The sequence below is a fragment of the Aspergillus candidus genome (genome assembly GCF_002847045.1).
Source record: "Aspergillus candidus strain CBS 102.13 unplaced genomic scaffold BDW47scaffold_24, whole genome shotgun sequence".
Classification (NCBI taxonomy): Eukaryota; Fungi; Ascomycota; class Eurotiomycetes; order Eurotiales; family Aspergillaceae; genus Aspergillus; species Aspergillus candidus.
This window is the reverse complement of record NW_020194029.1, coordinates 117,638-376,156: the sequence shown is the minus strand read 5'-3', so window position 1 is coordinate 376,156 and position 258,519 is coordinate 117,638. Positions and strand designations below refer to the sequence as shown.

Sequence of the window (258,519 nt, the reverse complement as noted above, 5' to 3'; positions counted from 1 at the left end):
TTTTGCTGTCAAACACCATGATTTGCTCCGATATTACCGCGTACTACGTATTCCGAGGACTCTCTTTTCCCTCGAGTTCTCAAGTCTTTCAGTCGAGGCTTGCAGTGACTGGATACTTTTACCTTCCATCTTCCATTCTCGCAAGAAAAACACTTATTTCTTCTGCACTTGGGACACACCCCTGGCTATAATTCCTAGAGCCGTTGGTTTGGGTCAACTTACCAGAAGCTGCATCAATGCACATGGCTGACTAGGTTCGAGAAGCCGGTCAGTAGTAAGAGCCACGTTCAATTGCTGCATATATCTGCTGGGCAGGGAACTGATCACGTTATGACTACCCTGCCCTTGCAATAACTTAGCCCTAATATGCAAATGCTAATTGCAGCCATCGCCAGCACTTAACAACGTCAGAGTGTCTACCGTCAATTGAAAACAAACCAGTCTACATCAACGGCACTTGGTGGAGGTATGTCAAACTTTGAGTGACAAAAGATTTCTCATCCCAGAAGGGTAATCTATAATGCTTCAGACTTCCACCAGTGGCTATTCATCCGATGCAGCCCGTGGGCATTTGAAACCTCAGTACACGCTCACTACGCTGCATGTAAAGCCATGTTCGCTGGTGTAGATGACTTTGTCGACAACTATTTGTCGAAACGATCAAACATCACGCTACCCCATACTGTCTGAGCTGATATATCAATGTCCGGCGATATTGCGTCAGCATAGTTTGAGAGCGTTATCGTCCTCACTTTGACCGAGCTTCGATTGAGAGAGATCTGCACCTGAGAATAATTTGTTAAACGTCACAATGTTTGAAGAGACATTGACAGCCCAAGATCCAAATAAACCATCTAGAATGTTTGTATACATGGAGAAGTGTCGTTGTTTCTAAGTTCGGCATCTACGGGTCCTGCTCAAGTTAAAGTTTAGATCTGATCGCTATATTGAACTATACTACCAATCATGACAAAGCTAATAAGCTTGCTTTGATTATGTAGATATGTCGGTGTCCGCCATGACACTGCGTCATCAATATTATTTGGAATCTATTCTCACAAAGGATATATATATTTTCTCCTTGTGGACTTCTGAACTCCACAATCTGCAGCTGTCTTGAGCTAACAAACTACTACGGGAAGTATACTTGTCCAACCCAATCTATAACTTAAAATCTAAACTGAAAAAAATAGAGCTTTATGAACCTTACTACTTTAACCAGATATCTACCTCACTTCGCATATATTGTCCCTGACTCTCGGCGTTCTGCTCGAGTGGTGTGCTCTCAATTACTCCACAGGCAAAACCTATACCATCTTCAAGGGCTCTTGGACTACAATCATTCCGAACAATATATATATGAGCTTGGCCATTATGTGCAACATTAACGGAGCATCATGAGCTGCCAGAAATCTCCGCTCTAACACCACCAACTGCGATATTATTAGCTTAGTGAGACTGTTGTACTATGAACGATGGTCTGAACTCCTTTATTTTGCTCTCGACTATAACATAGTGTCCTAAGTAGCCATGTTTATTATATTTGCTTATTTTATATTTAAGGAAATGAGAAGCTGAATACAGTGCCGGTTCCAAATGGAGGCTCCATTACATATCGTGTCTATACTATATCAAGCACGGCGACACTGTGCTGGTGCCCGCACTTTATGACCATGCTCTAATATTCTCTCTATTCTAATAGCTCTACACATCCCCGTTCTGTGATACAGGATAATAAGAAGAATCCATTTTTTCTTCGGATGTATAGCTTCTGTGGAATTCCTAGTCCCTTGAGGAGCCCTTGCCCATTCGTCTTTCATGAGATTGCCTTTTCCGTTTGCCTGCTATACAGGTAGGGTAGATTGTGTTCGGTGTTCAGAAAGTACTATACATGTTCTTCTTTTGCAGCTTTATATACATTATCTATAGCCCTATCGACAGGCCTTCAAGGGGAGTTTACAGCTTCTTGCCCTAGATAATATGCCATACCAATGCTAGAACCAGCACAATGGCCAGGGACTCTGTAAATCACAAACACAGTCATGCCATGCAATCTCAAGTGCTCGATTTCTACACCGCTTGTAGCATAACATGGATTATATAATGAATTCGCTTGTTAAATAGGTTTCCTAATACTTGTGGTGCGGCTGTGATATAAGATCATCACTACATGTTAAGAGCATGTGGTCTTATATACTGGCTTAGAGAGCCCCGTGATTTGGTCAATTATTAGGAGAACGTGCAGTCTAGCAATAAAATCCTAGCGTTCTATCTCAGACATAGATGAGGTGGTGGTGTGTATGCCTTACTTTTAATGTCATGAGCACTACTATTGTACCTACAGGCGGCGTTCAGATTGTTCTATGATAAAGTAGAAGACTGTGTGTAAGTTTATGCAGTATCCCATGGGTAATATTATGCCGGTTTTTGCAAAGTTCTTTTCTACTAAAGAAACTGCCTATAATAAGAAGATAATCCACTAATAGGCACCTATAGATGTCCATAGGCTAGTCCATGATGTCCTGGTTACGAAGTATAAACAGAATCAGTGATAGCAAGAACCCCTAAACCAACCATATTTTCTATACAAGTCTGATTATTATTTTTAAATTATTGAATTGGATACTAGCTTGCTGAATCTCTATGAAGTTACCTATTCAATATCAGACGACAGTTGATGCTTCCTCTTCACTGTGAGACAGGGTTAGGGCTCCAGGCTCTCGCTATTAACATCACTGAAGACCTTCTAAGAGTCAATGCTACCTGATCAATATAATCACTATAAAGTTTAGCCACTTGCAGCTGATTGTTTTTGCCAATACTAGTAATGTCTACTTCATGTTTCGCCCTGTCATGCCCAGAACTATATGTCTTGGAGCGGATTGCATTCCTCAGCAACGAAGCATGATATTTCCGCCAGACTTGTGTAAATCGAAAGTTTTGGAGTTGCTACTTATGAGGTCTTTCTCAAGAAGCCTGTATCTCTCCCCTTTTCGCGCCATGGCAGAGCTTCTAGCCCTTGAGAGAACCACGACGGATGGCTGGTTTACTCGATGCTAAAAGCCTCAGTCTGTGCTGGACGTTTGTTAGCCTGATGCTCCATGTATATAATCTCTCGTACTCGCCACATGGACGCGTATGTTCATTCTCCAAAGGGGCTGGGTTCTTTGCCGCTCATGACTTATCAATTTATATGGGAAGAATCTCGCCCTTAGTTCCTAACCACATGGTATTTGATCATGGAGTTACCTAGAAGAACATCCTTATCGTTATCTGTCAATAAGACTGCGCTTGCTTCATCATGTCGATTGTGGGCGCATAATCCACTAGAAGTGTGTAAATACTTGGTCGTCTCGGGGGTATCTTTTTTCTAGTCCTAGCAAAACGTTAGGTAATGATTCATGAATATTCCAAAATATGTGAAGTCAGCAAATATTACTTCCTTTAAAAACAAAGCATGTATATTCCTCAGTAGTACATGGATATGCATTGTCATCTAACGATTTTGTTGATTCTGTTTCTTGCCGCAAGTGTTTATATATTCTTTCTCTATCAGACATATTTACTTCCAGGGATATGAACCAGAAAATTAGTAGAATCTGGCCAGTCTAATCCATCAACCGCGAGGGTTTTTCAGAACATCGCATAAATTTACCTAGTTTGCATGGAGCTTTGTTATCTAATATTACTGCAGAGGTGTACGGTGTATATAGATCAGAACAGAATTAGACAAGGACCATAAAGCACAAGCTTTCAAGCTCGAATAAAACAGACAAAATCTGCCCACATTTTATTTTAATAATAAACAATCAAGGCCAACTCAAACAAGAGAACGGATATATCCAAACTTATTTTCCCTCGCTTGCGGGGATGCCTATATCTCTCCTTCCTACAGCCAGAATAATCCCACTTCCAGATTAACCTTTACACAACCCTGGGCTATTTAGTGCCGGCGTTTTGACCTTGTAGATCTTACTAGCTGATGGTAAGAAGGTAATCTACGATTGACCTATACAATTTTACCGTCTTCTTTGGCATGGGTTGTAGTGTGGAGATTTAGAGATAGCTGGAAAGTGGATTTGTGTTTACTTTTCTACGTATATTATGATTTGCATACCTAGTCTGTGCGCGTTGCGTTTATCACTTGTCTAATTTCCTGGAACTGTGTCTCTATTGATTCTAGAATAGCACATCCAAATCGGACATATAGTTTTAATGTCAGATCTTTGCTGTCTGACAGCCTGTATTCATCATAATCAATATCTGGGGTGTTTATCAATCCATGTTAGCCTACACTGTGTGGAAGAGCTACCCAGTTCAGTTACTACTGTATAAGCAACATCCCAAACTATAACTGCTCACAAGCCTGGAGACTAATCCAGGATGCTGGCCAGACCATGGAAAGTAAAGTTAAAGAGAGCAAGGGCACTGATAAGGAAGTTAATAACGCTTTGATTTAAAGATGAACCTTGAAGGGCTGGGGCTGGGACGCGGTGCACGGACATGCGCTGAGCTTCTAAAATCTTGTTGTTGGAACATTTGTTATATTATTTCACCCGTGTCGTCTTTGTCCAGTTCAAATATGGAAAGTGGAGGTGGTGGGAATTGTGATATTAAGTGCTATATATTTTAATCAACCTTAGGTTTCCAAGGGTTGCTTAGCCCACCACCCGTCCGTCATGCACTCATTCAAACTACTTTTACTTATTCAATGGTGACTACCATGTTGATCATGGGATATTTGATGGGATATAATCATTTGGTAATATTGAAAAAATCTACTCATTCCTACAGGACTACTACTACCAGATACCCATCCCCAAGCCCAGTCACCAGACGACAGGCTTGGACCAGCCCTTGCATTCGTCGCCAGCCCGCGCGTGGATCCGGGGTTCAGCCCACTTTGGCCCTCGTATATTAAGTTATGGGCAGAAGTTTGGCAGAAACTAACTTACTGACCGAGTGGTTATTCATTGACTCGATGCGGGGAAGCTTGAAACGGACGCCATTGGCGGGTAGGCCTGCAATTTATACAGCCCGGATGGGGTGAGCCTGACGTCCGCCACAAACGAGTGGACGCCTGAAGAGGTAGATAGGTACTATGGTACGGTTGGATGGTCAGGTCGATGCCTAGGTGGGTTAGTTAGGCACCCAGAAGTCGATTGAGATAGATGGTTGGAAACGGTGGTGAGGGTGTTGATTGGCAGGTGGTCGTTGGATGCTGGATGCTCGGCCAATGGAGGGGGAGCGGAGTAGTGGTGATACACACATGACGCAAGGCGGGAATGTTCCAGGGTGAGACAGGTTGGCTAGTATGGTTCTGTGTTATTGATGGGTGAGGGATGATGTACGGGAGTAGTGATAATGGAGGGTACAGTGTCTATGGTCTCGTGTACTGAGGACGAGGGACTTATTGCTGTGCTACGACGGAGTGGGCACGCTCAATTCGCATATGGATTATGGATCCAAAGTCGAAAAATTGCTCGGTCAGAATTCCACACCGTTTCCAGGGATCTCGGAGAGAGTTCTTGGTATGCAGGTGGAGTGGCGAAACGGGGAACCTGAGCCCACAGGACCTATCATGTTCTGGCATGAATTTGTACCCACTTCCTTGCTCGACATGTCCACTCAGGAAGCCTTAGGAAACCTACGAGGCATGACAAAATAGTAATCATGATGATTGTTAATTACCGGCGCTGTCGCTCCGTACAACTCCGTACTCGAACCCAGAGGAGTTCCTGGGAGAAATGGCAAAGCCCGAGAAATCCAGGTCCAGCTGACAGTTGCTTCCCAGTTCCCACCTTCCGAGCGCTCGCCGACCGGGTATTTCGGCGAGCCTCGTGTCCTCTCTTTTCTGACTTCTTTGTGTGTTTTCATGATGATACAGTAGTCTTGTCGATCTGGCGTCGATTGTCGATGGTAGCTTGACCTCGTATTCCGTACTGGACAGATTTCAGTCAGGAACAGGTGGAAAGTAATCCATTCTCGCTGCGTCCAGAACGGCGTCCAGGAAGACGGGCCAATCACAACCTGTTCTGCTAACGAGAAGAACCTCTTTGTTGGTATTTGAGACGGAAGAGGATAAGAGGCTGCGGACTGGATGAGATGGACGGTCGCACGTGACAGCTGATGATTCTCGCTTGGGACACCTTAAGAGGAAAGGTGCATGGACCGTGCAGTCACCGCTGATGAACGCAATCAAGGTGCCGGTTTGGCCGGCTGGCCGGTTTGAGGCCGATAGGATGCTTTGTATGTATATCAGTCTGGTCTTAAAAGGTCATGGCGGCGAGACCGTTTGACTAGGGTCTTTTGAGGAGATCGAGACGGGAACATGATTGGAACCGGTTGAGTCGATCCTGGATGGGACAGCTGAACATACGATATGGGATGATAAGCCATGCCTCCCCTAGCCTACCTTTAGCTAGCATCTTGGGATGGGCTTCCGACTGGACCAACTGGCGGGCCTAGACGCTGGGCTGACTCGACCGTACCCGCACAGGCCGGTGGGATGGGACGGATCGAATCATCGTGGAAGAGTTCATGAGAAGGAAAGGTCCGAAGTATCTTTGAGGGGGGCTTGGACTTGGACTTGAACTTGGACTTGAACTTAGACCTGGTTCTGGATTAAAGGGAGAGTGTCTTGTCTTGCATGTTATTTTGCCCCTATACGGATCCATCCATACACAAGCCTGAGGCTGTTCCCACAACGCTGACTTGGATGCCTGAATGGACCTGAATTCGGCAGCAAAACCCTTCATACCGATGGGAATCAAATAGATCAAATAAATCAGATCAACGTAGATTATTCCAGTACGGAGTCATTCAATTCGATTCCATCTCCGTTGCTTCAACTCCAATCAATACCAACTCCGTATGGAGTAAGTTGAAAGAACAAAAGCAAAGGTCCATCAAGACGGCGACTCGAAACCCACAGTTGACCAACTCTCTCCATCCGCCAATTTTCCCCTTCCAGTCTTTCTCTCATCGTCTTCTTTCCTTCTGGTTCATCTTTTTCTCCTCTCGTTCAGATTCCCATTTGGAACTTTTATCTTCTTCTTTTCTTTCCTTTCTTTTTTGATGATTTCCTGTCCCCTCCTCCATATCATCATCCACTCTCAGCCTTACTCCCCTCCGATACCCATTTTGTATTTTTCTTCTTTTTTCTTTTTTTTTTTTTCTTCTCTTTTTCTTTCCTGTTCTTTTTCCCTGGTAAATTCATCTTCTCACCCATTCCGGTCCCTTGTCCACTCCCCTGCACGCCCCCCATTCCCATTCCTCAACTCTCTTTCTCCGCCATCCCATCCCTGTCGAGAACGGCGATCGCAGCAGCCCGCTGAGTTTGCTTGCTTGCTCTTCCCTCTCCCCCTCCCCTCCTCCCTCTCAATCCTTCCTTTCCCGACCTTTTCTCTCCCTCTCGTTCCAAACCTTCACAACCCAATCCCGATTCTCTCCGCCCAACATTGATCTTACTCCTCCCTCGTCCTCTCTCCCTCTCCTCCCCTCCTCCTCCCCTCTCTGATTCCCTTCGTTTCTCTCCCCCTCGACTTGCTCCAGGGGCCAGAGATTCGATCCCCCCCCTCCCGTCGACCCACCTGCGTCATGCACAAGATCTCCAACTTCACGGGCCAAGCCCGTCATGGTTGGGAACGGATGACTCCGACTTTTGGCATGTCTCGCCCTCATGCGGACATGACTTCGCACTCCCTCCGTCGACCGCATGGTGCACCGCCGATGACTCCCCCGACCGGCATCGATCCGACCGTCAACCTCTCCTTCAACGTTCCCTTCTCCTCCACCCTTAGTGGGCCCGACGCCGACGACGTGCTCCATGCGACTCCGGGTGCCCTCCACCGCTGGTCCTTCCCCGAGGGTACCCCCGAAGGCACCCCCGTTCACAGCCTGCCCGTCCACACCAGCAACGTCGAGACCCTGCGGAGACTCTGCCGTCAGATCACCGAGGGTAGCAATGGAAGGATCGAGGCCTCCGTCAGTTCGTCGGAGCCCAAGACGGTCCCCTCCTTACAACGTCGCCCCCAGGGCTTGGTGACGAACGTTTGTATCACGGGCGATGGCGAGACGGTGCGCAAGATGCGGGCCAAGATCTTAAATGAGACCCCGATTCTTCTGGTACGTGTTTGGGATCGCAATATTTGAAGGTTCTTTGTGTGGGCTAACGGCTCGGGTTGGTTTTTTTTAGCGATGTGCCACCGTGGACGTGGACATGCACCTCTTCATGGACGGATCGGCCCAGGGAGTTCGGGATAATGTGTTGGGGCATCTGAACAAGTTGGCCGAGTACACCGGTACGGACATCTTCCTGCTGAGCCCGAAACTCCGAGACACGGACAGTGCGGTGGTGTCATCCTATGGGTATGCTTCGGACAACGGTCTGGATCATCGCTTTCGCGTGTCCATTTATGGCGACATGGAGAGTGCGGAACATGCCAAGGCTCGGGTCTTGATCTTGATCGATCAGATCGTAAGTACTGCCTTTTGTGAATGATGATGGTGGATGCTAATAGGATGCAGCTCAAACGTGAGGTGGACGCGATGAAGTTGGAGTTGACCATGCACACTCTGGTGTGTGGCCGCACCCGCAAGAACATCAAGCTCATCGAGGCCGCCACTGGGACCGCCATTTACTTCCCCCCACCCTTCCCGCGCATTTTCGGTTACACTCCTCCGGGCGCCCACCGTCGCAGCGAGGACGAAGTCTACATCACCGGGGAGACCAAGGATCAGATCGCTCGCGCCAAGCAGAAGCTGCGGGAGTTGGTGCTGGGAGTCAAGATCTACGTCAAGGATGTCATTGTGAACTCGAACAAGATCGACAATGTGCTGCTGGATCGCTTGGATAAAGTGCGGAAGGTCATGGAGATGAACGGTTCTTACGTTCTGTTCCCCCAGTTGGGCAGCCAACGCGGCCTGGTCCGCGTCCAGGGCTCGGAGGTCTTGCATGTGGAGCGTACAGTTCGGGAGATCATGGCTTTGGTACGTACCTGTTCCAACACCAGCAAACGGTTGATAGTCGACTAATACTTCTCTTTTCGATCCGCAGGCTGGCCAGTTTTATAGCGCGTCGTGGTGGATCGTCATGCCCGACCCCTCGCAAGGCGGTTTCCGCGCCCCCTCCGCTCCCGATGTCCGCACCATGCTGTCCGACATCTGCAGCAACTCCGGCGCCGAAGTCAGCTTCGACAACCTGACCTTCACCATCAACGGTTCGGACGATGCCGTCAAGGCCGCGATGATGGTCATCAACCAAATTCCCTTCGTCCACCGAAGTCAGTACCAGATGCGGGTGAAGATCGAGTTGGCCAATGAGCACAAGGAATTCGTCAGTGGGAAGAAGAACGGCAAGATCAACAAGATCATGGGTCAAAGTAAGTTTCTTTCTTTCCCCTCTCCATCCAAAAACATGTAGATTGACGGCCTCAGGCAACGTGCAAATCATCTTCGACGGCTTCAACGAGTACAACTTCTACATCGACGTTTGCGGGAACCAATACGAGTCGACGAAGAATGGTCTGGATCTCGTCGAACAGGAGATGCCAGCTTCGATCTCATTCCATGTGCCGGATCAGTACCACAAACGGATCATCGGGATCGGCGGTCAGCACATCCAGCGCATCATGAAGAAATACTCGGTCTTTGTGAAATTCTCCAACGCCATGGATCGTGGCGGTATGGGCAAAGAGGATGACGATATCAAGGTCGACAATGTCATCTGCCGGACCCCGGCGCGTAATGCGCAGAGTCTGGACCTGGTCAAGCAGGAGATCATGGACATGGTGGAGAAGGTCGATGCTGAGTACGTCTCCGAACGGGTCCTGATCAATCGACTGTACCACCGGGAGTTGCTGGCGCGCATGACCGAGATCGATGAGCTCGAGAAGAAGTGGAACTGCAAGATCGAGTTCCCGAGCACAGAGCTGGCCAGCGACGTCGTAACCATCTCGGGTCCCGAATACCAGGTGCCCCAGGCGGTTGATGCCTTGCTGGGCATGGTCCCCGAGAGTCACGAACTCCTCTTCCAGAGCTCCCCCGAACTACGCGAGTTCTTCCAGTCCGCCGACTTCCGCGACGACGTCTGTGGCAAGCTGAAGGACCAGTACGAGGTCGAGACCTCTGTCAACGTAAGTTCGGACACCGCTTCGCCCGTGTCGGACGGCGGGTCGCCGCCCTTCCCCCCGGAGGACCGCGTGCTCCTTGGATATACGCGCAACAACGCCGGTGGACTCAAGGACGCCATCGACTTCTTGATTTCTCGGCTGGTTGCCCACGGATTGGATGCCACTACCGTCAAGGGCGCCATCCCGCGCCCCAAGTCGGACTCGTTCGAGGAGTCCCTCCCCTTCTTTGATTCCAAGTTGCTGCAGCACGCGCCCGTTCCCCTTGTGACGGATTCCCCCACCCGACCCAACTTCTCCGATGAGACCAGTGAGCGTGGCTCGATCTTTGAGAGACTGCGGAAGCCTGGTAGCATTTCGTCGTTCTCCTCGTTCATTGGCCGCAAGAACCACTCGGCCTCCCCCGGTTCGTTCTTCAAACATGCCTCGAGCAATGCCTCCAAGGCATCCCTTGTTTCCATGGAGTCGCGTGACAGCGGATATCGCAACCCGTGGAATGATTCCGGCGTGAATCTTCCCGAGGACGACATCCCGGTTATTGGCAGCTCCCATAGCCACAGCAGCAGCAATGGCTGGCCCGCGCGCTTTGACACGAAATTTCCATTCGGTACCGCGCCGGGGGACATGACCCCTAAGCATGACCCTCGCGCGTCTTTTGACAGTGGTCGTCCTAGCACTTCCAATTCTACTTCTGGATACCCGGCCCCTATCGGGCCACCGCGTTAAAGACAATGTCAGTTTGCAGCAGTATACCCCAAGAAATTTTGTCTTTTTTTATTTTCTTTTTATTTTCAGTCAGCGATTGATTTGTTTCGGCTCTTATCCTGTTTTATCCATTGTTTTGATACCACAGTAAGCATCCAAGATACCAGAAAAATTTGTTCTCAGCCGGAGGAACAAACAGACAGAGATGGAGTCCCCAATTTGAGTCGCGTCTCGGTTTGATTTATACCCTTCAGTTGTCTGGATTTGAATTCACATTCTTCTTGCCACGTTTTATTCTCGCTCGCGTGTTTGATTTGATTTGATTTGATTTGATTTTCGATTTTCACCTTTTTTTGTCTCTCAGACTATGGCATAGGAGAAGCTGGAAAAGGAAAGGACAGGGAAAGACAACAACATTCAAGTATGATACCAAGTGAGATGGAAGGTGTACGAAGGTGTTTTTTCGTCTTTTGTTTCTCTCTTTTTGACTCATTTGCTGTTTTTGTCATTACATCCTGATTCTACCCCCGTTAACTATCTTTTTGCATGTGCATGTGCATGGTGATGGATGGGTACAGATGGATTTTGTGGTTTTTCTTTCTGTTTGCTGCTTGCTGTTTTTGTTTTGGATTTCATTTTTTCCATTTTTCCTGCTTTTTCTTTTTTTTTTTACTATATACCTTGACGTACACGATATCCCCCTGACTTCAGTAGAGAATTCTGAATGAAGACCGAGTGATTGATTTGATTTGATTCCTGGACGTGATGTAGACTGTTTATGTGCATTTGTAGTATATTCTATACTTTATAGACCGATTATCTTTGTTGGCATTGTCAAGTAGCATGGATTGGGTTATCTGGCAGGGACTGTTGACAAGGACATGGATCATTGTGGCAGAGTATGTAGATTTAGTATATAAAGTCAGTCTAATTCGAGTCTAAACTGGGTATAAACCGGGTATAAACTGAGTAACTATGTAAATCATAAGTGAGTCATATCGAATGCGTGGTCCGCCTGTAGTTACCCATACCTATGATACACCTAACAAAACTAAGCTACCTACCTACCTACCTACCTACCTAGTACCCAGTATGTAGTATTTTTAATATTACAGAATACAGAGTAAGTGGGTAAGTACGTACGTAACAGCTAGACAGGATCGGTCTAGATGAAGGGTGGAAGTACTATACTATACTATAAGCAGATTGGTATTGATTGATGATGATATTAGGGGTAGATTGTGGACGGAGATGGACGAAAGTGAAGAAGAGGGGGGGGGGGGGAAAAAAAAAAAAAGGGGGAAAGGGGGGGGAAAAAAAAAGGGGGCGGGCCCGTGCACGTTTAAGAAAGATGCCAAAAAAAAAAAGAGAAAAAAATTATCCAACCAGGATGAAACCCATGTCAAACAAAGCAAGTAGAAGTAGAAGTAAATAAAGTAGACATTAAGCATAAACTACCCCAGTATTCAGGAAGTCGTCGGAATCCATGCTAAAACGCCACCCCAATCGGCGAATGCGAATGCGACTGATTCTCGTAATAACTACGACGAAGGTCATCGCTTTCGTAGATTGTCGGGTAGGGTTGGTAGGGGGCGTGGTCTTCGGATGGACGGGCTGTTTGGCGGGGAAACACGGTGGTGCTACTGGCTGGGGAGGGCGTGGTTTTGTTAGGCGCTGCGGCGCCTGTCATGTTGTTGGTGGTGGAGATGGAGGGGGAAGAAGCGGAGGAGGCGAGGGTTGAGCCGCTGAGGGTACGGGAGCGGAGACGGAAGGGGCTCTTGTCTGTTGTGAAGGATGGTTTCCAGGTTGTGGGGAAGGCGGGGAGGGAGGTTCGGCTGGTTGTTGATGATGTTGATGTTGGTGCTGTGTTGAAGAGCCATTGGGTGACGCGGCCGGTACGAGGGGGGGTTTGGTTAGCGGGGCTGTCGGAGGAGGAGCTTGTCGTTGGGGGTCTTTGGACGCTGCTGGATGATGGACGATCCTCGTCAGTCGGGGGCAGGGAGGGCCTGGCCTGCAGGTGGGCTTGTAGTGGAGTTTGGGGTTCTGGAATGGCGGATGGAGGAGGATCGCTTGGGAATGCGGGTCCGGGGATACCAGTTGAGTCCGGCCTGGTGGTGGTGATTGTGGTGGTTGGGAGGGGAGAGTAGAGGCTTGCAGTCATACCAGTAACTGTGGATGGGCGGGTCGAAAAGTGAGGGATGAGAGGGCTGGGTGCCGGGAGGGATCTCTCCAGGTGGTGTTCCAGCGTTGCGAGAGATGACCGTCGGGAGCCGGACCCGACGGGTTTGCGAGACAGGTGGACGGAAGACGACGCCCGGTGGTGGGACCTAGCCTGTGACAGGCGGCCAGTGTCTGCTGGTTTGAGGACTTTGGCGGGTCTGGACAGCGTTTGTCGTCGGTTTTCTTCTAGCTGGAAGTCCTCGAATTGGGGGAGCTCTGGGAGATGATAGCCTGGGGTGTTGAAGCTCAGCTCCAATGCTGGGGGATTTCCAGGGGTGGTAGTCGCGAGGAGAGGCACGCGGCGGAAGTCGGATGGGGCGCTGATCCTTATGGGAGCGGTCGACCTCTTCTTGAAGGATATAGTACTGGTCCTTTTCTTGAACGAGATGGTACTGGTCCGGTTGGATGCCCGCGATGCCCGGATGTCTTTCCCGTCCATCATCCAGGAAGGCAAGGATGTCACCCGGGGTGGTGGACCTGGGCTGGGCAGGTCGTCGTAGACGACGAGCTTCATGGGCGGGACGAGGTGAGGCTGTGTATGGCACACGCGCATCTCTCGTTCGGCACCTGAGACGCAGGTTAGTACAATTGTCCGAGTCCTCGACTCGTCTTTGTTCTAGAGATCGCAATGCATACCGTTTTGTCTCGCGCTCCTGTCATGGTGGAAGCTGTCGTCGTCCGCCCCTGTTGGGCAGAACAAGCAGGAGTGAATCCAGCCAGTGAATAAGGACCCTGCTTGTTCAATTGCCCGGTTCATCGCTGCCAACGGTTATAGCTGTTGGCCCATCACCCTCAGGGGTGGGCCGAGCACAGATATATCCCCAGGAAAAAGAATGCGAGAGACGATGAACAAGGGAGTCACAAAGAAAGAAAGGTCATATAGACAAACAAAGGCCAGCCGTCAGGTCCAAGCACCAGGCTGGCAGCAGAAGAACAAGATAGATGGAAGAAACAATCAATGAATGAATGAAGGATGGATGAAGCCCTTGTGAGAACCCCCGCGATAGAAAGGACCTCCTCTTTCTTTGACACTAAACTCCTTAAAGGGGCCTCTCGACTGTCAATCATCATCACATTGACCATGGCAAGGCTCCAGGTCGATTCAAATCATAGTATTGGGCCTTCTGCATGTCAGCCCCCCACTCTCCGGTCTTTGATAAGTCCAGGAAACGGGGATCAGCTCCTGCGCCGGAATTACTGGCCAGTGAAGGTGCTCTGATAGCGCCCCTCCCTGACAACGTGTCGAGCTGTTGATCCGTCCTTAATGAGGTGATCTGCGAATTCTCCTCCGGTTGGCTGTCGGGGGAGCAGAACACCACACTAACGAGGGACTAAGCGCCTAGAAGACAGCGGTCATTTGTCCAGCCGACGCAAGGCCCCCATCGGGATGGTGATAGTAACTCACACCTGCATTGGCTTGAGTGCTTGCCCGTCGACCCCCAAAGTACGTGTGGAGAGATGTCAATAACTATGTAGGCTATCCCCGAGATGGATGATTTCAGGCCTTCGTGTTGCATTGACCAAGTGTGATAGCTGCCCAGAGCTCCTCGTTTTATCCGGACGTACCGGACTACCGAGTACCTGGCGTTTCATACTATTTATAAATCTCCCTCGCCGGGGATTTTGAAGCTAATATGTTATGCTGCATCCCGAGATAACCACGCGTATTGAGTGAAGATTGGGGTTTGGCCCGGTCGCACATGGGTGCCGCCGGGGGTGCCAAAAGGCTTGGCTATGTGTGATGAGGCACGCATGGCTTCTACCGGCCCCAGACATTCTCCTCGTCTAAGACGCCTGAAGTCCATATCCGTCCTTGAGTATTTCCGTCGTGTGTGTTTCCATCTCCTGGAACAGCTAGATGTGTCGAACTGCGCGGGGCATCGGCATCCTGCTCGTCCCCCGACTCTGACATACCAGTGGCTCTCCTGGGATGGAACGATTAGTTTGGGCTCGAACGCGTCCGACAGAGACAGCGATTACTTACCGGAAGAGCTTCTGCTGGTCAGGTTCAGCTGGTGTGGAGCCAAACGCTCGCTCGGCATGGATACGTTCCTCAGCTTCGGCTTCTCGGTCCTCCACTACAATATCGACGAGTTGACTGCTATGCGAGCTTCGGGAGGCAGAAGAACCGGCTGAGCCCGGCCGTTCCTCTGCATCATCATCGCCATCGCCATCATGGTCGTCATCGTGCTTTTTCGGAGAGACGTGAGAGACGTGGGAACTCCCACTGCTGCGGCGGGAATCGGATCCTTTCGATGAACGACTTCTGAGGTGCTTGCGGGCCTTCTTGACCAATTCAGGCAGGTGGTCCCCCTGGTAGCTCGAAGAATCCGGCAGACGCTGGTCCCTCGGTATCTCGTGGGCGGTGATTACAGGGTACTAATCAAAGTCGCATTAGTTTGGATGGTACTATAATGGGGAGTGGGTCAACTTACATTCCAGTCGCCGAACTCAAGTTCCCTTGCCTGAGCGAAAAGTCTCTCATGCTCTTCGTCCAGACCGAAATCCTCCACATCACTAGGCGAATTGTATCGATCTGCAGCGCTGCCTCGTCGGTCGCCGTCGGAGGAACCGGACAATAATGGCGTTCGACTGTTGGCCTCTCCGGGCATGGGAATCCAATACTTCCCCTTCCCGCCACGCTCATATCGCATGCCATGCTGGATACGCCTTACGCGCGATCGAGACTCGGCGTGTGCTATAATGTGATCACCCGAGTCGAACAGCCGATACTCATAGTTCTCTCCGCGCAAGGTCATCTTCGTGTCTTCGACCAGGTCTCTGGCACCAAAGGCATCGCGCAGAGCGTATGCTACGGGCAACCGAGCCGCCGAGACGGAGGGGTCCGCATAGTCATGCCACGAAAACGCATGCCAGTGTGCGAGTGCGAAGATGGGCATCTCGAAACAGATCAGAGCATCTTGAATGGCAGCCGCTAAATTGTCGGGGGTGTATCCCGGAACGCCATTGGACAGTGCCCCAAGCCACTGGAGAATCGACAGGAAGAACCCCTGCCAATATGAGGCGAAAATGATAAGTTTGACGCCCAGAAACTTGGGCACGGGGCGGAATGGCACCAAGTCGCTGTGAAGGCAAACCCAAAAGTTCGCCAACGAATAGAGACTGACGGTGACGCTTATATTATACACAATCCCCGTCCAGAGATAGCCGGAGGATATTCCCAGGTAGCCTTCTTGGTAAGTACCGGTGGCCTTCATTATGATCGATACCAAGGCCAAGATCGGTTTCAGCCAGGCATACTGAAGGATCCCGCGCTTGACCGACAAGAAGGTTTGGGGATCGGAGATGTCGAGTTTGGGAAGGCAATAGTTTAGCGGCCAGGTGTGATCTACCGGAGGGCGACCATGGGTCAAGATGATGATGGATCTTTCGCCGCCAAGAAAGTTGATGAGGAGTTGGAAAAACGTGTAGATCGTAAAAGCCTAGCGGGGACAACGCTTGTCAGCCGTAACCGTGAGTCCCACGGGCGAGACTCATACCTCATAGATGTCACGGATGGGGTCCAGCACTTGAGAGGCAACTGATGAAACAATGCTGGCCCAAGACGCCGCCGCGTATATCGGAACCCTGCACACGATCAGCCCGACATCCAGTCGTCTGTTTCCTGAAAACAAACACTAACATCAAGAGGATGCGAACCACATAGCGTTGGTGTAAAGGCTTCCGGTAGTTCTTTCTATACGCTCAAGGTTATAAGCATGACAGATATGTGTCGCGCGAAGGGTCTGCATACGCTTGAAGCCAAATGGATCTGTTTATCGCGGACACCTGTTAGCACACTTGAAGATGCTTTTGACGAAGCAAAACCCGGGGACGTGCGATCTCACAGAATCGATATGAGAGAGGCAACCAGCGACGAGACACCAGTAACAATAACGACGACCCGCGCCAAACTCGAGCCAGTGCCCCCGGACGGATTAGAAGTGACCATTGTCAAACCGCACGCGCCCCTGTGTTATGTCTGCGGGTAAAGCATGCCGTAAATCAAGGCGACCCTTCAATAAAAAGTACGAAGCGAGAGGGCTCAGAAAAAGAATACGCGCAAAATATGATAAAGCTCGTCAAAATAGGCTAGAAAGTCCCCTAAACCAGAAAGAGACTATCGCATAGTCAAAGGATGAGGCCGTTGTGGAGCGAGATTGCGTAGGCAAGAGGAGCAACAGCCGCACTTGGTATCTCTGCCTGGAAGCGAACCTTAACAACCAGGCCGATAAACTGGGGAATTCGAACCTGAACCGCCAGGCCCCAACGCGGGTCATCCCGAATAGGTCTAGCGTCCCGATAGGTGACCGGCTGCCTTACTGCCTCGAGCTCCACATGCTCCTCCTGTGTTATCGCAGCTCGGGATTGACCTGTTCGTCTTCCATTGTGTCCCAACGCAACCTTCCCCTCGCAATTTAGATGCTGGATATGCTCTCCTTTTTTGGTCATTTTATTGCTGCCAATAGAGTAGGATGCTCTCTATTCTGAAAAGTCAAGTCGTTATTAATCTCCCCCGTTCTCGTCAAAAGGGGGGTTGACTATCTTGCGGGAGCCGCCATGTTGAAGATATCGCACGATGGCTAATACAAGCTTGACAACGCTGTCCTTGACTCCGGATCCAAGCTTCAATTGGTAAGGACATATGGTGGTCCCACTGCTGGTTGAGCTACTCACGGTTTTTGCGCTAGGTTCTTCCTCCTTGAACTTATCGTATCGTGCATCCTGTAAGTTCGGCGGCTTGTCGCATACTCCTCCTGATCGTCAGTGACTAATATGAAGTGAAGCGTGCTGTTCTTCCTTCTATACTTCAACCGCCTTTTCGCAACCGTCCTATCCTACGGAATCCGAGCCTATACCTGGCACTATTACCGCGCTTATGTCGATATACACGCTCTGCAAATATCCTTACTGGGAGGGAGGATCTTTTTCAAGGGCATCCGGTACCATGGGGTGAACGAGACAATCTTCATACATGGAGGGTTTATTACCTGGCGTTACTGGAGACATAGTGTCAGACGGACACACGTATCGGATTTCAAACCGAGCTCGGAAAAGGCAGACGATGGAGCGCAGTCCCCGGGGGATGACAATGATGGTTGCAAGGATGGTGATCGGGAGGAACAAGGGGGACAGAAACGAGCAGATACCCTCCCTTGTCGCATCACAGCAAAGTTCTATGGCTTTGAATGGTTCATCTACAATAGGACCCCCGCCTACGACAGTATCTTAGCGGGCTTCATGCCATCTGATCCCACCGCGACGTTTACCAAACCGGAGTACCCTGGGAGCAGTACTCTGGATCCCGGGCTCAAGGAGGGCTCGGACCACGCACCGTCAGATCATAGGTCAGCTTCGGATCGAGCTTCTTCTTCTCGTGACAACTTCCCGGCGAGGAGTGGAACGGACCGAGAGACGATCGGTTCGCAGGATGCGGGAAGCTCCGGGCAGGGGATGGGAGAGGGTTTATCGAGACTCCTCCAGCTTTTGCCTTTGCGACTGGTGTGCGACAAGGGCGCTATCGTGGTGGGAAATGAAAATACAAGGTCGGTCCTCACCACGACCTTCAATGGAGCCACAGGGTTGGTCGAAGCCTGCAGCGCTGGCCCGCTGGACCTCTACCGGCAAGCATTCTCTTTTCACCTCGATCACCCTGTCATCCAAATGAGGCCAAATCCCGATTTCAAGCAGAACCAGCTTGTCGCCGCGAAAGGACTGGGCTCCACCCGACCAGAGCCGTCGGGCACGAAACGCAAGAGAGACACGATTTTCAATTATCATTTTCAAAAACGTAGGGTGTGGCACAGCATTCGTGACCTTATTCCATACTTTCAAACTTCTGTCGAGTCCTTCCATGTTTCCGACAAGCCTGCAGACCCATCTAAGCTTTGGGGAAATACTCACAGTGACGCTCGCTGGACCGGTCTTTCTCGGTATATAGATGAGACCAGCCATGACGACCACGAAGAATGGAGTTCGGTGGAATATGGAAGGTTCTCTACAATTTTGGATAGTCCGGGGATGACCATATCCTATTTTTGGGACATTCCTGGCTTTGTTGTACGACACGCGACGGCTCCGTCATCCCCCCGGCAGAGACCTCCACTGGATATCAACGGTGCCCCGCCCCCCGAGTGGGGAATTGATGTCAAACTTGAGGGCGGTTCTATCAACTACGGGCCCTGGGCTGATCGGGAACGGGTCGGGCTACAGAATGTGTTCTTCCCCAATAGTTACCGAAGCTCCGACTCCGCGGAGCCCTTGACTCCGGGCGACCCAAGGAAAAGCACGTTGTTCAGACTGCGGATAGAAACCAGCCAGGATATGACCCTGCGAGTCCCGACGAGAGAACCATCTAAGGATTGGCAGTGGAAAGGACGGGCTGATGCAATCAGAGGTTCTTCCAAGCTCAAGAAGCAGCAATCGAGGAGAAAATCACGCGAGGGCGACAAGGGCCATATTGGACCCGATATTCGTCCTTTTGGGTGGCTGTCTTTGCGCGTGTCCGGTGATTCCACTCTAAACTACAACATGGATATGGTGGCTTCAGGCCCGAGGTTTCGTAACCAGCTTGACTTGGATTTTCGGGACTCCAAGATGACTTCAAGCGTCAATCATGCATTGTTATGGCAGTGTCCTAGACAACTGCTCAGCTGCGATCTCTCGGTGCCCCTCTCCTGGAATGATCTTCGCACATGGAAGTTCGACATTGACAATCAATCTATGGAGTTATTTCTTCTGCGTGATCACATCTTTCTTCTGACAGATCTTGTTACTGACTGGGCTTCTGGCCCTCCGCAAGACTACTACACATTCGTCCCGTTCATCTACAAGCTCAATCTCTCTTTCGCAGACTTGCGGTTGTTTGTGAACGTGAACGACCAAAACATCATCAGCAACCCTTCTGACCTGGATGACAACCGCTTGCTTCTAATAAAAGGGAAAAGACTGAATTCGGCAGTCACTCTCCCGTTGAACAAATACAGGCCGGATCAAAATGCCGTCGAATTCAATATAAATCTCGACGATGCCGCCATCGACTTTTTGAGTCCTCTATGGGATACCTTCCATACCTTTTTGAGCGATAAATCCACTGCCACTCTGGAGCACTTGTCTATAGGCGGGACATACAATTACTTTCAGTCTACATCGTCGGAGCTGGTGGACACGCTATACCTGAACCTTGATGGTTCGTCCCCTAGACTGTATCTGTATGGGTTCCTCATCAAATCCTTCTTGACAGTCAAGGAAAATTACTTTGGGGAAGAAATGCATTTTAAGACACTCGAGGAGTTTCAGGAGCTTGCTTATTCCAAGGAACAACCCGAGTTGCACAATCAAGCCAATCCAAATAGAGTATCAAATGATCTCGATGTGATTGTGCATGTTAGTGCTAATGACGCCTGTGCTCTTCTCCCCGAGAACATCTATGATCATGTGAAATGTTTAAGGCTCACATCGCCGTCTCTCGAGATCGACCTACGGTTCACTAACTACTACATGGACTTGGAATTTTCAATATCTCCGTTGAAAGTGGGCCTCGAGTCCAACCCACCAGACGGCCCACGTATCATTTCTGACACTCAACTATTCATTGATGGCATTTCTGTATATGGTCATCGTTTGTTTGGGTTGGCTCCCGCAGAGCCCACTTATGTCTGCAATTGGGATTTCAAAGTCGGACGAGTTATTGGAGAATTCTCCACGGATTTCTTGAGCTGTTTGGGTGCGTCCCTGAAAAGTTTCGACTTTTCTTTCGATAACGAAGAAAACGGCCTTCCGCCTTTGTTTCCGATCGCTCTTCATGACGTGACCTTCCTTCGGGCAAATATCGATTTGATTCATGTTTCCATTCTATTGGACAAAGTGGCACTTGTTCTGAGCACCGGCCCGCTGAAGACCCAATTCAATGACTGGACTGATGCCAGGTTCTCAAAGCGCATGAGCCTCATGGTTCCTGACATATCGATCGCTGCAGTTGACTATAAGTTCCTCGGGCCATTCGGGAGTTTGCTTGACACGAAACTGGCTCCTTTCGCACTTGTTCAGTCCACTATCAAGCTTAGGATGGCGCAAAGAAAGAGCGATATCACGGAAGGCAGGAGACTGCAACAGGAGCATTTAAAACTGCACGATGAGAGAACCCAAAGGACTCCGTGGCTTCTTTTTGACTGGGAGGACATTGAACCTGACTTCCCCCAGGGCGCAAAGGATATCTTGGCCCCACCAACCATTCCAATCCCGACAATGCCTGAGTCTGTAGGAAAATTCTCGCAAGGGCTCAAACCACCATTGGCGAGGCATAATTCGGACAGCAGAAGTTATAACAGTTCTGAAAGTTTTCTTATGCACTCTGATACGTCGAGCGTGAGAAATGGGCGGGGACGACTCGCTGGGCGCCAGTTTGATACTTCGCGGGGTGTATCGCAAGCAGATGTTTATCGGATCAGATCTCGAGTAGCCGATGACAGCCGCATGTTTGATGCGTTGGAAAGCAGTAAAATATACGGGAAGGACTCAGCGACAAGCGTGCCGGATTCTTCTAATCCTTGGATCATGCCGAACTTCTCGCTCTACAGGATTGACCTCGATACATCGCAGTTGCCCACGTGCCGGGGCACACATGATAGCCCTGCCGAGACAGCCTTTGCTGAAGCAAAATTTGACACTTATGCCTCGCCGTTCGAAGATGATGAGACAACACACACAGATTTTGCTCTCGAGCTACCTACAGGAGTTAGGGGCTTCTGTCGACCTGAATTCCTTTTCCTGGTGGCGGAATTGGTAGGCAAGCTACAACCGAGACACCCGATTTCGATCATTGATACACTACAAAAAGATGTCCTTTCAGATATTGTGGGCTATGAGAAGGCAATGCAGAACCCTAGAACGGCAACAGCATTTGCAGTACGGGCCCCGTATGTGCTCATGAACTTGGTCCACTCTAGCGATCCTCTCGTCAGCCATGAGTTTGGATTCCACGATGAGTACAGCATCAAGGTTATTCATTTGAAGACAGAGATACGATCAAGGTACCATCAACAGACGGACAATCCTGTCGATAAAAACACCACGGTCCACGCGGCCGCCAAAAGCCTATCGGTGTCTGTCGAAGGTGGCCAAGCCGATACATATCAGGACAAAGCCGAGTTCAGCTGTCTTTTTGAAGACATGAATTTCTGGCTTGTAACAATACCTTTTGTCAAGTCCAAGTTCCAAACTCGTGCATTTGACACTGTGACGTCGACAAGATCAGTGGAGCCTTTGGCCTTCCTAGTCCGTCGTACAACAACCATGTTTGATTCTCTTGCATACTCCTTCCAGCATAACTCGGCTCTCGAGCGGAAAAGACTTCGCTTCCTGATCTATTTTCTGACACAAACGGCCGCCACTACTTCCGATCCGGTCTTCCTGACACGCATCTCGTATGTATTGAGGGTTGCACCTACTCATCTACGGCATCATGATTCATGGAAGATACTGTCTCGGATTCGAAACGTTTACAATTGCTTGTCTTATGATCAACAGAAGGATCTTATTTCGAAATGCGAGACTGACAACATCTTGCTGCCCCGCAATGCACGGACTACTGTCTTATCAAGTTTCGACCAGTGGCGTGCGTGGGATTTGGCCCATGTCGAGAAAAGCGACGTGATGCGGAGGGTTTGGGATACCTTCGCGCCTAAAGAGGAGAACGCCACCCCTACAGCACAATTTTCCATTGTAGTGAAATCCTTCCGCTTTGCAATTGATCCTGGGCCGAAGGAAAGCGGTTTTGTCATTGAGGATCTGGCCACTGCCATTTCAGCGCATCCCCCAAAGAAGCAACCATCGGGTGTCGAGATCAAGCAAAATAATCTGGTAACCATCCAGACTTACTGCTCATCCACTAGCCTTAGGCTCCGCTGGGAAGTATTAGACATTGTGGAAGGAGTTATGAAGGCAATGTCTTCTGTGACACTTGAATCCACTGTCCGGACCCAAAGCCTCGGAGAACCTCAAAGTGAAAAGAGTGAGCTTCAGTTTACGTTTGGCACAGACCTCGGATCCATAACGCTCGATGGTATCAACGTCAAGATTGTGATGGCTGGAACGGGGCTCCGAAGTTCTATCAGCCAGATATTAAATAGCAGAGAAAGCCCTGACGGCCTGAGTGTGCTGATGAGTGCTGAAGGATGTTCTTCGGAGATCTCCAACATTTCCGAGACTCTTATGTTGTGGAAAATTGCTGATCCACACGTGTACATCGCACGTGTCTCTGAACAGACGGGGCCTGATCTAATTCACGACTGGAGAATCGTGGGGTCATGCACGAAACTCCGCTATGAAATGCGCGAGGATCCATTGAACCTTGCTCACACTGCAGACAGGCTGATAGAAGATGAAGTCCGATACATCCATCAGCTTGTTAAGAACTTGGATCCGCCCACACGGCAGTCCCCTAAGGTCGAACCAGCGAAAAAAGCGTCCAACAACAAGATCCACATAGCAATGTTTCTGGATGATTATCGTCTAAGCTTCTGTGTTTTACCATCACTTAAGTATGTCATATCTGGAGAAGTCGCTCGCACGTCCATCATACCGACTCGCGATTCAAAGTTGGAGATAGACTTTGATGTGAAAAGGAACCTGCATACATTTCTGTCAAGCGAGGGTAGTGGGTGGCATCGTCTATCGGTGCTGGAGATCCCGCCAATCAACGGTCGAGTGATAGCCAATATGGCGCCTGTTAGGACGGATGTGGAAGTTGATATGACAATTGAGCTCATCAGACTGGAGGCGAGCTCCGTGAGAACCCTCCTGGGCTCTCTCACAAAGCCAGAGGTGTCCCACTTCATGGCTGATCTCAAGGAAAACTTCAAGTCTCTTCAACAGCGCCTCGATGAAGTTCTCGCTCTTGACAAAACACCCAAGCAACAGAAAGAATCTCCCAAGGACCATGGCATTCTCTACAAGGCGAGCATGTCAATGGCAGGGATAAAGATACACGCTCTAGCGCCCGGTTTGAATAGTAAAGATTATTCAGCCGACTTGGAATTGACGCTAGGTATGATGCGTATGCGCCTCGACAACGGCTTGGAGGACGGATACCCAATGCAATATCCCGAATTCCACGTCGACACGTCCAATATAAGTCTCGATCTTCGGAAGAAAGAGGCGTCTAGAAGCCGATCTTACTGCAGCTTTGCCATCGATGCAAAACTCCAAGGGACCTCGACAAGACTTGAAAATGGTGACCTCAGGAGAGTGTATCACTTGAGCAGTAAGAAGTGTGATATCGAGCTCTTTTCCGAAACAGCTGCCCTGGTCGTTGATATGGCAGCTCATCTCCAGGAGCGCATCAAAACTTTGGATTTGTCTCACGAGGTGGAGCGTTTCAAGAAATTGCGCAAGCGAGGCCATACAGAGACAAAAGCCAAGTCAACAGGTATCCCAGAGATACGCATATCAGATGAGGGCGGCGCTCAAGATCTCTTCGACGCCATGTATTCGTTGGATTTCAATAACATTCAAATCGCCTGGAACATGACCACCGTGGTATTGCCCACGTCCGCACGCAAACCCGACGACCTGGTTTTCTCCATCAAGCGTGTGGAGTTGTCGAACAAGAAGACCAACGCCGCAAAGCTTCGTATTGAGGATATGCAATTGCAGATGGTTCCGTTCTCAAGCAACAGAGAAAAACGCTCCCTCAATTCGGCCTTATTGCCAGAACTGGTCTTCAATGTTGCATATGCCTCGACAGGAAAAGAAGCTCGACTGGCCTTCCAGGCAGCCGGGAAGTCATTGGACATACGGGCGACTTCTGATTTCGTCATGCCTGCTAGTACCATTCGAGATTCCATTGCTTCTGCAAGTCGAATCATCCGTGATGCCAATTCCTCCCTGATGCCCAAGCCCGCTGAAGAGGGCACCGAAGAGGGCACAAAGCAACGTTCCCTTTTCGGAAACAAGCGCCTGCGCTCCGTACTGGTTGACGTCGACTTCGCTGGTGCCATTGTATCGCTACAAGGGAGACGTAGCGAAGACCAACAGTTGACGGCAGCGCGCAAGGGGAGTCGGGCATCAGATGCGAATTATGGACACTATATCCACGGGGATGGAGTAGCCACGGCGACCCTAAGGGCCCCTGGCGTGGCGTTGAAGGTTCAATTCGAAGACAGCAGCTCCGCTGGCTCTGCATTGAATGCGGAGCTAAAGGTTGATCCGTCCACAAACGTTCTGCATCCGAGTCTGGTTCCGTTGGTGAAACAGATGACCTCGGCGGTGCAACAGGTTATGGGAGGCCAACAAAAGCCTAGAAGACCGTCTAGCGCGATGATGCTGCAGCCTCAGAAGCTTATGCAAGAGGCACCACTCGATGATGAAGGAAGAGACACGATTCTGGGGAGATGCAAACTGAACGTGGGCCTTCTCATCTGCAAACAAGAATTCAGCTTGAGCTGCCAACCCATCGCCAGAGTCGCGGCCACTGCAGGGTTTGAAAGTGTCTACGTAACTATCAACACCGTTCAGTCTGATGAATATGGCAGATTTTTGTCACTCTTGATGACATTCAACTCATTGCAAGCTTCGGTGAAACACGTCTATTCCAGCGAGTCCACTGCAAGCTTTGAGGTCCAATCTATGGTCATGTCCGTTATGAACAGCAAGCACATTGGCAGTTCCAAGGGTATTTCGGCTGTGCTCAGAGTCAGCCCAATGCAGGTTGCCCTCAACGCCAAGCAAGTACAGGATTTGCTCCTTTTCCGAGAAATCTGGTTCCCATCGAATGAGGACATAGATGTGGAGCGAAAATTCCCTCCGTCGTCCCCGGAGACGCCACCCTATATTGTTCAGCGATATCAGCAAGTTGCGTCGGCCTCTGCATTCCCATGGAACACGGCTATTGCAGTCGAGAGGCTGGAGATTCATCTCGACCTAGGGTCCACCCTTGGAAAGGCTCAGTTTGGCATCAACGATTTATGGATGTCGTCGAAGAAGACGTCCAATCAGGAACAAACGCTGTGCATTAAGCTGAAATCCCTCGGGGTAGAAGGCAAAGGTCGGATGAGTGGGTTGATTGAACTAGAGACGCTGAAAGTCCATACCTCAATCCACTGGCCCGACGACATGCTCCACAGCCAGACTCCTCTTGTTCAAGCCTCGATTGCCTTCAACCAATTCCAAATGAAGGTTTCCTTCGACTATCAGCCTTTCATCATTGGCCACATCACGATGTTCAATTTCCTCATGTACAATGTCCGGAACGTCTCTGGCAACGAGCGACTGTTTAGCATTCTGGATGGAGATAAAGTACAGGTTTTTTGTACAAGCCTGACCGCGTCGCAGACGATTGCTTTGTTCCAAGCATGGCAGCGCCTCGTGCAAGACAAGCAGTCAGCATACGAAAGGGCATTGGATGACGCACAGAGATACATGCGCCGACGAACTTCCAGTTTCGCAAGCAAACCCGAGCTTCCAAACGAAGCGAAGGCTAAAGATAAGGACGAAAAGGACGAAAAAGCACCAATATCTCTCCAAACGGGGGTTGTCGTCTCGCTGAACTCCGTCAATCTCGGGGTGTTCCCCAGCTCCTTCTACGACAATCATGTATTCAAACTGGAGGCACATGACGCCCAAGCCCATTTCCACGTGTCCCTCGAAGAGGAGCGAATACACAGTATCCTGGGACTCACTCTCGGCGAGCTGCGCGTTGCACTCTCGGGGATCACGCGGCCGCATCCAATGGAAGTGCAAGACCTGCTCGTCAGCGAGATCGCCACCCGAGTCGTGGAATCCACTGGAGGCACAATCCTCAAGGTCCCCCGACTCGTAGCCAGCATGGAGACATGGCAGAAACCCGGAGACTCCAAAATCGACTACATCTTCCACAGCTCCTTCGAAGGCAAAGTCGACGTCGGATGGAACTACTCGCGCATCAGTTTCATCCGCGATATGTGGGACTCACACTCTCGCGCCTTGGCCTCCCGGCTCGGAAAGCCACTGCCGCCATCTGCAGTCCGAATCACGGGAGGACTCAAGGAGGGCGACGACACCAAGGAGCAGCAGGAGAAGATCACCGCTGTTGTAAACGTGCCTCAGTCGAAGTACACGTATGTTGCGCTGGAACCGCCGGTGATTGAGACGCCTCAGCTGCGTGATATGGGTGAGGCTACGCCGCCTCTGGAATGGATTGGGCTGCAGCGTGATAAGCTGCCCAATATCACGCATCAGATTATTATCGTGACTTTGTTGGAGATTGCTAGGGAGGTGGAAGATGCGTATGAGAAGATCTTGGGGTCTTCGTGAGCTTGGGCCTTGGAGGGAGGTTCTTGGAAGCTTTATTTCTATGTATATATACAAGTTGGTGTACGATTTTTAATGCTTATAGATTTTACAAATTTCAACATTGTTCACGATAAAATCATCGTAATGTTGTCGTCTCGTCCTGAGACATGTATGCTTTTGCAAACAGTACTCTCTTGGGTGGGTTCTGAAGCAATATATATATATACATGATCCGCGCCAGTGCTCTCGTTGCCAGCTTATCTCCGTAATGTTGTGTCAGAATTCCTCCACAAATCATATACTACATTGATGAGATTGTTCCGTCTAAATAGACAAGCTTCATAACAGGGAAAACTGAAACGAAGAATTAGGGATGCAGAGGGATGAGATGAACACCTAGTTCTGTACACGATATTTCATCATAGGCGTGTTGGAATAGTTCTTCCACAATATTTTGACAGTGAAGAATCCCATTTCCTAGCCCTCCGACTCAACTACATCTTGAAAACGTATCTATACCTAGGAGATGTATATAATATCTCAATTCGCGAGATACATGGTAAAAATTGGTTGGGAATATTAGGACTACATACTACAACCCCAAGAATTAGAGATAGACTATACTGTCTGTACAAGCAGGACTCATAATTATGTTTCTATATATATCTGATTTCTAATATCTTCTTTCGAGAACAAAGATCTGGTATAGAATCATATAACAGAGAATCTAAATGGCTTCCAGAAAAGCGAAGATTATATACGGATGTATCCTACAGCCGTTTGAGATGTAGGACGGACTCTCTCAAGGAGTATGGAAACATCTAGAGAACCAAAGTATGTATAGAATAGAATAGCAATGTATTTGACTACAGTTCATTTCGATATGCATAAGCTTGCTGCAAAAGTACTCTGCATCAGTAGAATCAGATAGACCCGGATAAGATGATGTATTCGGTTGAAGAACCAAAATGGATTAATAAGCCAGCCCTTCTCAATCGGAACTTTAGTGCGTTAAATCCACCTAAGTCCGCCTCCAATCAGGTGGGCGGTGAGTGGAGGGGTAAGTCGGCCCTCTCCCCTCATTGGGTTGCGGTGCGGCACTAACAGGTGGTATCTACGACTTTTGTTTGACCTTTTAATTTATTTCCTGTTTCGAGAGGATCAGAGATTGAAGGCGATAATCCTGTCGATTCGCTAAATGTAACAAAGGATGGGGATGACAACGGGTCTAGTCTAGTAGAAGGCGTAGAGCAGATAGGCGATGATGAGGGGGGGGGACGCGGGACTGAAAAGTTGGAACCCGGGAAAAGTGGAAGGTAATTTAAACTGTAATGCTTGAGTCATACGGTACCGCTGACCTGCTGATTACAATGATTACAACACCCCTCCAAAGCAACGCCACCGAACCTGCAACACATGGGATGATACCTTGATACCATCGATTGATTGCTGGCAATTGAATAGTCCTAAAAAATCTTGTGCATCAGTAGAGCTTAAAATGAGTCTTCCTCTGACTCACATCCAATGCCTCCCATAATTCTGTGGTCAGCCGTTGCGTCTGCTTGTACTCATAATGTTACAACCGGCATAATGCAGCTCCGGAGCTCAGTGTATGATATCAATTAAATCTAGTCTAACCATGGTCACCCGAGAGACCGGCCTAAATGTCATCAAACTTACGTGTATATTACGTGTATAACCGTAACCATACCAAGGGTAAGCGGGAACTGTAGGAAAAGCTAAGGGAAAAAAACGCACATCCCACTAAGTAGATTTGAAATCGGAAAAAATCCCACCTGCACAGTCAAGCTAAGAGAGAAGGAAAAAAAAAAGAGTAAAAAAAAAAAATGGAAAGAAAAAAAAAAAGTGGTTCCCCACCTTCTCGCTTTCTCTTCTTCCCCTCTTCACTCCAACCACACCATCCTCCCTCTTTTTCCTCTCTCTCCCCTTCCCTTCTTCACCTTCCCCCGTGAAGCCCTCTCCTCCCCTCTATCTTGGAGCAGAAAACATATAGGTTTATTTACCTATTTATCTTCAGGTCGAGCTAATACTCGATCCTGTTTGTGTTTTCTGTTTCTTATTCAACCCCGCCTCTAAGGCCGTTGTCGAGAAAAACCCGCCAAGATGGTTAAGTATGTATACCACCACCCTTCTGTGCTTCCTCGGATCCTCGCGGGTTCGTTCTGGAGTTTTTGAATCGATGTGCTAACGATGTATTTGATAGCTTCACTATCGAAGAGGTCCGTTTTTGGCTGTTCCCATACCCTCGAAATGGGGGCCTCGCAACACCGTAGCTAACAACGTCTAGATCCGGTCCCTCATGGACCGGCCGGCTAACATCCGTAACATGTCCGTCATTGCTCACGGTATGTTCATCTTCCTGTCTCCTGTTACGATTGAGAATGGAATGCTAATCGTGGTTGCCACTCTCCAGTCGATCACGGAAAGTCCACCCTCTCCGACTCGATGGTCCAGAAGGCCGGTATCATTTCGGCTGCCAAGGCTGGTGAGACTCGTTTCATGGACACCCGTCCCGACGAGCAGGACCGTTGCATTACCATCAAGTCCACCGCCATCTCCCTGTACGCCCAGTTCCCCGACGAGGAGGATCTCAAGGAGATCCCTCAGAAGGTCGACGGCTCGGAGTTCCTGATCAACCTGATCGACTCCCCCGGTCACGTTGATTTCTCGTCTGAGGTCACCGCTGCCCTGCGTGTCACTGATGGTGCCCTGGTCGTCGTCGACTGTGTCTCCGGTGTCTGTGTCCAGACCGAGACCGTCCTGCGTCAGGCCCTGACCGAGCGTATCAAGCCCGTCCTGATCATCAACAAGGTCGACCGTGCTCTGCTCGAGTTGCAGGTCTCCAAGGAGGATCTGTACCAGTCCTTCTCCCGTACCATTGAGTCGGTCAACGTCATCATCGCCACCTACTTCGACAAGGTCCTCGGTGACGTCCAGGTCTACCCCGACAGAGGTACCGTTGCTTTCGGCTCCGGTCTGCACGGCTGGGCTTTCACCGTCCGCCAGTTCGCCGTCAAGTACGCCAAGAAGTTCGGTGTTGACCGCAAGAAGATGCTTGAGCGTCTGTGGGTAAGTCATCATTCCTTCCACTAGTAGCTATACCAAGGTCGAGGACTAACATGGCATGTAGGGCGACAACTACTTCAACCCCAAGACCAAGAAGTGGACCAACAAGGCCGAGTCTGATGGCAAGCCCCTGGAGCGTGCCTTCAACATGTTCATCTTGGACCCCATCTTCCGTATCTTCGCCGCTGTCACCAACGACAAGCGCGATGAGGTGCTTACTCTGGTTGAGAAGCTGGAGGTTAAGCTCACCAACGAGGAGAAGGAGTACGCCGGCAAGCAGCTCCTCAAGACTGTCATGCGCAAGTTCCTGCCTGCCGCTGATGCCATGTTGGAGATGATCTGTATCCATCTGCCCTCTCCCGTCACTGCCCAGAAGTACCGTGCCGAGACTCTGTACGAGGGTCCCGCCGACGACGAGTGCGCCCTGGGTATCCGTGACTGTGACCCCAAGGCTCCTCTGATGCTGTACGTCTCCAAGATGGTGCCCACCTCCGATAAGGGTCGTTTCTACGCTTTCGGTCGTGTCTACTCCGGTACCGTCCGCTCCGGTCTGAAGGTCCGTATCCAGGGTCCCAACTACACCCCTGGCAAGAAGGAGGATCTCTTCATCAAGAACATCCAGCGTACCATCCTGATGATGGGTCGTTTCGTCGAGCCCATCGAGGATGTGCCCTGCGGTAACATCGTCGGTCTGGTCGGTGTCGATCAGTTCTTGCTGAAGTCTGGTACCCTTACCACCTCCGAGACTGCCCACAACCTGAAGGTCATGAAGTTCTCCGTCTCCCCCGTCGTGCAGCGCTCCGTCGAGGTCAAGAACGCCCAGGATCTGCCCAAGCTGGTCGAGGGTCTCAAGCGTCTGTCCAAGTCCGATCCTTGCGTCCTGACCATGATCAACGAGGCCGGTGAGCACATTGTCGCCGGTGCCGGTGAGCTGCATCTCGAGATTTGCCTGAAGGATCTCGAGGAGGACCACGCCGGTATCCCTCTGCGCATCTCGGACCCCGTCGTGTCTTACCGTGAGACCGTCTCCGCCGCGTCGAGCATGACTGCCCTGTCCAAGTCGCCCAACAAGCACAACCGTCTGTACCTGACCGCTCAGCCCATGGAGGAGGAGCTGTGCCTGGCCATCGAGTCCGGCAAGATCAGCCCCCGTGACGATTTCAAGGCTCGTGCCCGTGTCATGGCCGACGAGTACGGCTGGGACGTCACCGACGCCCGTAAGATCTGGTGCTTCGGTCCCGACACCACCGGTGCCAACTTGCTGGTCGACCAGTCCAAGGCCGTCCAGTACCTCAACGAAATCAAGGATTCGTTCGTCTCTGGTTTCCAGTGGGCCACCCGCGAGGGTCCCGTTGCCGAGGAGCCCATGCGTGCCGTGCGCTTCAACGTCCTGGATGTGACCCTGCACGCCGATGCCATCCACCGTGGTGGTGGTCAGATCATCCCCACCGCTCGTCGTGTGCTGTACGCCGCCACCATGCTGGCCGATCCCGGCATCCTGGAGCCCATCTTCAACGTCGAGATCCAGGTGCCCGAGCAGGCCATGGGTGGTATCTACGGTGTGCTCACCCGCCGCCGTGGTCACGTCTACACTGAGGAGCAGCGCCCCGGTACTCCTCTGTTCAACGTCAAGGCCTACCTGCCCGTCAACGAGTCCTTCGGCTTCCCCTCGGATCTCCGCCAGGCCACCGGTGGCCAGGCCTTCCCCCAGTCCGTCTTCGACCATTGGGCTGTCCTGCCCGGTGGATCCTGCCTGGACCCCACCACCAAGCCTGGTATCGTCGTTACTGAGATGCGTAAGCGCAAGGGTCTCAAGGAGCAGGTTCCCGGCTACGAGAACGTAAGTTTCTTCTTCATCCTATTTACTGTCCTTGACCACGTACTAACACTCTGCCACAGTACTACGACAAGCTGTAAAAAATTTGTTTCACCCGAGCCTAGTAGGGTTCCAGCATGCCGTGTCTGGAATTCTAAGTTTATGAGTTTGACGAATGCGATACAATGTCCATGCTAAGGGAGAACAAAATTTTTTTCAAAAAGGAGACAGCAGCGTCGTATGTGGATTTTCGACTTGAATACTTAGAGAAGTAGAATCCAGGAGTGAAAGCGCATCTGCTATGGCTTATCCAGTTTTTCCTACTATCAATTTTGTTTTACGTTTATGATCGCGAGGACTTTAATCAAATAGTTCACTTGCTGTTCGATGGTTTGTAGACATGAAATCGTAGAGTTGTAAATCACATCAAATCCCACCAGATGATTGTAACATGCCTGACTGAGATTGGCATAACGAATATGGCTTCTCTGGTGGGAGGGAGATGGATGTGTATTCCGTAGTGGGAGTGAGGAGGAGGGTTGCCTCGGTGCTTGACGTACGGTCACGTGACCCGCCCGGCATCCGCGTAGCTCGCGTCGCTTCTCGCAAAGCTGCCTCTGCAAGCCGCCAAGCTCTTTTCTTGAACTGGTCTTCTCTTTCGCAACCACCGAATGCCCTGAATGGAACACTTGATGCTCCAGTACTATCGCCGTCAACTATCCTAAGATACAGTGCTATTTCCTACATCCATCGCCGACGGGTACCCCGGATCGTGACCGAACCAAGCCGTGCAGTCTAGTCGCTGCCATTTGCGGTCGTCCTTGACACCGTTGAGATCCCGACCAAACGATACTGTCACCAACATTGATTCTGTCTCTGTGAAGCACCATGCAGCTGACGGAGAGCGAGGCGAATGATGTCAAGCAGTGGGTGGTGAAGAAGCTGGAGGACATGTAAGGCTTTCCTTTGAGCTCTCTGTGAGCCGACCGATGAGGCGGGCTCCTTTTCCCTTTTTCTTCACACGCGGTTGTCTCTTGCCGTCGCGCACAATTTCCGGATCGCTAACTCAAGGGTTTGATAAATAATAGATCGGATGCAGACTCCGATGTCCTTGCAGACTATGTCCTTGCGCTGATTAGGTCCGATGTTCCGGATGACGAAATCCGGAAAGCTTCCGTGGAGAACCTGGAGGACTTTTTGAGAGAGCGTTAGTAGTGTCAATCAACCTCTCTTGGAAGTGCTTTTCTAATTGGTCTTTATCGAATGATAGATACCGCCCAGTTTGTTGACGAGCTGTTCGCCACATTCGCTCAGAAGCCCAACCCGCCGGCGCCGGCTGTGCAACCTCAGAGCCAGTCGCAGTTCTCCCATGACGCTCCTCCCCATGGCGCATCCCCTCAGCAGCCTTTCTTCCCCCAAGGGCCCGCTTCCGGCCCCACGGCAGGCGCATATGGGTCGCCCATGGCCGGTATGCCTCAATCCCAAGACTCGTCTCCCAACTTCAATCGCAAGCGCAGCTTCCATGAGGGATTTCAAATGGACCAAGACCGTGAGGAGGAGGTTCCTCAAAATCGCGCATTCAAGACGCCTCGCCGCGGGCGCGGGGGTGGTCGGGGCGACTGGATGGGACGGGATGGGCGTGGACCTCCTACTGGACCGGGCCAGTTCCCTGCCCCGGGACCGGGCGGGTTTCCTGGTATGCCACCTGCGTTTCCGCCCTTCGATCAAAACGATCCCATGGCGGCGATGATGGCTTTCCAGAGCATGGGCTTCCCTCAGATGCCGGGAATGCCCATGCCCATGCCCCCAGGCCCGGGCGGTGCGGGTCAACCACAGGAACAAATGGTACCCAAAAGTTCCGAACGGTGCCCATTCTACGAAACCCAGGGTATCTGTTATCTGGGAGCTACGTGTCCCTACCAGCATGATGTCGTGCCTAGTAGTTCCAACGCGGATGGTAAGTGACGGCGCTGCACATTTGTTACTGAAGATTTGCTCACTGTTGGCAATAGAGTACGATCCGAAATCAGCGAATATCTTAACCGACTTCCAAAGGCCACACTCGGACAGCCCCATGCGCGGAGGCGAGAGAGGCCGTGGTCGTGGCCGTGGCCGTGGTGACCGTGGTGGATTCGGAGGCCGCGGGCGTCGGTCCGAGTTCTCTTCTGCTGGTCCCAACGAAGATACCTCTATCACCACGATCGTTGTCGAGCAGATTCCTGACGAAAAATTGGATGAAACGTCGGTCAGGGAGTTCTTCTCGCAGTACGGGGAGATCGTGGATGTCTCCATCCAGCCACATCGGCGGTTGGCGTTAGTCACGTATGACGGCCATGCAGCAGCTAAGCGGGCCTGGTCCAGCCCCAAGGTGATTTTCGACAACCGATTCGTCAAGGTGTACTGGCACAAACCCAAGGGAGACAAGAACGGAGAGCGGCCGACATCGGGTGACGACATGGCCAAGGGACCAGCATTCAACCAAGAGGAGTTCGAAAAGCAGCAAGAAGCCGCACAGAAGGCCCACGAGGAGAAGTTACAAAAACGCAAGGAGATGGAAGAAGCGATGCAAGCGCTGGACAAGCAGCGCGAAGAGCTCATGAAGAAACAGCAGGAAGAGAAACAGCGGTTACTGGAAAAGATCGGCCAGGAGAGCACGAGCAACGGCGCGCAGTCTCCAGACGGAATGAGTCAAACCCCACCTCAGGAAAACGCGAACGATCAGACAAAGCAGCTGCGGGCACAGCTCGCGGCCCTCGAGGCCGAGGCAAAGACCCTCGGAATCGACCCCAACAGCGCGGAGGCCGGTGCATCTTATCCCTTCCGTGGTCGCGGCAGGGGATATGGCCGAGGCGGATTCGCGCCCCGTGGCCGCGGCGGGTACGATCCTTCTCACCGCGGAGGTTTCCGCGGGCGTGGAGGCGGCGTCGCTCGTGGCCGAGGCGGTGTCCTTCGTCTGGACAATCGGCCCCGGAGAGTCGCCGTATCAGGTGTCACATTTGACTCCGAGAAGGACGAAGCCTTCAAACAATTCCTCCTAGTACGTCTCCCCAGCCCACATTCCTGCCTTCCAAGCAGCCCAACAACTAACAAACACTCCCAGAACGTCGGCGACTACGAGTCCATCGAACCCAGCACCGAGCAACCCGACACCCTAGTCGTAACCTTCAAACAGCGCTTCATCGCCGAGAAGTTCATGTTCGGCTCGTGGAAGATCCCGGGCGTCGGCGAAGTCCAGCTCACCTGGGTCGCCAACCCTCCCCCAGCGCTGTCCACCGCATCGACGGGAACCGGATCTGATGGGAAGGCGGGCACCGGCACCGACGATGACACTGCCATGGATACTACGTCCGCGCCGTCCCTTCAACAGGACCATTCGGGAGGGGCCCAGGTTGATTACGACGTTGCGGAGATGGAGGATAACTGGGATGTGGAGTAAATACATAGATTTCTCTTTTTACATTTTCCGTTTCCGCCCCGTCTTCCTTGCTTTGTTTCTTTGATTCTACCTGTCTAGATATGATGAGATCTTGTTTGTTGTGACGTCTGGGTGGTTATGATGGTTTCGGTGTCTAGGGTAATGTTAAAAATATGATGGTTTATTCTCTGTGCTGTTCTCTCTGCCTGTCTTGAACTGATATGGGCAAGTACAGTAGTCTCGCCATATTGACATGCATAATGACGCAACACTACCTTTCTGACAGCAAAAGCCATCTATCTACTGCATATTCTGCGGAACAAGCTCAACAAGATACCCGTCCTGCCTAACATTAGCACACCGACGCACCCCAGAAAAAGAAAATGGAAAGAAAGGGAAAAAAAAAAACTCACCGGATCAGCCACAAACCCAATCTGATCAAAGAACCTCTTATAGTTATCATGAAGCTCACCCACCCCCACCCCCCTCCCCTCCTCCCACTCACTAAGCGGCACCGTATGCCTCCCACTATCCCCCAACTCCTTCACAACCCTGACCCCACGCCCCCTCAACCTCTCCAGCGCCTCACCCACATCCGGAACCGTAAACCCCAAATGCCCGAACCCAATCTGTGGCGGCGTATTCCCGGTACTCATCTCAACGCCCCCGTCTTCCACATCCCTCTCGGTGCCATGCACATGGTACAGCTCGAGCAGCCCCAGCGTCGAGGTGAGTGCTTGCGGGTTGGACAAGCGGGCGGCCCAGGCGGGGAGGTCGGCGCGGTCGGTTGCGGTGGACGGGTAGGCGAGGTAGTAGAGGGTGAAGGGGCCGGTGTTCATTGTCCAGACTGTGCGCATGCCCATGTGGTTGATGTAGAAGTTGAGACTGCGGGTTGGGTCCCGGATGCGCAGCATGCTGTGGTTGAGGCGGTAGTTGGCTGTGGGGCTGGTTTCGGGGAGCGGGGGGTCCGTGTTGTGTCCTCCTGGGAGGAAGGTGCCGAGTTCGTAGGGGGAGGGGTTTGGGGGGGTCATTTTGGGGGGGGGGGGGGGAATGGTGGTTTGATGGTGGTTGTTGGTGATGGTGGAGGTTTAGTTGTGGGGGATGATTGTCGTTGGGGAGAGGATTGTCTGTGATGGAAATATTGTGGGGTTTGTATAGGGGATGAGTCAATTGAGAAGAGCGGGTGAATGCCAGAAGCAGTATATCCTGGTTGCGATTGATCCAGGCAGTGTTGCTCAGATGGTGAATAATATCAAAGATGCAACATGCGTCTACCTAGCCTCACTGCTGTCAACCTTGCCGAGACCCGCTTTGGTTAAGATTGGCATTCTGTACGACTCCCCACTTTGATAACGGATGTCAGTGTCACAGTGGATAGCCCGTCATGTCCGCTAGGACAGCCCCAGTATGAGCCTTGCTGCGGCATGCGATAGATATTATATGGGTTTGAGCAGTCTGTTTGTGGATTCTACGATATTGGCAGAGAGTTCAATCATTAGGTGTATAACTCCATTTTGCTATCTATGGTTGGCAGATCAAGCCTGTCCATATTGTAACGCCAATGTTTTAAGATGAAGATGCTATGTGCAATGTGAGGAAGCCACCAGGGTAGATAGAATGCAGGCCCAATTTTCAGACATGGTCTCGGATTATCCCATGTTAAATGACCAGTCTGGGTCTTTCCTTTACCCAGACAAAGCCCTGCGATCCTGATCACTGGTGCTTTCTTTTTTGATTATTGCCTTCTTTGCCATATCTCGAGCAAAAGGCTTTTCATCTTCGCTGTCACTTTCCATCTGATCGAGCATACGGTCGATTTCGTCCCCGGCATTAGCCTCCAGGCCCGGGTCTAGCGCTTCTTTTTTACATATGGTTTGACGATTGTCTTGATTGGGCTGTGATTTCTGGGTCCATGCACCAGTCGACGCTCCAACGCTGCTGGGCAAATGGTTCTGTTGCTGAGAGGGTTGGGAGTTGGAGCGGTAGCCTGAATTTCCCGGGCTAGACATGAATAATAAAGTCTCAATGGCGTCCTGCTCCATGGAGGTGTTCTGCGAGTGTCGGTCCTGGCTGGACATCCCGTTGAATGGGATATTGGTCGGGTATCCCGTTGGTCGGAGGGGTGGTGTTCCTGGTACTAGTACGGTATCTGGGCCCATAGAAGGCCTTTGTAGGCTGAATTCTTGCTGTGAGTGATGTCGTCGGTGAAGGGAGATGGGTGTGCGATGACCATGGATGGTTGGTTCGTTTGGATTCGGACGTCTGCGGTTGCTACTACCAGAGACGATGTCGACGGGAGGAGCGAGTTTTGGAATTGACAACTCCGACGACGTTGGTGACTTTGACGGTTCAAGCTGCCTTGTTTGAGAGTAATTTTCTGAGCTCCCTGCTGGAAGCAACCGCGGAGCACCCTTGAGAGAATAGATGGGAGATGTTTTAGGGGGGTCTGGTGCAGAGACGGTCGTACCATCTGGCGAGGCAGCGTCTCGAAGGGGTCGACCGTCCGGACCATCAAGGCCTGGAGAATCATCTAAAAGAAACCCCGATGGTAACTGAATCTGTGCGCTTTGACTCTTGCGACTCTTTTCTACCTTGGCAGCAGCATAAGACAGGCGAGTGCGGAGGTGCACCGATAACTAGACGACTGTCAGCATATACCTTAAGTATATGTTGGTTGGAAAACATACCGCTGCAATCCTGCTCCCACGTGTGCCAGAGCCAATGCTTCTTGAGCGACGCCTTTCAATACCCCTTGGGCTGACATCTGCCTCCCTTGGAGGCTTGACCACACCATCCGCTGTCCCTCTTTGCCCTACAGCAGTTTTTGGTGGGCACGATGATGGTGCAACGGTCGACGGGGCCCCCTTGCTTTGCACGCCAGACAGCAATGGATCCTGTCTCATATGCTGCCCATTTATTCGACCACCCGCGCCCATTCGCGCTGTCTCAATTTGTATTTCCTCCGTGACTTTTGGTGTACTCTGTATAGCCCTAGGCGATATGGATCGTGGGCTTCGTGAACCGAAATTATGATCCGAATTATGTATTGAACCGTCAAGTATTTTCTCCTGGCTTAATTGGCCACGGCTCCGAGCAGCTGCATCCGCAGTAGTTCGAGGGTCCATCTGCAGACCGGAAGTTTGCGCCGACTGCACGTGTCTGCGATCCAGATGCAGCGAAGTACCCATAATTCGAAGGCAGGCAAAATACCGACTTCTAACAAATATCAATCTCCAGCGGCATCCGATCTAAGTAAAAATTCCACTGTTAAATGCGCGACAAAAGACATCAACGCATGGATCCCTCTCTAGGGTCAAGAGGGGTTGTTGTGTCGCCCGGCGGCACGAATGATCGGATCGCCGGCCGGGTCAAGAGGAGGTTGGCGCGGGAATGACCGTTGCGGAGCCGCTCGCTGGGAACGTGCCACTCACTGGCCCACCGATGGAGATGAAACAGCCCCCTCGATCTGCGGACGCCCTCCCGTCCTGCAAGATGCTGCAAGGAAGCAAGCGCCTTTCTGCGGTATCTATACGCGCAAGGCGTGATCAACGGCGGGTGGGAATAAAGCTTCCAACTACCGTTACTGGCGGTCTCCACACAACGCGCTCGAGTTTGCTCGGTGTCAGATTGAGTCGACAGATGGAAATGCGGGGGATAGAGAGAGAGAATGGATGCCAGAGGCACATGAAGATCAATTGCCACTACATTGAGAGAATATACAAGATCGGAGGGAAGATTCTGGGCTCTTTGAACTCGTGGGTGGGATCGCTGGTCGGTTTCTTCTCGTCGATCCCGTGCTGTCAACGACGCGTTCGCGGCACGGTCACGTGTGCGCCGTCTCCGCCTGGGTTGTCAGGCGAAAACGTCAGATGCTATCGATGCCTGGGGTGAATTGAAGCAAAACATGGGATATTATTTTTAAACGCCATCTACCATGCAGAGTATCTAGATACATATGGACACTGTCTCCCAAACTTTTCGAACAACCGGTAAGTAGCGTAATATGTATAAGCAAGCGGTATCACTCCATCCTTCCGACATCTCATCTTCACCGGCGCTTCTTGCCTCCGCCACCACCGTCGTCGGGATTCTTGCGCTTCTTACCCTCGCGACGCCAGTATTCATCGCGTTCTCTCTTTTCACGCTCGGTTTTCTTCTCCAGACTCTCCGCCGCCTTGGCACGATACACTTGTCTGCGCTCCTCCTGCTTCGCGGCACGCTTGGCTTGCTTGTCGCCGCGCAGGGTCGTAAGCTTCTGCATGAGGTCGCGCGCCTTCTTCTCTTCGCCGCCGACGACCACAGCACGCTTCTGCATGTACGTCTGGTCCTTGTGCTTCCGCATCTTGGTGATCTGGGACTTGAACGGAAGTTCGGTAGCGAGCTGTCGTGGCACACGGAGCGGGTTGAAATTACGCGTGGGACGCTCAACAGGAGCATAGCGCGAATCCTTGTTCTGGGGCGTCGCGATGCCCTTCTCGTGCCGGACTTGGCCCGTGAGGCGCATACCTTTCCATGCGTCGCCATCGGACTCTCCCTCGCCCTGGTCGAGGAGGTTTGTCACGGGGTTGTAGAACCGGTGGGGCTTGATCGGATACCAGGCACGAAGGAAGATAATATCACTCATGAGAATCTTGTCTTCGAAGGTCGCTCGGAAGCACCCTTCCGGCTTGGCTAAGGCGCGTTTGATTTGACCACGAACGCCAGATACGGTGCGGATCGATGCGCCTTCGAACTTGGCAATCTCAAGCGACGAGTTGAACATGTCTTTGATGAAAGCGGTGTTCTTGAAGATCTTGTAGGCAACACCAGTCAACTTGAGTTTCTTCACGATCTCGGTATGCTCGTCCACGTTCAAAACGGTACCGGTAGCCGCAATCCGGAAACCGGGCGTCTTGTTCGACAGCGTCTGCACGCAGCAGAATCCGGTGTTTGGCGCAACCAGCGGACCATAGAAGGTCGCGGAGCAGTGCATGTGCTCCGGACTGTACTTAAGCAAGCGGTTGCGCGTCCGACTGTCCGATGTGCTGTAGATGGGAAGGGTCTGGAATCGACGCCAGCCGAGGGAGAAGATCAAAGGATCATTGGTCTTCAAGATCTTCTTGTGCCAGCGGTGCCTCTTGATACGGATTTGAACGTATCCAAATCTATCTTCCGTGGGTGCCAGTCCACCGACAATCACCGGTAAGCGAGGGTTGAACTTGGTGGCGAATTCACAGGGGACGTTCTCCAGGACAATACGAGCGTAAGTGCCCGCCTTGAAACCTTCGGCACGAGCCCTGGACGCAGGATCAAGAGAATCGAACTCGGCGCGATTGATGTCGAGCTGCTTCTGGAGCTTGGCTTTCTGCGCATCATACCAGTCATCCTCACCGAATTCATCTTCGGCCCCTCCGCCCTCTTGTCGAGACTTGTCTTTGGAGTTTCCGAATCCTTCCCGGTCTTCCTCTTCGAAACGTAACCTCAACTCCTCTTTCTTCTTTGCATTGCGCTCACGCTCGGCATCCAGGTCGATAGGGCCTTCCTCCTCTTTTTCCTCATCTTCACCGTCACTTCCGTCTTCAATCCCGTTGAACACTTCGCCGGATTCCAAATCTTCATAATCACCGTCTCCTTCGTCATCTTCATCAAAAGCGTCATCGACATCCGAATCATCCTCGTCATCTCCCCCGGAGAGTCTGGCAGTGGTAAATCGGGCCCGTAACGACTCGATCAGATCATCGTCCTGCCATTTCTGCTCCAACGCTTCGTAGTCATACTCAGGAACAGCGCGAAATTCCGATAGCTCGTATTGTTCGGCATTTGACTTCTTGAGGAACCCTCCTTCTTCTTCATCTGACTCTTCTTCTGCTTCGCCATCATCGTCCATGCCAGACCATCTTCGGATCACGTCGGTGGGTGTGATGGATTCGTCGTACATCATACGGGATAGGTCGGCAACGCGATACTTCGGGCGCTTCGAATGGAGGGTGCGAGCGTGGTCGGACATATTTTCTTTCCATCGGAGCGCTCCTTCATCCTCGTCGGCATCATCCTCGTCGGCATCATCCTCGTCGGCATCATCCTCGTCGTCCTCGTCTTCGTCATCCTCTAAGTCTTGGTCTTCAACAGAGGATACGGAGCCAAGATCAGAATCACTGTCGGCGAACTCGATGTCTGCCTGGTCGGGGCGGACTTTGCCATCCTGCTTCTCCTTGAAGGAGGCCTCGAAGTCGGCAGGTGCTGACGCATCAGCGTCCTCTTCATCGCTGTCCTCCGCTTCATCTTGATCCAAATCCTCGTCTTCCTCGTTATCGGCGCTTTCGAATCCTTCGTCTTCGGATGATACCTTTTGATCCTCCTCTCCATCCAAAAACCGTACCGATCTCTTATGCTTCCTTCCAACGTTCTCATCCTCGTCATCGGGATGATCAATTGCTCCACCACCGCTAAACAGGCGAACTCCGCCGTCAGCTTCACCGAGCAATTTTCGTTCGCCCTGCAGGCCGAGAACCATCTGCTCTCCAAGGCCGCGGTCCTCGTCATCGGAATCATCCTCATTCCGTTCGAAGTTATTGGTCTTGACATCAATGTAGACAGCGTCCTTGTCAACAAGAACACCGCCAACATCTGACATAGGTGCGAAGAGTAGCTTTGACTTCTCTCCCAGTCTACGCTTGCTCGCTTTCCCTGCCTCTTTGGCAAGCTGTTGGTCCATGAACGGTGTCGGGCACGGATCAGGAAGAGATTCAATGCCGGCCACCGTCATGTCGCCAACACCAGGGACATGGACTCGGGCTCCGTAGGCGGGAAAGTTCGTGCCCCTGAGATATCCGTAGAGGGCGACGGTCCGATCACACTTCGGGTCCTCTTCGATTTCAGTGGGCGGTGTGATATCCAAAAATCGGTCCGCAAGCGCATACGGATGAGAATTGCGCCAGACCAAAGGCCGAGGATTTTTCATGACGGAGAGGAAACGGGAAAGGTTGTGCACCTCGCGATCGGGGTAGCGGCCGTTAACGACACCGGAAAGGTAGAAAAGCTTGGCGCCGTTGTACAGTTCGCTCCAGAAACGGTGCTTCAGGCGCTTTTTGGCGGCTTGTAGAGTGCTCTGTTTCTTGAACAGGTCGAGATGCGTAAGAATACCGAAAACGTTACCCGGCATACCGCTGGAGGCCAGAACATTCAAGAATTCCATGGTTTCCATCTCAAAGCCATAGTTGCCATCGATCATGAGAAGCACGATATCCGCGATTTTGGCGATGTCGATCATGCTCGCGAGCGAATCCGAGGGTGATTCGAGGAAGGTCAGTCGTCGTCGCTTAGATGTGACGACGGTCAGCGGCCCTTGGATTGTGCTCAAGGACTGCTTCGTGTACCGCCGAATCAAAGACTTGATGAGCGTGGTTTTCCCGACCTGTGAAAAGTGCACCTGTTAGACATATCTGATCGAGAGAACTTCACTGTGGAATGCTGAAACTTACCCCCGCGGGTCCGACCACCGCAACAATGAGAGGCGGCGCCTCTTCAGGAATACGGTCGACCAAGGGTACATGGAGTCGTTTCTCTTTGATCTGAACGAAGCGTGATATTAGCGGCCAAGTCCCATTAACCAATTCCAATCTCAGGTGCACATACATCATCCGATCGCGCGCCCTGTCGGTTCAACTTTCCGGGATTCGCGTATGCAAAGGCTTTCGGATTTGAGCCTGGATCAGAAAAGACGGAGTTAGCCTGAAGACCGTACAAAAAGACATGGGGCGACGTTGGATATTTTTGCGACTGAAAAGCATCAAACTAGAAGTGCCTTCACATACCTTCATACTTTTTCTTCTCCTTCGCAGGCCGATGGCTCCTGTTTGACTGGTCCATGATTAAGACGAAAGGTCACCGACCTTTCGATAGACCCCTCCTGCGCGAAAATAAAAATTTAACGAGAAATCAAAGCGTCGACAGGGTGTTTCGCTCGACTTGTAGCTATGTAGCTCAATCCTAAAATTATCATTGCCATTTTCTTTCTCGGCGTCGAGTTTATCCGCGCCGCCATCTCCCCGGGCAAAAAAAAAAGTTTCTGCTGGGAAAAAGTAATTCCTGAGCCAGGGACCACGCTACTCCATATCTGGAAGGTGCTTATCGATAAGGGTCCTTCCACCGTATGGAGGGAGCATCACCAGCAAGAAAAAGCCATCAGGTGTCAACAAGGGAAGAGCCTTGCCAAATCGCCATATTTGCCTATCAGATCTTTTAACAAGTCGGAACTCCGAGTTGTGTGGTTAATAACACTTCGGTATTCGACTTTTTGACATCTCCTGCGAATCTATAGGCGGCATATCACATATACAAGCAGAGGTTGACGAGATGTTACAAAAGCGGCATAAACCAGACCTAGGCGGATGGTCCTCACGCCGTGGCTACATTATCCTGTAGATATACTGTCCGCAATCTGACAGTAGGAATTGTTTTAGAATATCAAGCCGCAGTTCTAAGGTTGAATGCAGAGTTCAACTACGGTGTATAGTTATGCTCCAAGCGGCGCTACCCGTCATCTGATTGTATAGTTCAGTTTCTTCGATAGCTTCAACTTGTCATTGTATCCAGTGTTGTTATATCAAGTAAGAGACCATTTTAGTTTAGCTGACATCTTCACTTCTATGATATTGTCTAGAAAAGCCTTAAGTCAGTCTTTCTTTTGGCGAAGGCAGCTAGAACCGAGTTGTTGGCTGGTAGGTTTGGCAAGGGATACCACGACCAACGTTCGAGGTCAGGCTTTCAAAAGAACACAGGGATACATGAGATTATGCAAGATATGGTAGCCATGGCCATCAAACTTGATAGTTATCTCCCAAGGTCTATCCCTCCCAAGTGGGGGTCTCGCATTTGGTATACCCCAGCTCTCGGGTTCTAGAGTGCCATTGGGTCAAAAAGGCCACTGTATCTGTTTTTCAAGTAGACAGACACCCCGAGACTAAGCATTGGAATAAAAAATTGTAGGTGTTAGACCTGCCATTGAGAATCCAGCCCGATATAGTAGCGCGCTGGATAGATAGAGGTATCCGGTCGTTCTTTCCAACACATACAAAGTGACTAGTATCAATCAGACGATCACCTGATCCGCGGTTGGGTGGGTGGGTAACACGTGACTGCCCCGCCTTGGTGGGATATCGTCATCGGCGGATCCCCGCTGGCATCATAATGCATCAACGTGGGTAGGTGACGTTGTAAACACTGCCACCTGTCCACAGCCACAGTCAATCAAGGTTACAAGATTTTACCGTGGGGTATCACTTTGAAGGTATACTTGCTTATTTGACAGGTTAATAAAGCAAATATTAGGCAGTAATATTAACAACCTGCTTATCAGTGAGTGCCCAGGTATCAAGTGGTAGAAGACCGCAGAAACTGTGGTTAACTCAAAGTCAAGATCACCATCAGACTGCTGGAAATGGCGCGATTCTAGGAGAATAGACATCTGTAGTAGTATAAAACCGGCAAAGCCACTACCCAAACACCTTTTCCAACCTCGTCCCGTCTCTTATCAGCTCTAGATTGGAGTCATCCCCGCACTGGTAGCAGCCTAGATACTACTAAACCACGACTACTTGTTGTACCTACCCACCTGGACTCTTATAAGATCCGCTCCTTTCCCACCTGCCGAAACACAGCCTTTTCCAACTTCCGACTCCGTCTACCTCCTTTTTCTTCTTACACCCTCTAAAGGACCGCACCGTGTTTTTCCTCTCAACGATATTCAAGTCACTTCGTCCTCTACACACCCCCAAATTTTTTATTAATCGCTCGATATCGTCTCACCCACCGTCAAAAATGACTCTCTACAACGTTTGTGGCGCCCCTATAACTACTCACCAACCCCGCTTAGAATAGAATACTAACTTAGCGGTCTGGCAGGTTACCCTCAGGAAGGATGCTCCCCCTGAGGAACTGGAGAAGTGAGACACCCTTGAATCCTATCCGATCGACGACCACTGACCTTGGGTTTCTCATAAAAATAGAGCAAAGGAGCAGGCGAAGAAGGAAGGTGGCGATATCAAGCACGAGTTCTCCCTGATCAAAGGTTTCACGTAAGACTACCCTCTGTTTTGGTTCGTGGGATTGGGTCCACGCCAAACCCTGCAGCAGTAGAATTTACTGACCCTCCAAAAGTGTTGAATACCCGGCGGATGCCGTTCGCGCTCTTGACACAAACCAGCATGTCCATGTTGAGCAGGATGGTGAAATGAAGACCCAGGTCTAAACCGCTAAGGGACACGGTGTATTGGAGGGTTCTGCTTCAGATACGTTCCTCTCGACTTGGCAGAGCCATCAACCACTCCATCCCTGGAAATATGACCCTGTATGGACTATGGCAGCCGACTGATATGTACGACTTATGAATATTATTTCTTACAAGCCAAACCCCGCACCGCCGAGTATGTCCTGCAAAGCTTCGGATACTCGGCTCGGGTACATTGCTCAATCTAGAGACAGTAGCAATTCCAAAGGCTATTTGCTAAGATTGTTTGTGGACGATAAACATCCTTGAATAACCATCCGGATAATTAATTCCGTAGTTCTATCTCAATCTTTGTTGATGTACGGAGTACTCTGCAATAATATGGATACTGCAGTGTGTATCAAGTAGTACGGCGGCTGTCCCACCGAAACTAGCCAGTCCTACTACTGCAATCAAAAATCGGCTAGCCGCGGCAGGCGTTTGTAATATCGATTGGGCTTCATGTATGCCCAACCTTGAGAGTCAAGATAGTTAGAGCACACAGATCTGCGGTCTGCAATTACTCCGTTTGTTGCCGTGCGTGCCCTTTGCGCGTCGAATCCCAGAGCGGGATAGCGCCCACGTGATGACGGTGACTGCGGCGATCTCCCCCAATCAACCGATCGTTCAACCGTCATATGAATGGGGCTCGGAGAGATGCTGTTAAGCCTCCCACATTCTTTGACCCGATCACCTCAGCGTGTCGCAGGATGTCTGATATCGACTATGGCCATACACAAGGCTCTCCAGACCCTGTCTGCGAGATGCGCCATCCGGCGTAATGTTATTTCGCCAGGGATTGTCCGCCAAACGCGACGGTTTTCAGCCTCTCCTGGGTTCCGTCGTGCAACACCTTCCTACCCCTTTGCCCATGGAGCGAACGATGAGGTCGCACGCCTGGCGTCTAGCCGTCGACGTCCACTGACATTGGCTGATTTGCTCAAGTGAGTGTGAAACTGGAAGAAATGAAAGCGATCAGATGGACTAATGCCGCTCTCGATGTTGTTCAGACACGGACGCCCACCGTTGTCGAAAGATGCGCTTCTGGCTTCGGCGAATTTTACACTTTCCCTCCTCCCAGCCCGACTGGCATCTCGAATTGAAGCACTGCGAAACCTACCGTTTATCATCGTCTCGAACCCCCATGTGTCGGAAATCTACAATAATTACCTCCACTCGCTGTCGACCTTGCTGCCGTATCAGAAGCGTCAGGTCACAACCTTGGAAGAAGAGAACCAGTTTGCAGAGGTACTCGCAGACCTTGTAGATACGCACTCCAATACGATCCCGGTCCTTGCTCGCGGTTTTCTGGAGTGCCGAAGGTACATTGATCCGGCTGAAGTGACCCGGTTCCTCGATACCCACCTGCGCGCGAGAATCGGCACCCGCCTCATTGCCGAGCAGCATCTAGCGTTGCATTTTGCCTCGCAGCCAGACAAAAATGGCGACGAAAGCGCTCGGGAACAGTTCAAAGGCCCTGCTCCGTCGAATTATATCGGGGTGATTGATACGGCTCTGCAACCAGCGCGCATCGTGCGGACATGCGAGGATTTTGTGGGAGAGATCTGTGAACTCAGATACGGTGTGCGTCCACGGGTGAAGATTGACGGGCAGGAGAGCGCCTCTTTTGCGCATGTGCCTGTGCACATAGAGTACATTCTCACTGAACTGTTGAAGAATGCATTCAGAGCTGTCATTGAATGCGGGAATGAACGGGAACCCATCGAGGTCACCATCGCTGCCGCCCCGGATGTACCAGCGGAGCGCCGACCGCTACCTGCAAGGTCGACACCGCAAGATGTCGTCCAGTCCGATACCGATGTGGGCATCCAGATGGACACCGTTGTCGGGACTGCTGACGCAAACGAGTCCATTAAGCATTCAGCACCGTCGTCGCAGAGCATCACGATCAGAATCCGGGATAGAGGCGGCGGGATTCCCCCAGAGGTCGTACCCAATATTTGGTCCTACAGCTTTACGACTTTCGCAGAACATGAGATGGACTCGGATAATGGCAACATGGATGCCCTTAACACGATCTCAGCCAACAGTGGCCAGTTGAGTAGTATTGCGGGACTTGGATACGGGCTTCCTCTGAGTAGAGCCTACGCAGAGTACTTTGGGGGCAGTATTGCCGTCCAGAGCCTTTGGGGTTGGGGGACCGATGTTTATTTAACTCTACAAGGGGTTGGCAGGGTCCGATAATGACCTACATTTTCGCATCTACACATCTTGTACACTACCCAATCACTAGTACATCGCTGTAATATTACTATGGTCGAATGGTCTCATCGTTCCACTTCCTCCACACCAGCAGACCGGGTCTACAGCCGTGAATTCGCAGACGTCCCGCGAGAGAAGAGGTCAACAAATTCCACAACACCCAGATCGTCCTGTTCAACAGCCTTCAAGACCTCCTCGACCTCCCCATCAGTAAACATAAGACGCATATTCTTCCAGAACTTCTCCCGAACAGCAGCCGCCGTCGCAGGGTTCTTAACATGACCAACAGGATACTCCACCAACACCTCAGGCAAGACAGTACCATCACGCAGACGAACCGTCACCCCGGACCCAATACTCTTCTTATCCAGATCCAGATAATCCGCCGTCAGCCCTTCATCCACCACCACAACCACCCTCCCCCTCAAAGCCTCCAGCTCCGCACTCGTCGCCCAGGGCCCAACATCCCAATAATCCTCCACCTCAGGAGGCGCACCCTTCAACAAAGCCAACGCAACAACAAACTGCAAACAATGGTCCCTATCCGCCGCATTCTTCAACACACCAGTCTTACTGATAATCATCTCCGCCGCTCTCGTCGTCCTAACCTCAACCACCTCAATCCCATCCACTCCCCCCTCCCTCCCTCTCAACCTCCCCCCCTGCACCAAAGCCCCCTCAACAGCAGCAACAGCATGCCCCTCAACAGGCACAATCTTAAACAACACATTCCCCACAGTCCAGCACCCCAACGCCCTCGGAAAGTCAAACCCCCGCTCCCCAAACGTCCTCTCCCAAAACCCAAACGGCCTCGCCGTCAAAACCCGCGGAATCCCACCCTGCCCGGCCTTCACCAGCAACGCCAGATGCACCGCCCGCATGCACGCATCACCCGCCGCCCATCCCTTCCTCGACACCGTATTCGCCGCAGAGCGATAAACACGACTAGGGTGTCCGTCCGCCCAGACGTGCGAGATTACAGCGCAGGTCTGCGCGTGCGTTAGGCCCAGCAGCCAAGATGTGGCAGCCGCAGAGGCGAGTTTCACAAGAATAACGTGGTCGATGCCGAAGGCGTTGAAGGCGTTGCTCATCTGGTAGACGCCTTGGATCTCGTAGGCTTTGATGAGGGCTGTGAGGAGGGTGCGCATTGTGAGAGGGGGGTCTGTGTGTTTGTGTGGCTTGGATTGTGCGAGCCAGGCCATTACGGGGAGGATGGCGCCTAGATTGTCTTTTGTGGTTGCATCAATTGGGCTCGCGCTCTCGCTCTTGTGGTTAGGCCTCTAGATTTCAAAAAAAACGAGGGTGGGGAGGTAAAAGGGTAGGAGAGATAGGTGCATACCAGATGGATGCCCCCATTCCTTCCCCCCTAGCGCATCATTATGATCAAGATACCTAATCAAGGTACCCATATCGAAAGCCCCTTTCACGGGGTCAACAGTATGTGCTGTTCCCGGTACGCGGAATCCATTGGGCACAACCGTGCCCGGGACCGGAGGGGCGAGCATTGCGCGGCAGTCGGGGCTCTTGGATGCTGTTTCGATGGCACATCCTATGGCGTCGAGGAGGGCTGTGCGGGCGGAAGTGAATGCTGAGGGGTCTGTTATTTGGTGGTTGTGGATGTAGTCGGCTAGGGCTGGGATGGGGGCGTCGTAGGACATCTCGTGTTGTGTTGTGCTGTGGAGTGGTTGGATGGTTGGTGCTGAGGGAGGTTTGGGTGGGATGGTGGGATGATGTGAATTGGGTTGGGGACAGGGAGGTCATGAAGAGTTGGGCTTTGGAAAGATGGTTTCACCTTTGGGATAAATATACCGAGTTTATGGGAAATGCACCGATGGCCAGCTTGAATTTGAGAGATGGGTACAAGCCCTTGGTACCCAAGGAAGATGAGGACGCTGAGGGACGATGATGATTGACTGTATTTACTTTGTCTACAATAAATACCCAGGAGACCAATTCCCACTAACCGCTTTTCACCTCCACTATGTTTCCATTGCCACATATTTGAAGTATAGATTCATACAAAGGCACTGATATGACTCAAGCGCCAAGCGGCAAGTCGAGAAGATGCAGTGTATCAAACTAATGCATGAGACACAACCCCACTCGATTTGTCTGTCGTGTCACACCTACGCGAGAACATATGTCGAGGGAAAACCCAAGTGATAGCCTTCTTCATCTATCTACAGCTTCATTCCACGCGTATTCGCCTGTACAATATGTCACATACCCGCATCATATCCCAAAAGTCTCAGGATGCTCGAGTCCGCTCAAGGACTAGATAGGGATACTCCCGCCTAAAGGCTGCTCTTCTGCACATACTTCCCCATCGTACCATCCAACTGCGCCTCCAAAACAGCAGCCGTCCCACTCTGCACGCTCCTAACAGCCTCGGGCAATAACCTCCCGAGCTCAGCAACAGTAGCAGCACGACCAGCCCACACGGTCCCACCAGACGCCGCCTTCGCGATACCCGCATAATCCGGCGAGGGCGCAAACGAGATATTCAAATCCTCGTTGGTCGCACGGGAGCCGTCTCCCTCGGGGTGCACGAGAAGCATGCTGCGCCGGGGCGCGTTCCAGCCCTTATTGTTCAGCACGATGGTCAACACGGGGATATTGTACCTCTTGGCAATCCAGTAGACGGACCCCGGGACGGAGAAGAGGAAGGTGCCGTCGCCGACGACCTGGCAGACGAATTTGCCCTTGTTGGTGCCGCCGTGCTGGATGTCAGTCGCGAGCTTGATTCCCAGCGCGCCGCCGCCGGACCAGCCCAGGCCGCCGCCGCCGCAGTTGATCCAGGAGTTGGGATAGGTTGCGGCGATTTGGTCTGCGACCAGTGTGCTGAGTGTCACGGCTTCGATGGCCCAGATTGTGTCCATTGGGCAGCCTTGTCGGACCTGTTGCATGAGATATGATGCATTTAGCGGGGCGGTGGCGCCGCCTGCGGGGACGACGGCGAGGTTTGCGGTGGCTTGGCGCTGTTTCTTGTATTCTTCGCGGCGGCGGCGGCCGCGTGCGAGGGTCTCTGGGGAGGTGGCAAGGTCTCGGAAAGAGGGGTTGGAGGCAACGTATTCGTTGATCTGCTTGAACGCGGTGGCGGACTCGGCGCGGAAAGTCGCCGAGGGATTGATGTAAAAGACGGGCATCTGCTGCTTGAGCGGATCAACATCAACGTGAATGATCTTTGCCGAGTCAGACGGTTTGCACTGGGTTGGGATCCAAGGGACATCGCAGTCCGCCACGAGGATGAAATCGGCCGTTTTGATGGCCTCGTGGTTTCCGTATCGCATGCCCAGAGAGGCTGGGTGATCGCCAGGGAAGCACATATCGCTACCACCGGTGTCCAGCACACGGAGGCCCTTGAATGTATCAGCCAGATTGACCAGCTCCTGAACACCTCGTGCATTTCGACCGGAGTAGCCAACGATGGCCAGAGGCTCCTTTGCGGCAGCGAGCTCGGAAGCGATTAATTCCACGCCCTCCGACGGCAGGGCGGACGGCGCAACGGGGCCCCACACATTTGCATCAACCTTGTAGGGGACGAGCTCTTCCTCCATAATCTCCCGTGCGCCGCACAAATAAACCGGTCCCTTGGGGTCACTGGTAGCGAATTGCAGGGCGCGGTTGACCATTTGCTTGACGTTCTTGCCCGACTTGATCTCCCCGGAGTACCGGCAATACTGGGAAACGATCTGCTTCTGGTCGGGTACATCTTGAATCCAATGTATGTATTCCGTGCGGGAACCGCGCATTTCCCCTTCGATGGTGAAAGGGGACAGCCCGGCAAAGATCAGAACTGGCGCTCGACCGCAGGAAGCGTTATGCACGGCGGCGGCTAGGCCCTGGGTGCCGACGTCGACATGGACTATGACACACTGCGGCTTGCCCGTCAAGCGAGCATAACCATCTGCCATGGACAGTGCCACCATCTGTGGAGATGGAGTTAAATGTGGGGTTAGCCGAAGGTTCAAGCAGGAACAGCCGACGAAGTCCGAGATGCTGCAAGCTCTGGGTTAAACTTAGCACGGACATTGACCGACTTACCTCATTAGGACAGGTGATGATTTTTGGAAACTCATTTGGCTTTTCTTTTTGACCTTTGACCATAGCCTCGAGGATTGAGGGATGGTCAGAGCCCAGGTTAACGAAGGCATGAGTGACCCCAGCCTAGAGCCAGTTAACTCGGTGTCCCAACACAAATAAGCCCGAACCAGGAGATCTCATGGACATACCTCCCATAGTGCCTCGAAAAAGGCGAACGATGCAGTATATACCCTGCCTGCGTCTTAGCGTTGTTGCATTTGGAAATATCGGGAACTTGAGGAACCCCAACAATATGGTTCACCACATACATTATAAGTCAAATTACAGACTGTCGTGGGAAGAGAATGGCGAGTAGTATGAAGAAGAAGAAGCAGGATAGAAACAGTTAAACGGGGAAGTTGAATCCTCTTTAAGCTTCATCAAGTAGTGATACTCGAGGATCGGCCTTAACCCCGAGGCACCCACTGCACTAACCCTTACCGAGTCGTCGGACGAATTCCGCTGCTATGCGGGGTCGCTACTTGGACTCCAACTCTAACACAAAGAAACACTCTTTGTTGTGCTAACCATTTGAGTTATGAGCTACTGGCTGTTGGATACGGGTAATTCAATACGCACTGGGTGGGATTTACCATGCTGGTCCATTTATTCGCCTCGTGGTGGTGCGATCCACTGTTTTATTGTGTAGTCCAAATGCAGTACGGCCGTTTTCGTGACATATTACTATAAGGGTCTATGGATCTAGAGTACGGTGGTATCGCCCAACACAGCTATTTAGTTGTACCTTCAAAAAACCCCCAATGCCTTCCTATATAGTACACCTATCCCAGATTTTGGCAGTCTCTTTCCTAGTAAAATTTCAAAAAAGAAAAACAGACGGAGATACAGAGGTAGAACATAAACATCATGTCAAGCCGACAGAGAATATCAAAAGTTATCTTTCACAGAAACACTGTCAACATCAGTTCCAATACACGTGCCATTGTCATGGCAATGTGATTGAAGAGCCTCCAGTGCAAGCTCTTCGCATCCCATGAGGACACTCCGTTTCCCAGATGGGATTCCTGTGACTAGGATGTCTTTTGCCTTATTGAAATGTCTCATCACATGGATTTTTGAGACATACCCCAACCATCAATGCGCCCTCCCCTTGGTTCTCAAATTCATGAGAAATAAACCCTCTCAGATGTTGAAGCCCTAATGAGATCGTAGAAAACTTAGGTAGACCATGAAGTTTGCATTAGTTCACAAGCAATGAAATAGGTGCAGCAGTCGCAACTTTCCCTACGTTTTCTGTATCCTATGAGATTGAACGCACTGTTGAACAATTTACGAAATCTTATCTATATTTTGTCGTGTAGGGAGACCGCTTCCCCTCATGATCAGAACAATCGAACAGAGAAGCGGCATGGGGCAGCCGTACAGAACAGCGGCACGACGCACCAAGTTTAACCTGGGGGCTTGTACAAAAGAGAAGACGGTTTTATTTGTTGTGAACTCGATAGCCATAAATCAGTATTAAAATATCAGTCATACCAAGCCCGACTCAATACCGATTCGGTATTTGGGACACTTGAAATCGGACAAAATTCGGAGGGATGCGGAAGAACGCATAGAAAAGATGACTCATCATAATAGACCTATCTAATCGCTTATCAGTCGCTATCAGTCGGCAGTGTTTACCGCCGACCCCAGCCTCCCTCGGTTGATTCCAAATAAAGCCGCGCATGCTGGTGGTCTTGGACGGCAATCTTGACCCTTCATTCATTCATCTCATTGTCCGTTATCATTATGCGGACTTCACTATTTAAGCTTGCGAGCCCCCTTGTGCTGCTGGGGGCAGAAGTGGGTGCCTTGCAGATCCCTCTCATCCAATGGGAGCGATTCTCTGGGTCCCAAGCTCCCTTGGCTGACAAGGAGCTGGTCAGTTCCTCCGCATTCCAGGCAAAGGTTCATGCCGAGAACTTGTTCGAGAGAGCCAAAGATCTGTACAAGATTGCGGAGCTGGGAGAGAGCGAATACGGTCATCCCACTCGAGTCATCGGAAGTAAAGGTATCGTCACTAGCAATGTGAGGTCAAAATCGTGATACTGCCCTTACTAAGACAGTGTTTAGGACATCTTGGGACCATTGACTATATCTATTCGACGCTGATCAACTTGGGTGACTACTATACCATCACGAACCAGTCGTTTCCTGCTGTGGCGGGTGATGTTTTTGAGTCGCGCCTTGTGCTTGGCCATGAAGTACCCAAATCGGCACAGCCAATGGGACTGACACCTCCGACTAAACACAAGCAGCCCGTGTACGGGTCAGTGGTAGCTGTGTCTAACTTTGGTTGCGACGCATCGGATTACCCGTCTAATCTAGAGGGCGCTGTCGCTTTCATTAGCCGGGGTGACTGTCCGTTTGGCACCAAGTCAGAACTGGCCGGCAAAGCCGGCGCGATCGCGGCGGTTGTATATAACAACGAAAAGGGTTCCGTCAGTGGCACGCTGGGAACACCGACTCCCGACCATGTGGCTACATTTGGTATATCCGATTCCGATGCAGCCCCGATTCTGAAACAACTCGGAAAGGGTGAAAAGGTCGACGCTATTGCCTACATGGACGCGGTGGTCGAGAGGATCCTCACCACGAACATCATTGCCCAAACCACGGAAGGCGATCCCGATAACTGCGTGATGCTTGGTGGTCATAGTGACAGCGTGGCGGAAGGTCCCGGCATCAACGACGATGGCTCTGGTAGCCTTTCTCTTTTGGAGCTCGCCACGCTTCTGACCAACTTCCGAGTGAACAACTGCGTGCGCTTTGCATGGTGGGCTGGGGAGGAAGAAGGCCTGCTGGGTTCCGACTATTACGTCTCAGTTCTCTCAGCTGAGGAGAACCAAAAGATCCGGCTTTTCATGGATTATGACATGCTCGGCTCGCCAAATTTCGCATACCAGGTCTACAATGCTACCAATGCGGTCAACCCTGTTGGCTCGGAGGAGCTGCGCGATCTCTACACCGACTTCTACGAGGCACATGGGTTTAATTACACATACATTCCATTTGACGGACGTAGCGATTACGATGCGTTTATCAGACATGGTATCCCTGGCGGCGGTATTGCAACTGGCGCCGAGGGAGTCAAGACGCCAGAGGAAGAAAAGATGTTCGGTGGCCACGCTGGAGAGTGGTACGACCCATGCTATCACCAGCTATGCGACAACATCGGAAACGTAAATCTGACCGCATGGGAGTTGAACACAAAGGTACAGAGACACGAACACCTTTCTTGGGGTTGATGATAACCCAGGCTGACCAAATTGCCTTGTAGCTTGTGGCGCACTCGGTCGCGACCTACGCTCAGTCCTTTGACGGATTCCCGGAACGCATCGAGACGACAGCCAACGCACTCTTCGATGCGACACCGATGAAATACCACGGTCCTTCCCTTGTAAAGTAATCAACAGTGATGGGATCTCCCCCTGCTCGATGACCAGTGGGTCCAAGTTGTGCAAGGATCTGTGGATAAGGTGAGGCAAATCTAGAAGTTTGGTGGCACCACCCCTGTACCCTAGCCCCCCGCAGAGTGTCAATAGTTGCATCCAAACAGATCAGCCTCCTTCACAGCAGCCAATTGCAAGAGAGTAACAAAGAAACCATGTTATTTTGTGGGACGGGTTCAGTTTGCGGCGCAAAACCCTGCACCGAGTCCCAACAAGCACGAGCTTTTCGCGCTGTGTAGCCGTAAATTCTTTGTCCATGAAATTGGACTTTCCAAGGAGAAATACCCCATCACACTGGTGTAAAACAGAGAATAATAAGCATGACATTGAGTGGGTCTTTAGGAGATCGATCCATCGGCACTAGTGAGTGACAGCAACAAAGACCCGTTGAGCTGGCAGGGTTGCCCTTGTGGAATATGCAACTCTGCCCAGTTGTGCTGGACTGTGCGCCTCCGATCTAGATGCTTGAAGCTTACTGGCTAATCAGGCTTCGAGTCACCTACGAAAACAGGTGGTATTATGAATGAGGTTCCACAGTTCACAAGCCATGGCTTTTTGGATATAATAGTCTGGGCAATTACTGCTAACTAGTACCTACCAACACTGAGTCTCGGTCGTTGAGGGCACAGGTAGATCTAAAAGTGAATTACCCGATCTAAAGAGGGAGCAAAGAGACGAGGGCGAGAAGCAATACCATGGTTCGACAAGGTAGAGCGGGGCTTTACTTACAAGGCTGTGGTTATCGAGGGTGAAGCTTTCACAGTGAATGCTACCATACCTTATATACTATTTTCCCTATATTATGGTCTGACAAACCCAAATAAAAAAAAAGGCACGACGAGCATTTGCCATATGCTTCTGTACTGCCTATCTGCCAGACGTTTGAGTTCTGAAACGCTCGATATAAGTGACGATGTCCTTACTGCAATTGCCCAGCGAATTGATACTACACATCGTTGATTTCCTTTACGCCGAAAGAGACATTAATGCCCTGGTACAAGGCAACAGACACCTCTACGACCTTTTAAACCCCTCCCTCTATCGCCACAATGTCCAACACCGACAAAGCTCAGCCCTAACCTGGGCCGCCGCCAAAGGGCAACTCCCAACTCTCGAGAAGCTCTTCGACGAAGGAGCGCAAATCATCACAACGCTACCAGTATGCCCAGAAGAGAAGAACGACCTGCCATCAAAGCAGCCCACCATACGTCGAGACCACGATTCTCAAATCCCAGATCACCCCATCGTCCACGCAGCCCTCCACGGCCACGCGACAATCGTCGAAGCTTTACTCCTCAGAGGCGCACATCCAGACTGGACAGACCGCCGCAGTCAAACTCTGCTAATGATAGCCGCCAACAAGGGGCACGTGGCGGTAGTGCGAGTATTATTACAGCACGGAGCAGACCCGACACGACCTGATGTCCTAAACGCGACCCCGATTACCATCGCCGCACTGCGAGGCCATACCGCCGTCGTGGAGGCGCTGATAGAGCACTTGGAGCAACACCACACGACTGTTATGCCAGATACACAAAACCAGGCAATCGTCTACGCTGCGCTCAGCGGCCACACAACGCTCGTCCGGTTCCTGCTCGACCGCGGCATCCCCGTTAACACCTCGGGACGCGTCAACTCGCACACACCGCTCTTCTACGCCGTGCGGCGGGGAGACGAGGCCTTGATACGCTTGCTTCTGGAACGGGGCGCTAATCCGCTGTACATCCCCAGCGAGGGCAGCAAATCGCCGTTGGTGTTTGCAGTTGGGTATTGCGGTAATGAGATCGTCAGCCTGCTACTGGAACAATGTGCGGATCTGGGTACGGAGGGGATTAAGGCGATGCATGCGGCTGTTATTAGAAATAATGCGTGGCTGGTGGAGAGGCTCATTGTGCGGGGTGTGGACCCTGCGTCTAAAGATGAGCATTTACATCGACCTTTGATATCGTGGGCGGCGGACTTGGGGTGTTTGAACATTGTTAGACTGTTTTTGGAAAAAGGGGCTGATGCGAAGGCCTGTGATCCTGGTGGTTTGATGCCTGTGGATTATGCTTCTAAACGGGGGTATACGGCATTGGTTCAGTTGTTGGAGAATTATGTATCGATGAAGCCTTGATGTTACTGGGTTCTTTCAAGCGCAGTTGGATGTTATGGGTCATGGGGTTTGGATAGGATGTGGCGCTCAAGGGGAGATCTATTGGTAGTCTTTTTTCGGGTTGTATTTAGTCGAGTCTTGAGTGATACCTGCCTAGCAGTATTGGAAAAGAAAAAAAAAGAATTGCCACTTGGTTACAAAATGTGCCATGACGCTTTGGGCCTTCGTAAGTAATCCTATCTCAGTACGACACCTAGTAATAGTACTGCATTATCAAGAAGGGATGATAAAGCGTCGCACTAAATATAAGATTGCTCGCGAAGCTCAACAGTGTCATGATATCTTTTGCAACCGAGTGGTAGCTGTTGCCATATAAAGTCTACTGCTGAGCTGCGCATTCTTAAGAAAACAGGGATTCGGACTCGCTTGTAGAGAGTAAGTACTACATAACCATAGACTGATGTTCTATTTATATCTCCAGATATCTCAAAGCAGCCCTCAACTCATATTTGCTAGCTTGCTGGGTGGATTAACGAAGGGGGGAGTGATGGAACACACGAAATGAATTCTAGTCCAACATTGTCGTTCCTGTCCGAAATTATTACTAGACATGGCCTAGACGCTCCCTACTGACAAAGCAGAATAGATATAAGTAGTTAGTTAGTTATATCTTATGCGAACTCGTCATGAGACCTCCAAGCGATGCTGGAGTAGCAACCACTATAAACATGACGCGGATAACCTTGCGCCGATGCCGGCGATAGCCTTATCTAGGCGCGCGGGGTTGATCGGAGTCTGCCGATAACAGCCCTTTTGACAACCAGGACTAAACAGAGCTTATTTTCCAAGCCGAGAACACTCTGCAGTATTGTCGCCCTTCATTCGCCCGACATCTATGATTAATATATGTGCCTGTTATGGTTGGCCCGTATATAGCATTATATGCATCAGAGAACCCCAGCAGCCGATGGCGGAGGAATGGTTCCGCCCGGCACATGACTTCCAGAATTCCAGATGTATCCGGGATTACCGTACGGGTGGGACTTTGATCATTCCCCGCGCACACGCCCTGCAGGTGACTACAGTTGCATTGGTTATAGTTACCCAACCATAGACGATGCAGCTCAATGGCTCTATTAGATAACATAAACACCAAGTCGAAGATCAATACCACAAAAGTGATCCTTTAACCGGAGTCTAGTGGGGTGGCCAATGTTGGTCGAACGGATGGCCCGCCCGATAACCACCCACGTTACAAGAGCGGAGGTACCAAATCTTACCTCCGAAAGTGGGCGAGGCGGGAAAAGGATGACTCCGAGTCCATTCGGCTCTTTGCGGTCTTGACTCTTTCACCTATTTTACTTCCGCGCGCCCTTCTTTCAAACCCACGTTGGTTTTTTGGTATTATTTGTCGCTTCTACATTACGCATAATCAGACAATCCTTCCACCACTCTATCTCTTCAAGTGGTAGCTACGTACCACCCGACAATCACAAACAGAGAATGAGTCCTTCAGCCGCCGCGGACGAGGCAAAGGGCCAGCAGTCCGCCACCACGCCATTGACTGTCGATGGCGTCGCTGCACTGAGGGCCAACGGCCCCCAGGTGCCCACTGGCGTTGCTCCTGCTACCAGCAGTGACATGTTTAAAAGTCCGGTATGCTCGCGACTTTTATGCGCAAACGACACAAAGACGACCGCCGAACTGACCACCATTCTGCTTCTTACAGGCGTGCTACACGAAGCCTAAGGCTAAACGTTGGGATCGTAAGCCATGACCCCGCAGTCGATTCGCTGTTCTCTGTCCCGACGGAGCATTGGTTAATTCTCCCCGCTAGACTTCCTCTCCATCGAATCGCAAGCTCGAAAGGTCCGTCCAATTACAAGCACAACGTCTTGGTATACACATGGTGGCTAAAACGAATGGCGCGCATAGGTATCGACTTTGAAGGGTGCTGCGAAATACCTCAAAAACCCGGGTTCGTTGCTTGTGGTCACTCCGTTGGCTCGCCGTCGAAGATCTGCTAACGCCCGTTTTTGAATAGGTCTTATCTCTTTGGGCGGTGGACTCCCGTCCCCGGAATATTTCCCCTTTCAAGAACTCAGCATCAAGGTCCCCACACCGCCGGGGTTCGGTCCTCAAGCGACCCGTGAAAATGGCACCGTTCTCACCTCGGCCAAGGGCGATGTCCGGGAGGGGAAGAGCCTGTACGGTCAGTTTTACGCCTAGAATCCACAGTAGAAGCGTGGGTTCTGACTTTCACAGATCTTGAGGTTGCTCTCAACTATGGGCAGGCAGTAGGAGCACCCCAGCTGCTTAGATTTGTGACGGAGCACACGGAGGTATTGTTCCCAGAAGACGCAACTCTCAGTCGGTGATTAACTGAGCCTAGATTATCCACAACCCCCCGTATGCGGACTGGCGATGCTGCTTGAACGCCGGTAGCACCTATGCGTGGGATACGGTACTCAGAATGCTTTGCAACCGAGGGGACTATATCATGATGGAAGAATATACGTTTTCTAGTGCCCAGGAGACCGTTCTCCCGCAGGGTGTCAATGTCGTTCCCATCAAGATGGACGAGCAAGGTCTTCTGCCGGGGTCTCTCGACGATGTACTGAGCAGCTGGGACGAGGCAGCTCGGGGAGCTCGCAAGCCTTTCGTGCTTTACACTATTCCTACTGGACAGAATCCTACTGGCGCGACCCAGCAAGGTGAGCGCCGGAAGGCTATCTACGAGGTCGCACAGAAGCACGATGTTATTATCGTGGAAGACGAACCGTATTACTTCCTGCAGATGCAACCGTACACCGGACCTGACGCGGAACCCGTCCCACCTCCGAAGACCCACGACGACTTCATCAAATCCCTTATTCCATCCTACTTGAGCCTGGACGTCGACGGCCGTGTTATTCGACTTGAATCGTTCTCGAAGGTCCTCTCTCCTGGCTCCCGGACCGGCTGGATCGTTGCCTCGGAACAAATTGTTGAACAATTCGTTCGGAATTGCGAGACCTCCTCCCAAAACCCCAGCGGCTTCTCGCAGATGGCATTCTTCAAGCTTTTGGATGAACACTGGGGTCATACCGGTTATCTCGATTGGCTGATTGATATCCGTCTGTCTTATACCAATCGCAGAGACGCCATGGTCCACGCGTGTGAACAACACCTTCCACGTGAAATTGCCAGTTGGAACCCCCCTGCCGCGGGGATGTTCGTGAGTTACCCCCTCTTTGTATTGGCGCGATAGTTCAGGGGGGCACTAAGCTAATGCAAATATAGCACTGGATTCAACTCGACTGGCAAAAGCATCCGGGTCTGGCATCTGGAAAGACCCGTGAAGCCATCGAGCAAGAGATTTTCCAAGCTGCGGTTGACAACGGTGTCCTCGTCTCGCGCGGTAGCTGGTTTACGGCTTCTGGACTGCGTGAGGAAAACATGTTCTTCCGCGCTACTTTCGCCGCTGCGAGTGCGGAGAGTATCGAAGAGGCTATTAAACGCTTTGGTGATGCCCTGCGGATCCAATTCGGTCTGTAAATATCGGTCTGTAAGTATTGACGATAGGGGTACTTTTTTTTTTCTTATATAGACCGGGGTTTGGTTATCATACCCAGTCCGACAAGTCAGCATTTGAGGTAGCTTATAGTTTGTGGTCTAGATTATCATGAGAAACGGCCCGGCAGAGATGACATTTCTCGGGCAAGGGAAATTGTTTTAGCTTGGTGGTTGGCGTGTGTACATAGTCGCATTGGCAATAGGCTGCTAGCATCTACATAAAATTTCTCTCATTGCCATCATTCGAACAACCATTTGATGTGGTAGTCTCTTTTGCCTTTGTCCTTAGGGTGTTGATGTTTGTAACACAAAGGAATAGAAGGAAACTAGAATAGTACAGACACATAAATTAATTTACTTCAAAACATAGAAGACAAAGGAACAAAATAATCAAAAATCATCTCCGTCCCTCAACCGTGAAAATGATCTTCCGCCGAGATCGGCAGTAACGTGATCCGTCTGGAACTTTAATCGAACGTCCCCTCATCCCCAACCTAACATTACTGCTGCCAATACCTACGGAGTACTACCATTATTCATGCCCTCGGGGAGATACCGACAAACCGGGTTTGTCTCATTTTAGCGACTGCGACTTACGATAAAGATGCATCTGTTGATTTAGGTTTTTTTATGCTCCGCGATTGTGATACCAGATTTTGTTTTTGCGTGTCTAGAATTCATATTCATTTTTTTACATCTTCGTTTCTGCACCGCCTTATTCGACGAGGAGGAGTACATAAGAGTTCGCGGAGATTGCTTGCTAGTAAGTCATAATTGAAGTCTATATTCGAAGTTCTTGAACCCCACGGAAGGCTTGATTCGCACTGTTTTCGCGTCCTCGTTTCCCGATGTTTTGCCATGCTGGAGCTGAGATGTCCACATTCACGTGACCTGGGGATGATCGGTGGACCGTACCTGTTCGATACTTGATATGTTCAATCTTGACCCTATAATGACTCTTCAATTGTCTTTACCATGATGGTGTCAAATGTAAACTTGTCATAGTAGGAATGCTAATTAGGTATGTAGTTCTTCAGACCTCACTATCGCCTTAATCAACGATTTAAGCAAAGATCTTGTCTTGTGACTTACGCCATCACCGAAAGGTCCTCAACTGTGGGATGTATGCCATTACTTTGAGTGACCTCAATTAAGCATATATTGATTGTATGGTTGGCACAGTACTATTTACGCCCTGTTGACATTGGCTACAATGTGCTATTTGCCGCTGAGCTAAAGACATCTGGCTAACACGCTTTTACCATTCTCCCCAAACTTTACAGAATCAACGACTTAATTTTCTCTACATCTCTAGAACAGGCCTCGCATATCTCTGAGACGCCTTTGAGATCCGCGTGCGCCAACTAGGTTTTGACACACCGACATATGTGCCATACCATCTAGTTCAATAGGATCAATCGAGATCCTGCAGCAGACTATTTCTCTGCATCATTCAATATATGCTTGGGAAATATGTGCAACTGAGAGATATCTTACATTCATCTGTTTCTCTCTGTGGATAAGAGCTTTGCGATCCCTGTAAGTATGTCTTTTCGTCCTTCCGCTGCACTTGTACTGATGCAGTCTATACTCACAGGTTCTATGCCAGGTCCTTAGAAATATAGATTACAAAGCAAGGACTGCAAAGCGTACTATTCAGGAATTAGTAGTGAGTGACATATCCCCCACTCATATCATCTTCTGAAACCTCTCGCCACTTTCATTGAAATAGTGGAAGTGTTGTGTAAACACGACTGTCCGCCAGCGGTCCCCAGTTTTGGTGTAGAATAACTCGGGGGGCTAACCATCTTACAACAACGACCCTTATCGGCTTTTGGTTCTGACTTTGTAATTTCATAGGGCATCTTTTTCTCTGTTACCTCCCAATTAAATACGTGGTGTTTACGCACCCCTGCCCAACGTCTGTCTCCTCGGAACCCACCTACATGCTTGATATAACTTACTCACACTTTCAAAATAGCTTCTACATTCCGCACCTAAGCGTATATCCTCCACCATCACCATGGATGCTTCCCGTGCTTCGCAGCTTTTGGACCCCACGTCTGCCGTGGCGGCCATCACGAAACATAAAGCGGAAGCAATTAAACTGGCTCGCGAGCAAGCCGCCGCAGTCCAGGAAATGTGCCGCAGAGCTAAAACGGAGATGCCACCTTACGAATTTGAAGAGTTGATTGGTAAAGGTTCCTACGGTCGTGTTTACAAGGGACACCAACTTCCCTCGCGCCAGGTCGTTGCAATCAAAGTTATGGATGTTGACACGCTCGATTACAAGACTCTGCGAGACTTCAAAGACGATTCTATCAAGGAGTTTATCCACGAGACGAAGGTCATGAAGCAGGTCAAGGACTCGGGAGCAAAAAACATCAATGAATTGATCGAGGCTATCTCCATTCACTCGCAACTGTGGCTAGTTTGCGAGTACTGCCCTGGTGGGAGTGTCAGAACCTTGGTAAGTTGATCATTTGATTTTCTGAAGTTGTCGGAATATAATTTAATTTCCTTCTTATTGACGCATGTATAGATGCGAGCTACAGGTGATCGGCTCGATGAAAAGTTCATCATCCCCATTGCCCGCGAATTAGCTGCCGGCTTGCGTGCTATCCATAATGCTGGAATCATCCATCGAGATATCAAGGGTTCGTGCCATGTTACTTGAGACCTACCAGGATATAGGCTAAATCTAAAAACGCAGCCGCCAATATCTTGATCCACGAAGAAGGCCGGCTCGAGATCTGTGACTTTGGCGTGGCGGGTGTTCTTCAGTCGCAAATGGACAAGCGCTCTACTTGGATTGGAACGCCTCACTGGATGCCACCCGAGATGTTCTCCACCCGCGGCGAAGCACATCAATACGGCAGTGAGGTACGGTTCTCGATTATCAAAGACGTGCGCAAATCGCTGACTGTTCTAGATCGATGTATGGGCTTACGGATGCACCCTGTTCGAGTTCGCTTCGGGAAACCCCCCGAATGCCAACCTCCGCGAGCGAATGCAAATTGGAAGGCAATTGAACCGAAACGCCCCAAAACTCAAGAATGATAAATACAGCGATGAACTCAAGGACTTGGTTGCATTTGCTTTGGAGTCCGATCCGATCGCGCGCCCTGCAATGGACGATATTTTGGACCACGCATACATCGCCAACACCGAAGAGGAATATCCTACGTCTTCCCTTAGCGAGCTCGTCCGCATATACTACCAGTGGTCTCAGCGGGGAGGGCAGCGTATTTCCCTGTTCCACCCTGGGGGTGCCGCAGCTGCCGAGATGCCAGATGATGGCCCGGACGTGGAATTGGACTGGAATTTTAGCGCTACAGATGGGTTCGAAAGGAGGTTTTCCGTCATCGATCTCGACCAGCTGGCTGCCTCGTTAGCTGAAATGGAAGACAAAATCAGTCCAACAACCTCTAACGACGAAGCGGAAGCCGATGCTCTCGAACGAGTGGCGAATGAAGACATGTCCGAGGATGAAAAGGCCAATTTCGATGAGCGTGTCCGCCGAGGTGCTGAAGCCATGGAAGGCCTCTTCAACGAGGAACTTCCAGACTACAAATACGAGACGAAAAACGACTTCATCCCTATTGAGCAGAAGCAGCCCATGTCAGATCTACCTCTCCGTACAGAGACAGACAGATCCTCAGTAACATCAACCTTTATCGACATCGACATTGGATCCTTTGACTCTTCTCACTATGCTGCGGGTGCGTCGACGACCCAGCCATTCCAACTGGCCGATGCAGATACCATCAAAGCAAACCGGACCAGCGGTCGCCAACACCGTGACTCCGGCGAAGCTCGCTCCCGCTCATCGAGCGGTGGCCTAAGCAGCGATCGAGAGTCTCAGGATTTAACCTACCAACCCCAGAGCGGGCCAAGACCACCCACCATGGACTGGAAGTTCCCAAGCTTCACGCCCCAAGACACGGAGGCAGCACCCGCAGATGAGGGTCAAAACAATCCCACGCACACGGAAGGCTCCCCAAAAAATACTGAGCCGGAAGAGTTCATCCCGACAGAAAAACGGGCAACAATGGAGTGGAAATTTCCAGAAGCTCCAACTCCGGCTCCAAACCCGGCTCCGGCTCCGGCGAAACCGCCCACAACAGACGAGTCTGACCAAGCAGCAAGACGTGCGACGATGGAGTGGACTTTCCCATCAATGGGTGGCTCAGCAGACGCCGATCAAGACTCGCAGGGTAACGACGTGGCGGTAGAAGCAAACCGGTTTAGCACTCTCAAAGCACCTCTCCCCCCACTGGAGCCATCCGAAACTGCCATCCGACCCCTCAGCATCGGCGAACCCGGAGACGCCCGCCCATCCACGTCAAACTCAGCAAAATCCAGCTTTTCAGCCAGCTCAGACACAGACTACGACCCGTTCCGACTGGATCGACCTCCCAGCCTCTCAGGCGACAAATTCGCCCCAGACGACTTCCCACAACTCCTCGACTCCGCCGACCACGACGCGCAATCACGCTCATCAGTCATAGTCGAAGACGGACCCGGCCCAGACGAAGAAGACGACGTGATCGAAGAAGAAGACGAGCGCCAGCTCGACTGGCAGTCGAATACCACTGCCACCACTGCCGCCAGCGACGCAGCCGATCCGGGATCCGACTCGGAGCCGTTCCCAGCAGCTCTAATGCCCACCGACGAGGCTGCGGACCCGACTCCGCTGCCCACGGCGCGCCGCGTCCCGCACATTGTGGAGCCGGTTTATTTCCCAGACCTTGTTCCACCGGATGCGTATGCGCTCGCGGCTAATGGTCAGGAGGGAACTATGAAGGCTGAGTTGGATCGGTTACTGGAGGATTTCCTGGACGCGTTGTCGGCTACGGGTGAGGGGCTTGCTAGGACGAGGGTGAGTCCTGAAACGACCCCTAATGGGAGGTCGACGCCGGAGGGGGTGGAATGAGAATTTCTTGATTGTTTTCATCACTCAGGCTAGGGAAATAAAATAGACAACTTCAAGATAGATCTGTCCCCTAGTTGGCGGGAATGTTGACAATATGTCCCCAGTTTTTCGTTATCCATTATCAATTATCAAGTGAAAAGTGCTCTTGATTACTTTATGCTAATTGGGCCGCGCATGAGAGTACGGATGCAAAGACTGTTCAAACGTTAAACGTAGTCAATAATTGATGAAGGGGAAGATTGACCACAAGCTAGTCAGGCCAACCGAACATTTACTGAGCCTCGATTCTAGTATCAAGAGACGCCTGAGCATAAACCGCCGTTAAAGGACTGGACAGGAGTTTGGTTTCCCCGCCTGCATGATATCTAGAAATGGTGAAGGAAGCGGGATGCTTGCTCCTAGAGTAGATAGATGGATAATTCTGGTACATGATGTTGTGAGCCTAGCTTAAAACATGTTAGCTGCCATGCCAAAACGTTGACCAACGTTTTGTATAGGGCTTAACCTGACTAGCATCCCAATAAAGTATACCAAGGTGGTGTCAAAACCCGCGTGTGTCCATATACCCTAGAGCCTCTAGAAAAAAAAGGATTGATTAGAAGCTTGATGGGTTACCACAGCCGGGAAGGAAACATCTAGGCGAGAATTGGCTGGAATTTTCAAGCATAAGGAGATGTTGAGCAATGGCAGGGCTCCGCGAGAACAAAGTAAGCCAAGTGAAGATATAGTCCGAAGTGGATCAGTGCCTCGCCGTATCAACTGCCTACCAGGCATTCACAGTGCTAGTAACAATGGTCGTGACAACTCCCACAGATAACACTTATAGAAAATAATTGGCATTCCCCCTCAATTACTCAATATCCATCAACAGATAGCAGTGTATCATGAATCTGCAGTTTTGGATTGCGTAAGTAATCTGTACTATAACCAATCGATTACTCGGACCCATTAAATAATGTTAGGGCGAGCCTACAGAGGACTGCCTCGTAGTAAAAGCAGGTATGTGATAAACGAGACTGGCCGACGAACTATTGCTACCTTCATGCCACCTAGTTCGGGCACCGCGGACCCTTTGGAACGCTGGAGGAACCCTCCTCCTGAAGCCGAGCCAGCCAATTTATCGGCTATTCAAAATGCGCTTGAAAGTCAATCGATGTAGTTAGGAGGAAATCAAGGGCTACCGCCTAGCGGTTGAGTGGACGAGTTGTTCCAGACCCATCGCCGTACATCGCCGTACAGCATCCCTAGCAGCTTCATCGGCAAGTGGGAAAAGTGTCACCAGTGCATCCTCTCGTCTCTCCAACCGATCTTGCTTGTCCGCTATATCCAGTGGCAGCCAGAACCCTTCGATCAAGACATCTGGAGTTCAAAAGAAACAGTCCAGCACAAGCAGAAAGAAGCGGAGTGCTTTTAACAATCCTCTCATATTTTACTGCACGTTCTGCTGTGATAAACTTAAGAACAAATATGACTGGATGCGTCATGAGAAGTCTATCCATCTCAACCTGGAGAATTGGACGTGCGCACCGTATGGCGGTTCAGTCGTATTACCATCAACAGGTCGCGTCCATTGTGCCTATTGCAACCAGCTGGACCCAGACCCCATCCACCTTGAGCAGCACAACCATGGACCCTGTCAGAACAGATGCGGAAATTTCGGCGAAGTGACCACCTGTTTCAGCATCTGCGCCTTTTCCACCGTCTGGACACTATGCCTCTCATCCACGGATGGAAACATGTCACCGTGGACTTCTCGTCCCGCTGTGGATTCTGCGACAGCCGGATGTCCAACTGGGACGAGCAAGCCGATCATCTAACAGTCCACTTCCGCCAAGGATGTACGATGGCCCACTGGAAAAGCGATCATGAATTTCCGCCAGAGATCGCTGCGCAAGTCAAACATAGTGTACCTCCATATCTGCTCGACTTCGAATCCCGAACCCTCGTCCCTTTCTCCGCTACAAACGGTGCTGTCAATGATCATCTCTCTCAGATGCTGACCTGGGCCAGTTTTCTAAAAGCAAAAGACGAACCTCAAATGCATCCAGAATCAGAAGCTCTGGAGGTGGCACTGCAACCAGCTCCAGAGCCTCAGTTGGATTCGTATACTGAAGTACTCACGCGTCACTTAAGCCATTACGCACAACGGATGATGAGCAGCGACACAATCCCCGCAGACGAGATGTTTCAGGTAAAGGCGAGGCATCTGTTGTTTGATTCCAATTATCAGTGAAACCAGACGCTGGCCGATAATCAGGAATGGTTGGCTAGGTTTCGAGGAGAGCAGAGCGGTAGTCCTCTTAAGACGTCGGAGCAAACTTCCTTGGATCAGCAAATATAACCATCTTTTCGCACATGAATAATATGAACAAAATTTATAGACTCACTATCAGTAAAGCCGGGGTTTATCCCCCATTCCACTGAAATGCCACTTTTCCGCCTAATCCACTGGGCATGTTGAAGAAACGCAAACAGTATCCAGACCAGAGCGAATCGCAACAAAACCAAAAGCAAGCCAGCCCAGTGAAGGCCTAAGCCTGTGTACATGGGCCCGGTGCGAGCAGGGAGGCTTTGAGTGTTTGACATACTCCTATAATTATTATGTTATCAAGAGCTATCTGTCATTTTTCTATACATTTTCAAGTTATATGCGCTTTGAGTGGTGTCGCTGTCTAGCAATTGTACAGTGGGCTTGGGGTACTCTCAGCACGTCTTCAATTGAGCGCTACGTTTGCTCCAAATCCCCTCACTGTTGGATATTTCAGGCAGGTAATCTCGCTCCTGTTAGATGTGGACGTGTATGTGGACGTGTCTATACCATGATGACGCGTCGTGTCAGTAACTGCTCTCTATCAACAAACACAAAAGTCGGTCTGTTTACTTTGGCTTCATCCTCGGTTCCATCCTCTGTCAACGATGTAACATCTATTTCTCTACTATCCACTCTACAACTCCAAGAAAAATTATTACTGCATGAATTACGATGGCCCCCGTCTCCAGCAGAGCTTCTCATTTCGAAACCCTCTCACATCCCATATCAATCAAAGAATGGAGATCCATCCTCCAAGGAATCAAACTACTTTACATCCGCCGCCAATACAAACAATGCGCCACTCGCTGTTTCGAGATCCTTAACAAGACAACCGAGCCGGTGAGTATATACTTACACTCCCTCCCAACACGAACAAACGACTAACAATACACCCAACCCAGATCCACCCAGTCCACAAAACATACCTTCACTTTTACAACGCCATTTCCCACGAGGAAATGGGCCGCTGCGCCCACATCTACTCCAGCAACAAGATCTCGCTCCTCCGCTCCGCGCTGGACTTCTTCGTCGCATGCAACTCTACATTGCCAACCCCAATTACCATTCCAGCTCCCATCTCCATTCCCGCTCCAGACTACGACAGCAGCTGGTGCAGCTTGGAGTCCCCGTTCTCGGATGTATCTTTATCGTCAGAGTCGTCGGATACCCCCTCCTCCGTGGGCAGCCTCATCAGTAGCATTACGGATATCATTGACGGGTCTATTGACTGTCCGGCGGACGATCCGTTCTTGTCTGATACTGATACGTGGGGCTCACTGGGCGTTGAGACTGAGACGCCTTCTAAGATCCCGCGATATATCCTCACGCCTTCTCCGCTGAATGTGCAAAAGTCGGTGGAGAGTTGGGACTCACCATCACCTACTTCACCAACCGGCTCTTCCTCTATCAACTCAGGATCCAACATCCCACGCAAAGTTCTAGCCCAAGTGAAAGCCCCAGCAAAGCCCCAGATACCACCTCCTCTTCCGCTGAAGATTCGTCCTTCGAGGGCTGATAATGACTGCAATGTTAAGCCACAGACTACCGCACAGCGGCAGCGTGACTCACTGCAGATGACGCATGAGTTTGCCCTTCCAGCCAGAAGCAGTGCATATCTCCCAGCCTCGTCGACTTCCTCTACTGCCTCTATCCACAACTACAACGACACTATTGAATTCCTAAGCGCTCAGATAGCGACTAGCATCTCCGACGTCCACAAACTAATTGACGAGACCACCAAGGCCCAGAATGCCCGTAGAGCCTCTAAGACAACCCGGCGCTCAGCGTCCTTCTGGAGCTTCGATCCGGTCAAAGACGCCACGCAGAGCACTGTGGGATCTAGTGAAGCTGGAGGGACACCGTGGAAAGAAACGAAAGAGCAGCGCATTGCGCGATTGCGGGCGGACGGTTGGAGATCGGTAGGGTTGAGATCGTCGTCGAGGGGGTGGAAGGGCACTGAGTATTACCAGGCATTTTGTGCGTCTGTTCTGGATAAGATGTATCTCGATACGCCATTTTCCGGTTAGCTACTGGTTTTCATTGAGAGTTTGGGCGAGCGTTGCTTCTGGATGTCGGGTGTAGTAGGGTTTGGCTTGGGCTGGGACGGCTATGTATGAGTATATACTATCTCGTTTCGTTTATTGATAGCACTTCTTTTATTGTTGTTGTATTCTACATTCTGATACTAAATAATAGGCCAGCCATGAGTATAGCTACTGTCAGTAGTACATCCAATGATAATCTCACCTGATAGCAACGGCAGACCTCTGGTCACTGGCCTCAGGCTCTTCGGCGACCAACTACCTCGCTACTCGCTGTTGCACTCCTTTTCCTAGTAGGTGTGCGGCTATCTCGATGCCGCGGTATCTGTCTCTTTCGTCGCCGTACAATCTCGTAGACGCCTTGCAATGGTCTCACGTCTCCGACATTGTCCTCGATACATGTGGTTCGGAGGTTGATTGTATTCATGTCTAGTCCCACGTCGCACTGCAGCTGCCTTCCCTGCGGTTCCTCCGACTGCGAATGTGCCGAATCGAATCCGCCCCCGGGTGTTTGAAACGCACCGAGAAAGCGGCAATCTGACGCAGGCGTCATCCACCGCATTATCCCTAAATGCAATATCGGTCTCTTCTAGAATTCAGAGCAGTCGCATCAATCTCAGCTTCAAGAAGCAGACCGTTTTTTTCAGCCGGATATGGTCATCACTGCACGGAGCCCCGACGGGGTGGGACTCATACAATGACATGGCTAGTCGCAGTCCAAAACTCCGAGTGTGGAGGATCCTCTCTGTCATGAACGTCCGACTCTGCAGATGATCGCGATGGATTGTCTGACTGGGGCGAATGAAGTCGTTCCCGAGGAGGGCGACTGGGGCTGGGACGAGGTTTTCTCGAGTCGGAATTTGCTTGGAGACTGCCAGGATGATACTGATTGATTTTTTTTTCAAAAATTGGTCTTTGCGCAATAGTCAATTCAGCGGTTTTGAAGTGGAGAAATAGTGTCCTCGGTCTATGACCAATTTTCACATGCTAGGATAAATATCTGCAGCGGTTTTGACTATTGCATGATTCGACTAGTTGTGGAAACGAGTGACTAGCTCGTCTGTTTTGTATGATCTGGTGTTTTAAGGCAACCCACGGTGAACATCTGTCTTATATTTAGATTAGTATACCGTAGTACTTACTATCTTGTTTCCACCTGCACAAGGCACTACAGACAACATGATGGTGGGTCCGGATAGATCATCCTCGCTTTCTAGAAATATTAGGCATTATTGAAACACGGTAACGATGCTGCCTCGCAGGGATTATTCAAGGCAGAGAAACAGATCATTTCGCTGATCACAAGAGAGCCTGGCTGCAGCCCGAATGCACAAGGCCGCAGGGCTGGACAGAAGGATAGGCTGGATCCGCCTGGTGTCTCGCCCGTAATTTGGGCGGTCGGATCCACCCAAGTTACCACTACGAGTGTCCAGGCTCCCCTCGTGGCTGTGCTGTGCCCGCTGAGCCCGCTGTAAGAAACCAGTATCGCAGGGCCAGACTTTCTCACAATCTGGAACTCCGGTCGCGTCCCCTCTCAACCTCCGATCGCTCGATCCATCGTGAACTTCAAATGGTTGGTATATTTCCAAGTTTCGAGTCTAGTCTTTTGTAGATACTTCCTGCATCCTAATTATTCCTTGCATTGTTTGACATCTGCCTGGATATATCGATCCCGAACACGATCATTACCCGATCAGGTAGGCCAACCACCACTAAGTAAACTTAACATTGTTTACGCCCCTTATCAGTCACCCGCAAATCCGACAGGCTTCAGCTTTCCACCACTCTCTCTTTCTCTCTCTCTCTCTCTTCTTCCCCTCCTGGTGTTGTCGGATTTTCTGCTGACATCCCATCCACCGGTCTTGTCCCTCTAGATCTCAACCATCCTATCCTCCTCTCCTCCCCTACACCCTCTCCGTCCATTCTCGAATTTCTTCTTCTTCTTCTTGCCCCGCCATCCTCCCCTCCCCTCACGTGCGGGGTCTACCATCAGCTTCGAGCCCGCCGGCCTGAGCTCACCGCACACTGTGTTAGCTAGAATTTCCATTCAGGCCCTACGCTCCGGCGCTACTCCATCACTATGAGTTGTGAGTCCTCCTTGGCTTTTTCTACACCGCGCGTCGCTTTTGTCAATTGCATTTGCATTTCCTATCAAACGATGTGGATTGGTCTCTGTGAAGATCCGTCCTCTCCTTGACCTCCCCTGTCTCTTCCCTCTTTTTCCGCCCCTCCTCCCTTCTTGCTTGTTCGTGGGCGGTGCTGCCTGGTGGCTTCAGCCGCACCGCACACCAACTCAGATGTCTTTCTTGGCTCTACTTATAGCCCTTTGGGGCAATGGCGTAAGCCTCTGGGGATCTCTCGTTTCCTTTTGGTTATATGGTTTGGACTTTTTTTTCCATGACAATACTACCCTCCGCCTGCTCCTCGTTCCTGTCGTCTCTCCCGATGCGCTATCGCTCGCGTTTGTGAAATTTTTTCCATGCAGTGTGGCTTGCTGTGTGTACTGGTACTGATCGACGGTGTCCGTGCTTTAGTCTCCAATATGTTCAACAAGCTGTCGGGTCAGCCTGAGAGTTACGAGAAGAAGTACGCTTCCGCTTCATCCCCCCCCCCCTCGCGACTGTGGTCGGCTTCCCCGGATAATAACCGATGATCGTTTTCCTACAGAGCGTTGTACAAGTTCGGGCGCACTCTGGGTGCTGGCACCTATGGGATTGTCCGCGAGGCCGATTGCGCGTCCGCCGGAAAGGTCGCCGTGAAGATCATCCTGAAGAAGAACGTCCGTGGGCACGAGCAGATGGTTTACGATGAATTGAAGATGCTGCAGTCGCTCGACCATACCCACATCGTCCATTTCGTGGACTGGTTCGAGTCCAAGGTGGGTCGCGCGAGATGTGTCTACTTTTGCCAATACTCATATCGTGGCAGGACAAATTCTACATTGTTACCCAGCTGGCTACCGGAGGCGAGTTGTTCGACCGGATCTGCGAGTATGGCAAGTTCACGGAGAAAGATGCGTCGCAAACGATCCGTCAGGTTCTCGACGCGGTCAACTACCTGCACGAGCGGAATATCGTCCACCGAGGTCCGTCTCCGATCGTTTGACTTCCCCCCATGCTGAGACTGACATTTCGGTTTCGACAGACTTGAAGCCCGAAAACCTGCTTTACTTGACCCCCGATCCCGACTCCCAACTGGTTCTGGCCGACTTTGGTATCGCCAAGACGCTCGAGAGCCCGAGTGAAGTTCTGACGAGCATGGCCGGTTCGTTCGGCTACGCCGCCCCGGAGGTGATGCTCAAACAGGGCCACGGCAAGGCGGTCGATATCTGGTCGCTGGGCGTCATTACCTACACGTTGCTCTGTGGGTATTCGCCCTTCCGGTCGGAGAGTCTGACCGACTTGATCGAAGAATGCCAGTCCGGCCGGATCATCTTCCACGAGCGGTATTGGCGTGAGGTCTCCCAGGATGCCAAGGATTTCATCCTGTCCATGCTGCAACTGGATCCGACCAAGCGGGTGACATCGGAGGTCGCCCTGAAGCACCCCTGGCTCATCGGAGAATCGGCCAGCGACCGCGATCTGCTGCCCGAGATTCGCGCTTACACTGCTCGCTCTCGTCTGAAGCGCGGCATCGAAATCATCAAGCTCGCCAACCGCATCGACGCGCTCAAGATGCAAGAAGAGGAGGAAGACGACATCCCCAGCCCCGCGGATATGGCCCAGTCGGCGGAGGGGGCGGAGAAGTCCTCCGGCTCGAGTCCCTTCCCGGCATTCTCGCCCTCCAGCGGCGGTTCTGCCCCCGCGGAAGGTGGATCGGGCACGACCAAGAAGCGCAGCTTGAGCAAGATCGCCCGTGGACAGATCTTCCGCGAGGTGGTGCTCGCCAAGGTGCGTGAGGTGAAGGAGAATGAGGAGCGAGAGAAGATGGAGCGGGAGGTCCGTGAGAAGGGGGCCCACTGATTGTCGACCTTGGCGGTTGATCTGTGTTCATTTACCACTTTTTCCCTCCCCTCATGTTCAATTCCCCGTGTCCAGCGTCAGCTGGTCTTTCTTGTGAATAGTATCGTCATGATTCCCCGTTCCTATTTCCACGGCACACTTTTCTCATGTCTGCCATGATGGCTTGTTCTCGGAGTTGCCTTAACGATTGATCAATGCTTGATTTTGGACCCATGTATGTTCTTTCTCTGTAGCCAATGTACGAGCCGTCTTGTCTATTTTTCATGGGTGGTTTCACGTAATGCCTAGAGAAATGTAGTAGAGTGTAGACGTGGATGACCCGATCAGCTGAGCGATCACATGACCGATAGCCAACCGTGCCCTACCGGACCAATCAGACGACCGAACCGGAGTCGAGCAAACTCCGTTGGCACCTGAGGCAGCTGATCGGCCGTCTCCACCTCAATCCGTTTCGAGGCAGTCAGGCCGGTAAGGTACTTGGCAGGTCAGTAGGGCTCCTAGGTTTGGGAAGTATCAGGCATATCCATAGACCTCACTCATTTTTCCTCTTTCATCGTTCATACCCTACCCCTCAAACATATTCATAGGTACACACCACACCTCGTATCCATTTACACCACCCACTCCCTCCGATCCGGGTCCGTTGGCCAGGTTCTGGACTTAGTTACCTACCCGCGCCCGCCTTCATCTCTGCCCCGCGCCGGTGTCAGACGTCATACACCTATACTCCGTTGCACACGACTTCCGAAAGAATTTGTCTGGCGCCAGGGAAGTTGAGATTTCACACACAGGTCATCAGCAACTCGCTCCGAGAGCGTCCTGTTCAGTCATGTTCGCTACTAAGCGGTTGGGCAAGGTAAGTCGAGTCTACCTCACTACACCATAGTAACTGGGTTGGGCAGTGTAGCTAATGGAATGTTGTCGATCTTAGGAGCTCCTTAAGGTATATATATATATATTCTCTTATAACTCCTTAATATCCTTACTTGCGTTTTTACTCACCAGGCACCACACCCATAACCTATGTTCATTTCCTCGAAGCTTGCCATGAGTTCCGTCGGTGGGATATAGAGCTAACACTGCTGCGTTTGGATAGATGAAAGAGCACCTTCCCCCCGGGATTACAATCGCCAAGTCGGAGAACTTAGAAGAGTGGCATATGGATCTTCAAGTGCTCGATGACAATCCGCTGTATCAGGACCAAACCTACAGACTCAAGTTCACTTTTGGGTCGAAATACCCGATAGGTAAGTGCTGCTGTCTTGCTTTCGTACCTACCTTTATCCCCCTTCATCTCCCCAACCAAACCATTCGAACAAAACCCATCTCATACCCACCTCTTCATTCCAAAAATCTAACCCTCAAACAATACAGAACCCCCAGAAGTCCAATTCATCGAAAGCCCTTCCACCCCCTCCACCCCCCGCCCAATCCCCATCCACCCACACATCTACAGCAACGGAATCATCTGCCTCGACCTCCTCAGCTCCGCCGGCTGGTCCCCCGTACAAACAGTCGAAAGCGTCTGCGTCAGCATCCAAAGCATGCTAACGGCCAACACGCGCAACGAGCGACCACCCGGTGATAGCGACTTCGTCTCGTATAACCGGCGGAGACCGCGCGATATAAACTTTTTCTATGATGACGATAATGTTTGAGATATAGCACTCTGGCAGGTGTTCATGGTGTCGCGATGGATGGCGCGGCTGGGACGGGACAGATCAGACCCCGTGGACGAGGGAGGGGGGGTGGAGAGGACCAATCGTCCCAGGGTGAGGTTATACGCCGGTTGTCTTCCGGGGGACAGACAGGGAGTATTATCGAGTATTGTCGACAAGAAGTAGGAGAGAGCGTGGTCTCGTTCTTTTGGTTCGCTTCGTTGGCACCTACCCTTCCCCACTCTTCAATGCATTGGTATAGGCGCAAGTCCTTTACGGGAGTTTTCATGGCTGGGCCGATGGTGGTGTTCCTATTTATCATTATCACCATTGTTATCACCATTGTTGTCACCCTATTTTTACCCTCTTCCGTTGTGACTTATTATCTACATACCTACCTAGAATATCATGCACATGGGTTATTGAGTGTTGACTTGTCTTCGTCTTTTTATTCTTATGGAGTAGGATGGCTTTGTGGAGTTGACTGTACATAAAGATAACGTATAGAGAAGAGTATGAGCTTATTTTATATATCACCCCAATATATACTTTCCTTACACGTGATGTATAGTAGTAGTAGATGGAAATTTCGGCTACGACAAACCTTCCTGCTACCACTACTCTATATATATCCGAATCATTTGAGATAAACCCAAGAAATAAGGTGATAACCAAACGAACGTTCCCTACTAAGACATGATATTGATTTGTAGTCGCGGAATCTCATCAGTCACTATACACAGGGGTCGGGTCGGTCACAACAAGAGAGGTAAAAAAGGAGACGTAGCGTAGTAGAAGTAGTGTAGTGTAGTGTAGTAGTAGTGAATAGATCAATGACGACAGATGAAAAACGCACGCAACAAAGGGGAGGAAAAAGAAAAAAAGTAAACAGGTAAATAGTCAAAGAAAAGGTTCAACATGAACAACGCCATTAGAAGGAATTGATTGATTGGTACAGTTGGTTAGCCACACACTTGTCCTGGTTTACCCACACTCACTTGGGCCAATTGAGAAATGAATCTTTTTTTGGCCCGGATTGTCTTTTAGGTTTTCTTTTCTATGGTTGCTTTTCGGTATCCTTTTTTATGTTTGTTGCTTTGACGAATTGGCTGTGTGGGGTTCAGTTTACAGGGTGTGGTTGTTGCTGGTTGATGATCATGGCGTTACGGTTCTACCGGTCGACTTCACCGAACACAAGATCCATCGTACCTGAGGTTGTCCGGTTAGTTCGAATGCAGTAGTAGAGAGAAGGGAATGTAGCTCACCAATGATAGCAACAGCATCTGCCAAAAGATGACCACGCGAGACCTGATCGAAACCACCCAAGTGGGCGAAACCAGGGGCACGAATCTTGCAGCGGTAGGGTCTCTCAGTGCCGTCACTGACCAGGAAGACAGCCATCTCACCCTTGGGGGCTTCAATGGCGGAGTAGGTCTCTCCAGGGGGCACGGAGTAACCCTTGGTGAACAGAAGGAAGTGGTGGATCAGAGCCTCCATGTTCTCCTTCATGGCAGCGCGGGGCGGCGGGGAGATCTTGTAGTCCTCCACGCGGACAGGGCCAGCCGGCATGTCGTTCAGGCACTGGTGGATAATGCGAAGCGACTGGCGGAACTCCTCCATACGGCAGAGGTACCGGTCGTAGCAGTCACCGTTGACACCGACGGGGACGTCGAATTCGACCTTGTCGTAGGCGTCGTAGGGCTGGGACTTACGGATATCCCACGGGACACCGGAGCCACGCAGCATGACACCGGTGAAACTCATGTTCAGGGCGTCCTCGGCGTTGACGACACCAACACCCTGGGTTCTGGCCTTCCAGATCCGGTTATCCGTGAGCAGCTCCTCGGTCTCGTCGATGCGGTCACCGAATTGCGTGGCCCACTGGTAGATGTCGTCCAGGAGACCGATAGGGATATCCTGGGACACACCACCGGGGCGGACGTAGGCGGAATGGAGACGGGCACCGGACACACGCTCGTAGAACTCCTACATGAACACCCTCGGTTAATTATCTTGCCATCGACCAGTGGTTTGAATTGTAAGGTTGCACGCACCATAAGCTTCTCACGCTCCTCGAAACCCCACAGGAAGGGAGTCAGGGCACCAACATCCATCGCGTGGGACAGGACGGACATCAGGTGGTTCAGGATACGTGTGATCTCACCGAACAGCGTCCGGATGTACTTGGCGCGCTCCGGGATCTCGACGTTCAGCAGCTTCTCGACGGCCAGGGCAAAGCACTGCTCGTTCGTCATCATGGAAACGTAATCCAATCGGTCGAAGTAAGGCAGGGCCTGCATGTAGGTCTTGTATTCGATCAACTTCTCGGTACCACGATGAAGCAGACCGACGTGGGGGTCCGCGCGGACAATCTCCTCGCCATTGAGCTCCAGAATCAACCGAAGCACACCGTGAGCAGCCGGATGCTGGGGTCCGAAGTTGACCGTGTAGTGACGGATCTTCCGGTCGATCCCTTCGGCTTCGGACTCGAGGCCGGACGCCTCACCCGGCTCCTCCGAGGCCCCCTTGTTGGCGAAATGTGTGAAGCTGGGATCCGTCGGGACCAGACGGGTCGCCTGGTAGCTGGTGGGCTCGGCATGGTGACGAGGGAGGGAGGTCGCTATCGAACGGGATCTGGGAATAGCGGTGGTTCTGGTGACCGTGGAGGGGCGGAGACAGAGCCTTTTGGGCGCATTGCCCGCCAGGCGAGTGAAGGGAGCAGCCATCCGGGAGAGAGGAGAGTAGATTAAGCGGTAAAATTAAGGCTGACTGTCCTCGGGCCGGACGCAATTGAAGGGTTAGACACGCGGGCGGAAATGGGGTTGATGCGGACTGACGCTTGGAGGTTGCGCTGAGATGCAATTTGGTCGGTCACGTGAGAGGAGCCTATGGTCATCATGCCGCCTCTGGTTGGCCTTTTGGGCCGCCTGCTAAACCGCACCCAGACTAGCCCGTTCTGCTGCTGTTTCTGCCGGGACGCAGCTGCTCCCTCACCCAGTCCGCCGCTCTAGTCGGTGCAGAATAAATGGGCCCTCCCAGGATGCCTGAGGCACGACAGAAATATACTGCCGCTTTTCCCTCCAGAACTTTTTTTACATTTTTCTCCAGCTATCGCCAATCCCCTCACCGTCCCCTCCACATATCAGGTCAACACCATGGCGCCGTTAGTCCCTTCGCAGGTGGAGCTCGATCGCAGACGGGTATGTTTTTTTTCCCTGCTATTTTTCTTGTTTTTATTCTCTCCGTTGTTCTGTAGCTCCTCTAACCATGATTCCAGATCGTCGACATCAACCCTGAAACGGTCTCCAATATCCCCTCCACAGACTTCCCAGGTCACTGGCCCGGTGAGTCGCACGAGTGGTCTTTGGACAAGTTCAGAGAAGTATGTTTTCCCTTTCTTCTATTGCACTTCCCTTTCTTGGCTCTAATAGATATCCCATTGACAGGGCTTCCACGTCGATTTCCACAATAATGAGCAGTTCGAATCCTCTTTTTCCCTCGTCGGACTTGACGCTTCGATCGCCAATGCCTTCCGTCGCATTTTGATGGCTGAAGTCCCGTCCGTCGCCATTGAATATGTTTTCGTTCACAACAACACCTCGGTGATTCAGGATGAGGTCCTCGCCTCGCGATTGGGTCTGATTCCCTTCAAGGGTTCGGTTGAGGGCATCAACTGGATGCGCTGGTTCAAGAAGCCCACCGACGATGATCCCGAGAGCGGCAGCACACCCAGTGACTACAACACTATTGTGTTGCGCCTGGATATTGAGTGCACCAAGAACCCCAACGCTGCGCCCAACGAGGATGATCCCCGCAAGCTGTACAAGAACGCCCACATCTACGCCAAAGACATCACATTCCACCCCGTCGGTCGTCAGGAGCAGTTCTTCGTCGGCGAGGACGCCATCCAACCGGTCAACCCCGACATTCTCGTCGCCAAATTGCGCCCCGGTCAGAAGATCGATATGGAATTGCACTGCGTCAAGGGCATTGGCGCCGACCACGCCAAATTTTCGCCCGTCGCGACCGCCACCTACCGTCTGATGCCTGATATCCAGATCCTGCGCCCGATCATCGGCGACGACGCCAAGAAATTCGCCAAGTGCTTCCCTCACGGCGTCATCGGTCTCGAGCCTGTGACCCGGCAGGAGGCAGCGAAGAAGGGCAGCGGATACGAAGGCCACGAGGGCGAGACGAAGGCTGTTGTCCGCGACCCGTTCAACGACACCGTCAGCAGAGAGTGTCTCCGGCACGAGGAGTTCCAGGGCAAGGTGAAGCTCGGCCGCGTTCGTGACCACTTCATCTTCAACGTCGAGAGCACCGGCCAGTTCGACAGCGACACCTTGTTCCTGGAGAGCGTGAAGGTCCTGAAACTCAAGTGCGCCCGGTGGAAGCGCGGTCTGATGGACCTGACCCGGTGAACTTTTGTTTTTCGCACGAACTGCTCCGAAGCTACTTAATGCATTTGCTGGCGTTGGATTGCGTTGCTCTTTTAACGTTGTACATTTACGATAAAAAAAAAGTTGGCTAAGACTTACACTGCCAGAGTTCAATGCACGGCAGATTTATATCTCGATATAGAAAAAAAGCAGACATGACTTTCAATTGACCAGTGTCTAGTCGTAAGGAAATACTAATTAAAATCGTAATGCATTCATATCTCATTCGAGCCACAACAAGCGCATTAATTGAAAATCAACCGGTATCGGAAGTCAATGACATACGCAGGGTCACTGACAGCGATCTCCTGACCATCCTGAACGAGCTCCCGAAGCTTGCGCTTAAGATTGGGCCTGGTCTGCTCCTCCAGCTGGGGCGGGAAACGCTGGTAGAGCGTCTTCTCCTCGGTTCGCATACTAGGCTTCTTCAGCTGGGCTTCAGGGCGTTCACCCAGCGTCTCGATAAAGACCTCCAGCGTCATATCGGGGTCGACCGTCATCTTGCGGGCGAGATTCCCACAAACGGGACAGTCGGCCTTCTTCTCAGCCTCGAAGGTATAAGTGTAGACGCCGTCCTCACCGGCATACATCATGTAATTCTCGAGGTAGGGGTTGCAGGAGGTGGCGATCTTGAGTGCTTCGGAGGTGGTCGCGGCTGCGATGACAGCGTTGGTTGAGGCGATGGCGGGAATGATGTTTTTCACTACCCCCTGCGCCATTTGAAACGTGACGCCTGAGATGTTGAATTGCTTTGCTCGCTCGAGGGCGGTCTGGTAGACCCAGCCGATGTGCTCCATGTCATCGCTGTCGAAGGGCTCGTCCTTGCGCTGCTCTTGCCAGGCGATCTGGTGGGCCCATTCGATGCAGTGTTGGGGCTGGCGGGGGATGGTGGCGATGGTGCAGAGCGGGACAGCCGGTCGAGGGGCATGCATGTCGAGCTGGCACTCAATGCAAGAGGACAGGGTTGGGAGGATCACACGAGCCTGTCCCTTGAAACCTGCGTACAATTAGCATGTGTTGCATCGCTCATCAAATGGTGGTGGTGGTACCCTCGGTACCGCCATCAATGAGCGGCTTAAGACTCTCCGGGTTATCGAAATCGACCATTCCAATCAGGGTAGAGTTAATCCAGCGCCGGGCTTCGATACTGTCAAGACCGCAGACGACGAGCTTGAACTGCATGTAGTAGTCCTCGTCTTTGTCTTGGATCTTTCCCACGTAGGGTGTGATCTTGACTCCTTTGACGCGCTTCTCTACGAAAGCGGCGGCGACTTCTGCCTTGGGCTTCCCTATGTCCGCCTGGCGGAACAGGAATTGTCGGTTCAGGTTGGATATGTCGATGGTGTCTATTCGAGTTAGATAGTGTCGTGGTAACTTGTTCAGGCGACTTACCCATATCGATGACATGGATGTCTTTGAAGCCTGATAAGGCCAGGTTCTTTAGAATGTCACATCCTAGTCCACCTGCGCCTCTATTTCCATACTCGTCAGTACCCGCACGTGGCGAAGGCAGAGTTTGCTGAAGACTAACATTACACTGTATTCATGTTAGCAACTTAGTCTATAGCATCCGCGTGGAACACATACAGGACTTTGGAAGACTCCAGAGCGCTTATTGTTTCTGAACCAGGGACCCAGTCTTCGTCGCTGAACGGACCGGGTTTAGACAGAGCCTTGTACAGGTATTTCCTAAAAGCGTGTGAGAATCAACAACTACATCAAACTTACGCAAAGAGCTCACCATCGTGTAGCAGGGTCTGCAGAAGCCATTTCCTGAAGTAGACGTCGGGTTGTTGGGTAACAGAGGTGGTACTATTGACTGCGGAGCTCTGCTGTGACTGAGGTAACTGTTCAGTTCCGAGATGAATGTAGGTCCGTGCCGCTTTTACTTTAACAGAAGTACTCGTCTAAGCCATGGTATCAGCACAGGATATATACTCTTTTTCAGTCTCAGATACTGGTGTAATTCAGGAGCGATCGAGTGCAGTCTTGATTCATCCAGATCGGCCTCTGACCGCCTGAGGTAGCGGTTACTCTCCGTCGGCTATATGGTCATCTGACCCCGCGGTCAAATACAAGCGATATACGACCGGAATACATCACTTCTAAACAGGCGGCTCACTGATATGGTGTGAATTCTTTTGATGCTTGAAGCATCTTTGCTTAGTTACCTAGTCTACCAAATCATTGATCGATACAAATCAAGACATAGAGTGATATGAGCCAAACATACGCTGCCGCACGTGATTCATCGGCTCCGTTCAATTTCCCTCTCCGATAGCAAAGCTCAAGCTTTCAACTCTCATGTACATCAAACATAAAATGTACCTTCGATAATATGGACGGTCTTCTCACAGAAGTCAAGACGGCTACCAACGGCCAGCAGTCACCCCTGACGAGGGCCACGGAGACATCGCATCGCCTTGACGTGGGGACCGGCGAAATCAGCCATGCGGCGGAGCCCGACACAGATCCTACATCGTCGGAGTACATCCTAGCGACTCTGCGGGCCAAGCCAGACCAAACCGATCTTTCCGCGGTTCTTACCACCATAGACCCGTCGAATCAAAGATCGACACCGAAAAATTTCGACATCAGGCTCCCCAGTCCAACAACAGCCCAGATTCTCAATGTCTTAGTCAGCACCACGATTCCTGATCACTGGGAAGCTCTTAACGGGGCATCCAAAGGATTGAAGAGCAAAGATGCCAAGCTGCGAGCGGCAGTGTTGAGATGTCTGAGCAGTGTTGCTGGTATCAGCGGCTTAGTGACCAGCCTCCGTTCGCTCATAGCTGCCTGTCGCGCGTCATCCCAGCGAGCAGGCGGATCAGCCTCCCAGCTCCAGATCCAGGTCATCCTGAGCGTTTTGTCCGCGCTATTTGAGCCAAAGGACTTTGTAATGCGATTGTATACGGATATTGAAACTCTCTATGATAGTCCAACTCGAAAGCAAGTAGTCTGGCGGGAGCTACTCTCTTTGCTTGCTGCTGGTCGAGTGCTCTCGATAGCGGCGGAGGCGCTCACCTTGGTTGAGGACAGTCCCGATCTTAAGAAGATCTCCTGGATTGGGACAGGATCTCGCTATGCTTCGTGGCTAGGGGCCAATATCTGTTACATGGCTTCGAAGACTGATGTTGCTAGCGAGGACGCGTGGAAGGCTATGGCCTCTTTGGCTGGACGGGCTCTGAGCCTGGGCTACACTGGTAAGAAATTGCTCCGGATCAGCGTAATATAAGTGCTAAATCTTATTCTAGATCACGTAGTGGACGAAATATACTCGGGGCTTCTTTTAGAGCACGATCTCCCGGCGCAGTATGGATCGCTTTTCGGCCATCTTCGGACCACAGAACAAACCGCAGTCTTGGAAGCTACTTTTCGCTGCGTTGAGAAGAAGTATTTACCCGACAGACTGTCATCGGATGAGCAGGACAGCACGCCAACCAAGCTGGTCGGTGACATTGCAGCATTGTGTTCCGTCCTTATACACGACCGAACTCATCTACAGGCTCAGCTTACAGAATGGCTTTCCAAGGGTCAGGGAGGATCCATACGCACCGTTGGGTTGCGTCGAGCATTACTCGCCAATATGGTGGACAAACCAGGTAACTAATGTCAGTTCATGTTGACTGATATCTTGTTAACACGACTGCAGAATCGTTGCAAACTTTACTTATCAAAAGCCTTGAGCAATCCGGTGACAAGTTTTATATCAAGCAGGCCCCCATGATGAATCAAGAAGGTTTGTTGTCTCTCACTCTAAGTGTATACACTCTAACAATTTTCAGCAAACACACAAGTCATTCTACTAGCAGCTGGACATCTCCAGCGTGTCGAACCACTAATGGTCATGGCAGCTGGCCGCTCAGGCGCTTTCCTCAATGCCGTGTCCAACCGTCTAGCTGCTTCTTCGACCCGTGCTCGGTTGCTAGGCATGATAGTCGGGACAGCGATCTCAAAGCTCATCGAGCCTGCGGGCAAAGGCATGAGATTTGACTTGGAAGAGATGGAAAGTGAGGAAGCTGCGTGGTATCTCTCTCTCCCTGAGACTGCGGACTCCATCGGTTCAGTTGAATCTCTGAAATCTGAGAAGCACGCATCGAAGTCGCAACATAAGCCGGTCGAGAGACTGTCTTCCCCGTCGATGCCTAAGCCCGGACAGAGTTCTGACTCGGGACGCACCAAGATCATATCGATAGAAGAGATCGAGTCGGATGGCGGGAGCGAAGATGAAGACGACGATCTACTTCCGTACGAAAAACCGGATGAAGATCCTTCAGACTCAGATGAGGACCCAACGTTGGTACAACGGAACAAACCAACTGCTCCAGTGTATGTTGAACACGATATCCACATCCGTCAGTGTAAACTAACCGTCTTTACCATCCAGTTACATCCGAGACCTCATTACCTACCTTCGCGACACGGAAAATATCGAACGACACAACCTAGCAGTAACAACAGCGCCCTCCCTAATCCGCCGCAAGACCAACTTCGGCACCGAGCTCGCAGAAAACACCGAAGAGCTAGCCCTGGTCCTAATCGGCCTGCAAGAGCAAAGCAAGCACACCAATTTCCACGAACGCCGCCTCCAAAGCATGATCGCCCTGATCGTCTCGCAACCCCTGAAAATGGGCCGCTGGTTCTCCGCCCTGCTCTTCGACGGCGACCTCTCCCAAGTCCAACGCTCCGCAGTCCTCACAGCCCTGGGCCTCGCAGTGCGAGAACTAGCAGGAAACGGCGAGCAAGACGCCCGAATGCTGGGCCTGCCCACACTCCCCGACACGTCGTTTCCCTCCAAAAAGCTACCCCCTGGTGTGGAAGCTTGGTACGGGAGCGATCAATCGCCCATCGACAGCCTCACGCAGAAGATCTCGCAGGCCTCGCTCCAGCCACTCGCTGCGCACGCAGCGGACGCCATGACCGGGCCGAACGCGCTCAAAGTGCGCACGTTCTCGAGCAAAATGGAGGTCGACAAGAGACGCCAGCAACGCGAGGAGCAGCGACAAAAAGCCACCGTTAAAGACCTGTATAAGGTCCTCGCGGAGGGTTTCTTCTACCCGCTCAAGGGCCGGTTCGAGATCATGCTCGTGCAATTCTCCTCGTAAGCATACCACTCACCCATCCACCCATGAACCTTTCTTCCAAGAACCGAGAAAAAGAAACTCACGCTCTAACCAAACAACAGCTCAACGGCCCCCAGTTACAACCCCCTCTTCACTCCACACATCCTAACCCTCTACCTCCAAACCCTCACCCTAACACTCTCAACAATGGGCCCGCACACACCCTACCTGCAAGCCCTCACAAGCGACACCCTCTCTCTTCTCCTCTCGCTGCACACCCGCCCCCTCGCCGACGACCCATCCATCCTTACTGCCCTCCTGGCACTCTTCCTCGCCATCACGGACCTGAACATCGCGGCCGGGTCCATCGGTGAAGAGAGACTGGTCACGGAGTTTGCGACGCAGGTGGTTGAGTTGCGGGACTGGGCGGGGCAGATCTTTGATAGGATGCCTGCTGGTGGGGTGGGGGGTGATGAGGCGAGGGATAGGTTGCGGACGTTGGCGGCGGGGGTTATGGTTAGGCTTGGGGAAGTTATGGAGAGGTATCAGGGGCGGTTGATGGGGGTTAATTCGGGGTTTAGGTATTGATCGTTTGTTTATTGAGGTGGTTGTTAGTCTGGTTTGATTGATCCTCTCGCTTTGTGTGTGTCTCAATTATAGTACAGTAGTAAGTACTTGGAGACGAATACAGATAGAAATGTAGACATGAGTCATGAGTTCATATCATTAAGTACCAATACGTTGGTCTAAGTGGAAGAGGCTCGTAATACACAGCTTAGGATATACCGCGTTTCCCCTACTCAGCCTTCGCAAAGGTCCCCCTCTCAATAGCCGCATCCATCATCCGATCCCCATTAATCAAGCTCGTCGTGCAAATGACAATCTTCCTTCGCGGAGCCTCCTGCGCAGCGATAAAGCGCAGCGCCGCAATCTCCGTGAAAGTAATGCCACCTAAGAAAAACACATACACAGTTTTAGTGGCGTTATTTCCGCTCAGCGTCTGGCGCGCACGGACAGCCTTGTCGTCGCCCTTTTGGACGATGCTGAATGTGGCGCCGCGGGCGTTCTTGACCACGTCCTCGAAGCCGAGCCAGCCGGGCGAGGCGATGCTAGCCGGGCTGGGTGTGGTCGCGGTGGAGCCGCCGCGGATGAGGGAGAGGGTGTATTGTTTTTGCAGGGCGCATTGGACGAGACGGATGCTGAGCGGGGCGAAGCCGCTGTAGACGTAGGCGACGTCGGAGGGGTCCTTTTCGCTGACTTCTTCGACGACGAGGCGGAGGTGCTTCCGGAGGTAGTTGTAGTTGGTTCTGGTGCCGGTTTGGGCGCCGGTTGCGGGTAGGAGCATGGTGGTTGTGGAGGAGCGAGACTGCAAAAGTTCCATTTTCTCGAGAGCGTGGAATGTGAGTAGATGCTGGTAGCCGTAGGCTTGGACGATTTGGCGCTTGAAATTTTCCAGCTCGCGCGGACGCAGACCGCCGGACATGCATGATTCTAGACATAGGAGGCGGAGAACGGATTTCAGGGGAACGTCGCGGGAGATGAGCTCCTCGACGGCTTCGTGGTGGTATGTCGGGTCTGCGCCCGCGGCGTTGTTCTGCTGGACTTCGAGGATCTTGCGGAATATGTCCGATCTGGTGTTCCTCATTATCTCCTCGGCGAGGTTGGTGTGTACTCGGAGACTTTGGTGCTCCAGTTGGTATGTGGGTAACTTGTTGACGAAATCGCGGAGCTCCGACGTGGTCTTGGCCGAATGGCGGGTTTCATACTCTGTCTCCAGACGGCGCGCCACTTTATTCAGGATGTCTCCGACGATGGCGAAGTTTGCGTCGCGGAGTTGACTGAAAAGCTGATCCGAGGCATCGAGCTGGATTTTACGCTTCTGCCCTTGTTTTGATGTCTGTTGTGGGGCTTTGGAGGACTCCTGTGCTTGCGGTACTGGGGTTGGCCCGACTATGGAGGTATCCACGTCTGCCTGGTTGTGCTTGATTCCCACGGTTTCATCGATGAGGCCTTCGTAGGTAAGCTGCGTGAGCAGTGCACTGCCGAAGTCGACGTCTCGGTCGATGATGACCAGACTCTCGATGTTCGCACTGGGCAGAATCCCCCGTATCGAGTGATCAGTCAGTCCGGAGCTCTCTTCGGCGTCTAGCTCTTTGCGCATGCGCAGGAGGAGATCCGCCAGTCGCCGTGCGTTGTCGCCCTTTCCGACGATGCGCGGGATATAGCCATGTCGTCGTTGGATGTCCATGAGTGCCTTGGCGGCAAGAAACACACTGCCTGGATCTTTGTGCTGGAGATCAATGCATTAATATGGTTGAGATCTACACGCTGCAGCAAAATTCTTACCAGATACAAATCACTGAAGGAGTCATCCAGCTCCAATGACAAGACATCCTGCTCCAGGGGCACAAAGTACAAGGGCAATTCAGCGACGTTGACATCACCGATGATGCCCTTCTGTTCCAGGACCGAGTTGCTTACAAGGGTCCGCCTCGGAACCCAGAAGATGGAGAATTCATGTTCGACATTGCTGTTGCGCTGTAGACGCTGGATCTGGTCTAGAGAGATGTTAGCCCATACTGATGGCGCTCAATTCGACGGGAAGAGAAAGAAGGCCAATGAATGAGCTGGTTTCAACATTTGGTCTGAAACCACAGGTTGATGTGGGGAACTCGACTGACTACGTAGAGTAGGGTTGCGTCTGCGTAATCTACTGTTTGTCCCAGTTGTATAGTGCAAGCTCATCCCATCACACACCACCGGCCAAATCTACTAGACAATACCGAAATCAAACATACCTGCCACTATCCGCACCTGGTGGATCTTCTCCGCATGGGCTATGAATACGACATTCCGTTGGGAGGAGTCCACGTTGGCATTTTCCAACAGGAAGACACGGTCTACACCGTACTCTTGGAGCAGCGAGAACTTGACAAAGAGACCGATCGGACCAGCCAGATCCTGGCCAATGACCAAGTTCTTCTTTCCCCGCACCTGCACCGAAAGGAATTCATTCAGCTTGGGGACGATGCGGTGGTGGGAATCGACGTCATGTGGAGCGACTCACGCCTTCGAGGAGAGTCAACAGATCCCTACGCGTCTTGTCCTTGAGGTAATCAGCGTCTGACAGAGATCCTGGGTACGGCGCCATCGCTGCCTAAAAGCATTCCGGTACACGGGAAAGAGATGGACCAGATCAAGGTAATCTGACGGATGAGATGTGGTTATTTTTGGGACTTGAATCTCCCCAAGAAGTCCGAAGGCGGCCGTGTTGGCGGTGACCGGTTCCGAACTAGGCCCGATCTGGGTTAGGCCGATCGACACCGCCACCACTGGTGTCAATACCCAGTATTACACGGTTTCAGTCTTTTGATACCTCTTGATATCTACTATAGCATCGATAACCAGTCTGTATTAAGACCCAAAGGTAATTACAATACACCCCGCCACTGTCTGGTCTCGACCGAACAGGCAGCTCTTCCCCGACTGACCCTCCATTCTTATTCTTAATTTATCTCCTGAGCGCTTGGTTTCACCTCGACCTCATCTTTGTTTCACTCTTCATCTTCATTCCGAAATTTTCATCTTCATCCTTTTCTCCTTTCTTTGTATTCGCACTATATACCCATTACCATTCAAGCCATCCTGGAACTTCTTCCCCTTTTTGCTTACCCAGATACCCACCTAGACTTATTCTCACTTCTGCCACTTTCACCAACATGGGCCTCTTCAAGAAGTCCGACGACGGAGACGATGACTCGGGCCGTCGAGCCCTCTTTGGCTCTCGCTCCAAGAACAAGAGCCCTGCCCCTCCCGCGAACCCCTACGCCAAACCCATCCCCATCGATCCGTACACCCGAGCCAAGATGTATACCGGTGTCGCCGCTCTTCCCGCCGATGAGAAACAGCTTGGTGCCAATAACCTGAAGTCGTCGATAAGCTCCCCTTCGCCTGGTCCGCCCGCCGGTGGGGACATCCCCGGCGACAACAAGTCTCAAGTGAGCGGCTATGCGCCGAATAGCTATGGCAACCAGGGCGGATATGGCGGCAACCAGTACGGTGGCGGTGCGTCATCGGCTTCGAAATACGGACCCGGCGGTTACGGAGGCTTGGGCGCCGTCGATCCCAACGACCCCGGCGCGGGGGATTCCAACCGAGATGCGCTCTTTGGTGGCGCCCGGGAGCGCGTAGAGCAGCAACAGCCGAATGGCGCAGGTCCTCCGCCCCCATACACCGAGGGCTCTCCCGCCTACGGGGGCAGCAGCAATGCGTACACCACATCCACCTATCAGGAAAGAACCATGACGGCCGAGGAGGAGGAAGAGGAGGAGATCCAGACCGTCAAGCAGGACATTCGATTTATCAAGCAGGGCGATGTGGCCTCGACTCGCAACGCCTTGCGGGTGGCCGCGCAGGCTGAAGAGACCGGACGGGAGACTCTCGCCCGTCTCGGTGCCCAGGGAGAGCGCATCCACGATACGGAGAAGAACCTCGACATTGCAACCGTTGAGGGTCGGATCGCGGAAGAGAAGGCCAAAGAACTGAAGACGCTGAATAAGAGCATGTTCGCCGTGCACGTGTCGAACCCGTTCACCAGTTCCCGACGCCGACGTGACCGGGACGAGAAGATCTTGAACACCCACCGTGAGGAACGAGATCTTCGGGATGGAACCCGGAAGGAAGCATTTAACACCGGCCAGCGGATGGAGCGAACATTCCGGGACATTGACAAGGAGGCGGGCAAGCCGCAGACCCGCAAGCGCACCAACGTTACCGAGCGCGCCAAGTACCAGTTCGAGGCGGACAGCGATGACGAACGGATGGAGGATGAAATCGAACAGAACTTGGACTTGCTGGGCGGCGCAGCCGGCCGGCTGAACGGATTGGCTCGCGCTACTGGCAAGGAGCTGGACGAGCAGAACCGCAATCTGGGACGCATCACGGGCAAGGTGAGTCTTTGCTTTTTCATCCCATTTGTTTTATGATCTGTATGCTAACTCTCTGGCAGAGCGACTACGTCGACGACCAGATCGCCATGAACCGGGCCAAGCTGGACCGGATTCGTTAGGCTCTCTACAGCCGAGTCCGTATATGGATTGGTCATGGAGGGAGTCGGGTTCCGGACTGCCTGGTGCTGTCAAACCCTTGCCGCGTTGTGGCTCTCATTATATCGTGCATAATTGTTCTACTGTCACATTTGGGCGTCTTAATCTTCTTTTCCACATATAATCAAACTCTGCTATTATTCTTGCGGGGGTAGTAATCTTGTGGTAATAGAATACATATGCTACTATATTCTATCGCTCTATTGTCAAACTCTCCAACGCTTTTAGCCATACAAACTCTGCTGTGTCACTGCCTCAGGCTACTCCCCATCTCCACGTCGCAGATCACGTGCCATATATCTGGACTCATGACAGTGTATACCGAGTATCATCATGTCACGCTAGTTCATAAAGTCCGAAAGCAAAGCCGGTATATCTCTTGTTTGCTATATACCCACGATCAGACCGCTGTATATTATTGCGGTGCAACTGCAATACCCCCCGATGTACTCCGTACACGAGTTGACAGGCATGATCCTGTTCTTGACATGCTGCAGTGCAGGTAGCACATTCCGAACGAAGCAAACTATGATGCCAGCCCCACAGAGGAATCCTCCACATTTCTGCAGTACTGCAGCCCTGCAGTTGTAGCAATTTCGCGGAAGGGATTGGAGGAATTTCTATCTTGTGTTTCATGTGCTCGTTTGAGCATTGCCAGATGGACATAGCGCAAGAATTGACGGTCAATTATTACTACTAAGCCATAGAAGACATGCTGACACTTCTAGAATTTATGGTTAACCCTGAGTCTTACTGTGGCAGCGACTGAATTTGCCTCCTTTCAATGTCAAACATACATCAACCCGTCTTTCTATTTCAGGCCTCTAAGCTACTTAGGGCTATCGATTTGCGGGTGATGGAGCTGGTTTCGGCATCATTTGGTTTTGTATATGCACCAGAATGCAGTATTCTTGAAGGAATGCAGGGGCGGCCGCATCATCCAATACTATATCTACGTGCCTTAATGCTTGGTGTTCCCTAATATGATCGTCCCAACCACGAACATCGTCTTGAAGCAGCAGAGAAATAAATGCTACGAAAAAAAACTAAATCATCGTTATGAGCTCACAAAAGATATTTCCTCCATCCACGATTTTTCAACCTTCTCAGTTAAAGCCCGAGAGGACTCATCGGCGCCTTCCAACTAACTACCACGTCCAACTCCCCTCTCTTCAGATCCCATCCAAATTAATCCGAGTCTCGCGAATTTTTCTCTACGAATTCCAAGTTGCCCTTACAACAATCGTCTACTCTGAAGCTGAAGCTCACCTTGCCACTGTCTATGTGGCAGCAGCGCTCTCGAGCGTCGTGGTCGGAAGCCCTGTGGGCGAAAACCCTTTGGCTAGAAGAGAAAACGGCGGCAGTAGGCTCCCCTTTTTCCCTTCACTAGAGCCAGAGACATGTACAGCTACAATCCCTTTGCTCTAGTGCAAAGACGATTGGCCAGCTGAATGTATCCCAGTATAAAATTCAAGCTGAACGGTCACCGGGCAGACCAGCATGTTGACTTCTGGGAAATGTGAGGTTAAGTGCAAATAGTATTCCATATCATCATCATCACATATGTGTTTCTCATTATAATATGTGATCGGCATTTGTGGTGGGTTGGTTAATACATAATAATATAAAGTGGATCGTCAACTACTGATGCCACGATATATATCGAGAGCGAAACAATCCCACTCGAACAACGAATGGGGGCTGAGTGGATCCTAAAAGGAGAAGTCAAAGCTGGATGATAATAGTATGCATTTATCAAAAAAGGCATTATGACAAGCGTACCCGGAACAGATTTTCTCTTGTCCTCAGTCCCCTATGTCATGGACCCTGGAGTATTTATATTGTGGAGTAGACGGAGACTATATAAGCGGCTTGATAGACAGACCCAGTCGGATCTAGCTATCTTTGATGCACTACAAACAGATCAAATCAGTAAGATAATAACAGTAATAAACAACAAAATAAAAACAAACCAGATTCAACGCCAATCATGATCCGAAGTGCTTGGCGGCGATACATATAATCTAGACGAGCTCGTATTACCCACCCCCAGGATGGATCCACCAGAGCGTCCTGTGGAGGAAGAAAATGGGAACTAATATAACATCATACACCGAGCTAGGCATACGAGCCCGTCAGTCCGTCAATCACAGACACACTTCAACTCAAATAACCAGACCTCCCACAAACATCCAAAAAGCATGAACACAACAGCCCACCACCACCTAACCACCATCCCATGGGCCACCCTCCAGCACGCCTACGGCCCAGCCACCGACCTACCCAACCAACTGCTTGCCCTCCAATCACCAGGCAAACAAGCACGCACCGACGCCTACGACCAGCTCTACAGCAACATCTACCACCAGTCCGACCGCTACGAAGCAACCGCGTACGCAGTGCCCTACATACTGAGTATTCTCGCGAGCACAGCGACCCCAGACCGGCCGCGCCTATTCTGTCTTCTGCTGGATCTAGCGCTGGGTATACCCGCTGATGAGTTGCCGTTAGGGGTTAACATGAGAGGTGCTTCTGCATCTGGGATGTCGATGTATGGGGATGTCTCGGACGGACAGATTGACTATGGGGTCGTTGCGTACGACGCCGTTCGTGCGGGCGTTCCGTTGTTTTGGAGATGCTTGGAAGAGGAAGGTACTAGAGACGATGGGAGAGTGAGGGCGTGGGCGGCTTGCGCGCTGGCATACTTCCCCAGTGAGATCGAGGGCAGTGCGGATATCGATCGGCTATTGCAACTCATGGATCGAGAAGCAGACATTGAGGCCTTGGCAAGCATCATGATTGCTCTGGGATTGCTCATCGGATCTCGGGACGATGGTGCTTCTCCCCAAGTCTTTGAGACTACTGCTACGGTCTCCCGCCTACACACACACTCAACCAACCCCCATTCACTGATCCGCTGGGCCGCAGCAGTAGCACTCACCCGGCTTCAGCATCACAGACCAGAACACGTCGAAGTGATAACGCTCGCCCTGACCGATCCATCTTTCATCCCCGCCGAATACCACTCCGTCTTCCCCTTCTGCGAGGGAGATTTCAGCAAATACAGCGCTAAGATCCTGGGAGGGTTGGACATGGACGAGTATCCCCATGTGGTGCCCGCTGTGCTAAAGGTGTTGCCTCGCTTGCCGCTTCCGAATGCTCTGAATCTAGCTGAAGTGGCTATGGAGCTTGCTTTTGGTGCTATGCCTGATGATGAGGATGAGGATGATGATGGTGATGATTATGATGATGATGATGAAGACGGGGTCTCCGTCGAGCGACTGAGCGAGGTTCAGCGCCGGACAGTGATGGCTTTGGCGGAGTGGGACGATGAAGAGGCTTGGGGAACTGGGATTGTGGGCGGGATACTTGAGGATTGGAACATTCGTGGTGGGAGTCGAGATGAGTGTCGTCGGTATATTGGGTTATCAACTGGGTTGTAGACTAGGATGATGAATATCAGTGACAGGCTCTTTGGCTTGGAAGTAATTCAAATCTATCCCACCGGTCAAACCATGGATGAGCATACGCTATTGCTTACCGATGTAGGTAGTATACACTCAAGTAATAAGCACGTCATCCACGCCCAAGAAAAGAAAAGGAAAGAAAGCACACCCCAGCAGAGCAACGTAATACCAAAGCCTACCTACCCAGGCCTGACATACACCTGCTGCACCCTGTACCCTGTACCCCGTCCTCGTGCTCCGACCAAGTTCCAAATCAAATATAAAGTTAGAGTTATATGCCGTGTAACCAACATACTACCTCACTAAACATAAGGTAAGTGGAGACACTATTCACCAATGAAGCGGGCTTCACTTCAAACTATTTTCTGGAATACTCGGCAATGTGCAATCAATGAAACACCCCAGACAATACATTGGGTGATATATGTGAGATATGGAAAATCACTCCCTATCTAGTGTGTAAAACCCACATGGTAGATCCCTTGATGGCTTTTTTTCTCCGCGGGGAGATGCGGAGATATTATCCGGGCTATTATCTCTATATCATCATTTGATACGATATTTCACCAAGGGCATGAGATCATCCTTCCTCGCTAGCCCACTTGATCTTATAGTACAGTGTATATATCATGAGTTTTACAAGATAGGTAGTTCTGAGTATCAGTTTATATACGCTTGATTATCATCTATATACACGGCATCGCAAACCCATCTCATCATGTTGGGCAATGTATTAAACAGTAGGGGTAATTAGTAGTAACGAGTGTGTAGAGGGTAGAAGAAAAATAAAATAAACGAAAGAAGGCTTGCGCATAAGTCGAGTTCCAGGCAAAGACAAATCCATTCTGTTTCCACTCCAATGCTGTGTGCTTTGGGGTGACCCGGCTGCGCATTTTTGGATTTTGTTGGAGAATTCTCCAACAAAAGAGAGGGATTTGTATCACCCATTCCCTGTGTTCATCCACTTATCTTTTGTTTGTTGTCCAGCTGGACTTCAATAAGAAAAGGAATGCACAGTGGTGATATATCTGCACCATGGCATCCGAATAAAAGATCGCAGCATCAGGAAGAAAGGAAAATAGAATGTTTGAATAGACGTCACGAAATAACAAAAAGACCAATAAGTCAAACGAAAGATGTATAATGGCCTGCTGCAGATTTTCCGGACCCAAAAAAATAATAATGCCTCGGAAATGCAGAATCGAAGAACTGAAACGAGCTGAAATCAATCACAACTCAAGTTGGTATCTGAAGACAAAACAAAACCATGCCGCACACAAACAAACAAACAAAAAAAAAAAACAAAGGCAGGAGAAAACCAACTCCCCCCCAGATTCTAAACGAGAGGAAGAAACGAAAAAGACGATCCTGGAAACAACCGGCACCTCTATAAAGTCATAACGTGGGAATAATAGATCAAAAACATCATGGTAATACCCCTTTTGCCCTTGTACCCGGGTTCAGCCGACCCATAGATATTAATCAGAAAAGAAAAAGAAAGGGGTATCAATTCCCTGCGCGTTTCGCAGGGACCAGAAAAAAAAAAAGGAAAAAACAGAAGAAGAGTCGAAATCGCAGTTGAATGGTTGTTGTACAAGCGATAGGACCCAATTGAATGGTAGAAACGAGCAACGTCGCACAAGCCACAGCGGGTGGGATTGAAGTCGCAGCTCATGCACAGGCCTCGTATCGGCACGGATCATGGGGAGAATAGAGGAACGAAGATGTCGAAAAATGTATCTACTCGTCGTCCTCACCGGAGGCTCCCTCTTTTTCGCCCTTGTGGACCTTCTTGTGGCGGCGCAAGTTGGACACAACAGAGAAGTGTCGACCGCAACCTTCCACATCACATGCGAAAGCTGAAATCAAACTTGTCAGCACATCGCTAAACACAAGTAAAGGGGAGGTTCAAACTCACGCTTTTCGCCAGTGTGGCTGTACATATGGGTCTGGAGAGACGACGGACGGGTGAATCGCTTGTCGCACACCTTGCACTTGTGCTTCTTCTGGGTGTTTGACGGCATCTTGGAGCTGAACTGGCTCATCATCGACTGCGGACCCGGAGGCGCGCTTCCGGTGAGCAGGCTGGACGGACGGGGCAACGTCCGCGACAGGTGTCCATTGTCGTAAGACTCCGAGGTGGTAGAGCTATAATCGGTCACCGACGAGTCGACGGAGCCGACGGAGGCGCTATAGTAGGGGTAATTCGCGCCGGACGAGATCGACGATCCCGACGAATGGGTCGCGGGGAAGCCATACGAGTCACCTGAACCTCTCGAGTTACGAGGACCGTAGATGTTGCGAGGGGTCAAATCCTGGCTGAGGGCGACCATTCCGCGGCTGGCGTCAAGGGCGTCTCCAAACGTGGGGGCCGACGGGGGCTGCGATTGGCCAACGCGAGCTTCTCTATAAACAGAAGAGACCTTGATCAGTAGCTGTCCAAAATTGCGGATGGCACGAATGCGCGCTTGGAGGGTAGATATTTCTTACGGGATGCGGCGGCTGTCCGGGTGTATCGACGGAGCATAGCTCAAGGGGGCATAGCTGGCCGGAGCGAAGCTGCTCATGGAGGAGGCGGTGGTGTAGGAGGGAGGCTGTTCAAAGGTGGTGCGAGGAAGGTCGTGCGACATGGTCATCATCTCCGGGCCGGGGTAGCTCGGAGCGGCGCTGGTGGAATAGTTACTCCCGGGGACCATGGACGGGGCCGACACGGGGATGCTCGAGTACGGCAGGGACATGGACGGGCGGCTGACTTCCTCCTGCTTGGGAGGGTTCAGGATCTGGCTGGAACCCATGGACGTCGCGTACACCGGAGGAGTCGAGTTGGAGGAAGTGTGAGCGGCCGACCAGGGATCGGTGAACTGAGGCGGAGTGTGGTGCGGGAGGTTATGTTGTTGGTAAACACTGTCAAAACCCATCCCGCCGTACTGGCGGTTCTGGTTTTCAATGACCATCGTCATGGAGGGTAGCCGTAGAATCGGACAATATTAAAGCGTGCAAGTGGTAATGCGGTTGAGAGACAGTCTCAACCTATGGTGCCTGACGATCAAGGGAGGAAGATCGCAGACAGATAGGGCAGCGCGTGCTCGTGGCGATTGATCGAGGTGGGGAGGAGGGACAGATGTGGAGGAAAGGGATAGACAGAGGATGATCCAAGGCGAGGTATGTGAATCAATTATATTAATTGACTTGCGCAAGGATAGGTAGGATAGGATAATGAAGAACAGAAACCGTCCCAAGGAGTAACAGCAAGGAGGGCGAGTCGCGACTGGTTATATGAGGTATCGTCTGTGGCAGAGGATTGCGCTGACGGAGGCAATGGGGAAAAGAGATGCAGAATCAAGAGGACAATGAGAAGAATGAGGACAATGACAATGGGGAGACGCCCTTGAACCCGACAGAAGCAGAATGAAAAGGAAAGACAATCAGACAGTCTGGGGAAGGACCCGAAGGGGATCGGCGAAGCTTATGAACAAATACAGGATCACAGCATGAGGGATGAAGGAGAGCCCTGGGCATTGCTCTGTTGGTTCTGGTCTGTTTAGTGCCACTGACGACGTCCCGTCGGGGACTCTGGCCGATCGTTACTGTAGACTGCTTAGTGGAAGGGAAACGGCGCCAGTCATTTGAAAATAAAATAATAGAAATAAATAAAATAAGATCGAATAATAATTAAATTAGGGAGGGGGGGGGGAAGAATTAAAATTAAATAAAATCAAAATGGAAAAGCAAATAACCAAATCCGCGAGAATAACAAGCTTAGGGTGAATGGAAAAGTCTCCAAATGGAACCAGTTCCTCGGGTGACTTCTCAAGGTTTTGGATGGGTCTCCTATTTCCCTGGTTGGATTTATTTTATTTTATATTTTATATTCTATATTCTATATTCTATTTTATATTTTATCTTTAATTCTTGTATTCCATTTTCTTTCTTTTCCTCCCCAGGGTGATCTTGCGAGATAATTCCCTTTCCTTTTCTTTTCTTTTCTTTTCTTTTATTTCTAGTTTCTTTTCCTGCCCCCCCGCTCTAAATTATTACTCTCATCTTTTATTTATCTTTTCCCTCTTTTTTACGTTTGTTGTTTTCTTCAGTCATAGATTAATGATTAATTTGGGGTTTTCTTTCGTTTTTTCTTTCTGATTAGAGACCCGCTACGTTACTTCTATTTTTATTCAATCTTCAATCTACCGTACAATGGCACAAGCCTTCCTACCGACTATCATTTGATCATGGTTCAGTATGTAATGTCTATAGTGGATTCGATACTCAGTAGTGGAAGAAGATTGCGCGAGGAATCACTAACTGCAGAGAAATGCAGACAAAAAGGGGAGGGAACCTCCTGATTCTCCAACATACATTGGGGAGTCTTCATGAACATGAAAAAGAAATAAATAATAAAACGAAAATAATCAAAAAGAAAGAAAAAAGCAAGCAGGGGCAGGGAAAAGGAGACCGACCTGAAACTCCGGGATCGGAATCAAGTATGTACTGCCCTGCACGGTGGATGGATGGACTGGAGGTTCCTCAGTCCCTCCAGAAGTAGTTTATTGCTGGGTTGTCCGCCCTGGAAGTGGTACGTAATCGGCAATGATAATCTCTAAAAGGAATTACTCATAATAATACCACTCGGATTTTGGGACACAGACCAAAAGTCAAATCAGGAACTGTAAATCAAATTAGTCCTATTTGAGAAGGAAGTCTAAAAGACAAATATAATAAAATGAAATAAAATCTAGAATCAAAAAATTGTATAAAGAACAAAAAAAAAAAAAAAAGGAGACAAAGATGGCAAGAAGGAAGAAGCGGGAAGAAAAACAGGCTCAGGTACGACTTCCATAGCGTAGTAGGTTGGAGGCAATGACTGTGGTAGAGGAATGATAGGTCGGGAGACTATGAGCCGTAAGTCAAGATAGGATGACTTGCCCTCACCTTGCTCTTCAGACTCTCAGAGGCTAAAGGCTAACCTACCCTCTCCGGTTGAGCAATAAAAAAATACATATATAAAAAAGGGGCCCAATTCTGTACCGTGTCTGTCGAAGACACTAAGGTAGTGTGCCTGAGTGGGCCATGGGCTGCAAGTGGAGAGGAGCGACCAGCACGAAAGGAGGAAAGCGTGGGTAGCAAAAAACAACCCGGGAGGAAGTCCCCTCCCATTAAGAATATTAGTTGGTTGAACTTTAGTCGGGAAGGCTGATATCACCTATCAATATTTATATTACATCGTCACACAACCGAGTCCTTCAAAAAAGTAGGCAACTATCTTGATATCTACTGATAAACACTACCTGGCAAGATAGAGAACTACGAGACGGATGGTTGAACCCCATGGCTAGGGAGGTCTCAGGCGGCGGGGTGGCAGTGGCAGATCACAGAGATATGTCAAAAAGTCAAAGGGTCTACCCGTTTCGTGGGGACTCACTCCCTCGACTGCTGACTGGAGATAAAAAGCCTCCCGGACTGCAAGATGGTGGTGTGGTGGTGGATCGGGCTCCACATGCTTTCTGTAGTGGTCAAATTGTCGTCCCTCTTGGGGTATTTACAGTGGTCGTCTGTCCAGTCCCGGTACGAGTTGCAGCAGTTGAACCGAGATAATCAGGGAACATGCTTGCTGCATTTAAGATTGCATTCACATAATGATAGAACCCTCATCAACAGTACGATTGAGATTGAAGCACAATACCTGTAATCTCAGAAGCATCATGATACAAGAAATAATACACATATAGCCCTACATCTAGCACGTAAGATTAAGAAGCCCGGTAATTTTGGTATTCCGGCTGTAAGGGCCCACCAGACGAGATTGGAGAATTACCCTAGGCAAGGCAAGTCCAGCACTCAGTAAGGATCTCAACTCCCTGGTTAGTATTACAGCAAACCAACCAGTCTGTGCACATGCAGAAAATATGTATGTAGCTAAAATGATGTACGGGAATAACCATGTAGTATGTAGGGTGTGTCCACAGGCAAGGTCGAGATGTTGTTGATGCACATCGTGAGCTTTGACAGCAGGGAAAATATTCCCTCCGCAGTGGTTGGTGCAAGGCGCGTCTTTGCATGTCGCACGGTACATACCAAGGCCCAATGCTTGCAGCCACATTGTATGTCTCTGGAATTTGCCGGAGGGGAGGGGTCTTTTGCCGCAGGTTGCACATTAGTTATTTCTTTTGTTTTTTTTCTGTCTTCTTGCAGTTTACCTTGTCCTCTAAAAACCAACACACAAGGGCGACACTTAGAGAGGGACTGACCCACTAAGCAGTCTAGGTCTACCTTCCTCTATTCGTGCTACTAGCTCTCGCATGGAGCTGGGAGCTAAGGAAAATAATCCAATGGGTCCTGCGCCATGACGACATGCGACAACGAACGCCTCGGTCAGGAATGCTCCCCAGTCACTGTACTACAGTCCTGCAGCACTAACGGCTATCCTATCCCACGAGTACTCTATAGTAGGGGTAAGTTGTCTCCATTCTAGACAGACTTTTCCAACCGAAAACTAGGGTTCTACTGTATAACAGACACTGTTATCCATAGTCATATAGGGGATTGTATGGTCAATGCCAACTTATTCTTATTTACCTCTCTCTCAACATCATGTCCCCCTACTATCCTTTTCACCATGTCCTGATACCCGATCGGATAATAATCCATATTGTACCGAGCATATCGTTCCATGCAGGCCAAGTCCCTCCACCGATCAAGACCAAGAATCATCGTCATCCTACAGTCTACCCCCCCCATCAAGACCTCTACACATCAACAGCTCAGATCTCAACCACAGTATCCGTACTCCGTCCCAAACCCCAATAGGTAGACAGCAAGAACGCCCCAAAAGGATGAACAACAGCATACCACACTGATAACCACCACAAACAACGCCTCCCAAATCTCAATCCAATAGACAATGCAGTTAACTTGCAGAACGCGGAACCAAAACGCGCACCTGTGGCATCATGGCGCTTTCAAAGCAAGTGCATGTCAAAAGAACCACATTGACGTCAGCGGCCCTGCCACTATCTACCCGTAACTCATTAGCGCTGGCTTGGGGGGTTGGCTATTGGCCACTCTAGCATGGAATAAGCAGATCACACGCTCTGTTGTATAATTTATCCCGGAGTAGCATTGACAGGTCGCTTGGGTTGGGAGGAATAAATTAAGCCAGTTATGGGGAGAAATATGCAAAAGCAATCTAGTGGGTTTGTTGAAGGAGTATATGTGAGTTTATTATTATTGTGGAGAGAGGATAGGTAGTATACAGTAGATGAGATTCTTGAAAGTACAATATATTTTCTTCCAATACACACATCTATTTCGCGATCGTATATAGCATACACACACTCAAGAGGCAAGATAAGCCCGCAAACGCCCCTCATCGTGGTTTGTCACCAGCGACGCCACAATACCGCCACAGCAATTAATATCCAACAATGCAACCATCACCATCTGTTACAACTTACGAGGCCTTCGTTTACAAGTTCCAGATTAAAAAAAAACCTAGCCGATGAACCCCTTTGTTTATCAATTGTAACCGTTGTCGGCTGGGGCGTTTGGAGTTGTGCCACCATGAGTCCAGCTGCCATGCTACTAGGATAGGGACAGCTCATCACTTTGTCTACCCAAGCCAAAACCCAGATTCAAATTGTTGACAAGGGTTACCTGCATTAGATCTGGTGATGACGTCTCGCGCGGGGGGATGGACAGGGGGAGAGAATAAAGGAGAGAAAAGACTGAAGGAGGGGCGGGAAGAGTAAGCCAGCCATGTGCACCACACCACACAATCCGTCCATCTCATCTCATCTCATCGCCATTTTCCATCTCATGTATCTCAAGCACGGCAGCCCTCCGTGAACAATCATCAAGAAAAATTGAATATTAATATCCATTATGTCAGACAGCCCAATTACGTAGTAATTAAGGAGGTATAACAAAACAAATTACCACAACTGGTGAGGTCGACTCCGCTCTCTACTATCCGACTATCGGAGGCGGTAGAAAGGCACTGACTAATTCAACGGTCGACTGGTTCAGCAAACGAACTGGTTCCTTGGAACTGGAAAATCATCTAATCCACTGACTCGTTTGTCGCGTGGGCGTGACCTTCGAGAAGGAAACTGTGGAAGGGTAGGGGAAATTAACGTGGACCTGGTGAGCCAGAGTTGAAATCTATAGTGGAAGGTATACAACAATAGAACACGATATACGGAGAATAGATAGATGAATTAATATCGAAGGCGACGAGTACATTAATTTATTTAAATTAAAGATAAAAATAAGAGTGAATACTAATAGAACAAGAATATTGGGAATGGGAAATCATAGTCAACTAGCGCAGAATTAGAAAGAAAGATTGACATGATGGAATGAATGATGAATGACTGCTGCAATACCGAAAGTCATCCGAAAATGAATCGAGAGGTAGCGAAGGAGAGTTCCGGCCAATGGTGGCTGTGGTGGGCTTACGGGTGCGGGGCACGCAGTGGGGAAAAGTCCACACGGCTGGCACGAGGCGGCTTTGCCATGGTCCATGGGACGATGGGTCTGTTCCAGAGAATGGTCAACGTTGGTACAATCAACAATGGGAATTTTCAGGGTCTGATCGTGAATCAGCGCAAGTTCGGGTCCTAGTTGGTAAACAATTAACTGTTTGTGGTCGTGATAACGTAGGTTTACTCGAATATAAACTGGTAGGCTGCATGCTCGTCGGGTACCACACCTGCTGTACGCTTGGTAATTCTTGAATGGCTACGAGAAATCTACACATACTCCGTATATAGCAGTATACCGCGGCGATAGTCTACCTCAAATGGAGCGCAGTCTCAGACACATCGGGGAACACTGTCCCTCTCCAACGCATTGAAGAGTTTTCCGCATTCCATCCAAGTGGGGTCATTGCCAAAGACAAGATACCAAATCAAACCAAGCCCACCCAATCCTTCGTATCTACCGGAAGACGACCCTGTCGAATCATCACCTGAGCGCGGTAGATCTGTAGTGTGGAATCTAGCGCGATATCGATACTACACGAGAATCACGGTTAATTTCCAAGGTCCTCCATCCTTTCCGGTTCCTGTTGCGTCATCGAGATCCTGCTACGGACACGAGTGTATCCCGGGATCAGGATCACCAGGTGATCCAATGCATGGATGGAAAACATGGTAGAGGCTCGAGGGCAGTTTCGATTTGAGCGAGTGGCTGGCTGCCCACAGGATGGGATCAAATTGAAGGAGAGATAAATGCCATCTAGATGCCCACGACGGTATAGACGATGCAGTAGTGTTGTCCAAAGGACAGACTAAGTCGCGGGACGGAACTAGATCCTGCAGCCAATGATTACGGCTGGAACAACCGCACCGCGAGGATGAGAGGCCCAAGCGGCGAGCGTTGCGTAAGCCAGCCCTTCTAGACTCGTGGGAGCGAGGGGCGTGTGGCTGTCTGGATATGGTGGGTGGTAGGCTATAGGGCGGTGCAGGGTTATTTTTGTCTGGGCAATCTCCAACGCAGAATGAGAATGGAGATGGCAGAAAAGCCCAACCGAGACAGCTTTGCTTGTCCCTATCAGTATCATATTGGAAAACTCGGGTCTGGCAGTATTGGCCGCCAAGTCCGCTTGAGGAAAAGTCCTGAAGGTTTGTGCATTGGAATCATTACTCGAATAGTATTCACCTACCTAACGAGTTAACATATTACCAAGTTTGTGCTGGTGCCATACTCCACCTGGAGTAAGCACACCATATTCAAACAGTGGTTGGGACCCCCGGGACCCCAGTCTCAGTCCCAGTACTCACCGCTTTTCCCAACCTGCTGAATCTCATTCGCTATCAGACCCCTCCCCTCCATCGAACCTGATGAAGTTTTCGGATCAATTGTCAACCAGTCAAAGCCTTATTCTGGTGGAAACGGATCCCCACCAGAAACAGGGATCATACCTAAGCCTATCGCGGCAGGTCGTACAATACCGGATTCGGCAGACTTGGCCCTGGACACGGCACATCATCTCCAGAAACGCGTAATGGGTCCAGTCACGATAGCCAGTCAGTGACAGTCAGTTTGGTTAGAGAGGACCCGGTGCGGGTGACCGTCCTGACCCTAATCCTAAATCCAGTGCGGGGGTTCCTAATCAGGGAATCCGGTGGAGACGACTAATTGTAACAGGAACAGCTCGTATTAAAAATCGACCCATGCCGCAATGGTTGCCGAATTGGTTTAGCTTCGGCTGAGGAGGTCGTTGAAGACCCGAAGAAGGCTGGAATTTTTTTTAAAAAGAGCATTTGTATTTGTTTTCCAAGCACCATTTACAAGAGTGGAGGATGAGTATCACTAGGGAGGATGACGGATGGTGAGGGGTGGTGGACTCCGTAGCTAGGGTTGGTTTCGAGTCCACCCCCCTCCGTTTGTTTGGGACGCCATTTGAGCAAGCCACACAGTTTGTCGTCTGTGCCGTCCGACGGTCATTTCCAAGGAAACAGACCTCCAACCCCGACTGTGGTCACTGGTCAGAGGATTCTGGTTTAAACTCCAGCTGGACATTGCCCCGACGCAGTGACCACAACCAAAGAATTGCCTCACCAAAAGGCATTGCCGCTATCTGATCCCCTGATAGTGGGTGTCGTAGTGGGAGGCATTCCTAGTTTCGCCTCGTAGCGATGCGAGAGTGGATAACGCTCAAGACACGGCAGTGGGCGGCAGACAATTACATTGCCAAGCACATGGTAGTTCTGGCTGAGATCCTGTTTCTATCAGGGACGTGTCATAGTTGGGCTATTGAATCTTCCTCTACCGAGTTCCGACCAGCCATTGTCCTCCCCTGGTGTGATTTCTTTACAGTGCTGACGGGCTGAATGGGAGAGTATCACAGCAGGTCCGTGAACCCGACCCCCATCGTCCCACAGGGTCGAAATTCCCGAGGACATATACGATCTTGTATACATATGTACTCCGTAGTATGTACATGTACACCATGAGATCCATACATGGATCGACAGTTGCCAAACCACCCAAGACGTTAATCGTCAGGAACCTGGGATGATCAAGCGAATATCGACCGAAATAAGAACGGGTTAAGACATCTGTCATCTGCATGGGGGGGTCCCATCTTGGCAGATCCCACACGGCAGATCGTCGTGATTGGCGTTTGGGGGTTAGTCAGATCCAACCTCTGAATGACTTACGAGTGAATAGATTGGAAGGGGAAGATACATAGCACGTCAGTCAATCAATTGAACGGATGAAAATCATCAAAATTTGTGGTATGTAACACAAGTCGAACGGGAGGAAGCACGCCATTACTGGTCTCCGGTCTTTTCCTCCCCTGCCACGCCATCGGTGTCCCAACCAGGATGCCCTTGGTCCCCGAAGCCCGCACGCCAAGATTATGGAAGGTCGACCGAACGTTCCGCAGTCTTCAACTTTGCTCTCAGCTTTGCCCTCAGAATTTGCATTTTGGGGGGTGGTATATCCACTATTCAAGGGCAAAAAGTAGAAGGTCCACATGAATTGCTAACAGTTAATTTGGGCTCTATCTCTGGAGAGTTTGGAACCCAAAGATAACCATATTAATCAAACAAATAAACTCCTCATGACCATAGCTAAACATTGATTTAAAGAGAAAAAAGAGCAGTAGATCTGTTGATTGGCCCGCGATCCCGATGCACTAAGTCCGTCGATCCACACATGGTGGTCCACCCGAACGCTTTGTTAAATTAAATCAAGCCGATAAGTGTACTCTGGTAGGTTACCTCCTACCGACGCTAGTCAGTACTCGGGAACGTGTTTCCAGAATAGAAAATCCTCCTGCTGGACATATAAAGACATGTCGAGATTCCCATACTACAGCCAAGTCCAACCGAATCAATGTCACATATGATACCACCAGTGGAATTCTTCTCCATCCTAGTCGAGTGTTCCCGACAACCGCGCTAGCTCAAATAGGAGGGAATCCTGCAAAACCCAAGAGGCGCTATTGGCTGACTCCCACTGAATCAACTTCTCAGCCGGTCCCGGAGCCCCACTGCAGAGACGGCAGATAGTCGATAGCCGAGCTTGGCGGAATATGATCACCCAATCATGGATGGGGCCCCACAGGAGCTGACGCGTGCACCCTTTTTTCCCTTTTCCTTTCCCCTTCTTTTCTACCTTTTTTTTCTTTTTCTCTTGACAACTACGTTACTGTTAATCTATTTTGATTTTGTGGGCTGAAGGTGTAGGGCCAAAAACGCCATACCTTTGCCTTTCGTGGTCTCAGGTGCATTGCCATGGCGTTTCTACAGATCCGTGTTAGTTAGGTATCACCTTGCAAAATTCAGACCGAATCTATCCATGCGCTCTACTTTTCTTCATATAACCTTCTTATTTCATCAACTCGTATACCTATAACTTCAGCCCTCTCAAGAAGACAGTCAGCAAGACAGGGTAAATAAGATAGTAAGTACCTGACTACAAGAAACCCCGCAGCGAATCCCTGGATGCGATCCCGGCCTATCAGCCCCACACCCACTGCCATCCCTCCCCCCTCTCACTTGGCACTAGTCCGCCCGCACTAGCACCATCCTGAAACACGCCGTCCAGCGCCCCGTGTCTTCCCACTGGCTGCGTGGTCGGGGAGGGCGCGTGTTCTGTCATTCCTGATCAATTAATTTTCAATTTTTCTGAGATTCAACCATTGCATGGGATGACTAGGAACTACTTTATTTGCCTGTGAGATCATTTTCATTGTCTTGAATCTTTACTGTGGGCGTGTGGCCACTATGGTGGTTGATTCTCCTTATCGATCTATATCTACTCGTGACAATATAGCCCTAATACGAACCCAACCATACACAAGAGTAACCATGCTAGTCAGGTATTAGTATTAGATCACGGTGTACGGAGTCCCTCCGTCAACCAAATAATCAGAGGTAAAGCCCAAATCAAACATAAACAAGCTTCGGGCAAGGCGCGATCCCCAACGGGAATAAACACCCCCAGTGTGCAGAAAGTGGAGTCCTCCGCTTGGCTGATGTCAATGGCGTCCGGGTGCAGTTGCAGCACAATCGACTCCTTCCGATTGATTACTACATCGTAATCATAGAAGCTAGTTAACTTTGTAGATGTATGTATGTCTAAAGTACCGAGTACGGAGTACTACCTACCTATCTATCTCCAGCACGTCCCGAGGACGTGCGCATGCCAGACTGAATATGTATACTCTACTCCGCACACTACATTAGTATGAGTACGTAGTATCCGTAGTTCCGCAAGAATGCCCACTTCTGCATTTGATGTGAATGTGACTAACCACCCCTGAGCGTGAAAGTATAATATACTTGAACATATGAAGAAACCATAAGGCACAGACAGCTCCATCCCCTTACCAGGTAAAAAATAAAAAGAAATAAAAATGGAAAGTAAAAAAGTCCAGACCATTTACGGATACAGGATTGCTCCCTTTGATCGGGCACTAGGACGACCGGCCTCCATGCCAAGTGCCCTAGCCTAATTCTTACAACGACCTCTCCCACTCTAGCACGGAGTAGTATCGACAGGGACTGGGTTCCGCCTAGACTTGTCTAACGGTTAGAGGGATGAGACTAGTCGTGAATCCCTGATTAGTTAGTCTTTTTTTTTTTTTTTCTTCTATCTTTTATTTTTGGTTCGATGACGCTACCCGGGTTCTTTCTCTGACGCTACCGGGATAAATCGTAAGTCGTGTCGAGGGGCTGACGTTGCCACCAGTTGTGTTTGATTTTGGTTGTATAGAGAGTGGGCTTACTTATACCATATTATCACAAGATTAAATGGATTACATACATGAATAGAATGACATATGAGTAAGAAAATGATAGACAATACGACCAGATCAAAGATATCGATCTAGGAACCGGGACTTCGATACGAACGAACGGACAAAGTCCGCTGCGAAGCGACCTGCCCTTCTTAGCGAGAACTTTCATTCACATGAACCCGAGGAGGAGGGCGTAAGTATCAGGCTGACTATACCCCATAATAACCTCTCAAGCACTCGGGCGAATAATATTCTACTATCTCCTACTCAAAGCGTCCACCTCCATCGTAACATTCCGGTGCCAGACGGGAAAGTCATTGAATGAATGCGAGGACCGGGCGTCTGCGCTCACGGTCAATTGGGGCGTGTCCGGAAAAAGGTTTCCCAGGCCTATCAGCACCAGAGGGGGTAAAACATGCAGTGTGCTTCACTTACATACAGGGTGGAGGAGGAGGGGGGGAATGTCTCTGTGATGCGCGTCTGCCTTACGTATGTTCGGAGATGGATATTATTAGGGATGCAGCTCTCCTGCGACTGATCCGTCATACCAGTTTAGCTTCATGACAATGTGATTGTTGTGGTTAGTTCTCATGGCATGACATACCATGATTACTGTGCTCACTGCCCACTGCCCACTGCCAAGTCTCGTGTCAGCCTCAATTCATCCACCTCTCAAAAGATCATACCCATAGAGGAAATGATAGTAGTACGAGAGAGTTAGTATGGGGCACCTGTACACTAAGAGCACTACGAGATCGAAAGTCAAAACAAATAAAGTAAAATAATAACATAATAACAACAATAAAGAAGAAAAAAATAAAGCAAAGAATGTAACCAACAAAGAAAACTCCCGATGGAGAAGCAGAGAGAGGGAGAGAGAGAGAGTGGAGGATGCTTAAGCCCAACCAGCCGTCTCTTGACACCATAACTAAGATCATACTAATAACTAACTACCCATCTATCATTCCATAGGTGACCCAACCTCTTGAACCCCATACCTACTAAGAGTATCCGTAAGTAGTAACTAAACACCATTTTACATGGTTCAAACCAGTATCCCCTCCTCTCTAACCAATAACGATAATCCCTCGGCCTCTACTTTAGTCTTAAGTTCTGGCACTGCACCTTTAGTTAGGTCCCTTTCTTAGTCCCTACCTACCAGGTCCTCACCTTACCTACTGAGGTACAGTCCACCTACCGCATAAGTCGAAAATCCCCTTTCCCCACAGGAGGGACCCTCCGCCAAGCCCGCACATGACATAGGCGGATGGAGAAGGCTTACGCGGCACATAGCTCAAGGCTGCAGGGCGAATGCTTGGCACCGACGCCATGGATCTGTGTGGACTGTGTCTTGTGGCGAATGCGTTGCCACCATGGATTCGATTTAGTTTTGTTGCGCACTGGAGAAAAAAGTAGAGGTGGGTGTGGGTACCACTACCGTCACCTAACCAATGCGTTTTTTTTTTTTTTTTTTGAAGTGTTCAAACTTCAGGGACGGAAACACCAGTAAACATGGACGGACGAATTGTGTTGGGGGCCCCAGTATGGACGGGCGGGCTGTTAGTGATTACTCTCGTAATATGTGACATGCAATGCAATATGCAATATGCATACTAATGCCCGTATCATTCTCCCCTGTGATGAGTATGACGACGAGAATCTGGTGGCTGACTGAGAGAGAGTGTGTGTGGGTGGGATGGTGGTGTTGGTGGTTATGTAAGCGTCTATTTTTGCTCTCGTGTTTTCGCTATGGTGGATGAGGTCAGCATGGATTATTTTGTGAGTATTATCTGTAGATTGAATATGGTGATATAGTGAGTATAATGATATGATGTTTGTCTTGTATTGAGATAAAGATCTTGACGTGATGAACTCTACGATCAGCATAGACAATCCCCAGATCGACCGGGTGATAGTCACTCTGATGTCTGGATAGTGGATGGATATATACTTGATACTTGATCTTCACTGTTACCCACCAATGATCGATATGCGTTATGACATCTTCTCTATTATCTCGATGTTTAGTTTGTATATAAGGCGTTCTCGTGGTTTGGTTATACAGATATATACTTCATCGACAAGCGAATCTATGCCCACCAATCTCAGGAGATTTAACTGAAGAAGTGTTCAATGGAGAAACCATTACTATCCGCTCCTAATTAGATACATGTCCCAACCCGCCAGCAACGAAACACCGTCGCAAATCAAAACCGCCCAAGCGAATGCTAGAAACAGTAGCAAAGAAAGAAACAAGTGCAATAGAAAGTACATCCAAACGACGAGCTTTTGTTCATACAATGATCGCCAACTCATAGCGCGCCAATCCGTCGTCGTCTAAGTTGGGGTAGTAGGGAATCATCGAGTCCGCACTCTGCACGTACGCGTCGTTGTACAGTCGCCAGTACGGCGTGCGCACCTTGCGCGCCGGGTGGAACAGGCCCGCCCAGACGTAGTTCATCACGACGCCGGTGCCGACAGCCATGCGGATCGCGTCGATGGCTTCGATCACCCGGTCGATCACGTGTGGACTGGTTTCGAAGATGTTGGGGAAGACCAGGTTGAGGAGATGCACCATGGCGTCTTCGCAGCCGAGGCCGACCACGCCTAGCGCGACGTGCTTGACTACGCTGGCGGCTGTCTGCCGGTGCACTTGGTCCCGGTCGATGAGCGCGTCCTCGAGTAGGGGCGTCACCGCGTAGACGTAGTCCTTGGCCATCTCGCCGATGTACTCGAACAGGAAAGACATGGCCTTTAGCACACCGTTTTGCACGTTCAGCTCTGGCACACGGTATTCGTTCATCAGTGCCGGAAGGACGGTGAACGGGGCGCATGTCTCTGCGACGATACCGATGGCGACGGCTGTACACACACGAGACTGGCGCTCCTGCACGCGAAGGTTGTTCAGGAGGGTGGCCAGAACATCCTGCGGGCCGATGGCTTTCGCAATGAAACCGAACGTGTTGTTGGCAGCACGGCGAATACCCTTTTTGTGGGCCTTCAACATGTCGAGCAGCTCGAAGCAGATACGCATCCACTCGCGGGCGTTGACCGCTTCGGGTCCGCGATCGGCGATACGACCCACGAGATCGATGGTGTTCTCTTGCACCTTCTCGTGGCGGTTTCGCAGGATGGGCGTAAGACGGGGGAGGAGATCGCGAATGGGCGGTTGCATCTGGTTGATACCCACGACGGTAACGATGGAACGCAGAGCTCCCAGGATCGAACCAAGCACCTCGGGGTATTCTTCACCCAGATACTCGTACAGTACGATACCAAGCTTGCCCATTAGCGCATCTTCACCGCATTGCTTCATGACCATGGCAATCCGTGAGATGAGATCTGCGGCCTGTTGACGGACCGTAGCGGACTTGTTGTTCAGTCGCCAGAGGATGGTACTGACGATCTGCGGCAGGTACGGCTTGCACCTGGTGCCGAGCGCATTCACGACGGTTCCAAACCCGTTCAAAATCACGAGGTCCTCGATGCTTTGCTCCTGGAATGTGTGGAGCACACCGTCGATCAGCCGCTCTTCCAGTCTCTCCGAGATGTCGGCAGCCCCGAGAGAGGCAATGAGCTTCTCCACCGTTTCCACAGTCATCTTTCGGTATGGCTCGCTTTCGTCCTTCAAGTTGTTCACCACACGCTCTAGGATCTCGCCGACGCCCACCTTTTGTCCAAGGTCGACGGTCGTGTCGACCACCTGGCGGTAGTTTCTTCTGTCCAAAGCCATGCGCCGCACCCAGAAGCTCTTGAAGAAGTCTGTCAGAACATGCTCCTTGAGGTACCCAGCCGTCACACCATTCGTGCTGGCGCACTGCGAAACCACCTTGAGAACCACTTTCTTCATCTCCTCATCTGGGGAAGAGAACTCGCGGAGAAGAATCTCCATGATCTGGCTGGTGTAGTAGTTGGCGTACTCCTCGTCCATCAGCGGGATGATATAGCCGACGGCCTTGAGGAACGCAGCCAGTCCTTTGCCACGCTGCTTCCTGGCGCCCGTCCACAGGGGGTTCAGGATCTCATCGAAGCTTTCGATACCGTAAGGGTTGGCCGCCTCAGCCAGAGCTCCCACGGCCAATGCCGTGACTGTTCGCACCTTGGCTTGCTCATCGCTAAGGTTATCAGCGATGCAGTCAACCAGGCCCTTCAAGTGCGGAAGGATGGCGCAACCCATGAGGATGGGAATCTGTTGGACAATCTTGACACCAGTGTGACGGGCCTGCCACGACTTCTTACTGCGGCAGACGGCACGCAGGAAGGGCAGAAGGGCGGGAATACCGAGGGCAGAGGCGACGACGGCGAACGCTCGAGCGGTCGTGTTACGCACGTACTCATCAACGTGGTCGATATCGGGACGCATGGTACTGATCATGGTGGCCAGACCAGCCGCCTTTGACAGGTTGGAGATGATTTCCCTACCTTCAACACGGGCGTAGTAGTCTTGGTCGATGAGGAGGGGCTCAATGACAACGAGAATCTTATGCACATAAGGGCGAACCAGATCGTCCAATTTGTACAGCACACGATCAATGACCTTGACCAACAAATGGCGTTCTTGATCCTCAAGCGACTTCTCCATCAAGAGAGGGAGAATCTGATTAAACAGCGGGCCGGCTCCAAATTGTCGTGCATTGTCCGTGAGCTGACGCAGGGCAGTCTTTCTCATGGGCGGCGTGCCGTTCTTGACCTTCAGCAAAAGCCTCATGATTTTGCGCTCCTTCATCTCATCCACCGACATGACGGACTCGTCGCCGCCTTCCATCAGCTTCCCGAAGTAGGCCATATCCTCCGGCTTGAAGAACTGCAGATCACCGACTCCAGGGATATCGGTGGGCAGCTGCTTGCCCAAGGAGCGAACGCTCTCGGGCTCCTGCATCATGAAGCCCCCGACGCCAGTGGAGCTGGAAACGGGAGCCGGGGTTGCCATGAGTTTCCGTGCGGGTGTCCTAATCGGGGCATAGCCCGGAGGAGGCTCCAGGATCTTGTAGCCGTCTGCCTCGGAGGGCAACATCATGTCTAGCTCCTCGTCCGACAGCGGGGCATTTCGACCGGAGATATCAGTCCCAAAGCTAGTTGGTATCATCGTAGCGCCTGCTTGAGAGGGATGCATGGGGGTGGCGAGGCCTGCATTGCCGACGGGGGTGGCAGCAGTGAGGGAGGGCGCTTGATCCCAACGCGACCGGCGCTTGGGACCTTCATCGGGAGCACCGGGAACGGGGGTTTGGTCCCATCGTGATCGCTTGGGCTTTGACTCGGGGGCCTCGGGAGCCTCGGCTTTCTCGTCGGTCGGCTCCGTTGACACATCCCACCGTTGCTTGCGCTTGCGTCCTGTGGCAGCAACCGTCGAACCGGCGTCTTCGTTTTCCTTGTCCCCCGCCGTCAAGGTGGCCTCATGCTCGGGAACACCATTTTCACCCGAGTCCTGTCTGTCAGAGATCAGCTTCTGAACCCGTTGTTCTTCCTTTTCAAGCTCGCGGAGGGCCATGACTTCACGATAGCTCTGGCCTTCCCCCTCGTTGGCCTGAGAGTTCGCGGCGAACGGATCGGCCCTAGTAGGGGTCAGGCCACCGCGGTTGAACCGGCGCTTCTGATAATCGGACTCGCGGTCGGCGATCCGGGCAGCCTTTTCGCGCCCGAGCAGGGCGTCTTCCTCCTCGACCCCATTTCCGCGGGCGAACTCGTCCATCTGGCTACTGGTGGCAGTGTATTGGCCGACCAAGCGGTGGCCGGCATCGGCATCTTCCATCTCCTCATCCTCACCGTCGACCGCAATCGAAGTATCATAGCCGGCAAATTTCTCGGCGCCACCGCGGTCGTACAGGGTCGTGTCGAAGGATTCCGTCATGGAGGCCTTGGTCGAGTTGTCAGTGCGCTGGCTAGACGGATCAAAGGTCCTAGAACCTTTACTCCCAGCTGCGGCAGCGTTGCGCTCCGCCTGGAGCTTTCGAACGGCCTCAAAATCGGCTGTGGATGGTATCAGCGGAATGTCATGTGGGGATGGGGGATGGGGGGGAGGTTGGTGTGGACCGACAGTCAGACATGATGGCGTTTGTGCGAACCTCACGGGTGTGAAAGAGAGCCGATAATCCCAAGCATGGGCAGCAGCAGCTACATCCGGATAGGGCACCGCGAGAACGGCGTACTAGAGATGATGTTGGGTTGTATCGCTGATGATGATACGGAGAAAATACTCTGCGCGAAAGGATGAAGTTGGCGTCAGTTCTGTGACTAAGGAATGACTAATCCGAAACAAAACCACGTGATATCAAAATTTGTTGCCTAAGGCATCAAACAGCATTATGCATTTGACAGTCCTCTGCGGAGTACTCCGTCTGCGGTGACAGCGAACCACTGGATCTGGTATAGTGTTCCCCTTCTCTCAGGTGAAGTCTTGGCTTGTTTAAAAGAAGCGTTCTTCCTTCGCAGCGAAACTCCCTTCCCCTCAAGTCTTCTTCTACGAGGGAAGTGACATCTAATTCGGTACTTATCAAACAGGAAATACCATCCCGGAATTTCGTACATTCGGCCACCCGAAAGTCCGGTTTCAAGCCCCATTCAAATCACCAAAGTACAGCGCACAATGGAAGACGAGTCCGGCAAATAATACAGACAATCTTCAGTAAATAGTATGCTCGGCACTGCCGCATTTCGGATTCCGCGGTTCCCGCCCTTGGACGTCCAGACATTCTACTCCGTACGAAGCCCATTATTACGGGTTAGCTTATACGTATGTGCTCTTCCTGACTACTTAGCTTATTTTTTGAGAAAGGGTCATTTTAATAACATAAAAACCTATCTTCACTATAATAGAAGCTTCGAATCAAAGTAAGGAGGGGTTCTTATAGAAATATATAGAACAATAATACACTATGTTATAGCTTTAACTACGATGAAAGACGAGCAAATAACATACCAAGCCTATTACGACGTGAAATGATAAAATATGATAGTAATTAAAAAGCATTATCATAACACGATCTTCACATGAGTCTAATCCAGCTAGACTTGAACCAATCTGACCCGCAAATAGTTGAATACCTTTTTGATATTATGACTAGCCAATCCAAAGAGAGCCAGATCTCACTTGTGTAAAGCTCACTGAGTAGAGTCCGCTGGCCAGCGATCCACTGCCCAGGCTGCTCATATGTCCAAGCCGCCCGAGAAAGGCGGCTGGTCATTACCAAATGACTCGAACATCTGCTGGCCGAAAGCATACCAACTCATCGTCTGCACAGGTTGCTCCATACTGACGGGTATCTCCAAATTGTGAACGGCAGATTGCGTTGACACCATAGGAGGCAGAGACGTCAAACTATCGCTCCATCCATTTTGCACACTGCGCGGTTGGTGTAACCCCAGCGCACCAAGACAGCGGTTCATCTGGGCTTTAAGCTCCTCATGACCTTGCTGTGACGGTGTTTGACTCACTTTCAGCTGCAGAAAGCGCCGTGCCACCTCGTGGAATACTTGGAAGAGTTTGTGGTGTCTAGCAATTGGGACAGAGCAGTGAGCGGCAGACTCGATAGAACTTATGAAAGCTTGCATGATGTCGAGGTCGTTAGTGTTTTCATGTTCTATGACATCACAGAATATAACGATAAAAGGGACGAACGGAGAAGAAAGAATCAACCTGATTTTTTTACCGTTAGCGTCTTTGCGGTCCTTATACTTAGCTCGATTGGAGATTTTGACTCACCAGTTGATGTAAGATGAAAGGGGTCTCAATCTATTTAGTTCGAAGGATGAAGTGATCTTCTGGTGCGACTCAAGAGCTGCTCGAGCAGCGATGATGCATTCGTCCGCAAAATTGACGGTAAAGTCGGGCTGGGGCGGAACAGCTCGATATATAAGTGTGAGCGTGGACCACCAGAATACCTCATCCAAGTTGGCCAGGTGCTTAATCATGTCCACACCAGGCAGATCATGGTCCGAGCGATACTGGGCCCAGGACTGCTAGAGATGGGGCGCGGAACAGTCAGCCGACCAAGTCAAACATAGACTGATGGAGAGACGATGAATATCATACAATGGCCCTTCGAGACTCATCCCGTATGCCGCACAATTCTTGCGACAAGTTCAACGCTTTTTGTGCGCGCAGGTCGTCTGGAAGACCAGTAGCCTGCGTGCTATAGAGCTCTTGGTAGATGCGACTGGCCAGACTTCCGGTCCTAACGATGAGGTGGCAGTAGTCCATCCCGGGATTGGTTGCTGCGCCAGGAGAACCTGGAAGAGGAACTGTGATCTCGGTATCTATTATAATGGAACAACGACCAAGTCGTATGCAGAAATGCTTCTCCAAGTAGTATATGACCCAAAACAGCAGCCCGAATTTGTTTGGTGTGTTAGAGGACTGGTCTGACCCACGTGCCCATGTGTGATAGCCGAGCGAGTAGGCACTTTGATAAGATGCACAAATGAGTGTCCAAGCCAGGGAGGGCCTCGAGATGTCGACTGCATAGATCGCCTGTAGTGTTCGTGCAGTTAGTCGTTGAAATGTAAGTAACCGATCTTCAAGGCATGTTCATACTCCAAGGACAAGAGCCAGTGTCATGTTGTGGGAGGCTTCGACGTATAGGGACAGTCTTGATAGAGCTGTTTCAGCATTTCGCTGGAGCAAGAGGTAATTCTCTGTATGCTTTCGGTCTCTCACTTCGTCTCCTGTTACCGTTGACTCGGTGTTGGAGAGCAAAACTAGGAACAAGGCATCTTAGTAGAACGTTTTCGGCGCGCGATACATGATACACTGGCTGGTGAGACTTTCGGCCCTTTCACTCACAGTATATAGCAAGGTTGACGATGATGAACTCTGCATCTGAGTAATCTTGCGAAAAATAAACCGTCATGCACATGTCTGACAGACTTCGACTGTGTAGCAGCTCATTCAGAACGTTGAGGACCAGATCACCCTGCTCTAGCTTCCCTGTCAGCTGCTAGGCTCCACGGCGCACAAAATTGTTGCAGGGCAATGAAAAATAAAAGTGAAGGGAATTTACCTTGGGCTTTTCGGATCACGGCTACCGCCACCTGGATAGGTGGGAGTTCAGCTGGTGTGCATTGGGTTGTGCTGGGAATCGCAAGTGGGAAAAGGGATTGGGTTGACTGTCGACGAACTTTGACGGCGTCAACAATGGCACGCATGGAATCCAGTAGCTCTTCTATCTCGTTGCTGTCACAGTCGTCACATTTAGCCTCAGCGACCTTGTTAAGGAAATTAATGGCATGCGTCGAGTGCGCAGAAAACGACGACGGGCCCTCGACCGGATTATTCTTGTCCTGCTTGCGCTTTTGTTTGTCGGAAGTATCATCACTCCGGGGCAGGTCATGCGGCCCGGTAAGATAGTTGGAGAGAGGTCTCTGACTCGAAGACGAATGCAGGCTCATGGGACTGGCGCTTTCCATAGAGGCCGTCGCTCGCTGGCTCTTGGTCTCTTCCGAAACCAGAGTTTCTAGAACCTGACTCATTCGATCCAGTCTTTCGTCAATGCTACTAATCTTCACATCGCTATTTGAGTGTCATTAGAGCGATGGACTCTGAATCGCACACGGAGGATAGGTCTTTACTCACTAGTTAGAGAGTCCTGGGGTTTGGCAGCGCTTGGCTCTAGCGACACGTGGTAAGGTCACACATTGGCGGCCTGCTCGCTCACAGTTCGAACAAGGTGATCTTTTGTTGCAGCGTACCTACGGAGCCATAAGCACAAGGCGAGGCCAGATCAAGTCAAGACTTAAAGCACGATGGAGCGAAAGTCCGATGGTGTGTTATGGAGGACTCACTTTTCGTTGCCGGCAGCCATCACACTAAATGAAGCAGTTCCATTAACAATGTCTAGATGTTGTTTCTGGGGACAACTAAGAGGAGAGGGGAACAAATGTATAAAGACCGGACTTACTGCCTTGAGAGAGGGTCCCGCTCTCGGTGCGGCGGCAGCTTCGGTCTCTTGCGCGGCAGACATAGTGTACTATGAGGCTGGATACAAGCACATCAATCTCCTATCAGCTCTCTTCGCACTCAGAGGTATGGGCGTGCGCGGTTTGGGAAGCGGAGGTGGACGGAGCCGAAAGTGCGAGGGGAATCCATGGTATTAGATTCCTTCGCGCCACTCTTACCGCCAAGAAATTAGCCCAAATTCCGGATGTGGAGCTGTGGAGAGAATTGACCTTTACAATTGATGTATGAGTATGACTGAACGGGATGGCATAGAGTAGGGATTGGCGCAAAGACGGAGGTCCGAAAGACCGGGCTATGCGACTGATATAGAATGAAATCTCGGTGTTTCGGATACCGGCGCAGCGCGACAATGACCGGAGCATCACCGCTCCCACAGGCTGAGACGTATATGTGTGATAGGCAGGGGTCTTTGAAATGCTTTTCGTATCCCGGATTTGAATAATATTCCTGCTGCAACTAGGATGGCGCCGCTGTCTCATTCTGCTTTTTATTCCTTGAACATCTTGACTTTCGTACCCATAACACAAATATTGCTTTCTTTCGCGGACTGACCTGGCCAATTCTTTTGCGTTCGTTACAGATTTCTTCCGCTGCCTGCTCTCTATTAATCAAATAAAACGAACTCATATCACGTCTTTTCACGTCTTGTCAACCTTGTCATCCTTTGGACTTGCTCCCTCCGCGACAGTCTTCCACTAGCACTAAAGACATGACCGAGCACCCCGACGCCGCCGACTCGGTCCGTTCTGATGGAACGGTCGTGGGAGCGCATACCTCTAAATGCGCCGAAGAGAATGGTGCTCTTGCCATGAAAGAAGATATGCGGATGGACGAAGAACTCACCCAAATGGCTCGTCGATATACGTCCAATGTCCAATATCCACAACCATCTCTATTCCCTGCCCCCGCCGAAGCGTTTCTGGATCCTCAGAGCCCTGAATTCAGTGTGAGGAAATGGGTCAAGGCGTTTTTCCAGCTCCGCAACAGCAGCGTTGAGGGCGTGAAGCCCAGAACTGCCGGAATTGCCTTCCGAGACCTCAGCGTGCACGGGTTCGGCACTGCGACTGATTATCAGAAGACGGTGGGGAACGTCATCTTGGAGGGCGTCACCTACTTCAAAAACATAGTGCTGCGTCAGAAGCAGCAGCGTATGGAGATCCTTCGCGGCCTCGAAGGTGTGGTTCGTAGCGGCGAGATGCTGGCCGTTCTCGGCCCCCCCGGCTCGGGCTGCTCGACGCTTCTGCGAACGATAGCTGGCGACACCCACGGCTTTCACATCAACGACGAATCCACAATAAACTATCAGGGAATTCAACCTAGCCAGATGGCAAGTCGCTTCCGAGGGGAGGCCATCTACACCGCAGAGGTCGACGCCCATTTCCCTCACATGACAGTTCGCGACACCCTCTACTTCGCGGCACTTGCTCGTTGCCCCAAGACAATGCCGCCCGGTGTCTCTCGCCACGAGTATGCCGAGCATCTTTGTGATGTCATGATGGCCATGTTCGGTATTTCGCATACAAGGAACACTCGTGTCGGTAACGATTTTATTCGTGGTGTTAGCGGTGGCGAGAGAAAACGAGTTACCATCGCTGAGGCCGCTCTCAACCATTCTCCTCTCCAGTGTTGGGATAACAGCACGAGAGGCCTGGATAGTGCCAATGCTCTCGAGTTCTGTCGAGCCTTGCGGATCCAGGCGGATGTTTTAGGGACAACTGCTTGCGTTGCCATTTATCAGGCATCCCAAGACGCCTACGAGGTATGCGGAGTCGAGGATTCAAACCCGAGACTTGATTATAATCATACGATGTTAACCACCCTACATAGGTCTTTGACAAAGTTGTGGTTCTGTATGAAGGGCGGCAAATCTACTTTGGCCGCACCGACCAAGCCAAAGCCTATTTCGAAGAGCTCGGCTTTGCCTGTCCTGATCGTCAGACAACGGCCGATTTTCTCACTTCCATGACCAGCCACCGGGAAAGAGTTGTGCGCCCTGGGGCCAACCCCCCACGTAGCCCTGACGAATTCGCCGATGCTTGGATGCGAAGCCAGCACCAGGCTTGTCTCAACGTCGAGATTGACCAGTACCTTGCTCAGTATCCCTTCGACAGCGAACACTATGACAGCTTCCTGGCCTCACGACGGGTCGACCAGGCGAGATCACAGCGCGAGGGCTCGCCTTTCAACCTCTCATACTGGCAGCAAGTCAAGCTTACTCTATGGAGAAACTGGATCCTCCTGAAATCAGATCCGAGCATGACTCTGACAATGTTGTTGACAAACCTCTTCATGTCTCTCATGACGGCCAGTATTTTCTACAACTTATCCAACACTTCCGAAAGCCTTACAAGACGTGGCACTCTTCTCTTCTTCATTATCCTGAGCAACGCATTTGGCAGCATGCTAGAGATCATGACGTTATATGCCAAACGACCTATCGTTGAGAAACATAACCGATACGCGCTGTACCATCCTAGCTCTGAGGCTTTATCATCGATGATTATTGATCTGCCGTACAAAACAGTCAACGCCATTATTTGTAATATTGCACTTTACTTCATGTGCAATATGCGTCGTGAAGCTGGTCCATTTTTCTTTTTTCTGCTGGTTGTCTACATCATCACGCTTACGATGTCCATGATGTTCAGGCTAATGGCATCGCTCACCAAGACCATTGCCCAGGCTTTGGCTCCAGCATCTGTCATCCTCCTTATTATCTGTTTGTATACTGGATTTGCCATCAAGATCCAATATATGCAGGTATGGCTGGGATGGTTGCGTTGGGTCAACCCTGTGCATTACGGGTTCGACAGCCTCATGACCAATGAGCTTGTGGGACGCATGTTTGAATGTGATTCCTTTGTTCCGGCCGGACCTGACTACTCCTCGATCGAAGCAAGCGAGCGTGTCTGTACCGTGCCCGGCTCTACTCCTGCTGCAAATTTTGTCAGTGGCTCTTCCTATCTCGAGACATCGTATGGATACCAGAATGCCCACAAGTGGCGTAACATCGGCATTATGATCGCCTTCTGTATCGCCTTCTGCGTCGGCCACCTGGTTGCGGTAGAATTGGTGGCGTCTGAACGCTCCAAAGGTGAAGTCCTTGTTTTTACACGCAAGGGGATCAAGAAGCATGCCCCAAAGGCTGAGGATATTGAGACCACTACCGACAGCCGGCCGACTAAGGAGGTCATCGCTGGTGATAACGTTTACGAAAGCACTGCAAATATTGAGAAAGCTACGTCCGTCTTTCACTGGCAGGACATCTGCTATGATGTCAAGATCAAGGATGAGACCCGCCGCCTTCTGGATCATGTAGATGGCTGGGTAAAGCCTGGAACTCTAACGGCACTCATGGTGCGTGTCGGCCACCGCTTACCTGAACTTTTGAAGCATACTGATGTAGCATATTAGGGTGTCTCCGGAGCCGGTAAGACAACGCTCCTTGACGTGCTGGCGAGCCGTGTTACAATGGGTGTCATCAGTGGAAGCATGTTGGTCAACGGAAACCCTCGTGATGCCTCATTCCAACGTCAAACGGGGTACGTCCAGCAGCAAGATTTGCATTTGCACACGTCGACGGTCCGAGAAGCCCTCACTTTCAGCGCGCTCTTGAGACAACCCCCAAACTACTCAAAGGAGGAAAGGATAGCCTACGTGGACACCGTCATCGAGCTACTGGATATGCAGCCATATGCCGATGCCATCATTGGCGTGCCAGGCGAAGGCCTCAACGTTGAACAACGCAAGAGACTCACAGTTGGTGTCGAGTTAGCCGCCCGACCTAAGTTGCTACTCTTCCTCGATGAGCCTACTTCAGGTCTTGACAGCCAGACATCATGGTCTATGTGCGATCTGATGGAGAAGCTTACAAACAGTGGCCAGGCTATCCTCTGCACTATCCACCAGCCCTCTGCTATCCTCTTTCAGCGTTTTGACCGACTACTGCTTCTTGCCAAGGGAGGCCGCACAGTATACTTTGGCCCGATTGGCAAGAACTCGCAGACCCTTCTCGACTATTTTGTTCGCAACGGCGGCGCTCCCTGTTCGCCAGAGGCTAACCCAGCTGAACATATGCTGCACGTGATTGGTGCCGCCCCTGGCTCAGGTAGCGACATCGACTGGCCTGTGGCGTGGCGTAACAGCCCAGAGTACCGTGAAGTGCAAGACGAGCTCGCCAGACTGTCGTCCAAAGCCCGCTCCAACGAGCCCTCACTGGGGCCGGTACACGTATCCGAGTTTGCTGCACCTCTCGGGCTTCAGCTCAGGGAGGTCTGCCGCCGTGTCTTTCAACAGTATTATCGCAGTCCTACCTACGTCCTGTCAAAAGGATTTTTGTCTGCTGGAGGAGTAAGATATTGCCGTTTCGCTTTATTATTCGGGGAAAGTACGCTGACATTTACCTTAGGCCCTGTTTATTGGCCTGTCTTTCCTCAACATTGACAATACCCAAAGTGGTCTCCAGAATCAGCTCTTTGGTGTTTTCATCTTCCTCACCATTTTCAGCCAGCTTGTTGATCAAATTTTGCCCGTCTTTGTCTCTCAACGTACCATGTATGAGGCTCGCGAGCGCCCATCGAAGAGCTATTCATGGGTGGCCTTCATCTGTGCAAACATGCTTGTTGAAGCCTTCTGGAACTCGGTAAACAGGCATCCCAAGTCTATTCCTGTCCACTGCTAACACAATGTAGGTATTTTCTCTTTTCAGCTTCTTTTTCTGGTACTTCCCAATGGGCCTGTACCGCAACGCGCGATATACTGATGCTGAACACTCCCGTGGTGTCTTGGTCTTCCTCTTTATCTGGGTCTTCTTCTTGTTCTCAAGCACCTTTTCGCATCTCATCATTGCTGGTATTGACAGTGCTGAGGTGGCTGGCGGAATTGTCGGACTTCTAACCGTCATGATGTTCACGTTTTGCGGGTATGTCGTATATCTGTTCCACCGTTCCCTCTTTCTTAACGCACAGCTACTGACTAGTCACTAGTATTCTTGCCAGTCCGACACAGATGCCAGGCTTTTGGATCTTCATGTATCGCGTCAACCCCTTTACATATTTTGTCGATGGTTTTGTCGGTACAGCCCTTTCGAATGCACCAGCCACGTGCGCGGACAACGAGTTTGTCTTCTTCAATCTTCCCAACGGTACGACATGCGGCGAATACATGAGATCATATATTGCCATGGCCGGCGGCTTCGTCCAAGACTCCAAGGCCACCGACGAGTGCCGCTTCTGCCAAATCTCAGAGACCAACAGGTTTCTCTCGAGTGTCAGCATTTCTTTTACGAACCGATGGCGCAACTTTGGTCTCATGTGGGTGTTCGTCGTCTTCAACGTGTTCTCAGCGATCGGTTTATACTGGTTGGCTCGGGTGCCTAAGAAGACCAAGGTGAAGAAGCAATAGAGAACTGTCCAACGTCATAGCCTCATGCTGTGACTCAAATGGATTAAAACGACTATCGCGGAGTTACGGTGGGAGTATCAGCCTATATAGGCCAGGGTGGATTTTATTCAGTTAGACCGAGGCTAGAGCGTTTAGATGAGAGCATTTAGAGCAATATGATGTTTTTCTTTGAGGAGGGGCTTACGGATTGCATACATATCGATAACGAACGGAAATAATCATGCAAACATGAAACCAGTACCCGTCATGTGTCTTGAACCGGAATTCAGACAAGGGCCTTGGACGTCGGGTACGAAGCATCTCAATACCGCTATACCAAAACGTGACCAACGTTTGGTATAGGGCTTAACCTGACTGATATACCTAACAAATAGTAATCAAACCAAGCAGTAGCAGGTGACATCACTACTGGATCGTGCCTATATTTCGTGGCTCAAGGGTTGAGGTCCACACCCTGCCTCACCATTGCACGTCCATCAGGTGGTAAACGTGACTGACTCTCAACACTGCAAACGAGGTGTCAGACACCGACGGGCGAGTTGCTGGACTAGCTGGGAGTCGGACCTTGGGGACGGAGGGATTTACGAGACTACATATAGGCCTTCTATATCCTTGTCTACTCATCTGGTGTACGCGTGGAGTGCATCAAAGCACACTAATGTTTTTAACCTCAAGAAATGGCCCTCAAGTAAACTGGATATAGCCTTCCTAGGATGTTCCCGGCGCCAACGCGCAGCGCGGAAAGACCACGCTTTTGTGTCTAAAGACCACGCACAACCATGGTCTTTCTGCCGTCACCGACAATCACAGTTACAACCTGGTCGTGTTTAACCCAGATAATCCAGTCAGTAATGAGAAGGTTGATATGATAATATACGCCCTGACTGTCCCTTCTAGATCGTGTCCTACCCAAGTATACCATCCAACAGGATGTACAGTATGTCATGACAACACCAACTAACCATCCTTCTGGAAACAACAATTAAATACCATCATGCAGTGCAACCAACCCATCGGAGATTAAACTTCCTAGCCAAATGACCCAAAATAACAAGGTTTGACCACGAGGGAGCGATTCGTTCTGGATCGCAGATGATTTCCAGGATTGTTCCCGGGCGCTTAATTGTCAGCCCGGATACTGTCTAGTTCGGTCTTACTGCCTCGCCTCTTCTTTCCACCAGCCTCTGGCCAGGCAGTGGTTTCCGAATACCACGCCTACGCGCTGTATAAGAAGCTTTCTGTGCGACTGCAAGGATTATGGAGACACATCTATAATGACACTCATCTCACAAAGGATCACAGGGCGGCTAGCGAAGCTATTTTTACCCCCGCGTCGCAGAGATGAGGTTGTCTGTCATGGGGCCTGGTTCTATTAACCTGAAGAAAGCTAGCACTGAAACGTGTTTTGTCTGTTGGACTTGATATCGCTGATGGGGAGTGGATCCGAAGTAGCAGAAATCGATAACAACGAGCTCTTGACAATGCCACAAGAGATATCCAAAGAGGCAGTGTCAGAACCAACATTCCTTCGACTGCAGACAGACGAAAGCCATTATGGTACGCTTCCAGTCAATCAGTGTTTACCCGCAAGGCGCACTGGACCTGTGCACTGACTGTGGCTGCGAGCCGGGTTCGTTTGATGCACAGCTCACACTGGGTTACAACGGCAGGATATACCGAGCGAGCGTGGACATGAGCATGTCTCACATAACGGGGGTGTGCCTCGTCCTGTTTATAAACACGACATGATCCATCGAGATTGTCCCTACTACCTTGCTCAATTTCTTCCTGTTATACACCACAACCGAAATGCTTTCCTTCAGGGTACTCCTATTTCTGTCCCTCCTCCTGGGAGCACACGCCTTTCCCACCCGGCATGACCCTACCGACACAGACGATTCCAACCAAGCCATCAAGGAAGTGACATCCACTCTCACGACAACAAAATGGGCCCGCTGCACCATCCCCAAAAACCTCTCCCTCCCCCTCAACCAGACCAAGCCCAGTCTCCCCACACCAGCCAACGGCCTGACGCTCAAACACCTCGCCATCGGCCGCGGAACCCAAAACTACACCTGCGCGGGCAGCGACAAAACCACCGCACCGACTCAAATCGGAGCCGTCGCGACCCTCTTCGACGGCTCCTGCCTCGCCGCACAGCAAAAGACAGACGCTCAGCGAGCCTTATCGTCTGTCGTGGGTGTCGTGAAGATGATTCCCCTCCAGCCGCTGCAGCTGGCAGCGTGGTTGTTGAACAGGGTGTTCTTCTGGGGAGCGGAAGAAAAGAACCTTGTCATCGGACGGCATTACTTCCTTGCTGACGGGACGCCGTTGTTCGAGTTTGGACACGGCGGAGACGAGGATGACTGGGTACTGGCGAAGAAGGACGCTAGCGGGACGCCTTTCGTGGTGAATGCTAATGCAGGGGACGATGCGCCGTGGTTGAAGCTGGTGAAGACGGATGGTAGCGGCGTCCAGGAGATATATAGAGTGTATACGGCGGGGGGGAATGCGCCGCCTACGTGCGAGGGACAGAAGGAGTTTTTTGAGGTGGAATACGCGGCGGAGTATTGGTTTTATGGTTGATTATAATTTTTCTAGTATTGTTCTATGACTCAATGAATATGATATGACTACAAGTTAGTATACTTAGTAGTGCCAACCAATCTCGGAAGAAAGCCGGAGTGCGGGGACATCCGACAGTATAAAACAGACGGTCCACTCTCCATCAACTACACCATCTTTCTCCAACTACACCGTCTCCTCCTCTACAACTAGGTACTATACCATTCCCCATCCCCAACCACAACATCTCAACATCATACAACCAAAATGGCCCAACCCACCAAGCAAGAATACCACCACATAACCCCCCACAACGCCAAAACCTTCGTCCTCACCCTCCTCGAAAAGAACAACATCCCCGCATCCCACGCCGAAACAATATCCCACGCCCTCATCCAAGCCGACCTCCGCGGCGTCGACACCCACGGCATAAACCGCCTCCCGTCCTACCTCGAACGTCTCCGGCGCGGCACCCTAAACGGGTCCGCAACCCCCACCATAACGCAAACCACCCCCGTCGTAGCCCACATCGACGGACAAAACGGGTTCGGGTTCGTCGCCGCGCACGCCGGCATGCAAGCCGCCATCGACTCGGCGCAGATCTACGGGATCGGGCTGGCGAGCGTGAAGCGCAGTAACCACTTCGGCATGTCGGCGTGGCTGGTGCAGCAGGCGCTCGACAGCGGGATGATGAGTCTTGTGTTTACGAATAGTTCGCCGGCGTTGCCTGCTTGGGGCGGGAGGGAGAAGCTGCTGGGGGTTAGTCCCATTGCGTGTGGGGCGCCGGCGGGGGAGTCGCCGGCTTTTGTATTGGATATGGCGCCTTCTGTTGCTGCGCGGGGGAAGATCTATAAGGCTGCGCGAAGGGGGGAGGAGATCCCGGGGGATTGGGCGCTTGATGGGGAGGGGAAGAGGACGACTGATGCGCGTGCTGCGCTGGAGGGCGTGATGCTGCCTATGGGGGGGCCGAAGGGGAGCGGGTTGGCGGTTATGATGGATGTGTTTTCGGGGGTGTTGTCTGGGTCTGCGTTTGGGGGGAATGTGGTTGGGCCGTATGATAGTGAGAATGAGAGGGAGGCGGATGTGGGGCATTTTTTGGTGGCGATTCGGCCGGATTTGTTTATGGGGTTGGAGGAGTTTAAGGAGAGGATGGATTATTTGTATAGGAGGGTTGTTGGGGGGGAGAGGATGGAGGGGGTGGACAGGATTTATTATCCTGGGGAGATTGAGTTGATTGTAAAGGAGGAGAGGATGAGGGAGGGGATTCCGTTTGTGGAGGGGGAGATTGAGGCGTTGAATAGGGAGGCGGATAGGGTTGGGGCGCCGCGGTTGGTGGTGGGTTGATATTTGGTTTGGGGTTGTTTTGGATGGTATTTAGGTAGTATGTATCGCATCGTATATAGATCTGGCATCGCGGAAGTATACGGCTCATATACTGCTAGTAGTCTGCCAGGATTAGGATGATTGTAGTAGTGACAGTGGTCTATACTCTATATTCGTACTCTATATTCGCACTCTATATGCACTTTAAACATTAGACATGATGTAGCATCAATCTCGCGCCCCCTTCTCCACCGTAACAATAGGCTCCGTCTTCACCCCATTCTTTTCACCCAACGCACTCTTCTGCTGCCCCGCATCCTCCATCAACCTCAACAAATAGCGATGCGACTCAGCCGCATACTTACACCTGGTCCTTATAGCCGCCCCATACCTATAGAAGAAAAACGGCGCCGGCATACACAACAGCGACAAGAATGCCGGAATACTCGGCGCCCAATGAATCCCCAACCCATCATACATATATGTAGCAATAATCGGGAACACTGCGCCAAAGATACACCGCAGCACGGCATTAGCGGCCAGCACGGAAGCCGCGTATATCGTATACGAGTCAATCAAGTAGTTCATGACCCCCAGGTAGATGAGAATGAGGCCGAAGCCGAAGGGCGCGGTGCCGATGATGCTGACGGACCAGTGGATGGAGGGGTGATTGGTCCACGCGAACCAGAACTGGCTGATGGGGATGGCGATGGCGGCGGGCATGCACTGGACGAGGCGGGTTTCGGGGGGTGCGAAGCCGCCGTGGGCGTCCTGGACGCGCATGTAGTGGAAGTTTGCGGGGATGGTGCAGAGAATGCCGATTATGATGCCGACCATGACGCCGAGGAAGGCGAGGCCGCCGACGCCCGGGTTCCAGCCGCGGGTTTGCTCGTAGACGATGGGGAAGGCGGCGAAGAGCATGTAGAGGGTGCCGTAGACGATGGCGATGTAGGTTGCGAAGAGGGAGACGATGGGCTCGCGGATGAGAAGGACCCAGGGGCGGGAGAGGGAGACGGCGAGGAGGCGGGTGAGGGGGAGGCGGGGCTTGTCGATGTCGATTTTGCTGCGGTAGACTTTGCCGGTGATGTGCGAGAGGCGGGCGGCGCGCCGGCGGAGGAGGAGAGGCGCGTAGGTCTCGGGCACGCCAACCGCTGTGAGGAGCCAGACGAGGGCGCCGCTGGCGGCGAGGAAGCCTTCGACCCAGCGCCAGCCGGCGTTCATGCTGAGGAAGCCGCCTGTTATGGGGCCTAGGGCAGGGCCTAGATACGGGGCCGCGGCGTAGAGGCTTAGGGCTAGACCTCGTTGCCGCGCGGGGTACATGTCGGAGATGCTGCCGCCGCCGTTGGCTATGGGGGAGGAGCCGAAGGCGCCGGCGAAGAAGCGCAGGATCAGCAGGGACCAGATGTTTTGGACGCCTGCGCAGCCGGCGGAGAAGGCGGACATTAGGAAGAAGCTGCAGAAGAATGGAACCTGACGTCCAACTACCTGACGAACTGTGAGTCTAACTGGAAGCTTTGTACGGAAGAGGTTTGCCATACCTCACTCAAAGGAGCCCACAGCAGGGGTCCCACGGCGAAACCCAAGACGAAGAGGGACAGCCCGAGGGTGGCAACCTGGGTACTGACGCCAAAGTACGCGACCACCTCCCCGACGCTGCCGCTGTAGGCGGAGGACGTCAGGGAGACGACCATTGTGGAGAAGGCGACAATCAGGGTGATAGACAGCTTGCGCATCGTACTGAACTGCATAGGGTTGCGCGGATCATTGGGGATCCACGACACGGAGTACGGGTCTTCTTCGGTGCCTGACCCGGGGTAGTCATAGTCTAGGACCTCCTGGGTGATGGCGGCCTGGTCAGTGAGCATGCGCCAGTACGGGATACTGGCACGGTAGACTCCTGACAGGGGAGAGTGAGGTTTGTTTTCCACGTCGTCCAGCATGATCAGTGGTCCTCGACCTGTTCGGGGCAGGAAATTCAACTCAATCAATCGAGAAAAGCGATTGAAGGTAGACTAGAAAGGAATCGTTTCTTTTTTTGTTTTATACCCCTTGACCAACAATAAAATTTCTTCAACATCAGCAGGAATGTTAGTAGGTGCAGAAAATTCTACCCTCGGAATGTATCAACCGAAACAACGAAAGCATGACACCACACCACAACTCGGCTGTTTGAAAATCATCAAATCAAACCCGTCGGGAGAGATCGTTTCGTTTCGCACCGTCTTTAATTTTGCCATTGTCATCGGTTGTCGGTCGTCGGTAAGACACTTAGTTGTGTAAGACTAACATGTCTCCACCGGACCCATATCGACTAAGTAGCCGTGATAGCCAGATTGATAGCCACAGCCACCGAATCGGCTTGGTCGGGTTTGATATGGCTGATATGGTATTCCGACACCATTTGGTAGAAAGTATCCACATGTGAGAGTTTCTGACACCGGTGGACTAGGCTGGAGGTGGTATGAGTCAGTTAGGTGCGGTGGAGTATTTAGAGACCATTGCTTGGCGAGGCTTGACTGGCGGGAGATTCGGTAACTCGGTTTGAGATCGAGATAGGCGGCTGTTCTCCCGAATGGATTCCCATGGCTTGACCACGGGATTGTCAACACCGTATAGATTTGGCAGTAGATGGTATCAGCCCTAGTATCGAGGATGAAGTAATTTATTCCAGATCAACACTTCAACCAAGATCAACCGGGATAGAGGAACCGGGTGTAATACAAGTAGAAATATAATCATTTCGTGACCCGCCCCAAGGACCGGCCCGAGTTTCTTGGCCTTGCAATCAAGGCTGCTAATCCGGCTAGCTCATCTTCTATCATTGCATAGTACCTACTATATAAGCGGAATGTAGTTAATCAAATATACCAAGCAGCGTAATTCGTATCTATCTATAACATCTAACGCTCAAATGGGCTCATCCCTCGGCTCAATCAACACCTCATTAACAGAAACATGCGCCGGCTGGCGCAGCGCATAAACAATCGCACCCGCCACATCATCCGGGCTCAGAATCTGCGCTCCGGAGGCACCACCGTACTTCTTGACAGCCTCCTCGTCGGTCGACATACCCAGCAAATCCGTCTGGGTATTACCCGGTTGAATAGCCGTAACGCGCAGCCCGGTGCCCGCGGTCTCAACACGCAGCGCCTGCAGCGTGGCTTCGACGAAGAACTTACTGGCGGAGTAGACGCCCAGCCCGGGGAACACCTTGCGGCCTGCGTCGGAGGAGATGGCGACGACGTGGCCGGAGCCGCGCGCGAGCATGTCCGGCACGGTGGACGACAGCGCGTGGAGCAGACCCTTGCAGTTGACATCGACTGTGCGCTCCCATTCGTCGGTCTGCGTGTTCGCCATGAGCGTGAAGTACATGACGCCTGCGCAGGCGATGATGTAGTCGACGGGGCCGAGCTCGCTGCGCGCGCTGCGGACGAGGTCTTCGACTTGGGACTTGTTGGTTACGTCCGTGGCGCGGATGATGGCTTTCACGCCGTGGGATTGGGCCTGTTGCTGGATGGATTTGAGGGCGTCGAGGCGACGGGCGCCCAGCGCGACGTGGCAGCCTTCTCTGGCGAGGGCCTTGGCGACCGCTGCGCCGATGCCGGAGGACGCGCCGGTGATGACGGCGACGCGGCCGCTGAGGGGCCCGCGCGGGCGGATTGGGAGCGGGGTGGTGCGGGAGGGGGGCTTGGAGAGCCAGCCGCGGGCGAACCAGTGGCGGGTGTACGTCTCCATCAGGACGCTGTCGACCTTGGGGCGTTCGACAACTGCGCGGAAGGGGCGCGTGGCGGCGTTGTCGAGCACAACGATGCCCTTGAGGAAGTCGACGGTGGGCATGCCGCTGCGAAGGATGTCGACTGTAAAGGCGCCGTCGCCGCCTTTGACGGACCCGCGCTTCTCCGTCCACAGCGCGACCCAGTCCTCCCAGCCCAGGCGTCGCGTGGGATACCCGAGCTCGGCAAGGTGGTCGAAGACGGAGCGCGTGCTAACGGGGCTGGGATCGCCGAGGTGGAAGACAGTGGTCTCGGCGTGGGTCTGGGCGGAGAGGTGGATGATGGACTTGCTGACAAAGTCGACGGGGGTCATCTCCGCGCGCCAGCCGTCGACGTCGGGGGCATAGCCCAGTTTGATGGATTCGACGAAGAGCGCGGAGAGCAGGTCCCACGCGTTCGCAGCGCCCGTCTGGCTGTGACCGCTGATTGTGCCCGCGCGGTGAACCTTGACCGGGAGGCCGCGACGGCCGGCTTCAAGGACCAGCCGCTCTGCCACCCACTTGGTCTGTCCGTATCCGTCGAGGAGCTTGGTGGGGACTTCGTCCACGTCCAACGTGGCGTCCTCGGTCCAGCCCTTCTCGCTTGGGTGCGGCGGGAGCACGCCGTTCGTCGAGACGTATTGCACGGTCGCGCCGCCTTGGGAAGCGAGGCGCAGGATTTCCTTGGTACCGCCGATGTTGGCCGCGCGCAGGGCGGCGTACGGATACACGAGGTTGACCGTTGCGGCGGCGTGGACGATGACTTGCACGCGGCTCGCCAGCGCGTCGAACGTGTCGCGCGAGAGGCCCAGGCGGTGTCGCGATAGGTTACCCGGGAGAACCTCCACCCGCTCCATGATGGAATCACGCCACAGGCCCATGTCCAGGAGATTGCGCCGGATGCGCGCCACACCACCCGATCGGTCGTCGCCCGCCGGGTCCGTGAAACGGACCAGACAGATGATCCGGGCGGTGGTGCTCTCCAGCAGGTCGTGGAGGAGGAACGCGCCCAGATATCCGGTGACACCGGTGAGCAGGACGGTGTCGGCGTCCGTGACGGAGCAGATGCGGGCACCGGTGGGTCGAATGTCCTCGTCGAGGGTTGAGTCGGCACGCAGGAAGGCGGGGAGATCGGCCTGCACCGCCGCGGTGTGTCCGTCGCGCACCGCGCGGACGGTCTGCAGATGGCCGTCCAGGGTGGCGTTCTCGGCCAGGCGGGCGATCGGGACCGTGAAGCCGAAGTTTCGCGTCAGCCGCGACGCGAGATCCGCGATGGACAGCGAGTGTCCACCCAGGTCGAAGAAGTTGTCTTCGCGCCGCAGGAGGGACTGCGACGTCTTCAGGCTGGCCGCCCAGAAGGCGGCGATATGGTCGAGGCCGATCGGATCGCGCTCCGACTCCTCCGCGCCGTTGACGGCCGGGCTGGCACTCCGTGGCGGCGGCAGGCCCTTGCGGTCGACCTTGCCCGAGACCCCGTGGGTGGGTAGCTCGTGCAACTCCACCCACTGGGCCGGGATCATGTACTGCGCTAGGTACGGCAGCAGCGCGCGGCGGGCGACCGGGCTGTGGCCCGACGGGTTGATCTCGATCTGGGGCCGATCGGCGGAATCGTCCCGGTCGCGGACCACGTACGCCACCAGCTCCTTTTCCAGGCCGTCGCCGTGGGCCAACACGGCACAGCTGCTGACCGCCAGGCGCTTGATGATTTCGTTTTCGACCTTGGCGGGCACGACGGAATACCCGCGGAGCTTGATCATGTCCCCCACGCGCCCGGTGATCTCGAGGAAGCCCGAGTCCAGGATGCGGGCTTTATCGCCGGTGCGGTACATCCGGGATCCCGGGGTCTGGTCGAAGGGGTCGGGGGTGATGGCCTTGCGGGTAGCCTCGGGCAGGTTGAGGTACTCCCGGGCGAGGAGCGGGCCTCCGACAAACAGCTCCCCACTCACTCCCACGGGTAGCTGCTGACCCTCCTGGTCCAGAATGTACGTCCGCTCCGGGTCCAGGGGCGGTCCCACGGGGCAGTACTGCGCGTCGCTCGTCAACATCTCCCGAATGTCGCCACAGGCGACCTCGTGGGTCTCGCAAGTGCTGTAGCAATTGAGCAAGCGGGTGTTGGGCAGACACTTGGTGGCCCGCCGTCCGAGATCGGTGGTGACCACCTCGCCGTTGAGCCACAAGGTGCGGAGCTGGGGCAGACGGGTGTCCAGATGGGGGTGTCGGACCAGGACAGTGGCCAACAGGGTGGGGGTCATCAAGGTTTCGGTAATGTGCTTGGATTCCAGGAGATCGACCAGCGCCGCCGGATCGTAGCTGATTTCGTCGGGCACGGTCACCACGGTGGCGCCCCGCAAGAGCGGGCGGAGGATCTCCCAGATGAAGAAGACGTTACAGGCGACACGATCGCCGGGGTGGAGGTCCTGGACGGTGAATCTCAGGTCGTAAGAATACACGGGGGCGCGGTGGGGGTTGGCGATGCCCTTCGGCTTGCCCGTGGTGCCGGAGGAGTAGGACACAAAGGCCAGTCGGTCGAGGTCATCGTCCGCCGGCAGCGGGGACGCTTCCTTCGCATGTCCATTGACTTCCGCCAGCGGTTCGTCAAGCAGGATCAAGGGAGCGCTGCCACCGACCTTGGCCGCTTCCGCCTTGTGGGTGAGGACGACGGCCGGGGTGGCATCCGCCAACACATCGGCCAGCAGATCCGGCGGGTAGGCCAGCTCGAGGACCAGAAAGGCGCCTCCCGCCCGAAGAGCGGCCAGACAGGCAATGACATAATGGGCACTCCGCGGCAGCAGGACGCCCACCAGACTGTCCCGACTCACACCGTAATCGCGCAGGCGTTGAGCCAGGCGGTCCACCTCCTGTGCCAACTCATTATAGGTATAGGTGGTCTCTCCGTCTTCCAAGGCGAGGGCGTCGGGGGTCGCGAGAACCTGTTTGTTGAAGAGGGCCGACAGGTCTTTGGTGATATCAATGTGGGACATGATTCAAGACCGGGGGAGGAGAATCTATGTGATTAAGTCCCAGTAACGCTGGACCGTGGGGGTCTAAGTAAAGTAACGACTGATCTGGAGAGAATAAATACTCCACAAAACGGTTCAACCCCACCACACTCGAGAAGTTCACGAGATCAACGAGGGGAAAGTCACCGTGGATCCAACGGTAACGATAGATCTAGAGAACACGAGGACGACGGTAGAAGCAAGGTAACCGGAGTGAGGAGGAGGGATGGGAGGAGGGGAAAGAAGAGAAAGGAAGGCAAGCCGGGGCAAACTGTTGAGAAATGGGGACCCCGGCAAGGTTTCTCCATGATGAAAGTGGGTTTAGGATCAAGTTTGACCAGAAGATTCAACCAGTGGCCGTGATAATGAATCTGGACTAGATCCCGAAGCGGATTGGTCGAGGTTGCTTCTCAGGGCTGTCGGGGATCACGCTAACCCGATCGGGCATTGAGCTGGATCCTGAGGCAGCTCATTGGCTGAGAACAACCATCTAATGGAGCCAACTGGACAATTGTCACATGCACCACTCCACCACGCTGGTTGTTGGAATTTGGTTGATTCTGTCAATGGTTATTTCTTGATCCAGTTTTCCCTTTTCTTTACTCCGTACTTTCGTTTTTTTTTTCTGCTTTGGCGCCCCACGCGAGGAAGATTTTACCCATTCCGGTAAACCGTCTTTTTCTGACTCGAAATCAGAATGATATGAATAATAGTGGTGGGTAATGGATTCAAAATGTCTCAATCAGGTACAGTGTGGCGTCCGCCTCAGGGCTGTTGGGCCGAGAGCCCTGTCGCTCTACCCGCCGCTATTGGCGGAGAGCCAGGCAAGAAGCTTACAGGCCTACCTTATATACCTGGTGGGTATCATTAAATATGCTAAAAATATAACATCAATGAGCCCGAAATCGTGTGATATCAGTATCGAATTTTTCATCATCATTATGTCTGGCCGATGCCATGAACTAGAGGTACTCGTAGAGAACTCAACTGGGAAACAGATCATGATTCATGCGAGTCCTTGCTATGTAGTATGTATAGCACAAACTATAACGCTCGAGTCAGTTAGGGCCTAGGCATGCCCAGCAACTCTCTATCAAATCAAATTGTATGATAAAAAAAATGCAAAATAAAATAAATAAAATAACAACATCTAAGAAAAGAAAGAAAAAACTCTTTTCTCCACATCCCCTCATCACAATCGCTTCCACTGAGCCAAATGTCCACAAATACGACCATGATGTCAAAACGACACCAGCAAAAAAGCAATATCAAGACGGGATCTCTCCTTTGGTACTTTGGTATCTTTGTAGCCGATACCTCTAACGACCTAGTTATATAAAGGTATCTATCTAAACCAATCATTCCCAGCGCCCTCGCACCATCTCAAATCATCCTTCTCTTAGGATAGGTAGGTAGGTAGGTAGTAAATCCAACCAGGTCACGCTCCTTCCTCCCTCCGCAACCCCGAATAAAACTCCCTCTCCTCGTATACACGCACATCCTCCCCAGCGTAGATCCGCCCCCGCTTCTCCTCGCGCATCCGTAGCCGCCGCACCCGGCGCACATCCCACTCCACGTTTCGAGTCAGCCACCACGTCCATGCATTCGTTACGCACGCCGCCCCGACCATCCCCGCGCAGATGGCAAACGGTGTCTTGTACCCGTTGCTTGCAAATCGCTCCTGGAACAGCTGCGGGCCGACCACGCCGCCGACTTGTCCCACGCACGACTGGAATGCTAGCGTGAAGGCTGCGCCTGTTGTGCCTTTCAACGAAGAGCTTCGCCCTGTTCGTACTATATCAGAATATCACTCTCGTAGTAAACGCAAGGGAAAGAATGAAGGGAGGGAAACATACAAGCCCAGAACGGAATAAAATACACCGCATAAAACATATTCCCCAACACACAAGCCACATACACCCCAACAGGGGACCTCAACGTCGCCAGAAGCACGAAAAACAGCAGCATAGGCCCCATTATGCACAAATTGACGAACGCCGGCCGCGTCATATAAGCCTGCTTCTGGAACCACCCGCTGAACATGACAGCCAGCACGGCCGCCGCGCAGGGCGGGATATTCAGCAGCTGGTTGCGCGGAAGACCCGCGAACCCCAGGCTGGTTGTGATGGTCGGTAGCTCCCAGGTGAGGGCGTATCCGGCGAGGTTGACCAGCAGCTGGGAGAACATGAAGGCGTAGGTGCGTGGGTCGACCAGCGAGTCCAGCACTTCGGATTTGGAGAAATTGGCGTCACCCGTCCGCGGGGCGTTTTCGGAGAGTCTGGCTTCGATGTAGGCTTGTTCGCGGGGGGTGAGCCATTTGGAGCTGCGGGGGCTTTTGGGCCAGTCGGGGAGGACAAGGTGGACGATTACGGCGAAGAGGATCGTGAAGAGGCCTTCGAGGAGGTAGACCCTAGTAGATCCCGGCGTTTTGTCAGCTTGATCATGGTTTTCGCCTGACCAGATGGAAGAGGAGGAGCTACCATCGCCACGCACTCATCCCGCACATTCCATTCATATAAGAAATTCCATAAGCCAACAACGACCCCAAAATACCAGAGAAGTTCTGAAACGCAAACATCCACATAATTGGCTTGCCCATCTCGTCGCTGCGGTACCAGCCGCACAGCTGCGCCGCGATCCCCGGGAACAAGCCTGCCTCGCACATGCCCAGCAGGAAGCGCAGCGCCCACATCGTCTCTTTGTTGTTTGCAGCGGCGTGACATGCCAGCACGATGCCCCAACTGAGGATGATGCGTGACTGCCACAGCCGGGGGGTGAGTCTTTTGAGCATCATGTTGCTGGGGACTTCGAAGATGATGTAGCTGATCTGGGTTTGTTAGCTTCTCACTCTTGTTTAGCAGTATCGGCTACATATCTGAAATAGATGGACTGACAAAATAGATAGATTGCACCCAATTATACTCATCCGCCGTCATGCTCAGCTCTGTAAGCACGTTCCGCTCACTTCCAACCTGGAGCACCTTGACATTTGCAGCATTTGTATAATCAATCTAATCTGTTAGTCTCAGCCCTATCTGCCCCCCCAAAGAGTGAAAAAAGAACCCACAGTCTTGACAAGATACATCATCCCAATAAGTGGTAAAAACCGCCAATCGATCTTCCTCCGCACTATCTTGTCTTCCTCGGGCGTGAAAGACTGCAAGAGGGCCTTTCTGGCCGCATCCTCCTCGTCTCTTGCAGCTGGTCTCCCAATATCGGAATCACTGCTTTCAACTGCATATTCGGTTTCTCCCACCTTTTCCGCCATCGTACCGAATTAAAATGATAAGAAAAAAGGTTCGAAGAAGTCGAGACCAGCCCCAACTGCTAATTCCACTCACATAAGGGGGCACCTCATCGTTTAAAAACTCCGCCCTCGGAGCATAGCGCAAGACCAATATCTCCTCCACATCACGCAATTGACCATCTCCAACAACAAATGTCAATCTTATCGTGGCATTCCCCCAGTGTGGAGAATAGATTGGAGCTGCCACGCGGGGAGATGCTTCTTCCAGCGTTGTTGGTTGGGTTAGTGATCCTTGTTCATGGGGTGATGGCGCGACGGGATGGCGTGCGCGACGCAGGTAGGGCTTGTGGGTTCGTTATTAGCGTTGGGGGGTATCAACGTGCTGATTCACTGCTATAATCTTGTTATTTTCTCGGCCGGGTTGGAGGTTTGGTTTTGGGAATGGGCTAGATCGTGGGAGTTGTATGTCGGTAGATGAACCCTGGTGATCTACAACATATTCCCATGTCTTAACTGGCAACGTTTTTTATTCGATAGGGGTATTTTTACCTTGGGAATCGTGGTTAAAGATGATTGTTTGGTAATCAAACAGATCGTGATTATGTACATGATGATGTACAGACTGTCATCCAAAAAATGAGTATCAGGTAATTGGATCGTTTTTCTTTTAGCATACATATCTCAGCGTTGACGCGTCCAAAGCTATTCAAAGTGTGGAAACGCCAGGAGTTAGTATGATCGCATCTATGCGCTATTAGAGCAAATTTCTTGTCTTGTGTCTAGAAATAATTACAGGATGTGCGCTGGTCATCTATAGCGGAGAGAAAGCTTTTTGATAACAGTTATGTATCTGCCCGGGAAGTTTATCTAGTAACAAGAGCTGTTTACTTTGTTCTTCTATTCCAAGTCTTGAAATTAACCTACAGTAATAAACCTAGATACCCTAGATACAAACTAGCCAAAGCGAATACTAAAACCCCTAAATCACCAACTAAGAACCGTTGACAGCCTGCTCACCCTCCACCGCAGCAACAACACCCACCAATTTAGTCATAATTTCATCCTCGGAAACAGTATCCGGCAACAACCTAGCGGCAGAATCAAGCAGCCCCCCGGGGGCCTTATTAATCTCAAAGAACCTTCCATTCCACGAATAAAGCATCTCGCCATGGCGGTCGACGTCCACAAAAAGCTTGAGCACGCTGCGTGCCACGACCTCCGGATCCTGCACCTCCGCACCCAGCATCTCGACGACCTCGCGGATGACTATCCCGGAAGCCGTCCACGACGGCGCGATGGCGTTAATGCGCAGCGTTGACTCTAGCTCACCTGTGAGTCCGTGCAGAAGTCCTACCACTCCGTGCTTGGCGGTGCAGTAGTCTGGCGCGGGGAAGTTCTGGAATGCTGATGCTGATGCGCTGAGCACAATGCTATGGGACTTGGGGTCGACGCTGCCCTGGCGCAGATAGTACATGGCTAGACGGACGGTATTGATCACGCCGAGGAAGTTCACATTGATGGTGGCTAGGTCCGGGGGCGCGAGTAGTCCGTCTGCGTCAAGGGTGGCATCGAGGAAGACTCTGGTGGGCTTGATGCCCGCGTTGGCAAAGACGTGGTCGATTTGGCCGAAGCGTTGGTGGCCTGCGATGAATAGGGCGCGGATGCTGTGCCAGTCTGTGACGTCGGTTTTGGCGAAGAGGAGATTTGGGGTGTTGAGAAGATCTTCCGATAGGGGGATTAGATCACCGGCGATTATGTTCGCTCCGAGCTGGTGGCACAGTTGGAGAGTTGCGTTGCCAATGCCGGAGCTGCACCCTGTGTGTATATCCTGTTAGAAAGTGCGCTTGGTAGGGGGGAGGAAGGGAAAGTGTACCGGTTATAAGAACGGTTCTACCCTTTATGGAGGTCAGGTCGTCGACAGTGATGTGGAGTTCGGCCATGGTGGTGGGTATCAAAGTCTGGTAGTTGAGAATGAAGATGAAGTTGGATAAGGGAAGGTCACGAATCAGTAACGACAGAGTATGCCTGGAAATTGTTGTTTGATCAGCGGAAGCAATACTCTAAGCAAAGGTTACCGCTCAGCTGTATATATAGGGAACTGGGATCAGTTCACAGATATCAAGTGAGTCACTGGTTCAGTGCGTGATGAATGTTTCGGTTACATGAATCCTAGTCATCTATTTATGCTCAGTCTGGTCTCTGATATGTGTCGGGGTGTGTCATTCATTTGACATGTGGAAAGACAGTGAAGAGATGCTATACGAGCACATCATATTATAGTAGATGGCGGAGAAGGAAAGGGAGACTGATGTTTTGGGTGCCTGAGCTTCCCTGACTATTTGAAGATTGTATTTTGAGGTTTCAAGATCTCCGGGGTTTGCAGGTCAAAATCCATATCTTCACAATTAAATTCCTGTATTTAGCACCTGGCAAGTCATCTGTACAGATTATTGGGCCATAAAGGCGCTACAATGTATCATATTTGAAACAGAGGGGATTGAATATAATGATGAAACAGTGACGGTTCTAATGTATGAGTAAATATTTAGCTACACATATGAAACTGCACATGGCTAGCTCTACGGCCAACTTCTTAGGAAGCTAGTGGGTAACAGGCATAAGACAATTGGCTCTCATAGCATAGGATGGCACGAAGATTTTATCAAGTATTGGATATGACTTGATGGTTTCTGCTAAACAACCAATGGCGAGGAAAATTGAATCGGGTTCCATCTAGAACCCTATATCGTAAAGGAACCTCTTTGAATACGCACAAATGAGGGTCGCTAGAGTTGGCGAGGCTCAGCTCTAATCTGTTAGCTGGCGTTGGCGACTGGATGTTGCAGGATACTGATCCGCGGGCGTGCCTTCAGTGCTAATATGACAGGCTAAGTTGGTGTGAAGCCCATGTCACCTCTAGCAGTTGTACAAAATAGCTTGATCTGGACGTTATTTGTTATTTTTACTATTTTTCTGGTCGTTATGATCATGTTTAGAGTTGATGTTTCCCAGGTACATAAGATAGGCAACTCCAGAGTGTATAGATGGAAAAACACTATACATTGTATATAATTGAGGTCGGGCAAGGCTGTATATAATGACCTTACTTAGAGGAGCTCATATGTTGAGGTTTTTCTCAACATGAGCATTATGATGAACTGCAAAGTCATTTGCAACATTGCGCTCTGGCTAGACTTGACACCTTTGCCGTGTCTACTTTGCTAAACGAGACACTGCGATATACCTGACCGGAGAGCTATAACACAAGAGAAGCATCCATGCCATCCCATCAGTGACGTGGTAATGGGTAATCTGTGTAGTACGCATTTCAATCTCTTTTTGACAAACGTCATAGCGGAACAGGACAAAGCCGGTGGGGCCCAAAAATCAGAACCAGAGCAATAAAAATAAAGAGAAACCGGGAAATATGGGAAACGGTATGACAGCCACTGTGGCGCAGTGCATGCAGATCCCCCACTCGCCACATCCATACCTTTCATGCCATGTGTCAAGCTAGCTTCTTGTCTTCAGCTGTCATCTGTCGGAAGCTCCGATGAGCTTGGGCCAGATCTATTTGTTAAAGTAACTTTGACTAGGCAGATATTCGGGGAATTGTCTTGGTTGACGGGTCAATGGTGTGCTGCTTTATGATAGAAACGCAGAGCTTGCTCGGGCGTACCGATGTTTCGCGGGCAGCTATGTGGTTGTCTTAGCCTGTAAATCTTTGATTGCTGTAGGCTATTCGTAATCTAGTCTGATATTTGTCTGGGGCTTTGGATATTTTATTGGCCTGTTAGATTGCCATCGGAAACAGGAGGTGCCTGGATTTGAGCCACAGTCACGTGACAACACATATACACGTGATGCGCTTACCTGATTCAGAAACCAGCCGCCAGCTCCAAGAGCCTGCTGCTTTGCGCCGATACCGCGACGCGTTTCAACAGGAGTGCAGCTCGACGACACCTATCAGCCTCCCACACCATCCTTACACTCTCTACCAATTCGCTGGTGAATCGCATGGTCGAGTAAAGCTACCTTTTACTCTCCATATAACCCGTGCGTGTGTAACTGCCGCATCCGCCTCCCCTCCACCCTTCCTCGCAACCAACTCTCCGACATCACCATCCGCAACCCACCTCTACAAAATGACTACCGACTACAGCAAGAAGACGAATGCAGAGCTCGTCGAAATTCTGAAGGCGCGCTCTCTGCCACACACAGGGAAGAAGGCCGAGATGGTGGCTCGCATCCAGGAAGACGACGCTAGCAAGGCTACCAACTCCGCTGCGGCTCCCGCTGCCGCTCCCAAAGGCGACACCGCGGACGACGTCATCGACTGGGAGGACGACGAGGTCCCCGCCGAGACAACGAAACCGTCCACCGAAGCCGCCGCGCCGGCCGAGAATACCGAAGCGCCTAACCCCCAGCCCGACGCCGCTCCCGCCGCCCCAGAGGAACCCCAGGCGGAGCCCAAGGGGACCGAGGGAGAGACACAAGAAGGCTCAAACCAATCTACTGCGACTGCGCAGGCGGAGGAGAAACCGGCTACCAATTACGCCAAGGGTCTGCCCGTCACTGAGTTGGAGGAAGAACTGAAGAAGCGCAAGGCTCGTGCGGAGAAGTTTGGAATCACGGAGGATTCGCAGGCTGCGATCGCTGAGGCCGAGCAGAGGCTAGAACGTGCTAAGCGCTTTGGCGCGGAGGCTGAGGTTCCTGCCAATGCTGGCGTGAGCAAACTGGACGAAGCGCTGCCGACTGAGCAGCCTCGCAAGAGAGGCCGCGGCCAGAATGATCAGGGCGGTCGTGGAGGCAAGAGACGTGATGTTGGGGGCAGAGGGCAAGGCCAGGGCCAGGGCCAGAGCCAGGGTCAGGGTCGAGGCGGCCGCGGCCGTGGCGGTCGCCCGCAAGGTCGCAACCAGCAGAGCGGCGCACGACCTAACAACGGTGGTGGTCAAGCCCCGATGAGTGAGAAGGATAGACTGGCTATGGAGGCCCGGAAGAAGCGGTTTGCTGCCGCGTGAGCGATCGGAAGTATCGACTCTAAATTTACTGCCATTCTTTACCATTTCTTTTCATCTTAACTTTGTGTCTGTTGGCGTTTATGGGAAATTTACTGTGTCCACTAGGTAGCATACATTCTCTTATGAAATTTTGAAAAGCTGCTGTGCAGGCATCATGTAGCGTCTATTCATCCGTTCTTGGTTGAAGTATACACCTACTGACAACGATGTATCGAGCATTGGCGAGGATACCCGATGAGTAGTAGTAACACGTGCAGAACATTCCAGTCCAAGCCGAGACGCCACCAATACCACGTCGGAAGAAGCGTAGTATCCGATAAGCTGTTTGAGTCTTCTCCTGGATGATACATATTGTACGATCAGGGCTGCTCCCTGTAGCCAGCTTCCTTTCCCACGAATCTACTCGACATCAGTGCCATCTTGTATTGCATATCCCGACCTGCACCCGGCAATTACGGAATCTTGAACAAAGTTGTCGCGTCGGTGAGCCTATTCTCACCTCCAGCCCCTGAGTCGTGCGTCTGGGATTATTGGGAATGTGCCTGTATGGTTGCACGCTAACCACCTTGGTATGTGCGACCTAATGCGCAGGCGCCATGGGGGCGGTATATGTACCTACACGTATTCCTTGCTCGTACAGGAAGCCCGTCGCTGGACTGTCCCAAGAGTCTGGAAATGAAATGCACCAGTCTGCGCCATGTGGTGGCGTGGTAATCTATCTACTTGTAGATTTAGGGGGTATTGAGTGACTGAATGAGGATGTAGGATTAAAGCCATGGATACTGGATATGTACCAATGTGTAATGAGAAAAGGAAAATTTCTAGCATATCTCCACAATATGTTAGGCACTATACTTTCCGATCCTCGCTAAGGGATGGTCAATATACTTATTGTTGAAATACCAAAATTATTTATTATCGTAGCCAGACTACCCAGTTTGGATAAAAATCCGGACATCCTTGCCATACGCGCCGCAATATAAGATTTATTATCAGGTTGGTTACATTTTCTGGATATCCGTCTCCCAAAAAATCTTTCGTTGTCTGTCAAATCCGATGAGTCAAAGCTTTGTACATTGTCAGCTGAAAGATCCAGAGCTGTGCTGCTATTCCCCGATCGGATCTGATCGGCAATGCTTTTGCTGGCTGCAGGAGATGATGCATTGACTGAAGAAGATCTAGAGTCCAGAACGAGAGGTCTGAGCCTCGCACTGTCCCGTCCGATCATTATTCGTAGAGAATAAACCCAACCTATCTATTAATTAAAAACGTCGCATGGCTCTGTAATTGACTCTCGTCCTATAGATTAGGCTTTTACCAGCACCGTATTTTATAACTCCTCTTCCCCTGAAATCAGGACAGACTGGATTTTTTTACCGCCGTCCCCACCAGGATCCCGGGTATCACGAAGCCGCCTGCAACCCTTTGGCGAATCCTCTGGCGGGACTCACACCTTCCGAGACCGTGCTAAGCCCGGCGGGTGCGATCCAGTTCGCCCCGCGCGTCCAAACCTGGCTTGTCAGTCAATCACAAGCAACCATTGCATCTCGCCCATCTAGCGGCGGATCAGGCCCCACTGCTCAGCGACTCCACAATTTTCGCGGGACGGGGGAGACCCAAGATTCCCATCCCATCACGCTTGCACCGTCATGATACATGGGGATTGGGGAGGGGGAGGTCCACGCACAGGCGACTCTAGGTCTCGGCTTGAAGAGCCCAGGTGCTATCTAGGGTCCCTGAGTGGTTGTCGGGATTCAATATATTTCGAACCTGTTCTGTGTCCGTTGGGAGCTGTGGGTCTCCTTTCCTGTTATTCTCCGGGTGTATTCTCCTGGATCGGTGGGAGCCACAATTGGACGATGAGTGGCTCGGGACGAACCTTCCAGCGAACCAGAGAATGGTGGATTTTGGACGTAACGGGGAAGTGAGCCCGTGAAAGGGATCGCATAGGTCCTGTATTTCTATCGCAATCAACGCTCTTATACTATTTTTAGCGTGTTTAGTATGTCCGTGTTCGCGATAGCGGGAGGTGTACTGAGGCCTAAGAAAACGAGGTCTTGGTCATCGCTTACGACCAGGGCAGTCAATGACACTGTCGATGGATGAGATAAGGATGGCGTAGTCTTCCACTCTGATCGTCCATTATCATGAAAGACACTAGGGTTTTGAAAAACACTAGGAGATCGCAAATCATCGGACTCCCCGGGCAAGTCAGAAGTCAGTGATGACCAGGTGACTGCTGACTAGTGCATTAGTTGCGGATCCACCTCTGGCTAAGAAAAGAACGCCTAAGAAAAGAACGCCTAAGAAAATGTCCGACATCCATCAAATCACAGTCTGCCACCAACAACACACAGACCAACCATGGCTCCAAACCAACACAAGCTACAGGCAGGTTTTGCTGATGCCTGTCCATGGCTTTTTGATTTCTTTCCCAGTTTCCACTCTCATGGAGGACGCCGATGTCGCATGGGACGGCTTCCCGCTATCCCACGCCACTCTCCCCCGTCTCAACCTGTCATATTCCAATGCCTACCGGCATCTCCTAGCGGCCAGTAACGGTCTAATGACTAGCGGGCTACGGTAATCGAACAGGCCTACGGGGTGGACATTCCATTGCTCCTCCTTCGGTGCACGACCCCATCCCAAGCGACCCAGTCAGGTTGTGGTGTGGTGATGGCCCCATACATCCCGATTGAGTTGACACTGAATGACTTTGCCGGACTCTAGAGCTCCTATGCCCTTGGCAAGTGAGAACTATCCAAGGTGCGACACAGTCGATAAGAACAGGGGCACTTCGTGATGTTTAGACCAATGGGTTTCGTGGTCACATCAACCATGAACACGGCCCCGACGTCGATCGCACAAGGCGTGCTAGGGGATATTATTATTTAATTTGGTCAGCCTCTTAGATCGCTGTGTGCGGATGGGGATCACAGTCCCCCGCTACGCGGGACTACCCCCCCAAGGCTAACGAGGGTCGGATTTTAGCGCTGGACAGGCCCTGGCCCTTCAAAAAGTCCAGATCTGTCCCGGCCAGGAAAATGAGACAGCATAGAAATTCTCCTTGTTTCTTTCTTTGTTTGATATCCTCGATCGTTTAGATCTTTCCATTTTCTTTGATGCAGCTGGTTTCTGTCATCTTTAAAATCCTATTGTCTGACTTTTTTTTCTTCTTGGCATTTGGATCTCTCTGACGTGGTCGTGCAGACCCAGCTCAACACTCCCGGTGCATTCCTTTTAGCCACAGTGGATAGTGGCACCATCGACACTGTGGCGGAGCCTGTGCATATGCCGGGTGATTGACTCAACTATATATATTCTGTGAAGGATAGAGGACGGACCCACGGCGCGGCCATAACCATTTGCATATTTTTATCGCATTAAATCTACCTCGGGAATTTTGATATAGATATTTCCCCTTGCCATGCCCATGACTTCGGGTGTCGTGCTTATCTCAGCGGCTTGACCATTTTGAGGTCCGGTTTATAGACACTTGAGCTTTCTTTACTTTTGTTCTTCTCCATATCCTTTTTATCATACGGTTCTTATTTGGAATACTGCACTGCCGGATTCCGTACAGAATTGGTGGTATGCTATAGATTGTAAGTGGGACCCTGGCTGCGTTTGCTATCTTTTGCATCAAGCTGACAGAGACAGACGGCTCACGCTGCATTCAAAACAATAAGATGATTATCTGACGGAATGATTTTATACTTATACGATATCACCACAGTCGCTAGAATATCGGTGCTCGGACTAGCTGGCGGATGGAGCAAGGTCGCACCATGCCGTCGCACAAGTCTAGTGCCGGTCGAATACCCCGGTTAAAAGATGTTGCATCTCAGTCGCCAAACGGGCCATCACCTGTGATGACTGCCCCTGAGAAATTGCTCGTATCTTCTAAGTCATCGCTGTCCAGGATCCAGAGCTCAAAGCGGGCTAGTCTCTCTACCAGGGGCAGTAGAGCGTCATCTTTGTCGGAGGCGGAAGACATTCGTCAAGTCCCAGCGCCGACAAGACCCACAAACTTACCATCCAGCCATGAGGTTCGCTCGTATTTGCCTTCCCGTACCGTCACTCATCTCCTGCCGTCGGCTTTGCCTCAAACCGCCCAGTTGATCGCGAGTCATAAAAACGTGCAGACTCCCCACGCAATTCCGGAGCAGCAGAACGCAGTCGGCCGTGAAAAGAAAGAGCCGATCCGCAACCGTCCACGAAACGTCCTTAGACGAAAGGCGCCGACCATTGGACAGCATACGGCAATGAATCGAGAAGATGCGGCGGAGACTCGACCCGAGAAATTGAACCTAGTGATCCCGAACAGTTCTCGACAGAGTAGCGTCACAAACCTTTCCACGGGATTTGGAAACCGGAGTCACCCTACCCCAACGTCTACACGGTATTCACCCCTTGAGAAGATGTCGACTGAGCCACCAGAGCAGCGATCCCATGGTCCAAAAGAGCTTGCCAGCCTGCGGACAACATTGAACATGCAGAACCTACCCCCGCCTACTCCGGCATTCGCTTCTGCCAGCAGTCCTTCGACGAGATACTCTAGCTCACCAGGGGTATGGAGCAGAACATCTACACCAACAACGTTGTCATCGGTTTCTCCAGGAATTGTCCAACCTGTCAAGGGGTCTCGATTACGGCAGCCTAGTCCATACGAGACGCGGCTCCCAGGGTTCTCCCCGCAGCCGCCGTCAGTTTCACAAGGCGGTAGCTTAGATCCAAAAGGATTTGGATCTCCCATCATGGCACAGCCAACAGGGTCTATGATATCATTAGGTAAAGAAAGCACCGAGGAAACCACTGCCAAGCTTGAAAATGGGAGAGCGGCCGCAGGATCTAGCAGTATGCTACCCCGTGGGCCCTCTGCCCAATCAAATCTGCCCCGGGGGGCGAGACCCAATATTGGAGCCAGTCAAACTGTGCCGAAGGAGGTAAAGTCTTTTGCTCAGCCTCGCAGACCTTCTAGAGAAGATGGGTTGAGGGTCGTTACGAATGGCTCTCAAATACCCTCCCGGCCAAGCAGATATGGAACCCACCGTTTGGAGCAGGAACCCTCCCCTGTGGTGAAGAGTAACATTTCACCGGGCACGGTCACAAGCCATAAGCGTCGCGATTCCTTGGAAAGCAGTCCAAGCACGGGTTCGGCATATCTGGCACTTAACAAATCTGCTACATCTGTTAATTCAGCACATTCGAGAAGCTCATCGCGAGCGGCGATGTCCCGGACGCCCACCTCCCCAGATGCTCCTCGAAAAGCCCTGCGGACCTTGACTAAGGAGCAGAAGTCACAGAAGTCTCCAAGCCCGGAGAAGACTCGGAAGTTCGGTCTCTTCCCCAAAAAGTCCAAAGCCGAGCTTGACATAAGCTCGGATAGTCGATCCGCGCGGAAGGGCCCAGCTGCGGGGACTGGCCACGAAGGTTATGGGCGATACGCGCACCGGGGCCGAAGGTCAAGCATCACCAGCAGTGATACCTCCCGGGAAAGGTCCACTAGCACCACCTCGAGTACAACCAGATCTGCGACTAGCCGAAAAGGGAGTGTTCCCGGTGCGCCTGAATTGGATGATTTCCTTTTGAACCGCCTTGAGCCTGTGGTGATTAACGGTGGCGGTGGGGATGGTGCGAGTTTGGCCAGAACACAGAGCGAGCAAAGCATAGGAGGTTTTAGTACTGCCTCAACTGCAAGCCTGGTAGCTGTCCCTGGGCATTCCACCGAAAGTCTGGGTATGACACGCAGTGCCGGGGACACTATGACCGCAAAATGGCTGTCGACCTCCCAGACTTCAGCCAATGCTCCATCAAACACCCATGCCAGTGAAGCTGGTGGACCAGCATATGGAGGCCCACCCCCAAAGAAAGCACAGGCGTCTAAATCTCCCAATCCAAAGCAGCTTCGACCTCAGGAAACCATCGCTACACGTTTTTCGGCTATGGGATTACCGGATGGGAAGCAACACCAGCAGAAGAAGCCTACTAAAAAGGGACTCGGTTTAAAGTTACCCTTCTTTCAAAAAAGCCACAAGCCAGCAAACAGCGAGCCCCCGTCAACATCCACCATCCAGCCGTCATCCCAGGTCCGCGCGATGGTAAAGCCATCCGCACAGCAACGGCCGGTAGCGCATTATGCCATTGTGGACTCCGATTCTGAGCCTTTGGAGGATGTCATCCGAACTCTTGATGAATCTCCTCTTAGTGACGAGCCTGTCTCACCTGTCTCACCTGTGGAGGTCCCGGCAGCCTTGAACGTTAAAAAGCCCAGCCAGTCCATACTACTTCCTTCTCCTCCAAAGCTAGAGAGAGAATTTTCTGGACGACACTCGCCTTCAAAGGTGTACTTCACTCAACGTCCCAATCATCAAGAGCACGAGAGAGGCCCGGAAGACTCGCGTCCTAGCCGTCTGGCGTCGATCGGACGGATTCCTCGAGTTGTTTCGAAGCGTGACAGACAGCATCGACCGGCAATGGAGTCGTTTTCTCGGCCATTCAGCGTGATCGAATTACCGTCAATCCCAGCGCCTGTCACGGATCGACAAATTGAAATCTCTCCATCTAGCCGAATCAAACCAGATAAGCAGGACGTCCAACGATTGCACACTGGGTTCGACCACTCCCAGCCTTCTGGGACCTCCTCCCAAGCAAACCCCCTCGATTTCCTTACTGGTCCTTACTCAAAGAATGAGTTTTTTACAATGGCTCCCCGGAAGAATTCCACACCCTCAGCTTCCAGTAGCTCTGACAGTTCTGCTGCAGTAACTGCCCAGATCCCTAAGCCCCATTCGGCACTGACTGAGGATGAGATTTGGCGCGAGTTTGATGAATTTATCGACCACGTGCTGTATTCCCCGGAAACCACTAGATCCATGGCTTCGGATGAACACGAGGCAGACGAGAGATTCCAACTAGCGACCCGGGCTAGTCGGACCCTCCAAGCTGGAATGAATGGTTTTGCAGATGATCGGGTCCCTGCTCCCATGGCCGAGCATCCGACGGTGGCTTTCACTCCAGCGTCGCCGGGGTCCAGCAATGGCTCCATACGACTCCGCAGATCTCGAATTGCGGCCGCGCTTCACTCATCCTTTGTTCCATCGGCCCAACAATCATACAGCGATCTCATTGCCAGCTATGAACGAGACGATAACTGCAGCGAGGACCGACCGAGCTCTTCAACCCCGACTCCGCCTGCAGACAGCCAGAACAGCGTTCTGAGCTTGCCGTCATTAAACCCGTCCCCGAGCTTCGAGACCTGCCGACAGCGGAATACGGTCCTGTTCGATATTGCTGAGCGTGACCGGGAGGGCCCTACCGCGCAAACCAACATCCGATCTGGGTCGCTCATGACAAGCCGTTGGCTCTCTTTCGGGCGAGTACTCTTCAGCCCATCCCACAATCATGTGAGCAGTGGGGAGCGAGAAAAGATCCTTGTGATCGATGGGCTGGGGAACGATGACTGGTCTTTCTACTGTTCCTTGACGTACCCGAACGCAGACGTTTACCATTTCAGTGACGGACCGGCGCCCACCGCATCCAAACATCCCGCTGCCTGGCTTCCACCATCAAATCACCATACCATCCAGCACGCCAGCCTGGAAACTCAATTCCCCTTTCCAAGGGGCTTTTTCGCCGCCACGATCTTGCGCTTCCCCGCTGCCAGTCCCGAAAGTATTCAGTGCAACATCGTAGCAGAGTGCAAACGCGTGCTGCGCCCCGGGGGGTACATGGAGATGAGCGTGCTGGACTTGGACATGGTCAACATGGGGATCCGCACGCGCAAGGCGGTGCGAAAACTAAAGGAGCGCACATACCTGTCAGATGATAGCATCAGCCTCAAACCAGCCAGCGACAGCATTCAGCGCCTGCTGGGGAAGCACGGCTTCGACAACCTGCGACGGTGCATGGTGCGCATCCCCGTCGCAGGGATGATAGTCCGCTCGTCGGGGTCTTCGTCCGGCTCGTCTTCTCACCACCCCACTCGCATCACGACAGCCACCCCTTCCACCATATTCTCTATGCCATCTACGTCCTCGATCGACGTGCCGGCCAAATTCCACGGCAAATCCTCCTCAAACGACACCGACCTATCTCTCGGCGATCTACTCTCCGACCCGTCCCCGTCTCCGTCCAACGACGAATCCATTCGCAAGATCGTCGCGCGGGTCGGCAGGTGGTGGTACACGCGGTGCTACGAGATCCCGGTGCTGCCGAACGGCGACATCGGCCTCAGCATATGGACAGAGCGCAAGGTCCTCCGCGAGTGTCAGCAGCGGGGGACTGGTTTCCGGCTGCTGATTGCGTATGCGCAGAAGCCGAGTGAGAAGCGTCGGACTGCTAGTGTGTGATGAGGGTATCCCCACATGCTTCACGATTCACGATTACCAGTATGATAATGATGATGATATGTATGGATGGCGTCTTGACTGCTTAGTTTGATTTCATAATGCTCTTGATCCCAATAATTCTTTGTTTCTATGCTATCTGCACGAGGAAGACAAAATAGATGCGGTCTGTTTTGTTCTACTCACTCAAGCTTTCTGTTTCTTTTTTTTATGGTTCTATTCTTCTCTATCTCATTGAGCAGGCTTTATGGATGGATCTTATTAATCCCTATCTTTCTTGTGCTTAAAAATGCTGTGATTCCCATGGGACTTGGCGCCATTGCTTGATGTTATATTCTAATAGCGAGGATATCAAATTCTAGGGATCTGACGAGGGATCTATTGACGCAATTTAACTGACTTCTGATTGATCAGTGATAAGCTTCAATTGGGTTGCCTTCTCCAAATACATATTCTATCGACCCCAGTTGGAGAACGCCCAGCCTTGCTCCGTATCTCTCCGTATCAGCATCAAACTCTCAGATGCGCGAGGCTTTTCATCTGGAAATCTAGTCAACGGGAATGAGAAACATCTACTATCCTTCCTACCCATGAATGGTCTGAAGAAGCTGGCATATTAGCAATCAGTTCAGAGCTGAATAACGCTCTCTCTGTCTTGTCAACCTGCTCCATCTTATCAAATGCTCCGATAAATGCCGCAGGATGACTCCAACTCTTCTCCAACTCTGCATCCCACAGGATATACCCTCCCACTCACCACTAATCACCCGATAAGCCAGTGTTGCCACATAAGATTACTCACGAAGCGCGAAAGTATCATGGTATCTTTTGCAGTCGAGTGGTAATTCTTTTCCACGACCTCACCACAAGACATCAAGCACAATGTCAACAGTAGCGCTCCCCTCCAACTACCAGTCGGACCTCACCCCCGAATATCTCCACCAACTCGCTGCCCGCTGGGGCATTAGCATACAACCAGGCGACGAGGAAGAAAGCTACCTCCTCCTCCTCCAGTCTGCAGAAGCCGTCCACCGACAGATCGCCAACTCCCCAGACTACCTCCACCCAGGTCTATCCCCGACCCCCTCAATCTCACCCCGCACCTTCTGGAAGCCCTCACCAAAAGCCAACCCACTGAACGCCTGGAGCCACCGGTGCGACATCCGTGCCGCTCGCCCAGCCTCGACCCTCCTCCACGGCCGCAAAGTCGCCATAAAAGACCACATCAGCGTCGCGGGGCTCCCAACAACAGCCGGCCTGTCCGCCTCCTTCTTCACCCATCACAGCAATGAATACCCTCTCTCCCCCATCGACGCCCCCGTCGTCCGCCGCGTCCTCGAAGCAAGCGGCTCCATCGCCGGCACAGCAACATGCGAGATGTACTCCGCCTCCCCGCTCTCCTTCTCCGCCGCCACCGGACCCGTCCACAACCCCTGGGCCCACGGCTTCTCCGCCGGCGGCAGCAGCAGCGGCTGCGGCAGCCTAATGGGCATGAACGCCGTCCCTGTCCCCCCATCACCCCCCTCCTACGGCGACCGCGCCGACCTCGCCATCGGCGGCGACCAAGGTGGCTCGGTCCGCATCCCAGCCTCCTACAACGGCGTCTACGGGCTCAAGCCCACCCACGGCCTAATCCCCTACACAGGCGCGCTGTCGCTATCTCCCATGATCGACCACCTCGGCCCAATGGCCTCCTCGCTAGCTGACATCGCAGTCCTCCTCCAAGTCCTCGCCGGCTACGACGGTGTCGACGCGCGCATGACACCCGAAACGCCCCTCCGCCACAACGTCAAGGACTACCCAGCCTTACTCGCGCAGCCGTCGCAGTCGCAGCTGCCCCTCCGCGTAGCCCTCATCCGCGAATCCTTCGAAGTCGCCGGCCTCAGCTCGCAAGTGCGTGACACAGTCCGCAACGCCGCGTACACGCTCTTCCCGTCCCACGGCGAAGCCGTCGTCTCAGAGATCAGCATCCCCATGCACGCCGAAGGCCCCGCAATCTGGACAGCAGCGACACGCACCTCGATGGGCGAGTACGCATGCGCGCAGAGCACACCGGGATACCTGAGCTACGGGGTGCCGCAGCTGGGGACACTGCGCTGGCCGCTCGACAGCGACATGTACGCGACCGCGACAGCGCAGAACCCCAGCGTGGCGAACTTGGCGTTCTGCGGGGCTTATCTGAGCGAGACGTTCCCTGGGGTGATGGGCAAGGCGCATCGGAAGGTGTTTGAGCTGCGGGCGGCGTATGATAGGGCGCTGGAGGAGTACGATGTGTTGGTTACGCCGACGGCGCCGACGGTTGCGATGCGCAATTTGGAGCCTGGGGGGAGTGGTAGGGTGATGGAGAGGGTGAGGGCTGCTGTGGGGGTTGTTGCTAATACGTGTCCGTTTAATGTGTCGGGGCATCCGGCGTTGAGTGTGCCGTGTGGGTTTGGGGTCGGGGATGCGGGTGCGAGGTTGCCTGTTGGGATGCAGATTGTGGGGAGGAGGTGGGAGGATGAGGCTGTTTTGAGGGCTGCTGCCGTCTTTGAGAGGGGGAGGGTGGTTGGGAGTCGGTTGTAGTGTATGCACTATATGCATTATGTATAAAAGCATCAGTGGAAAATTACAATGCTATTAAATATGGCTCTGAGTAGTGACGTGTAGGTAGTAGGTATTATATACTGGTTGGCTATATTCAAACGCAGACCATCGAATTAATCAACGGGTATTAAAACAGAATTGTATCAAACAAGTAGTCCCCCCCCCGGATCCATCCATCAGCATGAGTCCAAAAGTTATCATGCTTCATTCCTTATCCTCCCGGGTTGGACTCAATTTCCCGTCAGCATTTATCCCCAGTCCAGTCCAAGTCCCCTGCTCCGAGAACGAAGAAGGCGTGCTACTCAGTTCCGAAAAATTAGACACAATACTGGGTCTCATGGCGTGTCCTTTGGTGTCCTTCTCCCCGTCCTCGCTGATCACGTCCGCGATAGACATTGACGGCGCGCTCGACACGTTGGACATCTGTCTTCCGTGCGTTGGACGCCCTTCCTCTTGGTTACTGCCCTCTTCTCCCGGCGTCGCAGGCGACACGGGCGAGCGAAATCCTCCACCCGTGGAACTCGGCGCGGGGCTAGAATCCGGCTTGTTGTAAGGCGTGGGCAGCTCGGCGGGGAAGACTTTGGTTGTTTCTGGGGCTGTTTTTATCCATCAGCATCTTCGCCATTCTATGGCGTGTTTGTATAGAGAGAAAGGGGAAAAGTGGATGGGAAAGAAGAGGGGACTCACGAAGTTCATGAACAGGCTCTCCCCCAACCTCAGGCAGAAATCCTCGCGAGACGGCTGTTCCCTCGCTCTGCGCCCCATACTCGGTCGATACTGTGTCGCCCGATTTGGGTACTGCGGAGTCTCCGCCGGAGCCTTGTATCCATCGTGCCACTCGCGTCATGGTGCTGGTATCGGGCTCGCTGATACTCGGGTTATGCGAGCTTCTATATTGCTGTTGCTTTCTGCGCCGCCGGATGAGCCAGAACGCCAGCGCGCACGCAATGAGAATGACGCCGAGGACGACGCCGATGATGGCGCCGGCCCAGCCCGGGAACTTGGTGCCCCTTTTCTCGTGGACGCTGCGGACTTGTGGGTAGGGATACCACGTCTTTATCGTCCCGGGGTATTTCGTTTTGAAGACGGAGGCGAGAGAGTCATTTGTCCAGGATGAAGGCGATGTTTTGGTGGCACCACCTGCCGGGCTAATGATCATTTACTTTGTTAGCAATCGTTCAAAGGGAGGGTGATTAGAGCTACTCACCCCCCGCCAATCCTTCCAGCTACCATATTCGGCACACGATACTCTTCGTGCGCCGAGTTGTATTTATTCTGAAATCGACCGGTGTTGAGATTGAGTACTTGGATGAAACCCCCACCTAGAGGCTTGGTTACGTCCATATACTGACCCCCCAGCACGAGCATCTGATCCGGATACGGCTTCACGCAGCGGTGGCCGGTGCGACCGTGTTCTTTTACCCCGCTGTATAGCTTGATCCATTCAAACGATGGAAGCGATAGCACGTACACGTCATCGGATGGGGGATCTAGGGGGCTAGTGCCATTGTTGCCGCCGTAGATGTAGATATTGTGCGAGGAATCGTCTGGCGCGCTGGCATAAACGGAACAGAACCGGGCTAGCTGGGGAGGGATGTCGCCTGTGGTCTTTTGGATGTACCTGCAGTGCTACGTTAGCCGATTTATCAAGTGGAAAAGAGAGGGTGAGAGGGTGAGAGGGCGAAGAAGGTTTAGATGAAGATTCCAGTACCATTTATTCTCGGCAACGTCATACACAGAGACGCTCTCCATAAACCCTGGGCTCACTTTCTTACTTTCGCTCTGGTCCTCTTTACTTGGGGTGGACCACCCATCCAACGCAGCTGGATTGATCACTCCTCCGAGAATGACCACGATGCCCTTCCCCGACACAGGCACCCAGACGGCTTCCGCATTCGCGCGACCGACCACATATTCTGGCAAGGTGTGGTTCGCCCACTTGTTGCCTCGCATCTTGGACATATCAACCGTGACGAATGTGTCCGACTCGGTTATCTCTGTCATATTATCATGAATGCCGTGAAGGTAGATAGGACCCCTATCTTTCCTCTGTATTCCGCTAAAGTAGAACCCTAGATTTTCGCTCGGTGCAGAGACACTTGCGCCGTTGGAAACGTACATTGTCACGTCGTTGTCGAGTTTGTCGCCGCGGAACCCACTACGCCATTTCTCGCGATGCCCGTCGTACTCGTAACGCTCGTAGCCAATGGTATAGTCTTCGGCAGGTGGTGGATCGTCGTCGAATTTACGCGTGATTCCTCTGGTCATGGGTTAGCGGTGACCAATCCAACTGATGCGCTTGGAGAGCGCCGATGACGCATACCCATAGAGATAGAACTGCTCATCGTTGGCAAACATGGCGCCGTCAAAGTAAGTCAGGGCGAGATTGCCGGCCGATTGAACTCCGGTCGTGGGCATGACGTGGAGCAGAGCCGTTAGGTTTGTGGTTGAAGTGTCAAAAGTTTCGCCGAGACCGAAGTAGTAGACATTTGCTTCCGCGGTGTCTGTCCTTTGTTAGACTCCATCTATTGGGTAGACGAGAAGCACGGAACCTTACTGTCTAGGCGCAGGTCAGGTTGGTCGTCGGAGTATTCTCTATGGGACTGTTAGTCGATCGCTGCGGCCACGCGGAGGATCGCCTACCTACTTCTGCCACCAAAGAGAGCCCCCGTTGAGGTAGACGGTATCGCGGATGGTATTCACTGCGTGTGATCAGCTTACCGTCGCTATGTAGTCCCCGAAGAACATACCGCGCAACCTGTCCCAGTTGAGAACGGTCAAGTCGACCTGAGTCCCCGTCCATGCCGGCCCCAGGCAGTCGGCCAGGGCCACCCAGAGGGAGAACGCAAGCCAAGTATGTCGCGGCATAATGACGTCCTAGAAGGGTGTGGTGTTAGAAGAAAGCCTGTCCAGAGATAGTTGGTCACTTACAATGCCCTCGATAGCTTACAGGAGTGTACAGTATTACCTGGGAGAAATCATTGGGCCTCCAAGACGATGGTAGGCACGCAGAGAGACAAACCAAGGAGAAAGTTGGGCAAATAAAACCTAAAAATAAGATTAAGGAAAAAGGCAATGAAACCAAAAAAGTGACAAAAGACAAAGAAAAAGGAAATGACAGGTAGGAGACAGGAGGAGATGAGAGGACACCACCAAGCCGGAGATCCCTGACGCAGCGTGCCGACGAGGCTCTTTGTTCGTTCTTCTCGTCCGGCAAATTGTTTGCCAGCCTGCTTGGGTACCAGACCGGCCTGGAAGGTCATTGGGATTTCTTGCCTGACCAGCGGGAACAGGGATACCAATGTCATGATTGGGCCATCTGCAAGGCTGGGGATGCCCTTCCCTTCTTTCTGACCAACGCCGATTGCGATAGGTGCGGGGAACTCGTGGGATCCATTAGCAGTGAGGGTTTAATGGACAGACCCTGGGCCTCAGATGCAGTGGCTTCGGGCAGAATGCTGCAAGTGGTAACGAGGTGAGGGGATGCTAGACATCCTGCATGTACGTGTGGAGGGGTTATTCGTTCAGCTTCGTGTTAGTCCTAGAGGAAAGTCCCAGCTGGGTCGATCATGGTCAAGTTCTGGATATGGTGGTTTGGTCGAATGAGGGGTATCGCAAATTCCCGCTCTGTAGCATCCATTCTAGCCAACCCCTCCCCAGTCATGATAACAAACCATCACTACGCACCCCTGTCGGAGAGAGATGCAACATCCCAGCCCGTCGCCGTGTAGTGGAATGACGTGATTCGCCGTGTTCTTCCTGCAGTCAGCAATGAATCTGCTCCTATCCAACGTATCTGCAGGTCTCTGCAGGGCCCTCTCAAATGAACCCAAGTGTTCTGGCCTCGTATTGTTCCATTCTTCGTTTGTTTCCTTTTTTTTTTTTTTTTTTTTTTCGTGTTGACGTCTGGGCACAACAGCACGAGGCTGAGAGAACTAGTCCACAAACAACCTATATTGAGTCGCACTGGACCCCAGGAGGTTAAGGTTGTGTCCAGTTCCTTTTTCTTTGTTCACGCGTCCCCAGTTCGAGCAGCAATAGTTGGAGGTAAGGTGGTATGAGCCGCTATCAAAGACCGTCAATCGTAAGGTAACATCGGTTGCTAGGGTACTAGCAGCAGGGTGGAAGAAAAACCCAATTACACCTTCTGTCCCCCCCCCTCTTTATCTTTCTTACGGCCTGCTCATACTGACACGAGGATAGCATTGAATCAAACAACTCCTTTGATGGTCGCTAAATGACATGCGCACTGCATAGAGCTTGACTCCCTTAAGTTCTTTATCTCGCATATCGCATCATTGAAGATTGAATTCATTGAACTTCGCAACCATGAAGATAAAACGCGTGGCAATGCCATTGCTGATGGCAGCCTCCTTTGTGTGGGGCACAGGGGATGATGCGTCGGAGCAAATGCAAGTCCGAAGAGAGATAGGAGAGAGAGGAGTGTTGACTGAATGGAAAACATGGTTGGCGTATGATAAAGCATGCGACTGCAAAACCAGCTTGACAACATATACCACAATATTTCCCCCGATCATCACCAGTACAAGCAAGACGTCCGAATTGCCTCCTCCCCCTTCAACAACCTCCTCCCCGTCTACCACATCAGAGGAACATTCGCATCCGACCCTGTGGCCTCCCCCACACAAAACAAAAACCGTCACCATCACCCCTCCTGCAGAGACACGGACAGTTACCGAAAGCTCCAATGCCACGATTACAGTGACTGATGAGCCGGTAACGATCACCCGAAGCTTCACGGACTTCCAATGTCCCAGTCAATCTATTACAGCTCCACCAGACCACACGATAACAACCATAACCAAAAGCTTTGGGTTCACTGTGACTGTGACAATCAGCATTGGGATCGGGGACGGTGAAACAACCATTACTCAGAATGCGACATCCACGGTGACGGAGCCAGGAAGCACGGTGACAGAGCCGGGAGCCACGGTGACAGAACCAGGAACCACAGTCTCCTTGCCAGGTTCCACCATCACGACCACGTCCGTGGTGCCTCCCAGGACGGTGACCGTGTCAGGATCGGTCACCACCCTGCCAGGGTCGACTGTGACCTCGACCTTGACATTGCCAGGAAGTACCATAACGACTACCGCCCCGGCGACCACTATCACCACCACATCAGTTGCGCCACCCAAGACAATCACGGTATCAGGGTCGGTCACGACTCTCCCTGGATCAACAGTTACGTCGGTCATCACGCAGCCAGGAACAACTGTGTCAGGGCCTACAATCACCAAAACATCGGTCGTGCCGCCAAAAACGGTCACGATATCAGGTTCTGTCACCACTCTTCCTGGGTCAACGGTCACGTCCATCATTACACAGCCGGGGGAAACCGATTCAGGGTCCACGGTCACTGGTAAGCTAAAGACCACTGCATTCCCACCCGAACGTATCTAGACTGACTTTTTAAAGCCCCCGGCACTACATCTGCGGGTACCACATCCGCAGGCACCACGTCCATTTCCACGAAAACAACAACCCAAACGGTCTCGCGCTGCCCACCTCTTCCCGTAAATCCAACCTATACACCTCCTGCACCACTCCCAACGGACTACACCTGGGGCTGTCCTCCCGGCACTCTCTGTAGCCCGAAGCGGAGCGGCGACGCCGCAAACTGCAACTTCCAGGCCGGCATTCCGCCAGAAAGTTACGTCTGCCGGCCCGAAGAGTGCATCAAGAGCCCGCCCTACATCCACAACCAAGTCTGGAACGAGACTGAGAACCCAGAGACCAGGACGTACAATGTTTCCAAGGGGTACTTCAATCTCGAGCCTGCGCTGTTTGGGCTGAGCGATGATATCTTCCGCTTCCCGGATGTCGATGAGATCGGCAGCGACAAATACTACCGTCGCTCATCTCCCGCCTTCATATGGAGACGAGACAATGGAGAGGGCTCTTATCCCAAAATCTGCTACCCTCCCTGCAACGAAGTTATGGAGGATGGCCAGAACATCGGCAAGGATCCCGAACTCTGTGAAGAGGACTCGAATTTCATGAAGAAAAGGGAGGAATGCGAGAGCTGCCTAGGTGGCTTAGGAGACCCTAGTGGCGGGATCCCAGAGTTCCTGCAATGGGTCAACTTCTGCAATGATAAGGGGTCCTCAGGCGGGGACGATGGCGCCGCGCAGTCTTCGTCGGCTGCTCAATCAAGCTCGTCGACGACCACAACCACCAAATCAAGTACCAGTGAGTCGACAATCGCAACTTCTTCTGCGTCTACCAGTGATTCTTCAACCTCTTTGACATCGACTTCCACGTCGGGCGTTCCATCTACCACAACGCATTCTGCTTCTGCTTCTACAACATCAGGTATCTCGTCTACCACACACTCCACTTCTGATTCAACCACGTCAAGTTCGTCTACCACACACTCTACTTCTGATTCTACCACTTCAAGTTCGTCTACCACAACACGTTCTGCTTCTGCTTCCACTACATCCACTACATCAGGTATCTCGTCTACCACACACTCTACCTCTGATTCCACCACGTCAACTTCGTCATCTGTCAACTCAAGTTCTGCTTCTGCTTATATCACATCGCGTATTTCTTCTACCACTACACACTCTGCTTCTGATTCAACCACATCAATTTCATCATCTGTCACCAATAGCTTTGCGTCTTCAGCAAGAACGACATCTAAACTTCACAGCGAAAACGACAATGGAAACGCTAACAACACACCAGGCACCGGTTCCTCTAGTCCCGGTACAGGTTCCTCCCCGTCGAGATCCCGCCCAGGGAACATCCCCCCAACCAGCTCGCAAGCTTCCCCAACGAGAGCGCCTTCATCGTCGACAACGCCAGACACACCACTGCACACCGCGGCGGGTGTTTCGCTATCCGTACCATTGTGGTGGAATATCTCTGGGGTCATGTTTATCTTTGCTGTTCTTGGGATGTAGATTTGGATTTTACCCCCTCTCGCCTGGTTTTTCTCCCCCCCTCTCTCTGTCTCTCTTCCTTTGGCTTTTTTTTTTTCCATTTATGTTTTTGTCTTTTAACTTAATTTTGTCTCTCTCTGTCTCTTTCTTCCGGGCGGGCGGCGATTACACCTTTACTCATAATCCGGACTTTACGCTGTTGACGATGGGATGATTCATGGGCTTATTGATTTGATCGTGTGTTAGTACTCTGCCTTAATTATGCTTACCCTACACATATATATATCCTACTCTAAAACGCCGCGACTGGGATAATACACTTCTCGAAAAGCTTTCTTCCGATGAACATGGATTCAAGACGCTGTTCTGCACGAAGTACACCGAGTAGTAATCGTTTCTCCCGAAACGTCATTGATTGATACGGCCAAGTGTAATCGGGCCAACAGTGGAGAAAGATCTGGCAATGTGGACCCAACGTAAATTGATCCGTATTTCCCTGTTTCTGATCGGACAACATCATCGCTGGTTAGCCCGCTCAGCATATTTTCGATTCGTCTGAAGCGTTATACTCGTTGAATTAAACACCACCGTTTTGTGTTGTCGCAATGTTACAGTAAGGACGCGACGAGACCAGCAGGAAGTGGGCCCCCTCTCCATCGGACGGTCATGTGGGGAAATCCCACTATATTTCTTCAATTCTGCACATCACCGCAAAGTCCAACGGACTGGAGAGACCATCGCACAAGGGACATCATGACGCGATCGCGAATCATCCCATGCCCTCTACCGCGGGGCTTTACGATGGTACACGCTGCGCGATCTCCTCGGCCTGCTGTACCAGCGCGACTGCACCTTCTGCAGCCGCTTCGGTGGGTACGTCTTCCTCACCTCCTTCACGCGATGCTGCTACCTGTGCCTGTCCCACCTGCCCCAGCTGGAAGCGGCCACCGTGGATGAGATCACCATGCACTACTCCCTCACCGCGGAGGACCTAGAAGGCGTGCCGAAATTGCGGATACCGGAATGGATAAAAGCCTCACCGGGGGAAATTTGGCGTAGACATCCCATTCACATCGTAGCAGAAGGACATATCTCCGGGCCCCACGGCTGCGGTTACATTGATAAGATCAGATTGCTGCTGGATTTTGCCTTCACTGAGGACCCGCATCCGCTGCGGCGTGGGAGCTCTACGTTCCTCCCTTATGTAGATCGGGCTAGCGGTCATGTCGAGTACGGGGTGGCTTGCATAGGTTGCGCGGTGGGGTTCAAGGCATATGTCGAGGATAACGAACCGTCGGAATTGGGAGACAAGTATTACCACTTAGACGGCGTCGTATATTCGGAGGAGGACTTCATCAAGCATTTCCGACGATGTCCCATCGCGCAGGTGATCTGGGAAGAGTCCCGTCGGGCCTGCGACCTCGGACAGACTGTAAATTTGGAGGAACTCGCCATCCGGAGAGGGTGGTACAAGGCTGGCAAGGGGTCGGGGGAGAAATGATACCTTTTCTTTTTTTCTATCTAATATATTGGGAATTGGGGTGGTGTACATTCCATTCTTCTTTGTGCATGCAATTTACATCACTCCTTTCAATACTGGTATCTAGTGATGTCCGATCTGTCAATACGACGCCATATCTGAAGGCTATCCGGATCCACACTATCATGTTTGGTGGGGCCGACATGCCCAAATGGTGGGGTGACGCTAGCATATTAGTTGGTGATCACGAAGGATCTGAGATTAATTGACGACAAGAATGACACTTTCTGTGCTCCACCGTTATGTGCATCCTCATCTCGAATCAGGGCCATGTAGATTCCTGATATACCTTGGTATCGAGTCAATCACGTGAGCGGCACCGACACGCCTTATCTCACCCAAACAAACAAGCTTGACCCTCTTCTCTCTCTCCGAGTAAATCCTCCACAATGACGGATTTCCACTTCGGTGGGCAACCACTCAATAATGACCTCGTTGCGTCGACATCGCACGCCTTACGCACAGCAGGCATCCCCAATTTGCTCTGGGGAAACTATCTTTTAACCGTCTACGGAGTACCTACCATAGTGGACGTCCGTATCCCACCAACACATCAGTCCCGCTATCCTAGAAACGTTGCTAACTTCTACTGCCCACAGGACGCTGCGTTCATTGTCCCCGACACACTCATAGAAACCGCCTACTCCACCCTGACAGACATGGGGTTTATTCCCTGCGCGCCGAACTTCAACTGCGCTCGGCCCCACACCCGCCGCTGTCCTCCACCCACCAGCCACCTACACATCGACGACAACCTCGCCGTGTCCTTGCATCGGAAATCGGACATGCTATGGGCGATTCCTGACCTAGGAGACATCGATCTATCACGCGACGCGGACCCAAACGTTATGCTCGCATGCGACAGGAGACTTCCCCCGCCGATTCCGGGCCGAGGCCGAGGCCGCTTCTCGTCGGCACTTGATGCCGTCTGGATCCCTAGTGCCGTCACATACTGCGAGGCTTTGATACTCCTACTGTGTCGGGATTACGGGAGTGCCTATGAAGACTACTGGGTGGTTCTCTTGACTTATATGCTGGAGTTTGTGGACGGGACTGATCTTCTTGATGAAGACCGGCTGGGAGAGGAGTACCGGCCTTTCTATCGGGCGCTGGGTCAGGCGGATCCGAAGATGTATACCCATTTGGACGCACTTCGTCGTGGTTTGTCGAAAGGGGGTCTTTTCTCTATCAGGCCGGATTGACGGATGTGCGTCTGGTAGTTTGGCTTGAGTTAGAGTTTCGCCATTCAAACAGAACAGGGATGGTGGATTTCCCGAAGAACACTCGGGATTGGCAGAGTTACAACCTGTGATGGGTGTCGCTCATATCCAATGACCGGTTCTCTGAAGTTGCAGCTATGCTGCGCATCCCCAAGTCCAAACGGCGTCGCCGCTTACAGAGCGGCGAACTAAAAGACTGGTCGCAGACGCGATTCTATAGACCGTTTGTCGGCCCAACATCAACGTTGTCGGGACTCCTAGTGGTCACCGATTGTATGTGCAGTTGGATCAGGAACGGGCAACTGTACCCAAAACCCATTAATCCGAGCTACTAAGAAAGTGGCAGTACATGAGACACGATACCAATGCTTTGTTGTATGATAACAATCAAATAGACTGTCAATGATGAAGATACATAGGGCAAGTGATAATCACGCAGAAGAATGCTCTGAAGAGTAGTTCAATATAGAAACCAGATGCTTAAGGACATACCAGAGCACAATGCTACATACAGTACAACCCAGTTCCAGTGCCCAAACTCTCCAGTACGTTCTGTGGAAAGAGCAGCACATAGGATATAGATAGGTATAGGACCTCTCCCTTGCTTCTCCAGACCACACCATTTACACCCACCATCACCATCCACCCCTACTTACCTACATACCACCACCCCAACGCACCACACCAACCATCCCATCAACCACACCAAACATGTCCGCCCCCACTTTCCCCGAACTAGAACAAGCCGCCGGCGCCGTAATCCTCATCCTAAAAAGCATGCCCGAATTCGCCGACACCAAAATCGCAATCATCGGCGGTCTCAGCCTATGGAAGTACATCGAGCACTTCCGGAGCACGGAGGTCGGTGTCACCCTCTTCAAAGTGGACTGGTCACTTTGAGCGTTATCATCCAATAGAAGAACAAACAAGCTGATCCAGATCTCAACCAGTATACCTCGTCCACAGGACGTCGACTTCCTAATTACAGTCCAGGGTGCCCCTAACGCCGTTAAAGAGAAGCTGCTTGCGCTGCCGGACACACCGTTCAAGCAACATGCGCAGCTATTTTTCTACGTAGGGCTCGGTGGGAAGGCTGTCCAGGTTGATATCACGCCTTCGTGGCAGGTGTGTGTCCATTACATTCCTCCCTTCCTCATCTACCACATTACCTACCATATTGTAGTGTGACACACATCACAAAACATCCAAAGAGGAAACTTAATAAAGCATACAGTCCCCCTACCTCCCCCAGGCCGCAATCCCCATATCATCCGCCCGCCCCGACTCCCTCCCCTATATCTCGGAGATCGACCTGCTGGTCTTCAAGATCAACAGCTGCGGGCTGCGACCGACGGCGGTGAAGAAGATGCGCGATGTGAGGGATGCGAGGACCCTCGTTGATGATCTGTGTGCGAGGAGTAGTGGGAGGGGGATTGTGCTTTCTGAAGAGCAGAAGAGTGCTGTTTTGCAGGGGCTGGATGATGTCGTTGCGCTCTCGAGGAGGGAGTGGGGGTGGTGGGCTGGGAGGTTGGGGTTGGTTGATTTGTAGATCGGTAGGAGGATGTGTGTGGTGTCTTGGGGGTTGGGTGTTTACTTTGGGTATGCTGGTTTAGGGGTTTATGTGCTGTTGGGTTTGATTAATGTATGGATTTTGTGGGGGGTCTTGCGGTATACTTGGAATATGACTGTTGGACAGGCCTACTCTGTCTACTCTTGTTGGTATACAATCTCTGAAGTTCTGTGGAGCTCACTAGAGAACATGTTGGGGATATCAGTCAGGTCAAGCCCTATACCAAAAGCCGGTCAGCGTTTTGGCGTGGCGGTCATGAGAGAATATCACCCGTCTTAATCTTGCCAGGAGAAAACATCTGAGCAACGCTCCCCTACAATAGATTGCAAACTATGATAAACGTTAGTACCTTATTACAATGACAAATTAGAAGACACTATACGAAGATGCTAACAACAGGCAGAGCAATCCAACATTATCCACAAGTACACATACACACACACACATACCAAAACACACTCAAAAAATCAATTCTTCCCAACCTTCCCCGTCCCCTTCTCCCCAAACCACCGATACAACCCCCCCTTCCACTCAGCAGCCTCATCCTCCACATAATCCCCCACCATCTCAGCCGTCTCGTTCGACCCCACCCCCGCAGCTCCACCACCACTCGACATATCAACCGCAACACTCCCCGAGCTCTTCGCAAGCGCCTCCCCCGCGCCCTGCCTCGCCGAGCCCGCCAGATCCTTCGCGCCCTCGCGCGCAGCCTCAGCCCACTCCTCCGCCTGTTCGCGCGCGCGCTCGATCAGCTCCTCCGGCGTGGGGTAGCGGCGCAGCACAATCAGCAGGAGGTAGTAGCTCTGCACGATGGCGGCGTAGACGGCGTCTTTGGCAAGCATGGTGAAGCCGTGCGAGAAGAACCCCTTGGCGACTTCACCGGTGAGGCCGCTGTACAGCGCGGTGAGGCCTTCCGTCCGAGCGATGGTCACCACGTTGGAGATGATGGGGGGCACGAGCGATATTCCTTCGTCTTCTTTCTCCTCTTTTCCTGGCGAGGGCGCCGGCTGGCTCGCGGAGGTAGCCTGTGCTCGTGTCTTAGCCATAGAAAACGGATACGTCACCGACGAAGCGGTAGCCTTGCTGATAGCAGCAAGGAAGAAGACCATAGCCGGCGTAGGCTTTCCGCGCCGACTCTTAGGCAGCACGGAGTATTTCAGAAACTCGTTAAGGAAGAACGTGATAGACGGGTTAAGCGTCAGGATCAACGACGCGGAGTATCCCGACCAGAACCCGCGGACGCCCTTCTCGGCCCGAATCCGCGCCGCAATCTCCCTCGTGCTCGCATTCGACCGTGCCGTCTGCTTCCGCGCGACGATATTCGCCAACGGCGTTGTGAATAGCTTCGCGAACGCACCCGCCAACACCCCTATCGCTAGCTCGTCCAGCACGGGTAGCACAACACGCTTGCTGCGACGGTCACCACTGCCGGAGCGGGCCTTAATGCGACGTTCTCGGAAGAAGCCATAAGCGAGGAAAAAGAGGAACGAGTCCGCTACCGTTTTGAACGTATCTTGGGCTAAGCCCGCGTACAGACTGCCGAGGCCTTCTTTTGCGTAAATCTTGCGCGCGGCGTCGATAACGTCCGTGTATGTCTCTTCATCGTCGTCGCCCCCTTCCCCCTCCTTATTAGATTTAGATCGCTGGTTCTGTGTCTGGAGGCGCGTGATGATGAGGCTGAGGGGGTAGGTGATGAGGTTGGAGATTGCTGAGCCGACGGCGCCTGCGGTTGCGTTTCCTAGGGCTGGGAGGGCGGGGCCTCGGAGGGCGGCTGTGCGCCAGTCGTCTTTTGGGGGACTTTCTTCGTAGCGGTGGTAGAGCTGGTATGTGTCCTACACTCGACGGGGTGGTTAGAGGGTTATTATGATGGGAAATGATGAATGTTTATCTGAAGAGCTACATACCAGCTCTGAATCGTACGAGATTTGGTATTCAGGCATTGTGACGGTCTCCTCGTAAGACGCTCAGCCAAGGGTCGTGAAAGGGTGGACTATTATACAGTGTTTGACATGGGGGTTTGAGGGGGAAAACCAAGAAAAATGAATGGGCAGAATAAGGATAGAGAGAAAAATTAAAGCTGGTTTTAGACCGAGAAATCAAGAGCTAGAGCAGGAATTCGCCAATATGATGTGCTGACCAGGTCGGCCGAGGTTGATCGTTGTGTCGAGAAGGATAACGTCATGGCCGGGGGTGGTCCGTGCTTGAACCGGTCGCTGCATGTGACGGCTCCATCAGGCCATCTTTATTGCCACGATCTCATCTACAACTCTACATCGTATTGAAAGTAGTATTTGGCAGCATCTGAATTTTTAGAAACTAGCTAGAGCTAGACCAAATGTATCGATACCAATGATTTCCATCAAAGGACCTCCGAAAAAATCCCTAAGAATCCATAGCAGATGTGCTGTTGTTCATCCGTTGAAAAGAACCATTCCGAACCCCGTTCCCAGTTGGTAAGAAAAACCCCCATTAAGCAAGTAGACAAGAAAAACGATAAGAAACATCACACCATAGCGCTAAAGCCCGGTCCAGAGGGCCCCGCCCCGCGGACAATCCGTCAGAGCGACGAGCCCAACCGAACAAAGACAAAGAGCAAGCCATCGACGACGATTTAACCACCGAAACCGTACAGGGTACGGCCCTGGCGCTTGAGGGCGTAGACCACGTCGAGGGAGGTGACAGTCTTGCGCTTGGCGTGCTCGGTGTAGGTGACGGCGTCACGGATGACAGACTCGAGGAAGGACTTGAGCACACCGCGGGTCTCTTCGTAGATCATGGCCGAGATACGCTTGACACCACCACGGCGAGCGAGACGACGGATGGCGGGCTTGGTGATACCCTGGATGTTGTCTCGCAAGATCTTACGGTGACGCTTGGCGCCGCCTTTGCCGAGACCTTTGCCGCCTTTTCCACCTGTAGACGATGATGTTAGCATCAGTTGACAGAAAGCATGGCCAACGTTGAGCCAGGACGGATGTCTTATTCATCGATGATGGAGACAGGTGAGGTTGGGACAGGATGAGATAGGATCACGACACGCGGACGCGAGGTGGACACACGGGGTCACGTGCGACCCCCGTACAACACCATCCCCGTCCTCACCGCATCCCGCGCCCCATTCCCATCATCGACCCCATCATCGATCAGGAACAGACAAATACTAGGGAAATACTTACGTCCAGTCATCTTGTCAAAGAATAAATAAGAATTCGACGATCAACGAGTTGATAAGATTTGATGAAAAAGCCGATGATCGGAGGATGGACGGCGAAAAGTGGTAGATTGACGCGTGCCCAGATAAAAGAGGTTGCAAGGGGAGAAAAAGAAGAGCAGCAGAGTGGACGATGGGAGAGGGGCAAATGCTTTAAATAGGTTTTTAGAAGGGCGGGCGGGCAGGCAGGAGCAATGAAATTTACTTGCCTTTTCCTGACTGAGTGACTAAGCCGTACAGTGATCTGGAAGGGTCATCAAAAGCAATGTTGGATGTTGATTGGCGGGCCAGGGCTGGGAAAAAGGCCGTTATGAACGGCCGCTTTCAAGGCGGTGTTTTGGCGGGTGCTCGGGAGTGCTCCTGCTGGGCCTTTTGGCCCCGGATCCCCCGTGTCGGACGGGTAGCCCGGTCACGTGGTCTTGGCAGCGGATCTCTTCCCGTTTCTTTCATGCTACGTGCTTCGTTCTTTTGACCGGCATTATTGTGATTTATTTCATCTGTAGTCCACCGATCATCTGGAATGTCCATAATTGTACCGAGTACGCCATTGGTATGAAAGCTACAATTACAATTTACGTACCAGGTAGTGTCGAAGCCTTTATCAGTGCTATTGGTGACAGGCACCCATGTATTAGAGTCTGGCATTCTCTCTGCCTCACATTATCATACCAATCCCCATGATCAAGTAGATCAACACAAGAAACATTTGTTTAACTCCGGTAAGACGAAAGCCCCCAGTCAATCCTTCCATGCATGCGCCAAACAGAATACAACAGAAAAACAGTCGAAACAGAGAGCAGAGTGAGAGGTGTTTTTTGCTTAGTTTGGAGCCCATGCGAATTGTATCCACGTGGTACCGTCGTAATGGCAATGGCCAAGGTCCATCAAATAATTTCACAGAGCAACATCGTCATATCATCAGGAATTTTTGAACTTGAAAAAAAAAAAAAAAAGAAAAAGAAAAAGGAGCAAAAACGTTTTATCAGCCGTTACCTCGTCACAACCCAACGAACCAGAATAAGCCCTGAATGGGTGTTCCCCGCGGTTTATGATACATCGCGTAGGATTGCCATTCATGGCACCATGTCTGGGGGAAGGGCATGAACATGAAAAGAAAGGGAAAACAGAACGCAGACGATGGAAGAGAGTTCGTCCGCTGGCCGCCATCACTGCGCCTAGAAGATCAGAAAGATCACAATGCGGACAAAAGATAATAATAAAACATTGAACACAAGTGCAACATGTTGAAATTGCAGTCGTGCGGGAGATGGGGTTATTTATCCTCGAATGACAGTCGGTGTATGTGCTTCTTTCATGAAGTTGTTTTGCGGATATCGGTACTCGAACGGCTTCGGAGAGGATAAAGTGGGGACCCGATGAGTGGCATCCATGGACGGAGAGTGATTCGGAGACGAGGACGCCGAAGAGTGAGGTGAGATGCTGGGGGAACCAGGGCTGTCTTTCCTTTTCTGCCGCAGGGAGTCATTGGCGTGGAAGGGGACGGGCTGGGTGCCACCTGATGTGTATTCTGGGGAGCCGTAGAAACAATATCGATCCACGAGCTCTTTATACACCGACGATTCATGGTGGGGTTTGCTGGATAGAAGAGAGGAAGGCTGCACAGGCTCTGGGCGGGCAACCTCTTGATTCACCTTGTTGACTGGCAAGGCTTTGTCGAGGACCCGACCTGGCGCCCGAACGGGATCATGTGCCCCCGTATCAGAGGGTTCAACAGACTTTGCTTGCGTGGTTAATGTTGTGCGATCATGAACCGGCTTCGTTCGCATCGCAGCAGTCAAGGACGCTCCAAAGTCATAGCGGTTGCTGAAAGCCTGAGATCCCGGTTTTTCGCGCCGAATGGGGGTGACTGCGTCGGTATCGCGCACCACCTCGTCCAACACTTTGTTTTTATCCTGCGGCGGTTCACCAAACGAGAAGTAGCCACCCTTGGACAAGTCATCGAATGCCGAAGGGCCGGAGTGGCGATTGCCAGCGCCGGTAAACGTTTTGCTTCGCGGAAGTGATGGGCGAGGCCGCGCGACTGGAAGGCCCTGGGAGACGTTTGAATCCTTTGCCACGCGAGCAAAGTTCACCTGGTAGTTCTTGTGGTCATTGTTGTCCCAGAGCTCTTGGCCAGAGACATTGTATCGAACACAGATGAACAACGTCTTGTGTTCCAGATGCGTTTGGTCGTTCAGCTTGATACTGAAGGAGAACCGGTCATATCCGTCTTGAACCCTCTTTCGACGTACATCGTCGTTGAATTCTGCAGTCACCTCGGAGATGGTCCTCCAGTGGTCAAAAGTGAAGCGCGCGGCGACGTGCTTTTCAAAGGCCAGGTTGGCCACGGCCACCACACCGACCAGGGTGGTTTTGTCTGACGAAAGGAAAAGACGTTCTAGTCGAACCCGCTGCAGAGCTCGAGAGGACTGATCGTTGGGGAAATTCTCCAGCCGCAATTCCCATTCAAAAGACGGCCCCCGTGGGGCTTTGGTTGGGAAAGGGAACTCGTCGGTTTGATAATCCTCGATGGGGGACGTGTTTGCACTGACGGCTTGCGGCTTGTCGAGTTGCAGGAAATGGCGGATGTGTTCGAGCTGAGCATCGAAATGGACAGCTTTCGAGAAGGTCGGTGTCCCGGGCATGCTCGACGGACGCCGTAGGGAAGAAGGTGTGCGTAATGCTGGTCTCACGAGCTCTCCTGACTTCTTGCGTAGCATTGGCTGCTTCACTCGAGGCTCATCCTCCCTTTCACTATCATCCGGCGAGCTTGTCACCGCTTGTTCTTGGTGGTGAACGATGGACGTTTCCGTGACGGACCTCGAGTGAGAGATTTTGCGGGCTTCCCTGGAGAGGGGCGGGTGAGAGGGGCTCCTGGTGTCATTTTGGGTTGCTATCGTGCTCGACGACAGGTTGATTTGCTGTGGCTCTCTCTCCGGGGAGGGGACCCGTCTCTGTTCAATCGACCTCACTGCCTCCTTGAGCTCCATCATTTGGACCTTCTGTTGACGAGGGGAGGCGAACTCCTCATCACTCGAGTTCGATGGAGATTCCGGGGGCGAAATCAAGGCACCGGGGGGCATGGAAGCATCGGTTATCGGCGGCGGGGACTGCCGGATGCTTGATAGAGAGTCGACTCCATGATCGATGGCGTGATCGGGGGAAGCCAGTACCTTACTGTGAGACGGACTTCTCCGGTGTTTCCGCAGATAGGCGGTGGAGGAGTAAGAGCGAGGGAGATGGAGCCGGGAATGTTTGGAATCCACGGTGGGCGACCCTGGCCAGGACTGAGAGGACGGTTTGCAGGCTTCAATGTGCTGCATGGGCGGCGACAACTTAAGCGGAGCTGTGTATGGCATCCGGTCGGAATACTTTCGAGAGGAAGGGCTAGTAAGTTCGATGTGGCAAAGACCAAACTGCTTCTCGGATCGATCAAGGCGACTAAATGACGAGCAATCCGTAGATGTTGCTCCGATTTGTAAAGTCTTTTTTTTTTCTGTCAGCAAGCTAGCTTGGAGCCATTGTCAAGAGAACCGGAGGGGTGGTATGATGTTGGGAGCCGCTGATATTGACAAATTGAAGGAACACTTGACCCCACAGTGAGAGGAGGAAATGAGAGAAGTATGACAACCAGCATAGAGAATCCTCGACAGGTTACACATAGGGGGGGAGATCGAGTCTGAAGCCGAAAATTTGCACTCCGCGATGAATGAAAGGAGAGGCAGTGGCTGATGAAAAAGGATATGGTCTCGATTGGAAATGACTGTAGTGTGGAACGTACCTTGTAGGATGGACATCTAGTGAAGCTGTGACATTGACCAAGATGAAGTCAATGGTGTGAGAGAAGAGGAATGAGAGTCAAGTAGATGAGTGGCGGAGTAGTAGGGAAGGGAGAAGAGTGTAGGAAGATGAATAATAAAAAAAATAAAAACAAGAAAATAAAATAGACAGAAAAAGAAAGATAGATCAGTCGACAAAGGAAGAGTTATACACAGAGGTGAGGAGGGAAGATCTGTCCGTATAGATCTTTCACGGAGGGAAGGAGGGATATGGCATATAACTGGAGATGGGGGACTGGAGACTAGAGACCTAGGGTCAATGCAATAGAAGGCAGCTATGCCAGTAAACAAGATTTCCGGCCAACAGTGGAGCGAGGTGGGGTGATATGTAGGTAATGCATGGGGGGGTTTCTACTCTGATAAGAAAGGAAGAAAAAAAAAAAAAAAGGGAAGGGGCGAACTAGAAATGCATTATCAATGGCGCGAACGGGGCAATCTAGGCAAGGAATCTCGGATCTCCAAGCTGCATGAGAAAAGAGAAGAACGAGAAATTTCTGTTTAACACCTGCAGGATTGTAGATTCTTTTTAACGCTAGTGACTACTCTCTAGGCATACATCAACCTGATAAAGCGACCACTAGACAGTATCCAGTATACTAATGAGGTGACAGTACATAATTGATTATGACAATAGAATTGCTATCCACATTACCCGAAGAACATGGTCAAGAATGATAACAATTCTAATCATGAGTGGTGATAACGATGGGTGATAATGAAGAATAGAAAAGGTTTTTTAAAGAAAATCTAAAAAAATTCAATTGAATAAATGAAATTATATTAAATAGAAATAAATCAAAGTAAAAATAAAAATAAAACCACTAGAAAAGTTTGATTCAGCCATGTTCCCGTCATGACCGTTAGACACGATGATAAGTCGTGCTTTGACATACTAGTTGCCGCCGTACCCGGAAAAGGTCAGGGTTGAATGTGCCCCCATTGGAGATGCACCAGATGGACCAGATGGACTAAATGGAGCAACACCCATGGCTAGTGGTAAATACCAACCCTGGGTTTTTTTTTTTTTTTTTAACTTACCAACTTTAAATAGGCGATCGAACGGTCTAGGACAGTGGAACCAAGCCTTCCCCCCGACCAGTATGGGAGGGAGTTGCGTGCACTGTCCTTCCTCTCCAATATGGAGGAGGACATACTATGGACACTCGGTGGGGTGGAAACACTTGTATGACTTTATCACCCTTTATCCCTATCCTCTTACAGGTCGGCTATTTTGCTCCATTCGCCTCCCGACTATATCTGGTGGGGCCATTCATCAGTCATGTAGGACGGACCGGAACCTGGGGGGATGATGGGTAGGTAGGTTCCGTCAATTCCTTTCTAACTCTCTCAACAACGTGCGTTGTTCGGGGATCCCCATCGGTCATCCAAATTCTATCAAGATCCCGAATACCGTGCCATGTCTTCCTCCCGACAATCCCCCTCTGTCGGATAATCCGTGGCTTAGTAGTTGGTGGAGAACAGGTGATGAGCAGGTGATCTTCAGGGCTGCATGTCCGGAGTATTCTGGTCCATGCTACGAATAGCACGGTCGCAGGTCACCCGTGGTCTGTATGAAAACATCTCCATCAACTGGGCGCGTGCATACCTACATACATACATCATGCATAAGAAGTACCCTGGAGATATGCACGTTGGGTGGTCTTGTATCTGTTCAATACCAACTCGCAAGGGTTATGACTGGTGGGGCGGTCGTCGGCCGCATAATCGATCCGTGCCAGGCCAGAACGTCAGCAAAACAAGGCATACCTGCATTTTTTGGAGTTTCAGTCTTTTAGCTCAAATGTCGAACGCTAAATTCCTTGGAACTCTCAAAGTGTATCATTTACGGGGAAAAGAAATAAAGTCGGCGACACCAGCCACGATCCAAGGGATTGGATTGTTATCTCGGTGATAAGAGATGTCGGACCCGACGGTATACTCTTCGTTTCCTTTAATCCATGGAAAGATCCGGAGAACGGGATTGTAGAATATTATGTAAATGTTGGGAATATTCAGATAGTATTGTTCGGAAGGATCTGAGCCATGAAACCAGGGAGGTGATCTTCCAAGAAAGAAAACCTGATACCCAGTCAACTACCCACTATCCACCCCCGGCCAGCGCCGCACTGTCGCTCCCACTAGTCCGTTTATCCGTTTGCCACCGCCCAACCAAATTCCCCCAAGACAATCCTCCAGGGTCTAGATACTGTCGATCGAGGAATGTTGAGGGTCCATGTTCTTGTCCATTTGATCTTCAATGATGCCTACTCGATGAACCACGCCATTATTCAAGTCTCCCAAATAGGAGTATTGATTTTCATCCCCCAGTCTACTCAAGGTTAGCGTTTTGCTTTTCGAGCCTTACATGATTCTGGTTCCTCGAACATTCAGATACTGCCTCTCCCATCGTGACATCTTGGCACCATCATTGTACTACCGTTGGGTAAGCAGTAATACTGTAGAAGTCACCGGAGGTCGGGAAATGGCTGATCAACAGTAACATCCAAGCCGGGAACGAGCCCCTTTACGGCATGGCATGATTCTCGCCTTCTTTCATTCACGTCAGTCGTCTTGACCGAAAGCCCAAAAGCGATATTGGTGAGATAAAGCTAGGGTCATTAGCATCGTATTCAACACTGCTTCGTTAATTACATCGTCATTCAATTATGTCCATCTGGGCCCAGTCGGGTTATTGATCGGAGATGGTGGCTTGACTTTTTGCTTTGTCTCTCTCTTTTTCTTTCCTCTTTTTTTTTTCTTGATGTCGCCATGGTCAGTGCGGCGGGTCCCCTAGTAAACCAGGAGTCTCGGTTTCTTAGTTGACTGGGGGACACAGGGAAGACGCTAAGAGCTAGTGTCTCACCACCTTCCTTGGAACCGTGCAAATATGACATCAGGTCACGACTGCGATATGTGGTTATTCGATACCATTGGAAAAATGGTCGGCCGGTTGAATGGCGGGCGGCCTTCAGGTCATCATTTCAATTTCCTAGTTTGACCTGGATGTGTCCCACTGGCATTGTCACCAGGTGGTCAAAGTATCAGTATAGGCGGCACAGACACAGGAGAATTGAAAATCCTGCTGCATCTCTGCCTTGCTGAAGACCAACCGAATCGCTCGGATAGGAATTGATGAGCAAGCGGCGGTGCAGAAAATTGGAGGTCGATGTCTTGACTGGTGGGTCTGTCTCTTCCCTCCCCCTCCCCCTTCTTTGTTGGTTCCTTTACTCGGTGCGGCATACTTGCATTGGCTGTTTCAAATGCTTTTGTACAACTTTGGACACAACGACTCTATCAATTAACACAGATCTACTTGTAGTCTATTGCACATCGGGGGAGTGACAGATAGCACAGTCAAACAAAAGCTGCAGATATCCTCGCGATAATTCTAACAAGGCATCTACTACGGTTGTCGCATCCTATCACTATATCCACTGGGATATGCAGTGGCAGCCTATTCTAGAGTTACCATTTACAAATCCACATAGACCTCTCCACCACGGGTGCTACGTCTTTCATATGTACCAAATTAACCGAGAATTCTCCTCCTCCACATAATCCCCGACCAGTATGGTCCGGGCGCTTCCCAGTTGTCCCACCCTGCTCCAATATCTGACCCTGTTCAATATTCGACCATCAGGTACAGAGCACACACCACCTCCCACCTCCCATCTTCCCACAACCAGTCCGTGCCAATCCCCAACACACCGCTAGAGATCTCCCACCCTTGCGCGCTGTATCACTTGCATCATGCTTGGCCAGTAAGTTTTCCTCAATTCGCCACGACACTTTGATTCAGGAATTTCTCGTTATGCTTTATCCTCAGTAGTTCGTATAAAGAGTTTGTGGTGGCATTGATGGGTGTCGTTGGCTGAATCTCCAGCGTCTGATCGCCCCTGCGCAAGGACCGTCGACTGTCATTTAGTTGGTCCGAGAGGCTGTGACTTAATGCAGCTTGTTATTGCAGATACAAGCCTCCACGGTCTGTGGGATGGACTCGGGGGTATTGCGCGACTTGTGTCAAGGCTCCCCTCCCACCCCTCTCTCGCCCCTCCTTGTGGCTTACGTTACAGTGCGAGGCCGATAATCCTGAAAGAAGAGGGAGGTGTTTGATCATTCTTGCAACTATGATGAATACCTGGGTTTACATACTTGTTTTGTTCCATGGTGACGAATTTCTTTTCTATCCCTTGGATAGGGCTAGCACGTCATCACTCATGCCTACCTCCTTGAGCGCACTCCTGACTGATCGTTTCCCTTAGGTTGTTCCCATCCACAATTCCAACCTCTACCCAAAACACGAATATCCCAGAGGTATATTAACAACAAACAAAGACCAAGCGCCCGGGCAGGTCTTCCCGACGAGGGTCAAGGCCAGGGTCTCCGCGGCTTGGAAGTGACAACTGTAGAAAGGCACGTTCTCGCCCGGGCCTTCGTTCGGATTCCCCTCTTTCGGAATCTCGACATTACTTTGTGTTTCTTCCCTCTCTGCTCAACTTTTCTTAGATTAAACTTTCGCTCATGTCAGCTCAGACCACATTGACACAGGTAGCCAAGAGTCTAGATGCATGCCTTGTCGTGACAGTTGTTTATCATGGCTGAAGGACGGTCGGTGGAGATGCGCGATAATGCGTGCTGCCTGGCGGCCTCGGGCACGAGATTGACCCACCTTTGATACCCACTTTTGATGGAGCATGTCTGGAGTGCGTGCGCTCGAGACACTACATTATCGTTGGTGAGTGGATATGCTGTCCAGTATATGGTACTGATCCCCTGGGCTTGCAATGCGATACGCCTCGTAATCCATGCGGGTGAAAGTTGAGGGCATCCGTGCTCAACCAAAGCGTTGATGATCTCCCCCGCTGGCGTCAAGATCGCTTACACCCCGCAAAGATGTTTATCGCATCGACGCGGGTGCCATTTATCGATAAGGCCATGGTTTGACCCCGTGGGGAACGAGTCATTCGTACTACATACATGCGAGATCTAGGTCTGTGTCCTAATGATTTGCAGGTCTCTGCAAATGGGGACTCCTGCTTGGACCGCAGAGAAGCCGGGGATTCTCCAACCGATGCTACGGGCTCCGTTGAACTCGTCTCCGCTTTCCACCTGGGCAAGAGCTGCATGGCTTTCCGCCATCTTCAAGCCTTGTCCTCGGAAGACAATCGTCCCGGATTGCATCTTCAAGGCAATTTGTCCGGGTTGCCATACCTGGCTTTAAGGACAAGCGGTATACCCTCAAGGGTTCCGTACAAACCTCGGGGTATCATAATGGGTGTCTTTAGTAGTTTTTTACGGCCTATGCGCCTGGTCTGACACCCACGAATAATTGAGACAATCTCCCCGTAGAAAGCAATTAGGACCGAATCATCAGTGCAACAAGCTCCTGTTAGTACGAGATGCGATTGCGAGTCTATTGGGTATTACCATATCCAAACTCTTCTACAGCCAAGTGAAGCATCCCCAACCCCAACCGCTCCAAATCCACGCAAGCAAGATCGTCCAAACCTCCACAGCGATAAAAACCTTGCTGCGGCCTAGAACAGGCGAGAGTAGCTCAGGTGGTTGGTGGGGGCCCTGTTGGGGGGCTTACACATTTCCTTAGCGCGTAAACCGTCGCTTTTCATGCAGTAGGATGGGGTCAAAGCTCCAAGACACTACCTCAGGCTAGGTCGGTGCCAAGTTGGCTGGGTGTTGCAATGGAAGGGGGCGGACCCCTTCTTTTGCCATCTAGGAAGATAGGAAGATAGGTACTGTGCTTGGCGTGGAAGACGCCGTGTTTCGGCGACGGAAGATAGATTAGGGTCGTCTGTATCAATGGTCGTCGACGGGGTGTGCATAGTATGCAGTGCCGGCTTCCGAGTTTCTTTAATCGGTTTAAGTGACTATGTGCAGTGGACTGGATATTGTGCGGATCAACCGGATGACCGTACATTGCTTTTCAATTATGCCCAATCAGTGGTATCACTCGTGGTTTTGATACGTTTGACGCTCTAAACTCGAGTCGTCAGGGACAGTCTCTATCTAATTCACTTCACATCTACACCGCACTTGTGGGCCAGCTTTGATATCAAGATATTTGTGTTTTCCACGGATCACGTCAGTTGTACGCGCCATTGTCTCGTATGATTATCGATTACTTGATGCATGGATGGATGTACAGACCCCACATTCTCCATATCCCCTACTCACCTCAAAGCCCGACCTCATGTCCACCTAATGCTGACTTTCATTCACCCCGTACCCTGTACCAGCACATGACACCTGACAGCGCCGAAACAACAAGGTATTCTACACCAAGAATCCAAGCTCAAGGCTCCCTCCTCAGGCACCCCGCACTATCAAACCAGAAGCATGCACGTCCCCCAACCCCAAGACCACCACCAAACCACCACCCAAACAGCCCAGAACAGACCAGACCTCGAATCCTTCCTTTCCCCGCAATAGGATAGCAATCGAAACAACGCCATCACCTCCACAGCTCCAGCGCCAAACGGCCAGGGCCGCCCGCGATTATCACCTACTGGACCGGGAGATTATCTCTGCACGGACAGCCGCAAGCCACAGCCGTCCTGTCAACTGACACTTTGGCCGTTCCGCAAATGCTCATTCGCTCCGGGGTTTGATTTCCCCTCTCTCTTTCGCGTGGATAAGCTCGACGTTGCGGGTGCGGAAGCGGAACTGAAGCTGGAGCTCGATGGCTAGGCTTGTTAGGCAGGCACTAGTCTAATATCTTCAGCTGGTGCCTGTGTCTACCTTGTTAGTAGTGGGCGGTACGACACAACATCATACCGTGCCAGTCATCTAAAGATAGATTGCTCCGTTTGTCGGTGTTACAGATGTGTAAGTTTGAGTGAGTAAGGGGTGTGACATGGCGGCTAGCAGGTTAATCCAATTCATCCACCCATGTGGGGTTTACTTTTGAAGAGAAGAAAGAGAAGTAAAGGAGGGATGCCGCCAAGTAGCAAGTCTTGCGGGATGCGGGGTGCATATCCTCTTCCTGGTCATGGCGCATGCCAACTCAGAGGTTACGAAGTCTGCCTTTCCCCCTTTCCCAGCTTCGTTATCTCCGCACCAGTGTAATTTCAGTGGCTTGGGCGGAGTCTGCCGCTGCCTCGGTGTTGGACTCGTACGAGGCCAGATACGCTCGGACCAGGCAGTGGTAAGAGTGGTGCGTATGACTCCGCAGTGGACCGCTGCACTGCAGCCTGTAACCACCTAGTATTTGGATAGTGACAGGAAATGTGGACGGATTGCAATTCATCAGCCAAGTAGATCCAGCACCGTGCGCATCAGCTGATGTCTACCCGTCTAGTCCGTACACTCGACCATATTGAAAAGTGCACTCGCAGCTTGGACTGCCAGTATTTGCTATCTACTAGATATATCTTGATATCGCGCTTTCCGCCGTTGTAGGTCTGCGAGACGCTACTTGCGCGTCAGTCATGTGCATAGCAAACTTGCATGCGGTGTACCATGGACTGCGTCTGACCGGTTTTGATTGATATGTTCTAGTTGACATTGGTTTCCAGTCTGCATTTTGCAATGGCATCTTGCAGCAATATGGCGAGCTTTCTTGAAGGATTGGACATGCAGGGTTTTGGCAGTTCGTCACTGATTGATAATGTAGGTAGGGGGTATACTCTTGACTGCGACATACGCCAATCGCTATGCAATCAGACAGGTGTAGGAAGTCGAGGAACGACATGATACCATCTAGCGCCTATGCATGCATCCTGCAAAGAGTTTTGATTCCAGAATAACGAGAGTTGGTCGGCTTATTCTGCTGCAGGAGAGGAAGATTATATCGTGGACATTATAAGATTTTTACATTTTGACTCGCTTTCAACGGTCAAATGTTCAATGTTTGTCCCTTCCTCGAGCACTTCAAGTTTCATCCGTGTTTTCTCTGTTGCCTCATTTCAAATGGCTCGCAAACCTCACTCCTGTCCCCGAACTCGTCGTCCGTTGTTGTCGCTAATATGATGCTAATCGGTTGATCTTCGGATGTCTGCAACGCAGTGATATAACAATGATTGATTGCAGTACTCAACAGCAGTTTAGGAGATGTTTCCCCTTATAAAGGCCAACCACGTTTCTACTACCTGTCAAGAGCCCCTGTCTCTTAACATTATCTCCGTCGAGAACACCATAGTTTATCTCCAAGGTCAGTTCATGCAGTATGGTCCTGTCTAGATCAACGGCGTCTCTTCCTAGGCTGAAGACATGAGTTCAGCATCCAAGGTTTGAAATATACCTTACGAGTCTTCCCTAGACCCCATCAACAAGCAGTATAAATTGCTAACTAACAATCATTCTATGAGCAGCAACATCCACCATCCTCTCATCGAACGACGCAAAGATCTCTCCGCCGACCATGTATCGCTGTCCGATGCGGTAACAACTTATGGACTTTTACAACTCGCATATACAGGGGTTCTGCAAGTCCTCGTTCTCCAAACACACGATGCCTTGAAGAAATGCATTGAGTCTAATTCATTTTCGTCTGCCATTCTCACGGTTTATGTTTTTCACGCAGACACGAATAAGGCTGTCTGCAAAGAAGTGGCGTCTACACTCAGCTACGGATGGGATGCTGGCCTACGAGTAACGATACTGTATATAGCAAGGCGGTAGAAGTGAAGGGGGGCGGCGGGAGAAGAGAGCGAGGGGAGGGGAGTTTATGCTCTTCCACCGTCCATACGCACGATGCTGAGTAGTGGAGATCACTCCTCTGCCCTTCAATGGAAGTCTACCGGTAGAGCTAATGCAGAATGCTTATTTACGCCATATATACAACAACAACTCTGCCTTAATGTAAGATTGGGAGGTTAATACTCATGGAACTCGTACCTCGTACTCATACATGGCATTCTGTATGGAGAACTAAAATTTCGACATCTAACATAAAGTATCAATCCATATTAAGTCCCGCTTAAACTTTTGCTTTCTTATTCTTCATTCAGCCCCTTAACCCCGGTCCTGGTCCATATCCTCCCTAGACCTCTTGCCCCCCCTCGGGACACGCATCTGCCCCCGCCCGCCCCTCTCCTGGAGATCGCGCATCTCGATCGCAGCCGCCTTCTGCGCCTCGCCGACCCGCTCCGCGAACACCATTGCCTCATCCTTATCGATCTTCATCTCATCCTGCTTCTTGCCCAGCGCCTTCTCGATCCGCAGCCACACTTCCACGTCGTACTGCGTGACCAAGGAGAGGGCCAGCCCGCTCCGTCCCGCTCGCGCTGTCCGCCCCACGCGGTGAATGTACGTCTGGCTGTCCTGCGGCAGGTCGTAGTTGAGAACGAAGTCGACGGAGGGGATATCGAGACCGCGCGCCGCGACGTCCGTGGCGACGAGCAGGTTGCGCGCCCGGGCGCGGAACTTGGTGATGGACGCCAGGCGCGCACTCTGCGACAGCTGTCCGTGGATGGGGATGCTGCCGTAGCCGAGGTTGCGCAGCATGAACGTCAGGCGCTGGGTCTCGTGGATGGTGCGCGTGAAGATCACGCCTGTCTGGCCCGCGTGCTCGTTGAGGATGTGGATGAGGTAGAGATCCTTGAACTTGTGCGGCATGAACACGTACGACTGCACCAGAGTCGACACCGTCTGGTTCTTGCTGGAGATGGAGATCCGCACGGGGTTCGTCAGCGACGCGCGCTGCAGCGACTCGACCTTGCTGGACATGGTCGCGGAGAAGAGGTAGGTCTGGCGGTTGGGCTTCGGGATGATCTTGAGGATTTTGTCGAGGATGGGCCCGAAGTCCAGGTCCAGGAGACGGTCGGCCTCGTCCAAGACGAGGAACTTCAGCTGCCGCAGCGAGAACCCCTTTGTGTTTTCCATGTGGTCCAGCAGACGGCCTGGCGTGGCGACAATGACATGTGGTTTCTTTCCGAGCGAGATCGACTGCGATACCATGTCCACGCCTCCGATTAACAGTGTGCATCGTACCGAGATCAGGGAGCCGAGAGCCTCGACGGCTTGCGCGGTTTGCTGGGCGAGTTCACGGGTCGGGGCCAGGATGAGCGAGTGGAAGGCCTGAGGGGCTTCCATGAGGGTTTGGAGGATCGGGAGAACGAAGGCTGCTGTCTTGCCGCTACCGGTTTCTGCCAGTCCGATGATATCTCGCCCTTCTAACGCGGTCGGGATTGCCTGCGCTTGAATCGGCGTGGGTTTGGTGTATCCAAGGGCTGTGCATGCATCGCACAGCTGTTCGATAATGCCGAGGTCGCTAAAAGTCTTCACTGCTTCGTTGCCGTTGTCCGCTTGGGGCTGAGGTTCGGGAGAGGGAGAAGCAGAAGCGTCCGAGCCGGAGTCGGACGAAGCATCGTCCTCAACTTTGCGCCGTTTCGTGTTTGGGGCCATTCTGGAAAAGGCAAATCCGTATGCTGAATACTAGAGATCGGTGAAAATCTCAACGTATATTCAATCAATACGAAGCTGGATTTTGTTGTAGGGGTTGCGCGGAACGAGGTTGCTGGTTGTTTGAGTTATAAAAAAAAAAAAAAAAAAAAAAACTTATCTCCGCGTCACGTGTTGGCTGATATGCTGCAAGTGGGTCTGTATACACTAGGGTATCATTCGTCTTCACTCAATTCTAGATGCCCCACTCTTTCCGCGGAGGTCTCTGATGCCGCTGATTCTCTTTGTCGGTTTGTTATGACTTTCAATTGCAATCAGCTGGCATTTGACAAGATTAGGAACTGGAAATCGAAACCATTTTCTGTGTGTGAAAGAGAATGTTAGGGTTGTTACATAATCAGAAACGTCCTCATCACGTCCGATTAGATGAACAACAACTGAGAATACCTCAAACTATGAATATAGAACGCTTGAAATTAAGGATCGCCCTGTTTTGCTAGCTAATTAACCCATATAGAAGCACTGCCTTTATTTATTTATTTTTTTGATCGAGTCTTCCAACAGAGATTATCCGTGCCTTTCTGCTTCCAAACTGATAATCATTTCCCCTTCTCCGAGGACGTTACAATATCTTCGACGGATACGGCAATCAAGGAAATTCGACAGGGTTCACTGGATAAATAAGTAGCATTCAAAGACATACTGGGAGAAATCGCCCAGTTGTCACTCACTCCATAGGCCTGCTGGATAAATCTTTTGGTAGTGTGTGTCCAAGATCGTCCAAGCCTATATTCCTATCATTCCAACGCACTGGTATCAGGATTGAAAATTAGGTTACACTACGCTCGTATTCAATTCATACAAAAGACACCATCCCAATTTGAACAGTGAGATGGTGTCTGCGGCTCTTCTGGCTCCAATGAAATCTGAAGACCTTATCCCAAGCTCTTGGGCTGAAAATTTGAGTCAGACTAACCAGAGAAGAAAAGAACAGAAAAGAGAGGAAGAAGAGTTGTATTTTCATTCGTCCCGATTATGAAAACCTGCGAGACATCGATGATGATTCTTGCTGTTGTATTGACATCTCACTATTACGTTCGATCTTTATCTGAAATGAAGTATGGGGTTCCAGTAGGGACTGGGAAATCGAAACCAGGAGGTATAATGGTATAAACAAAGGTCTACTCGGTTTGCGAGGATGAATAATTTGGATGACTTGGTTTAACTCAGTTCTATGGCTCGAACGGAACTGTGTCACCCGTCCCCTCTCCCCTAGTTCTTCTGTTTTGAATCAAATCTTCAGATATATACCTGCAAGAAATTTCGATCTGTAGCCGTTGCTCCCAAACTGACCGTACACTTAGCATTCCCACATGCCATGTGAGATTTCAGTAAATCAAAATACTACTTCGAATCTCAGTTCGATGTTCAGCGTGTGCATTGGCTCAAAAACAGGTTGATCGGTTCCCAGGTGGCCGCCGCACATATTAAAAGACAAACGGGCTGTTTAGCGGCAGTACTTGATGATATCCCAATATGATCGCCCGATCAGCACAACGACCTAGGAAGTCAGCAGATATGACCATGGGACCCGGTAAACAATGCCAATGATATCACCAGAGTGTGGTTGTCAAAAATATAACTAACAAGTCTTCCTTCAGCTGCCCCTTGGCGTCATCATTCATGATCCAGCCAAAAGTGCTGAGCCTCTAGAAAGATAGAAGTAACCCAGTTTCTCCTAAGGTTACACATTGGATCCATGAAGATATGGCGATGGCCTATAGCAGGGCAGCCTTTCGCTAACATTTCCAATGTGCAACTACTGCGCCTTGCGAGGATCTAGAAGAGACACAGATTTAGATGCTCATGAGAGTATTACTCAGAAATGTTACGCACGTCTTGAAGAAACAGGGATGCCTTCCTTTGATTCTGTCGCCCTATCCCATTCCGAAGATGTCGGTGATATGCCATAATCAAATTGATAGGAGGGGTTGTTGATCTAAACTCGGTACCGATGGGGCATACCAGATTATGAGGACCGAAATCGAGGACACGAGCCAGCGACAATTCAAGGAACTAGTGTGTGAGATCTAGGAAGTATGAGGTCATTCAGTCGATCTAGCGTCTCAGTATTATTTGTCCCACTAGACATGCCAACAAGTAATATGAATCAACTCTGACTCCATACCACGTGTAACGAATGGCTCAAGTCAAAGAATATTTTTGTTTGATGACAATAAGAATAAGAATGCCAGCGTGTAGGGAGGCATAGTCAGGAAGAGCCTCGGAATGATGCACCCAGGTGGGGCCGTAGCGTGAGATCGAATCGACCCCCATGGAACCCACCGACTCTCTCCGCTGTTTACTCCGTACTTCCTACTGGTACTCGCCCTTTTGACCTCCTGCATCAGGCTTGCCACCTCGCCTGCATCTTCGTCTGTGTTCGCCCCCCGGTAATAATCAACCTCTGAACTCCTCATGGAGTCTGAACTACAGAGTGGTCCTGGTCTGGGTGACCTGGAGAAAGAACTCACCTGCTCGGTATGTACTTGACGTTTCCCTAATTTTCCGATCGGGCGGATGAACGTGGGGACGTCCGTTCGTGAAGGATTGGTTCCCCGCGATGCTTTCCCTTGGGTCCTTGCTTCGATTTGGGATGTTGAAAGGCAAATAGTCTATCTAATATATATTTTTATGAAGTTTATAAATATATTGGGAAATGAGAGATGGCCGGGAACGCAACATACTGCGACAGGATGCTACATGATTCTTGCTGACTTTACCGCTTGTCCTACAGATCTGCACCGAACTACTATATCAACCTCTCACTCTCCTTGACTGTCTCCATATCTTTTGTGGCTCCTGTCTGAAAGAATGGTTCAAGGCCCAAGCGTCGCGCCGCCGATCCTCTCCCCGATTTACCTGTCCGTCATGTCGCGCCATCGTCCGTGAAACACGGCCTAATGCGAAAATCACAACGTTGCTGGACATGGTCCTGGCGGCAAATCCGGATCGCAGCAAGCCTTTGGAAGAAAAAGAAGAAATCGCTCAGCATTACAAACATGGCGGTTCTGTATTTCCGGTGGATGCTTCAGAACAGGCACCGAGTGCCTCGGACAACGAAGATCGACGGTTGCTCCAGGAGGTCCAGGAGCTGAGTCTACGAGAAAATCGTAGCCCGAGTGCGCCGTCGTCAAGGAGTCGGATACCGGAGAGTGCGGGAAGAGATGGACAAAGAGAAGACCGGTCTCGACGACGGAGAGAAGAGAGATTAGCAGGGCGACAGACTGGGCGATCGGCCAACCGTCCGGATATTCCCTCGAACAACGCAAGAAGGATCGAGCACCAGTCGAGTATTCGATCGTTGCTGAGCTTGTCAGATACGGAAACCATGGAAGAGGAGATTCTGCGACAAATATTCGAAGAAGGCCTTTTGGAAGATATCGATTTGGAGAACTTAGGTCCTTCACAGGAGGAAGAGCTGAGCGAACGCATCGCTGATGCGTACCGTCGGCGCCACAGACTTCGATCGCGGTCTCAACAGAGACAGGAAGACAGTGAACCGCCAAGGACGACTACCCGTTCGCGCGCACAATCACAATCAGAGCGGAGACCGACCGTCACGAGCCCCCGGGAGTCACCACGCAACCCCCCGGTTTCTCGGCCACACTTGCTGGAACCATTAGTATCCCGGTCTGGGGCAAGTGGTCACCAGCGGCGACTATCCGATCAAGGGCACGGCCGTCGCAGGACATCGCCAGTGCCAGTCAACCCGGCGTCTTCTTCTGATGTAGCTCTACGACCGGCGACACGATCCTCCAGCGATATGGTTGCTGATCGCCCCCACGGCTCTCACTCTGCACGACCAAGCCTGACGGATGCAACTGCCCCGCGACCACGACGTGCTACAGCATCCGAGCAAGGTGCTCCAAATCCTTGGGCGGGAGGATCTAGTGACCGTGATCTGCGGCATACCCGAAACAGACCCTCAATAGACTCGCCTCACGCAGTTGCAACCCCCACTGAGAGCCCACAGACCGCCTCTTTCCCTACACGGGTCGAGCAGATTATGGCAAGTACCTCTACAACTAGCTCTCTGACTCCCGAGGTGGGTGGTCCGGTGCGACAGGAGCCACGCTCCAGGCCGTCATCGTCTCGGTCCAACGCTCCGCGTTCTGCATCCTATACTGAGCCCTCAATCTCATGCGACCGATGCGGAAAACAAAATATCCAACATGACCTCCACAAGAAGTGCACACAATGCAACGATGGTAACTTCCATCTATGTCTACGGTGCTATCGCCTAGGGCGTGGCTGTCTCAACTGGATGGGCTTCGGGGCGTCAGCAAGCGCAGACTTCGAGCGGATACGTGCTTCAGCGAATGGCCAACCAACGTCATCGTGCGCTTCTCAGCATATGCTGCTGTCTTTCAAATACCGCCCACCGTCAGCTTCTGCACAGCGCACGACAAGAGATGGCAAAGAGGTGACCAACGACGACCCCGCTCGTAGGATGCAAACCGGACTCTTTTGCGACATCTGCCGCTCCCCATCGAACGACTGCTTCTGGAAATGTGGCCAGTGCAACGAAGGGGACTGGGGTTTCTGCAACAAGTGCGTCAATCAGGGACGATGCTGCACGCACGCACTTCTTCCCGTCTGTCGCATCTCATCAGCTGGCAACCGCTCTGACCCATCGACACCTTCGGCCGTCCCAAGCGCTGCGTCTGACGCCCTGAGCAGCCCCCTAGCTGCTCCGGGAACAGAAGCTTACAAAATCCTCTCCTTCTCAACCAATTGCGACATGTGCTCAAATCCCATCCCAGCCTCGACTCTCCGCTTCCACTGTCTCCGCTGCAACAGCGGCGACTACGACATCTGCGCAAACTGCTACCTCAAGTTTGTAGCTTCTGGCAAAATCCACAAGGAGAACGGCCACAACGGCTGGCGCCGCTGCTTCAAAGGCCACCGGATGGTGGTAATAGGATTCGAGGACTTCGAAGAGGGCCAACGACGGGTGATAGTGCGCGATCTCGTCGGCGGCCGAGCCCTAAAAGACGAACACGTCCACCAGCACCGCTCCTCCCAATCATCATCATCCCCAACCCACCACTCCTTTTTAACAATACCCACCGGCCCCAACGCAGTACCCTCCCCAGAGCTCGGCAAAGGCGACTGGAGCTGGAAAGAGGGCTCCGAGAGACGCAAGAAAGCCTCCCGCGCGCGGAATCCCACCGACCTCCTCCACCGGTCCAACTACGCCCCGAACGGCAACAACGACAACTACAACTACAACTCCGCCTCCGAACCAGGCACCCCTGTCATGCCCACCGCCCAGGGAAACAGCATCAGCAGCAGCAACAACAACAACAACAACAAATCGCCATCATCCTCCCGCCGCTTCCCCCCCGACGGCGGTGTCGGGCTCATCCTTCTCGCCATCTGGCCCTGGTACCCAGAAGACGGGGTCAAAGACGAACTGATGTTCCCGCGGGGAGCGGAGATCACAGAGGCGGAGAATATCAACGACGACTGGTTCTGGGGGTGCTATGCGGGAATCACGGGGCTGTTTCCTGGGAGCCATGTTTCTGTTGTGGAGGAGGTGGCTTAGTTGACTTTGTTGACTTTCGAGCGGTTGTCGAAAGTGCCTACTGAGGGTTTACTTGTTTTCTTCCTTTCCGTCTTTTTTTGTTTCCTTTACATTTATGTGAAATGTTTGAGTCTATGGTCCATGTCTGCTTTCTTCTTCCTTTCTTCTCTCTCTTTTCTTTCCCCCCCCTACTTTTTTTCCCTTTTGATATCGTAGTTGATGATGATCGTTTCAGTCACTTGGTGTACTCTATCTATCTACTCATCATATTCTCTCTATGATATAAACGATGATGCCGTATGATTTTACGAGATGGGATGAGCTGGATGATTTGCATAGTTATGTCTTTATTTACGTTATTTTACTTATGTTCTTGGAAATCAACTTAATATTATCATACTGGAACACTGCATCTGCATATCGATATTCGTACACGCTTCTTCGGTAACCGTAACATGACATAACAGAGATGGAGGGAAGGGAAGAATAAAGGGGAATATGAAGGGATTAAAACAGGCCGTCCCAACGTGAATGCCAGTCTGAGGGGTATCGAGGGAGCCATATCACGAAGGGAGGTACTCAGAATGTATGAGGGAGAGGGAAGGGGCAGCCAAAACGATTAAAAGTAAAGAATATCCACAAGAAGCGAAGAGAAAGCCAACAATTAGAAAAGCACAAAGTGAAAGGGAGAAGGGAAGCGAATTACTCCAACAGAGCAAGCATTAACTTCTGGTAATCTCCACTCGTTTCGCCGCGGACCCTATCGAGCAAACTCTTGTTGTACTTGTGCTGGTAAGCGCGCTTCACCTGGTCCAGATGGTGGTGGTTCCAGTGCACACGCACGACTCGGGTCACCAGCTTCTCGTCCTTGGTGCCCATGCCCTTCATGCAGTCCTCGAGGAGCTCGGCATCGCGCATGGCGGGGTCGATGGCGGTCCGGAGCATCTGCAGCAGGGCGTCCTTCATGTGGCCCGAGAACTCCTTGGTGAGGGCCTTCTCCAGCGGGGTGTTGTACCGCGCGGTGTAGGCCTGGTTGATGGCGCGGATCTCGTTGTCCGAGGATCGGGCCAGGATGCCACAGACCTCCTGGATGTTGTTGATCATGCGGCCGTTCATGGCGTCGTGAAGCGTCTTGACCTCGGATTCGATGGTGTGGGGGTCGATGTGGGCTCCCTCCTCGTGGCGGGTGGCGCGCAGCACGTCCACGAACAGGGTCGACGTCTTGAAGGACAGGTCACCTTCGACGTCCTTCTCTATCGAGCGGCGGTATATCTGCTGGTATGCGTTCCTGATGGCGGTGATGTCGGCGTTGGATCGGCCAAGAAGGACGTCGTCGAGTAGCCATTCCTTGGTGCCTAGGCCGTCGATGGCTTCGTGGACGCACTGCGCGTCGTAGTTGAGCGGGCCGTCGAGCACCGCGAGCAGGCCTTGCCGGAGGTAGCCACCCGTCTCGGACTTGACGTCCCTGTACAGATCCCGTCTAAGGTGGCTTGCATAGGTGCTGCGGACGGCAGCCATCTGGAGCGGGTCGAGGTTCTGGAGCACCCTGATGAGGGCTGCTTCGTCGGTGCCGAATCCTTTCATCGCTTTGCGCAGCTGGTCCGCCTGCGGACGCCAATCACCGGGAGCCATTTGACCAGGTACGTAACCGGGGGAAGGGAACGACGGAGGCGCCTGGAAGGCGGGCGGTTGCGGCGGATAGCCCGGTCCAGGGGGAGGCGGACCACCATAGCCTCCTGGACCCGGCGGACCCGGTGGACCAGGGAGGTATCCAGAGTAGCCTTGCGGAGGGTATGGCGGTTGCGGCGAGGGGTTCCCTACTGGCGGAGCACCATATGGGGAGTGCGATGGTGGCGGGTGGGCAGGAGGATATCCTGGGTTGGGGGGATAGCCCTGGGGAGCATAACCACCCTGTGGAGGCGGTGGTGGAGGACGACCGTAGTTGTTCTGGGGAGGGGGAGTCCCATAACCTGGGTGCGGAGGCTGGTAGCCCTGTTGATGACCGTATGGTGGGTATGGGCCCTCTGTAATGGAGATCTCGTTAGCATTGGTGTGCTCTGATGGAGGGATGTGGAGGTAAGACATACGGTTGGGAGGGGGGTATGGATTGTACGACATGGCTAGCGACTCGCAAGAGTGATGTATTGACGAGACAATTCTTGTTCTGTGGTTTCCAATATGAATGTAAGAAAAGGAGTGATCAAGAGTGGTAAAGATAGACCGGTGGTAACGATAGAGGGGGGATGTCAAGACTTTAAAGCCAACAGGGCAGACACGGAGAGAAAGAATATAAGCAGGTGGGGGGCGTTAATGCCAGGATGAAGGAACAGGCATGCGTCAGATCGGTGCAGTGCATACCTGAGGAACCCACCCGTTCCTGCCTGTCACAGTCCGCGGTCCTGCCCCGCCACCCCAGGCATCACTCGGAATCTGTGGCTTGGCAGTAAGGCTGAGCCACTGTGGTGGAGAGAGTATCTTCCAATTGGTTGAAGTGTGCTCATGATGACGATGGGCTCTCGTGAAGCTGCCAATAGTGAAGGGAGCCACACGAGACGCCAAGGAATTATGTCCAGGAGAAGTCCAGGAGTTCGGTACTGGAGATTGCCTGGTCGATCGTACTCCTTTCGGTGAATTCCCATTTATAGAACGGCAGTCAACAGCCAAATACTGTGGCTGAATGCACTACCTAGGGTATTGTTATGCCATCACTGAACCACACTTTTTTGTGTTGGGAAGAGGGGTTGTAATATGTTGATATTTCGGGACTTTCTAATATTCGCAGCAAATAAAGAACATATTGGTGGGGGGAGGAAGAGAGAGACTACCATTGAGACGAGAACGTATACATCCCGAGTACCAACTACTGGGGACGCATTCCGACTAGTAATGCTGTCGCGGATTTGACCGCGCCCTGTTGGTACCAACATGCCTCATACCTATCGACTGATCAGGGTTCGAAGATGCGAAATGATACCCGATTTGGGAAATTTCAATTGTGACTATCCAAATAAAGCAAATCTATAACAATGACGAGCACTGATCGCTGAAAGACTATAAACCTCAAATCATTCACCCCCCTCCCAACCTCCACTTTACTCAAAACTTTCATTAAGCCTTGTCCTCATATCCCATCATCCACTCACCCATTCCCCGATCTACACCTTCTTGCGACCGCGACCAGCGCGCTCCGCCGTGACAAAAACCTCCCGAAACTCCCTCCAAGCCTCGCGCAGCACCCAAAGCGGCATCACCACCCACAGCGTGTTGAAAAAGAACAGGTAGAACCACAGGTACACCATATTGCCCGTCTCGAGCTTCGTGCTGCCCGTCAGCCACTCCGGCGCAAACGTCATCCACCCCCCGTACAGCTCCGCCGTAGCCACCGTCGTGGCAGCGAACCAAAGCTTCGCCCGGGCGTCGCCCTTGGCTTCCGTGTTCGTCCGCGCGTTGAACATCGTCCACAGCAGGTAGCAGATGTAGACGGCCGCGGGGCCCGCCAGCAGCACCGTCAGGAGCTCGAGCGAGATGACGTTCGCGTCGGCCGTCGCCCACCGGAAGTCGGCCTTGGCGTATTCTTGCCAGAGCCGCGCGCTCGGCCACGTCCCGAAGGCGGCGCCGTAGACGCGGTCCTGGCGCCCCAGGAAGTGTGGTGCGCCGCCGATGCCGCCGGGGATCTTCATGTAGCTGAAGAAGGACTCGAAGAGGAAGGAGCCCTCGATGAAGAGGTGGGTGAGGGCATCGTAGGCGTGCCAGTAGAAGAGGATGCGGAATTGCTTGTGCGTGGCGGGAATATATCGATTGCCCAGGAAGTAGGCAATGGGCATGAAGGAGAGGGCGAAGAGGACGCAGAGCACTGTCGCGATGTCGAGGGTGTAGGGGATGGAGGTCGACATGGTGGGTATTATCATTTGACCTTGGTCGTCAAATGTCACGCCTTTATTGTTGAAGCAGGTCGCGGTAGGAATACCGCCGTTATCGTTGAAGCAGGATGCGGTAGGGATATCGGACATGGTTTGCAGACCGGATTGCAGTACAGGGAATCAATGTTTGAATTTATAGACCCATCGTCAGGGAGTGTTCTTTGTGGATGGACTCCTGGGAGGAAACCAGATTCATGGCGCGTGAGGAGACCCCCAGACAAAAGGCGTGTGTCGCACCTGAGGTATCCACTTGCCTGTTTGGTCACCCCAACACAAAGAGCCTCGACAATGAACTCATCCCCATCCACCATTCATGAAGGTTGCTAGTACATTTCCGGCGTATGAAAGATATTTCGGATGCTATTTTCACTCATTCACCTCATACTACATATGCTCCTTTAGGTCTAACAAATGGGGTTATTCACCCTGCCACAGTCAGTGCCTTGCTCTTTATCGGGAGTCCTTCGACTCAACCAAACTTGAGTATCAGTGGTCTCTTCTTTGATAGCATTTCGTTGTCACCGTTGAAGTTTTGGTGTTAATGAGTATTTTACATCTATGGTGCTCTTTCATCGCTGTCGTGTACTCTTGGTTCGATTTTGAGCCCCTGCGACAATGCTACGCGGGGCACAATGGCCTCGGTTTCAAAGGCCAAAATCTACATTATCACCCACTCGCACACGCACGTCAGGAATGTCCATGGAGTATGGTGCTATCTAATAGATTTCACTAGCAAATGGGAGAGTCTCCCAATTATGTCAGGTCACTCTGTATACAAGAGGAATAGCAATTGAGATCCACTGGCATGCGTGGTCGACTGCAAGTGGGCAAGATATAGTTCACTACGAACAACTTGAGCTTAGTATCGTATTGAATTGGTTGACTCATTTAGGAATCTTTATGCAAAACGATCTTCAGATATTCACTGGCAGCCTTGCCTTTGGGTCCACTGGTTCAGCCTGATGACTGCAAGTTGAATCTCAACTGCTCGCCAGTCTCTAATCTTCCTCCCACCACTCCTCTTTCGGAACCTTGTGTCGCACTGAATCAAGTCAAGCGGCAATCCCTCTTCTTTTGTTGCGGTATCTTGCCTGCTTTCTCTTCTACGCTAGCAAAATGACGATCAATGAGCAACGCGCCAAAATCAACGCTCTGTACGACCAGCTAGTCGTTGAGCATCGGATTCCCGTCTCTACAAACGAGGAGACGGAACAAGAGGTCAATGACCAAAACCTCCAATACGGCATACATCGTGTATCCTGTGACTCGGACATCCTGGATGACGAGTCGATCAAACTCCAACAGGACCCTCCATTTCTTTTTTGCCCGCTCCCTCCTCGATTCTTTCAAGAGCATCCAATCAACCCATTGCCATTTGGAATCAGCCAGTTTTGGTTTGAACCTGGCCGGTGCTCTAGTAGGGTAGCCGCACGTGTTGAGATGTGGGCCATGGGTTTTCCACGACATGGGCTCGAACCGATGTGGGGTTTCGATACTGGTCCGAAACATCTCGAGCTAATTGGGTAAGGTTTCTAAGAAGAAAAGAAAGAAAAGTACAGAACACCGACAATTGTTTATCCAGGCGACCCGATCCTTTTGTTCTACGTGATGGTGAATGGACCGGCACCTACTTTACCGACGGTGCCTCGTGATACAGCGACTACGTGATTGGCTGTGTAAATGATAATGGCCAACGCCTCCCTCACATTCTCTGTACCGTCATTTAGTCTTTCGATGCCAAGGACGACACTATGATTTTTGGCGAGCTTGCCCTCATATTATGGGCGATGCGAAATCGTGCCAACCACATCAAGGTTGACAGAAGCGACGAAGAGACTCAGGAAGCCCTCTCATAATTCAGAAGACGTATCAAACAGCATGCCACTGGACTTCGCCACGGAAAGGAGATTCCCGGTCCTTATGCTGTCGTTCGTGGGACCCAGGCATGGGCGCTTGTTTTACGCGTGCATGGATGGCGAGAGGCTTGTTATCCGGCAGTCCGGGAATTTTAGCTTTAAGAAGACGGATACTGCGCTCTGGGACCATTTTGCGCGTTTTCTGATGAGCAGGCCGTTAAGAGAGATTATATGAAAACTAGACTTGCAGGGCTGTCTTTTGTTGCACTGAACATAAGATTACTTACGAAGCGGGAAAGTTGTGTTGTATCCTGAGTAGCTGAGGAGTAATTCCTGCAACGTTATACAATCATAAAGCTTATTTACTTTGAATTCAACATGATTCCATTATCACGGTTGTGTCAGTATCACTAGAATTCAACCCTAGTATGAAAGCTACGAGTAATATAGGCTGTGGATTCCAACACCGTTCTCCCTCGTCCTATCCATAGACCAAAGCGCCCATGTTTCCATATATTGTCTCCAATAGGTAGCTAATCTTCACCCATGACTTGTAGAATCAGTGACTGCATTCCATCGCACATGTCACCTGATATTGTGGTTTTCTTAGGACTGCCGTATATTCTGCAAATATCTCTTTCCATTCCTCCTTACAGTCTGAACGCTTCTCCAAGGGCCAACCTCATCTGCATCATCAAGAATTTGATTGTTTTCATCGGTATTTGCCCATACATCTAGGTAGAGCCAATTTGAACCGGTGCAGATCACCATGGCACTTAGGACCTTTGATCTACCTTTCTAAGACTGTATAAGAGTCAAAATAGCCGCGGTATCTACCGCCACTGCTGAACAAAACCATACATTCGTACGAGTCTCAAGTCAAATGAGAAAGACGCCACCACCAACCCAGAAACTGAAAACCTAGGCCATGGTATCGCATTTACTAGCCTAATCCCACCCTATATGTGGCCCAAGCAAGACTTGATATGCAGACACCGATTTCCAGATGCATAGTCATTCAGTCAAAAATAACACGGACAAAGGCTCCCAAGATCACAAGCCACCCTCTTCCAGCAGTGTGGGAGTATGAAGAGCGACAAAGTCGTTAAGAACAAACTGCAAATCACAGATACGACTGCGGTCAATAGCTCACTTTGGAGCTTTCCCCAAGCGCTCACTATGATGGTACCGGCGACTAATACGCAGTGGAGGTCCTCAAGGATCGAACTGTGGTGCTGTGGCCGGGGAGGCTAAACAGTGCCAATATTATGCGGTCACTGACGGGCAATTGCAATTGAAACCGGGAAAATCAAAGCCATCATAGAATGCAAGCGCAAGAGGCACCGATACCATTCCCTGGGTGTTAACATGCAAGAAGTGGCGCTGTTTGTGGCCTGGATCAAAATATACCCTGACGCCAAACCAGGCACTACCAAGACGCAGTAAGCATAGCTCTTCGACTATATCTCAAGCTTCGGTATCTGACAATATATATAGACGAGTCATGGTATCCCAGAGCGGGATAGAAATGTACATCGTAACCTTCGACTACGATGACAAATGTGTCGCATACTTGAATGGGGCAGCATTGCCAATGCTGGATTTGCTTCGGCCAAGCGGTATGGGCTTGGTATATCGACAATCAGGCTGATATTAGCAACATTGCTGAGATAGTACTATGGGTACAAACGACTCAATTATGTAATGTGGGCGGAGATAACGTTACCTACGGAGTTCAAAGTGTCATGATATATTTGGGGGTCCGTCATGTAATTAGATTGTTACATCTAAAACAATTTAATCAAGAAACTCTCCATATCGTAAACTTGGATAACAAGCCAAATATAGCCTACTATATAGTACAACTGCATCGATTGTATAACCCAGGTTCAATCATGACATGGTCAGTCCTGGTCGGCCGTAATTAGTCGCTGATCAATGGTGGAGTCAACCATCCCGCGAGAAAAGACGGCAACTGGCAATCCCGTCCAAAAGTCACTGACCCTCACTAATCTCCCCCTTCTCTCCCTTCTTTCTCTCTCGCTCTCTCGACCTTCTTCATAGTTACTCCGTAATCTTTGTTCCCTCTTCTCTTTCCCACCCCACTGCATCTTCCCCCCCCACCCACCCCTCCTTTCCTTTCTTCTTACCTTTTTTTTTTATCATCTTGGTCGTTATTCACTCCTTCCATTCTGTTGTGGACGGTAACTGCTGTAAGCCAACACTCCCCCCCCGCTCAGGGGAACAGGAGTTGTTCCGAACCCCCGAGGCATGCTCTGACGTACGTCAACCAGGCTGACATATTCCCTTCCATTCGGCTTCTTGCCCCTCAGGTCGATTATTATCCCCGTCCACCGGTGTCATCCAGATCCCTTGTATCTTATGTCCCATAACTAAACCCTGGTTGTCGCCTGGTAACGTGGAATTGCTGGGCACTACCTCTCGCTGACAGCTACCTGTCCCCGCCTTTTCTCATTCGTCTCCCTCCCCGCTCCCTCGGGTCCAGGTCCAGGCGACTTTTTGGCCAAATGTCCGCCACGCCCTTCACCGTCAAAGCGGTCTTCGAATATACTTCAGACCACGATGACGACCTCACGTTCTCCATCGGCCAGATCATAACGGTCGTTCAGGAGGAAGATGACGATTGGTACCTTGGCGAGTACACGGATGAGACCGGAGCGAAGGCAGAGGGCATCTTTCCCAAGAATTTCGTGGAGAAATATGAGCCCCCTGCTCCTCCACGACCCACTCGCCCAAATAGGCCCAAGAAGGAGGCCGAGCCGGCGCCGGCCCCCCCAGAGCCCGCTGCGGTTGAGAGCCCCGTGGTTGAGCGTCACCCAGAGCCCGAACCGGAACCGGCGCCAGCGGTAGTGGAATCCCCAACGGCAGTTGCAGGAGCTGCTCCTCAACTTCCCATCTCTTCTCCCGTTGCCGAAGAGCCTTCAGTTCGTGAGGCACCCGTCCCGCAGCCGGCGCCGGCGCAAGCCTCGGTTCCTCAGCCGGAACCGACGCCACCGGCCCCGAAGCTCTCGTCGAAGCCCGCGCCGCCCCCTGTCACCGAGAAGCCGACCGGCTCCTCATTCAAGGATCGCATCGCAGCCTTCAATAAACCTGCGGCGGCCCCTATTGCCCCCTTCAAGCCCAGCGGGTTGGGCGGGCAGAGCTTCATCAAGAAGCCGTTTGTCGCGCCGCCCCCGAGCAAAAATGCCTACGTCCCTCCGCCTAGGGAGCCTCCACCAAAGATTTACCGACGAGAGGAGGACCCCGACGTTCAGGAGCGCGTCGCGCGCGAGCCACCGGTATCCGAGCGTAGCCCTCCGGTCGAGGGGGCCGGCGAAGCGGCCGAAGAGCAGCCGAAGCCAACGAGCTTGAAAGATCGAATTGCCCTCCTACAAAAGCAACAATTGGAGCAGGCGGCTCGCCATGCGGAGACCGCCCAGAAGAAGGAGAAACCGAAGAAAGCACCCAAGCCCCGTGCAGAATCGACTGACGAAGGTGTTCCGGCGGGAGATGACGGTCTCGAGACGCCTGAGGCAGCCGAAGCGCCGCGGGACCATAGCACTGAGACGGTGAAGCCGACGGCCCCAGTTGCGCCACAACTACCCACCCCCCTCCCGGTGCAAGAGCTGGCGAGCGATACCAACGACGCGGACGACTCTGCGCCTGTCGATAGCGAGGATGCAGACGAGTCTTCCACGAGCAAAGAGGATTACGAAGATCACGCTCGAGTGGGTTCTCGCCATGGCATCCCTCAAGGAGCTGAGCACAAGGCTGAGAAGGAGGAGAGGGACCAGGAGGTTCAGGATGATGAGGAAGCGGGACAAGAGGAGGAAGCGGAAGAAGACATGGATCCAGAGACCAAACGCAAGATGGAACTCCGTGAACGAATGGCCAAAATGAGCGGCGGTATGGGTATGATGGGCTTGTTCGGTGCTCCAGGTGGTATGCCGATGCCTGGCGCAGCTTCTCGCAAACCGAAGACATCTGTCTCGGAGGCTCCGAAGAAGCCTGAAGATTCCGAGAGTGCTCCCCCCGCCGCTGCGCCTCCAGTCCCTGTTATGGCGATGCCTGGAATGGCAAAGCCAGCCGCTCCAAGTGTCGAGAAGGACGAAGAGGAGGCACAAGTATCTCCTACACAACAGCGTCATGCGGAAGACGTCCCTGACGTTGAGGAAGTCGTTCCGGAGCCTCCTCGCCGCGTTTCTTTGGACCGGGCACCTTCTCTACCTCAAGGTACAATCGCAGTCGTCCGTCTGACCTAGGTTCACCGGCTGATATCCATCTGATCTAGGACGTGCCGCACCCCCTCCTCCACCCGTGGACACGCGGCCTGTTCCTCCCCCTGTCCCTCAGGGACATCCGTCGTCGCCTCCGCCAGTTCCAGGTGGTAAGTAATGCGGACAAGGGTTCATATCCACAATATTGGCATACCTTGACTCACCACGTTTGCTCTAGGCCGTCCCGTACCCCCACCAGTCAGAAGCCCCACATCCGGTGATGAAGGTGACGAGTCGGACGATGAACTCTCCGTGCATGCGAGGAATCTATCGCTGAACGCTGCCGCCGCCGACCGCACTGCCCAGGCCGATTTGGCATCGTCAATCCCCGACCATCTCGATTCACGCCGCCCGTCAACCTATGATGCCCCAACTCCGACGTCTCCTTCGGAGAAACGACAGAGCCGCGCCCCTCCACCTGTTCCTACAAACCCACCGATGCCAGTCCAAAGTCGGCCTCCGCCCCCACCTCCTCCCGGGCCTCCCCGCCGTAGATCCACGGCGGATAGCCGGCCCAGCACATCTTCGCAACCCCGGCAGGCTGGAGAAGAAGCTGAAGGAGAAATCACTGAGTACGATGGTGACTATGACACGGACATTGCGTCTGGCGCCAAGTTCAAAGATGCCCTCAAGTCTCATGGCCGTGAATCCAGCGTCGACGACGGTACCATCACCGACGACCATTCGCTGCAGTCTCCTCGAAGTCCCCGCGAGTCGCGCGCTCCTCCCCATCCCCCTCCGTCTGCGCCGCGAGCTGTGCCGCCACCGCCACCTATCCAACCCCCTAAAAGCAGCGGCGGGAGAAGCTCGTTGGATTCCCCACGGGGGCCCCCTCCTCCGCCTCCCCACAGGGAGCAGTCTCTTGATGAGGACGAGGAGTATGATCCTTACCGATATACGGCTCCTCTGCATGGGCTTCCTGCCACCAGAGCGCCCCCCCTGCCTCCTGTCGTCAAACAGCCGCAGCTTGACGAAGAATCGGATGATGTGTATGACACAATGTCGCCCACGCAGCCACCGCAGGAGAGGTCGACTGCGGCGTCCTCAGCGAAACGCGCGTCTGTCTCTCCTTTACCTCCGTCGATCCCCTCCGTTCTATCCCCATCTACGCCGCGGAGCACGCGTGCATCCTTAGATGTGCCTCGAGGCCAGCCCATGCGGAGATCCATGGATGTCACTCGTCCTTCTGCTGACCAAAGCTATATTGCCACGGACGTGGACCTGGCAGAAAGCTCGCTGTGGTGGTCACAGCCCAATACGCCTCCGCCAGTCTTCCAGAACCGCAAGGACATCCTTCTCGAGATAGAAGAATCCAGTGCCGCAAAGCAGGGTAGCAAGGCCATGGTGGCCAAGGATGTTTATGTTCTATTCCTCGATTACTCGCAAACGGTGATCACGGTGAGCTACGATCCCCGGAACCCCGCGGAGGCCTCCTTGGAACAGAGACACGAGGCCCCGCCCGTTCAGCTTCGTCAGGACCAGCTCGAGAATGCGCATCTCGAGCTAGGCACCCGCATCTCGAGCGCTGTCCAGACGGTTCAAAACACCACCGTGGGCGATGGCACTCCGTTCGGCCTGGTTCGGTATCTGCTCGAGCCTCTTTCGGGCGGACTCCGTCCCGTGGGGACCCGCGCGTACGGTGCCCTTGTCTACTCCAACCTGGCGAATGCCTCCGTGCAGCAGAACGACGAAATCCGCGCCGGTGATATCGTGAGTTTCCGCAATGCTCGCTTCCAAGGCCACCGGGGCACGATGCACCAGAAGTACAGCTCCGAGGTCGGCAAGCCTGACCACGTAGGCGTTGTCGTGGATTGGGATGGAACCAAGAAAAAGATCCGTGCGTGGGAGCAAGGTCGCGAGAGCAAGAAAGTCAAGATCGAAAGCTTCAAGCTCTCCGATCTTCGCAGTGGCGAGTGCAAGGTTTGGCGAGTGATGCCCCGCAGCTGGGTTGGCTGGGATAAATAGAGAAAAGAACCCGCGGGTGAACCAAACCCCACGAGGAAGTTCAACAGCAGACGCTCGCTATCCACGACGATGAACACAGTGACGAAGGATCATGTGGTAGGCCGTTGTGCATTTTATTCTCCTTTTTTTCTTCTTCTTCCTCTTGTTCCCCCGTCTCGCTTTGTGTTCATATGCCTTCGCAAGAAAGTCTTATGAATATTTCGATGTGAGAATTGAAGATGAGTAAATGATTTAACTCTGGTACATTTTATTTATATCTTACATGGCGCATGAACGAACTTTGACTTTTCGGGAGACAGTTTGAGTCGTTGAATGTCGAGCTTCCCTTCCAACGGTTATTGTATCTGCTGTATTTTAATTATCTATGTATCTACTGACGCTCTCCATTCCGAGTCGTATAGCTTGCTGTCTTCGCACATAGCTGTTGCATGAAACCTTGAGACTGTCTTACAAGAAGATTCAGTATTTGACCAATAGAACAAAATAAGTAGATACTCAATAGGTTCAGGCCTGGAGGTAGAATTCGAGGAGAGGCGTTGGTGCCTGTCCAGTCAGGCAGCGAACAAGTTCCGCTAGGCCACTCGGTCGGCCGTGGCAACTTCCCCATCGGGAACGACTTCTCGCCCGCCATCTCTCCTCTCCATTCGACCACACCTTTGATTCTCGCAGACCATCTATACAGACCAACGTCAAGATGGGTGGCGATCTCAACTTGAAGAAGTAAGTTCCATCCCCATCTTTTCTCCCATCGATTCATCCTCCCCCCACCCCCCATCCCGTCGACTCTCCGTCTCCAAAACCAAGCTAACCACTCTCCGCCCCCCAGATCATGGCACCCCTCGCTCATCCGCAACCAAGAGCGCGTATGGCAAGAAGAAAAGCGCGCGCTGGACGAGCGCAAGAAAGTCGACCAACTCCGACGCGAACGCGACGAAGAGCGGCAAATCCAAGAACTCCAGCGTCTGCAAGACGACTCGGGCAAGGGCCGCCAACAGCACCGCGTCGACTGGATGTACCAGGCGCCGTCGAGCGCCACGGGCCACTACTCTGAGGAAATGGAGGGCTATCTACTGGGGAAGCGCCGCATTGATGGGATCCTGCTGAAGGGTGATGAGACAAAGAAGTTGGAGAAGGGGGCGGATTTGGTTGCGGCGCATCATGGGACCGGCGAGGTGGAGCAGGCGCCGGCTGTGAATGCGAGGGATACGATGAGTAAGGTTATGGCGGATCCGTTGTTGGAGATTAGGAAGAGGGAGCAGGCTGCTTATGAGAGTATGGTTAAGGAGACGGTGAGGAAGCAGGAGAGGGAGAAGAGGAGGGAGGGGGAGGGCAGCGGCGGGAGGGAGAGGCGGAGGGAGAGGGAGAGGGAGGGGGGTCATAGGCGCAGTCGGAGGTATAGCGATGAGGGTGATTATGAGTCGCGGCGTCGGCATCGGCGACATCGGTCTAGGTCCCCTGTTGAAGGGGAGAGGTCGTCGCATCGTCGGCATCGCTCTAGGTCTCCTGCTGAGCCGGAACGGTCGTCGCATCGTCGGCATCGGGACGATCGTGATCGTGATCGCGACCACGGAGATCGGCGGAGTCACTATCCCAGCAGACATGAGGATCGTGACAGCCGGCCTCGTCACCATCACCGTTCTTCTGCTCGTCAGGATTCGCGATCGCCGTCTCCTCGCCCGGGCAAGGTCGACTCCGATAGACGGCGTTCGGACGACAGAGACCACCCAGACCGTCGCGAAAGGTCATACCGCGATAATAACAGGAGAGACTACAGAGATGGGCCGAGACATTCCTACCCTCGCGACAGCCGTGCGCCCAACAACAACGACAACAACAACAACAACAACAACTACAGCAGAAACAAGGGACCTGGAGATATCGACAACTCAAGGGCAAAAGAACAAGAGGAAGAACGCAAACGCAAGCTTGCGGAAATGATGTCCAGTGCGTCCGAACTGGAAGAGACTCGTCGACAGCGCGTCGCCGACGTCACACGCATGGAGGAGAAACAACGCACCGAAGACGAGAAACACCGTTCGGAACGTGGTCAGTTCATGAGTGGGCTTCATCGCCAGCTGCAGGAGGACAGTTTAGATGAGAGGCTGAAGCGTAGTCGCGGCGGACTGGCCCGGATGGAGGAAGATTAATCTCATTCTTTTTTCATCGTTCCCTGCTACTTTGATATGATTGCATTACGGGCGATATCTGGCGTTATTTGGCTCTTGAGGGGCTTTCGCATCTGAGTACCTTTGCGACATATTATTGTCTTCTATGTAGTAAATTGATAGTGCGCTTGCAAAAATTGTATATTTACATTGCTTTATTACTTCTCTCGATGAATGTGCACTTAGTACGAAGTAAAATTGATTGAATTTGCCTTTCACAGTTGAAGAATAGTATTTGGATATGTAGTAGTCCATAGGTAAGAAGATGCTTTGTTATGATGCTCAACCAAAATGCAGGTTAAAACATTACAGACAGTATTCTAGACATAAACAAGAGAGAAAAAAAAAAGAAGAGAATATGAAAATAGAAGAGAAGAAAAGGGGGGGAAATATAGATGAGTAGTAGGTCAACCAGACAAACAAACGAACAAACTGGAGTGCTTTTACACAGACAGTACAATGTTGTGTTGTATGTGATGAAAGAAGAAAAAAAAAAAAAAGATGAAGATGAAAATTACAAGTCAAAAGAGGTATCACAAAGTCGGCGACAAGTATCGCTAAGGGGCCCGCGGAAAGTTAACAACCCAACCAAACGGAATATCAAGGGAGAATTTTTCAATATAATACACACTATCCGTACCTATAATAGTAACAGCTCGCCCGTAGCTGCCCCGCCTGCCAGCTGAGGCTGGTAAATCTGCTGCTGGTTCTGGTTGACGACGTATTGTGTCTGCGACGCGCCGCCGCCGCCGGCTCCTCCGTCGCTGCGGCCGCCGAGGTCTAACGCTGCCATTTGCTGGGTGCCGACGCCGTTGAAGTAGCTGTCTGCTGCGTTGACGGCGGCGTTCATGTTTCCTGGGATGGGGCCTGTGGTGCTGCTGGTTGGGGAGATGGGAGACGGCGTGTTGGAGACTGGAGTGCCTGTTGCTGCGGCGCCGGCGGCGGGGAGCTTTGCGACGACCGATGGGGACGGCGGGAACTGCCACATGGCGCTGTTGCCGTTTTCGTCCTTGGGTCTTTGCAGGGCGGGACTGAACTGGAGGCGTCGTGTGCGCGCCGCGCGGAAGACTTGCTGTACTGGTTTTAGGTATACGGTGGCTAGGGTGCCGATGTTGAGGCAGAGCTCTTCGAGGGTACGCGAATCCAGCTTTTCACTTTCCGCGCTGATAGGTGGTTTTTGGCCCATGATGACCTGGCGGGCGGTGGTCGGGTCCGTGGACAGCAGGCGCCAGTACATGTAACCTCTGTCGCGGAGGTCGGGGTCGTCTGTCTCCTCGGTGCACCACTTGAGGACCTGCGGGACGAGCTGTTGGCCCTTGGTTGGTCGCTGGATGAAGAACTTGACGGTTGCGGTGAGGAGAGCCAGCTGAACTTCGACAGTCTCGTCGTGGAAAGTAGCCAGATAATCTTGCAGGAGGCCGTCCGAGTTCTCAATGCGATCCGCGTACTGTCCAATGATCCAGATGATAGCGGCCTTTGCTTCGGGCTCGTCCAAGTCGTCTATGTTCTGGATGACATGCCCAATAATGCCTTCGTATTGGTTGGGATACTTGCGGAAGATGTTGCGAATGACGACAGTAGCTTCCTGGACAATGTAGGGAATTTTGGCGCTGACGAGCTCGAGGAGGCAGTCGATGCACTGTCGAGCTGCGGACTCGATTTTAATGGCGAGCTTTCCGATGGCACGAACGGCCTTGCGCACGAAATGAACGTCAATTTCTGTGGCGTACCTATGAGTTTCGTTAGCTTCAAGCAGGAATATAGAGTTCAGGAACGGGGGTTGGATCCAGCTTACTCCCTCAATTCTGCTAGGACCACCGAGATATTCTCCTTAGTTGTCAACATGAAGATCAATTCCAGCTTCGTCACTTTGACATAAATGGGGTCATTGTAGTTGCAGAAAAACACTCGGATGTCATTGCGCAACACTTCGGGTCTCTTCTGCAGAATTAAAATCGCATTCCGTAGTGCCAAATATTGCACCTCGGGTGGCTTGGATAAGAGCGTGACCAGAGGCGGTGACAACTTCTTCGCTAGTGAGGTGATGTGTCTTTCATCGGCGATGTAGTTCATAAGATAGAGAATGACACGGATGGAGGTGAGGACAACGGCGGAATTGGAGTGAGATAGACGAGGGGCTATGCGCTCTGCTAATAGAAGTGACTCGGCAGAATCCTGGGGGACATATGACATCAAGGCCTCGAGAATGTAGGTTTGACCCCATCTATAATGCGTTAGATAAGTAGACGTAGAGCCCAAAAAGAAGGACATACTCTGAGCAATCTGGCAATATCGAGACCAGCTTCGACGCACTGGTGTAGTCAATAGTCAAAGAGATGGTCTCACTCCTTCCCCAGATATCCACGAGAGACGCAAGAACACTGGAGACAACTGTCGGGTTTTCATCCCTCAGCATACTGTTGAGTCGATCGATCAGATCCGACGCCTCAACCATTTTCTTATCATGTTCGTAAAGTTTGGCAATGCAAAAAGCAGCTGTTTTCCGGACATATGGGTCCTGGTCTCCCATTAAGCGCTTAACGGGCTGGACTGTCGCCTCGACGAACTCCCGGACGTGAATGTAAGATATGGTCCGTAGCGCCAGAGCGCGCACTAGTGGGTTTGAATCTTCCATGTCCTATGTATAAAGGTCAGCAAATCCGACACGCCATCTGTTATTTGTGGGGCTATCGCCGTACGTTGACCAGGATAGGGAGCGCCTTCAGCGCAATTTCAGGTTTGATTCTTGAATAGTTCACCAGAAACAAGAAGCACCTGTAACAAACGCGATACAGATCAGCAAACATTCCTCGCGCGGTACGAAACACCTGTCTTCAACATACATCTTCTTGATCTCCAGGCTGGGCAAATTCATGCAGCCGATCACATCCGGAAACAACGCAACCATATCGTTGTTGCTCATGGTCATATTGGCGACAATCTTCTTCAGGGCAATTTTCTTGGCTGAGTAATTTTTGTCCTTCTTACCCCCTGAGTTGAGCTCTTGGCGCAGTTCCGCGACTTTCCCCTGTGTAGAACGAGTGAATGGTGAGCCATAATGCGCCGTATAGGGTAACATGCCGATAAACATGGGGGGCTGTATCAGATGCAAAGTGAACCACGCTCATGGGGTGTAGTGTGCAGTAAAGAATACAAAAGACGACAGGACATAAGACAGGGCATCGCAAGGTTAAAGCGATCAGCGTGAGGGGTAAGACAAGGTCGGTCGCGGGGGCTCAAACGCATCAAAATGAGGGGATAAGAAATATGAAGGATGAAGGGCTTGAACGTCATCTTGAATGATATGCCAATCAATGTCCAATTATGGGGGGGGGGGGCGGGGAAATGCAGGGCTCGCACATACCCTTGCGAACAACTTCGCATCGCCCCCGCTGGAACTCATGATCGGAAATGGTGGAGTGACAAGTGACGAATAGTGTCCAGTTCTTCGGGTTGTGGAATATGCGAGGTTTGCCAAATCTAGGAAAGTTCCCTTCGAGAGAACAGATCACATGCGACGTCGTAGTGGGCGATTGGAAGAGTCGTTTGTATAGCTCTCGAAGCTTGACGGATTCGTTCCTTAGCTCGTCGTCTTCGCCTCCATACCTTAGGGGAGTACACTTGTATCATCAGCATGGAGCCAACATTTCCAATATGGTGGAGCCTACCAAATTTGCGATTGATGACGGTAAATGGTAGCAATTGATCAACTGGTCTGTAATGTCTGTGAATGAGTGAAGTAAAGATCCAAGAGAGAAAAAGGAGAGGGCAGAGGCCTGGATGCAACGGATTAGGAGGGAGAGTGGACCAGGGTTGCCGCCAACTCCGCGCGCTTGTGGAGAAAACCGACTACGCATGCCTGAGGAACTGATCTGACCTTATTTCCCGACTCCTCGGTCACCATCGTCCTCCGCATCCACCATCCCTCCAGAAGCCTGTACTCGTTCGATTTTCGTTATTTGTCGCCTTTTTTCCCGGCAACTTCTTCCATTGCTCAACTCAACATGGCTTCAGGGCCCCTGCCTCCTCCGCCTCCGCCGCATTGGGCCGTGTCCATGAATACCCCGATGCCACGCGCGACCAAGGCGGCCAACAGCATCCCCAACCCTCCTGGCTTCTCGAGCCGAAAAGAAACAACTCGGAATGTATGATTTGTTTTACTAATTCAGTTGTCATTTCATAGAACCAGCTAACCCGATCCTCTCCTGCAGCGCGCACAACGACAATCCCAAACAACCGCCCCCCAGCCGCCCGTCGAGACGGATACTCTCAAGTTGAAAAAGGCTTGGGAAATAGCTCTCGCGCCCTCCAAACAGCTCCCTATGAATGGAATCATGATGTATATGTCCGGCAATAGTCTCCAGATCTTCAGTATCATGATGGTCTTTATGCTCTTCAAGGGTCCCATTCAAGGCTTGATCAACACAAACTCGGTTTTCGCCAAATTCGAAACCGACGGAACGAGAGCCAAGCTTCTGGGGGTCAAGGCACTCTACGTGGTTATGCAATTTCTCTTGTTAGCTCTGGGGGTATGGAAGGTTAACGCGATGGGATTGTTGCCGTATGTTCTCCTGATAGCCTCTTTCTACAATGGGGCTTCTCAGTCCCATCTTCATATTCTCTGTGTGTGACTTGCTAACATGGTAATTTAGGACTACGAGGTCCGATTGGTTGGCTTGGGAGTCAGAAAGGCAGCCCATGGAGCGAGTGTATTTTGCTCTTGGGTGACCGCATATGTGACTTCGCGGGGCATATCTTACAAATCGAAATAAAGCGGAGATAAATTCATTCCTAATTACCAATATCCCAGGCCAAGAGCGACTTTGGCAGTATTGTTGTATTTGTTCATTAGGCCAAATATACAGGTGAGTTTATGTCAGTAAATGAGATCTTGTGATAAGTCCTCCAGATTGTCGCGGCCGTCAAGGTCCATTAACTCATACTCAGTGTGCGACAGAGGCGAGATTGTATATGGACATATCTATCATACCTGGAGAAAAGTGTTACTGTAGATGAATCCTTACATGAGACGTGAGAGCATAGCAATAGATTCCTGGATTCAACATCGAATTGCCCAAAACGGCCACCGAAATAAACATCATTCCAGTGCATTAGCTACTACACATAATCGAAACATCAATCAAATCACTGTTGCTACTAGCTTCTAAAACTTGAGTATCTAACAAACCTTTGGCCAGACCCCCGCACTGCTGCATACTTGGCCATGATTTCATGCTTGCAAATGGTAGAACTGGCCCGACTGCGGCAATCCCCGCGGCGATCATCGGGCGGAGAGAATCATCTTTCTGCTTCTTCTGACCGCCTTCCCCCGTCCAATGGCGTTAGGTAGATACCTCCGATAGACGTACCTTGTTATGTAATCCCATCAATAATCATCCGAATACTTCATCAAATTCTCGACTGTTGATTCCTCTCCGGATCTCTTGAATCATACATCCTTTCGAAAAGATATCTGTCTTTTTCATCTAGACATGTCTCGTCCCATGCTATCCTCAGCCGTGCGACGGCTGTCGCACCCCCGACCTGCCTGCACCGCGACGACAGCCTCTCGCGCTCCGGGTAGACCGGTTTCCTGCCTCTCAGCATCCTTCGGTAATAACGCCTCCAGTCGACGCTCATATTCCTTGCGCATGAATTCGAAGAATAGCATCACTGCTCGTCGCCATGTTCTACCTCCCTCGAACGCTTTCCGCCAATGCCGCGGCTTTTCCGCTTCGACCATCCGACCCGCCACCAAAGTGGCCATGAACCCGCGGAAAGATGACGATGGAAATACACTGATGATTGATATATCCGAACGGGCCACGGAGGTACGTTGATCTTCTTGATCTCCCTTTTGTCAAGCCTATGCGCGTTCTTTTTGTGGCTGTGGCTTGGTATGCTGTTGCGGGGTGGGCGGTCTCGGTAAGACCCGGCAGTGGCAATGGCATGATGCCATACAAGCCGGGTGCTGGTTGCAAGCCCGGAAGCAAAGCCCTAGCTGGTCACAAAAGTGAAGATGTTGCTTGTTTCTATCACATACGACCATAGGGTGTGGAGAACAGGGCTTCCCGTCCGCTCAGCCGTACTTAAGCCACACGCCGGCCGGTTAGTAGTATGGTGGGTGACCACATGCGAATCCCGGCTGTTGTATGTTTTTGTTTTTGACTTGTTTTTTTTTTTTGTCTTTTCACTTCTTACATTACAACATTTTTTAAACATTGATCACCCATTTAAACTAACATCTCGCAGCGTCTTCGCGAAATATCAGATCCCTCATCCTCGCCCTCCGCAACGAATGAAGAGAACCCGTACCACCACCTTCGAATTACCGTCACAAGCGGAGGCTGCCATGGCTTCCAGTATATGATGTCTCTGGAGCCCGAGTCCAAAATCGACGCCGAGGAGGACACCGTCTTTGAAGCGGAGTCACCGGCGGACGGCGGTTCCGGCGAGGCCAAAGTCGTCATGGACGAGCCCTCGCTGGAGCTCTTGTCCGGAAGCACGGTCGACTACACCATGGAACTCATCGGCAGCCAGTTCACGATTGCCAATAACCCGCGTGCGACGAGCAACTGTGGCTGCGGAACCAGTTTCGATGTGAATGATTGATTTGGGAGACCTCGTCAGTTTGCTAGGATTAAAGACTTAGCTTAGTTTCTTGTATATCATGTAACTCGGGATTAAATATTGCAGGATAGAATAATATACTATACCCCTCTTTTTCAGCACAGTTGAGGTGTCGTGATTATAATATTTGGCGGATGGAATCGGTCAATGCTATCGTCTATCTCATCATTTAAATTCAACTATACTACCTGCTTGTGTATCCTTTTTGGTGCTATGGAGGCCATGTAGCAAAGCTCAACAGCCCATGGTGAACAATAGCAGAGTAAACGAAGCGCACCCGGGAGTAAGCTCCTAACAATCCTTAAGATTTATTCTAACCACTCCAAACCCATAGCAAGTGCAGATCATAATTGGTAACCTGCAAAACAGATAGAAACAAAATAGAAAATAGACAAAGAAACATAACAGGAGGAAGTAATAGAAAAAGAGGAAAAAAAGAAAAATCATGATGGTGCTAGGAGAGGGAAGAAGAAAAGGGGAAAAAAAAGCAATAATATGATACCGATTCCCAAATGACAATTACCAACGACTTTTTTTCTCCCCCGCGGCTTGTCTTTCTGACACTTTCTGCACCTGCGGTTTCCCAAACGTCTTTTTCAGTGGACGACCCAGGCAGCCACTGTTGATAGTGCCTTTCTGGTTCCTCTACTTATGAGGCTGGACCTCACGGATCCTTATACAGGCGTAACACATGTCTCATGCTGAGGTCTCCAGTGAATACTTCCCTTCCTTTTTCCCCGCAAAAGAAAAAAAGGCTTCGTCTAGTAGACACGGGCCAGGTTCCTCAGGTACCAGTCGACCAGGCGGCGACCGGCCTTGGTCTCACTGACGTGGATGAGGTCGCTCTCCAGAGCATAGTCAAGGTCGTTGGCAACGGCAGGCTCTCCCTCCAGAAGACCACCCTCGATCCAGCGGACCTGGCGGCTGCGCTGCTTGTTGACCAGGAGCCAAGAGCGGAGCTTCTCGGGCTCGACCTCCAGGAAGCCGGCCAACTTCTTCAGATCCATGGTGGTGTAGAGCTTGAGGTAGGACCGGATAGTAGGGTTGTGGATGGTGTTCTTGATCTCATCCATGAAGATGCCGGTGTAGTGGTCGACGGGGTCGACGTTGACAGCCGGGTTATCGAAGTCGGGCGGGGTGGGGCTGATGAACTTGGGGCACGCGGAGCGGAAGAGCTCCTCGAAGAGGGGCAGGGCCTCGGGGCCGCCCTGCTGCAGACGGTGGAGCTGCTCGCCGTACTTCTCACGGAGGGCGGAGTGGATGGTGTCATCGAGACGGGTAGGCTGGAGGGCGACGCAAATGGCGATCAGAGCATACATCTGGTCGTTCTTCTTGGCGATGGCGTCGTAGCTGTTACCACCCTTCTGGAAGTTCTTGGTCCGGGACACGTAGACCAGGATGTGGCTGAACATACGGATGGCATCGGCATAGCGACGCATCATCATGTACGAGAAACCCACGTAGTAGTAGGTGGTGAAGTGAGCCGCCATGACGCGGGCGAACATGGCCTTCTTGTTCATCTCGATGTCGTCGAGCGTCTTGAGGGCCAGGCTGAAGTCACCCAGCAAGCAGTGGACGCGCAGCAGTCCGATGATCGAGAAGTATCCCAGCATCTTGTACAGGGGGCGCGAGCCATACTCGCCGGCATAGGCCAGGGGGTCCTCACCCCGCTTCATAGCCGCCAGCTGCTCATTGATCTGCGACTTTTGAATCAGGGAGTAGAGGACGTTGAGCACCGAGTAGCAGCCCCACGTGTTCGGGTTCTCTCGGAGAAGTTGTGCCTCCTCCTCGTTGGAGCCGCTGCGAGCGACGCGGTTGCGGTAGCGGCAGAAAGACTCGAATTGGTAGATGAACTCGTCAATCACATCCCAAGCCCAGTAGTACTGTTGAGAAAGACAAAGAAGTAGTCAGCAATCAACACTCGCAACAAACAACAACGGATTATATTTGCAGGAAGGCCAGCGGGCGTGCACAAAACCGGGCCATCCGCTACAAATCTGGGAGAGAAACGCCGAAAAACGTACAGAAGGGACTTCCAGATCGACAGGGCCTTCTGAGTTGAGGATATAGTGGAACAGGCTGCAGTAGTTGTCGTAGCTCGCGAATTTGGTCTCCAGGGTGGCCTGGTACTCCAGTGGGGTCGCAGCAGCAGCAAGCTGTGCCTGCAGGTCTTGCGTTTGCGACCCAGCTCCCAGCGACGTCGTCCGGTCCAGCTCGCTCATACTATCGTCGAAGTTGACCTGCTCGCGGTAGTCATTCACGAGCGCTTCTTCCTCCACATCGGAGTCATCGCCCAGATTAGGGCGCGCATTGGCGCGCTCTTCGTACGACATGTTGATATGACGGGGGGATAAAGGTTTGTCGGAAGATATAGGAAGGTGAGCTGTACTCGGTCGGCGGGGAGAGGTGGAAAGTGAAATGGGCACGTCGTCGGGGCGTGGATGGCTTGGCGTCGGCGTGTGGGATTTTGAGTGTTTCGGCGGGCGTCGAATTTTGAGGGTTTTCGCTTGCTACTGTTTGTGCTTATCTTATCTGCGCACAATTGACCTAATTAGTCAGCTATGAATGGTATTAGTTCTTGGCATCCAGCTAGTCATCGGCGTTACCATTCTGGACTATTCTGTAATTATCTCTGTTCTTGGGTGATGCTATGGCGAAAGTAACAATAGCAATTTACTAGAGATCACTAATAAATTCCCTATTCTTTATTTATTCAAAATGGGTACTTACAGTTCTACGAGTCATCAGGTTTTCTAGCTCAGGTACCACCACTTTGAGATATGCCATAACACATCTAAAACTTGTAACTACGAGTTGTATTCACTTAGATGTCAATTAGTTATCTTTTGGTGACTGTCTTCCATGCCCATATGGAATATGTTCTTTCTTTACTCATTCTTTCCTGAAGCATGCTTTCCTTCTATGTTCTTTCCATATGTATTCTTGTTTTACATGTTCAGCAGGTTCTCAGAAATCATGCCAACTGAAGATATCCATCAGTTCTACCAGTGTTTAAACAGTATACGATTATCTCTTATTTGGCAATATATATCACTTCCATCCATCAAATTCTATTCATATTCACAACTCTCAAGTCATCTAGTCTTCTAATTACGTCAGACCACTGTAGGTGTCAAGCCTTTATTATGTTACTATTACCCTCTTAGGTCATGTCATGAGGTCTAACTCAGTATACACCAGAGCAACTGCATCCTTCGACTACAATATGTGTACTCGATTTGTCTGCACGACCAAGTTTTTCAAATGCACTGCGCAGCCAAAACATATAATCACAACGTACTATTCCCAGCCGCCATGCGGCAAGCCAAACTGCGAAGGATTCAAGGACCAGCACTTGGGGCTGTCTGTAAAAAGAAAAGGAAACTGTCCTTTATGCGAATGACGCGGTACAAATTGCTTTATATCGCCTATGGATCTTGTTGTTTGTGACAGTGCTATAGATGAACACAGGTGTTGGAGCAAACAGGATTTTTGCAGGAAAGACACAGATTCTTGAGTTGTTATATTGAACTACAGTTGTTAATGGCATTCTATCATTTGCCCTGAGTTTCACTATCGGCTTCTTCCAATGCCTGGACTTGAGAGATGTCAAAAATTACATCTTCCGCAGACTCATACAATTGCCTCCAGCACTTATCTGTGATCTTAGAGCATGCATGGCTATCAGTAGGGAAACATTCACTTTGGAATCGAGATTCTATTTCCTCATCATCTTGCACGTTATCCAATTCCGGGAAGACTTCATGGCCCACCATCATGAAGTAAATCGCAGATCCCAACGCAAAAATGTCCGTCTTAACATCTGCGAAATCACTGTCAATTCGGGGCATGCATGACTTTGGATCTTCGTGCGCCAGCCCGGACAGTAATATTTCGCCATGTTTGGACTTCAGAATCCCCTGGAAATCTGCGAGTAAAATGTCAAGCTTGTCGTCAAGTAAGAAATTTCGAGGGCTGATATCACAGTGGATAATTCCTTTCTCATGTATGTACTTGACAGCTTCTGCGGCTTGTTTGCACCAACGCAGTTTTTGGTCGAAAGTAACAACAGGCTCCAACGTCATGTGTTTGTAGACGTCTCCATTTGGTGCATACTGCAGCATCAGACCATACTCATTAAGACCCTTCGAGGCGATGATTCGCGGATGATTTCCAAGGACCGCGAGAAGCTTGGCCTCTATTTCAATCCTTTCACGATCGCCAGGGATCCACGGGTACTTCAGTACTGTTGACTCATCGACAAGACCAATGTAACTTCCACCGCCGCGGCCGATAATCTCTGAGACACCGGGAGGATAATACTGATGAATCTTTACAACTGCAACGTGGGCAGGATGAGTGGGAAGGCCATCTGCAGTTGTGGGGCCACCCTATTTTCATCAGAAGAAATCCTGAGGAGCCGATGATATTAGCACTTACAGTGTTGGGGCTCGGTGAAGACAGGTGCAACCCTTCAGCGTCACTCTTTGCAGGCTTCCACCCAAGCAAAGAATTGCGGACAAATCCGAACACAGCACTGATGGGATACCTAATCATTCGGAATATAGATAAAACCGGGACAAAAAGTCTCGACGCGAACAAGGACATGATGGGCAGATCTGAAATCCACGTGTATGGAGCTGGTGATATGGCCTAGCATACACCGAGACGAATAGAGTTATTGCACTGACATCTGTAAGATTGTTGACGTCTAGCTCCGTCATCATCTAATAACCTTCAGCTATCCAAAAACCCTAGATAGCTTACATAATTTACTCACTGCGACGCGCTGGTTGTTTATCTGCCGCTGGTAGAATCAATACATAGTGCATTCACTGCTGATTCCACAGAAGACATAATGACGGAGAAAATCAGGTCTTACTCCAGACATTCGCTACACTTTCAAATGAATCACAGATCTGTTCCTCTGATTCCCCTACCATCTCGGTATCTCCGAACCTTCGTACAGGGTAGGAGTTCCATCTGTGCTTTGGGGAAATTCTGTAGGAGATAAAATTTATTCTAATATCTTGTCAGAGGCAGCTTTTCCCAGATTAGCAGCATCACAGGCAGTGGCAGATGTTCACAATTAGGCGCTTGTGCTTGGAAATCGGGGTCGTGGTTTGTAGCTAGTCCGACAATCAAGAGATCCATTGAGATGAGATGGTTGAGTATGTTGGATATGCGAGTTATTGTCGCTGTCTCTCAACGAGTCGTCCTCCGTACACCCATGACTGGGCCACAAGAAGCACATTTTGCTTACCAATCTAATAGGTATCCACGACATGCTGCACAACATGAAACTTCTTAAAGAGACATCGTACTTCAGTTGGAGCCTTGTGGGTGGATGATACCCAATTGGAATCATCTATCTACATACCGCAAGTTCCTTCCGACCCCCTCGATATTCATCCATTGCGCAAGCAGGACCCGCACCTCCGTGGTCATATCATGATCAATCACTGGCCCAGCGGCAAAAGCGCTAACCCCTTCGACCAACTCAATTCGAAAAGGGGAGGCATCAGCTGTAGTCCGATCAAAGGCCATATAAGTATGGCACAGTGCATGCTAAATGATATGATTCAAGGAACACAGATGTCCGGGAATGGATTCCCATAGACCTTACAAGTGCAAATGGCCAGCATCAGAGAAGCAATATTCACCGAGGGATCAGTCAGCGCTTCCTGGGTTAGTCAAGTTAGGGGCTACTCGAGTAGCGATGATTTCCTCGAATGGGCTGGTAGACCTCGACTGCATTTGTAGCCAGTCATGATTAACATAGTCAGAAAGACTACTAGTGTAACTGACAAGTTCGGTTGTATGTACTCCATAGAACAGGAGAAGAAATCCAAATCCATTAGATTTCGCTGTTTTGGATGGAATACGTGTGGACTGGATCTCGGGGGTGGGCCCTGCCCCCGGAAAACTTATCCAGCCGCAGTTGAATGGTCTGATGTTCACCTTACCAAACTTTTTCATCCAGCACTCTTCGTTACCATCCCTAGGTAATAGTAGCAAAGTCGCTCCGATTTCAACTACCAATGTTAGTCTGTTAGGTATTTACATTCTCTAAGCAAGTCTATGATGAATGATTCCTTGGGACAACCCCGTTACTCTGTCATATTTTGCGGGCAAATCATACGCGGTTTCTCGGTCGTCTCCTTGCCCCCCATTCTGGAAAATTCATTTCTTTCTTTTCTATAGCAAGGACCTCCGTCTTATATTTCTAAGGACCATGATGCCTGCAACCACGGAGAATCCCTCACTTGCCCAGCGCTCCAGGTACCCCGAGCATCCCGGTTGCCTGCCACTTGTGAAAGCCCCTGAGGCTGTCCTCACACAGTGGTTACTCGCTTCTGGATGTTAGATATATTCTGTGGATAATGCTGATCCTAGAATCTATGCCTGCGACATTTCTCAATCGACCCTGCACCTCTCATCCACCCCTCCTCCGAAATTCCGACTGTTCAATAAGAGATAAGGAGTGCTGTATTGTCGAGGGCTACTTTCCGATCGTCGCGATTTGATAAAACCCGAAGGCCCAAGAAATGGCCAAGAGTGAGACGCACGGGGGGCACTGGCTGCCATTCACAGCCATTGGGAGGATTCCAGCTCTCGGTGATCCATCACCGCAAGAGCGTCGGATGGAAACGAGACAATCTTGCGCTGGGCAATGGCTTCGATGTTTTTGAGCATCGCTTTGGCTGGCAGATACCTTTTGCTGAATGCCACCAGAAACCGACACAGCTCGACGAAAGCTTCCTTGGATTTGTCTACATCTAAATCCGTCAGAAGGCTGATGGCACTGCTGTTCGTTGGGTCGAGAAACTGCCTCGGTATCTGCCTCAAGCTGTAAGATTCGCGGTGGATGCGGAGAAAATTAGCAATTTCCCTTGCAGCTTGGAATTGAAGCGACTGGGCTCGTTCGAACTGAGGATGATGCGATTCTCGCCTCAAGGTCATCTCATTCGACATAAAATCGAACAGCAATATCGTCATGTGGCGACACCTAATACTGAATCCACCTGTCAATGACGAGGTGCGCGATTGAGGCTTACGGGGTCGTTGCTCTTACTGCAGAAACGAAACCTGTGGAATTTGCGGTTCGTCGGGGCTCAGGACGGAAGGCAGGCCCCTGGTCCACATTCCAAGACGGGTATAAAGCGCTTCTGCCGCTCCCCACAACTCTTCAACACTCAAGTCATATGCTTTTTCAAATAACAAGTCTTGAATCTGCACATTGATTTCAGACAAATCAGCCATGCCAATCATGGTGTAATGCAGCAAAGAAGGCTTTCGTTCGTAATCCATATGGTTCGAGCGAGGATACGGTGTCCATAGAATGTTCTCGTCGGGATGGCTAGTTGGGTAGAGTCGAACCCTGGGTAAAGGAAGATCGGCGACGTTGCTTGATTCCATGGACAGCTGGCTATAGAAACAGTCAGCTATTATCTGCAGAGCATGCATATCTAGGGCTCATACGTGTTTATCGCAAAGAGTCCCCAGGTAGTAGCTGTGCTAGCTTGCAGGGCATCGTTTGACATTTGCCGCCAATTTCTATGTCTTGATCCGGGACCATGAAACAAACCGCGATCTCGTGCTAACTGCACAGCTTGTCGAAACGTGAGCCAGCACAAATTGTCTTTACCCTGCAATTTCAAACTGCGGCAAATTAGTCGTGCAAGACAACAGATAAAGCCGCGGGAAACGAAAGGATCAGATATCTGAAGCACGCCACTTACAAAAAACTCATCACTGCCAATGCCTGGATGTTCGCCAGTGAATTTTGTCCTTCCTCAGCACTCCATAATCTTTCTGCTTCTGTGAAAAAATGTTGGCCCCATGAGGTCATTTCGCCAGGGATGGCGAACACCTCCGGGAAATCGGAATATGCCTAGCAAATGTCAAAAGATGCCTTTCCGGAGTTGTTGGGGCAAAATATAACATACACATGCCAGTGCTAAGATGCTATTTACAAGGAGGGGGTTACAACATTCTGATTGAATATCACCTGATGCCATATGATTCAAAAATATGCCCTGGTCCATAATCTGCGACACTGGATGATCCCATGTGAAGTACAGAGAAATCAAATGTGAAATCAAATGGTCGTCATCTGTGACTGTGGTCCAAGGCCGAGCGAGGACCTGGAGGAGGGGCATATCACAGAGTTTCTCCACCGTGATTCGCGAGTGCGAGTCAGCACAGAGACGTTCGTGTTGAGCTATGGCATCGTCCATGTTCAACGTGCCGCCACTTCCTGGATTATCAGGACCAGCATCACCAATGTCGATGGCAGGCGCGTCAACAGCGCTGGCAATAGTGTTTAACGTAGCGCTCTGGCGTATGATATCCAGTACACGATGCATTTTATCGTTGTCTGACGACCGCAACATTTCCAGAAGTGAATGTAGCAGACCTCGATAGTATCCCAACTCCCCAAGAGTTCTTCGGGCGGCCACCTTACGTCTGAGGTCGAGGGTCTCATCGAAAACGCATTCAGCGTCCGTGTTTCGGCAAGCTTTGCAGGGGACGGGGCGTCCACTGCACTGTTATGACAAAAGATCATTAGCCGACGATTCTATGAGGCGAGCCGAAGAAAGCCAGTACACTGGTTACCACCGGTCTCGTATGAATTTCAATACAAGGGAGGGCAGTTGGATTTTCTGCGCTTCCCTCGTTTATTGGGGTGATATACGAATCGTCCCATACCCAGAAAGGGGCGAGAAAATCCAATAGCGCCTGTCCTATCTATCTCTTACCTTTCGTTTTGCCTGCTTGCATGGCAGGCAAGCCGTGGAATTTTTCCTTGGTTTCGATATGGCGGCAGATCCCTGCGAAATGGGACCGTGGGGCCCCGGTGCGAGCGGGGGAAGATACTTGTCCTGCTCTTTGGTTGTCATATTGAACAGCATCAATTTCTCAAGACCTAGGCAGGAAAAGTGCCTCACTGCCAGCCTGGCCCGTGGAGTTGCGCCTAGTTACTCCGCACTATTCCACTGAGGTGTGAGGCAAGGGATTACAATCTCGAGAGGTTGAAAACCGTGGCAGCTGAATTTCGGGCAGATGAGGATTCGTGGCGGCACCGAATACGCTGAGAATCTGCCTAATAGAATACCTCACGACGCCCGAGGGGTCGATGTTTTCGCCAGGGATCAGCACTTACCTAGATTTCGATGACTCTCTTTGAAGTTAAAGAAGCTTGTCATCTCTCATTCACCTAACGGAGAGCCTCGCTAACCGGTGGCCGGATCGCAAAGTCTTCGACTTCGGGGGTGGGCTCGAATGCAAATTTTCGAAGGCGGGCAAAAGGTTTCAAGGCGGACGATCAAAACAACCACCACCAACAGGACTATTATTTCGACTGCGGGTAAGACAGCCGCAGTTCAAGAATCGTCGGGGCAGACGGAAAAACTCAGTCAGATACTACAAGACCCCTTTCTCTCAAAAGGATCTTGGACCACAATAAATATATCAATCGGAGGATCAAGATGAACGGTTACAAAGGGAGGAATGAATAAATTTAAGGGGTAAAAAAAAAAAAAGGGAAAAGCAATCTGAAAATCTACTAAGATTCGTGACGATAGGTTAAACAGTCATGAGCTTTGAGCAGCAGACAGGCATTAAGACCGGCTTTGGCTAGGTTCTTGGCCACTGGAATTGAACACAAAGGCGTCCCAGTGGATGGATATGTTTCTGGCGAGTCGATGTACCTCGATTCGGGTTGATGGGTCGATCCAAAGTTGTCGGATGTCGGCTCCTGCGCGTCTGCCTCTGTCATCATGTTTCGCTGGCTCTTTCTTCCGTCCCCTCCTTTCTCCATCGCTCCCGATCGTTTGGCCACTGGGTTAACGTACTTGGTCGCATCTACAGACTTTGAGGGATACAAGCTTCAGCTCTTCCTGTGCTGATATAAGGTGGAGTATCGATGGTCTGTTACTGTTACCTGCTGACAATACATCAAAGCTCACTGACTCACTACGAGATGTCTAACTAATTGGCAAGTGGAATTATTGGTCAAGGTAGGAGGTAAGATTGCGCGTCGAAACCGATACTTGCTTTGGGTCTCATGGAAGGACGCCTCGCATTGGCAGATTTTTTTTTTCCAGCGTTTTAGGAACGGCATTTGGAAGTCAACCACCAGAGCGGTGGATTCCAGGGCCAAGAAAATTCCAAGTCAAATATACACCAAGAAAGGAAAAAGGAAGAGAAGCTCATGCGAGGAAAAAGAAAGGAACCCAAACTCAATAGGCGGAAGAGATCGCCGGGAGCCAAACAATGGAATGCTTGCGGGCATCTACTCAGCGGCCGGTCCACCTGGTACTGTAAGAAGACATTACTTCCAATCCCTATGGATCTGCTCGATCTTACATCAATCCATTTGGACATGCTTATTAACAATGGGTGTCTTATCCGGTTCCAATTGGCAGCTACAAAGCGATTCATAACTTGTCAACACCCAATAGGCGAAACCCCCGCATCCACTATCCATCTAGAAGCAAGAACTGGTTTACTTAAAGTGTATCGGATGTAAGCTCATGGGAAGTAGCCCCGTCTGGCTTTCCAGTGGTTGCTGGTGGATCTTCCTGACAGTGGTAACGTCATCTATTCATAGCTTACGTTTCGCCCAAAGCCACCATGCTGTGGTCGGCAGCCATGGATGGATAGAAGTCAAGTCGGTGGTGTGGCCACATCCGTCATCTCTCTCCAATCATGGTGGACGCAATTTATGGGCTGGGAAAGTTCAATGGACAGCCATCCATGAAGCTGCGGTGGAACAGAATCTCATTCTCTGATTGGTAGCTCGCCCCGTGCGGGCTTACCCACTAAGTCAATATGGGCCGTGATGGTTTGTGGGAGGTTTTTTCCGAACCATCCATTGATATCATGGGGGATAAATCCGCAGCGATATGGCTATGGATCAGGTACCCAGTTACTTGTTCTGGAGTTGGTACCAATTACAGGGGTCCTTGGAGTGGGTCAGATGCTTCAAGAAGCAGGCAAAGGCAGCAAATGCGCCTTGCATCTGGAGATAGCCTAAGTTTTAATGAAGACTACTGCATCTATCCTACGCCCCTGCTGACAGGTTGCTGGCCCGTGACGTAAGGACTGTCTTACTACTTTCTACATTGTTTTTTTTCGATGCAGTCTCCGTACATACCTACATAGTTACTCTGGGGGTGAATTGTCCATCATTTCGCGTCAGCCAATCACACCAAGACAGAAAAAAGACGCAAGCTGAGGTACATACGGATGATAGACGACGGATCACCCGGAGGTTGGTATTTATGTAGTCCCTTAATAGGTATAAAAAACATTGAAAGCATCTACAAAGACCAACTTGATTGGTTTAACAACTTTCCTTTACTCCCAGATATGGAAGATATTGAACTTAGAGTTACTAACCCGCCAAGTCCATGGTTGAATCGGAATAGTAACTGTTAGCAAGAGTTATCTTGACAATTCGACCAAACACTGATTGGCAAGTGGTAGGGTCATGATATCCAACCGTAACCAACAGCTTCACCTACCATCATTTATAAGTAACGACCCTGCACATCCCGTCTAAATTCGGCCGAGTGGGCACAGGGGGAGCGGAATCGGGATCCATAATACGGATTGCGGTTCCCGTACTATTATGGATCCCGATTCCGCTCCCCGGGCTGTCATTTACGGCGCAGCCCGCGTCGGTTCCTTGCGGACAATGTCCGAGTGAAATGGTTATTTGGATTTAACGTAAATCCAACGGATAGCGTCGAACCTTGATGTATAAACCAGATGGCTCTTGGTTTTTTTTTTTTTTTTTTTTTTTTTCTTTTTTTCTATCTTTTCTGTGCTTAAGTATGGGGCGAGATAGCCGCAATGGCTTATGAGCTGGTGATTTTGTAGAACTTAACGGCATGAAGTCAAGGTCTTCATTCTTCTCATTCCATTTCATTTCTCTTTTCCTAAGTTTGTACAGTCTTTCTAGTGGTTTACCGATAGTCTCAACTTGGGCTATGCCCATCGGCCCGTAGACATCAGCACGGTACTGCGGAGTATACACCTGCGGAATCATTCCATTCGGCTACGTGATGAGTATCCGAGCATAGTGGATCCTGCCCCCGATATCCAAACGAAGTCGGTAATAGCGTAGGGCTGCTCTCATCCCCACACAAAATGTCGGGGTATCTAGAGGAGAATTGCGGGGATATGTTTGAATTCGGGGTCCTGATTCAAAATCGACGCTACTGGATTTTTGCGCCTTGCTCGGAGGGCTGGCCTATATAAAGCATGCACACTCGACAAGCAACGATCAGGATTTTCTTGTTAAACCTTGTCTTACACTAATAGCTCTATTCCTCCGCGACCCTGCACCATGTTTCTACAGGGGAGGCCTCTCCGTTTGGCGCAGACCATGCTGGTCGTGTTTCCCAGCTTTATGCTCTTCGGCTACAATCAAGTCAACGTCGGCGGTCTATTATCGTTCAAGAACTGGACCCAGACATTCCCGGAAATCGATACTTCGACCACCACAGAGAGCGCGACTTCCTACAGCTCTGTGATTCAGGGCGTCTACGTGTCTTGCTTCACATTGGGTGCGCTGGTGGGGGCCCTCTCTTGCTCCGCCATCGGGGACTGGCTCGGCCGTCGCAAGACCATCTTCATCGGGGGTCTTCTCACTCTCATCGGGGAGATCATATCCTGCACTTCGTTCAGTCTGGCCCAGTTAATCGTGGGCCGTATCATTATCGGGACGGGCGTGGGCATTTTGAGCACCATTGTCCCCGTGTGGCAGTCTGAGTGTTCCCCGGCGATTAACCGCGGAAAGCATGTCGTCGTCGATGGCATCTTCATCACCGGTGGTTATGCGCTGACCACATGGGTCAACTTCGGGTTCTCCCAGATTGAGACATCTTCCGTCTCATGGCGAATCCCCTTGGCGATTCCTTGTGCCTTCTCCCTCGTCCTCGTGACCTCGATCTTTTTCTTCCCGGAATCGCCTCGCTGGCTTGTGGGCGTCGGCCGCCGCGAGAAAGCCGCCTGCGCCCTGGGCCAAACCAAAAACCGTGCCGCCGACGACCCGGAAATCCGACAGGAGGTAGCAGCCATCGAACTCTCTCTGGAAGAGACTGCGGGCAGCGCCGCTACAGCGCGGGATATATTCACCATGAAAGACGGCAAGCTCTTCTACCGCTTCATGCTGTGTATGGGCCTCCAGTTCTTCATCCACATGACAGGCGCGAACGTGATCTCCACGTACGTGACGACGATTTTCCAGCAAGACCTGGGGCTTTCGCACGATCTCTCGCGCATTCTAGCGGCCTGCGCACTGACGTGGAAGTTCATGGCTTCCTTCATCTCGTTCTTCACGATCGATCGGTTCGGGCGCCGGAAACTGTTCATATTCACGGGGGTCGGTCTGACCTTGTGCATGATGGGTCTGGCCATTACCAACAGCTTCCCGAATACGAACAAACCTGCGTCGGTGTTCAGTGTGATTTTTATCTTCATGTACAACTTCTTCTTCCCCATTGGCTTCCTAGGAACGTCCTTCCTCTACTGCACTGAGGTTGCCCCCGTCCGGCTCCGTGTGGCCACGACGTCCATCTCGACTGCCAATCATTGGCTATGGTATGCATTCTGCGGCCGCTCCAGTTTCACAATCGTTTGGCTAACATGAATAGGAATTTCGTCGTGCAAATGATCACGCCGGTCGCGCTCGCCAGTATTGGGTATCAGTACTATATTGTGTATACCCTGATTGCGTTTTGCTTCCCTATCATCGCATTCCTGTTCTACCCTGAGACCATGGGTCAGAGTCTGGAAAACCTGGAGCAGCTCTTCCAGCGCGATTTGCCGGTGTTTGAAACAGTGAGGCTGGCCAATAACATGGTGAAATCCCCAGAACTGCTGCACATGATTGACGAGGATGTCAAGGCCAAGGCCAAGGAGATTGAGGTTGCGGAAAAGCATGATGCTTAGGGTGAGTATAAGATAGCAGATGGTGCAAGCATGTTAAATAGAATTTGGGTAGACACTAGAAGGAGATATCAAAGAGAGATGGATCGAACTGAATGGTTCATTCAAGGTTATGGAAATACTTCAGAGCCAGCAGTAGAACGGAAGAAACATGTAGAAAGTTGAAAGGCGTGAATAATCAAATACTTTCTGCCTCAGGCAAACACAAGCAAGCTACCCCATCCTCGGCGTTGCGACCGCCGCCACAAAAACCCAGCGAGTCACTTCTCACCCCACCACGCGCCAGCTAGCCCACGTCCGTTCGTTCTTCTCCATCCGGTAGATCAGCACATCAAGATGGGCTCTATCGTTCTTCCGCACCTGCACACCGCGTGGCACACGGACCAGGCGATTCTCAGCGAGAGCGAGCGCCTGGTCGTCATCCGGTTTGGCAAGGATGGCCACCCGGACTGCCTGCGGCAGGACGACGTGCTGGCCAAGGTTGCTGAGAAGGTTAAGTCGTTCGCTGTGATCTATCTGTGTGATATTGATGAGGTGCCGGATTTTAACTCGATGTATGAGCTTTATGATCCGATGACGATTATGGTATGTCTTTTCTTTTTGGCTCTAGGTGTATCAAATAGCTGTCAAATAGCTGGAGTCTCTGCGGTTGAAGAATATCTTGCTAATCTGGTTCTGTTTTGCTTTGCAGTTCTTCTTTCGCAATAAACACATGATGTGTATGTGTTCCCACCCTTCTCCCTTCCCTGGACGCTCCCCCCCGCGTTGCGACTCTCCTCGTTTCTATCTATCTCTCATAACTCGTCAACCGACTAACATTCCGTGTCTCCATAGGTGATTTTGGAACGGGTAACAATAACAAGTTAAATTGGTTACTGTGAGTGATACCTCCCCTCGTTACCTGCCTATCTTCCACTGGTCCCACACGAACAACATACCAATAATCATTCCTCAAACAGAGAAGACAAACAAGAACTCATCGACATCATCGAGACGATCTACCGGGGCGCGAAGAAAGGCCGTGGTTTGGTGGTCAGTCCCAAAGACTACTCCACCCGGTACAGGTACTAGCATATATCTTTGGTTGAGTGGGTTGGAGAAATGGTCTCGCATGTCCATGTACATATGCGGTCCGGGATTTTTATGATGACGAGGTCTAATGCGATACAATTATGATTATGTGTGGGAATACCAACTCTGTCTCGTGCTTATGTGTGTTTGGGAAGGATGGTGTGGTGTAGGCAGGCCGGTGCCCTGGTATGGATTCTAATCTGGGCTTGGATCTGAATAATATGCGGACCAATTAAGTCTGGGTTTTATATTGATTCCTGGCGGCTGAGTTTCTAGTAAGCAGTGATCGGCGCAGGGTTTAGGTCTGCATCAGTGATACTGCGTCTTCGTGTCACTGCGGTTGTTCTGCAGTTGATGTGACGGAGAAAGATAGTATGCTGCATTCGAATAGCCCAAGAATCACAGGGTGTACTAGATATTGCAGTGCCACTGTCCATTCTGCGACAAAAAACGGTACCAGCAAAAGATAAGAAAGAACCAGACCTGTGGATAGAAGAAAGTAAGTCAGAGAAAGCGCGGTTATCATCGGTGCCCCGCCGATAATGACATGAAAGGCGGTGGGGCGATAGCTAGTAGTGGCTCTCTTTTTTGAACAGCCCAGAACGGCAGAATGTCAATTCCGCAATGAGGCTGGACAATGTGTGGATAGAGGACTAGCATGCCAGGGCCTTTTCCAGCAGGGACATCCTTGATCAGAACGTGATTATCCAATTTCCCTTGAAAAGAAAAACAAAAGGATTAGGAGTATTCTCCATGGGGACATCGCTCGGATATCAATGGCGCAAAGTCCCACCGAGTGAAACCCGCTCCGGGGACGGAAAACTTTTTTTTATTCGCCCCTCAACCGGGGACATAGAGCCACATCGTAGTTCTTTGGATCAAGCCGTAGGAACGGGTCAATCGGCAGGGGCGGCATTATTGGGTCCCAGTACTCCATATATAACCGCGTTGTTCTCCTTGTAATTTGTCTTTGGTCCTTTTTTTTCTTCTGTAATTTGTTTCTCTGTCGGTAGACTTTTGTGACTCATAAGACTCAGCGGCATCGGAGCCAATTGACCGGAGCTACTTATACGGAAATATCCCAGTTGCACGCCGCATCGGTCGATTTTATTCAATCCCAACACACCAAAAAAAAATACACATCAAAATGGGCTCCGTCGCGCCGTCTCTCGCCGAGCTGGATGGCTCCAACATCAATGTCACCCGGTCGACCAATCTCCGCGAGATTCCTCAGCCCGGCTCGCCCGAGGAATCAAGCCACTCGTACTGTACGGACCACATGGTCACTGCGCGGTGGACCGCCGAGAAGGGCTGGGAGACCCCCGAGGTCAAGCCGTATCAGAACCTGAGCATCCCGCCGACGGCGTCGTGCCTGCACTATGCCACCGAGTGCTTCGAGGGCATGAAGGCCTACCGCGGCTATGACGGCAAGCTGCGCCTGTTCCGCCCCGACTGCAATGGAGAGAGACTGGTCATGAGCTCCAAGAGGACATCCCTGCCCGGTTTTGCGTATGGGGAGCTGAAGCGCCTCATTGGCAAGATGCTGCAGATTGATGGACCCCGTAGGTAGCCCCAATTCGCATATTCAGTGCTGAACAGTTGAACGGAGAGTGAGAGAGGAAAATCAAGACTAACACGGTTATTTGCGCAATAGGATGGCTCCCCAAGAACCAGCCCGGTCGATTCCTCTACATCCGCCCTACTATGATCGGCAGCGGCACCCAGATGGGCATCCAGACGCCCAAGGAGGCCCTCCTCTTCATCGTCGCCGTGCCCTGGCCCGACCCGTCCCAGAAGCCCGTGGCCCCCAACGCCAAGCCCGGCCTGAAGCTGCTGGCCTCGCAGCCGGATGCGATCCGCGCCTGGCCCGGCGGATTCGGGTACGCCAAGCTGGGCGCCAACTACGGGCCCTCGCTCGAGGCCCACGGCAAGGCTCAGGCTCTGGGCTTCGACCAGGTGTTGTGGCTGTTTGGTGAGAAGCGCCTGGTCACCGAGGCCGGCGCCAGCAACTTCCTCATTGTCTGGAAGAACAAGGAGACCGGCAAGCTGGAGCTGATCACCGCGCCGTTGGAGGATCAGCTGATTCTCGCGGGTATCACCCGCCGGAGTGTCCTTGAGCTGGCTCGCACTCGGCTGGTGGCGCCTGTTGGTAACCTGGCCCCTATCGAGGTGGTCGAGCGCAATTTCACCATCGGTGAGGTGGAGGAGGCGTGGAAGGAGGGCCGCATTGTTGAGGCCTTCGTTTGCGGTACTGCTGTGAGTTTTTCCCCTTTATGAATATAGAAGTCGTGGTTTTTAGGATCGGACATACTAACAGAATCAGTTCTTCGTGACCCCCGTCAGACTTATCCGGAATGGCGATGTGGATATGGACATGCTGGAAGCCGGTGCTGCTCAGGCTGGATATGCTGCCCAGATCAAGTCGTGGCTCGAGGCTGTCATGTACGGCAAGGACGGCCAGGAGAACCACAAGTGGGGTTATGTGATTGAGGAGGAGTGCTAAATCTAACGAGGGTGTAAGACGAGTGATATTAATAGATACCAAGCTGGGTTTAGAGGGATCTAATCAGCAAATAGATATATAACCAAAATAGATGGTCAAAACCCTACATCGAACTGGGAACAGTATATATCGGTTCATTCAATCATATGCTTTTGTTATCTTTATTCAGGTAGAGTAAATACTTGAGCCACTTAGTTAGCTCTGTGCGTCTGTGGTCTCTTCTAAATCCACCACGAGAGGAGCATACTCTCCGGTCTCGTCATCTTCATCATCCTCGTTCATGTCCAATTCCACCTCCTCCCCATCTTCCAGTTGGACGATTCCTTTCCGGACAAACGCAACCCGGTTCAGCTCCCAGTCGTACTCATTCTTGACCCATGCCTCGAGCCTCTCGAACTCAGCCTTGACCGCAGGGCTGACGCCGTCTAGAATCTCGTACAAGGATATCCGGAACTTCATAAGTAGCTTCCGAAGAAACTTGCCCCCTTCTTCCCCGTCAAGGTCGAAAAGTCCACCATCGACGTCGTCGGACCGTTTAAGCTGGAGCAAAAGCAGGCGGAGCACATCCCGCACAAAGACCTCCCGGTCTTTGATAGCACTCTGACAGGTCAAGATCAACTCAAGCAGCCTCTTCCACTGCTGGAGACACGAGTAGTTCATCAGGGTCAAGACCATCAGGAAAGTGAACTGCAATTCGCCTAGCACCTGCGCTTCTCCGGTCCTGGCACCTCCACCGTCCTTCTCAGACAGCCGATCGATAAGATCTCCCAGAGCCCAGGACCGGTCCTGAGCGCCTTCAGTTCTCTCTCGTCCAACCGCTCCCTCCCTCCACGTCTTTTTCAAGTCAACCGGAAGAAGCGAAAGCACACTTTCCTCCCTCTCGATCGTCTCCGCCAGACCATCAGAGGCCTGCGCCGAATCCACAAGCCCCGAGAGATCATCACTGTCCTGCCGCGCCGTACTAGCCGAAGTCAGCATCCAGCGCGGCTGACCATTGACATCCAACTGAGCATCCCCGATAATCCGCGCCAACACCTCTGGCGACAACCTATCCGTCAAACCATACCAATCATCTCTCCCCTCCTCCTCATTCGCTTCATCTCTAGCCTGCGATCTCTGCGCCTCCGGCGCCCGCCGCCCCGGGCCATGATCCCGCGCTAACACTGACGACAGCGGAACGCGACTGCGGTACCGAAACAGGCCACCCGCCTGCCAGACGGCGCCCAGGTTCGCCCTGTACCGCATCGCCTCCTGCCTATCTGCGTCGGTTGCGGCGGTCATCGGCGCCAGCGATTCGGTGTTCGTGTCCCATTTCCAGATCAGCACTTCTGGCCCCACGTTTGGCGAGATGACTGTGCCGTCGAGGCCCTCGCTTTCGCCGACGTGGAACCACCAGCCGCATCTTAATGACAGGCTCTCTGTTGTGCCTGTGTATAGGAAGTGCCATCCGGGTGGCAGATCGCGGATGCCGTGGAAGTTGGGGGTCGAGGCGAAGGTTATGAGGTCGATGCCGACGAGGGTCTTTGGTGGGAGGTGGGGGAGAAGGATCGTGGGGGAGGGTGACATCGACGACATGGCGACTATTTCTACGGTAGCAGAAGCGGGCGTCTGATCGTAGTAGTCGACTATGTTGACGGTTGGCGAGGACTTCTCTAGACCATTTGGGATTGGAGATAGGGTTTCCGATCGATCCTGACGTCAATGCTTGATGCGAGCGTGGATGTTGGGGGCGGTACTCGGCATCCGCTGAGGATAGTTGCCCTCGATTGCGTGAGTGGGATTAGGATACGTTATAGGTGAAATAGACAAGAATATGAACGAAGTAGAAGGAGATGTCGGTGTTGTCAGAGTTTTGTAGTTGATGAGCTACATCGCGGGGCGGCTCGCTATCACTATCTGTACCGAATCGATATCAGTCGCCCAAAAAATCGGAAAATTATATATATAGCGTCTGGCAGCGACAGAATTTCGCAGTAATATGATTATATATCTATTATCAATGTTCAATAGCACGTAAGTCACCCCGCTATCAGATAATTGTTTATCGTTTTACGAGTCGGTAGACTACGAGTGGTCACTCCTACTTGACCCAATTCTGCGACCATTAACAAGCAAGTCAATTACAGGATTACAATTGATAGAAAAAAAATCCCCAGCATGGGTATATATTGACCAGCGTAGTTACACTAACTGCACTACCAACCCCCAACACTGAGCGTAAAATCTTTTTTTCTTGGGCAAGGAAAAAATTGAAGACCAGGCGATAAAGGCCGTTCTCCGCGTTTATTCCATCCACATCCGCAGGCTGAGGACCATACGGACAGCCTCCATACCAGCCACGCAAGCCCCCATAAGGGTGCGTATACTTGGAGAGAGAGCACGTTCGCACATATCTACAGACGGCGACCACGGCGACCACCCTTGCGACGGGTAGAGTCGGAGGGGGTGGGGGTCACGTCCTCGATACGGCCGATTCTCATGCCGGCACGGGCCAGGGCACGGAGAGCGGACTGGGCACCGGGACCGGGGGTCTTGGTGCCGTTACCTGTGGAAAGTAGTATTAGTATCTATCGTTCTCTGTTCTCTTGACTGATTCGATTTGCACATACCACCAGTGGCACGGATCTTGATGTGCAGAGCGTTGATGCCGAGCTCCTTGCAGCGAGCGGCAACGTCCTGGGCAGCCAACATGGCAGCGTAGGGCGAGGACTCGTCACGGTCAGCCTTGACCTTCATACCACCGGTGACACGGGTGATGGTTTCGCGACCACTGTTCAACCAAAATTCGTCAGCCATCTATTCTTCTGTATTTCGTGATGACCTCAGACTTCCGACCGAGCAGAACAAGCATCGAGTTCGTGAAGCGAGGAAGTTCAATTGACGCACCTCAGATCGGTAACGTGGACGAAGGTATCGTTGAAGGAGGCGAAGATGCGGGCAACGCCGAAAACGAGCTTGCCTGTCAACCATTATTCGTTAGATATGCGCGACAATCGCAAATGGGCTTCAATTTTGTTGTACATACCATCTCCGGCCAGAGGACCGAGAGAGACGTTCTCCTTGGCGGCGGCAGGGGCTTTCTTGGGAGGCATTGTGCTGGGTTGTCGTGGAATGGAATATGGAGAAAGGAAAGGAAGAAAATGACTTCTGCCCGTGAGACTTGGATAGAAAATTGGTGGTGTGTGCCCTATCCACCGTCTGGCCGCTGATTGGCCCAGATTGGCCCATGCCGGATTCAAGCGAACTTGGCTGTGGCCTCAGGAAGCAATGCACAACTGTCTTAGTAATCATTTCCAACCGCTCTAGTAACCATACCATATGAACTTGATGAACTACATCCATGAAGAACACTGCACGACCAATGTTTCAGTCAGCAAGGTCTATGAATCTAAATTGCGATTTACTATAACAATGATCTAGAATCATGTATTAATAGGTCTATACAGCGTGCATCTACACCTCGTTTGGACAACTGCCTAAAAGTCATAAACACTAAGTACCAGCAGTACTACCAGACTCCATAGATCCAATAGATCCAATGATAGCACTAACATTGAGGTCTGTACTCGCCAACAATTATTCCCCTGATCTGCAGTATGTAATTCGAGCTATAATACAAGGACACAGGTAGGGATATAGAGAAGCCAAGAAATTGACTGACTTCTCTCGGGCTGCGACACCTTTTCTAGACAGGGCATGGGGCCAGCAACCTATTGTAAAATACCTCAGTATGAGAAGACATACGCCGCACGCTGCATATGTCACTCATTGACAAGGAGGATCTCGAGACCATGTCAGCCTTTGTTTTGGTTCTCATCACACTCCCAACCGAGCGGAATCGCGTCTTCATTACTATGAGACACCGACCCATCATGAAATAATATGTTTGGAGATGGCTGAGACAGATCTGAAGCATAGTGAAACGATGTGAGGAGCACACTTAGAAGAGGCGAAGAGTCCTCGAAGCCACATACAACGACTTCGTAGTAGGATCAATAGCTAGGTCGCCCATAGAAATATGATCTCTCATATACTCTCTAGTTCGCTGGTCACAGAAGAGCGCTAAATGTTTGGGGAAGCACCATATACTGCGCTAAAACCCCCTTCTGGGGCTCAAACTGGTCTGGTCTGTATTGGATTGGATCCTAGCCAATGGAGCATCCTGCGAGCTGCCGTTGAAGGCCAGAGAGTAACAGGAGAAGTGATCATGGCTTGATAGACTTGGGGATAATCCTTGAGGTTCCTTCAGACCGCATACTGGAGTCTTTCTACGCTACCACAAATACGGTTGGCAGGCTAGAATCATAATAGGCAATCTACTTACTCTGTACTCTGCTCTCTTTCCGAGACGCAGGTGCTACCTTGAAGAGTTCAGAAATAGCTCTGCATCGAAGGAAATCGGTTATATCCGTCAGAAGTCTTTCAAATTGGGATGCTACTGGCGTATTCGGCAGGATTTTTTCATGGTCAGGGCCAAATTTCATATCAGGGAAGTAGAACCAGGGGTTCTGGTGGTACTTTCAGTCTCTTCATTCCCCTGTGGCATACCCATACTTCATAGTATTGTTCTCCGTTTTGCCCGCATAATTGACTAATGTGCTAATTTCCTCGCTCAAGACCGGATGTCACACTCAGTCCATATAGAGACAATGTATAGAATAGGGGACCCATGTTGACGGATGATACAGCACATGGTGACTACCTATCACCATAGAAATAATGAACGAGGGAGCAGTTGGGAAAGCATGAACGAAAAACCCACATCATGAAGATCATTGATAAAGCCAACAATGTGGAACCACTGTTCGGCACAGGCTTAGAACCGAACATCTGACTATACGTCTTCGGACCGTATAAAGGCGAGTAGCACAAAAACCAGAGTCGTGCGGAAAGAGATACCATTGGTGTATTTGGAAAATGGGGATCCACTATTAAAACATGGATGTGGGTGGTGGTCAATAGGATGGCCATTTAGATTGGCGAGTCATGATACTTCCCGAGATCCGATGGCTTGGCCTGAATCAGCGCACATTTTGGCAAATACGCTGTACGATGGACGCTAAGGATCATTTAGGTCCCTAGACTATAGGTATGGGTTTAGTAGTCCTGCTTTAGCGAGGGGCATGTAAAGAACCTACCAGGATGATCCTTTGAGATCTCCAGTCAATGTCTCCAGTCAAGTAAACTCTTAAGTAAAAGAAAAAACAGAAGGCCTCTGTGGGTCGAGAAAGCAAGAGGCAAAACTGTAGGAGCAAAGCAAAAGGATCAAGTCACCAGAAGAGAGGTACCATTACGTGTTGGTTAACCTAAAATTGGGGTACTAATTAAATTTATTTTTACTTTAGTCGCCTGCGCAATCTGATTGATTAGCACCAAACGACTTGGCGCGGTTGACATCTTCTAGCGGCTGTGGGCTCCGTTTCCACTCCTTCCCTTGCACTACGACTTGATATCGGTGTGCGAGGTTGATGATAATGGCCAGTGTCACTTACTCGCTATCTTCCTGTGCTTCAATTTGGCTTCACTGCCTAATGTACTAGGTTCTAGGCTTTCCCTGCTCCTACTGCTTGGCTGTTCCAGACTCCCAGCCGAGTTGAAACCGCAGACCATGTTGACCAATCCACTGTTTAGATGTCCCTCGGTGTTCCACTAGACCCAAGAAATGATTGACAGTTGGAGAGGAGCTTTAATTAAAAGTGGAAAGACACTCGAATATTTTCACTATGAATGATCTGAAATATCAATTGAGCTTTAGGTACCCGTTTGCCTGGCAGCGGAGTACCTATCCATCTATCTATCCGGCCCAACGCCCATCACTTTGACCATTTTTGTCTTCTTCGTGGGGCTACTGGATTTGACTTATCCCACACTTTTTCGATCAGTGACTGGGGTCCCAGGTGCTTGACGAGCTTGACGGTCATTCTCTGTTCTCTTTAGCACCTTCTGGGCCGGCCTTGTGGCTTGTGCTGTCAGCCGTCAATCGCTGACCTTCTCCACGAACGAGTGATCTTCAGTGTCCTCGTTACTGAGTTTGCCATGCAGATCCACCGTATGGCTTATATGGAAACAGTATACCCAGCACAATGATGCGCAATTAAAGACCTATGTTATGAGTATGTATAAACCCTACTCCAGGCACTTTTTCACGCCCTTCACCTCAAACCGTCATGCGCGCTTTCAACGTTGATATATCTCGGTCGAACAATGTCACTCTCACCCAACATGACAGTCTCGCCCTGAGATGTCTATATGACACCGGCTTCGTTTGATTAAGGGCGTTATTCCTACTGCAAGCCACGCCAGCACTTTTTATCAGCTAACATCGGCTAGATGGACTTTTTCACTGACTTCTGTACCCGTGACACATGTATTGACATACTTGGCATTTCTTTACCAAACCACCGACGATTCAGCGCATATAACGAAGTTGTCCAAGACTTTGCGTTATATACACTTACATACACGTCAAGCCACATGCCATTCTTTCCTCTCTAGGGATCGAAATTTCTTTCGAGCAACTGGGATCCTCGGGGCAACATAACATTGTCACGATGATGGGTTGGTATCTCCTTCTATCTGTTGCATTCTGCTATCTGGGAATAGGTATGTTGTACACATGATATGATCTGGATCCTTATACTGATCACGGGATATGTTTAGTTCCTTCCGCACTGGCACAAATCATCAACTATACCCCTTCAGCAGGCGGAGGCGTGTCATATGGTATCAATATTCCAAGCTCAACTTTTCAGTTGGGATCTGGCCCCATTTTCTTCCAGTTACAGGCGCCCGCGGATTTGAAATGGGCGGCCCTAGGTCTCGGCAACCAGATGACCGACGGGCAACTTTTCGTCATATACTCTGCTTCTGACACGAATGTGACACTTTCACCTCGGAGAGCGAACACTCACGTTGCGCCTACCTATGATCCAACTATACGGGCTTTTCTCCTCGAAGGGTCTGGCGTCTACAATGGCTTACTGACGGCGAACGTGCGATGTGATAACTGCACTACCTTGGGCAATGGCAAGAATATACTGAGTAACCGTAGCTCTTGGGTGTGGGCTGTGGCTCATGGGCCCCAGTTGGTATCCAGCAACGTTTCGGAAACCATATACCAGCATGACTGGCATGGTATCTTCACGTTCGACTTGAAAAAAGCTGTTGGGGGTGACTCTTCGAACCCATTCTTTCACTCTTCGCCGCCCTTCGCCCGCCTTACTCTCAATCCAGAACAGCAACAGATAAGCGACACCCTTCTACACAAAAAGCGGATCGCTCATGGTGTTATGACGTCGGTTGCTTTCGTCCTTCTTTTCCCTAATTTCGGACTTCTTCTCCATATTATTCCAACCCGTTACACTGTCGCCTGGATCCATGCCCCTCTGCAGATGTTTGCGGTACTTTTAGCCTTGGCTGGGTTTATGTTTGGAGTCTCCGTTTCAAAGGATCTCCAAGACCTTGCAGGCTACCACCCTATCCTTGGATATCTTTCAATTGGCGGCGTTGTCATCATCCAGCCGATACTTGGGATCATTCAGCACGTCAAGTTTCGTCGAAGCCGCGAGAAAACTCTCTATGGCGTCTCACATCGTTGGCTTGGGCGCTTTCTCTGCGCTTTTGGCATTGTCAACGGAGGAATAGGCTTCCATTATGCGCAGGCAAAGAATCCGGATATCCCATTGGCCTCACCAATTGTGTATGCCATCATCTGCGCTCTGGTGGGGGCTATATATGTCCTTGTGCTGCTATGGAGCAAACAAAGGGCTTGCTTCGGGCCTCGAACAAGCTACCGATACGGATTCTTGAGGTCTAAAAAGCCGGAAGTCATAGAGCGGCCAGTGGCGAGTGGAGAATTCGACAAACAAGTTATTGTTCAAGAGGTGAACATTGCCAAAAGGAAAGACTTTCTTGGCATGACAGCAATACAGGATACTACAAACGCTGGCTCAGTTCTTTGATTTGTGTATATAGTTTTATATATTGGATATTTTTCTCTCCATCTTCTTGTAGCCCAAGTTGTTTCTCAACCTCTTTCCACATAATATTCACATGCCTGTCTAGTATTCACTAATGCCTTTGACTTTCCATCTAATGTTCGTACTGTGTACGTATCGTCCGGCAGTGGCTGGCAGTGGCTCGGTATGGCGTGGCGGCCTGAGGCCACAAGCCATGCATTGTTAGTCAGCCAATACTGGCCGAGAGATCAAACGATCGATCGATCAAGGCTCAAACTACCGGCGGTGGATTGAATAGCTCACAACCGATCATTTATCATTTTATCCTTCTTGTAACCAGATCATTGTCTATGCTCTGTGCTACATGTGACCTTCTTTGATCTCCCCGATAGCCACAGTCATCTGCTCCCTGTTGTTGGAACCCCAAGGCTAGGTGACCGCGTGCACTGCCCATCTGCCTCCCCTCCCTCCCTTCTCAACTGCCCGCCCGCCATCGACTAGCACCGATCGACCTGAACAAGCGCTCGACATCTGTACTCTCGAAGCCACTCTCGTGTGTCTCTAGCGTTGATCGTTACCCCGTCCGCGCACTCAATGCGGCCCACTCGATATATTTGCGATAGGTGATAGGCGATCATCGCTTTGCGGCTAGATGGAGACTTATGGCGTCCGGATATAATTCAACGTTCTCTACAACGTCGACCCAACACCGTGGCGTTGGCGATGGACGGTCATACTCGAGTCAAGATGATGCTTCTGCAGATGGCAGCTGGCCCGGAGCGGCCTCTAGGGCGGGGAGAAACTCTCGCTCAGAATCCGGAGGTAGTACAACGATCAATCCCCGGGGTGGAGCATCTTTGGCCCCTTCGTCTGGGTCAGCGGGACCGGGAAGCTTCAGCTCTGAACTCAAGAGTATGAAGACTTCCCGGAGCACGACTCCACGTCCCGATGGCACGTTTATAGGAAGGGGGAGCAACAGCTTCGATTTCCACGACTTATCCGGGACCGAGGAGCGACAGGCGGCGATTCGGGACAAGATCGCCAAGGAGATGAAGATAAAGACGGGAACGGAGAATATGCTTGAAGCGCTACTGGCCAAAAATCCGAAACAGACGAAGGACCAACGACTAAAGGTGGAATCGGAGTTAAGCTCGTCGAATCGCAAACTCGCGGAGCTGAGCCATGAACTCGAGGAGGAATTATTACGTGCGCAGGCGCCATCCACACCCCCTCGAAGCCGCTTATCGACGTTGTTCCGAGGCAGCTCCGTACGGTCTCCCTCACGTAGCAATACAACTGTCGATGACGCTCGTTTGGAAGAGGGAGAGGGAGAGATGGAGTCGCCGACCTATGTTCTTGCAGAGACCTTACAAGCATTAGAGATTGAGGGCATGTCACCCGACTACTATGTGGAACGAGCCAATAGTCTCGTTGAGCTTTTCAAACGACACCAGACCCTGAAGTATGATCTGGCATGGTCTGTGTTTGGCTTGCGCGTCCAAGTCATGCTTTTGAGCGACAACAAAGAGGTCGTCGCAGCTGGCTACCGGCTGACCCGATATGCGATAGCGGATCGAAAGTCTCTCCAAACCATTCGATCTTTGCACACCGACGAGCTGGTGATACTGTCTCTTGCCAAGGAAAGCAAGGCAAGCATTGAGCGGGAACAGGCCCTAAAGTTTGTACGAGGTTTCTTGGATGTCAAAGATGGCATTCGCGAGATATCGCGCGCTGTAGTGAGGAGTATTGTTTCTGTCGCCGAGAACTCTGAAGATCGTCTCCGAAACATATCCATCATGACTCTCGCCGAAATCCTGATCAAAGACCCCGAGCTGATCGCGCATGCGGGTGGATTGGGCACACTGCATGACTCCCTATCGGAAGGGACGTTTGGGGCCTCGGAAAGTCTGATAGCGAGCTTTCTGCATGTCTTGGATACGCCACACACCCGGAAACACCTACGGGGAGGGTGCGAGCTCGAAGCTGTTCTCGCACCCTTCACTGACTCATTAGCAGACTCCGTTCGCAATGGGCGCTTGAAATCGGCCGCAAGGGCCCTTTCAGCAATGCTGAAGACCTGGCCGGGATTGGTGGTTCTAGGAAGGAATCATGGAAAACCCCTCCAGTCACTTCTAGACTCCCTACATTATCCAGACTCCCAAACGCGAGATCTGATCATGGAGCTGCTATTCGATGCCTTACGAATAAAACCACCGTCATGGTCCTCTTCTTTCCTCGCTGGCCGGAGGCTTACGACATACGGGAGAGTCGCAAATCTCCAATCTGAAGCTGATGCAAGGCAGCTTCGGGCGTACCATGAGGGCGGAGACAGCAAATTTGATCTGACAGCCCATTTTTCAACTCTTATCCTTGCGACTCTGGTAGAAGCTGGGTTAACCAAGGCTCTTTCTGATCTAATCGAGGATGAAAAAGATCTATCTCTAAGACGAAAAGCCACATTGCTCCTAACAGAAGTTTTGAAACTAGCACATCATTCTTTGCCGGCGCGCATAAGTGCTAAAATGCAAGTTCTTCCACACCTAATACCGGCCGCCATCAACTTCGATGTTGACAATCATGACGTTTCTACATCAACTATTTACCAGATAGAGAGCATCAACAGAACATTGGCGCGTTCTCTAGGAGGGTTTCACAACGCTGGACGGTACAGTGTGGATGTCGACATATCTGCCTCCCTTCTTTCCAGTGACCAGAACAAGGACAAACTGAGCCCTACCATGGATGAAACGCAATTCCGCAACGCCATCTTGGAGACGCACGTGCTGAATACAGTCAACTACCTCAAGTGGAAGTGGGACCTGATTCACCGTATCGTGGAAGGGCCCCTTACGAATCCAAAGCGGTTAGACGAGGCTATCAAAGGCTCAAAATTCATGAAACGGCTCATTGGCTTCTACAGACCTTTCAAATACAGATTTTCCATGCTCCCAAACACCAAGCCAAATCAGCGATATGTCCGGACAGGGTGCGCCTTGATGCGTACTCTGATACAGACTCCCGAGGGGACAAAATATCTGAAGGAAAACAAGTTTCTGAGACAGGTTGCAGAGTGTCTTGCACAGGTTGATCGCATGAGTGGGCTAACCTCGTCATCGCCTCTATTCTCGAAAGAGCAGATGGCCAACACTCTGAGTGGGGGGTACTTTGCCATGTTAGGGACTATGAGTGGCGAGGCCAACGGACTCGCGATGATGGAACGATGGCACATGCTTAACATGTTCTACCACATTATTGAGCTTCGGGATCGGGATGACCTGATTCAAACTCTCCTTGGGAACATCGACTACACCCATGAAAGCCATCTTCGAGTCATGTTGTCAAAAGCCCTTACCACTGGCTCCAAAGGGATTCGGATATTCGCAACAAAACTCCTCCGCAAGTACGCCGTTCGAAATGTTCCCCTTTCTCCACAGATGGCCATTGGCAATGCAGATTGGGTAGTCAAATTTTTGGTGACCCAGCTTTATGATCCGGATGTTTCTGTGTGCCAAATCGCTGTGAAGATTCTAGAGGAGGCCTGCAATCAGCGTGACTATCTTGAGTTTGTGGTCAAGTGCAGGCCGTCTTTGGATCACTTAGGGGAGATTGGCGCCCCCCTCTTGCTACGTTTCTTGTCGACTTCGGTGGGCTACCATTACCTAGATGGTCTGGACTATATCACGCAAGAGATGGACGATTGGTTCCTTGGCCGAAATGATGCGTACGTGGGATTGGTAGAGGCCGCTCTGTCACGCGCTTACGTTGATCAACCACGGCGAGGTAGCCTCGTCCCTGAAGACCTCGTGGATATGCAAGACGTCGGGGTCGTACCCCCTCACTTTTACCGAGAGCTTGCACGGACAAAAGAGGGATGCAGACTTCTGGAACAATCGGGCCATTTCAACGAATTTGCCTGGACCATCCGCGATTTCCAATTGGGCGAGCAAGACACGGAGTCTCTTCTTAAAGTCAAAGGCTGTTTATGGGCAGTCGGTAACGTGGGGTCAATGGAACTGGGGGCACCCTTCCTGGAGACCGATCTAGTCGAACATATCGTGAGAATGGCCGAGAGCTCGGAGGTCTTGACAATGCGAGGAACGGCATTTTTCGTGATCGGTTTGATCTCCCGGAGTCAGCATGGGCTCAGAGCCCTGCGAGCGTTGGGCTGGGATTCGGCTGTTGACCAGCACGGGAATTCGTTGGGGTTGTGTTTGCCCAATGATTTCAACAAGTTATTCAAGGTGAGAACATATGGCGTCTTCGGGAAGCAATTGTACTAACTCCCTTTCTCAGGTCGAATTTCCTACCCATTCCCGAAATCCAGACTTGAAGCGCTTGTCTCAAGAGAAATACAAGGCCGTAACCTCTGATCCGGATCCGGTGAACCAACAAATCCTCAAACACATTGTCGATATGGGAAATACGGTACTGTCCAAGCGAGCGGCCGCCGATTTGCATAGGTTAGTACTCTGTACGAGATCAATCACAGTGACGAATACTAAATTTTATAAACCCGCAGCATGAAGTCCAAACGGCCAGATCGATTCCACCAACCCCACCTGTTCCGCAAGACTCTCGGTATCCTCGAAAGTCATCATTTCCGCTTGCCTGCTCGGCGATTTGCCCTTGATCTTTTTGACAAGAGCGTTATGCGACGTATCGTTCTCGAAGACGAATCTGGATCCGACGTTGACTCAGAAGGAGCAACATCTTCTGAAGATTCAGGCTCGGGTTGACCGCATCAGAACACCCTATCTTTTTCTACAACTGACGATACTATGCTCATTTTTGATCTTTCCCTTACCCATTGGCTACCTTCGGCGGAACAATAGAACAATTATCTACCCTATATACCCTGCCGTGCTGCACTCTGCGAGTCGTGCGGGAATTCTGTCGTCCCACCTGTTTCTCTTCCTGATATTTGGCTATTTGGTATGTATGGCGTCGGAGTGGTCTAGTCACGAGCAATGAGAGATTTTTTATGCATGTTTGTTTGTCGTTGTCTGCATCTTCGATTGCTCTCCCCATCACTGCCTCCCGGGGGGGATTTGCCTGGACGAATAGAAGTCCAAAAGCAAGGCCCGGGGATGGTAGGGGATAGTGAAACGGAATAAAGCAAGCAATACCACTGTCTTTGGCTTTCATTTTCAAGATTTTGAGTGCTCGAAAGGTGGCTTTTTGAGCGATGGGTTCCTAATTCAACACGTGTACTGTATATAGCCGCATAGCGCAAGCATCAATCCTGAGAAATTTTTCTTGGTTTTTTCTTTTTTTTCTTTTTTCAAATAGATGAAACAAGAGGATATGAAATGAAATAACTGTAAATCCCACGTGGTTGTTAGTATAGACAATATAATTAATTATATACTGCTTTTTATAGTAGTACCAGTTGGTCTGCTACCGATCGGCCGTGCGCGCCGTCTCGCATCGAAACCCGTTAGACCAGAGATCAAGCTACGTTAATTTAAATTACTCCTTCCCCTTGGCGACCCTCTCTCCCAATCTCTCGACTTCTTACAACAAGGGTCAACGATCCTTCACCTAACCTAGTCCATGTGAATCAATTATTGAATCCTATGCCCAGTCTGCCTTACCGCCCCCTATGGACGATGACGATGCTTCTCCGCATACTCCACCTAGCGGGAGAGACAATATTGCCCCGAGTCCGACTCTAAGCTCTCCCACCGCTGTCTCCTCTTCCTCCGCCTCAACATGCGCTCCTGACCTCGCCGACGGCACGCCGCTCGCTTCCGCCCACGCTATCGTCCATCTGATCCAGTGCCCGCGATGTTCACAACCGCTTCAAGCGCCACTACGGCTGCCCTGCGGAAACGCGCTATGCCGATCTTGCCTCCCGCCGATCCGCGACCGCCCGGGCATCTCATACCCCGCGATTGAGGAGCGAAAGCGCGGGTTTACATGTTATTGGGAATACGAGACCGGGTGCGACGGAGAACATTGTTTGGGGGACTGTGGGAGCGACGTTTTGTTGACGAAATTGGTGGATGTCTTCGAACGAGTGCTCGGTGGGCCGCTACCGGCCGACACGGACACAGACACAGACACATGCCGTTTATCCGGGGATGGCTACAAGGTGATGTGGGATTCGGGCGTAGGAGGGCAATTACGGGAGAAGACGGTGACGGGTTTGAGTGGGGGGCGAGGGCTCCTCGAGGGCATGTACGACCTTGTTCGACGGGGCCAATTCGACTACGATGCTTCTGGGGTTGAGTATGAGTGTTTTGGGGACATTGACCGGGGCGAGGAGTCTCTGCAGAGGCTGAAGGAGGCCGTGCGGGGCGAGCTGGACTGCCAGGTTTGCTACTCGTTGATGGTGGACCCGTTGACCACGCCCTGTGGACATACGTTTTGTCGCAGCTGCGTGGCCATGGTGCGGAGCAACAGCGACCTCTGTCCTGTGTGCCGGCGCAAGGTGAACATGGCTTCTTCGCTGGAGTCAGAACCCCTCAATCAGCGGATTGCCGCCCTCTTGGAAATCCTGTTCCCGGACCAGCTTGCTGAGCGGAGGGCAGCTCTAGCGTTGGAGGCGGCGGACACGGACGGGGAAACGAAGCTGCCTCTCTTCGTGAGCTCGCTGTCTCTTCCGAACATGCCGACTTTCCTCCATGTTTTTGAGCCCCGGTATCGGCTCATGATGCGAAGGGTGATGCTTAGTCCGTCGCGCAAGTTCGGCATGGTGATGCTCAACCGTGCGCGGCGTGTGCAGCCAGAGCTGGGGAGGTCGCATTTCATGCAGTACGGCACGGCCTTGGTGGTGGATCGGTATGAGCTGCTTCCGGACGGAAGGAGCCTTGTCATTGCCACGGGAGTATCCCGCTTCAGGGTGACCAGGTCGACCGTTGTGGATGGTTACCATGTGGGAGACATCCAGCGCGTAGAAGATGTCTCGATCACCGAGGAGGAGCGGCAGGAGGCTGTAGAGACGTCATCGGCCGTTGCACCGCCCTCCGCGGAGGATACCTCAACGGAGAAGCCGTTAGAGTCCATGTCGACGCAGCAGCTGTTCCAGTTGGCGCTGGACTTTGTCCGCAAGCAACGCGGCAAGGCCGCACCGTGGCTCCATCCACGGGTTCTACTAGCCTACGGAGATGTGCCGAGCGATCCTGATCGGTTTCCCTGGTGGTTTGCCAGTGTCTTGCCCGTGTGGGAAGAAGAGAAATACGCGCTTTTACCGACTACCAGCGTGCGAGAAAGACAGAAGATCACTGCCAAGTGGGTGAGGAAACTGGAGTCCCGGGAATGGTATGTACGATCACTCTGCATAATGTCTCCCCCTAGCTGACAAGATCCTTTTTTTTTCAAGGGCCCCTCGCTCTCGTCCGTCTCTAACGCCCCTTCTATGGCTGGCTGTCCCTCTGGTCATCTTCTGCTTTCTTCCTATGATATTGAGCCCATTGGTGTCGGTCAAATCCTTGCCGTCTGTTAGCGTCCTCACGTCGTTTACGCCGTTTCCCTTGTCGGTTTCGATCTCGTTTGGATCCGCAAACTCAGGGACCTCTGATGGTCGTGAAGCACGAGCGCAGGACCGTAAATCCGAGACCTACCTTTCCCAGACGGTCGTTTTGGGCGTATTCTTGGCTATCTTCGTAACGCAGGTCTTTGTCAATGCCGTCCAGATTGTCCGTTCTCGACGGCTAAGAGCCCATCCTGGGCCGGTCGAGCAGCCGGAGAGGCCGGAAACTGAGGCCGAAAGACAGACACGGATCAACCTACAAGAAGTGTTGGGGATCGACACTACGGATTGAAGATGATTGGCATTGGACTTTTGAATATTTTACGTCAATTTTCCTCACGGAAAAGCGTGTCCTTCCCCCCATGCCTAAACCCCCTTCCGTCTGGATGAGTGGGTCCAGCCCGATAGCAAGGGACCACCCTATCGATGGCGGTCAGCGACTCCAACGTCAAACCAAACCCCAGGCGGCATACTAGATTTCTACTTGAATCAGGCAAGACTGCACTTGAATCTGTGTTCGCAGATTGCCACCGCGCTTCTGCGTGCCGTGCATCGGTGATGGACGCAAGTCCCAGAAAGTCGCACGCAATTCTCGAGGGATCAACCGCCGATCAACCAAATGCCTTGCTCAGGGATAAGGGTCGCATTTAGCCCTCGCGAGGAGGGTGACGCTGTAGGCCAGGGGGTGCCCATCTCCAGTTGAGCAGAGTGGGGCGGGCGTCTAATCTCTGGGCGTTTTCTGTCATGGAATGCGGAAGCCTGCAGCTAAATTTCGACCGTTGTGAGACAGAGAAGAACTGTATATAGATTGTATAGAAAATTCCAGGTATGTTTGTGCCTAATGTGGCGCCATCAACCAAAGGCCGTAACACTCCCTTGCGTCGCATAGGGCTATTCCCGGTGGATCTTCAATAATTGACGAACTGATCGATTGGCGTTGTTTGTTCTCAGGCTGAAGCCAGCGGTACGAATGACCGCCGCCCAGATTAGTGCAAATTTCAGATGGCGCAGGAGGTCTCTGACTTGTCTAGCGCCACCGGTAAACGGTCCTCATTATATCCCCAGATGGAGGTAGTATGCTGGAGTACGGGAGGATGGTCTCCTGAAGACAAGTGGAGGATGTCTCGTATAAGCAAGAAAGACCTGGAGAAGAAATGACAAAGAGTGTTTCGATCGCTCCTGCAGCGTCCGTACGTGGGGTGATGATTGAAGGGACGTTTCGGTCAGGTCAGGTCAGGTAGTGATAGAATAACTGAGGCACGAGGCTTGCTCCGATTGGGTTGTGTTGGTTCGCTTGTCACTTCTCAACTCTCGCGCTCGCTGTTTCTTCTACTTTATCCCCTTTTCCTCTTTCCCTTCTGTTTTTCCTTCCTCTCTTCCCCTCGTGATTCATATTGTTGCTCTCATATCAGCTGTGGCGGCTCTTTACAAAGCTCACGTTGGATTGGGGTAAGTTCAGTGGATTGATCTCTCGCCCCCTCTCTCCACAGTTCGAGCTAGATCCTTGGAAGTATCTATTTATCCTTGACCTATCAATTATCGTTCTTGTTATCTTCTCTCTAGCTGGACATTTCTGATTCTGTCTTGTTCCAGATCACTGGTCACTATGTCTGCTTCATATATTACCGTGGAAAAGTCCCATTTCGAATATTTGCTCCAACGGTAAGCTGCTGGCCTGTGCCCGATACTATGTCACTGGTTGTGACTGAACTGTGTACGGGGTGTGAATGTTATGCATTGCTGCGATCTTTCAACAACGTCGTTTCCAGCGAGCTTCTCGCCCCTTTTCACCCCATATACTTTTTGGGTACATGTGACTAACATCTCATAGGGCCGAATTTGTAAGTCAAGCAGCTCACTCAAGGTGGCTCCTCTCTGATCAAACTGGTCGTTCAGAACCATGCGTCCTCAGACGTGAGCTCCGACGTGATTACTATCGCCAATGCAGAATATGAACATCTGGTAAGCATTAGACTCCCAATTTCAGCGGCAGCTTACCATTCGGTCTAATCAATTCTGAATCAGTTGCAAGAGACGCGTCTGTACAGTACGTGGCCCTCCAGGTGCTCTGATCGCTCACTGTCGACGGGGTACACGTTGCCATGTCTCTCGTCTAACTCCTCTGCTAGCTAAACTGAAAGAATCTCTGTTGAAAGGTGGCCTTTCGCCAGAGACTCTAAATGTAAGGAACGTTATTGCCTGATGTGTAACGTTGGCTGATCTGTCTCCAGATGTTGACCTATGGGGGCCCCACAGTGGACAGTTCCGACTCTTGTAATTCCGTGGCTGGTCATGAGAAACCAATGACGCTCAGTGAAACCTCTGGGAGCCCGACTGAAAAAAGGCGCGGCGCTTCCGCCGGTAATTATAGACAGGCCGGTTTTGACGACGATGATAATAGCGACGAAGATGATGATGAAGTATTGCTGAGATCACATGAAGTCAATGAGAATTTCGATTATGGAGGATCTTCGAGAAGCACAGAATCTTCTCCCTCGCCCGCAGATCAACGTACGGTTCTGCTCCGCGGTTTACCTGATAAGGTCACCCATAAAGATATTGTAGATGTTATGCGGGGCGGTGCTCTTCTCCACATCTATCTGCGGGCGCGAGAACATTCGGCAAGCGTGTCATTTGTGAAGGAGACGGATGCACAGGAGTTCCTGAATCATTGCAAGACGTACGGTCTTTACGTCGGTGGGAAACGCGTAAGTACTTTGAACCCAGAGAGGATGAAAAGAGCTACACTAACAATCCCCAGACGGAGGTACTGTGGAACGACCGCCAATTCTACCTCCCTCCATACGTCCGCGCCAAGGTCAAGAATGGGGCATCCCGGAACCTGGTCATCTACAATGTAAAGCCCAACGTCACCGAGGAATATATCCGTCGGGACTTGGACCATATTCACAACTTGATTGTCATCACGGTTACGTTCAAACTGGGAAACGCCTACATATCGACCAATTCCATCCATAACGCACTATTCGCGCGGTCCTGCATGATGTCCAGACTGACATACAAGGGTATGCGCATTGGGTTTACACCCGACGAATGCACCGGGCCGCTCGTCAAAGCCCCGGCCGGGCCGAAGAGCGAGGTGCAAGCGGCTGTGAAGAAACCAGCCGCTGTTCCCAATCGATTCCAGCTTTTGTCCATGGAGGAGGCGGACGATGATGATAGCGATCAGGACGGGGTCTCGAATGGAATGCATGGGCTTTCTCTGGATGGCACTGGTTGGGCTGACCGACGCATTTCTTCTGCTTAGTTACTCTTTGTCCAGATGCCCTTTGGTTGTTATTCGATGGATTTGTTTCCTTCATGAATTACTTAGCGCATGGGGGCTGGATTCTGTTGTTGTGTGCAGTTTCCAACAGACGGCAAATGACAGGTTCAGAGGAGAGTCCGGTATTTGAATGGTTTTAAAGCAGTGGGAATAACCTTGTGCGGTGGGGATGGGCATGGGCGGGATCCGAGGTGGGAGATAAGCAATGTGATGTACATGAGGCAGCTATACAAGCTACGATAATACATAGATAGTACCTTGGCGATACAATATCATGCAAAAAGGCAGTAGACATCAAATCATATAATTGGCTTCAGTAAACACATAAAGCGAGTAGATCAATCCGAACGTAAGAAATTGGGTGATATTGAGATTCTGGTCTACACTAAAACCAGGCGAGACCGAGCCAGGATCGGACCATAACCATAAATCCACTTGCCCCATTGCACCATCGAACCATGATCGCCAGCGGACCGAGTAAAGCTTTTTTCCACTTTTTTTTATGTTCTCGAATCACTCCCCCAGTTCACCAACAAAGCAACCGTCAAAGATTATTCTCTAATTCTCTTGTTTCTATTCCATCTCCGGGGGAGAAACCCCCAGTTAAAGGGTTAACGGGTAGAGAGATCCGACGATGGGGATAATAGACGGCGGAAAACAGGGAGTAGAAGACCAGAAAACCCCACCCCTGCGCCCCGAAGACAGAGAGACCAAGAGAGCAGCAAAAAGAAAACCCTTAACGGTAAGACTTCTGGTAACGGGCGCGGGCACCGCGACCACCGAACTTCTTGGGCTCCGGGCGACGGTTGTCGGCGACGAGGAGGGTACGGTCGTACTGGGCGAAGGCCTGCTTGATCTGGTTCTTGGAGTGCTCATCGACGAACTTCTGGTAGTAGGCGACGATGGACTTGGCGATGGCCTGACGGATGGCGTAGACCTGCGAGGTCTGACCACCGCCCGAGACGCGGATGCGGATGTCGACGCCGGCGAACTTGTCGGCACCGACGATGAGGAGGGGCTCGTAGACCTTTAATTTTGAAGATATCCAGTTATTTTGTGTTCCTTTTTTCTTCTCTGTTTTGCTTCTTGTCGAGAGCAAGTGCCGGGTCTGGTGTGGAGTGCGTGGATATGCATACCTTGAAGCGGAGGATCTCAGGCTGCACCAGGGAGATGGGCTTGCCGTTCACCTTGATGAGACCCTTGCCTTGCTGTTTCGATCGTTAGTTACTGCTCTTGAATAGACGCTGTTCGTGTGTTGTATTGTCGTGGCTATCCCGTCGCCATTCGCAACCTTCCCTCCGGAGCCATATAATTCTCCTTCGTCCCCTTCTTTTTTTTTTTTTCTCTTGGTTTCCCTCTCTCGTTCGACAGGCGTTTCACTCATGCAGGATGGGAAGAAAACAGGTGGTGAAGTATCGAGCATACCTTGCAGTGGGCGACGGCGGTGGCTATACCAAAACTCAAGTTAGCATTTCACAATCCCTCCATAACCAAAATCACCAGCGGAAAAAAGTGAAAAGGTCAAACGCACCCGTCTTCTTCTTGCCGAAGCATTGCACACTCGGGACGGAAGCCATGTTGATCGGATGGCGGGGGGGAGTGTGTCGTTGGTCGTCGCAGGCTATCGATCAAAAAGAAGTTCGTCCTTCGACGTCTGTAGTCAGTGATCTTTCCGTGCGGGCGCGATTCGCTTAGCGAAAACCCACGGGTGGGCGCTAGTCTGCTTTGGGAAGTAGGGTTGTCCAGGTGTCACGTGTATCACGTGATGCTGTCCGGAGAAAGTTGGGACCTCCGTTTGGACATCATCTGCGTTGGGAGGATTTGCTGGTAGTAGCTGAGCGGTCTGTAACTATCTACGTTGGTGGACGACTCTCTTTTGGCCCCACCTTGATATTCTCCTCTACCTTCTTTTTGATACTGTTCAACTTTTTTTCGTTTGATTGACTGACCCCATCCCATCCTGGGCCCGTCATCAACATGTCGCAAACCGTCGGCAAGGTCGGTATCCCAGTCCCTCGCATTGCTACCAATCGCCCAAAATCATGACCAAAACTAAAGAAAACATTTGAATAGACTCGCCTCGCGTACTCGCGCGCATGGCACCACATCGATGTCGGCACCGACGAGCGCACGCTGGGTCGGATCGCTTCCTCGATCGCGCTCTTCCTCATGGGCAAGAACAAGCCCATCTACGACCCGTCCACGGACTGCGGCGACTACGTCGTAGCTGTCGGCTGCCACGACCTGCGCACCTCGGGCAAGAAGCGTTTCCAGAAGAAGTACTACACGCACAGCACCCGGCCCGGTAGCCTCCGCAGCATGACCATGGACAAGATGTTTGAGAAATGGGGTGGTGGTGAGGTGCTGCGCCGTGCGGTGCGTGGTATGCTGCCCAAGAACCGGTTGCGGGAGCCGAGGCTGGCGCGGTTGAAGAGTTTGTCTTCCTTCTCAGATGCTTGTCATTATGTGGTTTGGTATAATGCTAACTTTTTTTTTTCTGTCATAGCCTTCGAGGGTGTATCTCATCCTTACAAGGAGAATATCATCAAGTTGGGACATCAGCCGTCTGTCATTGGGTCCATGCCTGAAGTGCAGCAGGCTCTGAAGGAGGCCAAGACCAGCGCATAAACGTTTTCTATGTTCTCTGTATATTTGTCTGATTATCATGTACTATTTACCTTACTGCTAGCGCATGGGTGGGAGTTTTTTTTCTGAAATTTCGTGTGTCTACTAGATTACACAATATCATCTACAGTACTCGTGTATTAAAATAAGTGATTGAAATGCGAGATACCGGTCCCGCTGTTATATAGTATATACAGCCCAAACTCCAACAACAGAAAGAGATGCTTGAATGTTTCGAAGGACTGCAAAGAGACTACAGCTTGGCCTTGGACGAGCGACCAACCGTGCACTTGATCAAGCCGTTGGGGTCCGATTGCGGCGCGAACACCTGGGCGTTCTTGCCCGTGTTCTGGAGGCCCTTGTGCCAGTCGAGGTCTGCACATATTAGCGAAGCCCTACAGACGTACAGGAGAAGGAGGGACATACTAATCTCAAAGTAGTGCTTGTTAGGCAGCGCATACTCAACCGTCTCGACGAGAGCCTGGCGAGCCAGAATCTGCTCAGACATCTTGTACATGGTGTTCTGAACACTGGCGCTGCTATCCTCAGCAAAGGTCTTGAGGGTGATCTCACGGGCCGCCTCCCAGGTAGCGTCAAAGTGCTGCACATTGGCGCGGACCTCGTCGAGCCCCGAAAAGCGCTTCCAGCACCAAGCGGCATCGACATCCGTGCTGAGGATGCGGTCCCAGGTCTCCTTGAGAGTGGTGTACTCGTCGCGGACGAAGCCCCAGAACTGCGAATTGGTGCTCTTCAGCACAGTCAGGTTGCTCAGCGAAGAGCGGATGTCAATGCCCTTGCCCTCGACCACGTCCACCTCGACGTTACGCTTCTCCTCACCGTCGCGCATGAACGAGTGAGGGTGCGGCTTGCCGTCGATCGTCATGCGCGTCCAGCGGTGCGTGATGATCTTGGTGTGCGCGGCGTGGATGTGCGCGTACTTGGTGATGAAGTGTGTGCCCAGGATCGAGCCGAACAGCTCGGGGGGAGTTACTGGGTTCTGGCGCGCCAGGATGTGGATGGTGTTCTTGACACTGTCGGTAGCAACCACCACGCTGTTGTCGGCCTTGGTGTATCTTTCCGTTCAATTAGCTCCTATCACGTTGTTCACAAGAAGGGAAAGACATACGAGGTTTCGATGTCGCCCTCGAGGAGGACTTGGACGGTCATCTCCACCACGGTCTGGATGCCGGTCTTCTCGTCCTTGTGGACTTTCAGGACGCGGACATTGTCCTTTCCGTAGCGGGCGGCGGCGAGTTCAGGCATGGTGAAGTGGATGTGGGAGGGGGACTATGGGGAGAAGAGGAAAGTGATTGAGCGAAGATTACGGGCGAGGAGAGATTTCTAGGGGGTCAAAATCGTGAATGGATCCAGGCGGCGCAGCAGGCGTTTATAAAGCGTGCCGGGGGGATGAAGGCCATCGGCCAACTCCGATGCCCGCGAGTGGAAAACGGCCGCGGCCTCCTTATCGCACCGTCGCTATCTTATCGGAGATTAGCCTGACATCCGGATCTGTATGATTATGTCAGCTTCATAGCATATCTTTATGCCATGCATCCTTGAGTCACTCTCTACGTCGTCATGCTCAGCCAAAGATCCCTCTTGACGCTATTTAGTTCGTAGTATGTACAGCATTCTTTCTATTCGCACCATTCTGGCTCTACCTTGTCCCTGAAATGATCGTATCGTACCAGTTAGATCCTTGTTCAATTTCGACTTGTGCAGCGCTCGCATCGACTAGTGGTCTTGATGGATCCACCTCACCTCAGCCCGGCTTCAGCTCCCCACTCAATCACATCTCAAAATTGAATACTTCGACAATCATATACTCACCCAGATCCCTCATTGAACGTTCTATTCTCTTTTCCAGCACAGCAACATGTGGTCTGCTATCTCAGCTGAGCAAAAACGCCCGCCATGGCTGCTGCGCTTCCGTTCTTCGACTGCTTTCATCATCGCTACAGTCTGGATATCGTCATTTGCAGTAAGTACTATACTATACAGTCATTCACTTCAGCCAGACACTCTGCTCACCTTTCTAGGAATATTTTCTCTACGCCATGGTGAGCGCCTCATGACCTAGGGCATGATTCTGGAAAACCCACTAAACATCCAGATTGTCCCCGTCATGCCAACAGCCCTAGTCGATCGCGCCAACGTTCCATATGAAGATCGTCCGTCAACCCCACTAATTCTTCCCACTTCTTTGATGTCTAGAATACAACTGACAATGGACAGGAGAGTACTGGGTGAGCGTGCTCCTGGTATGCGAAGCCGCCATGGCATTCATCTGCTGTCCGATATTCGGCTACATCATCGACGCAGCTCCCACCCGTCAATTGCCCTATCTGCTGGGTCTGATCCTTCTAGGCGCCTCGATGGGCATCCTAGCAGCCGCGCACACGATCCAGCTCTTCATCCTTGCCCGGATTCTCCAGGGCGGCGCAACGGCCATGGTAGCCGTGGCGGGCCTCGCACTGCTAGCTGACTCGGTGGCGTTCGACAATCTCGGCCAGACCATCGGGTACCTGGGCTCGGCTGTTGCGCTGGGTTTTCTACTTGGGCCGCTGCTAGGGGGGCTAGTGTACGATGTGGCAGGGTACCATGCCGTGTTCGCCATGGCGTTTGTCATCGTCGGGGTAGATCTCGTGATGAGAGTATCCGTCATCGAAAAGAAAGTTGCGGAGCGATACTTGATCACTGAAGATGGGGAGACCCCGGCTTCACCCCATCAAAGCCAGGTCTCTTATCAGACATTTGCGGAGCCAGCCCCACCAAGTCCAAGCAATGGAAAGCTACGACGACCTGCTCTGTGGCTGATTATGCAACAACCGCGGGTGCTCATTTCTTGTTGGGCCTTGCTAGTCCAGGGTCTCTTCTACTCGGCTTTTGACTCGGTGAGCCATGCATACAACTCTATCGCGAACGTGACTAACCAGGCCAGGCCATTCCCATCTTCGTCGAGACGCGATTCGGCTGGGGGCCGTTCGGGGCAGGAATGTCTTTCCTCCCATCGGCATTTACGGCACTATTTGAGCCTTACTTCGGTATACCCCCCCAATTCTATTACCCCAGCCTATCAATCCTTCCCCAACATACACCGCAAACCCAAATCCAACTAACACTAACAAAAAAAAAAAAAAAGGCTCCCTCTCAGACCGCTACGGCACGCGCCTTATAACAACCCTCTCCTTCACCCTCCTCACACTCCCGCTAATCGCCCTCCGCCTCGTCGACTCCAACACAACCGCACACAAAATCCTCCTCCTCTCTCTCCTCACAGCCGCCGGGCTCTGCATGAACGCATGCCTTCCCGCCCTCTACGTCGAAACGCAACAAGTCCTCGACGAGATGGAAGCCGCGCGGCCAGGCATCTTCGGCGCCAGGGGAGCCGTGGCGCAGGCGTTCGGCGTGCAGACGATGGCGCAGTTTATGGGGCTTTTCTTGGGTCCGATGTGGGGGGGTTTTATAGATCATCGGTTTGGGTGGCCGGTTATGTCGTTGACTTTGGGGGTGTTGGCGGCTGGGACGGCTGTTCCTATGGGGTGGTTGAGTGGTGCGAGGGGAGATAGGGAGGAAATTGCGGATGAGAGGGATGGGGAGGGGGAGGGGGAGAGGGAGGGGTTGCTTCGTGGTTGAGTGTCTTGTCTAGATGTCTATTATGTATCTATCTATACATGTATGTATAATGATTAATCTCTGATATCAGAGTACAGGAATGACGGCGAGTAGTAAACACCGAATGTCCATGTACACCTCGCACTACATGATACCGTTCTCCCAACGTACCACCACCCTAGATACACACAGTACAGAAGTCTATCTGCTGTAGCAACAACAGCAATATAGGAATCACACATACCTACATCGATTCATACAAATACACCCAATCTAATCCGTACCAAACCCCATGCAACACAATGCACAACATACATGCATGCATACATGAGATACACAGTTATGTATAAGAATAAAAAGATACAGCCTTGTCATCGATCAAATCATGTACAATCGCTGTTTAGAGATAGACAGAGAAAGTAAACAAACATAAACAGGGAGAACCGAGAATATGACAAGAAAGAGAAGAAACCCGAACAAGCACATGTTTTCTTTCTTTCTTCGTTTCCCTCCATTTCCTTTTGTCAGAAAACTCCCCTCTCGCTCACTCACACTGTCCAAAGCAAACCAACCAACCAACGCACCGACACACCACCACTAACAAGGCAGACAAAAAAAACAATCCCAAACGCCAAACCCATGCCTCTCTAACACCGCCCCCAATTTTTAACTCCCCAAAAAAGGGGGAAAAAGAAACAAGTAAAATCAAACAACCCATCTCACAAACTCAACTGATCAATACTCCCCACCCTCCCACTCCCCCCAAGCCTCCCCCCACCCTTCGTGACCATCCCGAGCCGGTAGAACCTCTCTTCCCCGCCAGGCGTGCGGCCCCCGATGTACCACTTCTCCGGGCCGAGCGCGTCGCGGAAGCCGCCGCCGCCGCCACCGGAGCCGCTGGAGCTGTCGCTGCCGCGGCGGCGGCGGTCGTGTGTGTTTGTGTTGGCGATGGGGATGGGGGTGGATGAGGAGGAGGATGGGATTGCCGGGGTAGGGGGTGGGGATGCTGTTGTTGCTGTCGTTGGGACGGGCGAGTCGAGTGGGGTGCGGGTGTGGGAGTTGGGTCTGGAGGGGGGTGTTGCTCCTGCTGTTGCGGGGTGATGGTGGTGGTGATGGTGATGGGGATGATGGTGAGGGTGGTGGTGGTAGTGGTGTGTAGTTGTAGCTGCTGTGGTGGTGGTTGCGGTGGCTGCGTTTGTGGTGGTGGTGGTGGTGGCTGAGGAGGAAGACGACGAGTCCGGGGCGGTGGTGGTCGCAGCGCCAGAAGCGGCCTTTGTGGCTATCGCTCTGGCGCTTTGAGAGATCTGGGATGAGGGGCCTGCTGCTGATTGTGTGGCTGCCGTTGAGGTCTTGTAGGTTGACTGGGCGCGGAAGGCCGCTAGGAAGTTGGCGAGGAATGGGCGGTTGGTTGTCATGTTGATTTGATTTAGGTCAGTTCGTTGTCTAGATAGGACAGACGAACTGATCTGGTGGATGGATGTGAAACAGTAGTGGTGTCGTCGGTGTCTGACTCACGGATGGATCTAGGCAGAGTTACGTCGAGAAGACGACGAGCATTGGAGATATATGATAGACCGAGATAGAAGAGGAGGTGAGATCGGAAGAAAGTGAGCAGCCGCAGTTTTCTCCGTTCCCCGTTCTCCGTTTTCCCCGAAGGTTCCCGTTGGCATGGGCCTTGTGACAGCCAATCACCAACTCTCCGCGTTTACCCTGCTGGTTGTGTCGTGACGTCGGTATTTCTCGATCTATCAGATGGATTGTATTCTGTCGGTTGTCTCTGTCTAAAGTGGTATGTGTAGACTGAGTTGGTGGAATGAATGCAACAATACTAATATCGACGGTTTGATAGGACGAGTAGATTGACTGGCGATCGATGGGCAGCTTTCCCCCACACTGGGGCTATGTCATTATCTGAGGCCCCCACCTCCACTCCGTCACATCCACATCCACATCAAAGGAGAACCCATGCCCCGAACTAACTTCTCTCTAGGGAATTCCCGGGTCCCCGTCCACGGTCAACACAAACCATGTGACCGACTCACCTTCCTTAAGTGCCTACAGCGCCTACACTAATGAAATTCAGATGATCAACCAAGCACAGTATAATAACAAATCTAATCATTCCCTCATTATCACAAAACTCCTAAACTCGAGGTCTATATTCTAGCTTTTGACACTTCCTGGGTTTCGGGCCTTCGCGGGCGTTCCCTTTCTTTCCCCTTCCTCCTCGTGACGCTTGAAACACACCGCAAAAATCAATGACAGAAAATAATAAAACCGTAGATGCACGAGACTGACACAATACAGGAGGCGGAACACAATCAGATAGCCGACGTATGAAAACAACACCCCATGCGATGGACCGGAGACAAGTCCGGTCCATCGCATGCCACCAGGTGGGCTGGGCGCATAACCCAACCATAAACCATGTAGAAATCATGATGTCAACCTGGTGGGGATATCACCAGGTGGTCCTGGTCAATCGGAGAGAATGACAGACAGGACGAGTGTCTAAAGACACAGGTGGAAAGACAGAGAAATAATGATGAAAACAACGGAACGAAACATGCGGCAAAACACCTCGAAGCAAAACGCATATGTCCGAATAGAACACACAGAGTACTTACATGAACGGAGAAGGGAAGAGATCAATCGACAGGCGCCATCCGCGTGCATGTACAAACCCGCACTGGTCGGGCGGCTCCAGACCGACGACCGACATGCAGTCGCTGTCAAGAAACAAGGATAGGATCAACGTCGACGGAGGCTCTCCCACAACCACCGCTGGGGCTCACGGGGCAGAGATGCAGCAGACAACAAAAAAGAAACTGTAATGTAATCATCAACACAGTAGAAAACAACAAGGAAAAAGAAAGATAAAAAAAAAATAAGAAATAAAAATCAACATGCCCAAGTCTATGGTGGGACGCCGTTTAACCACACACACCCAACCCATCGATGCACTCATGATGGTTGGAAAAACAAGCACACAAAAACAAAAATCCTGGACCACCGCAATAGTGCAACTCGCCGGGGAAAAATGCTGACTCGATTTTGGGTCGAAGGGACCCAATACCCTGTAAAAGGAACCCTTTTTTTCGTAACGATGAAGAAGAAAGAAGAAAGAAAGAAATCGGGATCCGGTCACCTCATCGCGCCGAGTGCGGGTAGTGCGTTGCATGTGCGAAATCAAGACACTTCTCTATTGCACAAGTAAAGACAATCGACCTTGCGATCATGACTCTCAACCAGGCAACGGAGGTTACCTATCATCACACATGCCTCACCACACGCGCTGGCAAGTCAAGTTAAACGATCCATCACTTTCATCTCGCCACTATTGCCGCGCAGGTTGGATGGTACCTATCCCGTTAGCCAGTGAACCCCCTCTATGCCAAGCGAAGCAGGGTTATTTTACATACCGTCACCGCCCATAGTCGAGGCTAAGTAAAGACCGTTCATGCCGCCCTCCTGGGGCCCGGCAGAGGTGGTAGGATAGTACTTCCGGTCCGCGTCGACGGGAGCATGGATAGGCTCGTGGCCAGCTGCCATGGAGTGGGGGAAGACGGGATTCATGTAGCCGTCGTGGGTTCCGGGCTGAAACATCGAAGTCCAGTCAATTTCGCCGGTATGATTGGGAGTGGGCCCTGGCATGACAGGGCGTTTGGGATCCATGACCGGGGGCTTTACCTGTTCAAGGGAGGGACGGTCAACACTCAAGGGCTGACCGGACACGTCAGGGCCAGGCTGCACGAGGTACGGGTTGTGCTTCGGAGCCGCCAACCACGGACCTCCCGGCCGCCCTGCGTTGTACCCATCGTCCGGGTGAGCGCGGCTCATTCCGTTGACCGACGACATCGAGAAGCCCATGGGGGGCTGATCCGCGTACCCGGGGCGACCGGGCGCCAGACCAGCTCCGTTCACGGGCCCCTCGCCGAAGGTCGCGCCGGGAAGGCCGCTGGGAGGGGGGATGGAACTGCTGACTTCATCCTGGATCGGCTTGGCGGCGTTTGCAGCTTGAGATCTCTTCAGGTGTGCTTGGGGATGCGACAAGTGGGTCGCCCCGGTGGGATTCCCACGGCGCAGCGAGCACTTCTGAAAGTGGCGCTTCAGGATATCACTCCGGGAGAAAGTATCCTTGCACAGCACACACATGTACGGGCGATCTCCGGTATCTGGTCGGAGTTAGTGGATCAAGCAATGGAGACTCAAGGGGGAACAGGCTGATACTCACGCCGCAGTAAATGGCGCTTAAGATGCTTCGCGTGAAGATAAGTCTTGTTGCAGTGCGGGCACGGGAATTTGCCGTCCGCATCCTTGGCGGGAATGGTCGTGCTCTTTGCGGTTCCATTCACACCGTTCGTGACGGGGGTGGCGCGTCCCGGGACACTCGGCAGGATACCACGACGGCCCTGCGACCCAACCACCTGCGTGCGAGGCGATTCCTTGGCCCCATATGGCGACGCGCCGTTCGCCCCGGTCACCGGATCCGGATTCATCCACGGCGACCCCTTACCGTCCGAGTAGCTAAACGCGCCGGACGGCATGCCGGAGAAATCCGGGCGACGGTCGCGCGGCGGTGCGGGGGCGATCGGCTGGGGGTAGGTTTGGGCACTCGACGCAGGCGGCAGCACGCTATGAGGAGGCGGGTAGTGCTGCTGCGAGGACTGAGCCTGCGAGTTGGGGTGGGAGAGGAACGACGCCGGGGGCAAGCTGCCAACGGTGTTATGAGGCATGATGGGGGCCGTGGAAGAAGCGTAGACATCATGGGTCGTAGTGGGAAACCTCGACAGATCCGGCCTGTACGGCGGCTGGCCCATGTATGAATGAGGGGCAGGGGATTGACTGTGATGAGGCTGCAACGGGGGCAGAGTATGCGACTGCGACACCGGGTACTGCGGCTGCATGGTGTACTGGGGCATTGGCATACTCGAGATAGGTGTCGAGGAGAGGGGCGTGGAGCCTTGGGGTAAGCTGGTGGATGGGGGACGGGATGGATGAGATCTAGGATCCATCATGAAACGGGAGTGTGCGAAGGAGGGGTGGGTAGAAGAAGTAGGGCTGATTCTGAACACGAAGCGATCACGGTATCCCAATCATTGATTGTCGAACGGAAAACCCTGTCTTTTTTTTTCTTCGCCGGTTGTCTTCGGATCAAAGGCAAATGTTTCTATTGACGCGAGAAAGTTTGCCAATGCCACGACCTGGGTTCGGATCCTGATCGTTCCTTCGACGATGATTCCTTTTTCTTTTCTCCTTGTTTTTTCCAATCTCCTTCTGTTTCTTTCGTCTTCGATTGACCTGCTCTGGTACTTGACGCCAAGGATTTCTCTCGAGGAACGAAGCAACTCGTGTCAGAGCAAAGAAGCTCAATTCAGCGGACAGTCACGAGGGGGAACAAAGGGACCACGGTCGGCGGTGTAGGGCGTGTAGGAACAAGATTCGACTCCACTGCAGAAAAGAGGTCAGGATTGAGGTCGCGATGCTTGATCGTGAATTCCCCACGGTCACCCACCAGGAAAATCGAGTTGTGTGGGAACTTCTTTTTATCCGCACGTTGTCAAAACAGTCAATGGTCCTGATCCACCAGGGAGGCGGCGTGTAAGTGGGTCTAACACAACCAGCAGTGCTAGAGGGAAAATTGCTAGTCAATTTTTTTACTTCGCGTCAACAATGCGCGAGATGGACTGGGATTTTTCGGTAGTAAAAAAAAAGTAAAAAAGAAACCTGCCAGGAACAACGCGTATCGGAGCGGAGACCAGGAGCAAGTAGCGGAGGAAGATAGGAAAAAAAAAAAAAAAAAAGAAAGGGGTGAGTGAGATGTTAAAAAAATAGTAAAGAGAATCAAAAGAAGAAGAAGAAAAAAATTGAACGATAAAATAAAACAAAAATAAAAATAAAAATAAAATAAAAATCCAAAGGTTTATGGGTAAAAAAAGAAAAAGAAAAAAGAAAATAGAAATAAAGGTAAAAAGGATTTTCCTTTTCTTTTTTTTTTCCTGAAAGAAATTTCCCAGCGAGACAGTAACCAAGGTTCTAAGAGACCGTCTAACTAATCACGGGGAATGGAGGAGGGGGAGAAATGGGAAGGGGGGGCGATGAACGGCGGGCGGCGGCGTAAATGTTAAGAAGGCGGACTTCACAGAGGGGGGAGAAAATAAAGAGAAAAGAAGAAGAAAATAGAAAAAATAGAACGGAAAAGAAAATTGGCAGGTTTGTGAGTGAGACGTAATGAGGAAGACAGCGAAGGAAAAGAGGGGGGAAAGAAAGAGAGAGTATTGAGAATAAAAAGATTAGTTGGGACTGGAGAGAGGGCGAAGAGGCGACGATCGTGACTTGAGCTGGTAAAAGGCAAATGCGATATAATTTGTGTTCATTATTATTCGTGTTAAGTGGTAATTTATTATTATAGACGACTATTATGCTGATTACTATTACCTCTTATTACCTCTTATTACAGAGTTCTATCCCGATTTTTATTGTACGTGGCCAATATGTGACTATTATCCCGATTACAATCCATATGCTATGAGTTATGACGACGGCGATGTTCTTCAAGATTAAGATGGCGGTTATGACCATGATTACCCATGGATGGGAAGATTATTAACTCACTAACGTTTAGCACGGCAAGCTGGTGCCGGCGACTTGATTCGTGCCTCACCCGGTTTCCGGGAATAAAAATGGGCAAAGCCGAGGGAAGAGAAATGTTTTGGTGGCTGTTCTTAGTTTACCAATCTTCTTCCCCCCTCATTCCTCTAGGTTACCGCTTAATAAGCGACTTTATTGATATTTTCTATTTTTTATTTTCTTTTTGCCCTTCCATTCCTATGGTTGACCGGAAGGTGTTTCTTCGGACGCTCGCCTACTGAATTTTATCAGATATCCTAGGAGCGAGAAGGTGTGGATGATCCCAGTGTTGATACCTCGCAAGCGACCAGAAAACGGTAAAGTCGGTCCAAAACAGCGCAGGGCCAACCAGAAGGTAAAGAAAGAGGCAAAGGGAATGAAATGAATCAGCGCGGCAAGCAGGGGAAAAAGAAAAAAATAATCATAATAATTATGATCATTATGATAATATCAATATTAATCAAATGGGTAAAAATATGGAAAATCGAAAACAGAAAAATGGATGAAAATGCTGTTCCGGGCTATGCGGTTGGTACGTAGGTTGGTCGGATGGGGCGATTGGCCGATCGGAGTCGCCTTTGGATTGCACCTATTATTATTATTCTTATTACGCTGTTTTATACCTATTCATAATCATCATCATTGCATTCTCTCGACTGAGATTGCAAGATAGTTGATGTTAACCTAAACGTAAAATCCCACTTCTCCAACTAGGTTTGATATAGGTTTGATAAGAAAGTTAACAAAAAGTCAAGATGATTTGGGCAGGACCAAAACGGCGTCAGTGGAAATGATGGATTGATGGTCACCAACAAGTACCAGGATGGTACCATTCCGCATACAGAATACGTAAAAGATACCTGACCATGACTTGATCGTTACCGGCCTTCTGTTCGGCTTCCAGACTGCCAATCACACCAGGATTGGCCAACAACAGTGATCAGTCAAATGCAAGCGGATTTGGTTTTTCTATTTTATTTTTCTTACTTATATTTATGTTTTCACTAGACGAAGGAATTTGTCATTTGTGGTAGCATCCAAATCCGGTCAAATAGTCAGATGGTCAGATGCAAGTGAACTTAATGTTGAAGACCTTCCGCGGGAAGTATCAGT

General features: G+C 51.4%; 80 protein-coding genes across 80 annotated transcripts; 45 read left to right on the top strand and 35 right to left on the bottom strand.

Moving 5' to 3' along the window:
• The first annotated feature begins 2,939 nt into the window (after positions 1-2,939).
• BDW47DRAFT_106469 (uncharacterized protein) lies at positions 2,940-3,471 on the top strand. The gene is made up of 2 exons (XM_024812777.1): positions 2,940-3,376; positions 3,440-3,471. The coding sequence occupies exon 1, from the start codon at positions 3,038-3,040 to the stop codon at positions 3,251-3,253; it is 216 nt and encodes a 71-aa protein (XP_024671850.1). The 5' UTR covers positions 2,940-3,037; the 3' UTR covers positions 3,254-3,376; positions 3,440-3,471.
• A 3,997-nt stretch (positions 3,472-7,468) lies between these two features.
• BDW47DRAFT_35082 (KH domain protein) lies at positions 7,469-11,100 on the top strand. Its single transcript, XM_024818804.1, has 5 exons — positions 7,469-8,127; positions 8,198-8,479; positions 8,530-8,991; positions 9,059-9,383; positions 9,439-11,100. The coding sequence occupies exons 1-5, from the start codon at positions 7,600-7,602 to the stop codon at positions 10,854-10,856; spliced, it is 3,015 nt and encodes a 1,004-aa protein (XP_024671849.1). The 5' UTR covers positions 7,469-7,599; the 3' UTR covers positions 10,857-11,100.
• Positions 11,101-12,289: 1,189 nt separating this feature from the next.
• BDW47DRAFT_35032 (uncharacterized protein) lies at positions 12,290-13,920 on the bottom strand. Its single transcript, XM_024818803.1, has 2 exons — positions 13,692-13,920; positions 12,290-13,622 (listed from the first exon to the last, which is right to left on the bottom strand). The coding sequence occupies exons 1-2, from the start codon at positions 13,810-13,812 to the stop codon at positions 12,325-12,327; spliced, it is 1,419 nt and encodes a 472-aa protein (XP_024671848.1). The 5' UTR covers positions 13,813-13,920; the 3' UTR covers positions 12,290-12,324.
• Positions 13,921-15,332: 1,412 nt separating this feature from the next.
• On the bottom strand, positions 15,333-17,230 carry BDW47DRAFT_106459 (OSTA/TMEM184 family protein). Its single transcript, XM_024812776.1, has 5 exons — positions 16,904-17,230; positions 16,810-16,827; positions 16,699-16,752; positions 16,556-16,643; positions 15,333-16,498 (listed from the first exon to the last, which is right to left on the bottom strand). Exons 1-5 carry the CDS (start codon positions 17,005-17,007, stop codon positions 15,482-15,484), a joined length of 1,281 nt encoding a protein of 426 aa, XP_024671847.1. The 5' UTR covers positions 17,008-17,230; the 3' UTR covers positions 15,333-15,481.
• A 3,211-nt stretch (positions 17,231-20,441) lies between these two features.
• BDW47DRAFT_106457 (putative fermentation associated protein (Csf1)) lies at positions 20,442-27,436 on the top strand. Its single transcript, XM_024812775.1, has one exon. The coding sequence runs from the start codon at positions 20,556-20,558 to the stop codon at positions 27,345-27,347; it is 6,792 nt and encodes a 2,263-aa protein (XP_024671846.1). The 5' UTR covers positions 20,442-20,555; the 3' UTR covers positions 27,348-27,436.
• Positions 27,437-29,199: 1,763 nt separating this feature from the next.
• On the top strand, positions 29,200-32,611 carry BDW47DRAFT_106456 (elongation factor 2). Its single transcript, XM_024812774.1, has 6 exons — positions 29,200-29,458; positions 29,551-29,566; positions 29,635-29,692; positions 29,761-30,416; positions 30,478-32,253; positions 32,313-32,611. The coding sequence occupies exons 1-6, from the start codon at positions 29,451-29,453 to the stop codon at positions 32,328-32,330; spliced, it is 2,532 nt and encodes an 843-aa protein (XP_024671845.1). The 5' UTR covers positions 29,200-29,450; the 3' UTR covers positions 32,331-32,611.
• A 268-nt stretch (positions 32,612-32,879) lies between these two features.
• On the top strand, positions 32,880-36,115 carry BDW47DRAFT_106454 (CCCH zinc finger and RRM domain protein). The gene is made up of 6 exons (XM_024812773.1): positions 32,880-33,182; positions 33,318-33,436; positions 33,500-34,186; positions 34,242-35,266; positions 35,330-35,985; positions 36,057-36,115. Exons 1-5 carry the CDS (start codon positions 33,118-33,120, stop codon positions 35,663-35,665), a joined length of 2,232 nt encoding a protein of 743 aa, XP_024671844.1. The 5' UTR covers positions 32,880-33,117; the 3' UTR covers positions 35,666-35,985; positions 36,057-36,115.
• BDW47DRAFT_126059 (putative lactoylglutathione lyase (Glo1)) lies at positions 35,970-36,675 on the bottom strand (the record flags this gene model as incomplete). The annotated part of the gene is made up of 2 exons (XM_024816484.1): positions 35,970-35,986; positions 36,150-36,675. 2 exons carry the CDS (start codon positions 36,673-36,675, stop codon positions 35,970-35,972), a joined length of 543 nt encoding a protein of 180 aa, XP_024671843.1.
• Positions 36,676-37,183: 508 nt separating this feature from the next.
• On the bottom strand, positions 37,184-39,345 carry BDW47DRAFT_106452 (uncharacterized protein). The gene is made up of 2 exons (XM_024812772.1): positions 38,332-39,345; positions 37,184-38,280 (listed from the first exon to the last, which is right to left on the bottom strand). The coding sequence occupies exons 1-2, from the start codon at positions 38,830-38,832 to the stop codon at positions 37,330-37,332; spliced, it is 1,452 nt and encodes a 483-aa protein (XP_024671842.1). The 5' UTR covers positions 38,833-39,345; the 3' UTR covers positions 37,184-37,329.
• A 229-nt stretch (positions 39,346-39,574) lies between these two features.
• Positions 39,575-43,574, bottom strand: BDW47DRAFT_34992 (GTPase BMS1). The gene is made up of 4 exons (XM_024818802.1): positions 43,438-43,574; positions 43,259-43,329; positions 43,105-43,194; positions 39,575-43,037 (listed from the first exon to the last, which is right to left on the bottom strand). The coding sequence occupies exons 1-4, from the start codon at positions 43,490-43,492 to the stop codon at positions 39,693-39,695; spliced, it is 3,561 nt and encodes a 1,186-aa protein (XP_024671841.1). The 5' UTR covers positions 43,493-43,574; the 3' UTR covers positions 39,575-39,692.
• Positions 43,575-45,120: 1,546 nt separating this feature from the next.
• Positions 45,121-46,133, top strand: BDW47DRAFT_106448 (uncharacterized protein). Its single transcript, XM_024812771.1, has 4 exons — positions 45,121-45,457; positions 45,527-45,567; positions 45,631-45,699; positions 45,782-46,133. Exons 1-4 carry the CDS (start codon positions 45,443-45,445, stop codon positions 45,870-45,872), a joined length of 216 nt encoding a protein of 71 aa, XP_024671840.1. The 5' UTR covers positions 45,121-45,442; the 3' UTR covers positions 45,873-46,133.
• Positions 46,134-46,616: 483 nt separating this feature from the next.
• Positions 46,617-48,095, top strand: BDW47DRAFT_126056 (alpha-ketoacid dehydrogenase kinase family protein; the record flags this gene model as incomplete). Its single annotated transcript, XM_024816483.1, has 2 exons — positions 46,617-46,834; positions 46,901-48,095. The coding sequence occupies 2 exons, from the start codon at positions 46,617-46,619 to the stop codon at positions 48,093-48,095; spliced, it is 1,413 nt and encodes a 470-aa protein (XP_024671839.1).
• Positions 48,096-48,155: 60 nt separating this feature from the next.
• On the bottom strand, positions 48,156-49,771 carry BDW47DRAFT_131860 (putative 2-methylcitrate dehydratase (PrpD); the record flags this gene model as incomplete). Its single annotated transcript, XM_024817410.1, has 2 exons — positions 48,156-49,341; positions 49,453-49,771. The coding sequence occupies 2 exons, from the start codon at positions 49,769-49,771 to the stop codon at positions 48,215-48,217; spliced, it is 1,446 nt and encodes a 481-aa protein (XP_024671838.1). The 3' UTR covers positions 48,156-48,214.
• A 489-nt stretch (positions 49,772-50,260) lies between these two features.
• On the bottom strand, positions 50,261-52,489 carry BDW47DRAFT_106445 (putative thiamine pyrophosphate enzyme). The gene is made up of 4 exons (XM_024812770.1): positions 52,466-52,489; positions 52,346-52,388; positions 52,158-52,280; positions 50,261-52,042 (listed from the first exon to the last, which is right to left on the bottom strand). Coding segments are annotated over exons 1-4 (1,803 nt in total). The 5' UTR covers positions 52,468-52,489; the 3' UTR covers positions 50,261-50,407.
• A 1,374-nt stretch (positions 52,490-53,863) lies between these two features.
• BDW47DRAFT_34946 (Zn-dependent exopeptidase) lies at positions 53,864-55,684 on the top strand. Its single transcript, XM_024818801.1, has 3 exons — positions 53,864-54,210; positions 54,273-55,414; positions 55,480-55,684. Exons 1-3 carry the CDS (start codon positions 53,949-53,951, stop codon positions 55,606-55,608), a joined length of 1,533 nt encoding a protein of 510 aa, XP_024671836.1. The 5' UTR covers positions 53,864-53,948; the 3' UTR covers positions 55,609-55,684.
• Positions 55,685-56,336: 652 nt separating this feature from the next.
• Positions 56,337-57,936, top strand: BDW47DRAFT_106442 (ankyrin repeat-containing domain protein). The gene has a single exon (XM_024812769.1). It carries the CDS (start codon positions 56,565-56,567, stop codon positions 57,765-57,767), a length of 1,203 nt encoding a protein of 400 aa, XP_024671835.1. The 5' UTR covers positions 56,337-56,564; the 3' UTR covers positions 57,768-57,936.
• Positions 57,937-58,632: 696 nt separating this feature from the next.
• Positions 58,633-61,540, top strand: BDW47DRAFT_106440 (aminotransferase-like domain-containing protein). Its single transcript, XM_024812768.1, has 8 exons — positions 58,633-59,402; positions 59,476-59,512; positions 59,584-59,615; positions 59,682-59,724; positions 59,791-59,958; positions 60,012-60,088; positions 60,139-60,963; positions 61,029-61,540. The coding sequence occupies exons 1-8, from the start codon at positions 59,250-59,252 to the stop codon at positions 61,281-61,283; spliced, it is 1,590 nt and encodes a 529-aa protein (XP_024671834.1). The 5' UTR covers positions 58,633-59,249; the 3' UTR covers positions 61,284-61,540.
• A 1,784-nt stretch (positions 61,541-63,324) lies between these two features.
• BDW47DRAFT_126050 (putative serine/threonine protein kinase) lies at positions 63,325-66,237 on the top strand (the record flags this gene model as incomplete). Its single annotated transcript, XM_024816482.1, has 4 exons — positions 63,325-63,771; positions 63,844-63,958; positions 64,015-64,184; positions 64,234-66,237. 4 exons carry the CDS (start codon positions 63,325-63,327, stop codon positions 66,235-66,237), a joined length of 2,736 nt encoding a protein of 911 aa, XP_024671833.1.
• Positions 66,238-67,192: 955 nt separating this feature from the next.
• BDW47DRAFT_117795 (uncharacterized protein) lies at positions 67,193-68,470 on the top strand (the record flags this gene model as incomplete). Its single annotated transcript, XM_024815125.1, has 3 exons — positions 67,193-67,392; positions 67,502-67,802; positions 67,883-68,470. The coding sequence occupies 3 exons, from the start codon at positions 67,193-67,195 to the stop codon at positions 68,468-68,470; spliced, it is 1,089 nt and encodes a 362-aa protein (XP_024671832.1).
• A 3,917-nt stretch (positions 68,471-72,387) lies between these two features.
• Positions 72,388-74,797, top strand: BDW47DRAFT_106435 (serine/threonine-protein kinase). Its single transcript, XM_024812767.1, has 5 exons — positions 72,388-72,677; positions 73,125-73,176; positions 73,258-73,468; positions 73,519-73,675; positions 73,735-74,797. The coding sequence occupies exons 1-5, from the start codon at positions 72,671-72,673 to the stop codon at positions 74,550-74,552; spliced, it is 1,245 nt and encodes a 414-aa protein (XP_024671831.1). The 5' UTR covers positions 72,388-72,670; the 3' UTR covers positions 74,553-74,797.
• A 285-nt stretch (positions 74,798-75,082) lies between these two features.
• BDW47DRAFT_106430 (ubiquitin-conjugating enzyme E2) lies at positions 75,083-76,639 on the top strand. The gene is made up of 4 exons (XM_024812766.1): positions 75,083-75,408; positions 75,484-75,495; positions 75,649-75,799; positions 75,927-76,639. Exons 1-4 carry the CDS (start codon positions 75,382-75,384, stop codon positions 76,208-76,210), a joined length of 474 nt encoding a protein of 157 aa, XP_024671830.1. The 5' UTR covers positions 75,083-75,381; the 3' UTR covers positions 76,211-76,639.
• A 124-nt stretch (positions 76,640-76,763) lies between these two features.
• Positions 76,764-79,025, bottom strand: BDW47DRAFT_106428 (NADH-quinone oxidoreductase subunit D). The gene is made up of 3 exons (XM_024812765.1): positions 78,265-79,025; positions 77,476-78,196; positions 76,764-77,419 (listed from the first exon to the last, which is right to left on the bottom strand). Exons 1-3 carry the CDS (start codon positions 78,934-78,936, stop codon positions 77,382-77,384), a joined length of 1,431 nt encoding a protein of 476 aa, XP_024671829.1. The 5' UTR covers positions 78,937-79,025; the 3' UTR covers positions 76,764-77,381.
• Positions 79,026-79,327: 302 nt separating this feature from the next.
• Positions 79,328-80,809, top strand: BDW47DRAFT_106427 (DNA-directed RNA polymerase core subunit RPC40). Its single transcript, XM_024812764.1, has 3 exons — positions 79,328-79,410; positions 79,488-79,592; positions 79,657-80,809. The coding sequence occupies exons 1-3, from the start codon at positions 79,366-79,368 to the stop codon at positions 80,629-80,631; spliced, it is 1,125 nt and encodes a 374-aa protein (XP_024671828.1). The 5' UTR covers positions 79,328-79,365; the 3' UTR covers positions 80,632-80,809.
• A 20-nt stretch (positions 80,810-80,829) lies between these two features.
• On the bottom strand, positions 80,830-82,612 carry BDW47DRAFT_34830 (NEDD8-activating protein UBA3). Its single transcript, XM_024818800.1, has 6 exons — positions 82,391-82,612; positions 82,237-82,338; positions 82,181-82,186; positions 82,042-82,121; positions 81,699-81,995; positions 80,830-81,646 (listed from the first exon to the last, which is right to left on the bottom strand). Exons 1-6 carry the CDS (start codon positions 82,417-82,419, stop codon positions 80,895-80,897), a joined length of 1,266 nt encoding a protein of 421 aa, XP_024671827.1. The 5' UTR covers positions 82,420-82,612; the 3' UTR covers positions 80,830-80,894.
• Positions 82,613-82,791: 179 nt separating this feature from the next.
• Positions 82,792-86,415, top strand: BDW47DRAFT_34827 (telomere length regulation TEL2 family protein). Its single transcript, XM_024818799.1, has 6 exons — positions 82,792-83,852; positions 83,904-84,251; positions 84,302-84,388; positions 84,435-84,978; positions 85,037-85,750; positions 85,835-86,415. The coding sequence occupies exons 1-6, from the start codon at positions 82,988-82,990 to the stop codon at positions 86,298-86,300; spliced, it is 3,024 nt and encodes a 1,007-aa protein (XP_024671826.1). The 5' UTR covers positions 82,792-82,987; the 3' UTR covers positions 86,301-86,415.
• A 36-nt stretch (positions 86,416-86,451) lies between these two features.
• Positions 86,452-88,932, bottom strand: BDW47DRAFT_106423 (Sec1 family protein). The gene is made up of 4 exons (XM_024812763.1): positions 88,780-88,932; positions 88,511-88,706; positions 88,059-88,270; positions 86,452-88,002 (listed from the first exon to the last, which is right to left on the bottom strand). The coding sequence occupies exons 1-4, from the start codon at positions 88,861-88,863 to the stop codon at positions 86,509-86,511; spliced, it is 1,986 nt and encodes a 661-aa protein (XP_024671825.1). The 5' UTR covers positions 88,864-88,932; the 3' UTR covers positions 86,452-86,508.
• Positions 88,933-89,237: 305 nt separating this feature from the next.
• BDW47DRAFT_106419 (putative plasma membrane SNARE protein (Sec9)) lies at positions 89,238-91,052 on the top strand. The gene is made up of 2 exons (XM_024812762.1): positions 89,238-90,661; positions 90,721-91,052. Exons 1-2 carry the CDS (start codon positions 89,432-89,434, stop codon positions 90,778-90,780), a joined length of 1,290 nt encoding a protein of 429 aa, XP_024671824.1. The 5' UTR covers positions 89,238-89,431; the 3' UTR covers positions 90,781-91,052.
• Positions 91,053-93,018: 1,966 nt separating this feature from the next.
• Positions 93,019-94,260, top strand: BDW47DRAFT_126040 (uncharacterized protein; the record flags this gene model as incomplete). The annotated part of the gene is made up of 1 exon (XM_024816481.1): positions 93,019-94,260. The coding sequence occupies one exon, from the start codon at positions 93,019-93,021 to the stop codon at positions 94,258-94,260; it is 1,242 nt and encodes a 413-aa protein (XP_024671823.1).
• A 1,368-nt stretch (positions 94,261-95,628) lies between these two features.
• BDW47DRAFT_34792 (uncharacterized protein) lies at positions 95,629-97,433 on the bottom strand. Its single transcript, XM_024818798.1, has 3 exons — positions 96,775-97,433; positions 96,203-96,690; positions 95,629-96,143 (listed from the first exon to the last, which is right to left on the bottom strand). Exons 1-3 carry the CDS (start codon positions 97,242-97,244, stop codon positions 96,025-96,027), a joined length of 1,077 nt encoding a protein of 358 aa, XP_024671822.1. The 5' UTR covers positions 97,245-97,433; the 3' UTR covers positions 95,629-96,024.
• Positions 97,434-100,853: 3,420 nt separating this feature from the next.
• Positions 100,854-101,498, top strand: BDW47DRAFT_106415 (uncharacterized protein). The gene has a single exon (XM_024812761.1). The coding sequence runs from the start codon at positions 100,873-100,875 to the stop codon at positions 101,086-101,088; it is 216 nt and encodes a 71-aa protein (XP_024671821.1). The 5' UTR covers positions 100,854-100,872; the 3' UTR covers positions 101,089-101,498.
• Positions 101,499-110,172: 8,674 nt separating this feature from the next.
• BDW47DRAFT_106412 (U2 snRNP complex subunit HSH155) lies at positions 110,173-114,253 on the bottom strand. The gene is made up of 2 exons (XM_024812760.1): positions 114,074-114,253; positions 110,173-114,006 (listed from the first exon to the last, which is right to left on the bottom strand). The coding sequence occupies exons 1-2, from the start codon at positions 114,079-114,081 to the stop codon at positions 110,331-110,333; spliced, it is 3,684 nt and encodes a 1,227-aa protein (XP_024671820.1). The 5' UTR covers positions 114,082-114,253; the 3' UTR covers positions 110,173-110,330.
• A 775-nt stretch (positions 114,254-115,028) lies between these two features.
• BDW47DRAFT_106410 (Zn(II)2Cys6 transcription factor) lies at positions 115,029-118,184 on the bottom strand. The gene is made up of 9 exons (XM_024812759.1): positions 117,931-118,184; positions 117,815-117,838; positions 117,606-117,721; positions 117,034-117,542; positions 116,817-116,951; positions 116,568-116,731; positions 116,067-116,504; positions 115,737-115,993; positions 115,029-115,670 (listed from the first exon to the last, which is right to left on the bottom strand). The coding sequence occupies exons 1-9, from the start codon at positions 117,991-117,993 to the stop codon at positions 115,181-115,183; spliced, it is 2,196 nt and encodes a 731-aa protein (XP_024671819.1). The 5' UTR covers positions 117,994-118,184; the 3' UTR covers positions 115,029-115,180.
• Positions 118,185-118,797: 613 nt separating this feature from the next.
• Positions 118,798-123,392, top strand: BDW47DRAFT_131857 (putative ABC multidrug transporter; the record flags this gene model as incomplete). The annotated part of the gene is made up of 6 exons (XM_024817409.1): positions 118,798-119,748; positions 119,817-121,346; positions 121,404-122,339; positions 122,398-122,631; positions 122,681-122,910; positions 122,975-123,392. 6 exons carry the CDS (start codon positions 118,798-118,800, stop codon positions 123,390-123,392), a joined length of 4,299 nt encoding a protein of 1,432 aa, XP_024671818.1.
• Positions 123,393-125,201: 1,809 nt separating this feature from the next.
• On the top strand, positions 125,202-125,978 carry BDW47DRAFT_126035 (DUF3455 domain-containing protein; the record flags this gene model as incomplete). Its single annotated transcript, XM_024816480.1, has 1 exon — positions 125,202-125,978. The coding sequence occupies one exon, from the start codon at positions 125,202-125,204 to the stop codon at positions 125,976-125,978; it is 777 nt and encodes a 258-aa protein (XP_024671817.1).
• A 178-nt stretch (positions 125,979-126,156) lies between these two features.
• Positions 126,157-127,301, top strand: BDW47DRAFT_131855 (Ldh family oxidoreductase; the record flags this gene model as incomplete). The annotated part of the gene is made up of 1 exon (XM_024817408.1): positions 126,157-127,301. The coding sequence occupies exon 1, from the start codon at positions 126,225-126,227 to the stop codon at positions 127,299-127,301; it is 1,077 nt and encodes a 358-aa protein (XP_024671816.1). The 5' UTR covers positions 126,157-126,224.
• A 207-nt stretch (positions 127,302-127,508) lies between these two features.
• On the bottom strand, positions 127,509-129,237 carry BDW47DRAFT_131849 (MFS transporter; the record flags this gene model as incomplete). Its single annotated transcript, XM_024817407.1, has 2 exons — positions 128,819-129,237; positions 127,509-128,765 (listed from the first exon to the last, which is right to left on the bottom strand). Exons 1-2 carry the CDS (start codon positions 129,218-129,220, stop codon positions 127,509-127,511), a joined length of 1,659 nt encoding a protein of 552 aa, XP_024671815.1. The 5' UTR covers positions 129,221-129,237.
• An 855-nt stretch (positions 129,238-130,092) lies between these two features.
• BDW47DRAFT_131847 (non-ribosomal peptide synthetase) lies at positions 130,093-134,234 on the bottom strand. Its single transcript, XM_024817406.1, has one exon. The coding sequence runs from the start codon at positions 134,010-134,012 to the stop codon at positions 130,188-130,190; it is 3,825 nt and encodes a 1,274-aa protein (XP_024671814.1). The 5' UTR covers positions 134,013-134,234; the 3' UTR covers positions 130,093-130,187.
• A 1,234-nt stretch (positions 134,235-135,468) lies between these two features.
• Positions 135,469-137,298, bottom strand: BDW47DRAFT_126031 (MFS general substrate transporter; the record flags this gene model as incomplete). Its single annotated transcript, XM_024816479.1, has 5 exons — positions 135,469-135,815; positions 135,887-136,440; positions 136,511-136,857; positions 136,925-137,041; positions 137,098-137,298. The coding sequence occupies 5 exons, from the start codon at positions 137,296-137,298 to the stop codon at positions 135,469-135,471; spliced, it is 1,566 nt and encodes a 521-aa protein (XP_024671813.1).
• Positions 137,299-138,268: 970 nt separating this feature from the next.
• BDW47DRAFT_126030 (short-chain dehydrogenase) lies at positions 138,269-139,217 on the bottom strand (the record flags this gene model as incomplete). Its single annotated transcript, XM_024816478.1, has 2 exons — positions 138,269-139,092; positions 139,151-139,217. The coding sequence occupies 2 exons, from the start codon at positions 139,215-139,217 to the stop codon at positions 138,269-138,271; spliced, it is 891 nt and encodes a 296-aa protein (XP_024671812.1).
• A 2,205-nt stretch (positions 139,218-141,422) lies between these two features.
• BDW47DRAFT_126029 (SAP domain-containing protein) lies at positions 141,423-142,298 on the top strand (the record flags this gene model as incomplete). Its single annotated transcript, XM_024816477.1, has 1 exon — positions 141,423-142,298. The coding sequence occupies one exon, from the start codon at positions 141,423-141,425 to the stop codon at positions 142,296-142,298; it is 876 nt and encodes a 291-aa protein (XP_024671811.1).
• A 3,151-nt stretch (positions 142,299-145,449) lies between these two features.
• Positions 145,450-151,089, top strand: BDW47DRAFT_34708 (uncharacterized protein). Its single transcript, XM_024818797.1, has 2 exons — positions 145,450-145,903; positions 145,959-151,089. Exon 2 carries the CDS (start codon positions 146,069-146,071, stop codon positions 150,647-150,649), a length of 4,581 nt encoding a protein of 1,526 aa, XP_024671810.1. The 5' UTR covers positions 145,450-145,903; positions 145,959-146,068; the 3' UTR covers positions 150,650-151,089.
• On the top strand, positions 151,090-153,208 carry BDW47DRAFT_131842 (putative amidase; the record flags this gene model as incomplete). Its single annotated transcript, XM_024817405.1, has 1 exon — positions 151,090-153,208. Exon 1 carries the CDS (start codon positions 151,529-151,531, stop codon positions 153,206-153,208), a length of 1,680 nt encoding a protein of 559 aa, XP_024671809.1. The 5' UTR covers positions 151,090-151,528.
• A 225-nt stretch (positions 153,209-153,433) lies between these two features.
• Positions 153,434-156,097, bottom strand: BDW47DRAFT_117778 (uncharacterized protein; the record flags this gene model as incomplete). Its single annotated transcript, XM_024815124.1, has 8 exons — positions 153,434-153,825; positions 153,917-154,377; positions 154,437-154,850; positions 154,941-155,489; positions 155,553-155,733; positions 155,787-155,824; positions 155,877-155,931; positions 155,980-156,097. 8 exons carry the CDS (start codon positions 156,095-156,097, stop codon positions 153,434-153,436), a joined length of 2,208 nt encoding a protein of 735 aa, XP_024671808.1.
• BDW47DRAFT_34667 (uncharacterized protein) lies at positions 155,942-156,632 on the bottom strand. The gene is made up of 2 exons (XM_024818796.1): positions 156,180-156,632; positions 155,942-156,106 (listed from the first exon to the last, which is right to left on the bottom strand). The coding sequence occupies exon 1, from the start codon at positions 156,535-156,537 to the stop codon at positions 156,208-156,210; it is 330 nt and encodes a 109-aa protein (XP_024671807.1). The 5' UTR covers positions 156,538-156,632; the 3' UTR covers positions 155,942-156,106; positions 156,180-156,207.
• A 1,081-nt stretch (positions 156,633-157,713) lies between these two features.
• BDW47DRAFT_126025 (uncharacterized protein) lies at positions 157,714-161,641 on the top strand (the record flags this gene model as incomplete). The annotated part of the gene is made up of 5 exons (XM_024816476.1): positions 157,714-157,860; positions 158,126-158,612; positions 158,669-159,442; positions 159,944-160,157; positions 161,002-161,641. 5 exons carry the CDS (start codon positions 157,714-157,716, stop codon positions 161,639-161,641), a joined length of 2,262 nt encoding a protein of 753 aa, XP_024671806.1.
• A 266-nt stretch (positions 161,642-161,907) lies between these two features.
• On the top strand, positions 161,908-163,259 carry BDW47DRAFT_106373 (uncharacterized protein). Its single transcript, XM_024812758.1, has 2 exons — positions 161,908-162,213; positions 162,280-163,259. Exons 1-2 carry the CDS (start codon positions 162,070-162,072, stop codon positions 162,880-162,882), a joined length of 747 nt encoding a protein of 248 aa, XP_024671805.1. The 5' UTR covers positions 161,908-162,069; the 3' UTR covers positions 162,883-163,259.
• A 277-nt stretch (positions 163,260-163,536) lies between these two features.
• On the top strand, positions 163,537-164,566 carry BDW47DRAFT_106372 (uncharacterized protein). Its single transcript, XM_024812757.1, has 3 exons — positions 163,537-163,761; positions 163,867-164,025; positions 164,135-164,566. Exons 1-3 carry the CDS (start codon positions 163,612-163,614, stop codon positions 164,447-164,449), a joined length of 624 nt encoding a protein of 207 aa, XP_024671804.1. The 5' UTR covers positions 163,537-163,611; the 3' UTR covers positions 164,450-164,566.
• A 93-nt stretch (positions 164,567-164,659) lies between these two features.
• BDW47DRAFT_106371 (putative mitochondrial carrier protein) lies at positions 164,660-166,591 on the bottom strand. The gene is made up of 2 exons (XM_024812756.1): positions 166,375-166,591; positions 164,660-166,302 (listed from the first exon to the last, which is right to left on the bottom strand). The coding sequence occupies exons 1-2, from the start codon at positions 166,408-166,410 to the stop codon at positions 164,938-164,940; spliced, it is 1,401 nt and encodes a 466-aa protein (XP_024671803.1). The 5' UTR covers positions 166,411-166,591; the 3' UTR covers positions 164,660-164,937.
• Positions 166,592-166,758: 167 nt separating this feature from the next.
• On the bottom strand, positions 166,759-168,051 carry BDW47DRAFT_106369 (histone H4). Its single transcript, XM_024812755.1, has 2 exons — positions 167,647-168,051; positions 166,759-167,383 (listed from the first exon to the last, which is right to left on the bottom strand). The coding sequence occupies exons 1-2, from the start codon at positions 167,654-167,656 to the stop codon at positions 167,082-167,084; spliced, it is 312 nt and encodes a 103-aa protein (XP_024671802.1). The 5' UTR covers positions 167,657-168,051; the 3' UTR covers positions 166,759-167,081.
• Positions 168,052-168,871: 820 nt separating this feature from the next.
• Positions 168,872-171,514, bottom strand: BDW47DRAFT_34576 (protein phosphatase regulator GAC1). Its single transcript, XM_024818795.1, has 2 exons — positions 171,463-171,514; positions 168,872-171,268 (listed from the first exon to the last, which is right to left on the bottom strand). The coding sequence occupies exon 2, from the start codon at positions 171,038-171,040 to the stop codon at positions 168,959-168,961; it is 2,082 nt and encodes a 693-aa protein (XP_024671801.1). The 5' UTR covers positions 171,041-171,268; positions 171,463-171,514; the 3' UTR covers positions 168,872-168,958.
• Positions 171,515-180,490: 8,976 nt separating this feature from the next.
• rrp3 (RNA-dependent ATPase RRP3) lies at positions 180,491-181,991 on the bottom strand (the record flags this gene model as incomplete). The annotated part of the gene is made up of 1 exon (XM_024817404.1): positions 180,491-181,991. The coding sequence occupies exon 1, from the start codon at positions 181,880-181,882 to the stop codon at positions 180,491-180,493; it is 1,392 nt and encodes a 463-aa protein (XP_024671800.1). The 5' UTR covers positions 181,883-181,991.
• Positions 181,992-184,154: 2,163 nt separating this feature from the next.
• Positions 184,155-187,827, top strand: BDW47DRAFT_106345 (SH3 domain protein). The gene is made up of 2 exons (XM_024812754.1): positions 184,155-184,420; positions 184,677-187,827. Exons 1-2 carry the CDS (start codon positions 184,358-184,360, stop codon positions 187,488-187,490), a joined length of 2,877 nt encoding a protein of 958 aa, XP_024671799.1. The 5' UTR covers positions 184,155-184,357; the 3' UTR covers positions 187,491-187,827.
• Positions 187,828-187,842: 15 nt separating this feature from the next.
• BDW47DRAFT_106344 (annexin) lies at positions 187,843-189,748 on the bottom strand. The gene is made up of 2 exons (XM_024812753.1): positions 189,557-189,748; positions 187,843-189,493 (listed from the first exon to the last, which is right to left on the bottom strand). Exons 1-2 carry the CDS (start codon positions 189,585-189,587, stop codon positions 188,172-188,174), a joined length of 1,353 nt encoding a protein of 450 aa, XP_024671798.1. The 5' UTR covers positions 189,588-189,748; the 3' UTR covers positions 187,843-188,171.
• Positions 189,749-190,430: 682 nt separating this feature from the next.
• On the bottom strand, positions 190,431-191,541 carry BDW47DRAFT_106343 (EXPERA domain-containing protein). Its single transcript, XM_024812752.1, has one exon. It carries the CDS (start codon positions 191,477-191,479, stop codon positions 190,625-190,627), a length of 855 nt encoding a protein of 284 aa, XP_024671797.1. The 5' UTR covers positions 191,480-191,541; the 3' UTR covers positions 190,431-190,624.
• Positions 191,542-191,744: 203 nt separating this feature from the next.
• On the top strand, positions 191,745-192,221 carry BDW47DRAFT_106342 (uncharacterized protein). Its single transcript, XM_024812751.1, has one exon. The coding sequence runs from the start codon at positions 191,931-191,933 to the stop codon at positions 192,120-192,122; it is 192 nt and encodes a 63-aa protein (XP_024671796.1). The 5' UTR covers positions 191,745-191,930; the 3' UTR covers positions 192,123-192,221.
• A 1,994-nt stretch (positions 192,222-194,215) lies between these two features.
• BDW47DRAFT_106341 (uncharacterized protein) lies at positions 194,216-194,872 on the top strand. Its single transcript, XM_024812750.1, has one exon. The coding sequence runs from the start codon at positions 194,332-194,334 to the stop codon at positions 194,497-194,499; it is 168 nt and encodes a 55-aa protein (XP_024671795.1). The 5' UTR covers positions 194,216-194,331; the 3' UTR covers positions 194,500-194,872.
• A 787-nt stretch (positions 194,873-195,659) lies between these two features.
• Positions 195,660-199,664, top strand: BDW47DRAFT_34434 (SH3 domain protein). The gene is made up of 3 exons (XM_024818794.1): positions 195,660-197,478; positions 197,537-197,632; positions 197,701-199,664. The coding sequence occupies exons 1-3, from the start codon at positions 195,774-195,776 to the stop codon at positions 199,485-199,487; spliced, it is 3,588 nt and encodes a 1,195-aa protein (XP_024671794.1). The 5' UTR covers positions 195,660-195,773; the 3' UTR covers positions 199,488-199,664.
• A 477-nt stretch (positions 199,665-200,141) lies between these two features.
• cwc25 (U2-type spliceosomal complex subunit CWC25) lies at positions 200,142-201,799 on the top strand. Its single transcript, XM_024818793.1, has 2 exons — positions 200,142-200,207; positions 200,314-201,799. Exons 1-2 carry the CDS (start codon positions 200,182-200,184, stop codon positions 201,632-201,634), a joined length of 1,347 nt encoding a protein of 448 aa, XP_024671793.1. The 5' UTR covers positions 200,142-200,181; the 3' UTR covers positions 201,635-201,799.
• Positions 201,800-202,169: 370 nt separating this feature from the next.
• On the bottom strand, positions 202,170-204,968 carry BDW47DRAFT_106335 (putative AP-2 adaptor complex subunit beta). Its single transcript, XM_024812749.1, has 5 exons — positions 204,496-204,968; positions 204,352-204,427; positions 203,926-204,290; positions 203,448-203,876; positions 202,170-203,382 (listed from the first exon to the last, which is right to left on the bottom strand). The coding sequence occupies exons 1-5, from the start codon at positions 204,741-204,743 to the stop codon at positions 202,293-202,295; spliced, it is 2,208 nt and encodes a 735-aa protein (XP_024671792.1). The 5' UTR covers positions 204,744-204,968; the 3' UTR covers positions 202,170-202,292.
• Positions 204,969-205,526: 558 nt separating this feature from the next.
• BDW47DRAFT_106332 (ER membrane protein complex subunit 4) lies at positions 205,527-206,525 on the top strand. The gene is made up of 3 exons (XM_024812748.1): positions 205,527-205,797; positions 205,864-206,213; positions 206,305-206,525. Exons 1-3 carry the CDS (start codon positions 205,657-205,659, stop codon positions 206,378-206,380), a joined length of 567 nt encoding a protein of 188 aa, XP_024671791.1. The 5' UTR covers positions 205,527-205,656; the 3' UTR covers positions 206,381-206,525.
• A 1,297-nt stretch (positions 206,526-207,822) lies between these two features.
• Positions 207,823-208,385, top strand: BDW47DRAFT_106330 (HesB/IscA family protein; the record flags this gene model as incomplete). Its single annotated transcript, XM_024812747.1, has 1 exon — positions 207,823-208,385. A coding segment is annotated over exon 1 (242 nt), but the record flags the coding sequence as incomplete, so codon positions are not given.
• Positions 208,386-208,472: 87 nt separating this feature from the next.
• BDW47DRAFT_106328 (putative eukaryotic translation initiation factor 3 subunit EifCl) lies at positions 208,473-210,739 on the bottom strand. Its single transcript, XM_024812746.1, has 2 exons — positions 210,307-210,739; positions 208,473-210,165 (listed from the first exon to the last, which is right to left on the bottom strand). Exons 1-2 carry the CDS (start codon positions 210,613-210,615, stop codon positions 209,044-209,046), a joined length of 1,431 nt encoding a protein of 476 aa, XP_024671789.1. The 5' UTR covers positions 210,616-210,739; the 3' UTR covers positions 208,473-209,043.
• A 3,543-nt stretch (positions 210,740-214,282) lies between these two features.
• Positions 214,283-217,185, bottom strand: BDW47DRAFT_131837 (putative C6 transcription factor; the record flags this gene model as incomplete). The annotated part of the gene is made up of 6 exons (XM_024817403.1): positions 214,283-215,297; positions 215,358-215,711; positions 215,765-215,944; positions 216,025-216,176; positions 216,232-216,831; positions 217,045-217,185. 6 exons carry the CDS (start codon positions 217,183-217,185, stop codon positions 214,871-214,873), a joined length of 1,854 nt encoding a protein of 617 aa, XP_024671788.1. The 3' UTR covers positions 214,283-214,870.
• Positions 217,186-218,707: 1,522 nt separating this feature from the next.
• BDW47DRAFT_106323 (uncharacterized protein) lies at positions 218,708-219,107 on the top strand. Its single transcript, XM_024812745.1, has one exon. The coding sequence runs from the start codon at positions 218,821-218,823 to the stop codon at positions 219,076-219,078; it is 258 nt and encodes an 85-aa protein (XP_024671787.1). The 5' UTR covers positions 218,708-218,820; the 3' UTR covers positions 219,079-219,107.
• A 1,518-nt stretch (positions 219,108-220,625) lies between these two features.
• Positions 220,626-222,286, top strand: BDW47DRAFT_131833 (general substrate transporter). Its single transcript, XM_024817402.1, has 2 exons — positions 220,626-221,896; positions 221,950-222,286. Exons 1-2 carry the CDS (start codon positions 220,641-220,643, stop codon positions 222,245-222,247), a joined length of 1,554 nt encoding a protein of 517 aa, XP_024671786.1. The 5' UTR covers positions 220,626-220,640; the 3' UTR covers positions 222,248-222,286.
• A 216-nt stretch (positions 222,287-222,502) lies between these two features.
• On the top strand, positions 222,503-223,530 carry BDW47DRAFT_34326 (DIM1 family thioredoxin-like protein). Its single transcript, XM_024818792.1, has 4 exons — positions 222,503-222,829; positions 222,936-222,963; positions 223,079-223,121; positions 223,204-223,530. The coding sequence occupies exons 1-4, from the start codon at positions 222,581-222,583 to the stop codon at positions 223,313-223,315; spliced, it is 432 nt and encodes a 143-aa protein (XP_024671785.1). The 5' UTR covers positions 222,503-222,580; the 3' UTR covers positions 223,316-223,530.
• A 695-nt stretch (positions 223,531-224,225) lies between these two features.
• On the top strand, positions 224,226-225,916 carry BDW47DRAFT_34312 (branched-chain amino acid aminotransferase, cytosolic). Its single transcript, XM_024818791.1, has 3 exons — positions 224,226-224,877; positions 224,970-225,571; positions 225,639-225,916. The coding sequence occupies exons 1-3, from the start codon at positions 224,463-224,465 to the stop codon at positions 225,816-225,818; spliced, it is 1,197 nt and encodes a 398-aa protein (XP_024671784.1). The 5' UTR covers positions 224,226-224,462; the 3' UTR covers positions 225,819-225,916.
• A 97-nt stretch (positions 225,917-226,013) lies between these two features.
• Positions 226,014-227,384, bottom strand: BDW47DRAFT_117763 (AAR2 splicing factor family protein; the record flags this gene model as incomplete). Its single annotated transcript, XM_024815123.1, has 1 exon — positions 226,014-227,384. One exon carries the CDS (start codon positions 227,382-227,384, stop codon positions 226,014-226,016), a length of 1,371 nt encoding a protein of 456 aa, XP_024671783.1.
• Positions 227,385-227,952: 568 nt separating this feature from the next.
• On the bottom strand, positions 227,953-228,927 carry BDW47DRAFT_106314 (40S ribosomal protein uS11). Its single transcript, XM_024812744.1, has 4 exons — positions 228,844-228,927; positions 228,705-228,777; positions 228,428-228,588; positions 227,953-228,363 (listed from the first exon to the last, which is right to left on the bottom strand). Exons 1-4 carry the CDS (start codon positions 228,908-228,910, stop codon positions 228,212-228,214), a joined length of 453 nt encoding a protein of 150 aa, XP_024671782.1. The 5' UTR covers positions 228,911-228,927; the 3' UTR covers positions 227,953-228,211.
• A 3,442-nt stretch (positions 228,928-232,369) lies between these two features.
• BDW47DRAFT_117761 (cytochrome and DOMON domain-containing protein) lies at positions 232,370-233,979 on the top strand (the record flags this gene model as incomplete). The annotated part of the gene is made up of 3 exons (XM_024815122.1): positions 232,370-232,421; positions 232,479-233,560; positions 233,944-233,979. The coding sequence occupies 3 exons, from the start codon at positions 232,370-232,372 to the stop codon at positions 233,977-233,979; spliced, it is 1,170 nt and encodes a 389-aa protein (XP_024671781.1).
• Positions 233,980-234,095: 116 nt separating this feature from the next.
• BDW47DRAFT_106310 (putative cytosolic regulator Pianissimo) lies at positions 234,096-239,020 on the top strand. The gene is made up of 3 exons (XM_024812743.1): positions 234,096-238,017; positions 238,070-238,236; positions 238,296-239,020. Exons 1-3 carry the CDS (start codon positions 234,439-234,441, stop codon positions 238,510-238,512), a joined length of 3,963 nt encoding a protein of 1,320 aa, XP_024671780.1. The 5' UTR covers positions 234,096-234,438; the 3' UTR covers positions 238,513-239,020.
• A 209-nt stretch (positions 239,021-239,229) lies between these two features.
• BDW47DRAFT_34212 (putative ATP-dependent protease (CrgA)) lies at positions 239,230-242,258 on the top strand. The gene is made up of 2 exons (XM_024818790.1): positions 239,230-241,039; positions 241,101-242,258. The coding sequence occupies exons 1-2, from the start codon at positions 239,379-239,381 to the stop codon at positions 241,540-241,542; spliced, it is 2,103 nt and encodes a 700-aa protein (XP_024671779.1). The 5' UTR covers positions 239,230-239,378; the 3' UTR covers positions 241,543-242,258.
• Positions 242,259-243,080: 822 nt separating this feature from the next.
• On the top strand, positions 243,081-244,740 carry BDW47DRAFT_106290 (RNA-binding protein). The gene is made up of 4 exons (XM_024812742.1): positions 243,081-243,212; positions 243,276-243,432; positions 243,482-243,958; positions 244,012-244,740. Exons 1-4 carry the CDS (start codon positions 243,193-243,195, stop codon positions 244,516-244,518), a joined length of 1,161 nt encoding a protein of 386 aa, XP_024671778.1. The 5' UTR covers positions 243,081-243,192; the 3' UTR covers positions 244,519-244,740.
• An 84-nt stretch (positions 244,741-244,824) lies between these two features.
• Positions 244,825-246,180, bottom strand: BDW47DRAFT_106287 (40S ribosomal protein uS9). The gene is made up of 4 exons (XM_024812741.1): positions 246,068-246,180; positions 245,962-245,984; positions 245,673-245,744; positions 244,825-245,563 (listed from the first exon to the last, which is right to left on the bottom strand). Exons 1-4 carry the CDS (start codon positions 246,111-246,113, stop codon positions 245,273-245,275), a joined length of 432 nt encoding a protein of 143 aa, XP_024671777.1. The 5' UTR covers positions 246,114-246,180; the 3' UTR covers positions 244,825-245,272.
• A 179-nt stretch (positions 246,181-246,359) lies between these two features.
• Positions 246,360-247,301, top strand: BDW47DRAFT_106285 (mitochondrial 54S ribosomal protein uL13m). The gene is made up of 3 exons (XM_024812740.1): positions 246,360-246,534; positions 246,610-246,970; positions 247,043-247,301. Exons 1-3 carry the CDS (start codon positions 246,514-246,516, stop codon positions 247,162-247,164), a joined length of 504 nt encoding a protein of 167 aa, XP_024671776.1. The 5' UTR covers positions 246,360-246,513; the 3' UTR covers positions 247,165-247,301.
• Positions 247,302-247,307: 6 nt separating this feature from the next.
• On the bottom strand, positions 247,308-248,516 carry BDW47DRAFT_106284 (urate oxidase). Its single transcript, XM_024812739.1, has 3 exons — positions 248,288-248,516; positions 247,588-248,234; positions 247,308-247,536 (listed from the first exon to the last, which is right to left on the bottom strand). Exons 1-3 carry the CDS (start codon positions 248,422-248,424, stop codon positions 247,415-247,417), a joined length of 906 nt encoding a protein of 301 aa, XP_024671775.1. The 5' UTR covers positions 248,425-248,516; the 3' UTR covers positions 247,308-247,414.
• A 521-nt stretch (positions 248,517-249,037) lies between these two features.
• Positions 249,038-250,890, top strand: BDW47DRAFT_117756 (MFS transporter; the record flags this gene model as incomplete). Its single annotated transcript, XM_024815121.1, has 7 exons — positions 249,038-249,142; positions 249,201-249,221; positions 249,275-249,332; positions 249,397-250,055; positions 250,103-250,205; positions 250,304-250,637; positions 250,875-250,890. 7 exons carry the CDS (start codon positions 249,038-249,040, stop codon positions 250,888-250,890), a joined length of 1,296 nt encoding a protein of 431 aa, XP_024671774.1.
• A 170-nt stretch (positions 250,891-251,060) lies between these two features.
• BDW47DRAFT_106280 (uncharacterized protein) lies at positions 251,061-251,543 on the bottom strand. The gene has a single exon (XM_024812738.1). It carries the CDS (start codon positions 251,492-251,494, stop codon positions 251,321-251,323), a length of 174 nt encoding a protein of 57 aa, XP_024671773.1. The 5' UTR covers positions 251,495-251,543; the 3' UTR covers positions 251,061-251,320.
• On the bottom strand, positions 251,496-252,191 carry BDW47DRAFT_125996 (uncharacterized protein; the record flags this gene model as incomplete). Its single annotated transcript, XM_024816475.1, has 1 exon — positions 251,496-252,191. The coding sequence occupies one exon, from the start codon at positions 252,189-252,191 to the stop codon at positions 251,496-251,498; it is 696 nt and encodes a 231-aa protein (XP_024671772.1).
• Positions 252,192-254,053: 1,862 nt separating this feature from the next.
• Positions 254,054-255,902, bottom strand: BDW47DRAFT_34119 (C2H2 transcription factor). Its single transcript, XM_024818789.1, has 3 exons — positions 255,011-255,902; positions 254,199-254,951; positions 254,054-254,139 (listed from the first exon to the last, which is right to left on the bottom strand). Exons 1-3 carry the CDS (start codon positions 255,792-255,794, stop codon positions 254,114-254,116), a joined length of 1,563 nt encoding a protein of 520 aa, XP_024671771.1. The 5' UTR covers positions 255,795-255,902; the 3' UTR covers positions 254,054-254,113.
• Between the last annotated feature and the right edge of the window lie 2,617 nt (positions 255,903-258,519).

Bases quoted from the DNA above. Each gene is read 5' to 3' on its own strand.
- BDW47DRAFT_106469 (XM_024812777.1), top strand. From the start codon at position 3,038: ATGGCTGGTTTACTCGATGCTAAAAGCCTCAGTCTGTGCTGGACGTTT.
- BDW47DRAFT_35082 (XM_024818804.1), top strand. From the start codon at position 7,600: ATGCACAAGATCTCCAACTTCACGGGCCAAGCCCGTCATGGTTGGGAA. The intron at 8,128-8,197 runs GTACGTGTTTGG...GGTTTTTTTTAG, and splicing joins ATGAGACCCCGATTCTTCTG to CGATGTGCCACCGTGGACGT. The intron at 9,384-9,438 runs GTAAGTTTCTTT...TGACGGCCTCAG, and splicing joins CAACAAGATCATGGGTCAAA to GCAACGTGCAAATCATCTTC.
- BDW47DRAFT_35032 (XM_024818803.1), bottom strand. From the start codon at position 13,812: ATGAACCGGGCAATTGAACAAGCAGGGTCCTTATTCACTGGCTGGATT. The intron at 13,623-13,691 runs GTATGCATTGCG...CCTGCGTCTCAG, and splicing joins CAGGAGCGCGAGACAAAACG to GTGCCGAACGAGAGATGCGC.
- BDW47DRAFT_106459 (XM_024812776.1), bottom strand. From the start codon at position 17,007: ATGGTCACTTCTAATCCGTCCGGGGGCACTGGCTCGAGTTTGGCGCGG. The intron at 16,644-16,698 runs GTTAGTGTTTGT...GATCGTGTGCAG, and splicing joins GTGGTTCGCATCCTCTTGAT to GGTTCCGATATACGCGGCGG. The intron at 16,499-16,555 runs GTATGAGTCTCG...TGTCCCCGCTAG, and splicing joins CCATCCGTGACATCTATGAG to GCTTTTACGATCTACACGTT.
- BDW47DRAFT_106457 (XM_024812775.1), top strand. From the start codon at position 20,556: ATGGACTTGGAATTTTCAATATCTCCGTTGAAAGTGGGCCTCGAGTCC.
- BDW47DRAFT_106456 (XM_024812774.1), top strand. The intron at 29,693-29,760 runs GTATGTTCATCT...GCCACTCTCCAG, and splicing joins CATGTCCGTCATTGCTCACG to TCGATCACGGAAAGTCCACC. The intron at 30,417-30,477 runs GTAAGTCATCAT...CATGGCATGTAG, and splicing joins AGATGCTTGAGCGTCTGTGG to GGCGACAACTACTTCAACCC.
- BDW47DRAFT_106454 (XM_024812773.1), top strand. From the start codon at position 33,118: ATGCAGCTGACGGAGAGCGAGGCGAATGATGTCAAGCAGTGGGTGGTG. The intron at 33,183-33,317 runs GTAAGGCTTTCC...GATAAATAATAG, and splicing joins GTGAAGAAGCTGGAGGACAT to ATCGGATGCAGACTCCGATG. The intron at 33,437-33,499 runs GTTAGTAGTGTC...ATCGAATGATAG, and splicing joins GGAGGACTTTTTGAGAGAGC to ATACCGCCCAGTTTGTTGAC.
- BDW47DRAFT_106452 (XM_024812772.1), bottom strand. From the start codon at position 38,832: ATGGGTACTTCGCTGCATCTGGATCGCAGACACGTGCAGTCGGCGCAA. The intron at 38,281-38,331 runs GTATGTTTTCCA...ACAGTCGTCTAG, and splicing joins GTGGGAGCAGGATTGCAGCG to TTATCGGTGCACCTCCGCAC.
- BDW47DRAFT_34992 (XM_024818802.1), bottom strand. From the start codon at position 43,492: ATGGACCAGTCAAACAGGAGCCATCGGCCTGCGAAGGAGAAGAAAAAG. The intron at 43,330-43,437 runs GTATGTGAAGGC...TTTCTGATCCAG, and splicing joins GGAGAAGAAAAAGTATGAAG to GCTCAAATCCGAAAGCCTTT. The intron at 43,038-43,104 runs GTAAGTTTCAGC...CACTTTTCACAG, and splicing joins CGGTGGTCGGACCCGCGGGG to GTCGGGAAAACCACGCTCAT.
- BDW47DRAFT_106448 (XM_024812771.1), top strand. The intron at 45,568-45,630 runs GTGAGACACCCT...TCATAAAAATAG, and splicing joins CCCCCTGAGGAACTGGAGAA to AGCAAAGGAGCAGGCGAAGA. The intron at 45,700-45,781 runs GTAAGACTACCC...ACCCTCCAAAAG, and splicing joins TCCCTGATCAAAGGTTTCAC to TGTTGAATACCCGGCGGATG.
- BDW47DRAFT_106445 (XM_024812770.1), bottom strand. The intron at 52,281-52,345 runs GTATGTCCATGA...AACTGGCTCTAG, and splicing joins TTTTCGAGGCACTATGGGAG to GCTGGGGTCACTCATGCCTT. The intron at 52,043-52,157 runs GTAAGTCGGTCA...CCATCTCCACAG, and splicing joins TCATCACCTGTCCTAATGAG to ATGGTGGCACTGTCCATGGC.
- BDW47DRAFT_34946 (XM_024818801.1), top strand. From the start codon at position 53,949: ATGCGGACTTCACTATTTAAGCTTGCGAGCCCCCTTGTGCTGCTGGGG. The intron at 54,211-54,272 runs GTATCGTCACTA...GACAGTGTTTAG, and splicing joins TCGAGTCATCGGAAGTAAAG to GACATCTTGGGACCATTGAC. The intron at 55,415-55,479 runs GTACAGAGACAC...ATTGCCTTGTAG, and splicing joins CATGGGAGTTGAACACAAAG to CTTGTGGCGCACTCGGTCGC.
- BDW47DRAFT_106442 (XM_024812769.1), top strand. From the start codon at position 56,565: ATGTCCTTACTGCAATTGCCCAGCGAATTGATACTACACATCGTTGAT.
- BDW47DRAFT_106440 (XM_024812768.1), top strand. From the start codon at position 59,250: ATGAGTCCTTCAGCCGCCGCGGACGAGGCAAAGGGCCAGCAGTCCGCC. The intron at 59,959-60,011 runs GTCAGTTTTACG...TGACTTTCACAG, and splicing joins GGAGGGGAAGAGCCTGTACG to ATCTTGAGGTTGCTCTCAAC. The intron at 60,964-61,028 runs GTGAGTTACCCC...ATGCAAATATAG, and splicing joins CCCCTGCCGCGGGGATGTTC to CACTGGATTCAACTCGACTG.
- BDW47DRAFT_106435 (XM_024812767.1), top strand. The intron at 73,177-73,257 runs GTACGCTTCCGC...GTTTTCCTACAG, and splicing joins CCTGAGAGTTACGAGAAGAA to AGCGTTGTACAAGTTCGGGC. The intron at 73,676-73,734 runs GTCCGTCTCCGA...CGGTTTCGACAG, and splicing joins GCGGAATATCGTCCACCGAG to ACTTGAAGCCCGAAAACCTG.
- BDW47DRAFT_106430 (XM_024812766.1), top strand. From the start codon at position 75,382: ATGTTCGCTACTAAGCGGTTGGGCAAG. The intron at 75,800-75,926 runs GTAAGTGCTGCT...CAAACAATACAG, and splicing joins TGGGTCGAAATACCCGATAG to AACCCCCAGAAGTCCAATTC.
- BDW47DRAFT_106428 (XM_024812765.1), bottom strand. From the start codon at position 78,936: ATGGCTGCTCCCTTCACTCGCCTGGCGGGCAATGCGCCCAAAAGGCTC. The intron at 78,197-78,264 runs GTGCGTGCAACC...GTGTTCATGTAG, and splicing joins AGGAGCGTGAGAAGCTTATG to GAGTTCTACGAGCGTGTGTC. The intron at 77,420-77,475 runs GTGAGCTACATT...GGACAACCTCAG, and splicing joins AGATGCTGTTGCTATCATTG to GTACGATGGATCTTGTGTTC.
- BDW47DRAFT_106427 (XM_024812764.1), top strand. From the start codon at position 79,366: ATGGCGCCGTTAGTCCCTTCGCAGGTGGAGCTCGATCGCAGACGG. The intron at 79,411-79,487 runs GTATGTTTTTTT...CCATGATTCCAG, and splicing joins TGGAGCTCGATCGCAGACGG to ATCGTCGACATCAACCCTGA. The intron at 79,593-79,656 runs GTATGTTTTCCC...TCCCATTGACAG, and splicing joins CTTTGGACAAGTTCAGAGAA to GGCTTCCACGTCGATTTCCA.
- BDW47DRAFT_34830 (XM_024818800.1), bottom strand. From the start codon at position 82,419: ATGGCTTCTGCAGACCCTGCTACACGATG. The intron at 82,339-82,390 runs GTGAGCTCTTTG...ACACGCTTTTAG, and splicing joins GCAGACCCTGCTACACGATG to GAAATACCTGTACAAGGCTC. The intron at 81,996-82,041 runs GTAAGTCGCCTG...TAACTCGAATAG, and splicing joins CATCCATGTCATCGATATGG to ACACCATCGACATATCCAAC.
- BDW47DRAFT_34827 (XM_024818799.1), top strand. From the start codon at position 82,988: ATGGACGGTCTTCTCACAGAAGTCAAGACGGCTACCAACGGCCAGCAG. The intron at 83,853-83,903 runs GTAAGAAATTGC...ATCTTATTCTAG, and splicing joins TCTGAGCCTGGGCTACACTG to ATCACGTAGTGGACGAAATA. The intron at 85,751-85,834 runs GTAAGCATACCA...ACCAAACAACAG, and splicing joins ATGCTCGTGCAATTCTCCTC to CTCAACGGCCCCCAGTTACA.
- BDW47DRAFT_106423 (XM_024812763.1), bottom strand. From the start codon at position 88,863: ATGGCGCCGTACCCAGGATCTCTGTCAGACGCTGATTACCTCAAGGAC. The intron at 88,271-88,510 runs GTATGTTTGATT...ACATCTCTCTAG, and splicing joins CCAGGTGCGGATAGTGGCAG to ACCAGATCCAGCGTCTACAG. The intron at 88,003-88,058 runs GTAAGAATTTTG...ATTGATCTCCAG, and splicing joins CCTTCAGTGATTTGTATCTG to CACAAAGATCCAGGCAGTGT.
- BDW47DRAFT_106419 (XM_024812762.1), top strand. From the start codon at position 89,432: ATGGGCCTCTTCAAGAAGTCCGACGACGGAGACGATGACTCGGGCCGT. The intron at 90,662-90,720 runs GTGAGTCTTTGC...ACTCTCTGGCAG, and splicing joins TGGGACGCATCACGGGCAAG to AGCGACTACGTCGACGACCA.
- BDW47DRAFT_34792 (XM_024818798.1), bottom strand. From the start codon at position 97,244: ATGACGATGGTCATTGAAAACCAGAACCGCCAGTACGGCGGGATGGGT. The intron at 96,691-96,774 runs GTAAGAAATATC...TTCTGTTTATAG, and splicing joins CCGGACAGCCGCCGCATCCC to AGAAGCTCGCGTTGGCCAAT. The intron at 96,144-96,202 runs GTGAGTTTGAAC...GTTTGATTTCAG, and splicing joins CAGCCACACTGGCGAAAAGC to CTTTCGCATGTGATGTGGAA.
- BDW47DRAFT_106415 (XM_024812761.1), top strand. From the start codon at position 100,873: ATGTCCCCCTACTATCCTTTTCACCATGTCCTGATACCCGATCGGATA.
- BDW47DRAFT_106410 (XM_024812759.1), bottom strand. From the start codon at position 117,993: ATGTCTGCCGCGCAAGAGACCGAAGCTGCCGCCGCACCGAGAGCGGGA. The intron at 115,994-116,066 runs GTATGATATTCA...CCCCATCTCTAG, and splicing joins ATGAGTCTCGAAGGGCCATT to CAGTCCTGGGCCCAGTATCG. The intron at 115,671-115,736 runs GTGAGTCAAAAT...TAAAAAAATCAG, and splicing joins CTTTCATCTTACATCAACTG to GTTGATTCTTTCTTCTCCGT.
- BDW47DRAFT_131847 (XM_024817406.1), bottom strand. From the start codon at position 134,012: ATGTCCCACATTGATATCACCAAAGACCTGTCGGCCCTCTTCAACAAA.
- BDW47DRAFT_34708 (XM_024818797.1), top strand. From the start codon at position 146,069: ATGGAGCAAGGTCGCACCATGCCGTCGCACAAGTCTAGTGCCGGTCGA.
- BDW47DRAFT_34667 (XM_024818796.1), bottom strand. From the start codon at position 156,537: ATGACATTGGTATCCCTGTTCCCGCTGGTCAGGCAAGAAATCCCAATG.
- BDW47DRAFT_106373 (XM_024812758.1), top strand. From the start codon at position 162,070: ATGACGGATTTCCACTTCGGTGGGCAACCACTCAATAATGACCTCGTT. The intron at 162,214-162,279 runs GTCCGTATCCCA...TACTGCCCACAG, and splicing joins GAGTACCTACCATAGTGGAC to GACGCTGCGTTCATTGTCCC.
- BDW47DRAFT_106372 (XM_024812757.1), top strand. From the start codon at position 163,612: ATGTCCGCCCCCACTTTCCCCGAACTAGAACAAGCCGCCGGCGCCGTA. The intron at 163,762-163,866 runs GTCGGTGTCACC...CCTCGTCCACAG, and splicing joins AGCACTTCCGGAGCACGGAG to GACGTCGACTTCCTAATTAC. The intron at 164,026-164,134 runs GTGTGTGTCCAT...TAAAGCATACAG, and splicing joins ATATCACGCCTTCGTGGCAG to TCCCCCTACCTCCCCCAGGC.
- BDW47DRAFT_106371 (XM_024812756.1), bottom strand. From the start codon at position 166,410: ATGCCTGAATACCAAATCTCGTACGATTCAGAGCTG. The intron at 166,303-166,374 runs GTATGTAGCTCT...CGTCGAGTGTAG, and splicing joins TCTCGTACGATTCAGAGCTG to GACACATACCAGCTCTACCA.
- BDW47DRAFT_34576 (XM_024818795.1), bottom strand. From the start codon at position 171,040: ATGCCATACACAGCTCCGCTTAAGTTGTCGCCGCCCATGCAGCACATT.
- BDW47DRAFT_106345 (XM_024812754.1), top strand. From the start codon at position 184,358: ATGGAGTCTGAACTACAGAGTGGTCCTGGTCTGGGTGACCTGGAGAAA. The intron at 184,421-184,676 runs GTATGTACTTGA...CTTGTCCTACAG, and splicing joins AGAAAGAACTCACCTGCTCG to ATCTGCACCGAACTACTATA.
- BDW47DRAFT_106344 (XM_024812753.1), bottom strand. From the start codon at position 189,587: ATGTCGTACAATCCATACCCCCCTCCCAACC. The intron at 189,494-189,556 runs GTATGTCTTACC...TCTCCATTACAG, and splicing joins TCCATACCCCCCTCCCAACC to AGGGCCCATACCCACCATAC.
- BDW47DRAFT_106343 (XM_024812752.1), bottom strand. From the start codon at position 191,479: ATGTCCGATATCCCTACCGCATCCTGCTTCAACGATAACGGCGGTATT.
- BDW47DRAFT_106342 (XM_024812751.1), top strand. From the start codon at position 191,931: ATGAGTATTTTACATCTATGGTGCTCTTTCATCGCTGTCGTGTACTCT.
- BDW47DRAFT_106341 (XM_024812750.1), top strand. From the start codon at position 194,332: ATGAAGAGCGACAAAGTCGTTAAGAACAAACTGCAAATCACAGATACG.
- BDW47DRAFT_34434 (XM_024818794.1), top strand. From the start codon at position 195,774: ATGTCCGCCACGCCCTTCACCGTCAAAGCGGTCTTCGAATATACTTCA. The intron at 197,479-197,536 runs GTACAATCGCAG...CATCTGATCTAG, and splicing joins GGCACCTTCTCTACCTCAAG to GACGTGCCGCACCCCCTCCT. The intron at 197,633-197,700 runs GTAAGTAATGCG...CGTTTGCTCTAG, and splicing joins GCCTCCGCCAGTTCCAGGTG to GCCGTCCCGTACCCCCACCA.
- cwc25 (XM_024818793.1), top strand. From the start codon at position 200,182: ATGGGTGGCGATCTCAACTTGAAGAA. The intron at 200,208-200,313 runs GTAAGTTCCATC...TCCGCCCCCCAG, and splicing joins GGCGATCTCAACTTGAAGAA to ATCATGGCACCCCTCGCTCA.
- BDW47DRAFT_106335 (XM_024812749.1), bottom strand. From the start codon at position 204,743: ATGTTTATCGGCATGTTACCCTATACGGCGCATTATGGCTCACCATTC. The intron at 203,877-203,925 runs GTATGTCCTTCT...AACGCATTATAG, and splicing joins ATATTGCCAGATTGCTCAGA to ATGGGGTCAAACCTACATTC. The intron at 203,383-203,447 runs GTAAGCTGGATC...CGAAACTCATAG, and splicing joins GTCCTAGCAGAATTGAGGGA to GTACGCCACAGAAATTGACG.
- BDW47DRAFT_106332 (XM_024812748.1), top strand. From the start codon at position 205,657: ATGGCTTCAGGGCCCCTGCCTCCTCCGCCTCCGCCGCATTGGGCCGTG. The intron at 205,798-205,863 runs GTATGATTTGTT...CCTCTCCTGCAG, and splicing joins GAAAAGAAACAACTCGGAAT to CGCGCACAACGACAATCCCA. The intron at 206,214-206,304 runs GTATGTTCTCCT...ATGGTAATTTAG, and splicing joins AACGCGATGGGATTGTTGCC to GACTACGAGGTCCGATTGGT.
- BDW47DRAFT_106328 (XM_024812746.1), bottom strand. From the start codon at position 210,615: ATGTCGTACGAAGAGCGCGCCAATGCGCGCCCTAATCTGGGCGATGAC. The intron at 210,166-210,306 runs GTACGTTTTTCG...CTTTCTCAACAG, and splicing joins TCGATCTGGAAGTCCCTTCT to TACTACTGGGCTTGGGATGT.
- BDW47DRAFT_106323 (XM_024812745.1), top strand. From the start codon at position 218,821: ATGGGAAGTAGCCCCGTCTGGCTTTCCAGTGGTTGCTGGTGGATCTTC.
- BDW47DRAFT_131833 (XM_024817402.1), top strand. From the start codon at position 220,641: ATGTTTCTACAGGGGAGGCCTCTCCGTTTGGCGCAGACCATGCTGGTC. The intron at 221,897-221,949 runs GTATGCATTCTG...TAACATGAATAG, and splicing joins ACTGCCAATCATTGGCTATG to GAATTTCGTCGTGCAAATGA.
- BDW47DRAFT_34326 (XM_024818792.1), top strand. From the start codon at position 222,581: ATGGGCTCTATCGTTCTTCCGCACCTGCACACCGCGTGGCACACGGAC. The intron at 222,964-223,078 runs GTATGTGTTCCC...GTGTCTCCATAG, and splicing joins TCGCAATAAACACATGATGT to GTGATTTTGGAACGGGTAAC. The intron at 223,122-223,203 runs GTGAGTGATACC...TTCCTCAAACAG, and splicing joins AACAAGTTAAATTGGTTACT to AGAAGACAAACAAGAACTCA.
- BDW47DRAFT_34312 (XM_024818791.1), top strand. From the start codon at position 224,463: ATGGGCTCCGTCGCGCCGTCTCTCGCCGAGCTGGATGGCTCCAACATC. The intron at 224,878-224,969 runs GTAGGTAGCCCC...TTTGCGCAATAG, and splicing joins GCTGCAGATTGATGGACCCC to GATGGCTCCCCAAGAACCAG. The intron at 225,572-225,638 runs GTGAGTTTTTCC...TAACAGAATCAG, and splicing joins CCTTCGTTTGCGGTACTGCT to TTCTTCGTGACCCCCGTCAG.
- BDW47DRAFT_106314 (XM_024812744.1), bottom strand. From the start codon at position 228,910: ATGCCTCCCAAGAAAGCCCCTGCCGCCGCCAAGGAGAACGTCTCTCTC. The intron at 228,778-228,843 runs GTATGTACAACA...AATGGTTGACAG, and splicing joins CGGTCCTCTGGCCGGAGATG to GCAAGCTCGTTTTCGGCGTT. The intron at 228,364-228,427 runs GTATGTGCAAAT...TACTTTCCACAG, and splicing joins CAAGATCCGTGCCACTGGTG to GTAACGGCACCAAGACCCCC.
- BDW47DRAFT_106310 (XM_024812743.1), top strand. From the start codon at position 234,439: ATGGCGTCCGGATATAATTCAACGTTCTCTACAACGTCGACCCAACAC. The intron at 238,018-238,069 runs GTGAGAACATAT...TCCCTTTCTCAG, and splicing joins ATTTCAACAAGTTATTCAAG to GTCGAATTTCCTACCCATTC. The intron at 238,237-238,295 runs GTTAGTACTCTG...ATAAACCCGCAG, and splicing joins GCGGCCGCCGATTTGCATAG to CATGAAGTCCAAACGGCCAG.
- BDW47DRAFT_34212 (XM_024818790.1), top strand. From the start codon at position 239,379: ATGGACGATGACGATGCTTCTCCGCATACTCCACCTAGCGGGAGAGAC. The intron at 241,040-241,100 runs GTATGTACGATC...TTTTTTTTCAAG, and splicing joins AAACTGGAGTCCCGGGAATG to GGCCCCTCGCTCTCGTCCGT.
- BDW47DRAFT_106290 (XM_024812742.1), top strand. From the start codon at position 243,193: ATGCAGAATATGAACATCTG. The intron at 243,213-243,275 runs GTAAGCATTAGA...ATTCTGAATCAG, and splicing joins ATGCAGAATATGAACATCTG to TTGCAAGAGACGCGTCTGTA. The intron at 243,433-243,481 runs GTAAGGAACGTT...ATCTGTCTCCAG, and splicing joins TTTCGCCAGAGACTCTAAAT to ATGTTGACCTATGGGGGCCC.
- BDW47DRAFT_106287 (XM_024812741.1), bottom strand. From the start codon at position 246,113: ATGGCTTCCGTCCCGAGTGTGCAATGCTTCGGCAAGAAGAAGACGG. The intron at 245,985-246,067 runs GTGCGTTTGACC...GTTTTGGTATAG, and splicing joins CTTCGGCAAGAAGAAGACGG to CCACCGCCGTCGCCCACTGC. The intron at 245,564-245,672 runs GTATGCATATCC...TCAAAATTAAAG, and splicing joins CTGAGATCCTCCGCTTCAAG to GTCTACGAGCCCCTCCTCAT.
- BDW47DRAFT_106285 (XM_024812740.1), top strand. From the start codon at position 246,514: ATGTCGCAAACCGTCGGCAAG. The intron at 246,535-246,609 runs GTCGGTATCCCA...ACATTTGAATAG, and splicing joins TGTCGCAAACCGTCGGCAAG to ACTCGCCTCGCGTACTCGCG. The intron at 246,971-247,042 runs GTTTGTCTTCCT...TTTCTGTCATAG, and splicing joins GAGGCTGGCGCGGTTGAAGA to CCTTCGAGGGTGTATCTCAT.
- BDW47DRAFT_106284 (XM_024812739.1), bottom strand. From the start codon at position 248,424: ATGCCTGAACTCGCCGCCGCCCGCTACGGAAAGGACAATGTCCGCGTC. The intron at 248,235-248,287 runs GTATGTCTTTCC...TTGAACGGAAAG, and splicing joins GAGGGCGACATCGAAACCTC to ATACACCAAGGCCGACAACA. The intron at 247,537-247,587 runs GTATGTCCCTCC...TAATATGTGCAG, and splicing joins CAAGCACTACTTTGAGATTA to ACCTCGACTGGCACAAGGGC.
- BDW47DRAFT_106280 (XM_024812738.1), bottom strand. From the start codon at position 251,494: ATGGGTTGTTTGATTTTACTTGTTTCTTTTTCCCCCTTTTTTGGGGAG.
- BDW47DRAFT_34119 (XM_024818789.1), bottom strand. From the start codon at position 255,794: ATGATGGATCCTAGATCTCATCCATCCCGTCCCCCATCCACCAGCTTA. The intron at 254,952-255,010 runs GTGAGTATCAGC...AACTCCGACCAG, and splicing joins TAAGCGCCATTTACTGCGGC to ATACCGGAGATCGCCCGTAC. The intron at 254,140-254,198 runs GTATGTAAAATA...CTAACGGGATAG, and splicing joins CTCGACTATGGGCGGTGACG to GTACCATCCAACCTGCGCGG.